The following is a 288358-nucleotide window of genomic DNA, read 5'->3' as shown; positions in this document are numbered from 1 at the left end:
ATTACATGCTGGGTCGTTTCTGCATCTTTCCTTTCCATGCAGACTGTGTGTGTCTAGGCAGAGCCCTCCCCCTTTTATATTCAGCACAGGGAGAGAGGCAGAGCTCAGCAAAAAGTGTGGGAAACAGGTTAACTGTTTCCCTCCCGGCTGGGGCAGCATAAAATTCTATCTGCCTACAAGCATATGACATTAAATAAGAACAGGACATAAATGTGGTAGCACCCAGTAGGCACCTGGCTACAGATGCATGTAAAATTATTCATGAACCAGAACACTTAAGTTCCTGATCGGTACTGGTGTCAAATTCACACTCTATCACATCTAACATTATGCTGAATATACTGACTGGCTTAAAAAAAAAAAAAAGGTAAAATATATTGCAGTTTACCAAATCTTAAAATGTGGTGGCTGCATTCGTTTTCTTTTTTAGGCTTTTTTTTTTTACCTGGTGATACAGCTAGTAACACACCTTCCTTCTTAGGGTGTCTCTAATCTAGGTGGAGGAACAACAAAAAAAACCTATAGACAGCAGCATTATCAATCTGGAGAAAGGGTAGTGTTAGATGGAATAGCCGATTTAGATAAACCTAACAAATTAAAGCATAAAGTAGAACTATAGGCAAAAGTTTTTTTTTTTTTCATTTTGGATAGAGTACAGGAGGATTTATAACCCTTATCATGTTTTTTGTCATCTGTGTCCCATTGTAGAGATTTCCCTTAACTTCCTGTCCCATAGCCAAACAAGAAGTGAGAGGATATCCCTTGTAACATAAGGGAAATACTTGGGGACCCCCAGGTCAACAGAACTTATATCCCCATTGGAAGATTTCCCCTCTATTTCTTTTCTGGGGACAACCCAAAATTTGGGATTTTCTTTTACTTTCAATGATAATGGTAAAAAGGACAAATAGAGAGAATGAATCTCCCTAATAGGGGCACAGACAGGAATAAAAACTGACAGGTATTCTAATCCATCTCCACTCTATCCAAAACTGAAAAAAAAAGTTTTGCCTTTAGTTATACTTTAAGTGTAGCCTAAACAGAAAACAGAAAAACCAGTGCAAGGAACATAGTAGTCAGTAGGTGGTGCCTCTTCTTTCGGTTGAAATCCTCCTCTGTCCATGCCCCAACAATGGAGCAGAGTCTGGTCATGTGACCTGTCAAAAAGGTACATTACCAGCTCTCCTCCAATCACATAACTCTCTTTGCTGCAATAAACACAGTGAAATCTATGTGGCTCTGCTGTCCATACACCACAGCCCACCACAGATCTTTTGAATTGGTCAAAAATGTAGGCTGTGATGTGTGAAGTTCAGTATAACACAAAGGAGATAGGAGTATAAAACACAAAGAAGATAGCAGTATCTGCTGTCTGTTATGGTGCTTGTTTAAAAAAATCTGTTGACCATAGCGACTATCATTATTGCTTCCTTTTCTGAAGTGCAAGTGGGAGAAGAAAGCACAAAAGTTTGTCGCCAAGGTAGATTGTTCTGATTTACCTTTGCTCTAGGTTTCAACTAATAAAGATTATGGATCTGTTTCACGACAGCCAATAAAACCAACATATGACGCCCATGGACTGTGGCAGGTTTTGTCCTTTGATTTTAACACTAACCAGATATACCATACAATCCTTCCTTAATATAACATAATTATACTAACTACTGTTTTCTCACTTTGTAGAGTATACAGTAGTAGAATTTCATTTGATATTTTTCATTGTAAGAATGTTTAATTAATGTTAATGTTTATTCCTTTGTCTAATCATTAGTGGGGACAGGTAGACATTTAATTTATTTAATTACTGTGTTTTTATTATTCATATAATTTTTTATTATTTTTTTTATATTTACTATGTTTTTGCTGTTTTTTATTAATTTCCTATGCTTTTCTATTGTTAATATTTAATAAGTTTTTTTTACAGTTTTTATCTATTTGCTACATTTTTATTTTTGTACTATTTTAATTTTTTTTTTTAATTTCCTATGATTTTTTATGTTTTTTTTTTCTCAGTACATTTTCCCTACAAAGACACTTTTTATCTGTGGGCAGCTACTCTTATTCACTTCAGTACATTTGTGGACAGAGCCATTGTTGTCACCCAGGGCTGCTCTCCAGATTTTCACTACAAACACCGCCTCCACTCCACATCTCCATTACATGATGGCGTGGGGACATTATTTGTAGTTCAAAGAAAGCAGCTGGGTAAATAGATAAGACCATTTGATATATCCATTTAGTTAACAGAAAGTTACAAGAACACCTGAATTCTGCCAAAATAAACAATTATTTTTGTGTACGTGCAGAAAATATTCTTAGCTTGAAAAAAAAAAAAAGAAGAAAACTAATGCAGCTACCAGACCCCTAACTGGTGAACTGCAATATTATGGAAAATTGTTATCAGATACTGTACTTATCTGAATTTTCCTTTGATGGCCTATACTCATGTCAGCACATAACGGATTACCTCCTCCTCTGGAACCCACAGAACCCCCTCTTCCTAGCTCAATAAAAGACAGCTCTTCCTCAACTGAAGTGTTTGATAACCTAGCCTGCAACAGGCCACTAGGGAGGGAGTCCTGTGCTGACGTGAGGATAGGCCAGGAAAAGAAAATTACAGTAAGTATATGATAACAATTTTGGGTATTCCTGGTCCACATCACATCAGCACACAACAGGATATAACTAGCTGAATAAATGGGAGGGAGGGAACACATGAAAAGAGACACTGATAATCAAAGAAAAGCTGCTGAAGACAAAAAGACTTATTGTCTCTTGTCCCAAACTTTCCAGAACTTGCTGACTGCACGTCTAGTTTGTAAAGTCGAATGAAGGTTGCACAATAACTTCAGCTAGCCGTCTTCCATATATCTTCCACTGAAATCCTGGCATAACTGCCACAATGGCTCCTACCCCTCTGGTCAAATGAGCCGTTTCAGACCAGAAAGGACAACTTCCTACATGCCAATCGAATCACCCTGGTAATACAAAGGAAAATGGCTCTTGAAGACCTGATGGCAAAATAAAAAAATTGTTCACTTTCCTCATTTCTTTTGACCTTTGCAAGTACACTGTTAACAACTTTACCATTTGTAAGGAACTGAAGTCTTCCTGCTGTGTATACAGTGACTCTTGTGCGCAAACTCGGAGTAACTGCCTCCCAGTCTTTTTGGATATGGATCCCACTTTAAAGCTGAGATTTGGGGATGGATGTAGCATCACAATTTCTGGTAAAAAGACACAAAATGGGTCTTTGCAGGAAATTGCTGCAATCTCCAACACCCTTCTGTCTGAAGTAATTGCTAACAGAACAACTTGCTTTACTTTGAAGAACCTCAATGGAAATGAAACTATTGGAGCAAAGTGTGCCTGCACCAGTGCTTTTAGAACCAAGCCTAAGTCCCACTAAGGGACCAAGGATTTCCTTGGGGGTCAAATATATATTGCTGCCTGCATAAGAGAGAAATCTGTACTTTAATGGAGTTGTATGCCATACCAACCTCTAGTGCTGATTTTAAAAAAAAGTCCGGAATATTGGCTAGAACTGGGGAAACGAGAGAAATCTTTTACTGAGCAAACAAAATAAACTTCCTTCATATCCTCTTGTATGTAAAGTTCATCAATGGTCTTGTGGCCTTCACCTTCAACTACCTCGGATTGGGAATCCCTGTACCTCTAGTCTGGCCGATTCAAGAAACAGGCTACTAAAAGTAGTCTCACTGGATTGGTGTGCTGCCACTGACCTTGGCATGAAAGATCTTGATTGACTGGAAAAAGAGTTGGTTTGGTGCTAATGCCATCTGGAGGAGCAGTGAAAACCAAGGCCGCATAGACAGGTAGAAAGAACCCATATGGCTTTCAATATGTTCTGTCCAAATTTTCAGAAGCACCTTCATAAATCAAGGACACTGGAGGAAGACAAAGACTAATGGAAAATCCCATGAAACTGTAAACTCATCTTCTGTCACTGAGTCTTTGTATTTGTTCCCTGTTACAAATATTGGAAGCTAATCGTTCAGTGGGGACTCCATGAGAACTACTGCAGAATGCTCCATAGAGCCAATATTGGTTCGAGGTACTCATTGTTGTAAAATAATCTGCCTAACTGATCCATTAACTGATTCTACTATCCCAGCGATTAGACTGCCGTTAACTGCCTGTAAGCTGCTCTCCGCACAGTGAAAATTTTGTGTTGCGAGATGTAACAGGAAAATACTTATGGTGCCCCCTTGGCAATGTAAGCTACTACTGTCTTGTTGTCAATCAACTGTAATCAGCCCCCCCCCGGAAAAGATCCTGAAAGGCTTGCAATGCTAGAAAAGCTGCCTTTAATTTCTTGACAATTGGAGTGTCTGCATTCCACTGGGCTCCAACGGCCTTGCACCTGTCTTCTCAGACTGGAGAGAGACTGGCATCCGACGTCAGAATTATCCTAACTCCAGGGCTAAGAGGCACACCCTGAAAGAGGAACACTGGAGATGTCCAAAATTTCAGTTCTTGCTGAATTTGGGCAGACATTAAGACCTTCTGATCCATAGACAGCCCATCCCATTGACTGAGGAAGGAAAACTGATACACCCTCATGTGCCACCTGGCCCAAGGCACTACTGAAATGGCTGCTGTGAAGATCCGAATGAGGACAATGCAATCCCTTGCTGACATAAATGCTGTCTGCATGACTCTTCATACAAAAATTTTCATTTTGTATACTACTTCAAGATCCTTCATCGACTGAGAAAGGGTAACTGCCTTCCTTTTTTTCACTATCTGACTGAACTTGGAAAAGACTTCTAGCACAGCTTCACCAGCTCACAGCTTAAACATGCAACAATCAAAATGTCAAAGTAGAGATAGAGCCTTATCCCCATAAGACAAATTACCGCCACCACTGCCAACATCATTTCCGAAAAGATTCTTGGTGCTGTGCCAATTATAAAAATGGCAGACACCTGAACCAGAAGTGACATCCAGCGATTGCAAATCTCAGGTTTCTCTGGTGCTGGGCACTGATCGGTACATGGAAGTATGCATCAGCCAGGCCAACTGACACTAACTGGTCTTTCCACTGAACTATTGCTATGGCTGTCTGCAAAGACTCCATCTTGAACCTCTTAGTGTGTATGTGCCTTCAAACCCTGACAGGCTGGAAAGCTCCTGATGCCTTGGGTACTAGAAAAAAATGGGAAGAAAACCCCCAGATTCTGTTATTTCAAGGCACTATGGCCTTGTTACAGCATAATTCTTATATGTATTCTTGAAAATATGGATTTTTCCTACAGGTTACCTGTAAAATCCATTTCTTGGAGTACATCACGGGACACAGAGCAGCCATATTCATTACTATATGGGTTATACGCCATCTATAGGTGAAAGGACACTGGCAACCAATCAGACAGGAAGTCCCCTCATATAACCCCTCCCATACAGGAAGTACCTCAGTTTTGTAGCAAGCAATAAACATCCCAGACAAGAGGGGAGGGACCTCTGTGTCCATGATGTACTCCAAGAAATGGATTTTACAGGTAAGCTGTAGGAAAGATCCATATTTCTTTATTGTACATCATGGGACACAGATCAGCCATATTCATTACTATATGGGACGTCCCAAAGCAATGCACTTGAGGGGAGGGGGGACACCATAAAATACTGCCATCAGACCACAAAAGATCTACATAGATGCCTGCAGAACACTGCAGTCAAATGCCGACTATTGGATCCTAACATCCACTTGAGAGAATCTAGTGAACGTATACACTGACGAGCTTGATGGCGAACTTCCCAAGAGGCACTTTTGGTAGAGTGTGCCTTTACCGGAAAAGGTGGAACCTTCCCTTTTAAACCATACACCTGTATAATAACCTGGTGAATCTATTGAGAAATAGTAGATTTAGATGCTGCCTGCCTTTTCCTGGGCCCTTCTGGCAGCATGAACAAAAGGTCGGTTTTACGAATCTGAGCTGACCTTTTCAAATAAATCATAAATGCACGTACTACATCAAGAGAATGTAATAACTTTTCCTCTGCTGTTTGAGGATTTGGAAAGTAGGAAGGCAGTATAATGTCCTGATTTAAATGAAAAGCGGACACCACCTTGGGCAAAAAACCTGGGTGTGGACGTAGAATCACCCTATCTTGATGCAATATCAAGAATGGCTCTTTGTAAGAAAGAGCTGCTAATTCTGAAACTCTTCTGACTGAAGATACTGCAACCAAAAAAGACCAATTTTCTGGTCAACAGAACAAGAGGGATATGTCACATGGGCATAAAAAACTCAAAAACTGTCAGCACCAAATTTAGATCCGAAGGACACAATGTGACTTCACTGATGGAAGCATACGTAGCACCCCTTGAACAAAGGTTTGGACTAAGGAATGCGAAGCAATCGGTCCCTGGAAAAAAACATAAGGCTGAAATTTGAGCCTTAATAGCCCCTGCCAGCTAACAACACACACCTCACCAAAGAGAAGCAGTTGCAGCCATCACATTAGTGGTGAGTTAATTAAATGTTTGACCAAATATAACAGGATAATTTTTAAGTTGATCATTTTGTACGGCCCCCAAATAATTTTATAAATATACAAATGGCCCTTGGCAGAAAAAAGGTTCCCCACCCCTGCTTTAGATGGATCAGATCGCTTCCGGGTTTACAGACGGCTCCGGTTGCAGGCTCTTGCAGGTTCCGCTCTTAAATTAAAAGACATTTCTGAATGCTTAAGACATTGCTTAAGACATTGAAAGACACTGTTGCTGGATGACAGGCGAAACCTGCCACAGTATAAATTCTTTGTAAGTCTGAGGGCCAGTTCACTACAATTTCTGCGTTCCGGATGGGTTTCTGCATGTGTGTTTTTGATGCTTTTTGTATGTGTTCTGCCATGAGCTACATGCATTCCAAACAGGAAAAAATGCAACATGTTCTACTTTTATATACTGCACTGATGGGAACTAGGCCATTGGAATCCATGGTAAACACCGTCAATGCATTTTTATGCAAAAGATAATTGCACTGGACTGCATCTGGTGTGAATCAGCCCTAAGTCCACTTTTGGATTCCATAGGATCCCTAAAGGTAACTGAGTTATTGAAAGGCAAAGACACTTGATGCGTCAGATGATGAAGGGCCACATCCACCCCTGGAATTGGATAGCATAAACATGCATCAGCCACCTTCATCGAATAAAGAGAAACTGTACTGAAAATTGTCCTTCCTATTAAGTCCCCTCCCACTCTTCATCAATGAGCTCTTTACTCTCTGTCATCATTGGAAAAGAAGGCCCTTCTTTCTTCACATTTGGAAATATTTGTGTGCTTTTTGCGGTGGTTGGGACTCTTGCCCCCGGTACCAAAAAGGCAAATGGGATAGAAATCAAAAGCATGCGCACCCAACCTTTCTTCATCCGCCTCGACTCTTATGATCCTTTTTTGTCTTGCCTGTGGCATGGATATTCACTACATACTTTCCGCTATAGCCTCCTAAATATATGCTTGGAAATTTGCACATCCACTTCCCTATTCATTGTCACTTGAGACAATCTTTGTAAATAAATTTCCCCACCACTGCAGACTGCATGCGGGCCGAACAAGCACTCTGAGCTGGGGGAGGCATTTCCGATCATGCTAATATAAAAACATGTGAGCCATTGCCACATGAGCTACTTGGGGAGCATAAAACCACATTGTGCAGGAATCTGAGGAATGCAAATTGTCCTGGTCCGAAGATGACCAATGGCGGGTCTTGTGTTTTCCAGAGTGTTTGGCAGGACTGCAGAGAGAGAGAGAGAGAGAGAGATAAGTCAGTTTTTATGCCAGCTTCTAAGACTGTTTACGCCATTGCTTGGCGACTGGCAGTCACTATCCCAAGTTACACCATCTCCCTTTCCCCTTTGACATCATCCACAACTGCTCTCAGTCTGAAAATAAAGCCAGGAGAGCAGTGTGGCTCGCTGTCTATACAAGACAGGAAAAACCCCATGGGAGAGGCAAATGGTGACATTGCAGAGCTTACGAACACTGCTCCTTTACATTACACATGTCCATATGGACATGATAGCATCTTGCAGTTGCTGCAGATTTGTCGGCTGCACATCCATTATGCCATTCGCCCGTTGCACCACATCCCAATGGTGCCCTATTAGATTAGGATCTGGTGACTATGGAGGCCATTGGAGTACAGTGAACGCATTGTCAAGTTCAAGAAACCAGTTTGAGATGATTTGAGCTTTGTGACATGGTGCATTATTCTGCTGGAAGTAGTCATCAGAAGATGGGTACACTGTAATCATAAAGGGATGGACATGGTCAGCAACAATACTCAGGTAGGCCGTGGCATTTAAACAATGCTCAGTTAGTACTAAGGGGCCCAAAGTGTGCCAAGAAAATATCCCCCACACCATTACACCACCAGCCTGATCCGTTGATACAAGGCAGGACGGATCCATGCTTTCATGTTGTTTACGCCAAATTCAGACCCTACCATCTGAATCTTACAGCTGAAATTGAGACTCATCAGACCAGCAAACGTTTTTCCAATCTCCTATTGTCCAATCTTGGTGAGCCTTTGTAGCCTCAGTTTCCTGTTCTTAGCTGACAGGTGTGGTCTTCTGCTGCTGTAGCCCATCTGCTTCAGGGTTCAATGTGTTGTGCGTTCAGAGATGGTATTCTGCATACCTTGGTTGTAACGAGTGGTTATTTGAGTTACTGTTGCCTTTCTATCATCTCAAACCAGTCTGTCTATTCTTTTCTGACATCAACAAGACATTTTAATCCACACAACTGCCGCTCACTGGATATTTTCTATTTTTCGGACTATTCTCTGTAAACCATAGAGATGGTTGTTTGTGAAAATCCCAGTACTGTAGATCAGTAGTTTTGGAACACCAGACCAGACCAGCCCATCTGGCACCAACAATCATGCCACATTCAAGGTCACTTAAAGTGGAACTCTACTCAAAAGGATAATTTCCGCTTTAAGGACTTGTTCCCCGCTCCTCTTAAACAATTGGCACGTTTGAGGAGCGGGGGGCAGGAGAGTGGGTCCCTAATTTTGACATGTACCCGCTTTCCACTTCTGTTCCAAGAGCCGCGGCGCTCGGCTATGGAAATTCTCCTTCCTCCCTCCCCCCTGCAGTCTTGTGGGACACTGACAGGTCCCAGAAGACTGCATCCACCACAGGCACCCGGCTGTGAACCAAGCTGTCACAGCCAGATGCCCATAGTGAAGATGCCAGCGCCGGGGGGGGACCAAAGACAGCGGGTGAGACCGCCTGGGGTGAGCTCACCACTGGATCGTGGGACAGGTGAGTAGCTGTTTTTTAAAAGTCAGCAGCTACAGTTTTTGCAGCTGTTGGCTTTTATTGAAACAGCTGGGGGTTGATACCCGGAAGCCAACAGGTTGAAGATGTCAGCGGATGGTGGAGAGCTCTGAGGATCACATTGCTGGAGAACAGGTGAAATTAGTTCAGTTTTAGGTAAGCAAGAGAGTAAAGCCTCGTACACACGCAACGATCATCGGCCGATCGATCATCCGACTTTTGTCCAAGTTGTTTTTTGTTGGTTGGAATGTGCCTAGACTGCACACTAATTTTCTCGGCCAACAAAATTCTACTTCAGAAGTGATGTCATGTGTTGGTTTGTTTTCTTTGTGTTCTTTCTTCACTGAGCATGCCCAGACTTGCTCATCAGATTTTTCCCTGTCGAAATCTGTACTGACTGCACGAAAATCGGCCGTTGTGTTGACGGCCAACAAAAATTTTATAGCCTGCACACCAGATTTTTTTTTTCGGCCGAAAAGTTGGAGTTGGTTGTCAGAAGCATCATACTAACAAGCCGAAAATCGGCAGATCGGACGTTGGCCGAAAATTCCCTGCCAATTTTCGACGCGTGTGTACGGGGCTTAAGGCCCCTTTCACACAGGGAGTCCATTTGGATCCTCTTGTCAGTTTTTTGGGCGAATCTGAACGGACGCCCCATGCATCTCTATGGGGTATCGGATGTAAGCGGAGACATGTCCGCTGACATCCGATCCGTCAAAACCGGACGGATGGAAACCTTATTTTCCATTCTTCTGGCAGATCGGATGAGAATGGACAGACAGTCCGTTCCCTTCCGATTTCCCCCATAGAGATGCATGTGGACCTGACAGCTGTGTCTCCGCACACAGCTCGGAGACACAGCTGTCATCCGCCTGCTCAGCGGGGGATGGGCCGATCAATCCCCCCGCTGAGAAAAACCGAGTCTGCCTGATGGACTCTGTGTGTGAAAGGGGCCTTAAGTGGTTCTAAAGGTAAAAATGTAGCCACTTACTGTGCCTCAGCTCTGCACAGAAACCAATCAGCTTCCAGGTTTATAAGATGATTGGCTACCATGCACACCTGCACCAGATTTTGCACTCTTGTTTTAGTAAATCAACCCCAGTGCGTAGCGTGGTGTACGCGTGCAGCTCATCACAGTGTCTTCCTGTGAACAATTGTTTTCTAGGTGCTGATCTGTGCAGAGCAAGCCGATGGTAAGTCCTAAACAACAAGTTTCTCCATTGTGGGGTTGATTAATTAAAACTGGAGAGTGCAAAATCTGGTGCAGCTCTGCATAGAAGACAAGAAGCGTCCAGGTTTTGTTGTCAAAGCATTATTGAACAAGCTGAAGTTAGAAGCTGATTGGCTACCATGCACACATCTGCACCAGGTTTAGAGTGCTCCAGTTTTAGTAAATCTCCCCCTATGTCTGGGAAATTGTGGTTTGTTATCCTGAAAGACAATATTGTGCTTGTTGAGAATCCTTAGAAATAAACCTTTGCAGCCATGTTAGAGGACCCAGGCTCACACACACGCCATGTCTGCCACAGATAAGCGCTAACAAGCATGAAAGGACGACCAGTGGTTGAGTGTAGCTCACCGCCTGGGTGCTATGAACAGGCTGCACTCAAGGAGGTCCTTTAGCCAGACCACTAGGAACCACTTTGCATGTCTCCGCCCACTATTCTGAGAAGAGGAATAACCCCCTCCTTGTTTTCGGTTCTGAAAGAAGTGACGCTATATGAATGTTTCACATGACTCCGCTGCGCTCTAGACAAGCAGCCGCGCACGCTCAGTGCGCCCGTCCTGCGTCATTCTCTATTATCCTCCCCTCCCTTCAGCTCCTCTCTCCCGCCGTCCACGCCTAGATCGCGGCGCTCACTTTGCGCTTGCGCGGCCAGCAGACCCCCGCCCTCTCTCTCCACTCCTCCCCCTGCAGCCGGCCGGTCGTTCGTTCCCTCCTCCCCTACAGCGGTTGATATGACGTCACCGCGCTGCTGATCTCCGTTTCGTTGACAGCGCGGCGGCGGCTGCCCACAGTGCCCGGCGGAAGGGATAGGCAGGAGAGGAGGGTGGCGCGGAAAACGGTCTGGCTTCTCCGCGGTGACACGGCCCGTGACAATAAAAGGAATCAACCCGTGAGGAGGCTTCCTGCCGCCCTTCGTGCCCAGCCCTTCAGCTCGTTTTTTTTTTACAGACTTGTTTATCTCCGTGGTGGTTTGTTCTAGTCGTGTGTCGGGAGCCTCTCTCCCCCCGCCTTCCATCAGCCGGCACACACCGCCCTTCCAAAGACCTTCCTGAGGAGGAGCGGCCATTACCAGTCACCGCGCTGTGTGTCCCGGATGAATCCTCCGGTAAGTGGCGGCCTGTTGCTCTAATCTGCTGCGTGGTGACCGTGAAGGACGGAGCGGCGGGCCGGGGCCTGGTCCTGACGATGTGGCTGCTGCCGCCGCCTCCTCCTCCTCCCTCCCTTCATCTTCTTCTCTGCCTCTCAAAATGGCGGCCAGCCGTTACTGCTTCCACACCAGAGGGGGGTTGCTGGGAAGGAGGCTCGGGGGGGCCCCCGCTGGATGCTGGGCGAGGCCATGATTCCATCAGCGTCAGGCGAGGGCCCCACATCTGCAGTGTGTGTGCTGCATCATCCGGGCCAGCTGCTGAAGACCTGTCATCAGACACATCACCCTCTATGGGACTGCAAAGCATACCTCTCTCCTGCTTCCCTTCACACCCACATCATCCTACATGGGCCCCATTAGTGACATCTCATTTTAAGTCCCAGCGATGTGATCAGGTGATGTCAGGGCTACACACCCCAATCTGGTGTCTGCCAAATAGTGCCCAGCATCAGAGGATCCACACCTACACAGGTCTACCCATCAACCCCCATCTAGTGTCTGGCATCAGAGGAGCTAAACCTACCTAGGGACCCCCCCACACACACACACAACTGACAGGTCTACCCATCAAACCCCATCTAGTGTCTGCCAAATAGTGCCCAGCATCAGAGGATCTAAACCTACCTAGGGATCCTCCCACACAACTGACAGGTCTACCCATCAACCCCCATCTAGTGTCTGCCAAATAGTGCCCTGCATCAGAGGATCCACACCTACACAGGTCTACCCATCAACCCCCATCTAGTGTCTGCCAAATAGTGCCCAGCATCAGAGGATCCACGTCTACCCATCAACCCCATCTAGTGTCTGCCAAATAGTGCCCAGCATCAGAGGATCTACACACATAGCCAGGTCTACCCATCAACCCCCATCTAGTGTCTGCCAAATAGTGCCCAGCATCAGAGGATCCACACCTACCCAGGTCTACCCATCAACCCCCATCTAGTGTCTGCCAAATAGTGCCCAGCATCAGAGGATCTACACACATAGCCAGGTCTACCCATCAACCCCCATCTAGTGTCTGCCAAATAGTGCCCAGCATCAGAGGATCCACACCTACCCAGGTCTACCCATCAACCCCCATCTAGTGTCTGCCAAATAGTGCCCAGCATCAGAGGATCTACACACATAGCCAGGTCTACCCATCAACCCCCATCTAGTGTCTGCCAAATAGTGCCCAGCATCAGAGGATCTACACACATAGCCAGGTCTACCCATCAACCCCCATCTAGTGTCTGCCAAATAGTGCCCAGCATCAGAGGATCCACACCTACCCAGGTCTACCCATCAACCCCCATCTAGTGTCTGCCAAATAGTGCCCAGCATCAGAGGATCCACACCTACCCAGGTCTACCCATCAATCCCCATCTAGTGTCTGGCATCAGAGGAGCTAAACCTACCTAGGGACCCCCCCCCCCACACAACTGACAGGTCTACCCATCAACCCCCCATCTGGTGTCTGACAAATAGTGCCCAGCATCAGAGGATCTACACATATAGCCAGGTCTACCCATCAACCCCATCTAGTGTCTGCCAAAAAGTGCCTGACAGATAATCAAAACCTGCCTAGGGATACCCCCACACAACTGACAGGTCTACCCATCAACCCCATCTGTTGTCTGCTAAATAGTTCCTGGCATCAGAGGTTCTACACCTGCCCAGGGATCCCTCCCACAAACCTGACAGGTTTACCTATCAACACCCATCTGGGGTCTGTCAAATAGTGTCCAGCATCAGAGGATATACACATACCCAGGTCTACTTATTGATAACCCCCATCTGGTATCTGTCAAATAGTGCTCAGCATCGGAGGATTTACACATTCCCAGGTCCTACCCATCAACCCCCATCTGGTGTCTGCCAAATAGTTCCTGGCATCAGAGGTTCTACACCTGCCCTGGGATCCCTCCCACACACCTGACAGGTCTGCCCTTCAACCCCCATCTGGGGTCTGTCAAATAGTGCCCAGCATCAGAGGATATACACATACCCAGGTCTACCAATCAACCCCCATCGGTGTCTGCCAAATAGTGCCCGGGACTCAGAGGATCTAAAACTACCCAGGGATCCCACCCACACACCTGACAGGTCTACCCATCAACCCCCAGCTGGTGTCTGCCAAAAAGAGCTTGGCATCGGCGGGTCTACCTATACACAATTGTGACTGCAGAGACGATGAAGCTGGTAAGGTGAACTTGCCAGGTTATGATTGCAATGGACCTTGTTCCACCAATCTTTGTTAGATTACCCTACAGTAGGCCTGCAATGGCAGCTCTGCATCCAGCCCAATGACATTGTCGATACTCCATGCCCGGTACTCGGTTCCTTGACAGCTGGATGAAGATGGGTTTCCTGTAGCAGCTTTTACATGCTGAGGAACCTGTGAGATCATTTTCAGGTCTTGGGGAACACTTGTAAAAAAAAAAAAAAAAAAAAATTATGGGGGGGTGTGTGTCATTAGAAAAGATGCTTCATATTATAATGGCTGGTAGAAACATGTCTCCCTTACAGTGGTGGGTCGGTATTGAGGCTGCCCACCTTAGGATCACCATATACATTGCAATCTGACTATACAATCTTTGTACAAATTACTTTAGCGCTACCAAAATTATCCAGTTAATTTTCTACCCAATCAGGCAGGTCCTTTCACTACATACTTGTTGGTAGGGCTAAAGACGTTTCTACAGTCAGATTGTAATATGTCTGGTGAGCTTTGCTCTGGGGGGGCTGGCATTGGGAAGACTGTCCCACCTACAGTGGGGATTAGTGTGCCACCCCTACAGACATATGTAAAGATCTCCAATGTCATGGAGCTGCCTCTGCCAAGTGGTGTTGGTCCTGGAACCATGCAGGAACCAAAAGATAAAAAAATCAATGAGCCAAAGCTCAAGGTACCTCGCAACCTCTGGAGGAGGCCTATGTTTCCACCGAACCCTGTTTGAGAATGGTTGCCTTACAGGGAAACCTGACCATAAGATCTCATGGACAAGATTACGATTTTTGCTGTGCGATAACATCTGACTTTTTTATGCCTGCTTGTTGTTGGGTTATGGCCTGTTGTTCCCCCTGTATAATCTACACTAGGACCCAAGCTATTAAAGGGCTCTCTCAGACTTCCCTCAGCCATATATCTTGAAGGAAACTTGCTTGTCTGTGGCTTTAGGTGGTTGAATTTTGAGCTATTTATGGAGAATTTGCTGTAATGTTTCATGTTATGGTACTCTGGATGAGGGGATATATTTGCTTCAAGTAACAATGTTTTTCTCTTTTCTACTCTACTTATTGTCTGGTATGCAGTAATAAAAGTGTACACCTGAAATGTGTTTTTAAGTATCTATTTTCATGTAAAGCTGATTCAGTATCCACTTGTTTTAGATTAGCCATTCTCCTCCAGGGTTTCTCCTGAGGTTGCTAGGGGTCCCTTGAGCTGTGGCAGATTGACCTTCCATCTGATATATCCAAGGCCAGCACCACTTGGCAGAACCAACTACATGACCCAATTATCTTTATCTGCCTGTTAATTTGGTATTCTCATAACCACTGTAAGGGGCATTCTTCTACTGAACACTAATGTGAGGAGCTTTTCCCCATTGATCCTCGACATATTGGTTTAAGTACTTGTTCCCAGAGACTTGAGAATTATATTAGGGGTTCCTTTGTGGTAAAAAGTTTGTCAAAGGCTGGATGAGTTTTTTTTTTTTTTTTTTTTTTTTTTTAATTTTTTCAGCTAAAATATATATATTTTTTTTTTTTTTTTAAGTTGGATTAGATAATTCTGACAGAGGAAGACTTGGAATGTAGATGCCTACATACCAATGTATTCTCCTTTAGTCCTTGTGTTTTGTTGGCCAGTACATTAATTTTTTTTTAATGCATGTTTTGAGAGAACTATGGCTATTCTGAACACTTGATGGTAGCAGGATCATTTGCAGTAATGCACACTGTTGCTTGTGTTGAAGATGGGATTGTGGTAGGCGGGGAGTGGGAGATGGCTGAATCACTCTAGGTGTGTGTGTGTTGTGCACACCCTTGTTTTATGTATTGCTTATATCACCTCTTTGTGAAGATGATGCTGTGATACTATCCTCCTGGAATATAGCACAAGGATGGATCTTTACTCAAATATTTCAAGATCAATGACTGCAGAGGAAACGTTTGCTTTTAGCTTGTTTTCTTCAAGCTCAAATACTAAATGCAGCTAATATGAATGAAATCTAGTATGATTTTTCTTGCTGGTCAAGGTAGAGAATAAAAAAGATAGTGTTTGTGTGGACCTTGTTTGTGGGATCACATGGATGGATGCTGCGCACTGACAGTGGAGACTGGGTGGAGTAAGGAAAGCTTTGCAATGGCTGTTATTATGACTCCTAGAATCTTTTCATAGCACCTCTGGAAAGCTGCATCAGTGTATATCGCATTTCTAATACTATTTGCTTATTTCTGTATTGGAAGGATTTAAACCGTAGACTCGTATTTTTATAAATGGATATGCAAATAACTGCAACATGAAAAATGACTAGTCATGGTTTGGGGTTGTTTAGCTAGCTGCAGTCCTAAAGGCACTTGTTGAGGGATTTGTCATTTTTTTGCATCACATTGTCCTGTGCTTACTATGAGAAATTATGAATGCTTAATTTTTTTTGGGTTTGATAACTTTTCTTTGTTGCAGCAACGTCTGCTGTGTGCTCAAACAGAATTAATGAAATGGGCTGTTTTGTGTTAGATTGGTGTACTTAGGGTGAACTTTGCCTTTAGTTCTAGTGCACTGTGTTGGTGTATGATGTTCACATCCTCTTCCTGGGTGTCCCATGGACTTTAGAGCAATGCTTTGGTACAGTGTGACATTCTCTTTGTGAGGTGCCTGTACAAAGGTGTTTTTCTGCTGAGCTTTTTTCTTCTTTGTGTCTCTGTATCTGTGTTCCTATGATAATTTCTCATTTTATATTTTAAATGGGTAAATATTTTATCAACACGTGTTCATTGAAAATGTGGCAGTTTTCTTCTGAAGGTCGGGTTTGTTGCAGAATTTTATTTTAAATTTAAAAAGCATTTGTTTTTTGTTTAAACATATAATTCGCTTTGTGCTATAATTATCTATGAAAAGTCACCTGTCTGGTCCACTGGTTTTCTGTTTATAAATCCTCACTCTTTGTCTCATTGCATGCCACTCCTACAATGCAGTGCTTGCTTAATGCTTTGAAAGTTCTCTATTGCATCATTCTGTAGCTTTGTTTTAAACCTGACCACATTTTTATTTTATTTATTTTAATCATCCTTTCTTAGTGTGTATCCATATTCCAAATTTACTGCTAAATGAAACATGTTCTGATGCCATTATGTTTTTGAGACACAAAGGAAGTTTGACACCTGCTCATCGCGTGTGTTCTTTTTTTTTTTTTTTCCCTGTGATGTTATGCATCAGTTTGGCTTTGTTTAGCTGCTCCTGTGCGAAGCATGTGAGCTTCCCAGTCAAATCTCCTCTGTATATATAAATAAGGTTTACATCTTTTATGTTTTTTTTTTTTTTTTTCTTTAGCATTCTATTGATAAATACTGAATACCTTTTTACTTATATGTTATTTCCTAAAGCATATGCTAAAAACTTGGTATTCCTTCCTTTATATGCTGCATATACAAGATTATCCTTTCTACTGTTTACCATGTGGGTAGCTGGAGGAAACCAAAATGTTTGAAGAAAGTAACATTACGTACCTTTTTAGTGCCCTAATACCTAATGACTTCTGTTTTTATATGGAAAAAAACAGGGTCTTGTTCAGCTAGGCAGTTGGAGCAGTGCTAAAACACCAATCAGAAATGATAATCAAATGTACCTGACAAGTCTACCATAAACCGAAATTTTGTTAGAATGGGTTACTTGTTTTCACACTGCCTCTTTTTAAATAAAATTGTTTTAGAAAACCATGTCTATGGACTGATAGTTATATAGATGCATTTAAGTTATTGCGCACTTTCTAAGCTTATGACTTATGGTTTGCTGCATTATATTGCTCGTGGCTTTATTTTTACTTTATAGTTCCATTAGTCACAATGTATATCTAGCCCATGTTAAATTCTCAACATATGTGAATTTTTTCTGCATTTAGGGTCTTGATGAACTAGTTGTGAAATGTAATTCTGCAGAGGTTTGCTTGGTAACTCTCCCAAGGTCCAGAAACTGTAATCCTGTTAAAGCAGCAGCCTCCTGCTTTCTCTGCTTTACTTCCCTAAACTTCCTGTTGAGTTCACACACATGTTGTCGTTACGAGTCAACAGATCCTCCTCCTGAGGACTGTGCATGCCATAAATACTAGTGCTAGCCTAGCACACTTCCTGGCTGCCAGTAATTTCCAAATTATGGATTTGTTTTAAATCTCAGATTGCCTGTGCTTGTCAGGGCAGGCAGCATGCTCATGCCATCATATGTAGGCCTTTTCCTTGAGTGCGCATGACAGGGTGGCTTTAAAGGCCACTGGGAAGCAGGGCCAGTAATTGGGGGGGATTGTGGAAACTATAGGAAAAGCAATCATTAAAACATGAAGGAGCTGCACACAATGTAAGGCCCCATTCACAGTATGACACAAGGCTTCGTATATATATATATATATATATAATGTGTGCATTTTTTTTTGTGTGTAATCATGCTACGCACATGGGCCAGTCTATTTATTTAAACGCTATAAACTTTTCCAGCTTCATGTGGTTTTCACCATGTTTTCAAAAGAAAATGTGCGTCTTCTGCATTTGGGGTGCATATTTTGTAAAAGTCTCCTAAAATCACGCAATTTTGCAAGTGCTCGTGAAATGCTATAGTGTGAACGCAGCCGAAGCCATAAGGTCAGCTACTAAAATAGTTTACCAATATTTAACATTCCGTATCTCTAAGTAAAGCTGTTAAAATGCTAAACAGTTGTGTAGTATTTCAGTTTTAGGCATTCATTTCAGATTGGGTACTCAGCAGTTGTTAACCCTGTAATGTTGTCTAGATGAGGCGAGCTCTGGAAATATTGATCCTTATGGTTTATGAACTTCAGGCACCATTAAGTGTGCATGTTTCCATCAAAGGAACTTATTATATAGCATCTTTACTATATAATTACGCCTGGTTATTGGTAGTGAATCTAAAACTGTGTACTTCCAGAGGGGAGGGCTACTTACCATGAAGGGCATGGCAGTGTGCGCAACTCCGCCCTCTTAACTGACACTTCCTTTGTTGTCCCTATGGAAAGCACACTTGCTTACAGCATGTTTGACATATTTCTATTGAATACAGTTCTCACATCAGATTGCACAATCTTCAGGAGCTTAGTATGGTTCAACTTTTTACAGCATTCCCAGTGAGTTGAACAAAGATGTTTTCAGAAAACTTTTACTGTTGTCACTGGAAACTAAGCTGTGTCGACTGTACTTTTCAGTACAATGTAGCAGGAAGTTTTTTTTTTTTTTTTAAATTTATAATAACTTGCAGTATGAAATTTCTGTAACTGGCCCTTAAAGTGTGCACAGGGGGATTTTGCAAAAGGATGGGTAGCCAGATTTCTCTATCCACACTTATTCATGATATAGGATATCCTAAATCTTAAAGGACAATGTTACACCCATTCTTAGGATGTAACCTGTTACAAATAGACCAACCCCCCCCCCCCCCCCCCCACTGCTGTGACAACTAGCGGGGTGGTTGTCCCTCCCGCTAGCTGTAACTTAAAACAAAAAAAAGAAAAATTTACAGCGTTTGGCTCCACCCCTGTCAGGCAGCGTCACTGATTGAAAGGGCTGTGTGCATTAAAAAAATAAAAGATCTGGCAGCCTTTGCGGCGGTTAGCTTGTAGTTTTCAATGATTCTCGTGGTAGTTCATTCATGCTTCCTGTCAGATTGTATCTGCTTACCCGTACAGAAAAGCGGATACGCTGGCAGAAGGGCAGTAGACCTGTATGGCACCAGCGATCTGCTGAACGCTGGTACAATGCTTTTACAGGCATTATATAAAAAAAAAAAAAAAAAAAATATATATATATATTGCATTTTTTTTCTTTACCTGCAAGAAATTTGCATTCGTTCTTCCCCCCCCCCCCCCCCCGAAAAGTGAACTTATTCTTTAGCTCTTGTTCACATTGGAGGCAAGTTTGAAATTGTGTGAGTTTAGCTGGACTCGCACAATTTCAAACGCGCATTTCATTGCGAGTTCGGGAGCAATTTGAAAGCCATCTGTGCGGGTTCGTGCACAGAGGTCTATTGAAATCGCCCCCCCCCCAAGTCACCGAAAGTAGTGCAGGAACTATTTTTGGAAACTGGTGCAGTGCCGCAAAGTCGAAAGAAAGGGGCTGGCAGTGACTTTTTTTTTTTTTTACAGTTTACACTACCACTGATAGCGGGGGGGGGGGGGGGGTTTAGCTAACTCACAGAAGCTGACAGGGGGAGAGGAGAGCTTCAGATGGAGGCATGTAAACTGATCACCGTAATTAGGGCTCAGCAGCCAATACTAGGGATGAACTGAAATTTCAGCCACCGAAATTTTCGGCCGAAAATGGGCCTATCCCATTTCGGCTGAAAATAGGTTAAAAATGCCGAAATGAATGGCCGCCGTGAGGAAGGAGGGCGCAGCGCAGGTTTGAAAAGTCCCACCTCTGGTCTGCCGCCCGCCTCTCAATGATGTCCCCACTACTACGATGTGTATGAATGAACTGACACACCAGGCGGGAGGGCGGGCGAGTGGCCGCTAATAGCTGTAACTATGTGAGCACTTTACTTCCCTGCCATGCGGGTATCTCCTCTGACAGGGAAGTGAAACGCTCACATAGTTATAGCTATTAGCGGCCACTCGCCCGCCCTCCCGCCCAGTGTGTTAGTTCATTCATGCACAGATTGTAGTAGTAGTGACATCACAGGGAGGCGGGCATCCGGCCAGAGGTGTGTCTTTTGAATGAAGGAAACCGGAGGAGCTGAGTGACAGTAAGGAAATTGCATCCTTGGGATGGGGAGGGACGCTGAGGCAGGGGGGGGGGGGGTTGGGTGTACTGCCGAGGGGGATGCTGAGGCAGTGGGGGGGGGAAAGCTGATGCAAGCTTACCAATGGTATTAGTATTTTGCAGCATGAGGGGGTTAATGTATTGCCACTGCTGGTCACTGATGCATTAGTGACCGACCAGTGGCAGTTAATTAACCCCTTTGTGCTTCATTAGTGCAACCAGTGTTAATTAACACTGATACTGGTTGCACTAATGCTGCACAAAGGGGTTAATTAACTGCCACTGGTCGGTCACTAATGCATCAGTGACCAGCAGTGGCAATACATTAACCCCCTCATGCTGCATAATACAAATACCATTGGTAATTAAATTTACCACTTGCCAACCCGTCACAGTACATATACTGTGACAGGGTGGCAGCGACAGGTGTACGTTGCTGCCTGTTTTTGGTGTATACCCCTCTTCTATTTTAAAATTATTTGGGGAAAAAGTCATTTTCGGCCAAGGGCATCCTGCATTTTCGGTTTCGGCCCAGAATTTTCATTTCGGTGCATCCCTAAATAATACCCTGGGCGGGATCTGGGATGCGTGACGTCAGTGTTAAGGAAGCAGCGGCCATTTTTTGGGTTTGAAACTGATCCACAGCACGGATACAGATGAGCATTTTTTCCTTTTTATATCTTTGTGTTTTTGGGTTATATTTATTAATAAATTATTGGATACGAATCACTACACTATGAGTATCTTTCTTACTTTTGGGGGTGATTTATTGATTTTCTCACCCTGAGTATCTGGCTGTTTGTAATTTCACTGGGTATCTGGCTATCGGGATATACTACCCTACCCTGTGAGTACCAAGTGGGAAGGAGGAGACCTGGCTAAACCTTGGGGGATTCTATGAGAGCTTTTTATATATCAGCTGGACGGTAAGCGGCAGTGTGATTGGGGACACTCTTTTGGTGGTGGTGGCACTCCATAGGACCAATTATGGACCTTTATTTGAATGGACTAATTTCTGACTGGTATCTCTCTATTTTTTGTGATAGCGCTGCATTTCCTTTTAATAATATACCCTGGTCAGCAGCACAGAGGGAGACACAGGAACTGGCAGGACCAGCTGAGGTTTTTTACAGTTTACAGAAGGGCAGATTAGACAGCAAAAGCAAAGTGCTGTTGAATCTGCCTTAAGGGAACAGGATCCATTTTTTTGGGGGTATTACAACCACTTTAATTATTGGATATGATGAACACAGTATAAGGTTCAATTCCCCCCCCCCCCCCCCATAGAATAGATGATCATTAAGATTTTCAATATGTAAACAAATCTGTGGTGCCCCCCCCCCCCCCATTTTGGTTTTTCACTTGGTGATCTGGCCAGTAACACCCTTTCTTAGGGCTTGTTCACATGTGTGTCAATACTCTGTGTTTATGCAGAATTTATTAAAGGAGAAGTCCAACCAAAACCTAACGAACACTAAACCAGCTCTGTGCCACATTCTAACCCTATAAAGTAAAAATCACTGTACTTCACTATTCTGCAGCTGATCCAGTCCCACGCTGAGCTGTCAGCGGCGGCTTCAGCATGGAGGCGGGTGTGGGAGAGGCACTCGACAATGGAAGCCCCATGGTAAGTCTATGGTTGACGTCACTTACCATTCATTTCACAGCCGTTGTTGGTCCTCTCCTGCACACAGCTTCTGTCGCTGGAGACTGGACTGGATCGGGTGCAGAAAAGGTAATTACGTACAGCGATTTTTGCTTTACAGGGTTAGATTAGGTTTAGAATGTGGCACAGAGCAGGTTTAGCATTAGGTTTAGGGATGCACCGAAATGAAAATTTTGGGCCGAAACCGAAACCGAAAATGCAGGATGCCCTTGGCCGAAAACCGAAACCGAAAATGACTTTTTCCCCCAAAAAAATTTGAAATGGATAGAACAGGGACATAAACCAAAAACAGGCAGCGACGTACACCTAAACCTGTCGCTGCCACCCTGTCACAGTATATGTACTGTGATGGGTTGGCAAGAGGTTAATTTAATTACCAATGGTATTTGTATTATGAGGCATGAGGGGTTAATGTATTGTCACTGCTGGTCACTCATCTATTAGTGACTGACCAGTGGCAGGTAATTAACCCCTTTGTGCTGCATTAGTGCAACCAGTGTTAATTAACACTGACACTGGTTGCACTAATGCAGCACAAAAGGGGTTAATTAACTGCCACTGGTCAGTCACTAATAGATGAGTGACCAGCAGTGACAATACATTAACCCCTCATGTCTCATAATACTAATAGCATTGGTAAGCTGCCTCAGCTCCCCTCCCCCCTCCCCCACTGCCTCAGCGTCCTCCTCCTCGGGTGTCCTCTCCTGCATTCAAAAGTCCCGCCTCTGGCCGGCGGCACCGCCTCTCAATGATGTCCCTACTACTCTGTGCATTATGAATGGACATACTAGGCGGGGGGCGGGGCGAGCGGCCGCTATAGAGAGAACTATTGTGATCCTTCACTGTCAGCTCCTCACGTCTATGTATGAATGAGAACTGAACTGAGCTGACACCGGGCGGGGGGGCGGGCGGAGCGGCCGCTATTAGCTGTGACTATGTGAGAGCTTCTCTTCCTTGTCAGCGGAGATACGTGCCTGTCAGGGAAGTGAAGCTCTCACATAGTCACAGCTAATAGCGGCCGCTCCGCCCGCCCCCCCGCCCGGTGTCAGCTCAGTTCAGTTCAGTTCTCATTCATACATAGACGTGAGGAGCTGACAGTGAAGGATCACAAAAGTTCTCTCTATAGCGGCCGCTCGCCCCGCCCCCCGCCTAGTATGTCCATTCATAATGCACAGAGTAGTAGGGACATTATTAAGAGGCGGACGGCCGGCCAGAGGCGGGACTTTTGAAACCTGCCCTGCGCTGCGCTGCGCCCTCCTCCTTCCCCACGGCGGCCATTTTTATTTTCGGCACTGTTAACCCATTATCGGCCGAAATGAGAGAGGCTCATTTTCGGCCGATAATTTCGGTGGCCGAAATTTCGGTGCATCCCTAATTAGGTTATGCCTGGACTTGTCTTTTAGGCATTTTAAAAGCCTCATAACTGCCCTTCAATGCGTGCCATGAATATTACAATTGCACCACATAATACTGTTCACACAGGAGCGGCAGCATGCAACTTTTATGAGGCATTCACTTTTCTCAGCTGATTCATTGATTTAAATGGTAATGCTCTCGAACAGCTCCGTACAGCACCTAGAACATTTATGGTGGGTTAGGGACACATTTATAAAAAGTTACTGGACATTGGGGGGGAGACAGTGGAGGCTCTTGTATTCCCAGAATGCACTGCGAATCAATAGAGAACTAGGACAGAGCAGCTTCAGCCACTTCCTGTTTGACAGAGCAGCTATGTAGTAACAGTTTGCTTCTGTGTACAGGCAAAAGCATCAACCAGCCAGTAATACTGACAAAGCCAGGCAGGAGCAAAGGAAACTGAGCATTGTGGATGGCAAGGCTTTTTGTGTCAGCGAAGTTGATCTGGACCAAGTTGCAGCATTTAATAAATTGCATTCAGAGAGCACTATGGTATGGAGTATCGTGTTTGTTTGTTTTTTTATTTATTTTTTTCTCTATGGCATTGATATACAGTACAGACCAAAAGTTTGGACACCTTCTCATTCAAAGAGTTTTCTTTATTTTCATGACTACGAAAATTGTAGTCACACTTCAAGAGGTAGTCACCTGAAATGGTCTTCCAACAGTCTTGAAGGAGTTCCCAGAGATGCTTAGCACTTGTTGGCCCTTTTGCCTTCACTCTGCGGTCCAGCTCACCCCAAACCATCTTGATTGGGTTCAGGTCCGGTGACTGTGGAGTAGAGCTGCACGATTAATCGTATGAAAATCGCGATCTCGATTCACCCCTCCTGACGATCTAACCCTGAAATATGCTCGATTCTTTGCATAGCAGAGAGAACAGCTGTGGAAAAAAAAAAAAGCCTCCACAAATGGCTATCAGCAAAGTCTCCCAGTAACTATAAACAAAAATTATTACATTGTATCTTTTCCTTCCCTCTGCCAGGGAGAAAGGAAGTTTAACCTCTTAAAGACTGGATCTTTTTCTGACATGTGTTGCTTGCAAGTTAAAATCAGTTTTTTTTGCTAGAAAAGTACTTGGAACCCCCAAACATCTTATATATTTTTTTTAGCAGAGACCCTACAGAATAAAATGGTGATTGTTGTAATATTTTATGTCACACTGTATTTGCGCAGCAGTCTTTCAAATGCAATTAATAGACTTTAATGAATAAAAAAAAAAACGTAACAGTAAAGTTATCCCAATTTTTTTTGTTACACAGAGAATCGTGATCTTTATTCCAAGCTAAAAAAATCGTGATTCTCATTTTGGCCAGAATCGTGCAGCTCTACTGTGGAGGCCAGGTCATCTGGCGCAGCACCCCATCACTCTCCTTGGTCAAATAGCCCTTACACAGCCTGGAGGTGTGTTTGGGGGTCATTGTCCTGTTGAAAAATAAATTATGGTCCAAATAAACGCAAACCAACCAGCATGCCTTCAATTTTGAATGAATCCCCAACAGTGTCACCAGAAAAGCACCATCACACCTCCATGCTTTACGGTGAGAACCAGGCATGTAGAGTCCATCCGTTCACCTTTTCTGCGTCGCACAAAGACACGGTGGTTGGAACCAAAGATCTCAAATTTGGACTCCTCAGACCAAAGCACAGATTTCCACTGGTCTAATATCCATTCCTTGTGTTCTTTAGCCCAAACAAATCTCTTCTGCTTGTTGCCTTTCTTTAGCAGTGGTTTCCTAGCAGATATTCTACCATGAAGGCCTGATTCACACCGTCTCCTCTTTAACAGTTGTTCTAGAGATGTCTGCTGCTAGAACTCCGTGTGCCATTGACCTGGTCTCTAATCGGAGCTGCTGTTAACCTGCGATTTCTGAGGCTGGTGACTCGGATGAACTTATCCTCCGCAGCAGAGGTGACTCTTGGTCTTCCTTTCCTGGGGCGGTCCGCATGTGAGCCAGTTTCTTTGTAGCGCTTGATGGTTTTTATGACTGCACTTGGGGACACTTTCAAAGTTTTCCCAATTTTTCGGACTGACTAACCTTCATTTCTTAAAGTAAGGACCCCCTGACGTCAGCCTATGACGAAATGCGTCGGGAGGGGCCTACGGCGACGCTAGCCCACATGAGACACAGTGGCCGTTTTGTTGGCTGGACACGGACCGCGATGCAAGGGGAATTTCCACTCTGCTCCAGTAAATCCACTATCCTGTAAGCTGCTTTTTATTCATTTGCGTGGTATTAAAACTATTTGTACATATTGCGCTATGGGCATATTCTTGTCTTGTTTTACTGGGGCACATTAGGAGACAATTGTTCCTGACATCCTGGAGAAGTGCTGATTGTATTCATATGTGGATGCTGAACATGGCCTTTTGTAATGAGGGTCAATGTTATCTGGTAAGAGGTAGTGTGTCTTTCAACTTGGTGGTGGTCTTGGAGTTTGGACTTTTCAACCTGTATACACATCTTTGTGGAGTTGATGTTAACACCTTGTGGACTTTCCTTGTATATGGACTTGCATATTTCAGATTAGCGCTATACCCTTGATATATACATTAAAGTAATGATGGCCACTCGTTTTCCTGTACTTAGCTGCTTTTTTCTTGCCATAATACAAATTCTAACAGTCTATTCAATAGGACTATCAGCTGTGTATCCACCTGACTTCTGCACAACACAACTGATGGTCCCAACTCCATTTATAAGGCAAGAAATCTCTTATTAAACCTGACAGGGCACACCTGTGAAGTGAAAACCATTTCAGGTGACTACCTCTTGAAGTGTGACTCTACAATTTTCATAGTCATGAAAATAAAGAAAACTCTTTGAATGAGAAGGTGTCCAAACTTTTGGTCTGTACTGTACGTCAAATGTATAATGCCAAAATATTGGAATCCTAAATACCTTGTCCATTGAAAGGCAGCTGCAAAAGATGTGTGTGTGTGTGTGTGTGTATGTAAATATGTATATATATATATATAATATTATAATATATTTATGTGTATATGCGTATTAAAGGGGAAATGCGCTTTCAACCTCATTTTCTTGTCCGAATCCCAACCATGACACTACCTGCCTGGAGTTTGCATGTTCTCCCTGTGCCTGCGTGGGTTTCCTCCCACACTCCAAAGGCATGCTGGTGGGTTAATTGGATCCTGTATAAAATTGGCCTTACTATTAGGGATGCACCGAAATTTCGGCCACCGAAATTATCGGCCGAAAATGAGCCTCTCTCATTTCGGCCGATAATGGGTTAACGGTGCCGAAATTAATATGGCCGCCGTGAGGAAGGAGGAGGGCGCAGGGCAGGTTTTAATAGTCCCGCCTCTGGCCGGCCGTCCGCCTCTCAATGACGTCCCTGCTACTATGATCTCTGCATTAATGAATGGACATACCAGGCGGGAGGGCGGGGCGAGCGGCCGCTAATACATAGTACTATGTGATCCTTCCTGTCAGCTCAGCGGGACTGTGACTGTGTGAGAATGAGATCTGATCTGACCTGACACCGGGCGGGGGGGGCGGCCGCTATTAGCTGTAACTATGTGAGCCTTTCACTTCCTTGTCAGCGGAGATACATGCCTGACAAGGAAGTGAAGGGCTCACATAGTTACAGCTAATAGCGGCCGCTCCCCCCGCCCCCGCCCGGTGTCAGGTCAGATCAGATCTCATTCACACACAGTCACAGTCCCGCTGAGCTGACAGGAAGTATCACATAGTACTATGTATTAGCGGCCGCTCGCCCCGCCCTCCCGCCCGGACTGTCAGGGAATTGAAGAGCTCATAGTGACAGCTATTAGAGGCCGCTCGCCCGCCCGGTGTGTCAGTTCATTCATGGACAGATCGTAGTAGTAGTGACATCACCGGGAGGCGGGCAGCCGGCCAGAGGCAGGACTTTTGAATAATGGACACCGTGACCGGAGGAGCTGAGTGAGTAGGAGAGGGACGCTGAGAGAGGAGGGGGGGGGGGGTGATAGCTGAGGCAGCTTACCATTGGTATTTGTATTAATTATGCAGCATGAGGGGGTTAATGTATTGTCACTGCAGCATTAGCGACCGACCAGTTAACCCTTTTGTGCTGCATTAGAGCAACCAGTATCAGTGCAACCAGTGTTAATTAACTGCCACTGGTCGGTCGCTAATGCAGCAGTGACCAGCAGTGACCATACATTTACCCCCTCATGCTGCATAATACAAATACCATTGGTAATTAAATTAACCTATTGCCAACCCATCACAGTACATATACTGTGACAGTGTGGCAGCGACAGGTGTACGTTGCCTGTTTTTTTGGTGTATGCCCCTGTTCCATCTATTTTAATTTTTTTTTGGGGAAAAAGTCCTTTTCGGTTTCGGTTTTCAGCCAATGGCATCCTGCATTTTCGGTTTCGGCCCAAAATTTTCATTTCGGTGCATCCCTACTTACTATGTGTATGTATGAATGGGAGTTAGGAACCTTAGATTGTACGCTCCTTGAGGGCAGGGACTGATGGGAAAGTGCAATGTATATGTAAAAGCGCTGCGTAAATTGACAGCGCTATATAAGTACCTGAAATAATAATAATAATATGGAACTTGTCATGCAGCTGAAGAGTGAGAGCAGATGTTCTCTTTTAAGGGGACTTTCACTATTTTATTAACTTTTTTTTTTTTTTTTTTTTTTTTTCTTTCTCATGGATTTATTCAAATTTTGTTTATTATGCACTTTATGGGATGTATGCACTAAAAGATACATTTGAGGCCCTTTTTTATGATTTTTTTTTTTTTTTATCAATGTGTTTATAATGTATTAACCATTTGCCGACCGCAATCCATAGGTTTACATTGCGGTTTGCAAGTGGTTTACTGAGTTTATAGCTGAAGATATCAGCCATAACCCCTGTATCGTTTTTGCAGCCTTGGCGTTGTCATGAAACTGTTGTAAATGGCTTATGAGCTGCTGGAACCGTTTCCAAAGCGGCAGGAGGTGTTTCTCGGGCTTAGTTTTTTTTTCGTCCGCTCGAGAAACAATCAGGCGGTGCGGCCTGCTGCTTCCATAGGTGACAAGTAGATACTTTGATCATCTCTATGGCCTTGGGAGGACCGGCGTGACGTCATGACATTTCTTCTGGTCCAGGCTGGAAGTACTTTTTTTTTGCCTTTTGAAGGTAAAGGAGAGTTGGGATCTATATGACCCCAGATCTCTACATAAGAGGACCTGTCATCCCTATTTCTATTACACGGGATGTTTAACCACTTAAGCCCCAGCCCTATTTCGGACACTTTTTGTTCACGCGTTAAAACCAGTATTTTTTCCTAGAAAACTACTTAGAACCCCCAAACATTATATATATTTTTTTAGCAAAGACTCTGGAGAATAAAATGTCGGTCATTGTAATATTTTTTATCACGCGGTATTTGCGCAGCGGTCTTTAAAGCGCCATTTTTTTGGAAAATTTTTGAAAAATCACATTTCACTAATTTTAAAAAATAGTAACAGTAAAGTTAGCCCATTTTTTTTGTATATTGTGAAAGAACATGTCACGCCAAGTAAATAGATACCCAACATGTTATGGTTTAAAATTGCGCCCCCCCGTGGGATCGCGACAAACTACGGTCAATAGAGATCTCAATCTGCGACGCTTTAAATTTAACGGTTACCAGTTTTGAGTTAGAGTGTAGCTCTTTTTTTTTAAATTATTGCTCACGCTCTGGCGATCGCGGCGATACCTCACATGTGTGGTTTGAACAGCGATTTTCATTTGCGGCTCGACTTCCGTATACGTTTTTTTTTGTGCGCGAGCTAACGGTGACGGGGGCGGCTAAATTTTTTTATTTTTTTTTTTCCCATTTATTTTATTTATTTTTTTAACTTTATTAAAGTTTAAAAAAAAAAATAAATCTGGTCACTTTTATTGCTGTCACAAGCAATGTAAACATCCCTTGTGACACCAATACGTAGTGACAGGTACACTTTATGGAGGGATCGAGGGTCTAAAAGACCCTAGACCCCTCCACTACACTTCCCTGTATGCAAAACGCCGAAAACGGCATTTTTGCATACAGCCGTTTTTCAAATTTGCCTCCTTTTGCAGCACAGTAACCCGAAAGTGACGTCATGGACGCCGCCTCCGGGTTACGTCATCGGAGACCCGATCGATGCCGTTTCCGGCATTCATCGGGACTCCATCCAGCCGGCGGACGTGCCGGCTGGGTGCTCGGGGCTCCCGGTGGGACGGGAGCCCCGGGCAAAGCCACGGAAGGCGGCGGGAGGGGGGGGGGTCCCCTCCCGCCCCCCCGGGTACCGATCGAGCGGCTCCCGAGCCGCATCGGTCGGTACCGACGGAAAGCCAACCGTCGGCTCTAAACCACGGTACTGGGATGGTGCCTCTAGCTAGAGGCATCATCCCGGTACACTACCGCAAAGTTTACCGACGTAGACCTACGTTAGTATGCGGTAAGTGGTTAAATAAAAGTGATAAAGATTTTTTTTTTTTTTTAAAGGAACAGTGTAAAAATAAAGTAAAATAAGAAACATTTAAAGATCCCCTATCCCTCCATGCTTACATACAGAAGTGAACAGATACGTAAGTTGCTCATGCACATGTAAACGGTATTCGCACCATGTGTGAGGTATTGCTGCGAACGTTCGAGTGGGAGCAATAATTGTAGCACTAGACCCACTTGGTAACTCGAAACAGGTGACCTGTAAAGGCGTTAGAAGTGTTGCCTATGGAGATTTTGACGTACCATAGTATGTCACCATTTCACGAGCGTGCGCAATTTTAAAGTGTGGCATGTTGGGTGTCTATTTACTCTGCATAACATATTTCACATTACACACAGAATTTGGGGTAAATAAAAAAAAAAACACCACAATAAAGTGTATTTTTGCAAAGCTGCTGTGCAAATACCGTGTGACAAAAAAAAAAAAATGCAATGATCTCCCTTATGATCCCTAGGGTCTCTACTAAAAAAAAAAAATATATATAAAATGTTTGGGGGTTAAAAGTAATTTTCTTGAAAAAAAAATATTGATTTAAACTTGTAAACACAAAGGGCCAGAAAAAGGCTGGTCTTAGAGTCCATTCACACTGCCGCGAGTTTTGTGCCCTCAAGGCGCCCCAAGTCGCTTGACATAACAAAAGCAATGTTAATCAATGAGTGCCGTCTTAATTGGCACTACTGAAGTCGCTCCGACTTCAGAAAAGGGTCCTGTACTACTTTGAGGCGACTTCTATCCGACTTGTCCCATAGACTTCAATGGGAGTCGCCTCCATCTTATTTGAAGCGACTTGTGATCCAACTTTCCATTAAAATGGTCCAGAACCAGAAAAAAAGATAATTTTTCTTAGAATTTTTAGTAGCACAGGGATGGGGCTCCGCTCCACCTGGGTGTTTTTGTTGCAGGCGTTTATCGGGCAGACACTAAATCCAAAAAAAGCCATAAAGCCATGCCTGCCTCCAAAGACGCCCAAAAAATGCCTGATAAATGCCTGCAACAAAAAACGCCTAGGTGGAGCGGAGCCCCATCCCTGTGCTACTAAAAATTTTAGACTCCCAGACACTAAATCCAAAGAAATCCTTCTTTTTTTTTTTTTTTATAATTTTTTCAATAATTGGCTCTCTATGAAAAATGACAATTTTAAGAACTTTTTTGGTGTGATTGAGCATGACCCAGAACCATCATATTCTGATTGGCCAAATACAAAGTCGTCTATCGTACAATTCGCGCGAAGTCGCGCTAACAAGTCGCCCCTTATGAGGCGACTTTCTGGTCGCGGCAGTGTGAATGGGGTCTTAAAGTGGTAATTGAGATTTAAGCAATTTGTTTTTGTGTGGGATAAATTATCCCTATTTAGGAGTTTTTATAATATGAATTCACTATAGCAAGATTTATTTATTTGTTGGTATAATTGTGCATTCTAGTGGGGGACTAGATAGTGTTGCATTTTCTTTTTTGTTATTCTTTGGAAAGAAATATAAGGACTGTCATTGCTGACCTCATATGGAAATTGCTAGCTTATTGGCTGTTACCCTATATGACTGGCTTGAGTACCTTGTGTCACTGATCTAGAATAAGTAGATTAGGAAAGAGAGCTGTCAGAAGTGCTTGTCCAAATAAGCAAGGATTTCAGCATGATGTCTAGACACCTGGCATTTTCTGGAATAGTGGTCTGTAATGGCAGTTTTTTTAGCGCCCTTTCATCCCATAGCACAATGCATGCCTATTTGTTGAGCAGTTCATCCAGAACGCAAAAGGTTTTTGAGAACATGGAAATATAATGCATGGAGTATATGCATCTGTTTCTTGCGGTGTTTAATAATGGCGGTGTGGGGAATTGGAAAACAGATTCACAATATGAATAAAGAGATAGAAAGCCCTTAAAGCGGAGTTCCAGCCATTTCACTCACCTGTCCAACGGTCCAGCGATGCGGCCGCCTGAAGCCTCGATCCTCTCCCTCGGCGCCGGCATCACTGCTGTGGGTACCCTGCTGTGACAGTTTGCGGCTTCACAGCCGGGTACCCACTGCGCATGCGTGAGTCGCGCTGCGCGCCGTGATTGGCCGGTGTATGAAAAGATAAATCACGGAGCCGAGAGCCGCTTTTATATTTACTAGCCAAGATCAGGGTAGTGACCGGGACAGGAGTGGAGATGACTCATATTGTAGCACAGCTGTTTAAATGTAACCGCCGCGTGGGTAGGTTTTTTTTCACGGACACCGTGATCATTTCATACTAGTGCGCCTGCGCACTAGACAGCTCCTCAACTCTTCCATTGCGTATCCGGGGCTGTGAGCATGCGCACTGCTGCGCTGCTCAGCTGTTCTTGGCCGGAAGTGACGAGGGTAGGTTTTTCTCACGGGGTAGGTAATACTGGCGTTAACACCGGCAATCTTCTGGGACCTCTGACATGTCCCAGAAGATTGGAGGGAGGGAGGGGGAGAGGAGAACTTCCGCTCAGGGCGCCGCGGCGCTCCGAGCGGAAGTGGGAGCGGGTACCTGTCAAAACTAGGTACCCGCTCCCTCCCCCAAAAAAATGACATTCCAAATGTGGCATGTCAGGGGGTTAGGACCACCTAAAGCGGAAGTTCCACTTTTGGGTGGAACTCCGCTTTAAGGTCTAACTCACACCAGAAACTTTGGGGATATGCTGGCAGTTTCCAACGCAGTCCCAAGGCATAGTGAAAATAACTTATTTACTAGGGTGGCCGTACACACCGCAGCGTTGTCGTGGTGTGCAAAAACCATACGATCATATTTCTATGCCACTGTGTTGAATTGTATTGAAATGTCACTTGTGAAGTTGTGTGTGGGGAAAAAAGGAACACTGATGCATTGACACACCAGTGGTTGTGCGAAAAATGTCTTGTTAATATGCCCTTTAAGTGGGCGTTGTTTCCCTTTTCACTAAAAATCACAGCAGCATACAACTGCATGCTGATAATAAAACCATATTACATTCATTAACCACTTTACCACTGGAGGATTTTGCTGTCTTACGTCCAGGCCACTTTTTGCGATTCGGCGCTGTGCGAATTTAACTGACAATTGCGCGGTCGTAGGACGCCGTACCCAAACAAATTACATACTTTTTTTCCCCTGCAAACAGAGCTTTCTTTTGGTGGTATTTGATCACCTGTGCGATTTTTACTTTTTGTGCTATACAAAAAAAGAGCGTTTTATTTTGAAAAAATAACTATTTTTAACATTTTTTTTTTTTTCATATGAAATTCCCCCCCAAAAAAATGTAAAAATCAATTTTTTTTTAATTTTTGGCCAATTTGTTTTCTGCTACCTAAAAAAAAAAATCACAATAAGCGTATTTTGATTGGTTTGCGCAAAAGTTATTGCGTTTACTAACTAAGGGAAAGATTTCTGTCATTTTTGGTGTTTTTTTTTTTTAACGAGTAATGGCGGCGATCTGCGGTTTTTTTTTTTTTTTTGCGGGACTGCGACTTTGCGGCGGACAGATCGGACCCTTGACTGACATTTTTGACACTTTTGGGGCTACCAGTGACATTACTGCAGTGATCAGTGCTATATATATATATATATATATATATATATATATATATATATATATATATATATATATATATATATATATATATATATAATATGCACTGTTACTGTAAAAATGACACTGGCAGGGAAGGGGTTAATTTTATTGGAGAGGGAGGGGTTAATGTATGCCTGGTGCTTACTAACGTGTGTGGGGGGAGGTGACTGAGTGAGTCAGGGACAGATCGCATGTTCAGCTATGCTGAACCATGCTATCTGTCCCTGCCTGTCACTTAGGAGATCCGCCCGCTCTGTTTACACAAGCGGGCGGATCTCCACACTCTATTCCCCCGACGATCGGGGAAGAGCATCGGTGATCGCCACCACTCCTCCCCTTGTCCGACTCCCACTGTGACTGAAAACAGCGGGAGCGTCCCCTCCCCCCCTCCCATTATTATTCTCCACTGTTATCATATCCCACATTTGTTTCTTTTGATATGGTATTCCATCATTAAGGATGCTCATAATTAACACCCTATAGGACTCGGAGGAGGGAGTCATACATGGGTGGTGGCGACACCTATGTTAGGAGGTTTTTGTCAGATGGGGGCGGCACCATCACAGTTTGTGCCCAATCGGGGTGAGGGTCCGTCTTCCATATAATGTATTCCTATCCCTTCTATGTCCCAAATCTTAGAAGAATTCACTTTATATGTTTCCAGTTTATATGTTTTTATAATGGTTTGTGCATGTCTATACTATTGAGTCATCTATATGATCCTTTTCTCTTTTGACTTGTACTATGTTGGACATACATGTGCACAGTTTAATATCCTCTGCATTTTGTTATTGTTCATGTATACTATTTCCTCAATAAAAATTTATTTAAAAAAAAAAAAAGAAAACAGCGGGAGCGCGCCTCCGGCGGCGCGCGAGCGCCGCCTACAGGGGGAGGAGTCCAGCGACGTAGGTCTACGTCGCTGGACGATAACGAGCCACATTGCTGCAGTAGCAGCAATGTGAGCAGACGTCAAGTGGTTAAACAAACCTCTTTTATTTACGTTTAGTGCTGGTTCACAGTATAGCACTGCTCTACAAATCACATGCGATGTCTGTGCGATGCGAGTTCAGCCATACAGATTGTATGGCTGAATTTGCATCGCATTCGGACCAAAGTCGTGCAGGACCCTTTTTTTTTTTTTTTTTTTTTGGTGGACACCAGAATCTGATCGCATTGGGTGTTCACAATGCTGTCCATATTGACAGTTCGCACTGTGATATGTGAACTAATCTGGGGGGGGGTCGTTAACTTTGTATTGACACTCCCAGCAGTTCGCAAATGGCAGTGTGAACTGCCTGCTAGTCAGGTGCATCCGCAGTGGATTCGCAGGGTTCCCGTATCACACCAATGTGAACCGGCATTTGCTGTGTTCCACTTCCTGGTTTTGGTAGGACACTGGTGATGTTACCCTGGTCTTACAGATGTATCCTGAGCATGTTTCAGTAGGCGGAATTCTATAAAGTAAAGGGAGATGATTTTGTCTGCTCTAGGAAAAAGTAAAAATGGCCACTGAAAATATATAGAAGGAAAATAAAAGTAAAATGTGCAAAGAATAAAAAGCCTACAAGTATCTATAGGTATCGGTTTGTAGATCGCCATTACTGGTAAAGGTGCTTTTGTTGTAGTTTTTATAAGGGGATGTTCCTTTTAAAGAAAACAAATGCAGATGCCATATCGAAGGACTGCAGGGGTGTGGACTTTTTTTTTTTTTTTTTTTTTTTTAAAACCTCTTATCCAAGGGAATTAATTGGGGTCCACATTTTCGTGTCCCTCATGACAATCTACTTGTTATGATTTAAAAAAAAAATTTTTTTTTTACAAAACTGTTTTTAGTGAGGTTATAACTAGTGATGCACTGAAATTTCGGCCGAAAATGGGCTTATTCCATTTCGGCTGAAAATGGGTTAAATATGCCGATACTAAAGATGGCCGCCGCGGGCGCAGCACAGGTTTAAAAAAACCCGCCTCTGGCCGGCGGCCTGCCTCCCGGGGATGTCACTACTACTGCGATCTGTGCATGAATGAACTAACACAACGGGCGGGCTAGCGGCCGCTAATAGCTGTAACTATGTGAGCACTTCACTTCCCTGTCAGGCATGTATCTCCTCTGACAGGGAAGTGAAGCGCTCACATACTTACAGCAATTAGCGGCCGCTCGCCCGCCCGGTGTGTTAGTTCATTCATGCACAGTTCGTAGTAGTAGTTACATCACCGGGAGGCGGGCCTTTTGAAAGGAAGGACACGGGAGGACTGGAGCTGAGAGTAAGGAGATTGCTTTGGGATTGTGAGGGACGCTGAGGCGGGGGGGTGGGGACGCTGAGGCGAGCTTACCAATGGTATCTAGTATTATGCAGCATGAGGGGGTTAATGTATTGCCACTGCTGGTCACTGATGAATTAGTGACTGACCAGTGGCAATTAATTAACCCCATTGTGCTGCATTAGTGCAACCAGTAGCAGTGCAACCAGTGTTAATTAACACTGATACTGGTTGCACTAATGCAGCACAAAGGGGTTAATTAACTGCCACTGGTCAGTCACTAATTCATCAGTGACCAGCAGTGGCAATACATTAACCCCCTCATGCTGCATAATACTAATACCATTGGTAATTAAATTAACCACTATACTGCGACAGGGTGGCAGCTACAAGTGTATGCCTGCCTGTTTTTGGTGTATGCCCCTGTTCTATATATTTTAAAATTATTTGGGGGGAAAAAAGTCATTTCCGGTTTCGGTTTTCGGCCAAGGGCATCCCGCATTATTTCCCCCATGCCAAAAATAAATATTGGACATGGCCATCAATAAAAAGAGGAGAAATTCAGTTTGGAACTGTTTGAGATCCCCATTTTCCTCCAGAGCCCATGTAACTGCTGACATGGCATCCCCCTGTCTAAAGTTGGTATAAAGAGTTTCCACGTCCACTGTCATTATTGTGGAATAATTTGCTTCAACCTCTTGTAATGACAAGATCGTGTCCCTACTATCTTTCAAAAAGGATCTGCCTCCTGCTGCCAAAGTTTGAAAAAAATACTTCCAGATATTCCCCATTCCTAGCATAAAGGGAATTCCACTAATGATTGGCTGTCCAGGAGGTCTATTTTTGTGAATCTTAGGTATTTGTTGTATAACAGGGATCCGGGGTGCTTTTTATTTTCAGGTACCTACTTTTTCTTTTTTATCCAATATGCCATTTGCAACTCCCTTTTTTTTTTTTTCCATTTGTTTAGTTTAACTTTTAATTTGTTGGTGGGGTCTCCTAATAATGGTTTATAGGTTTCTCTGTCACTAGTGATCCTATTTAGCTCTACCTCATAATCCTCTTTTCTTAACCTCCCACCCGGCCAATTCACATATATAGCCGGGTGGGAGCTTCCTCCTGAGTGAACGTTGGGGAACGTCCTTCAGAAGGAGGCTGCGCAATCTGTGTGCCTGTGTCCCCTGGACACAGTGCAACATCATTTGACAGGGGGGGGCCCTGTGATTGGCCTTCCTGATCACTTGATGGCTGTGTCCGATCACAGCCATCATGAGATGTCAATACAGCCATTGTCACAGCGTTCGGCTTCTCGCATAGTAAGGAGAACGGATCGGTGCTGGCAGGCAGTGATCAGTGAGTATAGAGCTGTTTTACTACTCTTTACTCACTGATCACCCTGCTAGTGTCCCCAGCACACTAATCTGTTACATTGAACATCTGTCCATGATCATTTGCTGCACATCTGCCACATCTGTCCGTGGATCTGCCACATGCCAGTGTTCCACATCTGTCACAGGGCCTTCAAAAATGTGATGGGTACTCAGGAAATGTGTAATTTAATGCTCCTAAAACGCCTCTAGGTGCTAATTGGATGTTTGGCCTCTGTATGTGGCTAGGCTGTAGAAAAGTCTCACACATGGGGTATCGCCACTCTCAGGTGTAGCATATTGTAATTTGGGGGGTAATTTCTGCTATGTATATGCTGTGTGTTAGAAATATCTTATTGACATTTTTAAAAAAAATAAAAATTTTATTTTCTTTCCACATTTTCCAAAAACTTGTTAAAAAGACTCATTATGCCATGTAGAATATACACTGGGAAGTTTGCTTTCCAAAATGGGGTAATTTTGTGGGTAATACTATTGTCCTGGTGCTCCTGGGCCTTCAAAATGTGATAGGTACTCAGGAAATGAAATGTGTAATTTTTATGCCTTTTAATGCCTGATGGTGCTACTTGGATGTTGGGCCTCTGGATGTGGACAAGCTGTGGAAAAGTCTCACATGTATCGCCATACTCGGGAGGGGTAGCAGAATATATTTTGGGGTGTACTTGCAAGTTTATCTATACCATGTGTAAGAAATAACTTGTTAATATGACAATTTTTTGAGGGGAGAGAATATTAAATACCCAAGGTTCAAAACACCTACTATGCTTCTTACTAAATACCTTGGACTGTCCTCTTAACAAAAAGGGATCATGTCCTGAAATTTTAGGGCCTCAAGAAATGAGACCGGTAGTCGGTACATTAGGATTGATCAATTTTCAATGCTAGCCTAGCTTGTAGACTCTATAATTTTCACACAAACCAATTCTCATACTTATCGGGATTTTTTTTTTTTTTTTTTTTTACCAAAGACATGTAGCAGAATACATTCTGGCCTAAATTTGTGATGAAATTTTATTTTATTTGATTTCTTTTAAAACAAAGTGGAAAATATTGTTTTTTTCCGCTTGTATTGCAAAAAATAAAAACCCAGTGGTGAATAAATACCACCAAAAGAAAGCTCAATTTGTGTGAACAAAATGATAAAAATTTCATTTGGGTACAGTGTAGCATGACTGAGTACTTCAAATTCATCCATTTAGCATATGATATTTATATACATACAAACTTTTGATCTTTAGTCCCGGTTCACACTAGGGCGACCTGTGAGGCGACCTGGTCGCCTCACAGGTCGCCGCAGGTCGCCTCCCATAGGGAAGCTGCGGACCCGTTCTGATAGGAGCGACACAAGTCGCTCCGACCTAGAAAAAGGGTCCGAAGCTTCTTTGGGGCGACCAGGAGGCGACCGCCATAGACTTCAATGTTATGAAGTCCGTGGCGGCCGCTCCGAGGTCGCGGCGCTCTGCTCGCACCGCGACCTCGGAGGTCGCCACCCAAGGTAGGAGTCGTTCACAACTCGGATGTTCGTAAGTCGGGGACTGCCTGTAATGTAAAACTTATAAAAACTCACCATGCCTCTTACTAAATACCTTGGACTGTTTACATTCCAAAAAGGGGTAATTTGGGGGGTATTTGTACTGTCCTTACATTTCAGGGCCTCAAAAAATTAGATGGGCCATCAGTACATCAGGTGTGATACATTTTTAATGATTGGCGCCATAGCTTGTAGACTCTTAACCACTTAAGCCCCAGCCCTATTTCGGACACTTTTTGTTTACAAGTTTAAATCAGTATTTTTTCCTAGAAAACTACTTAGAACCCCCAAACATTATATATATTTTTTAGCAAAGACTCTGGAGAATAAAATGTCGGTCATTGTAATATTTTTTATCACGCGGTATTTGCGCAGCGGTCTTTAAAGCGCCATTTTTTTGGAAATTTTTTGAAAAATCACATTTCACTAATTTTTAAAAAATACTAAACAGTAAAGTTAGCCCATTTTTTTTTTTTGTATATTGTGAAAGAACATGTCACGCCGAGTAAATAGATACCCAACATGTTACGGTTTAAAATTGCGCCCCCCCGTGGGATCGTGACAAACTACGGTCAATAGAGATCTCAATCTGCGACGCTTTAAATTTATTTAACGGTTACCAGTTTTGAGTTAGAGTGTAGCTCTTTTTTTTAAATTATTGCTTACGCTCTGGCGATCGCGGCGATACCTCACATGTGTGGTTTGAACAGCGATTTCATTTGCGGCTCGACTTCCGTATACGTTTTTTTTTGTGCGCGAGCTAACGGTGACGGGGCGGCTAAATTTTTTTTTTTTTTTCCCATTTATTTTATTTATTTTTTTAACTTTATTAAAGTTTAAAAAAAAAAATAAAAAATCTGATCACTTTTATTGCTGTCACAAGCAATGTAAACATCCCTTGTGACACCAATATGTAGTGACAGGTACACTTTATGGAGGGATCGAGGGTCTAAAAGACCCTAGACCCCTCCACTACACTTCCCTGTATGCAAAACGCCGAAAATGGCATTTTTGCATACAGCCGTTTTTCAAATTTGCCGCCTTTTGCAGCACAGTAACCCGGAAGTGACGTCATGGACGCCGCCTCCGGGTTACGTCATTGGAGACCCGATCGATGCCGTTTCCAGCATTCATCGGGACTCCATCCAGCCGGCGGACTTGCCGGCTGGGTGCTCGGGGCTCCCGGTGGAATGGGAGCCCCGGGCAAAGCCACGGGAGGGGGGGGGACGTCCCCTCCCGCCCCCCCCCCGGGTACCGATCGAGCGGCTCCCGAGCCGCATCGGTCGGTACCGACGGAAAGCCAACCGTCGGCTCTAAACCACGCCTCTAGCTAGAGGCATCATCCCGATACACTACCGCAAAGTTTACCGACGTAGACCTACGTTAGTATGCGGTAAGTGGTTAAATTTCACGCAGACTAAATAATATGCACTAATTGGGGTTATTTTTACCAAGGCTATGTAGCAATATAAATTTTGGTGCAAATTTATGAACAAAAATTACTTATTTGCTAAATGATTTATTAGAAACTAAAGTGTTCTTTTTCTTCAAAGTTTCGCTCCTTCTTTTTTTTTTTTTTTTTTTTACCAGTGGTGATTAAATACCACCAAAAGAAAACTTTGTGTGAAAACAATTATAAATTTGTTTGGGTACAGTGTTGCATGACTGAGAAATTGTCATTCAAGGTGTGAGAGCACTAAAAGCTGAAAATTGGTCTGGGCAGTTAGGGGGTGAAAGTGTCCTGAATTGAAGTGACATGTTGGATATCTATTAACTCGGCATAACCTCTTTCATATTTTACAAATGATTTGGGTTACGGTATATATTTTCATTAAAGTCTATTTTTTCCCCCAAAACATTACGTTTGAAAAACCGCTGCGCAAATACTGTGTGACAAAAAATTACGACGACTGGCATCTCTAGGACCCCTGCCCAAAAAAGAAAATTGCTTCATACATATATATATATATATATATATATATATATATATATATATATATATATATATATATATATATATATATATATATATATATATATATATATATATATATATATTTTGACACAGGCAAAATATTCTTTTGGCTCTGTATGCCACCATAATGAAATTAAAATGAAACAATCCAAAGGAATTTGAAGTGCAGACTTTCAGCTTTAATTCAAGGGGCAAGAGGTTGAACATAAATATCAAGTACAAATTTCAAGAACTGCAACCATTTATATACACAACCCCCCCATTTTCAGGGGCTCAAAATGTATTTGGACAAATTAACTAGGGATGCACCGAAAAGAAATTCTTGGCCGAAGCCGAATAATAATGAAATGCTTGGCCGAAGGCCGAATACCGAACGCGGTGTTTCGCATTTTTTTTCATTTATTTTGATAATTTTTAGGGGGCACGCTGATGGGCACATTTTATGTTAGGGGGCACTCTGATGGGCAAAACAAAACATTTAAATCAGCGTTGCTCTTAACATAAAATATGCTCATTAGCGTGCCCCTTAAAATAAAATATGCCCATCAGAGTGCCCCTTAACATAAAATATGCTCATCAGAGTGCCCCTTAACATAAAATATGCTCATCATCATGTCCCTTAGCATAAAATAAGGGGCACGCTGATGGCCACATTTTATGTCAAGGGAGCACTCTGTTGGGCACATTTTTTTTCTTTTTTTTTTTTTTTTTAAGGGGCACTTTATAGGGCACTCTAATGTAATGAGCATGGCAAGTGGCAACAACATATGGCAGTCTGCACACTAATGCTTGTGCAGCTTCCAGCTACCGTATTCTCCCCCAAATGTGCTCAGCTCCACATCACATACCTGAACTGCAGCCAGAGCCAAAAGCCGCGAACAGGGGGGCGGGGCGTGGACCTAGTGTGAAGGAGCCGCAGTCAGGAGCAGGGGGCGGGACGCGCGCGTGACGTCACACCCCCTACTCGCGGCTGGACAGGACACCGGCTGCATGTGAGAAGGGAGCCGCGAGCCGCAATGAGGAAAGTGAGCGGTCAGGGCGGAAGCTGACATTGTTCGGCTCAAAATTATTCGGCCTTTTGACTTATTCGGCCGAACGCCGAAAGTGCTATTTTCTCTATTTTCGGCCGAATAATGTTCGGCCGCCGAATATTCGGTGCATCCCTAAAATTAACCACTTCCCGCCCGCCCTATAGGCGATTGACGTCGGGAAAGGGGTTGCATTATCCTGACCGGACGTCATATGACGGCGACAGGATATGACGGCGACAGGTGATGCGGCGTGTCACACTGACACACCGCATCTTCGATCCCGGAAAAGAGCCTACTGAAGTAGGCTCTTTACCATGTGACCAGACGTGTCCAATCACAGCTGGTCACATAGTACACAGGAAGAGCCGTTGATCGGCTTTCCTCAGTACGTGCCTGACAGGCACGAGTAAAGGAGAGCCGATCGGAGGCTCTCCTGACGGGGGGGGCGGGGTCTGCACTGGTAATCAGTAGGGATGCACCGAAATGAAAATTTTGGGCCGAAAATGCAGGATGCCATTGGCCGAAAACCGAAAATGACTTTTTCCCCAAAAAAAATTTAAAATAGATGGAACAGGGGCATACACCAAAAAAACAGGCAGCAACGTACACCTGTCGCTGCCACACTGTCACAGTATATGTACTGTGATGGGTTGGCAATAGGTTAATTTAATTACCAATGGTATTTGTATTGTGCAGCATGAGGGGGTTAATGTATGGTCACTGCTGCATTAGTGACCGACCAGTGGCAGTTAATAAACCCCTTTGTGCTGCATTAGTGCAACCAGTATCAGTGTTAATTAACACTGGTTGCACTGATACTGGTTGCTCTAATGCAGCACAAAGGGGTTAATTAACTGCCACTGGTCGGTCACTAATGCAGCAGTGACCAGCAGTGACAATACATTAACCCCCTCATGCTGCATAATTAATACAAATACCAATGGTAAGCTGCCTCAGCTATCACCCCCCCCCCCCTTCCCTCCTCTCTCAGCCTCAGCGTCCCTCTCCTACTCACTCAGCTCCTCCGGTCACTGTGTCCATTATTCAAAAGTCCTGCCTCTGGCCGGCTGCCCGCCTCCCGGTGATGTCACTACTACTACGATCTGTCCATGAATGAACTGACACACCGGGCGGGCGAGCGGCCTCTAATAGCTGTCACTATGAGCCCTTCACTTCTCTTCAATTCCCTGACAGTCCGGGTGGGAGGGCGGGGCGAGCGGCCGCTAATACATAGTACTATGTGATCCTTCCTGTCAGCTCAGCGGGACTGTGACTGTGTGTGAATGAGATCTGATCTGACCTGACACCGGGCGGGGGAGCTGCCGCTATTAGCTGTAACTATGTGAGCCCTTCACTTCCTTGTCAGGCATGTATCTCCGCTGACAAGGAAGTGAAAGGTTTACATAGTTACAGCTAATAGCGGCCGCCCCCCCGCCCGGTGTCAGGTCAGATCAGATCTCATTCACACACAGTCACAGTCCCGCTGAGCTGACAGGAAGGATCACATAGTACTATGTATTAGCGGCCGCTCGCCCCGCCCTCCCGCCTGGTATGTCCATTCATTAATGCAGAGATCATAGTAGCAGGGACGTCATTGAGAGGCGGGCGGCCGGCCAGAGGCGGGACTTTTAAAACCTGCCCTGCGCCCTCCTCCTTCCTCACGGCGGCCATATTAATTTCGGCACCGTTAACCCATTATCGGCCGAAATGAGAGGCTCATTTTCGGCCGATAATTTCGGTGGCCGAAATTTCGGTACATCCCTAGTAATCAGATCATTGATTACCAGTGCAGACCCTTGGGGGGGGGGGGGGGTGTGCCACTAGAACCACCAGGGATGCCCACCAATGACCCCAGGGATGCCCGCTATGGCCAACAGGGATAGCAATCAGGGCTCAGGGAGCCCCCCAGTGCCCTCCCCATCAGTGCTGCCCATCAGTGCCCATTATTGCCCACCAGTGCCGCCTATCAGTGCTGCCTATCAGTGCTACCCCATCAGTGCCTCCTCATCGGTAAGATATAAAAGTGGCGCAAAGGGAGGCGATAAGAACCTAACAGATTCCACAATAGGGACCTAAATGGCAAGAAATAAATATAGGACACAAAATTATAGGACATAAAATTACAGTCCATAAACAGTGGTCCATAAACTGGTAGTCCATATAATCAGGTCCATACATGATCCATATGGAAAATCCAAAATGCACTCTGTAGGCTGCACTGATGACAAGTAGAAGCAACTTGAGAGCAAACTGTAGGGAAAAACGCAGGCGCCACTCTAAGTGCAGTATGAGGATTTATTCATATAAAAACCATGGATAAAGGTACTCCCAAAGGAAAATACGAATAGGCATGGGAATATCCATAAGGGTGTAGAGGGCTCATCATTCCGGTGAAATGTTCAGGATGGCTCGAGTGGTCACAATCCTCAGGACGTTACTCGATGGTGAACGGCACTTCCTGGTTGTTTGGAACGCACTCAGAGCTCTCCCGCCGTCACTTTCGGGTATGATGTAATAGCGCAGGCGCTGAGTGCGTTCCAAACAACCAGGAAGGGCCGTTCACCATCGAATAACGTCCTGAGGATTGTGACCACTCGAGCCATCCTGAACATTTCACCGGAATGATCGGCCCTCTACACCCTTACGGATATTCCCATGCCTATTTGGATTTTCCTTTGTGAGTACCTTTTTTATACATGGTTTTTATATGAATAAATCCTCATACTGCACTTAGAGTGGTGCCTGTGTTTTCCCTACAGCCTCGTCCTCAGTGCCTGTCAGTGCAGCCTCATCAGTGCAGGAAAAAACGTATTTATTTACAAAATTGTATAGCCTAAACAAAACTTTTTTTTTTTTTTTTTTTTTATTTGTTTAGCAAAAAAAAAAAAAACCTTGCGGTGATCAAATACCACCAAAACAAAGCTCTATTGGTGGGGGGAAAATTACATAAATTTGATTTGGGTACAGTGTTGCATAACCGCGCAATTGTCATTCAAAATGCAACAGCGCTAAAAGCTGAAAATTGGCTTGGGCAGGAAGGGGGTGAAAGTGCCCTGTATTGAAGTGGTTAATAGAATCACAAAATGTTCATTTTTAATATTTTGTAGAGAATCCTTTACTGGCAGTGACTGTCTGAAGTCTGGAACCCATTGATATTACCAAAGACTGTTTCCTCCTTTCTGATGCTTTGCCATGCTCTAACTGCAGCGGCCTTCAGTTGTTCTTTGTGGGTCTTTTTGCCTTTAGTTTTGCCTTCAGCAAGTGAAATGCATGTTAGATTGGGTTGAGATCAGGTGATTGACTTGGTCATTGCAGAATATTCCACTTTTCTTTCAAAAGCTCCTGGGTTGCTTTTGCAGTGTGTTTTTGGATCATCGTCCATCTGTACTGTGAAGCGCCCTCCAATCAACTTTGCTGCATTTGACTGAATCTCGGCTGACTGTATATTTCTAAACACTGCAGAATTCATCCGGCTGCTTCTGTTTTCTATCAAATAATCTGCACCAATGACCCAGTGCCACTGGAAGCCATGCATGCCCGTGCCATCGCACTGCCTCCACCATGTCTTACAGATGACCTTATATGCTTTGGATCATGAGCTGTTCCAAGCCTTCTCCACACTTTTTTTTTTTTTTTTTTCTTCCTGTCATTCTGGTACAGATTAGTCTTAGTTTCATGCATCCAAACAATGCGTTTCCGGAACTGGTCTGGCTTTTTTTAGATGTTTTTCGGAAAAGTGTAATCTGGCTTTTCTATTCTAAAGGCTTACGAATGGTTTGCATCTTGTGGTGATCCCTCTGTATTTGATCTCCTTAAGTCTTTTCCTGATTGTAGACCTTGTCAATGATACGCCCACCTCCTGGAGAGTGTGCTTCACTTGCAATGGATGTTGTGAATGTTTTTCTCTACCATAGAGAGGATCCTGTGATCATCCACTACTGTTGTCTTCAGTGGATGTTCAGGCCTTTTTATGTTGCTGAGCTCACCAGTGCGTTCTTTCCTCAGAATGTACAAAACTTAATTTGGCCACTCCTAATGTTGCTGCTGTCTCTCTGATGGATTTGTTTTTATAGCCTTACAATGGCCTGTTTCACTTGCATGGACAGCTCCTTTGAACGCATGATGAAGGTTCACCACAATAGATTCCAAATGCAAATTCCACACTTAGGCCTCATGCACAATGGACATTTTTACAGCTGCTGCTTTTGGCATCAGACGCTTTTTTTCTGCAGTTAGTAAACTCCCCAGCACGTTATCCTATGTGTCCATGCAGTTTTTGGCAGGGGCGTTTTCTGGCTGCATAAAAAACCCCAGAACTGGTGGGTTTTGAATAGTTTTTCAGCTGTAAAAACACTTTGACCACTTTAGTACCATAGGATTTTCCTGCTTTACGTCCAGGCCACTTTTTGCAACTTGCCACTGTGCGACTTTAACTGACAATTGTGCAGTCATGCAACGCTGTACCCAAACAAAATTTACGTCCTTTTTTCCCACAAAAGGAGCTTCTTTTGGTGGTATTTGATCACCTCTGCGCTTTCCATTTTTTGCGATAGTAATAAAAAAATAAGCGACAATTTTGAAAAAATAACAATATTTTTCTACTTTGACAGGTAAAAATATCCAATATATTACATTTTTGACATGTAATATATAGGCCAAACTGTATTTAGCTACATCTCTTTGACAAAAAAATTCTCAATGAGCGTATTTTAAACCGCTTTAAGACCAGAAGATTTTACCCCGATCCTGACCAGGCCATATTTCGCGATTCGGCACTGCGTTACTTTAATGGACAATTGCGCAGTCGTGCGACACTGACCCCAAATTTATGTCCTTTTTTTCCCCCACAAATAACTTTCTTTTGGTGGTATTTGATCACATGTTTTTATATGGAATTCCTCCCCAAAAAAAAAATGTTAAAATCAAATTTTTTAACATTTTAGGCCAATTTGTTTTTTTGTTTTCTGCTACATATGTTTGGTAAAAAAAAAATCGCAATAAGTGTATTTTGATTGGTTTGCGCAAAAGTTATCTCATTTTTATTTTTTTTAACTAGTAATGGCGACGATCTGCGTGTTGTTTTTTTTTTTTTGCGGGACTGCGACATTGCGGCGGACAGATCGGACCCCTAACTGACATTTTTGACACTTTTGGGGGTACCAGTGACATTACTACAGTAATCAGTGCCCCGCTTACCGCAGATACCGGCAGCGGAGAAAAGGACTTGATCTGATGTACAGATTGGCAGGAAGTCGAGTGAGGGCAAGATGGCTCTCCCGCTTCGGTGGTGAGGAGTTTTAAGTATAGTCACTCCCCTCTCCCATTTGTTCGGTTTTGGGGTGGACGCATGTACCCTCCTGGGATGGTCGCGCCTGCCTGCAGGTTCCCTCCTCCCATCCTGAAATCCCTCATTGAGCTGGGCTTCCCCCACTCTACCCCTGTCTCCACCTGGAGTCTGGTGGGGGTCCCAGGGCAGAGGATGCAGTGGAGACCCCTGGGCTCTCCCACACCACCCCCCCCCCTCTGTAAGGGTCCTGGGAATAGTGTCCTGCCCTGGTAGTTCAGAGGGGTCCCAGTGTAGGAGACCCCTAGGTGTAGGGCTGCAACTAACTATTGTTGTAATCGATTAGTTGGCTGATTTGTTTTAATTAATCAAATAAAAAAACAAAAAAAAGGATGGTGTATAATTTAGTTAATAAGCTTGAATATCTATCTACAGTGGTAATTATAAATATCCAGCTATATAGTTGGACATTTATTATAATCTGAGACCGATAAATATATATTAGAGGAGTAAATGTGGTAAAGACTCGGAGATCAAAAATTTAGATTTGGAAAGACCTAAAACTATTTTGCAAATTTTCAGACCGGGTTGTTCTATAATATTCATGACAGACTCCCTTGTAATAGGCAGGTAGTTTTTTTTTTTTTTTTTTTTTTTTTTTTACATCTTCCCTGCACCTGCTGTCACTTATGCTGGTCATACACAAACTAACTTTTCTTTAGAACATTTTTTAAGAACATTCATTAGATTTTCTAACCATTAGTGGGGTCCATTCAGTATTCATTGTCAACCCAGAGAGACAGGAAAATTGGAAGGAGCAGAATAGAAACTTCTTCTCGATCAAACAAATCTTCAAATAGTGTATGTGGTGTTTTTTTTTCTCTGAAGTTAGTCATTTTAAAATTGAATGCTAAAAGCAAGTGGAATTTTCAAACAACACTTGTCAATTCAACAAATATGCTAACAATTTTTGTGCAAATATTCTTGCCCAAAAATCAGTACATGTATGGGCAGCATAAGACATTTAGTAGCAGCAGCATGCTTTTTTTTTTTTTTTATTCCTGTCATGATGGGGTTAAAATAAAATGTCCCTTTTTTTATAGTACGAAAACAGCAGATAATCACTATTCTAATATAATTATAATTTCTACTGTGAAACAGTAAAAGTATAGTATTTATATCTTAATATTATAATATATCTTGTATCATGTGTATGTATATAATATGCCCAGAAGTTGGATATGCAGGATATTTTAACTGCTGGTAGACACACTTATCTCACTGCAGTGCGTGAGACTTTAACCACTTCAATACCGGGCACTTTTCGCCTTCCGTCCAGGCCAGTTTATAGCTTTTAGCGCTGTTGCATTTTGAATGACAATTGCACAATCATGCAACACTGTACCTAAACCAAATTTTGTCATTTTTTCCCACAAATAGAGCTTTCTTTTGGTAGTATTTGATCACCGCAAGGTTTTTTCTTTTTTCCTTAACAAATAAAAAGACAGAAAAGTTTGAAAAAAAAAAAAAAGTTATAAACTTTTTTGTAAATTATGATGCAATAGTTCCTGCACTGTTTGACATGTGTGTACCTCTGCATAAAACCTGTTTTCATATTTGTACTGTACTCCATGTTTTCAATAAACTTGATTGTTAAAAAAAAAAACCTTTTGTAAATAAGTTTTTTTTTTTTTTTTCCTGCACTGATGAGGCCAAACTGACAGGCACTGATGGGCAATAATGGGCACTGGTGGGCGGCACTGAAAGATGGCAATGATGGGCACTGGCGGGCAGCACTGGTGGATGGCAATTATGGGCACTGGCGGGCAGCACTGGTGGATGGCAATGATGGTGAGTGCGCTGGCGGGCTCCCTGAGCCCTGATTGCGATCGCTGGTGGCCATGGGTGGGCATCTCTGGGGTCATGGGTGGGCATCTCTGGTGGTTCTAGTGGCACCCCCCCCCCCCAAGGGTCTACACTGGTAATCAATACTTTGATTACCAGTGCAGACCCCCCCCCCCCCCCTGACAGGAGAGCCGCAGATCGGCTCTCCTCTCCTCTACTCGTGCCTATCAGGCACGAACTGAGGAAATCCAATCAACAGCACTTCCTATTTACTATGTGACCAGTCAGTAGGCTCTTTACCGAGATCGGAGATGCGGTGTGTCAGAGTGACACGCCGCATCACCGATCGGCAGAGCGCATTATCCTGCCGCTGTCATATGACGTCCGGTCAAGATAATGTAACCACCTTCCTGCAGTCATTTGCCTATAGGGCGGGCGGGAAGTGGTTAAAAATGGAAGACGCAGCTGATGTAGCCACGGACGTGGCTGTGTCATTGTATACACAGAAGTTATCTCGCACACCAAATTTCTTTCCTTACCTGCCTTACATTGGCAGGTTTTCCTGTAAAGAATGGGAACAACCAAAGTTACCCTTTGTGGTCCCCAAACATTTTTCTGTACCTTAACCTTTTGAGAGAAGTCCCTTTTTAAAGAAGTGGCCTAAGTCCACCAGTGGTAGACCCTCCTATTTCCAGGTTGAATAAAGCAACCATGTTCCCTGTAGAGGAGTCCCCAACATTTTAAAGACGTGGCTGACAGGAAAGTGGAGGCTGTGGCACACAGCAGGTTTACTATGGCTGGTTCAGCATTGCGGTCAGTCTTTGCCTCAGCCCTGGTGTCTCAGACCCTAACTGAATGGGCCAAGCTTTTTCGCCAGGGATCTGGGGAATGAGCAGGTTCCCACCGCTTATGTTGATTTAGCGGGCCAGATGGTCCATGGGCTGCAGTTTATTTGTGATGCAGCTTTGGATACAGCTCCTGTACTGTCCAAACTTTTTGTTTTAGCGGTGGTGATTAGGCACGTGCTGTGGCTTAGAAATTAGTCCGCAGGCCAAGCCTCTAAGAGCTCTCATTGATCTGCCCTTTCAAGGAGATCCCCTGTTTGGGGGTACCCTGGATGACATCATTAGGCGTATCATGGGGGGAAAGAGTACCTTCATACCACATTTAAGGAAAGGGAAGGAGCCTCATTGCAGACTTTGCCCTTCTTCTCAGCCCCATGAAAATAATTTTGTGCTTCTGGAACTGAGAATAGGGGAAATGGATCTTTCAAATCTTCCCCGGGAGGTTCCAAGCAACCTTGGTGTGGTAAGCCTAGAACTAACTTTTCTGTACCTGCAAACGACCCCTTAAGCGTGAAGGTCTGCCCTCACCCATTATTGAAGTGGGGGGACATCTTCGCTGGTTTCCGGCCCTGTGGACTTCTTTTTTAAGCATCTTGGCGGCATGCAAAATGTTCCTTTTTGGGGGGCCCAGAAAGGGGCAAAGTTTGTCCATTTTGGGTTTTAGGCCCGGAGTCCACTTGTGCGTATATAAATCCTGCAATGGTTCAGGTGTCGTCCGAACAACCTGATGTCCCCCTAATCCCTGTTCAGGAAATGGAATTGCCTAGGTCTGATTTAATTCTGACCAGGGTGGTCCTTCCTCTGAACAAACTTCAGAAACCACAGGCCGTGATTCACCAGCTGCTGTCACACAGACAGTTCTCTTTCCCAACCTGCATGCGGGTTCTGAGTCTGGTGGTATCCACCTTCGAGACAGTTCTGTTTGCACAGTCCTACCTGCAGCCCCTTTTAGCTGGTTTGGCTCTACAAGAGGATACTGAAGTTCGTGGCGAGGGCAAGGGTTCCTCTGGCAGGCATCCAAGGGCCATGATAATGCCAGTATCTTCCTCGGCTTCTTCTGTGGTTCCTGCGAGGAATCAAGCACAAGGATTTTCCAATCATTCTGGTCGCTGTAAACGTCCCTTGTGGGCTACTAAACAGAGAAGACCAGTTGTCCCCAGGGCTAATCTACCATCTTGCTTTACAGTCGCTGGGTTTAATGGCTTAGCTGTTGAAAGCCAGGTACTAAGGGATAGAGGTCTGTCTGGATCCCTACTATGGTGACGGCTAGGAAGTCGACTTCCAGCAAGATATACTACCGTACGTGTAAAGCTTTCGCTTCTTGGTGTCGGTCGATTGCCGCTCATCCGTGATTGGTTTTGGTGGCTCGGATCTTATCCTTTCTTTACTTTTTTATTTTTTCAATACAGCACGTACAAAAATTCATAATTCCAGATACTTCAAATTTCACTGTACATATAATCCCCTCCCATACCCCATTACCTTTAACCCATCCTCTGCCCATCATTCAGACCCTTATTTCTCCCAAAGTATGGCTCCTCTTATCTCACTCTTTTACTCAGACTACTCAGTCTAAATCTATCCATGTTTCTATATAATTGTCTTTTTAAAATCCACCTTTATTTGCGATCTCTCAACCTGGCCCTCCTCTCTGCTACCTAGGTATTCCATACTATATATGTGTTCAATTCTATTAACCCAACCTCTCTAGGTGGGACTTTCCACCTCTAGCCAATTCCTCGGAATTGCTCCCTTTTGAAGTGTTTATCAGGTTTGGAGCGATTTTTTTTTTTTTTTTTTTTTAATACTGCTTGTATGAATTATCTGTTCTGTGAAACAGAGATGTCCATGGGTCGTTCATTATATATGCTCAGGTTATTACCTTGATATACTGTTGTACTTTTTGCCAGTAGTCTCGAATCTTTGGATAGTCCCACCAGATATGGTACATTGTGCCTCTCATATTACAGCCCCTGCAGCACAATTTCAAACTTTCTCAACTGATTTTATGTGCTTTTACCGGTGTTGATTTACCATCTCGATGTACTTTTATAGTTAATTTCAATGGTGTTTCCATCCTTCGCAAAACAGTATACGGCTCATAGTACAGCACTCACTTCATGCTCCCCTAAACGTGATCCAATCTCTTCTTCCCAAGTTTCAACAAATGGAGGTCTCCCCAGTTCCGCTGTCTGACATCCTGTATATCTGAGATATACCATGTTTTTATTTTTGTCAGTGGAATACAAAGATTTTCCACTATTTTCAAGTCATTCTCATTTCTGATTGGTTGTGGCAGAGATCTCACAAAGTGTTAACTGCTGATATCTCCATTCGTTTAACAAAAATTTCCCACCCCTTGTATTGAGTTCATTATATGGTCCTATCCTTTCCTTCTTGTGTTATGTCTTTTAACCACCTCTGGACCAGAAGGATTTGCCCCCTTAATCACTGGGCCATTTTTTGCAATTTGACACTGCGTGACTTTAACTGACAATTGCGCGGTAATGCAATGCTGTACCCAAATGGAATTTACATCCTTTTTCCCCCACAAATAAAGCTTTCTTTTGGTGGTATTTGATCACCTCTGCGGTTTTTATTTTTTGCGATTTATAAACAAAAAATTTTCAGGAAAAATTAAATTTCCTACTTTTTCTTATAAAAAAAAATATCCAATAAACTAAATTTTTGTCATAAATTTTAGGCCAAAATTTATTTAGCTACATGTCTTTTGACAAAAAAAATTTGAAGCGTATTTTTATTGGTTTGCGCAAAAGTTATAGCATCTACAAACTATGGTGTGTATATACTGGAATTTATGCAGCTTTTAGTTTGACTGGCTATCTAATTTCTTGAAGTGCTAAAATGGCAGGGCAGTACAAAAGGAATTTTTCTGAGGCATGTTGAGCCCATTGAATATTTAATTATTTTGTCACAGGTGTTCGAAAAATGACAAAAAAAAATACCAAAGTTGCCATTGAAATGATATATTGCTCACGCATGCCATGGGTATATGTGGAATTACACCCCAAAATAGATTCTGCGTCTTCTCCGAAGTATGGGGATACCCCACGTGAGTCTTTTTTTCAGCCTAGCCGTGTAGATACCCCACGTGTGAGACTTTGTCAGTCTAGCCATGTACAGGACCCCGAAAACCAATCACTGCCTTCAGGTTTTCTATGGGCGTAAATTGTGATTTCACTCCTCACTACCTATCACAGTTTCGAAGGCCATGAAATGGCAAGATAGCACAACCCCCCCCCCCCCCCCCCAAATGACCCCTTTTTTCAGAAAGTAGACACCCTAAGCTTTTTGCTGAGGGGCATGTTGAGTCCATGGAATATTTTATATTTTGACACAAGTGTTGGAATTTTTTTTTTTTTTATTTAAAATTTGTCACCTAAATTATATATTGCTCACACATGTCATGGCTATATGCAAAATGACACCTCAAAATACATTCTTCTGCTTCTCCTGTCAGCAAATAGCTTGCAGTGTCTTTCTAAAAAGGGGTCATTTGGGGGGTGTTTGAACTGTTCTGGCATTTTATGCTCAATCTTGGCTAATGCCACACATCACCGACTCTTCTAACCACTGAAGGACCAAGCCTTTTCTGATTTTTTTTTTTTTTTTTTAACATGAAAAAATAAAAAATATATATAATTAGGGCTGCGACTAACCTTTTTTCTGTTGACTACTCTAACGATTATTTTTATTTTTTGCTTAATCTGGTGTTCTTTTTTTTTTGATTAGCTAATTAATCCTTTGAATAACTTTACAAAAAATAAGTACAACTTCTAATAAAATATTTCAACTTTTATTAAATGTTTTCCAAAAAATAGCATCAGGCACGAATAATGCCATTAATTCAGAACCAGGAGCATTCAAAATGCCATATAAATTCAAAAAAGCACATGAAAGACATATACATAGTGACAAAACAATAAACACTTTTGGGCATCAGGCATGAAAATGCTATATAATTTCTGCCTAAGGGCTCTTTCACACGGACGTTCCGTATATCACCCCATCCGTTTGCGGATGATATACGGACATAATGCTTGTCAATGGGATTGCAGATGTCAGCGGATGACCATCCGCTGACATCCGATTTGTGTCCTTTCAGTTCTGTTCCGTTTTTTTGGAACAGAACAGAACCCTATTTTTCCTCCGTTTAAAAAAACAGAACTGATGCAAAATCTGATGTCAGCGGTGTCATCCGCTGACATCCGCAATCCCCATAGACTAACATTATGTCCGTATTTTATCTGCAAATTGATGGGATGATATGCGGACATACGGAGCGGATGAAAAAAAAGTGCCGCAGCGCAGATAAAAAACTGAGCGACCGTGTGAAAGAGCCCTAACACTTTTACTTCTTTAAACCTACAAGTCAGCTCTCTGCCTTCAGGTAATTGTTTCCTGTATTGGCATTATTTTTGCAAAGTGTTGAGCAGCAGTTCTTGCTTTTGTTGGACCGTTCACATGTAGGCATTGGCGTTTTTCAGGCGTTTGTTTATCGTTTTTCAGGCGTTTTACAGGCGTTTTTATAGGCGTTTTTGCAAGCGTTTGCAAGCGTTTTACAGGCGTTTTTTTGGGCGTTTTTAACAGGTGTTTTTGGTGACCAATGGAAAAGCAGAGTGTTTTTTTTACATTTGCAAAGGAACCTCCCAGGGACCTCCTCCTCTGCATTGGACCTCCCAGGGACCTCCTCTTCTGCATGATCTTTTTTTTTTTTTTTTTTTTTTATGGTTCTGGACATGCTACAGAGCTGAAACTTCACAGGTACACTTTTTAGACCCCACAGACACTAAACTAACTAAATCCAAAGAAATCTTTTTTTTTTTTATTTTTTTCAATAATTGTCTCTCTATCAAAAACGACAATTTTTAAGAACTTTTTTTGCCTGATTCATAGTCCCTGGGGCATGATCCAGAACCCTAGGCACTTTTTAGGGGTATTTATTGGGTTTTAGGGCTTCAAAATGGTGTTTTTTTTATTCCATATATATATCTACATTACGGTCACCTTGGCATAGCAGAGTCAATTCACCTAAACTTCGTTACGGTCACCTTGGCATGGAAGAGTTTGGTCAGCCTGGCATAGCAGAGTCAGTTCACCTAAACTTTGTTACGGTCACCTTGGCATGGAAGAGTTTGGTCAACCTGGCATAGCAGAGTCAGTTCACCTAAACTTCGTTACGGTCACCTTGGCATGAAAGAGTTTGTTCAGCCTGGCATAGCAGAGTCAGTTCACCTAAACTACATTACGGTCACCCTGGTATAGCAGCAGGCTACGGTCACCTTGGTATGGCAGGGTGATAAAAAAAAAAGGAATTGGCAGCACTCCAGGTTGAGTCAAAATCCAGATTTATTGACTGGACATCCAAATATGACAATCGTGACAAGGTAGACGCGTTTCACACACTGACTGTGTGCTTAATCATTACAAAGAAAAATGGATATAACCTCTCAATATATACACACACAAAAATCCAATCATCAATTAAAAAACAGGTGATACAAATAAGGGGTAAACCATTTTCCTAATTACCGAGGATAGACCCATAAAACTACCATAAAATTACCATTGTTTAATAATATGTGTCAATTGTACACCTATTATTAAACAATGGTAATTTTATCCATATCTTTAATCACAATACATTTAATTTTCACATATAGTTTATACATATTTAGATTTTATCAGATTTTTTGCACTTATATATTTTTTCATACACAATTGTGTCACAGCATTCACATTTTGATTTTTCACTGGTTTCACATAGATGTTTTATGGGTCTATCAGTGTCCTCGGTAATTAGGAAAATGGTTTACCCCTTATTTGTATCACCTGTTTTTTAATTGATTGGATTTTTGTGTGTGTATATATTGAGATGTTGTATCCATTTTTCTTTGTAATGATTAAGCACACATTCAGTGTGTGAAACGCATCTACCTTGTCACGATTGTCATATTTGGATGTCCAGTCAATAAATCTGGATTTTGACTCAACCTGGAGTTGTGCCAATTCCTTTTTTTTTTATCAAGTTTTCACGGAGGCGAGCCGGGGCATGCACCTGTGTGAGTCATCAGCAATTACACCACCTTGAGCAGTGACTCCTTGTCTGTTCAATTGGTATGGCAGGGTCTGGTCACCTAAACTGCCTAACTGCTGTTCTCCATGTTTCAGGAAAATGTGCTCACAGCAGAGGCATGCCAAGGGGATGGAGAGCTGGGTGGAGAGCTGGGTGGAGAGCTGTGCTGTTTGAGCTGATCAGGAGCAACTAAACGCTTGTAAAACGCCTGTGAAACGCCAAATATAACTTTACATTGAGGTCTATGGGACAAAACGCCTGTGATCTGCCCAAAAAGAAGCTCAAGTACTTTTTTGAGTGTTGGGCGTTTTCCTTAGGGCGTCAAAACGCTCAGATGTGAACAGGGGTCATTGCAATGAATGGGATTTGTCTTGTTGGGCGTTTTGAGAGCTGATTAGTGAGCAGAAAAACGCTCCAAAAACGCCCACATGTGAACGGAGCCTAAGACACAGTGTTGTTGTTGACCAGTATTTGTGGTGTGTTACTTGTAAACAACACTTTAGGGCATCAGGCATGAATAATTATGCCATATAAATTCTGCCTAACACTTTGCAAAAGATGCATTCTGAAGGCATTATGTGGTTAAAGTAATAACCTTACTACTTTAAACCACATCATGCCTTCAGAATGCATCTTTTGCAAAGTGTTAGGCAGAATTTATATGGCATTAATCATGCCTGATGCCCTAAAGTTTTGTTTACAAGTAACACACCACAAAAATACTGGTCAACAACACTGATGTAAATGTAAAACATAGTTTTAAAGGAGCCAAGTCCAACAAAAACACTGCTCAACACAGCAAAACAATGGCCAATACAGCAAAGATTACCTGAAGGCAGCCATCTTGTAGTTTAAAAAAGTCCTACATTAATACAGCCCAACATAAACAGTGCAACAGGTTGGACGCCTGTGTTACTAATGTATAGCATTGCAATGGAGGAAGGTTAGCATATCGACATGCTCTGAAGTTAGGCTTGCTCTTTTTTTAGTCACAATGTTGCCAGCAGAAAAGCCTTTCAGATGGGGTTGATGTTGCAGGCACAGACAAGTAACTCTTTGCCAGCATGGCCAAGATGGGAAACCCCACTTCATTTTCCTTCCACCATTTCAGTGGATTTTGTTCCCTTGGAATAGCCTGCTCACTAAAGTACATGTGTATCTCATTCCTCACTTCACTGTGAATGTCTTGATCTTGGATGTGACCAGTGTCATCTTCACCATTACTGATGTGGTCATCTGAATCTGAACCGAGCAAAGTGTCCAACAGAGACACTACTTGCCTCTTCTCTGAAAATGTCATGTCTGCACTGAACCTGTTCCTCACATTGATGTTGTGTTTGCTCCTCCTCATATCTTCTTTTCTCTTCAAGAGCAAGAGCTTGGACCTTGAGGTGAACTTTTAAACTGTCCTCTGCTGCCAGGAATTTTAGTTTGCGGAATCTGGGGTCCAGGGCTGCTGCAATGGGACATATATTTTCTCCACCATCATCTCTGAATTTAGTTTCCCACTCCCATCTTGAGGTCATCTCCTGTGCAGCCACACTTTGGAAAGCCTTGACTGCTGCTGTCTTGAAAATTGTGCTCTGTATGGATTTCTGGAGGCCTTTTAGCAGAGGAGGTAGAGCGGAACCAGTCACATAGGACTCTCCACTCAAGAAAACAGTAGCACACTCGAAAGGCCTCAGGACTTGTTCCATTCCTCAAGTAAGCTCCACTGATTAGGTTTTAAATCCAGGAAGCGCTTCCCTCATGGTGTGACATCAGGATCGGAAAGCGTTGCAGTCACAGGCCACCTCCTGTTCAAGCAGGCGGCTGATCATGTGTAAAGTACTGTTCCATCTTACGGGTACATTTTTTTTTTTTTTTTAATCAAGAAAGAAGTTTATGAGAAAACACACACAAAAAAGCATACTTCTTGTACACAGTCAACAATTTGTAGAAAGCAGTACAAAACAAAGCAGGTGACAGCCTGAGATCAGAGAATCAACTATAGGCCAAAGCCAAAAGCAACATGTCAAACCATGAGTAGTAACAATAATCAGGTCAACAGCTATAGACCCCCCCCCCCCCCCCCCCAGCATTAGAACTGGTACTAGACCAGCAAGCGATCCAGTATCAAGTCTATTGGAGCCGTGCCCGGGGAGTTTAACCACACCCCCCCCCCAGACTTTAGAAAATTTGGCAGGGGAACCTCTATGCTGACACATTTTTCCATACGCAGGGTGTCACTCAATTGTTCTAACCACATTCTACTAGTGGGGGGAACCCGTGCTATACAGTGTCCAAGAATGAGAAGGCGGGCCTGAAACAAGGCACTTGCCGCAGCCTCTCGCAAATAATTATCCTGAACCATGTGGTCAAGGATTCCCAGTAGACATTGCCTGGGATCCTGTGGGATCTCCAGTTCTAAGACCCGATTGATCGCGGAGATCACTGCTGTCCAATACCTGTGTAACTTTGGGCATCTCCATAGTGCATCAAATCCCACACATGTCTCACATCTACTACACATGTTATCAGGTCGCAGCCCCATGGCGTGGAGCCACAGCAGAGTGTGGTGAACCCTGAGTAGAAAGTAAAGTTGTGAAATCTGCTGTGACACATTAAGTGAACACAACCTAACTGGCTCCAAGGCATCCTCCCACTGCTCCTCCGTAACCTCCCCAACATCCGCACTCCATTGTTCACAGGCCGTACCGGGGTTCCTCTCCAAATACGCTCCCAACAGAGAGGCATAACAACTGGAAATAAACCCTTTGGTGTAGGTGAATTGTTGCATTAGAGAAAACACAGAGGCAGCTGGTGTAGGGAAGCTTGGGCCGCCACTGCATGCTTCAGTTGCATATAATATTACATCATAGTCCCAGGGAGAATTTAAGGCACATTTGTTCAAAGGACAGCAGTGTCCCATTCACCAAAATGTGTTTAAGGTGAGTCACCCCAAAGGAACGCCACCTACCAGCCTGATCTAGCTTGAAAAGTTCAGGGTATGTACGGCTGCTCCATATGGGACCGTATACAGTGTAGCCTGTGACCCTTTGTAGCTGTTTGGATTTGTCCCACACCTTCTGAAGCAGTCTATAGGTAGGATATTGCTTGTTGGATTTTGAGAAGAGTTGTGCCTCAAGACCCTCCGGCACGCCACAGGCACCTGTAAAGTGCCTCATGATTGCCAGCGCAGAACCACCCTGTGTACCTGACATGGCCCCCACCATATGCTGCAGCTGAGAAGCCAAGTAGTATATACACGGGTTAGGGAGAGACAGTCCTCCCGCATCCCGTGGTTCGGGTACATAATTTATTAGTGCATGATCAGGGGTACCCATTTGTTGTTTGTAGCTGCCAGCTCACTTTTTTTTTTTTTTTTTTTAATGTTCCACAAGGCACTTTGCAGTCCTCAGTATCTTGCTGATCTGGGGATCCCCTCAGAGCATGGTTGACAACTAACTGCAATGTATGACCAACACAACTGAGAGAAGAGATGCCATGCTTTTCTTCCAAAATACGCAGAGCAGCGACATTTGCAGCATTATCATGGACAACTACAATTACATTGGCCATGGATATCTCTTCTCAGCTGCTTTTTTCACCCAGTTAGCAATGTTTTCAGCTGTGTGCCGATCTTCAAGTGGCATAACGGTCCGATTGTACGATGTAAGCTTCCAGTCTTCATTAATGAAGTGGCATGTGACACCCAAGTATGCCTCTGTGGCAATACTGGTCCATGCCTCTGTGGTGAGAGCTATTTTGGATTTCACATCTTTGAGTGACGCTTTCAATCTTTCAAAATTCTCCTCATATTTCTTCTCCATCAGCTTAGTGAAATGGGACCTGGAGGGAAGTGTGTATCCTGGGTAAAACGTGTTGATCATCTCACGAAATCCTTGACCGTCTACAATAGAAAGAGGTCTCGTATCTTTTACAATTATGTTGAGTATGCTATTGGTAAGTGTAATGGCCATTTGGGGTGTGCAAACAGTGACATCCTTTTTATGAAAGAAGAAATCTTGTACACAGCTTTGCCTCTTCCTGAGAAAAAACACACAATAATAATAAATAATGACATTAGGAACCAATTTAAACATAAAATCTATAAATGCTCAATGCTAACCATAATGTACTGTATTTCAAAGAGGGTAGTAAATCTGCATATTTTTAAATGAACTGAATGTGATTTAATTTGTTTAATATGATTACTTTGATTACAATATTAATTGTATTTCTTCTAGTAGAAAAAGCAGCTGAGAAGTTTGAGATATCCATGGCCAATGTTGTAGTAGTTGCATAATGCTGCAGTGCAAATGTCGCTGCTCTGCATATTTTGGAAGAAAAGCATGGCATCTCTTCTCTGTTGTGCTGGTCAGATTGCAGTTGTCAACCATGCCCTGAGGGATCCCCAGATCAGCAAGACACTGAGGGCTGCAAAATGCCTTGTGGAACATTTAAAAAAAAAACGTGAGCTGGCCACTACAAAGCTTAAAGCAAAGCAGCAACAAATGGGTGCCCTGAGCATACACCAATAAACGATATATCCGTAATTATTACCTAGCTAGCATATATTGTATGTAATAATAATAGTACTACTTACAAAGATGTTTCGTCCTTTTGAGGTTGGAGAGCGCCAGGATGTTTTCTTCTGAGGTGCTCGTGCATTGTAGTTGTGCTGCCGTGGTACGCCATTTCGGTTTTTCAAAGGGAACAAAGGACCATTTTATCTGGCCTCTGTTTAAAGAATTCCCATACCCTAGATGATCGTGGTCTAGCTTTTTGTGGTAGACTGGAACTTTCTCCCGCAGGAGCAGAAGCCGCCATTACTGACGCGTCGACTACTTTACGTTGATGCATTGTTGCAGTACTAATATACAGGTCCTTCTCAAAAAATTAGCATATTTCATCCGACCAATAAAAGAAGTGTTTTTAATACAAAAAAAGTCAACCTTCAAAAAATTGTTCAGTTATGCACTCAATACTTGGTTGGGAATCCTTTTGCAGAAATGACTGCTTCAATGCGGCGTGGCATGGAGGCAATCAGCCTTTGGCACTGCTGAGGTGTTATGGAGGCCCAGGATGCTTCGATAGCGGCCTTGAGCTCATCCAGAGTGTTGGGTCTTGCGTCTCTCAACTTTCTCTTCACAACATCCCACAGATTCTCTATGGGGTTCAGGTCAGGAGAGTTGACTAACTCTAAACACCTGCAAAAGATTCCTGAGGCTTTTAAAAACTCCCAGCCTGGTTCATTACTCAAAACCGCAATCATGGGTAAGACTGCCGACCTGACTGCTGTCCAGAAGGCCATCATTGACACCCTCAAGCAAGAGGGTAAGACACAGAAATAAATTTCTGAACGAATAGGCTGTTCCCAGAGTGCTGTATCAAGGCACCTCAGTGGGATGTCTGGGAAGGAAAAAGTGTGGCAGAAAACGCTGCAAAACGAGAAGAGGTGACCGGACCCTGAGGAAGACTGGGGGAGAGGGAAATGCCAAAATGCCTGAAGTCCAGTGTCAAGTACCCACAGTCAGTGATGGTCTGGGGTGCCATGTCAGCTGCTGGTGTTGGTCCACTGTGTTTTATCAAGGGCAGGGTCAATTCAGCTAGCTATCAGGAGATTTTGGAGCACTTCATGCTTCCATCTGCTGAAAAGCTTTATGGAGATGAAGATTTCATTTTTCAGCACGACCTTGCACCTACTCACAGTGCCAAAACCACTGGTAAATGGCTTACTAGCCATGGTATTACTGTGCTCAATTGGCCTGCCAACTCTCCTGACCTGAACCCCATAGAGAATCTGTGGGATGTTGTGAAGAGAAAGTTGAGAGACGCAAGACCCAACACTCTGGATGAGCTCAAGGCTGCTATCGAAGCATCCTGGGCCTCCATAACACCTCAGCAGTGCCACAGGCTGATTGCCTCCATGCCACGCCGCATTGAAGCAGTCCTTTCTGCAAAAGGATTCCCGACCAAGTATTGAGTGCATAACTGAACATAATTTTTTGAAGGTTGACTTTTTTTGTATTAAAAACGCTTTTCTTTTATTGGTCGGATGAAATATGCTAATTTTTTGAGATAGGAATTTTGGGTTTTCATGAGCTGTATGCCAAAATCATCAATATTAAAACCAATAAAAGGCTTGCACTACTTCAGTTGTGTGTAATGAATCTAAAATATATGAAAGTCTAATGTTTATCAGTACATTACAGAAAATAATGAACTTTATCACAATATGCTAATTTTTTGAGAAGGACCTGTATATAGTTATATATATATATATATATTAGTGTATGTATGTGTGTATATGTATGTACAGTGGGTACGCAAAGTATTCAGACCCCCTTAAATTTTTCACTCTTTGTTATATTGCAGCCATTTGCTAAAATCATTTTAAGTTCATTCTTCTTCCTCATGAATGTACACACATCCCCCCATATTGATGGAAAAACACAGAATTGTTGACATTGTTGCAGATTTATTAAAAAAGAAAAACTGAAATATCACATGGTCCTAAATATTCAGACTCTTTGCTGTGACACTCATATATTTAACTCAGGTGATTTCCAATTCTTCTGATCATCCTTGAGATGGTTCTACACCTTCATTTGAGTCCAGCTGTGTTTGATTATACTCATTGGACTTGATTAGGAAAGCCACACACCTGTCTATATAAGACCTTCCAGATCACAATGCATGTCAGAGCAAATGAGAATCATGAGGTCAAAGGAACTGCCTGAAGAGCTCAGAGACAGAATTGTGGCAAGGCACAGATCTGGCCAAGGTTACAAAAAGATTTCTGCTGCACTTAAGGTTCCTAAGAGCACAGTGGCCTCCATAATCCTCAAATGGAAGACGTTTGGGACGACCAGAACCCTTCCTAGAGCTGGCCGTCCGGCCAAACTGAGCTATCGGGGGAGAAGAGCCTTGGTGAGAGAGGTAAAGAAGAACCCAAAGATCACTGTTGCTGAGCTCCAGATATGCAGTCAGGAGATGGGAGAAAGTTGTAGAAAGTCAACCATCACTGCAGCCCTCCACCAGTCGGGGCTTTATGGCAGAGTGGCCCGACGGAAGCCTCTCCTCAGTGTAAGACACATGAAAGCCCGCATGGAGTTTGCTAAAAAACACCTGAAGGACTCCAAGATGGTGAGAAATAAGATTCTCTGGTCTGATGAGCCCAAAATAGAACTTTTTGGCCTTAATTCTAAGCGGTATGTGTGGAGAAAACCAGGCACTGCTCATCACCTGTCCAATACAGTCCCAACAGTGAAGCATGGTGGTGGCAGCATCATGCTGTGGGGGTGTTTTTCAGCTGCAGGGACAGGACGACTGGTTGCAATCGAGGAAAGATGAATGCGGCCAAGTACAGGGATATCCTGGACAAAAACCTTCTCCAGGCTGCTCTGGACCTCAGACTGGGCCGAAGGTTTACCTTCCAACAAGACAATGACTCTAAGCACACAGCTAAAATAACGAAGAAGTGGCTTCACAACAACTCCGTGACTGTTCTTGAATGGCCCAGCCAGAGCCCTGACTTAAACCCAATTGAGCATCTCTGGAGAGACCTAAAAATGGCTGTCCACCAACGTTTACCATCCAACCTGACAGAACTGGAGAGGATCTGCAAGGAGGAATGGCAGAGGATCCCCAAATCCAGGTGTGAAAGACTTGTATCTTTCCCAAAAAGACTCCTGGCTGTATTAGATCAAAAGGGGGCTTCTACTAAATACTGAGCAAAGGGTCTGAATACTTAGGACCATGTGATATTTCAGTTTTTCTTTTTTAATAAATCTGCAACAATGTCAACAATTCTGTGTTTTTCTGTCAGTATGGGGTGCTATGTGTACATTCATGAGAAAGAAGAATGAACTTAAATGATTTTAGCAAATGGCTGCAATATAACAAAGAGTGAAAAATTTTAAGGGGGTCTGAATACTTTCCGTACCCACTGTATATATATGTGTGTGTGTGTGTGTGTGTGTGTGTGTATATATATATATATATATATATATATATATATATATATATATATATATATATATATATATATATATATATATATATATATATATATATATATATATATATATATGTATATATATATATATATATATATATGTATATATATATATGTATGTATGTATGTATGTATGTATGTATATATATATATATATATATATATATATATATATATATATATATATATATATATATATATATATATATATATATTTTTTTTTTTACACACTGCATTGCGAAAGTATTAGGCCCCTTTGAACTTTTCAACCTTTTGCCACATTTCAGGCTTCAAACATGGATATAAAACTAATTTTATGTGAAGAATCAACAAGTGGGACACAATCATGAAGTGGAACGAAATTTATTGGATATTTCAAACTTTGTTAACAAATAAAAAACTGAAAAATTGGGCGTGCAAAATTATTCAACCCCTTTACTTTCAGTGCAGCAAACTCTCTCCAGAAGTTCAATGAGGATCTCTGAATGATCCAATGTTGACCTAAATGACTAATGATGATAAATAGAATCCACCTGTGTGTAATCAAGTCTCCGTATAAATGCACCTGCACTATGATATTCTCAGAGGTCCGTTTTAAAGCGCAGAGAGCATCATGAAGAACAAGGAACACACCAGGCAGGTCCGAGATACTGTTGTAGAAAAGTTTAAAGCCGGATTTGGATACAAAAAGGTTTCCCAAGCTTTAAACATCCCAAGGAGCACTGTGCAAGCGAAAATATTGAAATGGAAGGAGTATCGGACCACTGCAAATCTACAAAGACCTGGCCGTCCCTCTAAACTTTCAGCTCATACAAGGAGAAGACTGATCAGAGATGCAGCCAAGAGGCCCATGATCACTCTGGATGAACTGCAGAGATCTACAGCTGAGGTGGGAGACTCTGTCCATAGGACAACAATCAGTCGTATACTGCACAAATCTGGCCTTTATGGAAGAGTGGCAAGAAGAAAGCCATTTCTTAAAGATATCCATAAAAATTGTCGTTTAAAGTTTGCCACAAGCCACCTTGGAGACAAACCAAACATGTGAAAGAAGGTGCTCTGGTCAGATGAAACCAAAATCAAACTTTGGCAACAATGCAAAACGTTATGTTTGGTGTAAAAAGCAACACAGCTCATTACATAGTTACATAGTTAGTGAGGTTGAAAAAAGACATAAGTCCATCCAGTTCAACCTATGATGTGTGTGTGTGTGTTTGCTTTTAACCATACATTGTATACCCCTGTATGTTGTGGTCTTTAAGGTGTCCATCCAATAGTTTGAAACTATCAATGCTCCCCGCTGATACGACTGCTTGTGGAAGAGAATTCCACATCCTTACTGCTCTTACAGTGAAGAACCCCTTACGCACTTTAAGGTTAAACCGCCTTTCCTCAAGTTTTAGTGAGTGGCCACGTGTCTTATTGTATCTCCTTTCTCTGAATAGTTTGTTCCTTATGCTAGGGTCGCCAGTACAGTATTTGTACATTGATATCATATCCCCCCTCAATCGTCTCTTCTTCAGAGAGAATAGGTTCAGTGCTTGTAGTCTTTCCTCATAGCTGATGTCCTCCATTCCCCTAATTATTTTTGTTGCCCTTCTCTGGACCTTCTCCAGTTCCAGCACATCCTTCCTGAGGACCGGTGCCCAGAACTGGACAGCATACTCCAGATGTGGCCGGACCAGAGTCTTGTAGAGTGGAAGAATAATCTCTTTATTTCTGGAGTGAATCCCCTTTTCTATACAACCCAGTATTCTGTTGGCTTTGCTTGCGGCGGCTTGGCATTGCATGCCACTGCCAAGCCTGTTGTCTACCAGTACCCCCAGGTCCCTTTCCATCCTAGACTCACCCACAGGTTCCCCCCCCTAGTGAGTAGCTTGCTTTCTGGTTTCTGGCCCCCAAGTGCATTACTTTACATTTTTCTACATTAAATCTCATCTGCCATGTAGTTGCCCACCCCGTTATTTTGTTCAGGTCTGCTTGCAAGATTTCCACATCCTGCATAGAAGATATTGGCATGCCTAGTTTAGTATCATCTGCAAATACTGAGATTGTACTAGATATCCCCTCCTCTAGATCATTTATGAATAAATTAAACAGGATTGGTCCCAGGACAGAACCCTGGGGGACCCCACTTTCCACACCCACCCAATCAGAGTACTCCCCACCCTCTGTACTCTCCCCTGGAGCCAGTTCTCTATCCAGGTACTCACCTTATGGTCCATACCTACCTTCCTTAGTTTGTACAGTAAGCGTTTGTGGGGAACGGTGTCAAAGGCCTTTGCAAAGTCCAGATACACCACATCCACAGGCTTACCTTTATCTAGGTGGCAGCTCACTTCATCGTAGAAGGTTAATAGATTGGTTTGGCAAGAACGATTTTTCATGAATCCATGCTGATTGCTACTAATACCGTTTTCATTACTAAAGTCTTGTATGTGGTCCCTTATCATCCCCTCCAAAATTTTGCAGACTACTGATGTTAGGCTGACCGGCCTATAGTTACCCGGGATATATTACCCTGAACACACCATCCCCACTGTCAAACATGGTGGTGGCAGCATCATGGTTTGGGCCTGCTTTTCTTCAGCAGGCACAGGGAAGATGGTTAAAATTGATGGGAAGATGGATGGAGCCAAATACAGGACCATTCAGGAAGAAAACCTGATGGATACTGCAAAAGACCTGAGACTGGGACGGAGATTTGTCTTCCAACAAGATAATGATCCAAAACATAAAGCAAAATCTACAATGGAATGGTTCACAAATAAACAAACATATCCAGGTGTTAGAATGGCCAAGTCAAAGTCCAGACCTGAATCCAATCGAAAATCTGTGGAAAGAACTGAAACCTGCTGTTCACAAACGCTCTCAATCCAACCTCACTGAGCTCGAGCTGTTTTGCAAGGAGGAATGGGCAAAAATTTCAGTCTCTCGATGTGCAAAACTGATAGACATACCCCAAGCCACTTACAGCTGTAATCGCAGCAAAAAGTGGCGATACAAAGTATTAACTTAAGTGGGCTGAATAATTTTGCACGCCCAATTTTTCAGTTTTTTATTTGTTTGAAATATCCAATAAATTTAGTTTTACTTCATGATTGTGTCCCACTTGTTGATCCTTCACAAAAAATGTTTTATATTATTATTATTATTATTATACAGGATTTATATAGCACCAACTGTTTGTGCAGTGCTTTACAATGTGAAGTAAGACAATACAGTTACAATACAGTTCAAAACAGGAGGAACTAGAGGGCCCTGCTCGTTAGAGCTTACAATGTAGCTCTTTATATCTTTGTTTGAAGCCTGCAATGTGGCAAAAGGTCAAAGTTCAAGGGGGCCGAATACTTTCGCAATGCACTGTGTGTGTGTGTGTGTGTGTGTGTGTGTATATGTATATGTATATGTATATATATATATATATATATATATATATATATATATATATATATATATATATATATATATATATATATATAAATATTTTTAAAGCAGAGGCCCTACACAACAAAATGGTGGGTGTTGCAATTTTTTTGTCGCACGGTATTTGCGCAGAGATTTTCCCAAACCCAATTTTTTGCGGGGGAAAAAAATAAACTGCAGCGGTCACAAACTATGTACATATTTAAAAGTCTTTACAGGTTACCACTTTAGACTTACAAAGGGAGGTCCCCTGCAAGATTTACTGCCGTCGACCTGACGTTAGCGGCGATACCTCACATTCATGCTGCAATTGCTCTTTACATATGACACTAGACCAACGCTTGTGTGTACCTTTGCGTGCAATCACGGGGGCACAGGTGCTTGAATTTTTTTTTCATTTTTATTATCGGAGGGAATTTAAATATCCCCTATGATAGCAATCTGTAGTGACAGGTACTTTTTTTTTTAATTGTCGTCCATTAGACACTAAACCTTTCCTCTGCCCTTAAAGCATATGACCACACCAAGATTGGTGTGATCAGATGCTTTCCCATTTTCCCAATAGTGCTGTTTATATCTGGCAATACCAAAGTCATGAAATGCTAGTAGCTTTCCGGTATCTTGGGCCATAGAGATGATTGGGGCCATTCTCCAATCGGCTCTATGGTCAGCTGACGGAACCACCGGCTGCAGTCTCAGGTTACCCGGTGGAACAGGCGAGCCCAAGAAAGCCGTAGAAGGCAACGGGAGAAGGGAAGTCCCCTCCCACTGCTTGTGAAAGCAGTCTAGGGAAGTCCCCTCCCACTGCTTGTGAAAGCAGTCTAGGGAAGTCCCCTCCCACTGCTTGTGAAAGCAGTCTAGGGGCTGAAGGAAAAAAAAAAAACAAAGCAGATGCCTCCATTCGCATTGATCAACGTGGATGAAGAAATCTCTGCCAAGAAAAGTGTTAAAAAATATGGCCATATCGCCACATATGCTCTTTAACTGCAGTGGTGAAATCCCCCTCCTACCTTGCTACAATCATTGATTACGTATATGGTGAGAGCAAACGCTGTTGCTGTCAGAATCAACAAATCTGTGCTGAAGCTGATGGGCGTACCTGCAAAGCAAACAATAACAGTAACAATAACACATTACACTATAACAGTATATTATAAAGTACAGTAAAAGTGAGAGTAGTAGAGTAAGAACAGAAAATTAACTCCATAAGTTGACAAAAGGCATCTGAAAGCTAGCTTGTCTTCTATAGGAGCTAACGTGGTCATGTATGATCTCGTTCCGTTCAGTATGACATTTCTCATCCAAATATCTACTTATTGTTAAGGAGTCATGTTCCTGTCTGCATTTATGAATTGTGTATGTATTACATTTTCTAATGAACATCTTGGCTGCGTGGTATTTGACACAACTCTGGTCAGCCTTAATGGATTTGCTCAGTTTTTTACTACCGGCCTGTTCTGGAAGAACAACATCTGGCCAGGTTTCCTGTCTGTGCTGAGATAGTGGTTCCTTTTGAAGGGCCCAGCCACCTGCATTCTTGGAGTTAATTGAGGAAGGGAGGGAGAAAAATATCACTGAGTACACATTTTGCCTGCTAGATTGTGTTACTGAACAAAATGGTTGCCCGTGACAAAATGGTTCCTTGCAACAGCTTCTAGTATATCCAGTGCAGGATATCATTACACCCATGATCACAGTTCGAGAACCACAATGACTGTAGCACAGAGAATACAACTAACATTTTTGAAGGTTACAACAATTACCCTCATTAAAGCTTTAGAAAGTTAGGCAGTTCTATAACAAGGACATGTCACACAGAGAGACATTAGGGTAGATGTAAGAGGCAGACTTAAAGTTGTAAAGTCAGGAAGGTTTGTTATCCTAATGCATCAAGATTAAAAAGCCTTCTGTGTGTAGCAGTACCCCTAATACTTACCTGTACCCCCTCTGTCCAGCGATGTCCACAGGTCCCTCGGCTGTCCTGGGACTCTCCCTCCTGATTGGCTAAGATACACCCGCGGCGCCGTTGGCTCCCGTGGCTGTGAAAGTCAGTAAGCCAATCGGGAGAGAGGTGGCAGGCCAAATGGCCGCTCCATGGCAGCAGGTCCATGAATGGACACACAGAGCTGCAGCTTGGCTCGGGTGCCCCCATAGCAAGCTGCTTGCTGTGGGGGCACTTGATGGGAGGGAGGGGCCAGTACCAGGAACGAGGGACCCGAGAAGATGATCCGGGCTGCTCTGTGCAAAACCAGCTGCACAGAAGAGGTAAGTATAACATGTTTGTGGGTTTTTTTTTTCCCCCATATAGACACCTTGCAACTTGAATTGTGTAAAAGTGGATATTTCTGCGCTAATATAATTATAAAAAATTAGTATTGTAGGGTGAGCTGCTGCACAAAGGAATCACAGAAAAAACCCATAGTGAATATTAAACGAAAATCTGCTGCGCTAGAAAATAGTGAATAATGAAATCACCAAAAAAATACAAAAAATATATAATACAGAAAATATATATATCACTCTGTATGTGTGTCAGGATAAGGTAACCAGAAATTAATCAGTATTCCTTAAAAATGTGAATTTCACCAATGTATATCAATAATCACATAAATCATAAATCATCCAGTGTAAAATATAATAAAGTGAAAAATTAGGATAATAATTAAATTAAATCCCAATAAAGTCCATGCAAAAATTAGGAGAAAATCCAAGAATGTGTGCCACAAGATACCAAAGAGTGCATCCACGCAATTCCTTGTAAAAATATAATAGACACCAACGTGTAAATCACCCAGGGAAAATCAGATGGCTGCTTACCAGAACGGGTAGGTCTCTCAAGCTAATGAGTAGACCACAGAAAGCTTAAGTGTAATGCCAAGGATGGCCACAGGATGTCTCCTTTAAAGAGGAAGTAAACCCTCCTCAGGAAGTTGTACCTATAGGTAAGCCTATATTAAGGCTTACCTATAGGTACTGTAAATATCTCCTAAACATGCACCGTTTAGGAGATATTTACCTTTAATGCAGCCAGTGACGTCACTGGCGCATGCGCTCTGAAGGAACGGCAGATCGTGCCGTTCCTTCAGAGCCCCGTGCCGTGACCGTCGGCTCCCGCGCGCGTGCGCGGGACTGACGTCACCGCGGCTCCGGCCAATCAGATGGCCGGATGCCGCGATCCCGGAAGACGGGCGACTATACATGTCGCCCGTCATACAGGTAAGCGGACGGCACGGCGGGGGCTCGTTCTAAGGTAAGTATTTCATAATGAGCTACTATGCGATGCATACTAGCTCATTATGTGTTTCTCTTTCAGGATGTAAAGAAGAGAAAATTTTTTTTTCTCGGTTTACAACCTCTTTAAACTCTCAATGGCGATGTCCACATAGTGGGAAACAAATTACGACAGGGACATAGTGTAACTCCGTATACAAGGCATTTATTTAAAAGTAAAAAGCAGATAAAACCACTCACATTTGCGATGTGAATTCAAGGCATCTAAAGGTTACAGGTACGCTGGAAACGAACGAACATCTCCCTCGCTGTTAGTATCTAGGTAGCCGGCTTGTTGGGGGCGTGGTCTCGTCACGTCGAGACCACGCCCCCAACAAGCCGGCTACCTAGATACTAACAGCGAGGGAGATGTTCGTTCGTTTCCAGCGTACCTGTAACCTTTAGATGCCTTGAATTCACATCGCAAATGTGAGTGGTTTTATCTGCTTTTTACTTTTAAATAAATGCCTTGTATACGGAGTTACACTATGTCCCTGTCGTAATTTGTTTCCCACTATGTGGACATCGCCATTGAGAGTTTAAAGGAGACATCCTGTGGCCATCCTTGGCATTACACTTAAGCTTTCTGTGGTCTACTCATTAGCTTGAGAGACCTACCCGTTCTGGTAAGCAGCCATCTGATTTTCCCTGGGTGATTTACACGTTGGTGTCTATTATATTTTTACAAGGAATTGCGTGGATGCACTCTTTGGGATCTTGTGGCACACCTTCTTGGATTTTCTCCTAATTTTTGCATGGACTTTATTGGGATTTAATTTAATTATTATCCTAATTTTTCACTTTATTATATTTTACACTGGATGATTTATGATTTATGTGATTATTGATATACATTGGTGAAATTCACATTTTTAAGGAATACTGATTAATTTCTGGTTACCTTATCCTGACACACATACAGAGTGATATATATATTTTCTGTATTATATATTTTTTGTATTTTTTTGGTGATTTCATTATTCACTATTTTCTAGCGCAGCACAACTTGAATTGTGTGCCTCTCCACACTTTGGGACCTTGATTTCAAAATGAAATGCAAACTTTACTTTCATTCGAAAAAAGGACTTTGGACCACTGAGCAGCAGTCCAGTCCTTTTTCTCCTTAGCGCAGGTTATACTCTTCTGATGTCTGTTTCAGGAGTGGCTTGACACAAGAAACGTAACAGTTGTAGCCTACGTCCTGAATATGTCTGTCTGTGGTGGCTCTTGAAGCACTGGCACTAGCCGTAGTCCACTTGTGAATCGCGCCCTAAATTCCTGAATGGCCTTGGCTTCACAATCCTCTCAAGGCTGCCGTTATCACTGTTGCTTGTGCACCTTTTTCTACCACACTTTTTCCTTCCACTCAACTTTCAATTATTATACTTGAAATACAGCAATCTGTGAACAACCAGCTTCTTTAGCAATGACCTTTTGTGACTTACCGTCCTTGTGTAGGGTGTCAATGACTCTTCGGGCCACTGTTAAGTCAGCAGTCCTCCCCATGATTGTATAATCTATTGGACCAGACTGAGAAGCCATTCAGTCTCGATCCACACTAGCGCGACTTGTCAGCCTGACAAGTCGCGCTCCCTCGCGGTCCATTGACTGCTACAGGACCCGTTCTAATAGGAGCGACACAAGTCGCTCCGACTTAGAAAAAGGGTCCTGTACTACTTAGGGGCGACCTCGGATCGACTTGCATAGACTTCCATTATGTGAAGTCTATGCAAGTCGCTCCTAAGTCATGGCGCATGGGAATGTACAAGTCGCCCCGAAGTAGTAAGGAGTCGTGCCGCCCCAGTGTGAACCGAGCCTTAAAGGCTCAGAATGTTTTTACAGGTGTTTTGAGGCAATTGGCTGATTAGAGAGTGACACCATGAGTCTACAATATTGAACTTTTTCACAATATTCTAATTTTCTGAGATACTGAATTTTGGGTTTTCGCTAGCTGTAATTCAAATATCAAAATTAAAAAGAAGTTCTTGAAATATCACTCTGTGTAATCTATATGTTTCACTTTTTTGAATTGAGCACACCTTTCCTCCAATCAAATCTCAGTGTATAAGCGATGCAATTGCAGCTCTCTGCCCCTTCCTTTCTGCTCCTCATAGATTGGAATGTTATCACAAATGTGCTCATTTGCAGGGTTGTAGACAAGAGAATACTGCAGATAAACAAGTAAAACTTATGTAGGAGGATTTGTTTTTATCTCTGTGTATCATCTGAGGCTGTTTCACTTCACTTGGTATATGTGAGGGTTTGCAAACACTTTAAAGGGGTAGTGCAGCCAAAGCTTGTTTGGCTGTACTTCTGTGTATCACAGAAGTGCAGTTCATTCTGCACTCCAGTGACCTTTTGTTCAGCAGACAGCGGGCTTAAGTGCTGGTTCACATTGGTGTGATGCTGGAACCCTGTGAATCCACTCCGGGTTCCCGCATCCCACCCGGCTCGCAGACAGTTCACACTGTCATATGCGAACTGCTGGGAGTGTCAATACAAAGTTAATGGCACCCCCAGATTAGTTATCATATCGCAGTGTGAACTGTCAATTCTGACAGGAGTCAGATCGCATAGGTGTGAACACGCGTGTGATCCGATTCTGGTGCAGACCAAAAAAGGTCCTGCACCACTTTGGTCCTAATGGGATGCGAATTCAGCCATGCAACTAAAGGCTGAATTCGCATCGCACAGACATCGCATGTGATTTGCATAGCAGTGCGGTGCGAATCACATGCGATGCCTGACATTGGTATAGTGTGAACCAGGGCATAGTCTGAGCTGGTCCAGGCTTGGGAAGGATCACAACCATATGCCTGGACCGGTACCCAGCTCAGCCTCTTAGCAAGCCGTTGAGAGCTTGAGCTGGCCTATCCCACCCCCTCCACAGCCCTGTACTTCACTGAGGGCGGAGCGTAGGCAGAGCACAGAGCTGGTTACTGACAGTCACCAGCTCTCTGCTCAGGGAGCTCTCCGAACCGAGTGATCGGGGTTTGATTGCTCGGTTGTCAGCCTTATAGCTGGCAGGGGACGGATGCAGCATCGGGACCGTCACTGCATCCATCTAAGGAAGTGTGATTGTAAAATCAAAATCCTGTACTTCTCTTTTAAGGTTTCCTAGTTTCCAGGTGGGGCTTTTTCTTTGCATTTTTTACATTTTTCTATCTTGGATACATTTTATTGCCTCCTTTCAAGATATTAGTGAACAGCTTTTGTATGAAAGCTTTGCCAGCGTGATGTGTTTTGCTGGTACCACCTCTAAGAAGGAAGTTTCTAACGCAGGGCTTGACAATTCCTGTGCGCCAGGTTGCATTGGCGACTAGACTAGAAACTGAGTCCGGGCGCCTAGGATTTCTGCTGTCAGGCATCGGGACGCCGATTCGCTGATGCAGAGATTTGATATCCCTGCGGCTCCTATCCATAATTCTCTTTGTACCGACAAGAGGCATTTTAATTGGTCAGCACTGTCACATGGACGGCGCTGACCAATCAGGCACAGTTTTTACCTTTTTAACCGCTTGCCAACTGCTCACAGTATATTTACTGCGGCAGTCAGCCCCAGCCAGGCAGAGTGACGTAGGTCTACGTCTCTCGCCTGTCACTCCTTCTAGAGCCAATAGCGGGCGTGCGCCCGCCTCGGCTCGTTCACGGAGGAGTGCGGGAGTGTGACTGGCGGACCCGATGTCCGCCGGTCACACTACGATCGCCGGTACAGCGGTAGAAAGACAGCGGCTTATGTAAACAAGCCGCCTGTCAGTTCTCCCTGTGTAAAAATGAAGATCAGACGGTTTTACTATGTAGAACCGTTTGATCTTTGTTTTTACACCAATAGCCATGTCCCACTACAGTTAGAAGCACGCCCCCAGGACACACTTAACCCCTCCCTGGCCAATACTGTTAACCCCTTCCCTGCCAGTGTCATTTTTGCAGTAACAGTGCATATATATATAGCACTGATTACTGCAGTAATGTCACTGGTACCCCCAAAAGTGTCAAATGTCAGTCAAGGGTCCGATCTGTCCGCCGCAATGTCGCAGTACCGCAAAAAAATCGCAGATCGCCGCCATTACTCGTTAAAAAAAAACCACCAAAAATGACAAAAATCGTTCCCTTTGTTAGTAAACGCGATAACTTTTGCGCAAACCAATCAAAATACGCTTTTTGCGTTTTTTTTTTTTTTTTTTTTACCAAACATAGGTAGCGTAAAACAAATTGGCCGAAAATGTTAAAAAAATTTTGATTTTTACATTTTTTGGGGGGGGGGGGGGGGGAGGATTTCATATAAAAAAAAAAAAAAAAGTGAAAAATATTTTTGCAAAAATGACGCTATTTTTTTTTTATAGCGCGTGATCAAAAAATCGCACAGGTGATCAAATACCACCAAAAGAAAGCTCTGTTTGTAGGAAAAAAAGGACGTGAAATTCGTTTAGGTACAGCATCGGACGACCGCGCAATTGTCAAAGTCACGCAGTAAAAAATCGCAAAAAACCCCCTGGTCAGGAAGGGGGTAAAATCTTCCGGGGCTTAAGTGGTTAATTGGCCAGGTGTGGGAGCCCCCCCCACAGACACGTGTGTGGGGGGGGGGAGCAGAGCAGGCCATTTTCTAGGTGTATGTGAGGAAGGTGGAGGACCTCACTGTACATATACACATTTGCCTGAGACTTTCACTCTATCTCCCTCCCCCCTCCCCTCTTTCCTTCTCTCTCAACCCCCTCTCCCCTACCCCCCCCCCTCCCCCAATATCCCCTTCTCTACCTCCCCCTCCTCTTTTTCCTCCTTTTTTTTTTCCTCCTCTTTCCATTTCTTTCCCTTTTTTATTTCTTTCTTGCTTCCTTTTTTTTTCTGGGCGCTGGTCAGCTGATTTGAAAAACAGGCTCCTTGATTCAAAGAAAATTTGTCAACCCCTGTTCTAACGCATAACTACTGCAACACACCTAAATGTCAGTGTTTATAGGCTGGGCCCATTCACATTTGTCAATTGTATGGCATTTTGATCCAAGAGGGGAATGGCTTGGCCAGAGTTCAAGGTTTTGTTTGTTTATATTCTGGGCCAGGGTCCAAGGGGTTCCACAAGGACATAGATCTGAAGATGATCTGCAAATGATAGAAAATACTTGCAAGCACATTCGTAAGGCATGTATTCCAAAAATATTTAGTGATGAAGATGTAATCTAAGTTAGTCCCTTGTTTTGTAGTTAATAATTAAAAGGTTTTTTTTTTTTTTTTTTATACAGTTGGATGAGACATGTAGCATACGATTTGCTGTATCAGAATTCTGGTCTGAAACATGTGGTTTCTCTTGTCTGTGTGTTGTCAAGGTGCAGTGATATGACGCATATTTTTTTTTTTGTCCACTCCATTTGTTTTGGTTTCATGGATTGTTGTCATACAAGTCTTGAAATGTGTGTTTTGGGATTGGTAATTTCCATGAAGAAATTAATCTGGTTCTTTGAGGATGAAAAGGAGAGAACTTCCATTAAGGGATAGCGGATGATTAGGTCTAGCGATTCTGGGAGGATGAGGGCTTTTGACCTCACCCTGGTGTCCATGGAACTACTCATTAAAGTGTTACTAAACCTACAACAGTAAAATCAGTCTGTATATGCAGTAAAGCATGCTTATTATACTCACTGTGCAACCTAAGGGGTTAATCCTCTGCATTGTGTAAAAAGGCTGTTTGATCCTGAATGCACAGATCCCCCCCCTCCACTGTCTCCAGAACATGCCTGGATAAGACCACCTTTGGCGTCGGGCTGCACATGCTCAGTTTGGTGTGTATTGCTAGAGTTTTTTTAATTTTTTTCTTGAGTGTATGTGATCAGCACAGGACCAATCAACACTGTCTGGACAGAGGGTATGGCAACTCCTCCTACAAGCTTAATCAGAAACTGATAGAAGTCACAAGACTGCTATATACTGCTAATGAGAAAAGGTATTTAGCAGTTTATATTTACTAAAATTATTGTATTTCCATGTTCTATGTACTCTGGGAGACTAGATATAATGCAGGGTCCTGGGTATAGTAACCCTTTAACCACTTATGGACTGCCCACCGTATATTTACGGCGGTACTTTGACGTTAAATACCGGGGTTAGGGCAGCCCCAGTATGTTTTTAAACAGGTGGTCCACTTTAACATAAGGGTGGTCCCTCCGGCGGATTTGCCATGGCATCACCCTTATGGGTGGCGGGAGAGTTGCCCCCCCCCCCCCGCCGCTTTCCGGACGTTTTCCTCACTTACCGAACCCGTCAGTAGCGGGAAAACGATACAGTCCGCTGTCCCCTCAGGCAGGAAGTTGCGTGAGGGCAAGATTGACCCTCACTCGACTCTGTGTCCTTGGAGGACTGGAGCGATTGTCATACGTCGCTTCCTAGCAACGGATTTAAAGAGCCCATTTTTTTTTTTTTTTCTTCAATCATGAAAAAATTACTTTTTTTTTTTCTTGTTGTAGATGTGAGATCTGAGGTCTTTTTGACCCCAGATCTGACCTGAAAGAGGTCCTGTCATGCTTTTTTCTATTACAAGAGATATTTACATTCCTTGTAATAAAAGTCATCAACAGATTATTTTTTTTTTTTTTTTAGTGTAAAAATAAAGATAAAATAGTAAAAAAAAATTAAAGCACTCTGTTAGGCGAACGCATACGCAAGTCGGCCCACACATGTAAACGGTGTTCAAACCACATGTGAGGTATCGCTGCGATCGTTAGAGCGAGAACAATAATTTGAGTCCTAGACCTCCCCTCTAACTCTAAACTGGTAACCTGTAGAAATGTTTAAGTTGTCGCCTATGGTAATTTTTATTTTTTCCTGTGGGATCCAGGGTCCTGTGCAACGCTGCATGGTGCTGCCATTTTTCCGTGGTCTCTGATTCCCGGTTCGGTGGCCATGTTTCTGTAGTTCAGCGGCCATGTTTTTGGTTTCCCTCTAGATTTGCATTGGCGGCCATTTTCCTGTAGTCTTAGATGGTGCTGAGGCTGGGGGCCTTTAGTGTCAGGTCAGTGTTTCGTCTTTCCAGCAGTGTGGCAGATCGTTTTGGCGCTTTCAGCTCGGGTGGTGAGTCTCTGGGGGTACACTATCCTTCCTTTGCTGTAAACAGCGCCGGAGGTGCGCTGCTTCTTGAGTGCCACAGCAGTGCACAGGGTGGAGGGGACCCCCTGTTTTTTTTTTAAATACATTTTGTTTTTTTTTCCTTTGCTGAGCAGCGCAGTCCTGCGTAACCCTTTTATGGTCATGGAGCCTGGGGAGCACGTTTCACCACCCAATCCACTCCTGGAAGATGCGGGATCCTCTGGGTCTGTCTGCCCTGGCAGCCATGAAGGCAGCCCTGCAGTCACTAGTAGACAAAGTAGATATTGCCCTGCAAAGGTTTTTCCCTTTCCTGCCTATTTTGACAAGATTGTGGACAAAAGCTGAGGCTCTGGTTCGGTACCTTTTTCACTGTGGCTGTTTCAATTTTAAGACTGGTGTTTTGTATCCCCTTGGTATCCCAAACCTTAACGGAATGGGCTAAGGTTTTGCGCCAGGATCTGGAGGGAAGTCAGTTTCATTCTGAGATAGTGGACCTGGCAGGTCAGTAGATCCAAGGGTTACAGTATATTTGTGATGTGGCCCCCCTGGCCAGCAGGGTTTCTGTGACGGCAGTGATCCTTCAACGCATGATCTGGTTGAAGTACTGGTCAGCTGACCAGGCTTCTAAAAAGATACTGACTATTCGGTGCCTCTATGATCATTAGGAGCTTACGGGAGGCAAGAATACTTTGCTTCCACAAGCTGCTAAAGGCAAGGAACCTCACCGTAAGCGTGGTCCCTTCTTTTCCACTCGCAAGCGGCCCTTTCATACATCTGGATCACAGGAAAAGGGCTCGAGATCCACCCATAACTTTGCGGGAGGCTCCAAGAGACCTTGGAATGGTAAATCCAAAGCGGGTGCTTCTGGTTCTGCAGACAAGCCTTCCACAGCCTGAAGGGGCACCCTCACCTGCGTCTGGGGTGGGGGGGGACGTCTCCGCTTCCTTCCGGATCCGGGGACCTCCCTCATTTAGGACAAATGGGTCCGCAAACTGGTTCGGTTACAAGATTGATTTTTGGACCATGCCTCTGGCAAGGTTCTTTCCTTCCAACTTACGCCTGTCTCCAGAGCAGCTACAGGGCCTTTATGGAGCAGTGCAGGACCTGTTGGCACAAGGTTTTTTGTACAGTCTCCGGAGTGGGAACGTTTCCAGGGTTTTTTAATCAAATCTGTTCAGTTCCCAGGAAAGAAGCAGGGTTCATCCGATCTTGGATCTTAAGGCTCTAAACCACTTTGTGCGGGTTCAGAAATTCTGATAGAATCCATCCGCACAGTAGTTTTCCTTCATCAAGGAGATCCTGCTGGCGTCTATCGATCTTAAGGAGGCTTTTACCCTCATATTCCAATACATGGCTCGACAAACCCCGGGCGCCAGGTCGCATTTGCGACTAGAATTAGCGACCTGGCGCCTGGGGTGCCCTGCAGGAGGTGTCCTGTCCCTTTTGAGCCCCCCACTTCCTCCCCGAGTGCACGGACTTCCACGCCGTCTGAAAATTGAGGCTCCGACTTTTCGGCCTTCTTCTGTGAGATGAGAGAGGCTGGGGAACTGGCGCCCTCTTGTGGTGGCCGGGAGTAATGACTGTTTCTACTGCCTGTTAATGCATTCCCATCTCCTTCCTAAGAGGAGATGAGAGGGAAGTTTTTGCAGGCTTCATCTCCCTGTCAAGTTACCTTTGCTTAAAGGTAAGTGGATAGGGAGTGTGGTTATTTATTTATGTTTTTTAAATTTAAAAAAAAAAAAATAAATAATAATTTTTTTTCTTTTTTTTAATTAAAAAAAAAATAAAGTATTTTTTTTTCAATTCTTATTAAAAAAAAAAAAAAAAAAAAAATATATATATATATATATATATATATATATATATATATATATATATATATATATATATATATATATATATATATATAATAATTATTTTTTTTTTTTCCTCATCGCCATGCCACAACCGAAGGCCCCTTTCACACGGGCCGTCTGATCAGGTCCGCCTGTCAGTTTTCCAGGCAGACCTGATCGGACCCTTCATTCTCCTCTATGGAGCGGTAATCTGCCGCCATGTGATCCTGTCCGCCAAAAACAGATGGATGGTGGTTCTATTTTCTATCCACCCCGTGGATCGGATGGAAAGAGACAGACAGTCTGTTTCCATCCAATTGCGCTATAGAGGAGAGTGGGGTTCTAGTCGTATTCATGTGTAAATTTAGTATACGTATTATTAAATAAAGATTGGTTGTTTAAAAAAAAAAAAAAACTGGCTCCTAACTTTTTTAGCTGGCTCCTAGATTTCAGGCAAATTTGTCAAGCCCTGTTCCAATATATGTCAGGCATCATTGTTTTCTTCGTTTGCCGTGGGCGAGGAGCATTTTCGATTCGTGGCGTTACCCTTAGATCTCGCCTAGGCTCCTCCAGTGTTCACAAAGGTTTTGGCCCCAGTTCTGACCTTGTTATGGCAGAAGGGGATCGCAGTACTGGCTTACCTGGAAGATCTGCTTCTGCGGTTAGTCTTCCTCCGCTCTAGAAGCAGACTTGGAGGTTACGGTGCAAATTCTGCAGAAGTTTGGGTTGACACTGAATTTTTAGAAACCGGTACTGGCTCGGTCCACAAAGCTGGACTACTTGGGTCTGATGCTGGACTCAGCGTCAGCCCAGTTTCTTCCTCAAACAAAACTGCTGAAGCTGCAGGAGGCTGTTTGGCTCCTGTTGTCTGACCATCAATCATCACTCAGGGCTTGCATGCAAGTGCTGGGTCTGATGGTCCACACCTTCGAGGCAGGTCCGTTTTGCGCAGTTCCCCACCAGATCTTTGCGCAAAGAGATTCTGATCATTGTCAATGGATAGTCTGATTCGGTTGAGCCAAGGTTCAAGGGAGTTTCTCCTATGGTGGCTTCGCTTCTCGTCTTTGTCTGGGAAAAATCCTTTTCTTCCCCAGTATTGAATTGTAATCACCACGGAAGCCAGTCTTTCCAGGTGGGGAGATGTGCTGGGAGTGTGTTCGGCCCAAGATGTCTGGACTTGGGAGTCGTCCAGGTTGCCTATCAACATCTTGGAAGTTCGGGTGATCAGACTGTCTCAGTGGACGTATCGTCTGCAGGGGCGTCCTGTGCGGATACAATCGGACAATGCTACAGTTATAGCATATGTCAATCTTCAAGGGGGCACAGAGTGCCCTGGCAGCCTGGGAAGTGGCTGGCATCTTAGGGTGGGCAGAATATGTTCTGGCCCTCTCTGCTATGCACATTCCGGGGGTGGAGAATTGGCAAGCAGACTATCTCAGTTGGCAGACGTTGGATCTGGTAGAATGGTCTCTTCTGGAGGTTTTTCTATTAAATGTGTCGGGTGGAACCTCGATGTGGACCTGCTGACTTCCTGTCTCAAAAGGAAGGTGCAGAGGTTCGTGTCACGGTTTCGGGATCCTCTGGGCAATGCCGCAGACGCTCTGGAGGACACTTGGGGTCAGTATCATCTGATTTACGCTTTTCCTCCAATACAACTTCTGTCCCGAATGCTACGCAGAATCGAAGTAGGTTATTCTAGTTATTCTTGTGGCACCAGACTGGCCTCGCAGGCCTGGTAGGGCTGGTAGCAGATGTCCCTTGGAAACTTCCTCACAGGGAAGATCTTCTGTCTGAGGGACCAATCTTCCATCCTGCTTTACGGTCGCTGGCTTTAACAGTGTGGCTATTGAAAGCCAGCTGCTGGAAGACAGAGGGCTGTCGGAGTCTGTGATTCTTACGTTGTTGAAGGCTAGGAAATCTACTTCCATAAAGGTTTATCATTGAGTTTGGAAGGCTTATATTACATGGTGTGAATTTCGGGGGTGGTTTCTCCCCGCTCCTTTTTCTGTCACTCTTGTTGGAATTTCTACAATTGGGTGTAGATCAACGTTTTGGCTCTGGGCGCCATCAAGGGCCCGATTTCTGCTTTTTTCCCCCAAAGGCTGCTGGTGGCGAAGTCTTTGGTTCACACTTATGTGCAGGGAGCCATCTGGCTCCTCCAGTGCGATCCGTGGGATCTGTTTGGTTCTGTCAGTGCTGCAAGGCCTCCCTTTGAAAATATTCGGGAAATTCCTCTGCTCCCTCTGTCGCAGAAGGGGGCTTTCTTAGTGGCTGTTGCTTGCGCATGTCGGAGTTAGCTGCGTTGTCCTGTCGGTCACCTTACTTGGTGGTTCATAGGAACAAAGTGGTGTTATGACCCTGTCAGGCGTTCCTTCCTAAGGTTGTCTCGGGGTTTCATTTAAATGAGGACATTGTGCTACCGTCCCTATGTCCTAAGCCTAAACATCCTAAGGAAATTGCATTACATTCCTTAGATGTGGTTTGAGCGATCCTGGTTTACCTGGCAGTGACTAAACAGATGTGGAAATCTGATTTTGTTCTTACGGATGGACTTTGTAAGGCCAGGCCGCATCTGCTGCGACCATTTTTTAAATGGATCAGGCACACGGTGGTGCAGGCCTACTCTTTTTAAGGGTCGGGTTCCTCCTTTCCTTGGTAAAGCATATTCTATCAGGGCGCTTAGTGCCTCCTGAGTCTTCTGTCATCTGGTGTCATTGGTTCAGGTGTACAAGGCAGTTACTTGGTTGTCTTTACACACATTCACAATTTTGTAAGGTGGATGTACTTGCACCTTCGGATGCGGCGTTTGGCCGCAAAGTTTTGCAGGCTGCGGTTGTGGAGGCTTCCGCTTCTTGAGGGTAAAATATTTTTCTGGTGGTGAGCTCCAGTTGTTCCTAGTTTAGCTCCTGTTACCAGGTTGGCTGTGTTTAGCCTTGTTGCGAATTCTGCGTTTGCTGTGTTTTTTCCACCCATCATGTTGCACTGCTTTGGGACATCCCAATGGTCTGAAGGCATGAAGCGTTGTCTGTCAGTGAACGAAAGAGAACTGGATTTTTGTCTTGCCCTAAAACCCTTCTTTCTTTTTTGGCTAGATAATTACTAGGAAAAATAGTGTGTGTGTGTGTGTGTGTGTGTGTGTGTGTGTGTGTGTGTATATATATATATATATATATAAAATTAGCAAAGACTCTGGAGTATAGAATGGCGGTTGTTGCAATATTTTTTGTCACGCTGTATTTGCGCAGCGGTCTTATGAAAGCAATTTTTTTTTTTTTTTTTTAAATCAATTTCACTTCATTTAAAAAAAATAAACAGTAAACTTAGCCCAATTGTGTTTAATTTTGTGAAAGATAATGTTACGCTGAATAAAAAGATATGCAACATGTCGTGCTTCAAAATTGCACAAGCTCGTGGAATGGCGACAAACATTGGTACTTAATAATCTCCGTAGGCGACAATTTAAAAATGTTTACAGGTTACTAGTTTAGAGTTGGAGGTCTAGGGCTAGAATTATTGGTCTCGCTCGAATGATCGTGGCGATAACCCGCATGTGTGATTTGAACATGACTTGCATATACGCTTGCTCCTGCGCGCGTGCTCAGGGACGGTGCGCTTGAAATATTTTTTTCTCTCTTTTTTTTTTTTTTTTTTTTACACTGTCTTAGGCAGTCTCCTCCCCCCCCCCCCCCCCTTACTAGCAGGTTCCTACCTCTGGGGGATGGATGGATTGCGGGGGGGAGGGTGCGGGTTTTGCCCTGGCGGGGTCTCCTGTGGACCCCCTGATGCCACTGTCTGATGACCCCTCTGGGGGGTCCTGGAGACCACATGTGTCGTGGGGGGGCTGCCATCGTGCTGTTTTTCTGCTCTGCATCAATGTAAAAGTTTCTCATTGGAATGCATGGGCGGCCATGTTTTGGTGGTTCCCCATAGGAATGCATGGGGTGGCCATTTTCTTGAAGTCCACGATCGCTGGACAGCAAAGGAAAAGCAATGGGCTCTAGGCATGTCCCAGGTGTTTGTTTCTCTGTCAGATCATTTCTCATCTCTGCACAAAATGTTTTTGTAGCCTCCAGACCATTTTAGTGGTATGTTCCTGGGGTCTCTGTAGGTATTCCTCACTCGCCCTTCTGCAGACTGTTAGGGCGTGGACTTGTGGTACCGCTGGTGCCGCGGTGCGAATCCCCTTTTTTTTTTTTCCAACTTAAAGGGACACTGCTCCAGAACTGGAGCTCACCACCAGAAAAATATTTTACCCTCAAGAACTCGGTGATTATGGAGTCCCGGCACCAAATCTCGTCTACAGACCCCCTCAGTGCAGTTGCGGGACCCTCCAGGTCGCAGCCTCTGCTTTTACAGCAGTTTTGAAAAACCTGGTATCAAAAGTGGATTTCGTTTAAAAAAAAAAAAAAAAAAACTACCTGAAAGCGCCCTATGCCTTCACCTGCCTCTATAGTATCCTCAGATTCTGAGGTAGATGTGGCTGCTGCGGACACATACCACCTTTGTGGCTCTGCCTCTTCGCATTCTGACGGCGAGGAGGTTATATCCTAGTCAGCTGCCGTGCAGGAAAGCGCGCTGGTGGAGGCCCCCTTTTGTCAGTGCGGGAAACCTTTATAAATGGCGGATCAGTCTACAGTTGTCTTGGCACCAGCAAATCTTAGAAGTCGGGCAAGGTTTTTCCCTGTCCGAAACTTTTTGACATTGTCAATGAACAGTGGGGGCATATCAAACAAATGTTAGTGGTGCCGAAGCGCTTTAAAAGGTGCTACCCCTTCATGGATGCATTTTCCATTAGGTGGACCATGCCACCAAAAGTGGATCATCCAGTTTCCGGACTAAGCAAGTCTACTGTGGTCCCACTGAAAGTGTCCCTGGTATTTACAGACCCTGTAGATAGAATTGAGTCTGTCTCGTCATTTGCATGTGTTAGCGGGCTCAATACTAAAACCGGTCTTTGTGATCACTCTGGTGTCCAGACAATCACAGAATGGGCGAAGTTGCTAAAAGGTGACTTGGAAATGGAGCAGCTCTCACTGGGTCTGATAGAGCTAACAGACCAAATGGTCCAAGCCCTTCTGTATATATGTGATGCATCGCTAGATGCGGCTCCACTGGTAGCCAGAGTGTCTGCAGTGGGGATTGCTCTTAGAGGCATGGTAGGTAAGGCTAAAAAGCTGGTCTGCGGACCAGGCTTCCAGGAAGGCTCTTTCTGACCTTTTTTATGGGGGACAGGTTGTTTGGATTCTCCCAGGATGAGTGGATCAAAGGCCTTACAGGTGGGAAGAGTACTCGTCTTCCCCCAATCCACCAATGCCAAGGCACCACGTAATGGACTGCTCATATTTAGACTGCTAATAATTACTGCTCATAGGTGGCCCTTTCGTACTTCCGGGTCGCAGGAGAAAGGAGCTTAGCCATTCATGTCTTCTGGGGGTTCCAAGAAGACTAGGTCAGAAAAGCAGAGAACAGGCCAATCTGGATCTGCGGACAAATCATCGTCTGCATAAAGAGACGCCCCTACTAATTTCTAGGGTGGGGGGACGTCTTTGCTTCTTTCCGGAACCATGGACTTCCTTGATTCAGGACAAATGGGTCCACTAACTGATCCGATCAGGTTACAAGATCGAATTACCATCTCGATTGTCAGACAGGTTCTTCCCATCCAATCTACACCTACCTCCATACTGGTTAAGGGATCTACGAGAGGCGGTACAAGATCTGCTGTTGCAAGGGGTGATTGTGCCGGTTCCTTCTCGGAAATGCTTTCAGGGTTCTATTCAAACCTGTTTACTGTGCACAGAGAAAAAGGCAAAGTACGTTCAATCCTGGACCTCAAGGCTCTGAACCCCACTCTGTGCGTGTACAGATGTTTAGAATGGAGTCCATTCGCACGAAAGTGGCGTCTCTACACCATGGAGACTTTGGCCTTCCTGGATATCAAGGACGCATACCTACACATCCCGATTTACGCTGGACATCAGCGATTTCTTCGCTTCACTATAGGAGAAGAGCATCATCAATTTGTGGCGTTACCCTTTGGTCTCGCCTCTGCCCCTAGGGTCTTCACTAAAGTGTTGGCTCCAATATTAGCTCTACTTCGACAACGGGGAATTATGGTACTGGGTTACCTGGACAATCTCCGATTTTAAAGCAGACCCACATTCAGCCCTGTTGACAATTGCTGTACAGACTCTGCAGGAGGTCAGTTGAAACCATCCTTAAGACTGGATTATCTGGGCCTGACTCTGGACTTAGCTTTCAGCAAGGGTCTTTCCAACCCCGGACTAGCTGCAAAAGTTGCAGGGGGCAGTTAGTTTGCTGTTAGCCAGCAATCTGTCCTCTCTGCAGACTTTCATGCGGGCCTTGATGGTGTCAACCTTTTTGAGGCGGTTAGTTTGCTCAGTTCCACACGAGACCCTTACAAAGGGAGATTTTTGTCAAATGGAACAAAGATCCAAAGTCCTTGAACACTGATTCGGTTGAGTCACAACACAAGGACTTCCCTATTGTGGTGGCTTGGCTTCACTCGTTAGCAGGGCAAGTCCTTCCTTCCACTGTATTGGACTGTGATAAACAGACGCCATCTGCTGGCTAGAGAGGAATGCTGGGGCAGCTCTGTGTCCAGAGGTCCTGGACCGTAGAAGAGTCCAGACTTACGATCAATATTCTGGAACTCAGAGCAATAAAGCTTTGCCTCAGTCACTGGATAAATCGTTTAGAGGTTGTCAAATCTGGATTCATTCAGACAATGCCACGGCCGTGGCTTCCATCAATCATCAAGGGGGCACCAAGAGTATCTTGGCGGCCTGGGAGGTGGCCGAGATCATGGAGAGGGCAGAAAAGTTTGTTCCAGCCCTTTCTGCAGTGCATATCCCAGGTGTGGAAAACTGGCAGGCGGATTAAGGGGAGTGGTCCCTGCACCCAGAGGTATTTCCCCTCTTGTGTCCGATGGGGGACACCCGATGTCAACCTTTTTGCTTCTCAACTCCAAGAAGTTTCAGAGGTTTGTAGCCAGGTTGAGGGATCCTGTGGCCGATGGGACAGATGCACTGGTGGCTCTTTGAGGTAAGTATTGGCTGATCTTTTCGTTCCCTCCGCTGAAACGCCTACCGAGGCTATTACGCAGAATAGAGGTGGAAGGGAATTCTGGTCATTCTGGTGGCCCCAGATTGGCCTCGCCGGTCTTGGTACGCAGATCTAGTTGGTCGCCGATGTTCATTGGAGACTTTTTCTCAGGGAAAATCTGTTGTCTCAAGGGCCAATCTTACATCCTGCTTTAACGGCGTGGCTGTTGAAAGCCAGGTATTGAAGGATAGAGGCCTTTCTGATAATGTGATTCCTACACTGTTGAAGGCCATAAAATCTACCTCCAGGAAGATCTATCATCGTATGTGGAAATCGTACATCTCATGGTGTGAATCTCTGAAGGTGCATCCGCGCCTTTTTTGGTGGCTAGGATTGACATTTCTTCAAAAAGGGGTTGAGCAGCGGTTGGCTTTGAGCACTATCAAAGGCAAAGTGTCGATATCGGCTGTATTTTTCCAATGCCCTTTAGCTACGCATGCCTTTTTTTTTTTTTTTTTTTTTTTTTATCAAATTCTTTATTGAAATATGCAAAATTAACAAAACCAAGTGTCTCATATACGGTAACATTAGGAAGTGCAGTATAATAGTAATATAACGGACTGTGAGTCAGTGAGAAAAGCAGTATCGAACAAAGGACGTAGACAATCAGCATTTCAAAAGGAGAAATAGTAAAAGGAAGACTCATGTAATCATTTAAACGTGTAAACCTGCATCGTGCAGTGACAATGCACATCATCACATAAACAGAGTTGTGGGTCAGAATATCCACATAAAAATGAGCATCTAGGTAAGTATGTCTCAGTATTCAGTGCGTGTAATAAATACACAGAGAGATCCTTCCTCACCGGGAAAACGAAAAGATGAGTAAAAGTGACAGGAGTAGAATGAAGTTATATAGTGCTTATGAAAGGGAGAGAAGGGGAACACCGGTGGGGGGGGGGGGGGGAGGAAGGAGGGGTGGGGATAGGGGGAACAAAGGTGACGGGAGATAAGATAGTGCCAAGCGGGTAAAGGGAACAGATAAAGGAGGGGACACGGGGGGGGGGGGGGTGAACGACGACTCTGGATGGATCCTGTGTGGTCTTCTGAGTTCGCAGTGCGCAAGGCTCAGGTGGCAGCCTGTAGGGCCCTGCCCTCATCTGAAAGGATAAAACTATTCCAACATCCCCAAGTCGCCGTGTATTGTTCCCTCCTGCCCTGCGAGGTCATCACCAGGTCCTCAGTCATTTATTTGTTTAACTCTGGACAGCCAAAGCGGTACTGAAGGAGGGGTCATAGATTTCCAGCACAGTCCAATGCACCCCTTAGCTGCGTTGAGGAGGTGGCGCAGGACCGATTTTCTTATAGCGCTGCGGGGGGATAGTCGTACAATGCAGCAAAAAGAAAGCAGGATCGTCCTGTAGGACAACATCAGTCACATTTTGGGATATTTTTTGTACGTCAGACCAGAAATTCTGCAGCCGGGGACAGCTCCAAAACATATGGAGCATGGTACCCCGGTCGCCCAGGCAGCGCCAGCATCTGTCCGATGCCTCGGGAAAGAAGATGCCGGCTATCCGAGCCAGAGTGTAATACCAGTGCGTCATCAATTTGTAGTTGGTCTCCTGGAGACGCGTGCAGATCGAGGAGCGCAAAGAGAATAGAATAATAATTTTGCGCTGGGTCGCCGTGAAGGTCCTCTGTAGTTCCCCCTCCCACTTCAAGAGTCCCGGGAGGACAAAGTCCCTCGGGGGCTCCTTGATTCGCACTTTTATACAAGGGGTTCACCATATGGTTCCTCCGTGGGATCCTAATTTGGTATTGTCTGGTCTTCAAAACCACCTTTTTGGGAGAGTCCTCTGCTTACACGGGAACATTAGGGAGAGTCCTCTGCTTACACGGTCTCAGAAGGTTGCCCTTTTTGGTGGCTATTATTTCTGCCCGCAGAGTATCCCTGAATTGGCGGCGCTGTCCTGCCGTTCACCTTATCTGGTGGTCCACAGAGGTAGTGGTACTTCGACCTAAACGGTCGTTTCTTCCTAAGGTGGTTTCTGATTTTCATCTGAATGAAGACATTTATGCTGCTTAAGCATCTTAAAGCGGAGTTCCACCCGAAATTTATACTTACCTCCATCTTCTCGCTCCCGGTCACCTGAAAGACAAATGGATAATCGCAATTTTTTTTTTTTTTTTTCACTTACCTTTTAGAGAAAATATACTCACCTTACTTCCTTCTTCCTCCCCTCGGCGGCCACGGCGATTCGTCACTTCCTGGCTTTTGCAATGATTCCTGGGAGCTGAACGTCATAGCTCCCAGGAATCATTGCGCCTGCACCGGCCCCGACGTCAGTTCCGGGGCGCGCGCGTCATCCCCTTCTAAACAGCTTCTGGGCATGCCCAGAAGCTGTGGAGGGATGACGCGCGCGACCCGGAAGTGACGTCGGGGCCGGTGCAGTGCATCGTGGGACCGAAGAAGGAGGAAGAGGACCGAAGAGGACGCGGAAGAGGATCGTGCTGGCTTCAAGCTGCCCACACCTGAGATGGCAGCGCTGGAGAAGACAATTTCAAGGTAAGTATATCTCCTGAAAGGTAAGTGCAACCCGGGACAGATCAGAGGCTAGCCATTGTGGAATGTGCTAGCCCTGACTGTCCTGGGGGTATTTTTGTAAAAAAATGTATAACCAGGGTGGAACTCCGCTTTAAGGAAATTGCTTTGCATTCTTTGGCTGTGGTTTGGGCAATTGGAGTTTACCTGGCGGTTACTGAATCTTTCTCTATTTGTCTAGAAGAAATGGCAAAAAAATGTTTGGGTACAGTGTTGTAGGACGAATTGTCAAAATATCAGCTAAGAAAAATGTCCTAGTTAGAGGTTAAGACCCAGTTCACACTACTCCGACTTGGGACGTGACTTGTGCGACCTCAAGTCGCCCCAAGTCACTTGTCATTACAAATTCAATGTAAATGAATGAGAGCCATCTTAACCACTTAAGCCCCGAAGGATTTGGCTGCTAAAAGACCAGGGGGTATTTTGCAATTCGGCACTGCGTGACTTTAACGGACAATTGCGTGGTCGTGCGACGCTGTACCTAAACGAATTTGACATCCTTTTTTTCCCCACAAACAGAGCTTTCTTTTGGTGGTATTTGATCACCTGTGCGTTTTTTTTTTTTTTTTTTTGATCATGCGCTATAAACAAAAAAAGAGCGTCAATTTTGCAAAAATAACAATATTTCTCTGTCGCTCATTGACAGACGTAGTCCTCCTTGATTAATATCAACTCGGGTTATACTGCCCTCTACAGGAGTAGGACTAGACAGGAAAGAAAACGTTCTGGCCACACCCTAGGGGCAGTCCCAGAGGGTATATCCTCTCACTTCCTGCTACAGCAAATCAGTTTTTTTCTGTCTAGTTAGGAGTAAGGACCTAGATTCCTTGCTAGGATCTTCGGTCCTGGCAGGATTTTTTTAGAAACACTTTTTTTAGACAGCTTTTTTTTCTCCAGTGTTCCTGTGAGATCTTCAAGCAAGTACGCTGAAACTGGGCGACGGGCTGGATGTTGAGATCCAGTGGTCACCCCAGTTCAGCCTACGAGCGCGTGCAGGCCATAGCTCCGCGCTGGGTCGGCCGCGACATAGTCCCACTGGACGGGGACTGACCCTGCGAGTTAAACGTCTCGCCTGGACGCCAATGACCAACAGAGTCACGGCGTCCGTATTGGTCGCCAGCCCCCCACCCCGGTGGAGAGGGGTTCTGTCAGGAGTTGGCGCCCGCCTGGTTCCGGTATGGTGAGTAGAATGTTCCCCCTCTCCCCCTGTCGGGTTTGTTGGTGGACGCGGGCCCCTCTCTGGGATGGTCGGACACTCAGTTTCTGGGTCTCCCCTCAATCCTATAACAGGTCACAGATCCCCCAATTTGAGTGTGATTTTTGTGAATAGAAACCAGGAGGCTTGGTTTGGGAGCTGACTATCTAAAGTCACTATATGACTGTAAGGGTGACTGAAGTCAGTGGCAGACTACTAAAAGACATTACTATTGAGGTATAGAGGTATCCTACCTGTCTAGTGTGTACACAGGCGGATGCCTATGCCTGAGTTACTGCAGCCACAGATCGCCATCCCTCCAGAAAGCCGGTCACTTCCACAGGCCGAGGACACCTCCCGCAGGCCGAGGCACTTCCGCAGGCCGCACAGGCCGAATGCACACATCCCGCAGGCTGCTGCTAACTTGCAAGCCGCCGCTATCCTACACAGGCCGCCACCATTTTCCTGCAGATCGCACGAGGCCGCCATATTGGCGTAGCCTCGTGTCTCCAGCATGGGGGCGGCCATGTTTGAGGTGACCAAACACCTCGTGGCGTAATTGGGAGGCGCCGGAAGGCGTGTAAAGGGGCGGAGCCGCCTCCTTGGCCCAGGTAAAGCAAGCCAAAGACTTCCTGTCTAACAGACAGTGCTGGAAGCAGGTTGATAAGAAACTTCTGTGCATCAGGTGAGCCTTGGGGTCTCTCTCTTTCTGAGGGGTCCAAACAGGTAGACTGAGGGGCGCTACTGCGCTGGGGGACTAAGTTTAAAAAAAAAAAAAAAAAAAAATGTTTTTCTTGCAATTAATTTTTTTGTTTGCTGGCAAGTGTCTTGTTACATGAACCCTGCCACACATGTATCCCCACCTGATCCCCTCAGGGTGGCCGCAGGACCCTCCAGTACCCCACTTGTGATGATGCATTATCAGCAGTTTTGGAGTCTTTGGTATCCCGGGTGGAGGTAGCCTGTCAGGGACGGGGGTCAAGAAGAGCTACCCCCGCCTACCCCTATGTCATCTGATAACTCAAATATGGATTCTGAGCTGGTCATTGCAGTCCCTTTTCTGGGGTTGTTGTCTCGGGTACGGTCGTCTCAGACAGTAAGGAGGACGCTTCTGCCTCCGCCATAGCACAAGAAGCGTTGGTGGAAGCACTAGTTGTGTCTGTCCGGGAAACCTTAAATCTTGAGGTTACACCGGCAGAGGTAGCTGAGACTCGTATTCCTTTTTTGGTACTAGCAAGCCTACCAAAATGAAGGGTTTCCCTTGCCCAAATATGGTCGTCCGTAAATGAGCCCTGCTATTTCCAAACGCATGGCTAGGCGCTATCATTTTGAGGAATCCCTCATTACAAAGATGGACGGTACCACCAATAGTGGACTCACCGATTTCCAGACTAAATAAAGCCACTATCCCGTTGGATTGACAGAATGGGCCCCACCCATCTCTAGGGTTGGGGGACGTCTTCACCGGTTTCCGGATCCAGGGCTTTCCAGAATCCCGAATAAAGGGGTTCGCAAGGTCATATGGTCGGGATACAAGATCGGGTTTCGATCACTTCCACCGGTGCGATTCTTCCCTTCCAATAGTCGACATCCCCGGGTCGCTTAAAAGCTTTGCGGGGGACAGCTTGATACAACAAGCAGTGGTAGTTCCCATTCCTTGGAGGAGTTCTAGTCGAACTTGCCCAGGAAAAAGGGCTAGGTGCGTCCAATTCTGGTCTTGGAAGAGATGGAGTCCAACCATACAGTGGTGGCCTCCCTGCATCAGGGGGATTTCCTGGCGTCCATAGACATTTAGGATGCCTATCCTATCCTTATAGCCCCATCTTCGCAGGACATCAGCGTTTTCGTTGCTTTTCCCAAAGATCATCCCTGGTTCCCACCAGGAGACTGAACTATCTGGATACATCCTTGGCAAGAGTGTTTCTCCATGCGGAGATGTTGCTGTCCGTCAACTGGCTGGGATTGATGGTCGCCTCCTTAGAGGCAGTACCGTTTGCCCAGTCTCATACCCGAATTCTCCAAAGAGGAGATTCTTCTCATATGGAATCGGAATCCCGATTCCCTGGACAATCGGATCCGATTGAGTGAACGGACCAGGGAGGCTCTGGTCTGGTGGCTTCGGTCTCCGATGCTCAGCCAGGGGAAGTCATTTCTTCTGATAAATTCCAGGTTACCGATAAATGTGTTGGAACTGAGAGCGATCAGACTTTGTCTGATTTACTGGACCGAGCAGCTCCAGGGCAGCCCGGTTCGGATCCAATCGGACTATGCCACGGTCATGACTTAGGTCGATCACCAAGGGGCACCAAGAGTGCCCTGGCGGCCATAGAAGTGGCCAACGTTCTTATTGGGGGAACAGTTGTTCCAGTTCTCTCCGATATTTATCACGGGGGTGGACAGGCAGATTATTTCAGCCGTCAGATTCTGGATCAAGAGGAATAGTTTCTTCACCCAGAGGTATTTCACCAGCTGTCCCTTCATCCACCCCGGATATGGATCTGTTGGTAGGTTGGCTCAACAGGGCTCGCACCCGCAATCCTCTAGCGGACGCAGCAGACGCGCTGAATGGCCTGTAAAGGCAGTATCAGCTACTATATGTCTTCCCCCCCCCTCTCAAATTGCTGCTGAGATTTCTCCGCAGGATAGAGGTGGAGGGAACTCCAGTTATCCTGGAAATTCCGTGCTGGCCTCGTCAAGCCGGGTACGCCGACTTGGACAGGCTAGTTGCGGACGCTCCTTGGAGACTTCCTCTCAGGGAGGATCTGCGGTCTCAAGGACCGATCTTCCATCGTGCTTTACAGTCGCTGGTTTTAATGGCCTGGCTATTGAGACCCAGGTACTGAAGGACAGAGGGTTGTCAGCTTCAGTTATTCCTACTCTAATTAAAGCAAGGAAAGCGACTTCCAGCAAAGTCTATTATCGCACATGGAAGACTTATATCGCGTGGTGTGAATCTTTGGAATTTCCCCCACGTACCTATTCGGTGGGGGGGGGGTTGAGCAGAAACTATCCTTGAGCACTATCAAGGGTCAGGTTTCAGCATTAGCAATCTTCTTTCAGAAGCCTTGGGCTACTCATTCCTTGGTGTCCAGGGGGGTGCGGCACTTGGCTCCGCCAGTGCGCGCGCCCTTACCGCCCTGGGATCTTTATTTCGTGTTTGTCGGTTCTTCAGAAACCTCCCTTTGAAAATATCAGGGAGATTCCCTTGCTTACATTATCCCAGAAGGTGGCCTTCTTGGTGGCTATCACTTCTGCACGCAGGGTGTCGGAACTGGCTGCATTATCATGCCATTCCCCATATCTAGTGGCTCATAGGGATAAGGTAGTTCTTCATCCGAAGCCATCCTTTCTTTCTAAGGTGGTTTCAGATTTTCATCTGAATGAAGATATTTTGCTACCTTCCTTGTGTCCTAAGCCCAATCATCCTCAGGAATATGCGTTGCATTCCTTGGATGTGGTTCGGGCAATCAGGGTATACCTGAAGACTACGGAATCGTTCCGTAAGACGGATTCACTTTTTGTAAACACGGATGGCCCCAGAAAGGGGTTGCTTGCATCTGCCGCGACTATCTCCAAATGGATTAGACAGACGGTGGTACAGGCTTATTCTATTAAGGGTCGGAATCCTCCGTTCCCTGTTAAGGCACACTCCACTCGAGCGCTCAGTACTTCCTGGGCCTACCGCCATCAGGCGTCAGTGGTCCAGGTGTGCAAGGCGGCTACCTGGTCGTCGGTTCATACCTTTACAAAATTTTATAAAGTTGATGTGATGGCATCGGCGGATGCCTCATTTGGCCGCAAGGTTTTGCAGGCCGCAATTTGAGGAGACCGGTGGTCTACCTCGAGGGTTTTTTTCCATTGGAATTTCAGTTGAGTCTCATCGTGTGAATGATGAGCCTTTAAAACTTCTAGTTGGCACCAGTTAGGCCTTCTAGATTGGATTTTGATTTCCATTTTCCCACCCCTCATTTGTGGCACTGCTTTGGGACGTCCCGAGTTGATATTAATCAAGGAGGACTACGTCTGTCAATGAGCGACAGAGAAAAATGGATTTTTGTAAAATCTTACCGTAAAATCCTTTTCTCTTAAGCTCATTGACAGACGTAGTACCCGCCCCTCTGTTTTTGAGTTGGGTTGGGTTAAATTCTCTAAACACTGCTTTGTGACATAACTGATTTGCTGTAGCAGGAAGTGAGAGGATATACCCCCGGGACTGCCCCTAGGGTGTGGCCAGAACGTTTTCTTTCCTGTCTAGTCCTACTCCTGTAGAGGGCAGTATAACCCGAGTTGATATTAATCAAGGAGGACTACGTCTGTCAATGAGCTTAAGAGAAAAGGATTTTACGGTAAGATTTTACAAAAATCCATTTTTTCACATTTTTTTTATATGAAATTCCCCAAAAAAATGTAAAAATCAAATTTTTTTTAACATTTTCGGACAATTTGTTTTATGCTACATATGTTTGGTAAAAAAAATCGCAAAAAGCGTATTTTGATTGGTTTGCGCAAAAGTTATCGCGTTTACTAACAAAGGGAAAGATTTTTGTCATTTTTATTGTTTTTTTTTTTTATAAGGTGTAATGGCGGCGATCAGCGATTTTTTTTTTTTTTTTTTTTTTTTTTTTTTGCGGTACTGCGACATTGGGGTGGACAGATCGGACCCTTTTGGGGTTACCAGTGACATTTCTACAGTAATCAGTGCTATATATATGCACTGTTACTGTAAAATTACACTGGCAGTGAAGGGGTTAACTTTATTTGAGAGAGAGAGGTGCTGTGTGTCCCTAGGGGCGTGATTTTAACTGTGATTGGCTGTGGCTTGAGCTGTAGGAACAATGATCAACGGTCCTACATAGTAGAACCGTATGATCAGTGTTTCTACATAGGGGAGAATGACAGGCGGCTTGTTTACACTAGCCGCCTGCCTTTCTCCCCAGACGATCGCAGAGTGACCGGCGGACATCGAGTCCGCCGGTCGCGCGCGGGGGGGTCCGTGACCGCACGGGAGCGCGCCAGAGCCTCACAGGCTAGTGACGTACCGATACGTCACTCTGCTTGTGAGGGGCTGATCGCCGCAGTATATGTACTTGCGGCGGTTGGCAAGCGGTTAATATGCACTACTGAAGTCGCTCCGACTTCAGAAAAGGTTCCTGTACTACTTGAAGGCGACCTCTATCTGACTTGTCCACATAGACTTCAATGGGAGTCGCCTCTAAGTCGGATACTTATCTATTTTCAAGCGACTGTGATCAAACTTTCCAGGAAGAAAAAAAAATTACCCAGGCATTCCTCACAGACAAAGTCGCCTATCATTTAAGTCTCTTCAAAGTCACGCTAAAAAGTCGCTCCTTCATGGGGCAACTTTCTGGTCACGGTAGTGTGAACCGGTTCCTAGTGATTAAAGAGGTCAGCCTTGGAATGTAACTTTTAAGACAAGTCAGCAATGGTAACTCCATGTTTAAGATCCTGACAGGAATGCATTCTAAGGAAACTACTGTGAGGAATATAGTCCACCACAGCTGTCGTCGTCCTAAGATTGCTGGTAGCCTTGCTGCTAGATTTCAATATGTTCGTAGTGCTATTTTTTATTTTAGTTTTAGGACAAGTGCAAATTCATAATCAAAACATGGTTACACTATGCTGCATTTTGCAGCTTATTTATATCCCTCAACATTCAAAAATGCCCTTTGGTAGACTTGCAGTGGGGACATTAATGGCACCCCAGTGAATCTTGCCATTGTGCGTGCGCCAAAAATGTGGGTGGGGCTGGAGAAACAGCAGTACCATGTAGTTGACAACCCAAGCTGTTCAGTTAGTTCAGCTTTCAGTTTGATAATGTAAACAGCCCCATCTTATGTTAGGCCGAGCACCTATGCTTTTGTAAATGATGGCTTCTAGAATTGTGCTTTTTGATTAGTTTGAGAGTTTCAGAGATTTGCTTTATAATCTTGTGTAATTGCCTGGAATCCTTTCAATTCCATAGGAATCCATAGTGATTAAATTAGTAGCTGATTTGCAGGCATCATTCAGATATTTTTTTTTAGCAGCTGTTCAGCGGGTTGATTGTTCTTTTAGGAGGCGGAAGGGGAAGTCCCCCCACTGCCCTCTGGTGCTTCTACTTGCTCTCCCATGCTATTGGCAAGCCAGAGAAGTAATCCGGCGGCGGAAGATCACCATAGAGAATACCAAGGACGAGATGATCTCCGGCTGTCTGACTCTTGGAGGCCCGAAAACAAACAACGTTATGACGTCGCATCTGGCCTTTTTTATTTCAGGCTTTCCAGCCTGGAGGAGAAATCTGAGGTCCTATTGACCCCAGATCCTCTCCATAAAGAGGACCTGTAATGCATTATTCCTAATACAAGGGATGTTTACATTCCTTGTAAGAGGAATAAAAGTGATAGAAAAAAAATAAATAAAGGGAAAGTGTAAAAAAAATAAATAAAAATAAACTTTTTTTTTAAATTGTCCTCGTTCCTGCATGCAGGACACATATATGTCGCGTTCAATCCACACATGTGAAGTATCGCCACAATGGCTAGAGCGAGAGCAACAATTCTAGCCCAAGACCACCTGTCACTCTAAATGGGCATATTATGTAATCTTATGGCCTTATACTATATAGCATATTATGTAATTTTATGGCCCTATGCACACTGCTGCTTCTGGACTGATGTTTTTGGGGTTTTCTTCCTCAGCCCCTAAATGCACCTGTGGGGGAGATTTACTAAACCACTAACTTTTTTTCGTATTTAAAATTTTTATTTTATTTGCATATAAAATTTACATGTTTCTCACATATGGTTCTATAAGGGATTTGCATAAACATATAGGTTTATAAAGAAATTGATAATATTCAAACCACCATAAACTTATAATACTTTTCTCCCTTTGCTACCCTTCCCCCCCCCTCCCCCTTATTCTCTCCCCTTCTCTACCCATATAGCCTTCCTCTTAAGCATTACTTTCAGTATACTTAATTGATTTTTTAAAATCTATCCATTTTCCCCATTTTTTCTTTCATATTTGAGGTCTCCTCTTGGGAGTTACAAATATATTCCATATGAAAGGTATGGTTTATATTATTACACCATTCCTTTAATTTTGGACTGTCCACCTCTCTTCACTTTTTTGGTATTATTCCCTTTGCTGCGTTTAATAAGGTTGGGACCAGTGGTGTTTTGTATTTTTTTTAGTGGTATTGTTTTATGAAATAGGCATACCCATGGGTCGTTTGGGATCGTTATTCCTGTAATTTCGCCAGTAAGTTGTCGGACCTTTGTCCAAAATTCTCTAATCTTTGGGCGATCCCAGAACATGTGAAACATTGTTCCGGTATTGCCACATTCCCGCCAACATTTATCTGTTTTATCTGGTTGGAATTTATTTATTAATTCTGGTGTGATATACCATCTTAGGAGACATTTGTAATTTAATTCTGTTGTACTTACATCTATGGCTACGGATCCAACCGCTTTCAGTACTACATCCGATTCCTGTTTTAACAATTGTGCCCCTCTTTCTTTCTCCCATTTTACCATGAACGGTGGTTTCTCCAGACTGTGCCACTCTGTCAGCATTTTATATATTTGTGATACTCCATGTTTTTGGGTGGATGTATAACTTAATTTCTCGATTGACATTTAATTTTTTTCCGATCTAATCGGTTGTGGTAATGACTTTACAAAATGGCTCAGCTGGAGATATCTCCATTCATCTAGTTTCATATTTTTATTTATTTTGTTTTAAGTGTTTTGATGTGACCTTTGTGAAGTACAGTAAAACCTTGGTTTGAGAGTAACTTGGTTTAAGAGCGCTTTGCAAGACAAGCAAAATTTTCAAATAAATTTTGACTTGATATACAAGCGATGTCTTGATATACAAGTAGCCTCAAGTCACAGCTGAGTATAAAAGAGAAGAGAGGTGCCTCTAAGTGTAGCAATATGGTTAAATTTAATGAAGGTACAACATTTAGCAACTCGCATGGTTGATGATTGGAACAGGCACATCTAAGGATGCAGGCATCAGGGGTAAAGCTGTCCACATAGGACCAACCTCCGCACCGCCATCTACGTCATCCTTTCCATGCTGCCCCTTGCTTTCAGATCGCTTTACAGCATGGTGGTCTTCCCGGTCAGGATTACAGACTAGCAGCAGGTGGTGCAGAAGATGGTCTATGTGGACAGCTTTACCCCGGAATGCCTGCATACTTAGATGTGCCTGTTTTATTCATCAACCATGTGAGTTGCTAAATGTTGTACCTTCATTAAATGGAACCATATTGCTACACTTAGAGGCGCCTGTCTTCTCTTTTATACTCAGTAGCTCCTGCTGGATTTTGCTTCCAATCCCCTTGTGGAAGCGGCTATTTGTGGATGGACATTTTATGGTTATATAACCTATCACAATGCTATAATCTTTTTATATGGACTATAAATTGAAGGATTTATGAATAAATGGTTGTGGAACGAATCATCTGAGTTTCCATTATTTCTTATGGGGAAATTCGCTTTGGTATGAGTGCTTTGGATTACAAGCATGCTTCGGGAACGAATTATGCTCGCAATCCAAGGTTTTACTGTATATCCTTTGAGTGTTTCCAATCCATTTTCCAAATTTTTCCTCGTTCCCTGGTGGAAAATATTTTGTGCCATTTAGTGATATCATTAGTGAGTTGTATTCCCATTTAAATTGTTTATTGATCTTATCCCATGTTTTATAAACGACCTTTGTTAATTCGTGTACTCCTTGTGATTCCCTATATTTTGGTGGTATCCATATTGTTTTGTGTAAGTGTGTATTGTTTTGTGCGCATTCTATCTCCACCCATCTTTTCCCCATTTCTACTTTTGTCCAATCAATCATCCGCGTGATCATTACCGCCTTTTAGTACCTTTCTATATCTGGGGTTGCTAATTCACCTTGTGTTTTACCTCTTGTGAGAATCTTATGTTACACTTTGGGTTTTTTCCGCTGCCATTTATATTTTGTTAAAGTTTTTATTACCCTAAAAAAAGTTGAGGGAATATTTATTGGTATTAAAGAAAATTTATACAGAATTTTTGGTAACATAAACATCTTAACCACGTTTATTCTTCCGACCCATGAGATTTGGTTGTTTGATCTCCTTCTTCTTGTATCTATTTTTATTTCGTTTAATAAAGGTATAAAATTAGCTTGGTATAGTTTTTCCTATTTGTGGTGTTATATATATATATATATATATATATATATATATATATATATATATATATATATATATATATATATATATATATCTATCCCTAGGTATTTTAATTTAGCTTTTGCCCAGGTATATGAAAAGTGTGTTTTTAATATTTGTTGTTCTTGCGTATTTAAATTGATGTTAAGAATTTCTGATTTTATTGGGTTTATTTTAAAATTTGATAGCTTTCCATACTCTCAATTAGGGCTGGGCGATAATGCGATATCGATATATATCGCGATAGTACCGTTTTCGATAGCAATAACGATAACCGGCTCGATATTAGCATATTAGAAATTGAAAGCCCTGGGGGTCCAGCCAGTTCGTAGGCCGCCGCACAGTAACCACCTAACTCCCCACTCAGTAACGGAACACCGCCTCGCGCTGCGCCTGGATGTGACGTCAGCTGCGGGCGCGCTGTGATGATCGGTACAGAGAACTCCCCCGGCCTGGATGTGACGTCAGTCAGCTGCCGGGAGAGGAAGCGGGCGGTGCGTCTGTACAGGCCAGGGGCTGTGATAGGATAGTACCTGTCCTATCACAGCCCCTGGCCTGTACAGACGCACCGCCCGCTTCCTCTCCCGGCAGCTGACTGACGTCACATCCAGGCCGGGGGAGTTCTCTGTACCGATCATCACAGCGCGCCCGCAGCTGACGTCACATCCAGGCGCAGCGCGAGGCGGTGTTCCGTTACTGAGTGGGGAGTTAGGTGGTTACTGTGCGGCGGCCTACGAACTGGCTGGACCCCCAGGGCATAAACTGGCTAGACCCCCAGGGCATAAATAAACTGGCTGGACCCCCAGGGCATAAATAAACTGGCTGGACCCCCAGGGCATAAATAAACTGGCTGGAGTGGACCCCCAGGGCATAAACTGGCTAGACCCCCAGGGCATAAACTGGCTGGACCCCCAGGGCATAAATAAACTGGCTGGACCCCCAGGGCATAAAAAGTACTTTCAAGTTGTAATATGCTAATATCAGGGTGTGGGGGCTGGCTGCATTAGCATAAAACATTTAAAGAACTGTTCTAATAAGAACTGGCTGGACCCCCAGGGTGTGGGGGCTGGCTGCACAAGCATAAAAAGTACTTTTTCAAGAACTGTTCTAATAAGAATAGCAGGAGAAAAAAAAATTGTACATGTACAACAAAAAGTAAAACTGAAAAAAATAGTACTTGTCTTTCATTCAAGTTTCTTTCAACTAAAAAAGGTGGCCGGTTATTACTGGGGAGTTCTTCTTCTCTCTCTGTACCTATCACAGCGCAGCCCCTGGGGGTGGTCCGTCAGGTCAGAGTCAGTGTCAGAGTCACTGTCAGACACACATATACAGCAGCGTTTCTCCGGACTCCTCCTCAGTCCTCCCTCCACACAGTGAGCTCTCCTCCCTCCCCACCCAGCCCTAGTTGCTAGGTTACCAAAAGTGTGAGAGTGCCTTTGTTAATGCAACCAATGCAAAAAATGAGTGCCGCAGCGAGTGAGGAAATTGTAAATAAAAGAGGAAAAGTCAGCTCGCCAGTATGGCAGTTTTTTGGATATTATAAGTCTGACCGTACTCAGACCAATGTCGTCTGCAGGTTATGCAAGACCGTCGTACCTACCAAGACTGGTAATACCACAAACTTGTTTTACCACCTTAGCCGCGCTCATCCTTTGGAGCACAGCCGTATTATCCGTATTCAACCAACAACATCTGCAACACCGCACAAGCAGCAGACCACCATGGAGAGGTACTCTGCATCAGTGCCTTATGACAAAGAATCTAAACGGTACAAAGATATAACGGAGGCAGTGGCGTATCATATAGCCAAAGACATGCTTCCGCTTAGCACTGTCGAGAAGCCAGGTTATAAAAAGCTCATACACGTGCTTGACCCACGCTATGTTATTCCTGGCCGAAAGTACTTTTCTAAGACTGCCATTCCTAAGCTGTATGTAATGTGCAAAGAATCTGTGCAGCAAGAAATATTGTCAGCCAAGTACTTTGCAACAACCTCTGACCTGTGGTCAAGCCGTACCTCTGAGCCATACATTAGCTTGACCATTCACTTCATCGACAATGAATGGGGTTTGAAAACCAGATGTCTTGAGACTGCATATTTCCCCGAAGATCACACAGGAGAAGTGATAGCAGAAGGCTTGAAGGAGGCACTGTTGTCCTGGAGTCTGAATGAAGACAAAATGGTGTGCATCACCACAGACAGCGGGGCAAATGTAGTGAAGGCGACTTCACTGAACAACTGGACACGGCTGCAGTGTTTTGGCCATCGTTTGCACTCTGCTATTGGTGAGTAGCTTTGTCATTTTAATGCTCGTCATCAATGTTGTACACGATCTATTCTATTATCAGTTATTTACACTGGCATTGTTTTTCTGCAGGTGCTGCAGGAAAAGATAAAAGAGTGGAGAGGGCTGTAGGTGTGTGCAAGAAAGTGGTATCTGCCTTTTCTTACTCGTGGAAGAAAAAGAGTGCGCTCTCTAAAGCACAGGAACGTCTCCATCTTCCCACACACCAGCTGGTCACAGAGTCACTAACCAGGTGGGGCTCAAGACAAAAGATGGTGGCAAGGGTCCTAGAGCAACAAAAGGCCATCATTGAAGTTCTGTCTTCTGACAAAAACAACAGGCACCTGATCCCAACGTGGCAGGATATTGATGTCCTTGAGTCAATGCATGCGGCCTTAACTCCTCTCCTGGAGTTCACAGACTCCCTTTCTGGGGAGTCATATGTGACGGTCTCGTACGTGAAGCCTGTGCTCCACCTTTTCCGCTCCAGTTTTCTGAAAGTTAATGAGGGGGACACTGAGCTCACAAAAGAGCTGAAGACAAAGATAATGACTTATCTCGACGAGAAATATGCTGACCCTGACACAGATGATCTTCTTGACATGGCTACCTTCGTCGACCCTAGATTTAAAGGCCAATACATCAGACCAGAGAAGGTAGGGGCCATTCACATGAGAGCTGTGTCTGAGATCATGGATGAAGACCAGGGCCAACAATCACAGGCAGGGCCTTCTGAAGGAGCAGCAGACCAAGGTGCAGAAGGAGGAGCTGCAAGTGGACCACCTCTGCCACTGGGCGTGAAGAAGCAACGCAAGTCATTGGGGAGCTTTTTCAAAAAACAGTGCCAAGATGATGATGCTTTGCCTCTCACTGAAAAACAAAAAGTGGAGAGCGAGCTGGAAAGTTACCTGAGGTGCCCTGATGCAGACAGTGAGTCTAACCCTCTGGACTGGTGGAGGCTACATGAACACAACTTCCCCAGATTGTCTCAGCTGGCGAAAAAGTACTTGTGCATTCCAGCCACCAGCACCCCCTCAGAAAGAATTTTTAGTACTGGGGGTAATATTGTTACATGCACCAGGGCAGCTTTAGACCCAGAGAAGGTCAACCAGCTGGTGTTCCTAGCACAAAACCTGGACTAAAATATACTTGATTCTTGAATAGTTCAACTAAGTATGATGATTAGAGTAAGAATAGCTTGAAGACTGAGTTACTTTTTCATATTTCTGCAGGTTTTATATTTCAAGCAATGTTACTACTGTAGGTTTGTTTTTTATGTTACACAGATGTACTGTACTGTACCTCTACCTCAGTTTTATTTGTTTACAAAAAACACTGCACATACAGTACATAGCAGCTGCTACTACTACAGTGCATTACAGCATACCCAGCAGCAGCCACATTCACACTGGCAATCTGAATCCTGACACAGCTGTGAGCGGCTAGATGTGACTGCCGCCCCTGTTAACTGGAATGATAGGTCGCAGCTATTCGCGGCTAGCTAGCCTTAAAGTGGTTTGTTAGGGCCAGCTTGGCCCAAATTACAGGCCAAGTTCACCTTATGGAACATGTTAGTTTCAACTTACAGCCTATGCAGGTTGCAGTTGGTTGGTGCGTTTTTTTTTGTTTTTACACATATTTGATGCAATGTGTGTTTTTGGGATGGGTCTGTTCTGTCATGCGGTAGAAACTAAACACTTTATTCACCAGAAGGTGAACAGCTAGTGAACCAGGCTCCTAGCACTAAACTTGCACTAAATTCTCAGGTTTCTCTGTAACAGTTTGCACTATTTTATTACACTTTATTAAGCATTTCTTACATTTTCTTTCATTTTGCACCTAAATGTAAGATAATTGTTAAGTGTTCATTGTGACTTATGTTTACATTTTAATTATTTGAGTTTTACATGGTTGTGTTGACATTTTATTGTCTTAAGAACTGAGGGGATTATTATGATCAGACTCAGAGGAAGGTTAAGTTTAAAATAAAAATGTTTAAATGTAACATTTTTCTCCTGGTCCTTATTTTAAATGGGTAATAAAAAAATATCAATAATTATCGATATCGACCGATATGAAACACTGATATCGTGATATAGTTTTCAGCCATATCGCCCAGCCCTACTCTCAATTCTTTTTGGATGTTGGGAGTATGATCCTGGGATTGGTAATAAAAAATAATAAATCATCTGCATATGCTGCAGTTTTATGTTCGTCCTGATTTACCTTCACTCCTTTTATATCTTTATTTTGTCTGATTTTTGCTAGTAAAGGTTCTAAGGTTAATATGAACAATAGTAGAGACAGGGGACACCGCTGTCTCGTCCCATTGCCCATCTCGAAACCTTCTGACAGGCCTCCATTTTATTTTAATTTTTGCTGTCCGCTTTTTATATAGTGCCTCTATCCATTGTCTCATTTTTTGTCCGATCCCTAGATTTTTTTATTGTCTCCTTCATGAAGTCCCAGTCCACCCTATCGAAGGCCTTCTGGGCATCGATCGACAATAGGAGGGAGGGGACTTCATGATTTTTAGTTTTTTGTAGGAGTAGCAAGGTTCGAATTACATTATCTTTCCCTTCTCTGCCTGGCACAGATCCGGATGGATCCATAGTTCCAGTAGGCTTTTTAGTCTTGTTGCTAAGATTTTTGCAAATATCTTTGTATCTGCATTTAATAAAGCAATTGGCCTGTAACTGGAACACAGGGTTTGATCCTTCCCTTCTTTCGATATTACTGTGATGTGGGCCATGAGAGATTCTTCCCTTAGATCTTCCTTCCCAACTCTATTCATGTATATTATTAGCATTTTTGGTATGAATATTTCTTTGAATCTTTTTAATACTTTATTGTGTATCCATCTGGTCCTGGACTTTTTCCATTTCGAATAGTTTTCAACACATCTCTTATCTCATTTTCGGCAATAGGGGCTTCTAGAAGTTCTAATTTGTCTTCTGATATTTTGGGTAAATTTGCTTCTTTTATATATTTTTGAATGTTTATTATTCTTTCCTGTCTTGTTTGTTGGGTTTCTCCCTTTGGAACGTTGTATAAAGCACTGTAAAAAGCATTGAAAGCTTTAGGCTCCTTTCACACGGCCGCTCCGTGTGTCCGCAAATCATCCCATCCGTTTGCGGATGATTTGCGGACATAATGTAAGTGAATGGCACTGCGGGTGTCAGCGGAATACCATCCGCTGACACCCGATTTTCCTCCTGTCAGTTCTGTTCCGTTTTTACGAATGGAACAGAACCCCATTTTTCCTTCTGTGTAAAAAACAGAAAGGAAGGAAAATCGGATGTCAGCGGTGTCATCCGCTGACATCCGCAGTGCCATATACTTACATTATGTCCGCATATCATCCGCAAACGGATGGGATGATATGCGGACACACGGAGCGGATGACACAAATGTCATCCGCTCCGTGGAAAAAAAAAAAGTCCCGCAGCGGACCTTTCACACGGAGCGGCCGTGTGAAAGGAGCCTTAGCCATTTCTGGTGTTGAATTAGTTATTTCGTTTCTGCAGTTTTTGACTTTTTTCTATATAATTTTTTGCTTTTTTTTCTTCATTAGGAATCATAGGCATAGGATCGACTGAGACTTTTCTAGAAGCATTCTCCTGGGGTTGGGAAACCAGGCTTCCTTTAGAGCCGGTTCACACTTCTGCGTGTGCCGGGTTCGCATGTCATGTCGGAGCGCACTGCTCCGACATGACATGCGATCAGCTGTGCGGTGCGAGTTTAGCCATACAGTTTGTATGGCTAAATTCGCACCGCACCCGCAGCAAAGACGCACAGGAGGCATTTTTGCTGCCGCATCAGGATCGGATCGCACAGCGGTTCACACTTGTGCGATCCGATCCTGTGCGAACTGCACGATCGCACTGCGATATGCGATCAAACTGGGGGTGTCGTTAAGATTACATTGACACCCCCAGCGGATCGCATATGGCAGTGTGAACTGCCGGGGGTGCGTGTGCGATGCGGGAACAGGCTGCGAATTCGCAGCCTTCCCGCATCGCAATAGTGTGAACCGAGCCTTAAAATTCCTTTTCTTTTTTGGCAATGGGGAGATTCTCTATCCCTATCCCTCCCCCACCTCCCCCCCCCCTCACCCTTCCTCCCTTTCCCTCCGTCTCATGATGTTATTCTTTTGATCCATTATTGATCTTAGGGTATCTAGTTGTCTCCTTGGGTCGTTAGCCCTGGTACCCATTTCTTTTGGCGTGATGCTCTGTTGAACTAACACGTTCTGTCCCCTTCCTAATTGGGAAGGTCTTTCGGGTCATTAAATTCCTTACATTGCTTACTCTCCTTCCCTCCCACCCCCTTGCCCCCCCCCCCCCCCGCCATCACCTCCGCAGCTCCCGTCCCCCCCTCTCCTCCACAAAGGTGAGGTAGAGAGAAGACCACTAACTTAAGCTTGTTCAAATAAGCTTTAAAAAAACAACTTGGAAGGAGATTTGTTCCTAGATTTTGCACTTTCCAGTTTTAGTAAATCTCTCCCTATTTGTCCATGCTCACAAAGGCTTTTAGAGGAATTAAGGAGCAGCAGAGTTTAAACTCGGTCAAAGGTCCTTCTCCTGAACGCAGAAGAATCGCTTTCAGGAGTGGAGCTTTTGGGCATAAAAACCCCAAACCCAGCTAAACAAGTGCTAGGTGTATTTAGCACTTGAGCGTTTGTTCATTTCTATGGCCAGAATAAATTAGAATTCTGCCCATTAAACACCCAAACGCTGCTGTTCTCGCCTCACTTTTTTTTTTTTTTTTTTTTAAATGCCGATTTTCTTCTGATAGAAGAAAGAGCGTTTACAACAAACCAGTGTGCTTGAGGCGTAAGACATCTAGGGCCTCATTCACACTGGCGTATTGTAAGTGATTAAGTCTCGGTTTGACATTTAACATGTTATACTTCCCTGCTCTGTGCAGTGCTTTTGCACAGTACAGCCCATATTGCCCCTTTTCTAGGATCGCCTTCATGTTTAGTGCTCAACAGCAAGCATCTTGCTATGGGGGCACCTGAGCAGAGTCACTGCTGTGTCCATTCAGACAAGTGAGAAGTGGCCTGGCCCCGCCCTCTTTTTCTCCTCATTGGCTGACACTTTGATAGCAGCGAGAGCCAATAGTGCCAGCAGCCGAGACACTCCTGCAACATCCCTGGATTTAGATGGACCTCGGAACTGAGGGGGGCTGCTGCACACAGAAGGCTTTTTATCTTAGTGCGTACAAATCATTGAGATAAACCTTCTGCTTTTACAATTTAAGCGTACAGCCCTGCAAGGGCCATAAGTTGTGTGTGTGCTTTTCCCCAAATGCAGACACTGTTTGCAGGAATGCCTGCACAGGGATGCACACGACACCTGTGCATCCCTGTGCGGGCAAACGCAGCCCTCGCGTGGGCATATACTTAATTAAACTGTGCAGACTGCCACTGTTAGCTGCCTTTAAAGGCAACAGGTGTGTTGGAAACACAAAATGGCACGTTTGGAATAAGTTGCTTCCCACCCTAATAGACTATACCACCTTGATTTTAACTAACTCCTAATAAACTTGTAACACTTCAACTAGCTTATGACAATTATGTAACTCAAGTACAGCAGCGTCCCTAAGTTTTGCTTTGTACGCTGGAAAATGTCACACAAACGGTTGATCCTTTTATATTCCTTTCACCCCCTAAAGCTTAATTTTAGGTATGATCCTTGCCCCACCTCCACCTCATTCAGTCAGAGAATGCTTTCCATTCATTGACCAATTAGAAGGTGCAAATAGAAGGTGCTCTCTAAGACCACGTTTCCACTATTGCGACCCCAAAGTTGTGAATTTAGAGTGCGACCGGGTGCAGCATTGATCCAACTTTACACTCTCTGGATCATTCACATCAAGTGTCGCATTAAAGTAGTGCAGGCACCTTTTCAAAGTCGCTGATTTTCAAAGTTGCATGGATTGGAACAGGTGCAATTAAAATCAATGGACTGTGACTTGTCATGCAACTTTGTCCTAAGTCACACTAGTGGAAACGTAGCCTAAATGGCGCCCATGGCTAGTGATCCCCTGTGTTCCACTATGTAGCCAGGCAGCTATTCGGCTTGGGACTTTGCAGCTAGCAGTGATCACTGTGGCAGCAGTTTTTTTTATACAGGGTTTTCTAGTTTCTATATGGATTGGCAAGATATGGCACATGCATACTTCCATTGATCCACGCTAAACAAATGTATCCATGCAAAAAAAAGTCTAAACGAATTGAAAGCCTAGTCGGAAAACGAATATAACCTAATTAATAAAAAAAAAAATATATTATTTTCAATAGATCTGTACAATACATGCACATTTTCCCATGTTATCTCTTTAACCACTTGACGACTGCTCACTGTGCCTCTACTGCGGCACAGTGGCTCGTTATCGTCCAGCAACGTAGTAATACGTCGCTGGACTCCTCCCCTTGTGGGCGGCTCTCGCGCGCCGCCGGAGGCTCGCTCCCGTTGTATTCATTCACAGCAAGAGTCGGGCCAGGGGAGGAGCAGCGGCCATCCCCTATCATCGGGGAATCGAGTTTGGAGATCTCCTAAGTGACAGGCAGTGACAGATTGCAGGGTTCAGCATAGCTTAACATGCGATCTGTCCTTGTGTCACTCAGTCACCTCCCCACACACACTTTAGTAAGCACCAGACATACATTAACCCCTCCCTCTCCAATAAAATTAACCCCTTCCCTGCCGGTGTAATTTTTACAGTAACAGTGCATATTTATAGCACTGATTACTTTAGAAATGTCACTGGTACCCCCAAAAGTGTCAAAAATGTCAGTCAAGGGTCCGATCTGTCCGCCGCAATGTTGCAGTCCCGCAAAAAAAAAAAAAATCGCAGATCGCCGCCATTACGCGTTAAAAAAAAAAAAAACACCAAAAATGACAGAAATCTTTCCCTTAGTTAGTAAACGCAATAACTTTTGCGCAAACCAATCAAAATACGCTTATTGTGATTTTTGTTTACCATACATAGGTAGCAGAAAACAAATTGGCCAAAAATTTTGATTTTTACATTTTGGGGTGGGGGGGGGGGGTATTTTCATATAAAAAAAAATGTGAAAAATGTTGTTTTTTCAAAATTTACGCTCTTTTTTTGTTTATAGCGCAAAAAGTAAAAATCGCACAGGTGATCAAATACCACCAAAAGAAAGCTTTATTTGTGGGGTAAAAAGGACGTAAAATTGTTTGGGTACGGCGTCGCACGACCGTGCAATTGTCAGTTAAAGTCGCACAGCGCCGAATCGCAAAAATGGCCTGGACGTAAGACCGCAAAATCCTCCGGTGGTAAAGTGGTTAACCACTTAGGACCGTCTCATGTACATTTACTGCGGCAGGGCAGCCCTTAAGCGTGAAATCGCATGCCTGTACGTGATCTTGTAAAAGGGCTATAGGGGCGCGTGCTGCCAGAGCTGCGCTCCCGCTGTGATTGGACACAGCGGGAGCGCTGGTCTTGATGGCCACCCGCTATTGTTCAGGAGAATGACTGACTGACAGAACGGCGGTCTGGCTGTTTAAACAAGTCAGACCACCGTTCTGTCAGACAGCAAGAGCGAGATTTTGTGTTCCTACCAACAAGGAATACAGATCTCTCTTCCTACAGTCAGTCCATTTCCCTTACAGTTAAAAAAACACTCCCTAGGACAGGCGTCTTCAAACTATGGCCCTCCAGTTGTTCAAGAACTACAATTCCCATCATGCCTAGTCATGTCTGTGAATTTTAGAGTTTTACAATGCCTCATGGGATGTGTAGTTCCGCAACAGCTGGAGGGCCGTAGTTTGAGGATCCCTGCTCTAGGAGCACACTTAACCCCTTGATCGCCCCTGATGTTAATCCCTTCCCTGCCAGTGTCATTTATACAGTAACCGTGCATATTTTTAGCACTGATCACTGTATTGGTGCCACTGGTCCCTAAAAAGTGTCACTTAGTGTCAGTTTTCTCCGGCGCAATGTCGCAGTCCCGCTAAAAAATACTGATCGCCTCAATTACTAATAAAAATAAAAAAATTAAGTCCATAAATCTATCCCAAAGTTTTGTAAACGCTATAACTTTTGCGCAAACCAATCAATATACACTTTTTTTGGTTTTTTTTTTTTTTTATTTTACCAAAAATATGTAGCAGAATACAAATTAGCCTAAACTGATAAAAAAAAATTTGATTTTTTTACATGTTTTTTTATTGGATGTGTGTTTTTATAGGAGAAAGTAAAATGTTTTTTTTTTTTTTTTTTTGTTTGTTTGTAGTGCAAAAAATTAAAACCGCAGAGGTGATCAAATACCACTAAAAGAAAGCTCTATTTGTGTGAAAAAAAGGACATTTTTTTTTTTTTGGGGTACGTCGCACGACCACACAGTTGTCAGTTAAAGAAACGCAGTGCCGTATCACAAAAATGGCCTGGTCATTAAGGGGGGTGAAACCTTTCCGGAGCTGAAGTGGTTACAAATGCTGCTAGTACACATTTAGGGCCAAAACAACGAATCAATTATGAAAATAGTTGGTCAACCGATTAGCTTGAATACAGAATGCCTCATTTGTTTACATATCAGGAAATAAAGTGCAGCACACATACAGCTCAGTACACCATGCATACATGTCACTAAGTGCTTGAGAACATGTGAATGTGTGAGGAGCAATGCCTCATGAGATGTGTAGTCCTGGACAGGAAGTGAGTGGTTCTATGAATGCAGAAGTTTTTTATTTTTACCTTTCTATAAGGGCACTCCTATACTATATTTTGCAGCTTGCCATCGGGGCACTCTGAAGGCCCCAATAGCAAGCTGTAAAGTGTAAAATAGAAGCATCGGTGGGGAACCCAAGAAGCGAATCGGGCTGCTCTGTGCAAAACCATTGCACAGAGCAGGTAAGTATACCATGTATGTTGTTTTTATTTTTTTTTTTTTAATGGCTTTACAGACAGGGAAAATCAGCATCTGAACCCAAAGAAGGTGGAGGCTGATAGACTGGAGGTAATAGAAGACATTCCAATTACATTTTAAAGTAAACTTTTTCAGTATTGTGCATTATATTAAAAAAAAGTCTCAGCTTTTAGTACTACTTTAATATAAAATATTTTTATCTTCCTTCCACCCTTCATATAGTGTCATGTCTGACTCCTAGTTAAAATGCCCATATATCCTACTTTCTGGTGTATTTTTTTTTTTTATATGTGTGTTAGATATAGTGTCTGTAAAATATATATTACGTTCACGGTTTCACAGCAAAAATGAACCCCTTATAGTAGCATTTATTTGCTCTTTTTGTACTATAAAGACCAAATTTTTATTTTATTATCCCCATTATGATAGGTGATACAAAAAATGCATGCTGATTTTGTACAAATGCACTACAGTTCATTAACCACTTCCCGCCCGCCCTATTACAAAATGACGGCGGGAATGTGGTTGTGTTATCCTGACTGGACGTCATATGACGTCGGCAGGATAACACCGCTCTGGGCGCCCCCCGGGGGCGATCGGTGATGCGAGGTGTCAGTCTGACACCCTGCACCTCCGATCTCGGTAAAGAGACTACTGACGTAGCTCTTTACCATGTGATCAGCTGTGTCCAATCACGGCTGGTCACATCGTAAACAGGAACAGCCGTTGATCGGCTTTCCTTAGTTTGTGCCTGACAGGCATGAGTAAAGGAGCGCCGATCGGCAGCTCCCCTGACGGGGGGGGGGGGGTCGGCACTGGTAATCAGATCATTGATTACCAGTGCAGACCCTCGGGGGGGGGGGGGGGATGCCACTATGACCCCAGGGATGCCCACTATGACCCCAGGGATGCCCACTATGGCCACCAGGGATGGCAATCGGGGCTCAGGGAGCCCCCCATTGCCCTCCCTATCAGTGCTGCCCACAAGTGCCCATCATTGCCATCCTTTAGTGTCGCCTATCAGTGCCCATCAGTGTCGCCTATCAGTGCCCATCAGTGCCGCCTATCAGTGCCCATTAGTGCCCATCAGTGCCGCCCGTCAGTGCAGATCAGTGCTGCCTATCAGTGCCCGTCAGTGCCGCCTATCAGTGCCCATCAATGGCGCCCAGCAGTGCCGCCTATCAGTGCCCACCAATGCTGCATATCAGTGCCGCCTATCAGTGCCACCCCATCATTGCCTCCTCATCAGTGCCTGTCAGTGCAGTCTCATCAGTGCAGGAAAAAACGTATTTATTTACAAAATTGTATAACCTAAACAAAAAAAACTTTTTTTTTTTTTTTTTTCAAACTTTTCGGTCTTTTTTTATTTGTTTAGCAAAAAGTAAAAATCGCACAGGTGATCAAATACCACCAAAAGAAAGCTATATTTGTGGGGGGAAAATGACATAAATTTGGTGTAAGTACAGTGTTGCATGACCGCGCAATTGTCATTCAAAATGCAACAGCGCTAAAAGGGGAAAATTGGCCTGGGCAGGAAGGGAGGGAAGTGCCCTGTATTAAAGTGGTTAAACATGGTTTCTGATGGGGCACGCTCACATCTATGCCATTTTCAGCCCCTGCGTATTTTTGGAAAGGGTCAAGGACAAAACGGTACTTTTTTTGGTTCAATAGACTTCAACGGAGAAGCTGCGAAAAAGCATGTAGTGCTAATCTGGATAACAAATTGGCCAAAAAAAGCCTAAAATGCTCATCGCAGCAAATTTGTGTGTGCAAAAACGCACAGCAAAAAGCACTGCAGAAACTAATCAAAAGCAAACTACATAGGTGTGAACCAAGCCTTAAGCTGGCCATACATGTATTGATTTTCGGATGAGAATATTCATACATTCGCTGAATAAAAGAATGTCGTTTTGAAAATTTCACTTGCTTTAACATTCAGTTTTAAAATGAATGTAATTTCTGAACGAAAATCATGTACACGGTCTGAAAGTTTCTTTGACCAAGAAGTTTTCTATTCTGCTACTACTTATTTTTCCGTCACTGTGGTCGAAAAGGAACATTGATTTGACCACACTCATGATTAGAAGACCGAATTAACATTCTTCAAATTAAATTTGTTTTGAAGCCAAACATATTTTTTTTTTTTTTTTTTTTTTTAATGGCCAACTTAAGCGACAAAAGGCGCAGGTAGCTTTTATCAAGCCACCTGCCTTAGACAAGGGAGTCTATCCTACATAATATATTACAGTTCTGTCTTTTAATTTTTTTTTTTTTTTTTATTTCCTTTAAATAAATTTGATCTGAGTCTGATATTTACCAGATTCAACCGCTAATATATTCTGTATATCTCTTCTGTCTGTTCTGAGTGGTTTAGAGATTTTGCTCCCAAACCATATAGTTGGTTATTTATATTTACCACTGCATATAAATATTTAAGAATAAATTGCCTCTTTTTTTTTTTTTTAACTTTACATAATTAAATTATACACCACACTTTTTTTTTTTTTTTTTTTTTAAGGGGGCTATTCACACATACGGACGGTCCGTTTGTTAGTTTTTTTTTTTTTATCCATCTGTTGACAGGTGAAAAACGGGACAACAATGCATTCCTATGGAAAAAAAGATGACAACGGATGATCGTCCATTTACATCCGTTTTCATCCGCTTCCGTCAATATCCGTTTTTTTTTTTTTTTTTTTTTTTTAAAGAATGGATGAAAGCCCTATTTTTCTTCCGTTAAAAAAAAAAAAAAAAGGATCGAATGAAAAACGGATGTAAACTGACAAGCGTAGTGGATGTAAAATAAACAGACGAATACTTAATCCATTTTGACGTGACTTAACTGATGAAATGAACGGTCCATATGTGTGAAAGGGGCCTAAGGTTATTAGATCAATCGAAACAATCAGCCAACTAATCGATTATTAAAATAATGGTTAGTTGCAGCCCTAATTTAAAGCATTTCCTTCTTTTAACCACTTGCCGACTGCCTAACGCCGATCTACGTCGGCAGTCAGCCCCTCACAGGCAAAGTGACGTAGGGCTACGTCACTAGCTTGTGAGGGTCTAGGGAGCGAGCGCGCGCCCCCGCGTGTGACCAGCGGACCCGATGTCCGCCGGTCACTCGGCGATCGGCGGGGGAGAGGGAGAATGTCAGGCAGCTTGTGTAAACAAGCCACCTGTCATTCTCCTCACTGTAAAGACACTGATCAAACGGATCTAGTATGTAGATCCGTTGATCAGTGTCCTTACAGCTCAAGCCACAGCCAATCACAGTAGAAAGCACGCCCCTAGGGATACACACAGCCCCTCCCTCCCAAATAAAGTTAACCCCTTCACAACCAGTGTATTTTTACAGTAACAGTGCATATGTATAGCACTGATTACTGTAGAAATGTCACTGGTAACCCCAAAAGTGTCACAAATGTCAGTCAAGGGTCCGATCTGTCCGCCCCAATGTCGCAGTACCGCAAAAAAAATCGCAGATCGCCGCCATTACGCGTTAAAAAAAAAAACAACAAAAATGACAAAAATCTTTCCCTTTGTTAGTAAACGCGATAACTTTTGCGCAAACCAATCAAAATACGCTTTTTGCGATTAAATTTTGATTTTTACTTTTTTTTTGGGGGGAATTTCATATAAAAAAATGTGAAAAATATTGTTTTTTTTTGCAAAATTGACGCTCTTTTTTTGTTTATAGCGCGTGATCAAAAAATCGCACAGGTTGCCAAATACCACCAAAAGAATGCTCTGTTTGTGGGAAAAAAAGGACGTCAAATTCGTTTAGGTACAGTGTCGCACGACCGCGCAATTGTCCGTTAAAGTCACGCAGTGCGGAATCGCAAAATACCCCCTGGTCAGGAAGGGGGTAAAATCTTCCGGGGCTTAAGTGGTTAACTTTGAATATGGCTTACAGCTAGTGAAAACCCAAAATTCAGTATCTCAGGAAATTAGAATATTGTAAAAAAGTTCAATAATGTAAACTCATGGTGTCACTCTAATAATCTAGTTAACTTAAAACACCTGTAAAGGTTTCCTAAGCCTTTAAATAGTCACTCAGTCTCTGGTTCAGTAGGTTACACAATCGTGGGGAAGACTGCTGATTTGACAGTTTTGACAGATTTGTCCAGTTATTGACACCCTCCACAAAAAGCTCATTGCTAAAGTACCAATACCTGGTACTTTCATGATCATGATATCCCTGTGCTTAATTGGCCTCTGTTCAGAGTTCTGTATGCAAGCATATTAATGGAAAGTTGAGTAGAAGGAAAAAGTGTGGTAGAAAAAGGTGCCCAAAGAACAGGGATAGCCACAGCCTTGAGAGAATTGTGAAACAAAGCCCCTTTGAAATTTGGGGGAGATTCACAAGGAGTGGACTACAGATGGTGTCCGTGTTTCAAGAGCCACCACGCAAAGTGGTATCTAGGACATGGGCTAAAACTGTCACATTCCTTATGTCAAGCCAGTCAGAGACAATATTGGAAGCGTCTACCTGGGCTAAGGAGAAAATGGACTGGACTCCATTGCTCAGTGGTCCCAAGTCCTCTTTTGGGCTGAAAGTAAATTTTGCATGCTTCATGTCATGCTTCAACATTGCACACCCTCGTAGAATGCCGACAAACTTTGGTACCTAAAAATCCCCATAGGCGACACTTTAAACATTTCTAGAAGTTACCAGTTTTAGAGTTGGAGGAAGTTCTAGGGCTCCGCACCCCACCACACCACACCTCTCTCGCTGCCCATAAGGGTTATCCTATGCCAAATCCGCCACTGGGACCACCCTTATGTTAAAGTGTTATGTTAAAAAATACCAGCAGGGTTATGGCAGCTAACGTCAAAGTACCGACGTAAAACTGCAGTGGGCGGTCCGTAACTGATGAAGGCAAAAGTATTTAACTTTAATCATGCAATAATGTCTAGTATGTGTGTGTGTGTATATATAAGTACTTTTTTCATTTTGACATGCACTATCCTCTGTTATTGTGAAACTGTACTCTGATTATTTTCAGGAGTCTCATGTTGACAGGCATTTTCATATACCATAAACCTTTCATTTTACCTCTTGAATTAGGACATTCACAATTCTTTCTATTTTCCAGGTGGAATGACCCATCCTTGAATGACTCCAGTTTTCTTTGGAACCCTGCCTGTGGTGAAGAGGTTTCCTACAACTGAAGCCACTCTGTGGCTGTATGCTTTACAGATTCGGGGTTCCATAGGATTTGTGAACTCCTGAAGCTCTCCTATATCAAGTCTATAGAGACTTGGCAATCATGGTCCTGTCACAGAGACAACGAGATGAGCTGTGAGTGGTTTTAAGTTTTTTTGGCAATTGCATGTAATTTGCATATTCTTTACTCTGATACGTGGTAGTGATGGTTTTAATAGTCAAGTTGTTCGGACACTGCGGTCGGCGCTTCAGGGCTTCGTTCTAAGGTAAGTATATCATAATGAACTAGTATGTAATGCATACTAGCTCATTATGTGTTTGTCTTTCAGGTGTACTTTTAAAAAAAAAAAAATTCTGTGGTTTACAACCTCTTTAACAGCTAAGCCCCCAGAATGTATGTAGGATTGTTCCAGGGTGTGTTGTCCTGCCAGAATAGGATGACAGTTTGTCAGCCAAAGTCCCAGTATGTACTTAAATCGGAGTTCCAGCCTAACCGCACACTCACCTGTCCCACGGTCCAGCGATGCGCCGTCTTCTCCCTCTCTGCTCCGCGGCGCCGGCATCACTGATGTGGGCACCCCGGCTGTGACAGTTTGCGGCTTCACAGCCGGGTATGCACTGCGCATGCGCGAGTTGCGCTACGTGTCGTGATTGGCCGGCAATCTTCTGGGACCTCTGACATGTCCCAGAAGATTGCAGGGAGGAAGGGAGAGAGGAGAACTTCCGTTCAGGGCGCCACGGCGCTCCGAGCGGAAGTGGGAGCGGGTACCTGTCAAAACTAGGTACCCGCTCCCCCCCCCAAAAAATGACATGCAAAATGTGGCATGTCAGGGGGTTAGGACTATTTAAAGCGGAAGTTCCACTTTTGGGTGGAACTCCGCTTTAAACTGCTTCCTGTGGCTCCTGGTTCTCTGGTCGCTGCAAAAGTGATCATTCTTTATTGCAGTTGTTCACTTGTTTTTCCACTGTTTTAGTGGACAGAATTAAATATAAATGCTACTTTAGCTGTAGTAAAACTCTGTTGGACACAAAAGTACCTATTACTTGTAATGTTTTGGTAATGCAAACGTACATTTTGGTTGTGTATTTTAAAGTGGTTGTAAACTCGCATAGCTGAATTGTTCGATAAGTAGGCCTATAATAAGGCTTACCTAATAGGTACTGTAAATATCTCCTAAACATGCACAGTTTTGGAGATATTTATTGTATATGGAGCCGATGACGTTATTGGTGCATGCACTCTGAAGGGAAGGCCATCCGTGCCGTTCCTTCAGAGCCCTGTGCCATGACCAGTAGCTCCCACACGCCACACACACAGTCGGAGTCCGCGGACCCAGAAGTAAGACGGGTGAAGATGGATGCAGCCTGTGGATGCAGCCTGCAGCAGTGACAATGCATCCCCGGAGGGCTTCGTTTGCAGCTCGGTTTCACATAATGTGCTAGTATGGGATGCATACTAGCACAATATGCCTTTACTATGCAGGTCAGGAAAAAAATTTAAATATAATAGCCCTGTGGTTTACTTCTGATTTAATAAAGATGGGTCAATTTTTTTTTTTTTTTTTTTTATGTAGGTTTGGCACTTGTGTATTGTTTAAGAGCCCTGTTCAAGTTGATCACGCAAGTTAACACTGATTTAGCACTGAATTACTCTAGTAGAAAATGGTTGTATGATGCATGCTTTAGTGTGAAAACTAAAAGTCAGTCTTTGTGTTAGTAAAGGAAACCTTATGCCTTTAAGTATTTGTGCAAGGTTTCACGCCATGAACTTTAGGACTCAATCCAGCTACTTAGTCTTTCAGTAAAAGAAAATGGGTGTTCCACTCTATTAGGGATTATACCATTTTCATGTCAGACTGGCCCTGCCCATGGCCTTCAGGAGAGTCTGGGTGTAGTAGACTTTGTATGGTCTGTGAACAGGTTGAACAGGTTTATATTTCTGAAATGGTAACAAGTGCCGTTACTTTAAATCGCTCCAAAAATCCAGTGTGTTTAACTGGTTTAAAGAATTCGCTGACGCTCGAAGGTAATGACTTTTTAATTCGATGTTTGACTCAGTTTTTTTGACTAATGAATGCTGGATAATAACTTCACTTGAATCTGTTCTCCTTGTGTGGCGTTTTTTTGTTTTTTGTTTTAAAGTTCTGTTTTTAAGGATTTATTATCTAAAATGTTTACAACTTTAAACCTAACTCCAGATTTGCTTATACTTAGTTTGGACAAATCTAACCTAAAAAATTCCCTTCACTAAATGATACGGCTGTTGTCGGCACTGTTTAAACTCTGTGTAGCTTCAGATGCATACACTATACAGCTCTGTGTGATGGCAGCGGTACAGAGACTTTCCATCTCGTTACACCTCTGCCAATCAGAGGAAGCCTTGCATTCATTGATAAAACTACAAGGCTTCCTGTGAATGGCTGTGAAGTACTCAGTCTGACTTTATTTTATTCCAGCAGCAGGCAGAATGTCTTGTACCGCTTCCAGAACACAGTGCTTTATACTGTATGTGACTGATGCTACATACAGTTTATACAGCACGGACTACAGCCACATCATTTAAAGAAGTAGTTTGGGCCACGTTGACCCAAACAAAATTTTAAGCAAAAGTAAACCTTGAGTTAGGTTTTAGTTATTCACTTTTACACTTCCCTACTACACTTAAGGGACATACACTGCTGTGAGCATTGAAATTACGTTACTAAAACTAAGTTGTGGCTCTAGTGCAGTTTTTCACAGCGTGGGTCCCCTGCGGCCCACAGACTACAAGACATTTTGTGATTGGATGAAGTGGAGATAATCTGCCCCTCCTCTTCCCTTGTCCATTTACAGAACACCATTTATTCTGTGAAAAAAATACAAACAAGTGTCTCCCTGTACTAGAACTGTAACTGATGGCTTATAGTGGTGTATGAGAGTAATGATTGTAGGAGTTATACAGAAACAGCCAATTATGGGACAACAATCAAAGGTACAGGCGGTCCCAAACTTACAAACAACGGAAGTGAGAAGAAATTTACCCCCAGGAAGGGAAATTCAGTTCTGTTAGGGTTTTATTGGGAAAAAGGTGTCTCCACTGAAGCTTTATCACCAGTCCTCGTTTCCACAACAACCCAAACTTTCTAATTCCAGTTGTCATAGGGACCACGTGAGGTGACCTCTTCTGAACAGGGGCAAAGACAGCAAAACAAATGTTACAGGGGTGTTGACCCTTCCCTATGCTATCCAATTAACGTAAAAATTATATTTTTAGTTACACTTAACTGTACCTCTTCTGACTTGCATACAAATTCGACTTAAAGTGATTGTAAAGTCTTCTTCTTCGTGTTATACTTGCCACCTCTGTGCAGTTGGTTTTGCACAGGGGAGCCTGGATCCTCCTCTTCTCGAGTCCTAGCTGGAGCTCCTAGCCCCTCCCTCCTGTCGAGAGTCCCCCCCCCCCCCCCTTCCCCAGCAAGCAGCTTGTTATGGGGGCACCCAAGCCGAGCTGCAGCTCCGTGTGTCCATTCCCGACCTGAAGCTGCCATTCTGCCCTGCCCCCTCTCCTGATTAGCTAACTGACTTTATTTGACAGCCGCCGGAGCCAATTGTGCCAAGGCTGCGTCTCAGCCAATCGGGAGTAAGAGTCCTGAAGGGCCGAGGGACTCATGGACTTTGCTGGACAGAGAGGGACCTCTGGTAAGTATTAGGGGGTTCTGCGGAGGCTGCTTCACACAGAAGGCTTTTTATCTTGATGCATAGAAGGCATTAGGATAAAAAACCTTCTGACTTTACAACTCGGAACAAACCTACAGACCCTATCTTGTTTGTAATAGGGATTGACTGCTTTTGTTTGTTCAGGGCCAATACTGATTTCTCTATCGCTCATTGACAGACGTAGTCTTCTTGATTCTCAAGAGCTGGGTTATGTTGTCTCTGCAGGAGTAGGACTAGGCAGAATGACAAAACGTTCTGGCTCCACCCTAGGGGGCAGTCCCTGAGGGTATATCCTCCCTCTCTCTGCTACAGGGAATCAGTTTTTTTCTGTCTAGTCAGGAGTAAGGACCTAAGTTCCTTGCTGGGATCTTTTGGTCCTGGCAAGACTTTTTTTCTTTAAGAAAGACATGTTTTAGGTAGTTTTCTCCAGTGTTTTTTTCCTGTGAGATCTTCAAGCAAAAATGCCGGACTGGGCGACACTTGTGGTCACCCCAGCCGGCCTACGAGCGCGTGCAGACCATGGCATTGCGCTTGGTCGGCCGCGACATATTCAAGTAAGTATGCGGGGCCGGGCGACGGGCTGGATGTTGAAATCCAGTGATCACCCCGGTTTCTGCCTAAAAGCGCGTGCAGACCAGTGCGCTGAGTCGGCCGCGACGGAGTCCCAGTAAAGGGACTGACTTTGCGAGTTAAAAGCTCGCTTGGACGCCAGGACCAGAGAGTCGAGGCGTCCACAAACCCCCACCCCGGTGGAGAGGGTATTGTGAAGAGAGGGTGCCTGTCGGTTCGGTATGGTGAGTAAACGTTCCCTTTTTTCCTCATTATGAGGCAGTATATATTATGGGCCCCTCCATATATGGTCAGTATATATCTGATACTTACAAGTCCCCCTTGTAATACAGCATGTGTTTGTGGGAAGTGGACTTGGTTCAAGAGCTAACACTCTACCCAGCAGACTGTAACATTACAGCAGACATAGGAGGTATAATCCTACCTTATGCGCAGTGTATCTCTGTAGATCCATATGTCACCTCTTAGCAGAGTGCAGGTGGATGTGCTGGGAAGACGATATCGGCGGTCCGCCGCCATTTTGCCGTAGACCGAATGCCTGTATGTCCTCAGGTCACGCCGGCCGCCATGTTTTTGGAGTCTTATGTCTCTTCTATGGGGGCGGCCATGTTTTGTGAGCCCAGCTACCTCGTGGAGGGCTGGGAACGTCGGAAGGCGTACACAGGGGGCGGAGCCACGCCTTCTGCCCGGGAAAAAGCAAACAGCTCCTTCCAGTCTGTGTAAGACAGACGCTGACTGCAGTTTGTTGGAAACTGCACTGCATCGGTTGGTGAGCCTTGGGGGTCCCTCTCTCTCTCTCTCTCTGGGATCGAGAAGCAGGTACTCTGAGGGGCGCTATTGCGCTAGGGGGAGACACACAAAAAAAAAAAAAAAGAGAAAAGTTTTTTTTGTTTTTGCTGGCAAAGGTGTCCTGTATTAACATGGACCCTGCCACTCATGTATCTCCTCCGGATCCCCTCGAGGGGTCTGCGGGATCCTCCAGCACCCCATTGACAATTGAATCTTTGTCAGCTATTATGGAAACTTTTGTGTCCCGGGTGGAAGTGGCTTGTCAGGGACAGGGCGCAAGAAAGCGACCCCCGCCTAACCCCTTATTATCTGAAACTTCGGATTCAGACTCTGAGCCTATTTCTGCAGTTGCAGGTACTTCATCTGGTATTGGTGTCTCGGGTCCTGTCTCTTCAGACAGTGAGGAGGATGTTTCGGCATCCGCCATAGCCCGAGAGGAAGCGTTGGTAAACGCACTCATTGTATCTGTTCAAGAGACCTTAAGGTTACAGGGTATTCCATCAAATAGCTGAAACTGAGATCCCTTTTGGGACTAAAAAACGCATCAAAGTGGCGAAGGTTTTTCCATTGCCCAAATGTTTTGGCAATCCAATCGAAGAAGAATGGCGTCTGCCAAAACGCACCTTTAATATTTCTAAACGCATTGATAGGCGTTATCCGTTTGAGGAAACCCTGATTAAGAAATGGACAGAACCACCTGTGGTGGATTCACCTATTGCTAGATTGAATAAAGCCATGGTTATTCCTTTAGAAGACGCTCCGTCTTTTAAAGATCCAGTGGATCGCAAGATAGAAGCTATGTCTCGCACCATGTTTTCCTTGATTGGATCAGCTTTCAGACCAATAATTGCTATTGGTCTGGTTTCGCAGGCTGTAACTGAATGGACCAAGTGGTTACGCCGGGACTTAGAAGAAGTCCCTCAGGCGGTATCAGATTTGTTGGAACAAATGATACAGGGGTTACAGTTTGTATGTGATGCGGCGTTAGACGCCACTCCATTAATGGCGCGAGCATCAGTCTCAGCAGTGGTTCTCAGGCGTACACTGTGGCTAAAAGGTTGGTTAGCCGACCAAGGTTCCAAAAAAGCATTGGCTAATATCCCCTTTTCAGGAGAGCGTCTATTTGGAGCCAACTTAGATGAGATCATTAAGGATCTCACCGGTGGAAAAAGCACCTTTTTTACCGCAAAATTTTAAAGGTAGAGGAACTCGTCAAAGACGAGGGCCTTCTTTTTCTGCTCACAAGAGGTTTTTTCGTCCAGCGGGTGAAAAAACTAAGTCCTCCAAAGCTCCTGCAGGAGGCGTCAGGGGTCGTTGGTCGGGCAAGCAAAAGCCCGCCCCCTCCAGACCTGAAGATAAACCATCCAAAGCCTGAAGGTGCGCCCCCACCCATAACTGGGGTGGGGGGACGTCTTCGCCGGTTCCCGGATCCATGGCTTTCCAGAATCCCGGACAAATGGGTTTGCGAAGTCATAAGGTCAGGGTACAAGATCGAGTTTCGATCTCTCCCACCGGCGTGATTCTTCCCTTCCAATATCCGTCTATCCGCAGATCGTTTAGAAGATCTGCGGAGAGCAGTCACAGATTTACTACAACAAGGAGTGGTAGTCCACGTTCCTTGGACAGAACGGTTTCAAGGGTTTTATTCAAACCTGTTTACAATACCCAGGAAAGAGGGCAAAGTGCGTCCAATTCTGGACTTAAGAGCACTCAATTCTTTCGTCAACATAAGAAGATTCAGAATGGAGTCCATTCGCACGGTAGCAGCCTTCCTGCATCCAGGGGATGTCCTAGCGTCCATAGACATCAAGGACGCCTATCTTCACATTCCCATTTTCGCAGGACATCAGCGTTTTCTACGCTTTTCCGTAGAGGAGAACCACTATCAGTTTGTGGCGTTACCTTTCGGTCTCGCCACGGCTCCGCGGGTCTTCACAAAGGTGTTGGCCCCAATGTTGGCACTTCTGCGCCAAAGAGGTATATCGATTCTAGGTTACCTAGACGATCTTCTGCTTCATGCAGAGTCTCCTCAGACCTTGCTACAAAACATAGAAATTACTATGATTTCTTTACAGGAATTCGGGTGGCTGGTGAACCAGCAAAAGTCATTTCTGGTTCCCACCCAGAGGCTCGAATATCTGGGTCTAATTCTAGACACAGTCAGGACGAGAGTTTTCCTTCCGGTAGGGAAACTCCGAAAGATTCAATCAGCAGTCCAGTTGTTACTGTCCAACAGCTGGTCTTCCCTTCGGACGTGCATGAGGGTTCTGGGGTTGATGGTGGCTTCATTCGAAGCAGTCCCATTTGCCCAGTCCCATACCCGAATTCTTCAGCAAGAGATTCTTCTCAGATGGAATCGGAATCCGGAATCCCTGGACAATCAGATACGATTGAGCAAACAGACCAGAGAGTCTCTGGTTTGGTGGCTTCGGTCTCCAATGCTCAGCCAGGGAAAGTCATTTCTGCCAATATATTGGACGATAGTGACCACGGATGCCAGTCTATCCGGATGGGGAGGAATTCTTGGTCAGTTATCTGTCCAGGGACTTTGGTCCCCGGAAGAATCCAGGTTACCGATAAATGTATTGGAACTGAGAGCGATCAGACTTTGTCTGATTCACTGGACCGAGCAGCTCCAGGGCAGCCCGGTTCGGATCCAGTTGGACAATGCCACGGCCGTGGCTTATGTCAATCATCAGGGGGGCACCAAGAGTGCCCGAGCGGCCAAAGAAGTGGCTTGCATTCTTCGCTGGGCGGAACGTTTTGTTCCAGCAATCTCTGCGGTGTTCATTCCGGGGGTGGAGAATTGGCAGGCAGATTATCTCAGCCGTCAGACCCTGGATCAGGGGGAATGGTCCCTCCATCCAGACGTTTTCCACCAGTTGTGCCTACGGTGGGGCACCCCGGATGTGGATCTGTTGGCATCACGATTCAACAGGAAAGTTCAGAGATTCGTGGCTCGCTCCCGCGATCCTCTAGCAGAAACCGCAGACGCACTGATCGCCCCGTGGGGGCAATACCAGCTAATATATGCCTTCCCTCCTCTCGCGTTACTGCCAAGACTTCTTCACAGGGTAGAGGAGGAAGGAATCCCAGTAATCCTGGTAGCTCCGGACTGGCCTCGTCGAGCTTGGTACGCCGACATGGTCAGACTGGTGGCGGACGTCCCATGGAGACTTCCTCTCAGGGAGGATCTACTGTCTCAGGGACCGATCTTCCATCCTGCTTTACGATCGCTGGCTTTAACGGCCTGGCTATTGAGACCCAGGTGCTAAAGGACAAAGGTTTGTCAGCTTCAGTTATTCCTACTCTAGTTGAAGCAAGGAAAGTGACTTCCAGAAAGATTTATCATCGCACATGGAAGTCCTACATTGCATGGTGTGAACCTTTGGGGTTCCGTCCTCGGTCTTATTCGATTAGTCGAATATTGGCTTTTCTGCAACAAGGGGTTGAGCAGAAACTGGCCTTGAGTACTATCAAGGGTCAGGTCTCAGCATTAGCCATCTTCTTTCAGAAGCCTTTGGCTACTCATTCCTTGGTGCAGAATTTCATCCAGGGGGTGCGACATCTGGCTCCGCCAGTGCACGCGCCGTTACCCCCCTGGGATCTTAATTTAGTGTTGTCGGTTCTTCAGAAACCTCCCTTCGAGGATATTAGGGAGATTCCTCTACCCACGTTGTCCCAGAAGGTGGCCTTCTTGGTAGCTATTACTTCTGCACGCAGGGTGTCAGAACTGGCCGCATTATCTTGTCGTTCACCATATCTGGTGGTTCATAGAGATAAGGTGGTTCTTCGTCCGAATCCATCCTTCCTACCAAAAGTGGTTTCAGAATTTCATCTGAATGAAGAAATTGTATTACCTTCCCTGTGTCCTAAGCCCAGTCATCCTCGGGAATTTGCTTTGCACTCCTTGGATGTGGTCCGGGCGATCAGGGTATACTTGAAAACGACAGACTCGTTTCGCAAGACGGATTCACTTTTTGTGATCCCAGATGGACCCAAAAAGGGGTTGCCTGCATCTGCCGCGACCATTTCCAGATGGATCAGACAGACGGTAGTGCAGGCTTATTCTATTAAGGGTCGGGAGCCCCCGTTCCCGGTTAAGGCGCACTCCACTCGGGCACTTAGTGCGTCATGGGCCTTTCGCCATCAGGCGTCAGTGGTCCAGGTGTGCAAGGCGGCTACCTGGTCGTCGGTGCATACCTTCTCTAAACATTATAAAGTTGATGTAATGGCATCGTCTGATGCCTCATTTGGCCGCAAGGTTTTGCAGGCCGCAATTTGAGGAGACCAGTGGTCTACCTCAAGGGTTTTTTTCCGTTGGAAAATTTTTTCTTTAGCCTCATTCTTTGTTTATAATGAGCCTTTAAAACTTCTAGTTTGGCACCGGTTGGGCCTTCTAGATTGGATTTGATTTTGTCAATCCCACCCCTCATTTGTGGCACTGCTTCTGGATGTCCCAGCTCTTGAGAATCAAGAAGACTACGTCTGTCAATGAGCGATAGAGAAAAATGGATTTTTGTAAGAACTTACCGTAAAATCCTTTTCTCTTAAGCTCATTGACAGACGTAGTACCCGCCCCTCTATCATTGAGTTGGGTTGGGTTAAATTCTCTGTACTGCTTTAAACAGAACTGATTCCCTGTAGCAGAGAGAGGGAGGATATACCCTCAGGGACTGCCCCCTAGGGTGGAGCCAGAACGTTTTGTCATTCTGCCTAGTCCTACTCCTGCGGAGACAACATAACCCAGCTCTTGAGAATCAAGAAGACTACGTCTGTCAATGAGCTTAAGAGAAAAGGATTTTACGGTAAGTTCTTACAAAAATCCATTTTTTCCGGTCACCCTTCAGACCAATAGCCAATATTCTGTGTGTTTAAAGTTTTGAAAAATCAACACAATTTTCGACACAAATCTGGTACTGAACATGTTAATGTTTATAAAAATTAACATTAAGGACTCGTTCTTCACACCATGCATGCATGAAAACTGATAGGAAAACCGCACAAATTTCACTTGCAGAGACATCAGTTTCACATCTGTTTCCATGCGTGAGCCAGTCAGTTTTCATGCACGTTGACATGACGCATCAGTTTTCCAATGCGAGCAAGTTATGTGCTCTATATTCACACTGATGCCATTTATTTTTTTTCCCCTGTGCAGAAAACTGCATACATGACAGTGACAGGTTGCACGTTCCTGCGCAGAAAAAAAAAAATCTGCACGTTGTGGTGTGAACAGCGCACATGGGGAAGAGTAGAGAGAAGAACCATTGTTTTTTGGGCACTTGCAGAACGTATGCAGATCAATTGACGTCTGTCTACACTATGGTGTGAACGAATGAGGCCTGGAAGTAGACATCTGTGAGAAAAATAAAGTGCTTGAAAAATAACTTATTAAAGGCCTCCCAAAACCTAGAAAAATGGCATAAACTGCTGCAGTGCACTTCAATGAATACATTTAAATCGCTAATGCAGTGCAAAAGCTAGACAGTGGACACTACACTTCAATACTCCTAGTTAAGTAGAACAATATAGTGCAGAAAGCATAAAATTTTAGCATGTTCACCTGTTAAACGGCTTTTTTTTTTTCACATATTGCTGCCACTTTACTAAAAACATGCTCACTTGGTACAGAGGAGGGAGGAGCAGAGAGGTATCTTCTAGCAGGGGGCAAGTCTTTTGTAGCGTACCTCATTTTCTTTCCACCACTGAAGAGGATCACCTCTTCTGTCAATTACTGGTTCCTTCAAATGGAGATGAAGTTCATCATCCAGGCTGATTATTGCAGATTCAGAAGAATCCTCTGTATGAGGCCCCAAACCCTGAACATGGCATCAATTCGAGCACAATGACAATTCTCTGCTGTCCATTGTCTTTTTGGAGGTTTGGTTTTACACCATCCTGCCCTTCCAGATTAGAAACATGCTCTTCCTGACTTGACATTTAGTCAGGAACCTCAGCCATTGTTGTTGCCTTGGCCAATAAATCATCAAAAGAAAAAGCAGGATTCTTGCATCAAGGATCCATATGACATACCAGCACAACATCTTTATTCTATTCATGCTTCTTAAAATGTTTGAGGCTGTCCCACATGACCGGCCTGCAAGTTTTAGTGCCACATGTGTTGGGTCCTTCATTCTCTTGAAAAAGCATCTTCAGCACTCTCACACATGGGATGACAGATGACACAGATGAGTTGTGATGACTCCACTCTAGTGTCACTTCCTCTATGGGGGGGGGGGGGGGGGTCTCAATGACATTGGCTCCATGTTGCCCTGAATAGGTGCCAAGAGCTCACTTCTGTTACAACACGATGGAACATGCTGCAAAGATTGCTGGAACAGCCTGAATCGAGTTGTTTTTGGGTAGGCCAAGGTCTTCCTGAATGCACCTCAGTTGCTACTTGGCAAGGATTGAATGGTGGAAATTGCCTGCGCACCTCTTCAGCATGCCAATTAAATGATTAAAGCTCTCTGGTTTGACAGGCCATTTACCACAAGGGTAAGGGTGTGTGTCATGCAACTGAGGTCTGACACTTCAGCAAGCCTCCTTTTTTCACCATGTTTGCTCCACTGTCTTGAAGCACAAGCATCACTCTTATTTTCCAGTCTTCAAGCATGCCTAGAAACATTTCTGATGTATTCCCCAGTGTGGGATCCTTGCATCACTTTTGTTTTCAACACCTATTGCCTTTTTGTCCGTCCGCAGTTAATGAAGTAGCATGTAAGACTCATTAGTGACTGGTTTGTCCTGACCAGCAGTCAGTCGTGAATGAGTGAGTTGCCAGAATTCTCTGGTTGCAGCATAGTGTTTATTTATCAACTACCCTTTGGTTAATCTGTCCTAGCATTTCGGTTTGGTAATACTTTTCACTCTTCAGTGTGTACCTTTGCTCAGCTATGGACATCAACTGCTTAAATCCAGAGTCAGACACCATTGTAAGTGGCTAGTTATCAGTGACCATCCGCAAGTGGATACTGCGGCGGTCAGCCCCTCACAGGCAAAGTGACGTATCGGTACGTCACTAGCCTGTGAGGCTCTGGGGAGCGAGACCATCCCCCGCCCCCCGATGTCCGCCGGCACTCACGATCGTCCGGCGGACCGATGTCCGCCGGGCACTCACGATCGTCCGTGACAGCGGGAGAAAGGCAGGCGGCTGATGTAAACAAGCCGCCTGTCATTCTCCTCTGTGTAGGAATAGTGATCATACGGTTCTACTATGTAGGACCGTTGATCACTGTTCCTACAGCTCAAGCCACAGCCAATCACAGTTAGAATCACGCCCCTAGGGACACACACCACCCCTCCCTCTCAAAGTTAACCCCTTCACTACCAGTGTCATTTTACAGTAACAGTGCATATGTATAGCACTGATTACTGTAGTAATGTCACTGGTAACCCCAAAAGTGTCAAAAATGTCAGTCAAGGGTCCGTTCTGTCTGCCCCAATGTCAGTCCCGCAAAAAAAATTGCAGATCGCCGCCGTTGCGCGTTAAAAAAAAAAAAACAACAAATATGACAAATCTTTCCCTTTGTTAGTAAACGTGATAACTTTTGCGCAAACCAATCAAAATACGCTTACATATGTAGCCTAAAACAAATTGGCCGAAAATGTTAAAAAATTTTGATTTTTACATTTTTTTGGGTGGAATTTCATATGAAAAATATTGTTATTTTTGCAAAATTGACGCTCTTTTTTTGTTTATAGCGCATGATCAAAAAATCGCACAGGTGATCAAATACCACCAAAAGAAAGCTCTGTTTGTGGGAAAAAAAGGACGTCAAATTTGTTTAGGTACAGCGTTGCACGACCGCGCAATTGTCCGTTAGTCACGCAGTGCCGAATCGCAAAATACCCCCTGGTCAGGAAGGGGGTAAAATCTTCCGGGGCTTAAGTGGTTAACTTTGTGATTCAGTTTGTTTTTTCTGTGCTGCAGTATATTATTCAACATGATGAACTTGGATGGACCCAAAGATTTGACGTATTTTTGGTTTTTGTAGTTGCACACTGCTGCTTTTCCTGGGGATGATTGAGATGAGAAATCCCAGACCACACTTTTATTTTTTTGTTCTGCAACCATCTCCACTGAAATTTGAAAGAGTTTATAGAATAAAGATAAGGTTAAAACTTGCTGGCACCCTGCTGCGGGGGGCTGGCTGGCACAGAGGCTGTGGGTGGCTTCTGGCTGGCATGTCCTCTCTGGTCCAGCCGTTCTGTGGTGTGCACTATTTGAGGCAAGGGAGGCTTTGCCCTATCTGGTTAGAAGTCAAGACTCAGTCAGAATGTGCAGGCCCAGTGTGCAGAGGTACGTGGCGCAGCATATGTAATGACGCTGTGTGCTCTGGGCCTGCAGAACCTTCTCTGAGTCCTAACTGCTTCTCCCTGGGCTAATGACATAGTGGGCCCCAAAAGGATGGCCGCCACAACAGGAGGAGATCAGTCATAATGACAAGTTTGTGTTCAATATTCATTTTTTTGAAAATTAGGTATTGGCCCCACCGATAATCAGTCAATCCCTAGTTTGTAACCCTGGGACTGCCGGTGTTTTTTTATTTTTTTATTTCTCCTCCCCCCCAGAGGTGTGTATATGTATTGTGTGTGTATATGTATGTGTGTGTGTATATGTATGTGTGTGTGTATATGTATGTGTGTGTATATGTATGTATGTGTGTGTGTGTGTATATATGTGTATATATATATATATATGTGTGTGTGTGTGTATGTATGTGTATGTATGTATGTATGTATGTGTGTGTGTATATATATATATATATATATATATATATATATATATGTGTGTATATATATATATATATATATGTGTGTATATATATATATATATATATATGTGTGTATATATATATATATATATATATGTGTGTATATATATATATATATATATATATGTGTGTATATATATATATATATATATATATGTGTGTATATATATATATATATATATGTGTGTATATATATATATATATATATATATATGTGTGTATATATATATATATATATGTGTATATTTTATTTTTCTCCTAATGTCCCCTACAGCAGTCTTTTCCAAACCTTTCAAGAAACTCTTTTTCGCAATTACTTTGAGGAACCCCATATGTAAAAAGAAAAACCTACTAGTTTTACATAATGCGAATGCATCAACACACATAAGACTTCCAACATTGGAGGTATTTATTCTTGCAAAGCAAAAACACCTTTTCACTCTGACATCCATCAGTTGTTAGAATACCAGCATCTGGCCCGCATGGTGCTCAAGGTTGTGATGCTGCACAAATAAAAATGAGTCTCCTAGATGGATACAGCATGGGTCCCCCCACTGCTTCGAAGATAGAACTGAGCAATTAAGAACCACTGATCACTAGTATGCTTGTTTCCTAGTAACAGTGTCCATGCTTAGTTGTAGCTGAGGCGTTATCCAAAGGCTTAAATATTTTTTTTTTCTCTTTAGTTCATTGACGGACACAGCTTCATATCATCTTTGACAGATGGGTTATGCTGCTCTTCCTAGGAGTATCACACCAGGCGGAAATGGATTAACAAAGCTTAATTACGTCTATAGGGCAGTCCCAGATGGTATCCTGGGATTTATGGTCCTTGCATTTTTTTTCCTTGGAACTTTCACCCCCCCCCCTTTTTTTTTTCCTTCTATCAAGCCTGTTCCTGTGAGAACTACAATCAACTGCCAAACTGGATATCCTAGATCCTTGCGGTCGGCCCTGTCTAGCCAGCGAGCACGTGCAGACATTGGCTCCGTGCTAGGTCAACCATGACATAGCTCCTCTGGATGGGGGCTGGCTTGCGAGTGGAACACCTCGCGAGTACGCACACAACCTGGTCGCAGCCTGAGTCGGAGCTTACCTCTGGCCTGCAGCACCCTCGTTCCAAGATGGAGAGGTAACTTGTCTGGAGTGGTGCCTGCCCAGTTCCAAAGGTGTGGTGAGTAGTACCCCCCTCTTCCTCGGGAAATTTGGGGTGGATGCGGGGCCCTCCCAGGGTCGGTAAGAGCCCATTCAGACTAGCGCGACTTGTCAGGCAACTTGTCAGCCTGACAAGTCGCGCTCGGTCGGGGTCCATTGAGTAGTACAGGACACGTTCTAATAGGAGCGACACAAGTCGCTCCGACTTGGAAAAAGGGTCCTGTACTACTTTGGGGCGACCTCGGAGCGACTTGCATAGACTTCCATTATGTGAAGTCCCTGCAAGTCGCTCCGAAGTCGTGGTGCACGGGAATGACAAGTCACCTCTCCAAGTCGTGCAGAGTCGTGTCGCCCCAGTGTGAACCGACTCAGTCTCACAGATGCCCTTCCTACCCATGTGCACCCCCCGAGCAAAGTTCTAACTGTATTAGCTCCCCCACCCCTATTCCCGTGGGATGCTTGTGCTTTTAATTTAAACCCTTTTACATGGGGTTAAAAAAACTGTCATTCTTCAGTGTGGTGAGCTGTGACTGGAGGGGAGTGGGAGGGAGCACGCTGAGCGGCCCTGGATGCCAGCTTGGTGTGCGTTTTTAGGTCTGCGGTGGGTCCCTACAAGGCTTCCCTAGCTGAACACAGTACCTCACGGAGTCCCTGGAATTGCGCACCGGACACGCGGAGCCACCATTTTCTTGTAGCCACATGTGCTGCAGCTCGGCGGCCATTTTCCTGGAGATTGGCAGCCATGTTTTTGGTGTCCCATAGGTAATGCGGTGGCCATTTTCTTTAAGCCGCATGAAGTGGTGCTCGGCTGGCCTCTAGTGACAGCATGACAGTTTCCTCTTCCTTTTCGGATTGGCTTGCTGCAGGCTGTTGACGCTCTTTCCCTTCTCTCCCTTCTCCCTGCTGAGATACGTTTGGCGAGTCCTTGGGCAGTATCTCCCTGCCTCCAATGATTTTGCAGTGTTGCTTGGACCTGTGGTACCACGGGAGACAGCGGGTGGGGGGGGGGGGTCTTCAAAGCTTGTCTGATTTTACACTGGCTCTTACTGCCGGCCCCAGGGTGCCATGGAGTCTCTAGAACACGTGTTGCCAACCGACCCCTCTTGGAGGGGGGTCCCGCTCTGCAATGGTGGCCATGACAGCGGCCCTGCAGTCTCTGGTGTCTAAAGCAGACATGGTCTTACAAAAATTTCCTCTGCCGCCTCAGATTCTGAGACTTATTTTGTCCGCCACAGACACAAGTCACGACCCAAGGTCAGTGTCCATGCACTTCGAGTGCTTTCGTAGTGAGGATGATTCCTCTTCCACTACCTCTGCGCAGTAAAAGGCGTTTGTGGAGGCACTGATTGTATCAGTGTGAGAAACTTGAAAAATGGAGAGCTCAGCGGATGCTGCTTTGGTGCAATTGGGCACCAGCAGACCATCCAGGGTGACTAAGGTGTTCCCCTTTCCTACCTATTTCGACGAGATTGTTGCTAGTCAGTGAGGGTCCCCTAAATGCATGGTCCGGATACCTAAGGGTTTCGCTAGGAGGTATCCATTTGAGGAGTCTTAAAGAAACTATTCATGTTACTACCAGTGGAGGACGCTCCGTCCTTTAAAGTCCTTTCAGATAGGAAAGCTGAATCTTTGGTACGCCATCTCTTTACCGTAGCAGGTTCAATCATGAGGCCAGTGTTGCCATAACCTTGGTCTCCCTGACCTTGACCGAGTGGGGGAAGCTTTTACGCCAGGATTTGAAAGAGGGTCAGTACCCTCATGAACTGGCAAAGCTGGCAGACCAGTTGATAACAGTGGCTACAGTAGATTTGTGATGCCTCCCTGGATGCAGCCCCTTTAGCCTGCAGGACGTCGGTGACCATGGTGACCTTGCGCCGCATGATCTTGTTGAAATGTTGGTCTGCGGACCAGGCCTCCAAAAAGTTGCTCACGGATCTCCCCTTTGTGGGAGATCGCTTGTTCATAGCCTCCATGGAAGAGATCTTAAAGGGTCTCACGGGGGGCAAGGGCACCCTCCTTCGGCAGGTTACAAAAATCAGTCTCGCCGCATACGCGGCTCTGTCTTTTCGGCTCACAAACTACCCTTTCATCCCGCAGGGTCACAGAACAAGGGCTCAAAATTCTCCCGCTCCTTCGCGGAGGGTTCCAAGAGACCCTGGGGGAGGTAGGTCTAAGACGGGCTCCTCTAGTCTCGTGGATAAGCCCTCCTCTGCCTGAATGGACGCCCTCACTTGTATTAAGGGTGGGGGGACGTCTTTGTTTCTTTCCTGACCCATGATCTCGTTCAACAAGACAAATGAGTGCTAAAGTTGATTCGGTCCAATTAGACGATCGAGTTTTTGATCCTTGCCCCCGGCAAGGTTCTTCCTTCCAATCTGCGCCTGTCCTCAGATTGGCTTCAAGGCCTTCTGGGAGCGGTGCAGGATTTACTGTCACAAGGTGTCATAGTACCAGTTAGTCGGAACGTTTTTCAGGGGTTTTATTTAAACCTCTTTACGGTCCTTAGGAAGGAGATGAAGGTTCGCCCAATCCTTGTTCTCAAGGCCCTGAACCGCTTTGTGCGGATTCAGAAATTCAGAATGGAGTCCATTCGCACAGTTGTGACTTCTCTTCATCGATATCAAGGACATTTTCCTTCATATTCCAATTTCTATCGGGCAGCCTTTTCTTCGTTTTGCTATGGGCGAGTAGCATTATCCATTCGTGGCGTTACCCTTTGGTCTCGCCTCAGTTCCTCGGGTGTTCACAAAGTGTTGGCCCCGGTCTTAGCCTTACTCAGACAGCGGGGGGTTTTGGTACTGGGGTACCTGGATGATCTTCTGAGGGAAGAGTCATCGTATGTCCCGAAGGAAGACCTGGACATCACAGTGCAAACTCTGCAGGAGTTCGGCTGGACTCTGAATTTTCAAAAGCCAGCCTTGAACCCCGTGCAGCAAGTTGGACTTCCTGGGGCTGACTCTGGATTCAGCCTCAGCCCGGGTGTTTCTCCCAGAAACAAAACTCAAGAAATTGCAGCCTGTTTCTTTTTCGATATCACGTCTGCTGGAGTTTCTACAAAGAGGTGTAGATCAGCGTTTGGCCCTGGGGACCATTAAGGGTCAGATTTCATCCTTTGCAATTTTCTTCCAAAGGCTGTTGGCGACAAATTTCCTTGGATCACACCTTCGTACAGGGAGTTCACCACCTGGCTCCTCCGGTACAGTCCCTGGTGCCGCCGTGGGATCTTAATTTGGTGCCGTCGGTTCTTCAAAAAACGCCCTTTGAGGGTATCTGTGAAATTCCTCTACTTTGTCACAGAAAGTGGCTTTCTTGGTAGCTTTTAGTTCTGCTAGGGTCTCGGAGTTGGCTGCGTTGTCCTGTCGGACAACCTACCTGGTGGATCACAGGGACAAAGTGGTGTTTCTTCCTAAGGTCGTTTTGGGATTCCACTTAATGAGGCCATTGTGTTGCCTTGGATGTGTCCTAAGCCAAAACATTTAAGAGAAGTTGCCTTGCATTCTTTGGATGTGGTCCGGGCCATCAGGGTGTACTGACGGCGACTGAGTCGATTTGCAAATCTGATTCCTTGTTTGTTCTTATGGATGGTCCTCCTAAGGGGCTGGCTGCGTCTGCTGCGACCATTTCCAGATAGTTCAGGCAGACGGTGGTGCAGGCCTATATGATTAAGGGTCAGGTTCCTCCTTTTCCTGTTAGGGCGCATTCTACCTTCCGGCATCAGTGGTCTGTTTGCAAAGCGGCCACCTGGTCGTCTGTACACACTTGCAAAAATATCCACTTTGTAGAACTTGGTGAATCTGCAGATGCTGCGTTTTGGCTGCAAAGGTTTTTGCAGGCAGCTGTGGCAAAGACTTCTGCCTCCTGAGGGTTTTATTGCTGTTTTTTCCTACCTTTTCATACTGATACTGCTTTGGGACGTCCCATCTGTCGAAGATATGAAGCTGTCTGTCAATGAACGAAAGAGAGAACTGGTTTTTTGTCTTACTGTAAGATTCTTTTCTCTGACGTTTGACGGACACTGCACCCAGCCCTCTGTGGAGTTGGGTTATGTTTTTTCTTCTGCTTGCTACAAAACTGAGATCCTGGATCAGAGAAAAGGATTTTATGGGAAGACCAAAATCCAATTTTCTTTTTATATAAGAAAAAATATATACTTTTTTTTTAAGTGCATTACATTGCTGCTAAGAAATTCAATATATGGGTAATGCAGGAAAGTTTTTTTGTCTGTTGCACGCCACATTATGAAGAGAAACTCAGAACTGTCAGCTGTAATACTTGATATTGGAATTGATTTTTTTTTATTTTGGATAGTGGTTTAGGAGTTGAACCCGTCTTTTTTTTTTTTTTTTTTTTATTGCGGCCTGCTCTTTGTTCTGGTGACCGTTTTTCTCTAGGGATGAAATTGAGTGAAAATCCAAAATGTTTGGTCATCACTACAATCGGAATAAAGATGAAAAATCTTCCAGTGGGAATGATCTAGTGACGGGGTGACAGCAGCCGAAGAGTAGACTTTGATAGGATTTTAGAAGAAAAAAAAAGTCTGTATTTATGTATGTATGTATGTGTATATATATTTCCAGGAAAAACTGAATTTAATTTCAGTGCAACCAAACACCATATAAAAGCAAATTTCTGTTGTTCGTTGACGGACACGGGTCCTGATTTTCCTGACCATTGGGTTATACTGACTCCTACAGAAGTAGGACACTAGGCAGAAAGAATCTGGCTACGACTGTGGGCAGTCCCAGGGGGTGGTATAATCCCTCTCTGCTATAGGTTTTTTTTTTTTTTTTCTGCCTAGCCAGGAGTAAGGACCTAGTTCCTTCCTGGGATCTCTGGTCCTGGAAATTTTTTCTTTTTAGATAGAATTTTTTTCCCTGTGAGATCTGCAATCAACTGCCAGTCTGGGCGACGGGCTGGATAATCTAGATCCAGTGGTCACCCCAGTCTGGCCAGCGAGTACGCGCAGACCTCGGCTCTGCGCTAGGCCGGCCGCGCTATAGCACACCGGACAGGCGATTGCCTGCGAGTTAAACGCCTTGCCAGAGGAGGTTCTGTCTGGAGCGGTCTGCTTGGTTCCTGGTGTGGCAAGTAGCTGTCCCCCCCCTCTCCCTGGAGGGTTTTGTGGTTGACGTGGGCCCCTCCTTGGGATGATCGAATCCCTGGGTTCCCCTCCTTCCAGTCAGGCGCCCCCCTTCATCTTGCACCTCATCCAACCCCCCCCCCGATCCACTTATGCTGGGGCAGAGTGGGTGGTCTGGTCTACCTCTTAAGGTGGGGGCAGGGCGCTATGCTGGCGATGGGGGCCTGTGGGGTGCGCTGCCATTGACCGGATCATTGGTGCTGTGGGAGGGTTGTACCTGGTGGTGCCTTCCCCCTGTTCTGCCTGGGCATGTCCTTGAGGCCTAGAGATCCTCCTGGGAGCCTCATGGTGCTGCCATTTTGCTGTAGCCTGTTTTCTCTGTCGCTCATTGACAGACGTAGTCCTCTTTGATTCACATCAATTGGGTTATGTTGTCTCCGCAGGAGTAGGACTAGGCAGAAAGAAAAAACGTTCTGGTTCCACCCTAGGGGCAGTCCCAGAGGGTATATCCTCCCTCTCTCTGCTACAGGAAATCAGTTTTTTTCTGTCTAGTCAGGAGTAAGGACCTAAGTTCCTTGCTGGGATCTCTGGTCCTGGCAAGATTTTTTTTTTAGAAAAAATATTTTTTTAGGTAGTTTCTCCAGTGTTTTTTTTCCTGTGAGATCTTCAAGCAAATTACGCCGGATCTGGGCGACACTTGTGGTCACCCCAGCCGGCCTACGAGCGTGCGCAGACCATTGCATCACGCTTGGTCGGCCGCGACACATTCAAGTAAGTATGCGGGGCCGGGCGACGGGCTGGATGTTGAGATCCAGTGGTCACCCCGGTTCTGCTTACGAGCGCGTGCAGACCAGAGCTCCGCGCTGGGTCGGCCGCGACAGAGTCCCATTGGAGGGACTGACCTTGCGAGTTAAGTCTCGCTTGGACGCCAGGAACCAGAGAGTCGAGGCGTCCGGAGTGGTCAACAACCCCCCACCCCGGTGGAGAGGGTATTGTGAAGAGAGGGTGCCTGTCGGTTCGGTATGGTGAGTAAATGTTTCCTTTTCCTCGTTATGAGGCATTTTGGAATATGGGCCCCTCCATACATGGTCAGTATCTTTCTGACACTAAAAGTCCCCCTTGTAAATACAGCATGTGTTTGGTGGGCTAGCGGACTTGGTTTGGGAGCTAACACTCTACCCAGCAGACTGCAGTATTACAGCAGACATAGGAGGTATAATCCTACCTTGACTGTAGTGGACCTCCTGCAGAGCGATAAACCGCCATTAGCGTGGTATGCAGGTGGATGTGCTGGGAAGACGATACTTCGGCAATCCGCCGCCATTTTGCTGTAGACCAGGTACACGAATGTCCGCAGGTCACGCCGGCCGCCATTTTTTTGGAGTCTATTGTCTCCCGTATGGGGGCGGCCATGTTTGAAGAGCCCAGCTAACCTCGAGGAGAGCTGGGAACGCCGGAAGGCGTACACAGGGGGCGGAGCCACTTCCTTCTACCCGGGAAAACGAACACAGTTCTTCCAAGTCTGTAAGAGACAAACGCTGACTGCAGTTGTTAGGAAACTTCTCTGCATCGGGTGGTGAGCCTTGAGGGTCCCTCTCTCTCTCTCTCTCTCTCTCTCTCTCTGTGGGGGTCAAGAAGCAGGTACACTGAGGGGCGCTATTGCGCTAGGGGGATACATATAAAAAAAAAAAAAAAAAAGTTTTTTTCTGGCAAAGTGTCCTGGGTTAACATGGACCCTGCCACTCATGTATCTCCACCGGATCCCCCCGAGGTGTCTGCAGGATCCTCCAGCACCCCGCTTACGATTGAATCATTGTCAGCTATTTTGGAGACCTTTGTGTCCCGGGTGGAAGTGGCTTGTCGGGGACAGGGCGCAAGGCAGCGACCCCCGCCTAACCCCATGTTATCTGAAACTTCGGATTCAGAATCTGAGCCTATTTCTGCAGTTGCAGGTACCTCATCTGGGATTGGTGTCTTGGGTACTGTCTCTTCAGACAGTGAGGAGGATGTTTCGGCATCAGCCATAGCCCGAGAGGAAGCGTTGGTAAACGCGTTAATTGTATCTGTTCAAGAAACCTTAAGATTACAGGGTTTTCCGTCGGAAGTAGCTGAGACTGAGATCCCCTTTGGGACTAAAAAACGCATCAAAGTGGCGAAGGTTTTTCCATTGCCCAAATGTTTTGGCAATACGATCAAAGAAGAATGGAATCTGCCAAAACGCACTTCTGCTATTTCTAAACTCATTAACAGGCGTTATCCGTTTGAGGAAACCCTCATTAAGAAATGGGCAGAACCACCTGTGGTGGATTCACCAATTGCTAGATTGAATAAAGCCACGGTTATTCCATTAGAAGACGCTCCGTCTTTTAAGGATCCGGTGGATCGCAAGATAGAAGCTATGTCTCGCACCATGTTTTCCTTGATTGGATCAGCTTTCAGACCAATAATTGCTATTGGGCTGGTTTCACAGACTGTAACTGAATGGACCAAATGGTTACGCCGGGACTTAGAAGAGGTCCCTCAGGCGGTATCAGATTTGTTGTAACAGATGATACAGGGGTTACAGTTTGTGTGTGATGCGGCGTTAGACGCCACTCCATTATTGGCGCGAGCATCAGTTTCAGCAGTGGTTCTCAGACGTACACTGTGGCTAAAAGGTTGGTTAGCCGACCAAGGTTCCAAAAAAGCATTGGCTAATATCCCCTTTTCAGGAGAGCGTTTATTTGGAGCCAACTTAGATGAGATCATTAAGGATCTCACGGGAGGAAAGAGCACCTTTTTACCGCAAAATGCTAAGGGACCTCGTCAAAGACGAGGGCCTTCTTTTTCTGCTCACAAAAATTTTTTTCGTCCCGCGGGTGAAAAAATTAAGTCCTCCAAAGCTCCTTCAGGAGGCTTCAGGGGACGTTGGTCGGGCAAGCAAAAGCCCGCCCCCTCCAGACCTGAAGATAAGTCTACTAAACCCTGAAGGTGCGCCCCCACCCATAACTGGGGTGGGGGGACGTCTTCGCCGGTTCCCGGATCCATGGCTCTCCAGAATCCCGGACAAGTGGGTTTGCGAAGAAGGAGTGGTAGTCCACGTTCCTTGGACAGAACGTTTTCAAGGGTTTTATTCAAACCTATTTACAATACCCAGGAAAGAGGGCAAAGTGCGTCCAATTCTGGACTTAAGGGCACTCAATTTCTTTGTCAACATAAGAAAATTCAAAATGGAATCCATTCGCACAGTAGCAGCCTTCCTGCATTCAGGGGATGTCCTAGCGTCCATAGACATCAAGGACGCCTATCTTCACATTCCCATTTACGCAGGACATCAGCGGTTTCTACGTTTTTCCGTAGAAGAGAACCACTATCAGTTTGTGGCGTTACCTTTCGGTCTTGCCACGGCTCCTCGGGTCTGCCACGAAGGTGTTGGCCCCAATGTTGGCACTACTGCCCCAAAGAGGCATATCGATTCTAGGTTACCTAGACGATCTCCTGCTTCATGCAGAGTCTCCACAGACCCTGCTACAAAACATAGAAATTACTATAATTTCTTTACAGGAATTCGGGTGGCTGGTGAACCAGCAGAAGTCTTTTCTGGTTCCCACCCAGAGGCTCGAATATCTGGGTCTAATTCTAGACACATTCAGGACAAGAGTTTTCCTTCCGGTAGGGAAACTCCGGAAGATTCAATCAGCAGTCCAGTTGTTACTATCCCAACAGCTGGTCTTCCCTTCGGACTTGCATGAGGGTTCTGGGGTTGATGGTGGCTTCCTTCGAAGCAGTCCCATTTGCCCAGTCCCATACCCGAATTCTTCAGCAAGAGATTCTTCTCAGATGGAATCGGAATCCGGAATCCTTGGACTATCGGATCCGATTGAGCAAACAGACCAGAGAGTCTCTGGTCTGGTGGCTTCGGTTTCCGATGCTCAGCCAGGGAAAGTCATTTCTGCCAATATATTGGACGATAGTGACCACGGATGCCAGCCTATCCGGATGGGGAGGAATTCTTGGTCAGTTATCCGTTCAGGGACTTTGGTCCCCGGAAGAATCCAGGTTACCGATGTATTGGAACTGAGAGCGATCAGACTTTGTCTGATTCACTGGACCGAGCAGCTCCAGGGCAGCCCGGTTCGGATTCAGTCGGACAACGCCACGGCTGTGGCTTATGTCAATCACCAGGGGGGCACCAAGAGTGTCCGGGCGGCCAAGGAAGTGGCTTGCATTCTTCGCTGGGCGGAACGGTTTGTTCCAGCTATCTCTGCGGTGTTTATTCCGGGGGTGGAGAATTGGCAGGCAGATTTTCTCAGCCGTCAGACTCTGGATCAGGGGGAATGGTCCCTCCATCCAGAAGTTTTCCACCAGTTGTGCCTACGTTGGGGCACCCCGGATGTGGATCTGTTGGCATCACGATTCAACAGAAAAGTACAGAGATTTGTGGCTCGCTCCCGCGATCCTCTAGCAGAGACCGCAGACGCGCTGGTCGCCCCGTGGGGGCAATACCAGCTAATGTATGCCTTCCCTCCTCTCGGGTTACTGCCAAGACTTCTTCGCAGGATAGAGGAGGAAGGAATTCCAGTAATCCTGGTAGCTCCGGACTGGCCTCGCCGAGCTTGGTACGCCGACTTGGTCAGACTGGTGGCGGACGTCCCGTGGAGACTTCCTCTCAGGGAGGACCTACTGTCTCAGGGACTGATCTTCCATCCTGCTTTACGATCGCTGGCTTTAACGGCCTGGCTATTGAGACCCAGGTGCTGAAGGACAAGGGTTTGTCAGCTTCAGTTATTCCTACTCTAGTTAAAGCAAGGAAAGCGACTTCCAGAAAGATTTATCATCGCACATGGAAGTCCTACATTGCATGGTGTGAACCCCCTGGAGTTCCACCCACGATCTTATTCGGTTAGTCGAATATTAGCTTTTCTGCAACAAGGGGTTGAGCAGAAACTGGCCTTGAGTACTATCAAGGGTCAGGTCTCAGCATTAGCCATCTTCTTTCAGAAGCCTTTGGCTACTCATTCCTTGGTGCGGAATTTCATCCAGGGGGTGCGACATCTGGCTCCGCCAGTGCGCGCGCCGTTACCACCCTGGGATCTTAATTTAGTATTGTCGGTTCTTCAGAAACCTCCCTTTGAAGATATTAGGGAGATTCCTCTACCTACGTTGTCCCAGAAGGTGGCCTTCTTGGTGGCTATCACTTCTGCACGCAGGGTGTCAGAACTGGCTGCATTATCTTGTCGTTCCCCATATCTGGTGGTTCATAGAGATAAGGTGGTTCTTCGTCCGAATCCATCCTTCCTACCAAAAGTGGTTTCAGAATTTCATCTGAATGAAGAAATTGTATTACCTTCCCTGTGTCCTAAGCCCAGTCATCCTCGGGAGTTTGCTTTACACTCCTTGGATGTGGTCCGGGCGATCAGGGTATACTTTAAAACAACAGACTCGTTTCGCAAGAAGGATTCACTTTTTGTGGTCCCGGATGGACCCAAAAAGGGGTTGCCTGCATCTGCCGCGACTATTTCCAAATGGATCAGACAGACGGTGGTACAGGCTTATTCTATTAAGGGTCGGGAGCCCCCGTTCCCTGTTAAGGCGCACTCCACTCGGGCACTTAGTGCGTCATGGGCCTTTCGCCATCAGGCGTCAGTGGTCCAGGTGTGCAAGGCGGCTACCTGGTCGTCGGTGCATACCTTTACAAAACATTATAAAGTTGATGTAATGGCATCGTCGGATGCCTCGTTTGGCCGCAAGGTTTTGCAGGCCGCAATTTGAGGAGACCAGTAGTCTACCTCGAGGGTTTTTTTCCGTTGGAAATTTTTATTTGAGTCTCATTCTTTGTTTATGAGCCTTTAAAACTTCTAGTTGGCACCGGTTGGGCCTTCTAGATTGGATTTTGATTTCTGTCAATCCCACCCCTCATTTGTGGCACTGCTTCTGGATGTCGCAATTGATGTGAATCAAAGAGGACTACGTCTGTCAATGAGCGACAGAGAAAATCGGATTTTTGTACGATCTTACCATAAAATCCTTTTCTCTTAGCTCATTGACAGACGTAGTACCCGCCCCTCTATCATTGAGTTGGGTTGGGTTAAATTCTCTGTTACTGCTTTACAACAGAACTGATTTCCTGTAGCAGAGAGAGGGAGGATATACCCTCTGGGACTGCCCCTAGGGTGGAGCCAGAACGTTTTTTCTTTCTGCCTAGTCCTACTCCTGCGGAGACAACATAACCCAATTGATGTGAATCAAAGAGGACTACGTCTGTCAATGAGCTAAGAGAAAAGGATTTTACGGTAAGATCTTACAAAAATCCGATTTTTCTATGCATGGTGGCCATGTTTGTGTAATCCGGCCATTTTGCGATGGTTTGCTAATGAAAATAGCGACTGCCATGACGGAGCTCTGGGAGTACTGATTTTTGACGGTGGGAGCCCCTCCTCATCCCCTGGTGCTGACTCCTGGATCTTTTCACTTCCTGAGGGGTTTGAATGGCTATTAAAGGTAACCTTTCTCACCTTCAATCTGTTTGCTTGTAATTAGTGTGTGTAAAAAAGGTCAGAGTTTCTGGACTCCTGACAGACCCTTGCGTTTTCAATCCAGTGCTGCACTGACGTTTCTGGATTCTGAGGTAAAGCAAACAAAATTGTTAAAAGATCTGCGGAAAAAGGTATAAAACAGGAAAGGGATATAAAAATATATCCAAGGAATTGAGAATGCCAATCAGCAGTGTTCAAACGCTAATCAAGAACTGGAAAATGAGGGGTTCTGTAAAAACCAAACCACGTCAGGTAAACCAACTAAAATTTCAGCCACAACTGCTAGGAAAATTGTTCGGGATGCAAAGAAAAACCCACAAATGACTTCAGGTGAAATGCTGGACTCTCTGAAAACATGTGGTGTGGCTCTTTCAAGATGCACAATAAGGAGGCACTTAATGAAAGATGGGCTGCATGGTCGAGTTGCCAAAATATAGCCATTACTACGCAAATGCCACAAAGTATCCCACTTAGTGCGCTAAACAGCACAGACAAGCCTAAAACCTTCTGGCACAAAGTAATTTTGAAGTGATGAGACCAAAATTAAGCTTTTTGGCCACAACCGTAAACGCTACATTTGGAGAGGAGTCAACAAGACCTATGATGAAAAGTACACCATTCCTACTGTGAAACATGGAAGTGGATCGCTGATGTTTTGGAGATGTGTGAGCTACAAAGGCACAGGAAATTTGATAACATAATGCATTCATCTTGCCATCAATTCTGACCAAATACTGGAGGAAAATTTGCGTTCATCAGCCCGGAAGCTGCGCATGGTGGGACAAACTTGGACATTCCAACATGACATTGTTCCTAAACACAAGGCCAAGTCGACCGTTAATTGGCTACAGCAGAATAAAGTGAGGGTTCTGGAGTGGCTATCTCAGTCTCCTGACCTCAATATTATTGAGCCACTCTGGGGAGATCTCAAACGTGCAGTTCATGCAGGACAGCCCAAGAATTTACAGGAACTGGAGGCTTTTTGCCAGAAAGAATGGGCAGCTTTACCATCTGAGAAAAAGCGCCTCATCCACAAATACCACAAAATACTTAAAGCTGTCATTGATGTGAAGGGGGGCAATACACAGTATTAAAGCGGAGTTCCACCCATTTTTAATAGGTTGGAATACATAGCTGTATGTAATCCCCTTTAAAACGGCTTTTACCAATGGAAACTTTTTTTTTTTTGCTAGTAAATACCTTAATTTCTGCTTTATTCCTCCTCTCCTCACTTCCGGGTCCGATCGGCGATGACGTCATTCGGCGATTCGCAGTGTCTGCTGGGATGTATTCTATTCCAGAAATCTCGCAGTAGCTGAGCTGTAGTGAGCCGTGCCTGCCCCGCCTCCGCCCCGCCTCCTCTCATTGGTTGTATTGTATGAATGTATTAAGGCCGTTCTCTGCCCCGCCTCCTCTGCCCGCCTCCTCTCATTGAGTTGTATTCATACAATACAACTCAAAGAGAGGAGGCGGGGCAGAGAATGGCCTTAATACATTCATACAATACAACCAATGAGAGGAGGCGGGGCGGAGGCGGGGCAGAGAACAGCCTTAATACATTCATACAATACAACCAATGAGAGGAGGCGGGGCAGGCACGGCTCACTACAGCTCAGCTACTGCGAGATTTCTGTAATAGAATACATCCCAGCAGACACTGCGAATCGCCGAATGACGTCATCGCCGATCGGACCCGGAAGTGAGGTGAGGAGGAATAAAGCAGAAATTAAGGTATTTACTAGCAAAAAAAAAAAAAAAAAGTTTCCATTGGTAAAAGCCGTTTTAAAGGGGATTACATAGATCTAAAGTTCCAAAAATGGGTGGAACTCCACTTTAAGAACTGGGGTATGTAAACTTTTGATCAGGGTCATTTCGGTAGTTTCTGTTTGTCATTTTGATTTAAAAAGAGTAAACACAGTTGAATGATAATGAATGGCTTCAGCCAAACACTAGCCATGAGTGAAAAAAGATTTTGTGTTATCATTCATATTCTTGGAAAAATGGCCAAGAAATCATAAATTCTGCCAGGGTATGTAAACTTATGAGCACAACTGTGTGTATGTGTGTGTGTATATATATATATATATATATATATATATATATATATATATATATATATATATATATATATATATATATATATATATATATATATATATATATATATATATATATATATAATATTATGTGTGTGTTTTATTCTATATCTTCTCCACACGTTCTTAGGAAAACTTTCAGTCTTTTTTTTTCCTGGATGCTTGCTTTTGTTTTGCTTAAAATTCAAAAGTCATGTTTTTTAGTTAAAAAAATCAAGTGTGTTACAGTTACCTGCCCTGTGCAGTGGATTTGCACAGAGCAGCCCCGATCCACCTCTTCTCGGGTCCCTCTTCGGTTCTTCTGGCCCCTCCCTCCCATTAAGTGCCCCTATAGCATGGGGTCACCCGATTCGAGCTACAGCTCCCTGGCTCCATGCAGAGGCATGGCCCGCCCCCACCCCATTTCTCTTCTCATTGTCTGACTTTGACAGCAGTAGGAGCCAATGGTGCCGTGCTGCTGTCACAGCCAATGAGGGAAGACCCAGGCAGCCGAGACACTCCTGCAACATTGCTGGGTCTAGATGGACCTCCAGTAAGTATTAGTGGAGCTGCTGCACACAGGTTTTATATCCTAAAGAATAAGTCCACCCTAAAACTAAAATCCCTGCATCTATAGATCTCCACAATCTAACACTATCCTATCTAGCCCTGTAAAAGAGAAACCCGTATAAATCCCTTTTTTGAAGCCGATCCAACCCGGTTTCCTACGGCGGAAGCTCTGCAGAGGACACAGGCGACAAGAGTTGGGAAATTACTGGGAAGTGAGGTTACCCATAGACTCACTATGGGGCTTCTGTCCTCTGCACCCGCTTTCACAGTGAAGTCACGGCTGACAGCACAGCATGGGATCCGGTCAGATCGGCTTCGAAAAAGGTATGTATACTGACTTCTCTACAGGGCTAGATAGGTTAGTGTTAGGTTATGGCGATTTATAGATGCAGGGATTTTAGTGTTAGGGTGGACTTTGCATTAAGATAAAAAAAACGTCTGACTTTACGACCACTGTAATGATGAGCCAGCACTATGGATGTCCCTGTGCTCACTTTTTCATCTGCCATTGATCTAAACAAAGATGTGGATTTTCTCGGTGTGCATGTTTATGGAAACATTTTTGGGGAAAAATATGACCAGACATTGGGAATATTACAGGGTAGCTTTATTGTACCTGCTTTTCTACAGCCTAACCTTACAACGATCATATATGGTGATACTTAATTGGTGTAGGTAGTAACTGCATAAGACCACCTTCCTGGAAGTACTCTGGAACTTTCATAATTTTATAACAGCCTTTGTCTTCCTTGTGCAGCATATTGTTCCATTCCTCAATTCAATATTCTTGAATTGTAATTGTACTGTTTGCCCTAACGTTGTAAAGCACTGTGCAAACTGTTGGCGCTATATAAATCCTGTATAATAATAATTCTGTAAAGGAGCCATACACTTTGTATGTTCCTTTGTATATATTCTCATATAGAAGGCAATGTCTTTAATCATGAAACAGCTGTGTCATGCTGCACATTTATGTGAACAGAGTTGAGTCCCATTATTATTCATCTTCCACAACCATATTTAACCACTTGCCTACCGGGCACTTTCACCCCCTTCCTGCCCATGCCAATTTTTAGCTTTCAGCGCTCTCACGCTTTGAATGACAATTGCGCGGTCATGCTACACTGTACCCATATGAAATTTTTATCATTTTTTTTCACACAAATAGAGCTTTCTTTTGGTGGTATTAATCATCTCTGGGTTTTTTTCTTACAAAAAAAAGAAAAGCCAGAAAATTTTGAAAAAAAAAAAAGTTTATTTTCTGCGAGTAAATTTTTTCAAAACAAATACATTTTTCTCCTTCACTGATGTGCGCTGATGAGGCGGCACTGATGGGCACTGATAGGCTGCACTGATGAGGTGGCACTTATGGGCACTGATGAGGTACTAATATGCCGCACTGATAGGCGGAACTGCTGGGCACTGACGGGTGGCACTGCTGGGCACTGACGGGTGGCACTGCTGGGCACTGACGGGTGGCACTGCTGGGCACTGACGGGTGGCACTGCTGGGCAGCACCATCAGTGCCCACACTCAGTGCCCATAGTGCTGCCAGTCAGTGCTCATCAGTGTCTAGATGAGCAGGCACTGATTGTGGGCACTGATTGTGGGCACTGATTGTGGGCACTGATTGTGGGCACATTGTATTTTATTTACCTCTGTTGTAATCAGGGCACTGGTGATCAGTGCCCTGATTACATTCTTCTGTGTCCCCGGCGGCTGATCGGCTCTCCTCCTTCCTCACACTGCAGTCTGTGTGTGAGGAAGGAGAGCTGGCAATGAGAGATGATCTCATATGTTTACATGTGAGATCATCTCTCAATGCATGGGGCGATCACGTGGTAAATGACCGCTGTGATTGGCCATTTACCACGATCTGTGATTGGCTGTGTCCAAGGGACACGGCCTACTCAGATTTTCCCCGATACACGCTCAAGGGAGCGCGCGGGGAGCCTGTTACTGGGAGGCCGCTTAAAGACGGCCTCCCGGAAATTCGAGTCCGCGCTGTAGCCGTCTTTCTGCTGCTTTGTCTGTTAAAAATCAGCTAAAAAATAACAATGGCCAGATCACAAGGTGAAAATAAAAGAAAAAGCCTTTAAAAATGGAGTACAGTCACCAAATCTACTGGTGTGCTGCAGCTTAATACATTTGTGCTTTGAGGTTAGTTACTGCCTTAATTTCCAGGAGAGTCTAAATGGTTGTCTAAGCTGTTACGTGTGCGTATGAAAAGCTTGGTATCTTGCCTGTGATTTTGAAGAGGTGATAGTGATTTGAAATATTCAAGCCAAGTATGGTGCTTCATTAAGATTCTCGAAGCCTCTTGGTACAAAAATCTCTAAATGGCTGGGTTATCTACACGATAAAAAAGCAGTATTGATCTGGTCTAGCATTGAACTTTGTAAGCTGCTTTTCCATTTAAGCAGTAGAGAAAAGATAAATGTGTATTGTGTGAATGTCAGCTTTTCTCCTTGTACTACAATTCCAGCAGTTCTGCAAGTCGCATGACTACATGCACAGCTGTCAGAGTAGAGACAACCTCTAACCGACCTTTCCCTGGCTTGCTTCAGCTATTATGTCTAGATTTGAACCTGTGCTGGGCAAATTACGGCATTCAAATTCACCGGGCATGTTTATTTTATGTAATCCTGTCACAAGCCAAAGCATTTCTGACTAAGCATATCAGAAAAATGCGTAATTGTTGCCTTTTGTAAAAACTGCCTGTCAAAATGTTTAGAGGATCCACACAGTCAGCTAAAAATAAATGCAGTTTTGGGTTTTATTTCGTCTTTCTGTCAAGCTTATTGCCTGCATTGCGACCCTCCCATTGCTTTAGTGCGTACAGAAAGGACAGGTGCATCGTTCAGCCCTGCAGCAGCCACACTGGGGGGTACTAGCGTCTAAGGCCCTGTGCATTCACGGAGGAGGTACCGGAGCCTGACATTAACTGACAGGCTGCACACTAAAGCTCTGGGAGGGAATCGGTGCAACTAGATGTCCCCATGTGCAGGGGGCCTAGTAGTTTAGGCTGTCCTTGCCTCCTCTCTAACAATAATAGAATTGAAAAAAAAAAAAAAAAAGTTGTAAAAAAATAAAACTTTATAGGCTTTTACTGGCATGTTTATTTGTGAGTTCAGAGTGTTAAAAGATCCTGGTTAGGAGAGATATTGGCTAACTGCCATTAGGTTGATTTTGGCCATGGAAGCTCCAGAGCCATCATCCACATGTTCCTGATGTCTATAATCTGGAATAAACAAATATCAGGTGGTGGTCACTTGAGAAGTACCTGATCAAATACCACCAAAAGAAAGCTCTGTTTGTGGGAAAAAAAGGACGTCAATTTCATTTGGGTACAGCGTCGCACGACCGCGCAATTGTCCGTTAAAGTCACGCAGTGCCGAATCGCTAAATAGGCCCTGGTCAGGAAGGGGGTAAAATCTTCTGGGGCTTAAGTGGTTAAGAAGGGGACTGTGCCACCGGTGGTGGACCCTCTTGTTTCCAAATTAAACTAGGCAACTATGATTCTGGTTGAAAAGTCCCCGGCCTTTAAGGACCCGGCTGACTGGAAGGTGGAAGCTGTGTCCCGCACTTTGTATGGCTAGCTGGTCCGGCAATGAGGCCGGTATTTACCATTGCCCTGGTGTTGCAAACGGAGTTGGCTAAGCCCAAGAAGGGCTCAGGCGGTACCCGGCATTTGTAAGGTGGGCAGAATGAGGGAGAGGGCTGGAGCGAACCAAATAAATTCCCAGGGTAGACATTTGTCAGGTGGATCACCTCAGTCGGCAGGGGTTGGATCAAGGGGAGTGGTTCCTTCATCTGGAGGTGTTTAATCAGCTGTTTTCTGGTGGTGCATCTCCAAGCTGTATCTGTTGGCATCTCGGCTAAACAGAAAGGTGCAGAGGTTTGTGGCTTGGTTAAAAGATCCACTGGTGGATGCCACTGACGCGCTGGTGGCCCTGTGGGGGTCAGTATCGACTGATCTTCACCTTCTCTCCTATCCAGCTTCTGGCCAGACTCCTACGCAAGAACGAGGCAGAAGGGATTCTGGTCATCTTAGTGGCTCCGGACTGGCCTCGCTGGGCTTGGTACGCCGATCTAGTGCGGCTGGTAGCCAACTTTCCTTGGAAGCTTCCTCTCAGGGTGGATCTGCTGTTCCGAGGACCGATCTTCCATCCTGCTTTACAGTCACTGGTTTGACTGCTTGGCTTTCGAACGCCAGGTGCTATAGCATAGAGGTTTGTCTGAGTCAGTGATTTCTGTGTTAAAAGCTAGCAAATCTACCATTGTACCTGGAAGACGTACATTGCGTGGTATGAGTCTCTTGGGGTTCATCCTCGCTTCTCAGTGGCTCTGATCTTCATCTTCCTTCAACGGGGGGTTAAACAGAAATTGGCTTTAAGTACCAGGTATCGCCCTTGGTGGCCTTTCCAACGACCTTTGGCCACACACTCCCTGCTGCGTACTTTTCTTCAGGGTGTCCGACATTTGCTTCCTCCAGTGCATGCTCTGTTGCCGCCTTGGGATCTTAATTTGTTGCTTTCAGCTCTACAGAAGCCTCCCTTTGAAAATATTTGTGATATTCCCCAGCTTACGCTGTCCAAGAAGGTGGACTTTTTGGTGGCTATCACCTCTGGGCGCAGGGTGTCTGAACTGGCGGCGTTATTCTGTCCACCCTATCTGGTGATTCACAAGGACAAGGTGGTCTCTGACTTTAATTTAAATGAAGACCTTGTGTTGCCTTCCCTGTGTCTAAGGCCTAAACATCCGAAGGAAATTGCCTTGCATGGCTTTGATGTGGTCCAGGCTATTAGGGTGTACCTGGCAGCTATGGAGTCTTTCAGGAAGTCTCTCTATTTGTGCTCACGGATGGACCTCGCAAAGGGCTGTTCACTTCCTCTTCGACCATTTCCAGATGGTTCAGGCCTATTCCATCAGGGGTCAGGTTCCTCCTTTCCCTGCCAGTGCACACTCTTCTTGGGCGCTTAGTGCCTCCTGGGCTTTCCGTCATCAGGCATCAGTGACGCAGGTTTGCAAGGCGTCCACCTGGTCATCGATGCCCACTTTTACACAGTTTACAAAGTGGATTTGTTTGCATCTGCGGATGCTTCCTTTGGCTGCAAGGTTTTGCAGGCTGCTGTTTGGGGGACCTGATCCTCTTTGAGGGTGCATTGTTTTTTTCAGGTGGGCTCCAGTTGTTTTGGTTGAGCCCCTGTTGTCTGGTTGGCTACTATCTAGCCTTGGGAATATTTTGCTGTTTCCCACCCCTCATGTTTAACACTGCTTTGGGACGTCCCAATGGTCAAGAATGACAGTAGCTCTGTCCGTCAATGAACGTAAGAAAAATCCATATGCTGTTCAACTCTGAAGTCTAACTTGGCACTGCCACCTGCATATGCAGCTAATTCATGAAATGCAGGCCATGGTATAAAGCCTGTGGTACCCTGTTGAGTTCTCTCTTCCTAACCACTTCTCATTAAGTGGATGTCCTATGATGTCCTGGAGCTTAAATGGTTAAATCTGAATGATACCTTCAGCTGTGGGCCTCCATCAGATATTTTTTATTTTTTTTTCCAGCTGGCAATTCCGTGTTATGTGAAAACAATCATAGTGGCTGTTGTGCTTTTACCGTTATGAGGTCAAGTCCGGCCCCTACCAGTTGTAAACACTCGTGTATTCGTTTGAAGAGCCTAAGATTTGTCTTGTGTCCCCCACCCCCCCACCCCCCTCCTCCTCAGGCCTTTTAGCCTAGAGGAGAGATGTGAGGTCTATAAGACAGAGGACCTGTCGTGCCAAATTCCTATTACAAGGATGTTTACATTCCTTGTAATAGTAGTAAAAGATTTAAAAAAAAAATAAAGAATTTAAAGGGAAAGTGTCAAAATAAATTATAGTAATATTAAAAAAAATTTAAAGCGCCCCTGTCTCTGTGTAAACTATGTAAACTGCGTTCAAACCACACGTGAGGTATCCCCGCAAACATTAGAGCGAGAGCAATAACTCAAAACAGGTAAGCTGTAAACATTTTTAAAGCATCGCCTATGGAGATATTTTAAGTACCGAAGTTTGGCGCTATTCCACGTGAGTGCCCAATTTTAGAGCGTGACATGGTGGGTATTTACTCAGTGTAACATCCACTTTCACATTATGCAAAAAAAAAAAAATTGGGTTAACTTTAGTGTTTTATATTTATTCATGAAATTATAGTCCCCCCCCCCCCCAAAAGCGTTTGAAAATTGCGCAAATACCATGTGACATTAAAAGTTTCAACGACCACCATTTTATTCACTAGGGTCTCTGCTAAAAAGAAAAAAAAACAATGTTTGGGGGTTCTGAGTAATTTTATAGCAAAAGATGATTTTTATATGTAGTAGCGAAGTGCCAGAACAGGCCTGGTATGGATGTGGTTAAATAAGTTCACCTTTTGACAAAAAATGAACATTTTTCTTGCTGGTAAAAAAATGTGTATAATATATTGGGAGCCTGGAAAGCATTGCACCGGAGCGATCAGTAGATTGCTGATGCCATGCAGGTCTCCTGCAGATCTCAGTGTATCGGCTTGCCTGTACCTCGTAGAAGGAAGCCGATACATCCTAACAAGAAGACTTGGTGAACTACCACGGAGTTCATTGAAAACTCTAAGCAGGCAGCCGCAAAGGCTGCTGGACCTTAGTTTTCCATTGGCTGACGACTGTGAGTGAGTGACGTGGGCAAAGCATCGCACTGCCTCTTCTTTTTTTTGAATTGTGGCAGCAGACACGGGGAGAAGATCCCTGGTCTGCGGACACAGCGAGTATCGGGGGTGGGCACGACATGTTATGAAAAGTGAACTTATCCTTTTAACACAGCAATGAAATTCCACATGTTCAGAAGGAACTGGCCAGATTTAGAGCAGTGTGTGGCCACACCTGCTTGAAGTTGATTGATTGCTGTCTGCCAAAGGACATGCTGGAAAACTTGTGTCAATCAGCAGCTGCTGATCAGTGTATTCTGACAGCAGAGTCCTACTTTCAAAATACAATGTACTGGGGGGTAAATTGTGGAACGAACAAAAACCTCTAGTCGATGGCCAGATTTAGATTTGTATTGCACCCTACCAGACTTCTGAAGCCAGCAGAGTGAAAAAACACATTTATTTAGCACTTTGCTGTGCTTTGCTTTGTAAGTATGTGGTAGATTTTATTTTATTTTTATTTTTTTCTGATTTTGAAAACCCTGACGTTTCTGTGGTTATTCCATATTGCTGCTTTAAACACAAATGGCAACCCCCCAAATTTATAACTAGCATTTAACTATTTAAGGTGCACTTGGAAGGAACGAAAATCCAAGATTTTCCCTGCATGCTTCCAATCTAGCCTGCAAAAAACAATGTGTTGGGGCCTCATTGACCTAATAGTTTTTCATTCTAAGAAATGTATTTAGAAATGATTGGATATACCGTATTTAGTATGTTTCACAGCTCATAAAAAATCCTGCTTCTGGTAGGACTGGAGCCATGATTCTGCCCTTTTTTCAAGTCTCGTATCTTTCTGTTTGTTCAATACTATGTTTGGCTTTTCTTTTCCCCCAGAAAATCCCAACCCTACCACCTTCTTTTTTTTTTTTTCTTTTCTTTTTTTTTCCAATATGGGCTTAACATTTTATTAACTTGCACCTTGGCATCTAGTGTTTTGAATAATCCATGCATTATATCTATATTCTTTAATGTACTAAGGGCTGGGTCTTTCTAGAGAATTGTTCATATCCAACTGCAGTGACCATGCTTTATATTATGAAGGTAATTATTGATTGGACATTTTCCATCTACTGTAAACTTTGATCTCTTACAGCTCTGTAGCTGCTCCTAAGGTATCAGGCTGGCTTATCTTGCTCTAGGCTGAAATTTTTCAGTTAACACTTGTCATGTTTCTCTTGTGTCTTCTGGATTTCAATGAATGGCTACTCTGATTATATATTCTTTGTGCATATTAGAGGTGCACGATTCTGGATAAAATGAGAATCGCAATTCTTTTTTTTTGCTTTAGTATAAAGATCAAGAGTCTCGGCGTAACATCATCTTTTACATTATACAAACAAATTGGGCTAACTTTGTACTGTTTAGCCTTTTATTTTTTTTAATAAATTAAAGTGTATCTCTTTCATTTATGGATTGGCAAAGCACTCCATAAATCATAACTAGTGGGTTATGTTGCCTCCTCCAGGAGTAGGACTAGCAGAACAAAAAACACCTGGCTACGCCCATGGGCTGTCCTCAGCTGGTATAGAACCCCCCTCTCTGCTCTAGGTAATCAGTTTTAATCTGTCTAGTCAGGAGTAAGGACCTAGGCTCCCGGCTGGGATCTCTGGTCCTAGCAGTTTTCTCCTTCATTACACCTTTTTTGTTCTCTCGGGAGATCTACAATCAACTGCCTGGCTGAGCAACGGGCTGGATAATATAGATCCAGTGGTCCCCCCCCAGCCAGCGAGCATGTGCATACCACAGCTATGTGCTAGGTCAGCCGCGTCATAGCCTTGCAGAGGCTGGACAGCGCGTTAATTATCTCGCAGGGTTCTATATGACTGGACTTGGGTCTGAGTCGCAGCGGTCCCTTGGCCGACAGCTCCCCTTCCTTTGTGGCAAGGAGTTCTGTCTGGAGTGTTACCTGCACTATGAAAGGGTAAGTACAGTCCCCCCTCTCCCCTTTTGGTGGTTTTCTTAGGGTTGGACGCAGGTAACCTCCAGGGACGGTCGGACCTGCTTGCAGATTCCATCCTCCCATCCCTAAATCCCTCACTTAGCTGGGCTTCCCCCACTCCCATTCCCCCGCCTGGACCTAGAATCTGCTGAGTGTTCCTGGGCAGAGAAAGCAGCAGAGACCCCCTGAGGTCTATCCCGCTATCCCCACTCTGTAAGGGTCCTGGGATAGTGTGTCCTGCCCTGGTAGTCTGGAGGGGTCCCAGTGTAGGAGACCCCCTAGGTGCATGCCCTGCTGTTTGCAGTGTGGGTATAGTGCAGGGGGGTCCCAGTGCAGAGTGCATAGCAGATTATCCCCTAAACGCGTGTCCTACCTTCAGGGGCGGTCCCCATGCAGAGGGTGCATCATTGCAGAGGGTGCGGGAAAGATCCTGGCAACGGGCTTCAGTGTTTATAGCTGATGGTGGCCATTTTCCCTTAGTCTGACAACTGAAGCCTCGTGGGGATGCTGAAGCTCCTCCTCTGTCTCCTTGGTTTCCTCTTCCTGTGCCCGGGACATATGAACATAATGATACTGGGTTTGAATTCTCGGCGCTCCTTTGGTCGGTAGAGTGAGCCTTTGGGGGTCCCTGTTAGATCTCTCTGCTGATAGGCACCCTGAGCCTTGAGGGACCCTTTAGTGGTGCCAAAAGATTGTTTTTGTACTGCAAGATCTTCCTTTCTTTATGGAGCCTCTGGGTCACATCTCCCCCACTGACCCCCTCATGGAGGTGGCAGGTCCCTCGGAACCCCTGCTTTCCATGGTTGCACTGAAAGTCCTTAGTGTCTCGGGTAGAAGCGGAGTGTGGGCAAAGGCCCAGAAGGAAGCGTCCCCCGCCTTCCCCTGCTCAGTCTGTCGCGGCCCATCCAGGGGGACTTAATATCACACCCCTTGATCCATCTGATAGGGGGGATAATTCCTCCATGGTCACAGCAATGGATGAAATGCCTCTGGTAGACACACTTATTACTGCAGTGCGTGAGAATTTTTAAAGATGGAGGATGCGGCTGATGTAGCCAAGGATGAGGCTGTGTCGTTTGGTACGCATAAATCACATCATACTCCAAAGGTGTTACCTTATGTGCCTTATTTTGACAGGTTTTCCTGTAAAGAATGGGATTAACCAAAATGACCCTTTGTGGTCCCCAAACAATTTGCTGTACGTTACCCCTTTTGAGGAGTGCCTAAAAAAAAAAAAAAAAAGTGGACCCTCCTGTTTCCAGGTTGAATAAAACAACCATGATCCCAGTAGAGAAATCCCCATCCTTTAAGGAGGCTGCGGCACGCAGCATGTTTACCATGGCTGGTTCGGCATTGCGGCCAGTGTTTTCCTCAGCCCTGGACTCAGACACTAACTGAATGGGCCAAGCTTTTGCACCAGGGCCTGGGGGGTGAGCAGGTCCCCGCTGCTTATGTTGATTTAGCGGGCCAGTTGACCCATGGCCTGCAGTTTATTTGTGATGCAGCTTTGGATACAGCTCCTGTGCTGTCCAAACTTTGTTTTAGCGGCAGTGATTAGGCGTATGCTGTGGCTCAAGAATTGGTCCACAGACCAAGCCTCTAAGAAAGCTCTCAATGATCTGCCCTTTCAAGGCGATCACCTGTTTGGGGCTACCCTGGATGACGACATTAAGGGTATTCCCGGGGTGGGAAAGAGTACCTTCCTGCCACAGTCAAGGGAAAGGAAGGAGCCTTGCCGCAGACGGGAGCCCTCCTTCCCAGCCCATAGAAAATTATTTTGTGCTTCTGGGATGGAGAATAAGGGAAATAGATATTTTAAATCTTCCCAGGGAGGTTCCAAGCAACCTTGGTCTGGTAAGCCAAGATCTAGCTTCCCTGGACGAGCAGACGAGACTCCTTCAGCGTGAAGGTGTGTCCTCACCCATTATTGGAGTGGGAGGACATCTTTGCTGGTTTCTGGCCCCATGGATGACTGAGTGTCAAGGAGATTGTGAAATGTTTATTTTGGGGGTACCCAGAATTGGGGACAAAAGCTTGTCCTTTTCAGGTTTTGTAGGTCCCGAGTCTCCTTGTGCAGATTTCATTCCTGCAAAGGTTCAGGTGATGTCTGAACTACCTAAGCCCCCCCCCCCCATCCCTGTCCAGGGAATTGATTTACTCTGATTCTATTTCTGACCAGGGTGGTCCTTCCTTTGCACAAACTTCAGGGACCACAGGCCGTGAATCACCGGCTGCTGTTACAGATAGTTCACTCTCCCATTTTGCAGACTACATGAAGAAAAAAAAAAAGGTATAAATAAAACATTTTCTATCAGGCTGTTCTACGGGTGGGCATTGTGTTTAAAGGAATTTGAATAAATGGGTGGAACTCCGCTTTAAATTCCGAAGGAGAGGCGACACCTACAAAGTTTGCAATGGAGAGGTGGGTTGGGGGGGGGGGATTAAGGGGAATACAATGCATTTATTCTGCCAGTGGTTTAAGTAGTCTCCTTCTTAGTGTGGCCTGTGATAGACCTGTAAAGATCTGAATATTGACACTTTCAAAATTTATGGGTGGCTTTCTTTTCAGATTCTCCCACATCTGGGCCTTTTCTGCATAGCTCTGGAATCTTATAACCTCTCTGGGGGTGTCTGCTGGTATACCTTTTTGGTTTCCTAATCCAATGAACTCTCTTGACCTTCATCTGTTCAGTTTCCCCTCTACCTAACAATGGGTTAAAGATTTTTCTCATCTTATCTGTTAAGTCCTATGTGCGTTGGTTCTGGTAGGCCCCTTGTTAAATTCTTCCTCCTGCTCCTGTTTTCTTGGTCTTCCATTTTATAGGCTAGGCTTCGGTACTCCTTTTTTTATTTTTTTTTTATTTTTTTTAAATCTTTAATTTCTCTTAGAAAAAAAGGCAAGACCGTTATATACAAATAAAAGATCTAAGTCTTCCACTTGCTGATGACCCAAATCGTTGTGAATTATCAGCTGTTTTTAAAAAATTTTCTAGTGCTGCGAGCATAGCCACCATTTCACCCTCACTGGGGAATTGATCATTCGCTATCTGCTCTGTATTGTGATCCAGCCCAGCCTCTAGTTCTTGTTCTGGTCTTGATTGCATTGTGATGTCCAGGCCTGATGATGGCCTCTTTTGCCCACTTTTTTCTCTTGCTTCCGTTTGTTTTGTGGGAGTTGCTTGCTGATTTCTCTAGGGCTTGTTTATCCAGGGTGTCCTCTTGTAACATCATTTTTTAATTGTTCCATGGCTTGAGCTCACTTTAGGCGACTTTGCAGTCGCACCGCCTCTTGCTGATTCACCTCATGTTCTAGCGTTTAACTCTCCAGTTCCCCAAGGAGTCACAGCCCCCCCCCCTCCCCACTTCCTCCTTTTCCCAACAAGTTATACAGTCAATGCCGGGGTCACAGTCAGTCAGTCAACACAAATAGCAAATTCAGCAGCTTAATATCCAGAGGGCAACTAGAGACAGAAGCAGGAGGTAAGAAGAAAATGGGTTGATCCCATGGCTGTGATGCCCAATGTGTCCAATATGGAGCTGTTGGCTTCCTGGTATCTTTCCTGGTACTTCCTGCCTGATCTTGTATATACCCGGGGCTTCAGCAAAGCGCGCTCCTCCATCCTCTCTCCCTCCCAGCTCCACTGTGCACTCCTGCTGGGCGGGATGGTCAGGGAGCAAGGGAGGGATGGGCATGGTCAAGGCACGGAGATTCGCTGTAGCATGGCAAGATGGTTTCTGCTGCTGCCGCCCAGCGAGCTCTACATGTGCACCATGTAGGCTCCTTCCCCCAATTGCCTCGACTTTCCTATTCCCCCCTCTATGGAGTTTTGATACTTCTAATACTGCTTGCTACTAAACTGATTACCTAGAGCAAAGGGGGGTTATATACCGGCTGAGGACGACGACCCATGATTGTGTTTTTTGTTTTGTTGTTGTGCAGCTTAAGGCTCCATTCACACTGATCCGACTTGTCAGCCTGACAAGTCGCGGTCCTCGGGCTCCCACTGTGTAGTACAGGAGCCGTTCTAATAGCAGCGACACAAGAAAAAAGGGTCCTGTACTTCTTCACCCCTGAAGTCGTGCACAGGTCGTGCTGCTTCAGTGTGAATGGAATCTTAGTTTATATAACATGCATGCCTGTTGTGTGTGTTAATTATTCCTATCAAAACTACCTTGCTGTCCACCATCTCCAGAAATGACATATCAGAAGTCAGGCTCTGAGCTGATATAATTGCTTGACCCTGGATGACATTGCACAAAAAAAAAAAAATTTGAGTAATCACTTGTTACCATAACCAAGCAACCCCATTACCATGGAGAGAGTCCTAGTTGTTTGTTAATTTTTTTATTCTACATAGGGAATTGGGGAGGTGTAATACTGTTGGCTGACTTTTATTGCCAGCTATGTTACAATGGGGCAGTGGTGCTCCATCAGTCGGGGGGGGGGGGGGGGCAGCAGAAGGACCCACCCAGTCACTCCAGCCCGCACAACCATATCTCTCCCCCCCCCCCCCCTGCCAGTTTACTTGCTTTGTGGGACTCTTGGCGACCGTCTCCTCCCTCCTTCTTGGCCAATAGAATGCCTTCTCCTTTGGCCAATTGGGAAACAGGTCCCAGGACCCGCTTCCTGATTGGCCAGGAGGAGAGTCAGTGAGGCAATAGCGAGTATTCATTTGCTATTGTCACACAACTGGTTGGGCTTAGGGCGCAGAGCTGTGCGCCCTGAGCCCTCCCTTTTTTTTGAAGCCGATTAGAGCCTCTGGCTCTAATCACGTGCTTAAAAAAAAAAAAAAAATCCCTCATTGGAATCCATGTATCTGGCGCCCTGCATGTAGATTAGGAGGCTGGATGCATGGCTATGGGGGGCAGCGCCCCTGCACCCCTAATGGACAGGCTGCCACTGCATTGGGGAGATTTCCCTTTTTAATTCCTATCCTGTAGAATAAACGGGAAGTGAGAAGATATATATTTCCAATGTGAGGAGTAAACCCTCTTGTCTCAAGAATGGGTGTTTCCATTGGAAGATTGTCTCTCTAATCCTGTTCTGTTGGCAGCTCATATATTTTGAATTTACCATCATTTTTATTTTGTGGATACATTTTAGTGTATACTTTTCACAGACCTTGGGGATCAGGACAATAAGGATGAATCTCCCTAATTGGGCCATTTTTGCCTTTAACAATTTCTCAGGAACTATAGATGCTATTGCATGTTACAGACCGTGATGTTTTGACCAGATGTTAGCTGAAAACAACTTTGCTGTGTTTGAGTGTGATGTGGTTTGAGTCCACTTAAGCATTTTAATGGAAGCATGGAGTTTGCTATTTCTGTTCTGTTAATCTGTGTATGCACATGTGCCTGGCTGTCATGCTGGCCATCTGAGTCACTAATGGCGCTTTTCCACTGCATGGAACCGTAACGGTTCGGCACGCTTTTGTGCTTTTCCCCTGCTGGTACCGCATGGTATAGGGTCGGAACGGTTCGTTACTGTACGGTATAGGTTTGCTTTTCCACTGCATGGAACCGAACGGTACGGTACGGCTCTGAAAAAACAGTACCTACTCGATTGTGGTTCCAACAGGTACCAAACTGGTACCATATCCCACAATTCTTTGCATGCAGTCACTACTAGCCACTGATTGGTCAGAGAATCCCACCCACCCCGTTATCCCACCCACTTAACTTTAGTACTACTTTAGTGGAAAAGCAAACCTATACCGTACCGAACCGTTCCAACACTATACCATGCGGTACCAGCAGTGGAAAAGCAAACCGGGCCAAGCAGAGCCGAGTAGAGCCAAGCCGGTACTTGCAGTGGAAAAGTGCCATTAGTACATGTATGCCAGGGCCAGACAAATCCTAAGAGCCAGGCAGCTGATGCTCATTGAAAACCGCAGCTGGTGCGTTTACTTCTGACACTGGTCACTGGTTTGTCACTGGTTCCCAAAAGAAGAAAATCCTACTTGATCCTTGATTGGACAGACTTTCCAAAATTCCATATTAATTTGTCCAGCCCTGATGTATGCAGAGGAGTACTGCGGACTTTCCCAATATGCATTACTTGTTTGAATCAGTGATTCAAAATTACAAAAGCCGGGGATTTGTCATAGCCAGGCAATGAGCAGCTTCAAGAGGTTGACGATGACAGCTCCATATTTCTTTTAATACGATATCAGGCCAAAACTAAAATTTTATATATGGCAGCTCATTAGACATGGTGGCTTCATTGGTTGTCTTGTGTGTTTTTGTTTTTTTTTTGCCAGTAATACACCCTCCTGCAATAGGGTCTTTACCCTGGATTAAGGAGCAAAGACACCTTTGGACAGCAGCATTGTTAATCTGTGTGTGTGTGTATGGGGGGGGGGGGGGTAGTGTATTTATTTAAATCTGCTAGTACATCTAACAAAAACATACCAAAGCTAATACTTTACTAGCAGTTAATGCAAACAGTTTTCACCTTTTTGAGATAAGTTTTACATAAATAAAGATGACCATTGTAAGCACTCTGGTTAGTGTTAAATGCTTTCTCAACCTGTTTACTGCTACATCTGCAAGGACAGCTTATTCCAGGGCTTGACAAACCCCGGGCGCCAGGTCGCATTGGCGACTAGAATTAGCAACCTGGCGCCTGGGGTGCCCTGCAAGAGGTGTCCTGTCCCTTTTGCGCCCCCCTCCCCCCCCCAAAACCACTCACCGAGTGCACGGACTACCGTACGTCTGAAAATTGAGGCTTGGCTTTTCGGCCTTCTTCAGTGAGAGAACGGGGAACTGGCGCCCTCTTGTGGTGGCCAGGAGTTTGACAAGCAGTAACTAATGGCTGTTTCCCCTGCCTGTCCATCTCCTTCCCAAGAGGAGATGAGATGGAAGTTTTTGCAGGCTTCATCTCCCTGTCCACACACATTTGCTTAAAAGGTAAGTGGACAGGGAGTGTGGTTATTATTATTATCATTATTATTAATTTATTTTTTTAACTTATTAAAAAATAATTATTAAAAAATGTATTTTTCTTTTTTTAATTATATATATATATATATATATATATATATATATATATCTATTAGGGATGCACCGAAATTAAATTCTTGGCCGAAGCCGAATAATAATAAAATGTTTCACATTTTTTCCATTTATTTTGCCAATTTTTTGTCCTCTCTCTTGTCCTCTCGTGTCTCTCTCTCTCTCTCTCTCTCTCTTGTCCTCTCTCTCTCTCTCTTGTCCTCTCATGTCTCTCTCTCTCTCTCTCTCTCTTGTCCTCTCTCTCTCTCTCTCTTGTCCTCTCTCTCTCTCTCTCTTGTCCTCTCTCTCTCTCTCTTGTCCTCTCTCTCTCTCTCTTGTCCTCTCTCTCTCTCTCTCTTGTCCTCTCTCTCTCTCTCTCTTGTCCTCTCTCTCTCTCTCTCTTGTCCTCTCTCTCTCTCTCTCTCTTGTCCTCTCTCTCTCTCTCTTGTCCTCTCTCTCTCTTGTCCTCTCTCTCTCTCTCTCTTGTCCTCTCTCTCTCTCTCTTGTCCTCTCGTGTCTCTCTCTCTTGTCCTCTCGTGTCTCTCTCTCTCTTGTCCTCTCGTGTCTCTCTCTCTCTCCCTAAATGTTACTGTAGGGAATGGGATTCAGTGCACACTGCAGCATTGTACCATAGGGTTAATGTTAGTGACACTGTAGGGATTGGGAAGGATGCTGGGAATGGAAATCAGGAAGCATGCAGGCAGCCTTGTAAATTTTAATTGCAGATACAGGGTACTGGGCAGGTCAGGGTTAATGTGGTAACATCAATTACTCAGTGACAGTCAGTGTCAGTGTCGACTCGATCAGATTATACAGTCTCTCATAGTGGTGGTAGTAGGAGGCTGGAGGTGGACCAGTAGCCTGGAAAGGAGCACAGCCGCATACATACATTACTCACTCGTGCACTGCAGCCCGCCCCACACATTCAGTGAGTCTTACTCTCCTCCCTAGTTTTTTCAATGGCACATTCAGGAAGCCAATCACGCCGTGAGTAGCGGCACAGCGGAACCAATCAGGTGTGCAGGCACGCGTGATTGGTTAGCTGTGCAGCTAATCACGGCGTGATTGGCTTCCTGAATGTGCCATTGAAAAAACTAGGGAGGAGAGTAAGACTCACTGAATGTGTGGGGCGGGCTGCAGTGCACGAGTGAGTAATGTAATGTATGCTCACCGCTGAAGTGTCCCGGCTTCACGGAAGTCTGTGAGTCCTCCTGTCCTCCTCCGAGTCCCTTCCCCCTGTAAATATCGTGACCTCGGCGATATGAATATCGCCTACGGCCACAGAACGATAGTCGATATCATATCGACTATCGTTCAGCCCTATTATTCGGCACAAAATTATTCGGCCTTTTGACTTATTCGGCCGAACACTGAAAGTGCTATTTTTTCTATTTTCGGCCGAATAATGTTCGGCCGCATCCCTAAAATATATATATATATATATATATATATATATATATATATATATATATATATATATATATATATATATATATATATATATGTATGTGTATATATATATATGTATGTGTATATATATATATGTATGTGTATATATATATATATGTATGTATGTATATATATGTATGTATGTATATGTATATATATATATATATATATATATTATATATATATATATATATATATATATATATATATATATATATATATATATATATATATATATATAATATATTTTTTTTTTTTTTTTTTTGTCCTCATCGCCATGCCACACCCGAAGGCCCCTTTCACACGGGGCTGTCTGATCAGGTCCCCCTGTCAGTTTTTCAGGCAGACCTGATTGGACCCTTCAGTCTCCTCTATGGAGATCCTGTCTGCCAAAAACAGACGGATGGTGGTTCTATTTTCTATCCATCCAATGGATCGGATCAGATGGAAACAGACAGTCTATAGAGGAGAGTGGGGTTCTAGTCGTCTTTATGTGTAAATTTAGTATGTTATTTTTTTGGAAATGCTTGGTTGTTTGTTTAAAAAAAAAAACAAAAAAAAACTGGCTCCTAATTTTTTTAGCTGGCTCCTAGATTTCAGGAAAATTTGTCAAGCCCTGGCTTATTCTGTTGGAAAAACAGATTTACTGGCAGGATCACCAGATGAGAGGAAAGAAAGCCTAAAAGGAAAACTGATGCAGCCATCATATCAAAAAATTGATAAGCTGCAATATAATAAACTATTGCTTTTGGGTGTAATACGCCTTTAGGGCTGGTTCACACCAGAAAGTGGTGTGTGGTGCTAGTTTCCTACATCATACTCAAAACGCACTCCATTTGCGATCTGCGGGTGTCAATGTAATGTTAACACCACCCCAAATGCAGAGCTATTGCTTGGTACCACTTTGATTTGGTGCAGCATGTGTTTGAAAAGTAGTGTATGCACTACTTTTTTTTTTTTTTTTGCATTCTGGTGTGATTTGCAACCCATTCAAATGAAGTGGCTACAGAATTTCACCACACTGGAAAACACGATTCACACAGGATTGTGAACCATGTTCAATGCGATTCAGGTGTGAATTGGCCCCTTAGATTTACTTGAAAGTAAGTCATTAGGTTTTGTTAAGTTTTTGTCTGTATTATTGGGCTTACGCAGTGAATTTAAGGCAAATTTGTGTGTAGCCTGTAAATTTTATGTAATTTCCAGTATAGTTGTGGCAGGCATTTGATGAAAGTCATTCTCTGGGACAGGTCTATGCAGGAGAATAGATAGATATAAGATTATTAGCTGTCTGTGGCAGAGGACCCCTGTAATGAAAAATACAGTATTTCTCGATTGTTCATTGACGGACACAGTCTCTGAACCACATCAGTAAGGTTATGCTGCCCACTACAGGAGTAGGACACTAGGCTGAAAAAAGTTCTGGCTACACCTATGGGCAGTCTCAGGGGTATACCCTCTCTCTTCCTGCTATAGGATGTCCAGTTTAATCTGCCTAGTTCATTGCTGGATCTCTGGTCCTGGCAAAGTTTTTTTTTCTAGATATTCACAGGGATAAAGTGGTACTTCGTCCGAATCCGTCCTTACTTCCGAAGGTGGTTTCCAGTATTCACTTGAATGAGGACATCGTGTTACCCTCTTTGTGTCCTAAGCCAAAACATCCTAAGGAATTTGCGCTGCATACTCTGGATGTGGTTCAGGCAATCAGGGTGTACTTGGAGACTGAGTCTTTTCGGAGGTCTGATTTGCTCTTTGTACTCACGGATGGTCCAAAAAAAGTGCTGCCTGCGTCTGCTGCGATTATTTCCAGAAGGATCAGACAGCCAGTTGTGCAGGCTTTTTCTATTAAGCGTCAGGTTCCTCCTTTCCCTGTTAAGGCACATTCTACTTGGGCGCTTAGTGCTTCCTGGGCTTTTGCCATCAGGCATCTATGCTTCAGGTTTGCAAGGCGGTTACCTAGTCGTCTGTTCACACCTTCACAAAATGTTATAAGTGCAGATGTGCTGGCATCTGCAGATGCCTCTTTTGGCTGCAATGTTTTGCAGGCTGCTGTTTAAGGAGGCTTCCTAGCCTTCCTTGAGGGTGTTTAATGTTTTTTTCAGGTGGGCCTCATCTGGTTGGTCTGATGAGTCCTGTATCACCTATTTGGCTATGTTTGGCCTTGGAGACTTATTTTTCTGCTGTTCCCACCCCTCATTTTATGGTACTGCTTTTGGATGTCCCTACTGATATGGATCAGAGACTGCGTCCGTCAATGAGCGATAGAGAAAATTGGATTTTTGTCTTGCCGTAAAAAAATCTTTTTCTCCGAAGTTCATTGACTGACGCAGTACCCACCCCTCTATTTTTGAGTTGGGTTGGTATTATTTTTCTCTGACACTGCTTTGATACAAAACTGACATCCTATAGCAGGAAGAGGGGGTATACCCCCAGGGACTGCCCATAGGCGTAGCCAGAACTTTTTTCTGCCTAGTGTCCTACTCCTGTAGGGGGCCACATAACCTACTGGTATGCATCAGAGACTGCGTCCGTCAATGAACTTCAGAGAAAAGGGTTTTATGGTAAGACAAAAATACAATTATGCTGCCAGTGCTGAACCGAGAAAAGAATTTTAGGGCAAGTTCTTTAAAAATTCTATTTTATGGCTGTTAATGGCTTTAATCACTCTTGAGTCACTCCTGGTCCTGGCAGGCTTTAGCAATGTCCTCTTTTCCCTGATGCTTGGGGCTGTGGGCAGTCCATCCATATCATTACATACAATGCAGGACTATTAACCCTACATTGTACGAGGATGTGTCACACATGCAACTTAAAGAGGAGGCTTTGCAGAAGCAGTTGTACAAGAGGGAGCCTACAGGAGCAACAACCTTGTCTTTGTACTCTTGGCCCTCATGCACACAGGGCGTTTGAAAAAAAAAATGAGCTGCCAAGCCAGTTCTGACGCCAGGAAAAAGCAGCTTTAAAAATGTGCTTTTAGAAGCGTTTTGTTTTGGCTTTAATGCATGTTTTAGCCATGTTTAGCAGCGTTAGCATTTGGCAGCCTTTCTTTGCCCTCTTCTATTTTCCAACTTCAAATCCCACAACTACAGTTTAAAAGTGTCTGACGTGGCCTTTAGCAGCGTCAGGAGTTTTACAGCTTAACGCTGCTGCTCCAGAACGCACTAGCCCTGTTTTTTTTTTTTTTTTTTACAGCTTAAAAGCGCCTATGCCACTTACAGCTCCTAAAAGCCTGTGTGTGCATGAGGTCATCGAATAACATGGAGGGGCGTTTTTAAGCTGCGAAAAAAAAAAAAAAAAAAAGTCTGCTCCTAAAAGCAGCCGTGAAAACGTCCTGTGTGCATTAAGCCTTAGACTTAAAGTGGAGTTCCACCCATTTTAATAAATTGGATTACATAGATGTATGTAATGCCCTTTAAAACGACTTTTACCAATGGAAAGTTTTTTTTTTTTTTTTTGCTAGTAAATACCTGATTTTCTGCTTTATTTATCCTCTTCTCACTTCCGGGTCTGGTCGGTGATTACGTCATTTTAGTCGTTTTAAAGGGGATCACATACATCTAAAGTGACTAAAATGGTTAAAACTCCACTTTAAAGAGCAGTTAACCCAAGAGGGGGCCCCAACTGAATGGATTTTTTTTTTGTCTGGTTGGGGATTTAACCTTATTTCCTTGTAACCAAGCATAATAGGTGTGCTAACTCATGTACAGGTTAATTCAGAGATGGCAATTTCCTTTTAAGCTGAACAATTGAGCTATTCTGTATAACTTTGAAATTACTTGTGAAAGTGTTAATTTTAATTGATATTCATTTTTTTCCTCCAGAAATCGAGCAATAGCAGATTATCTTCGTTCCAATGGCTACGAAGAAGCTTACTCTGTTTTTAAAAAGGAAGCAGAGTTAGATATGGTAAGTCCTAGGTTTGCTGATTCATGCCTGCAGTCTTTTGTGTTAAAATATTTTATTTAGTTTTAAGAACATATAACAGATACAATAAGGATATGAAAGCCTTTTTTTTTTCACACATACATGAAAGTTAGTTTGCTTTCCAAATGTTTGGGTCTGCAGTCTTTTTTACAGTTTCAAAACAAATGGATCTGTATACCTCCCTCCTAAGGGCACATTTACACTAGTGAATTGGGCTGAACACACAAAGGTGTATGTTTTAATAAATGGTGTTAATTCTTGCATTATCACCATTCTCGTAACACCGGCACTTTTTACTCCTGCATCGAGGCTGTTTAATAAACAGTGTAGTGTTAACTCCAGGTCTGTGATAAGCGGTGTTAGCACTGTGTTGAAGTGGAAGGTTTAACTAGCTGCACAACAGCCATCCTGTGTGGGGAAAAACCTATAATCCACAGTAAAAGGATCATTATTATTTCTCAGAAATGTTTAAGAATTAAAAATAAACACATGCAAAAGCACATACACACCCTAACTAATATTAAGTATAAATTTACATATATCATTTTTTTTTAAAACAACTATTCCCCTACCATCCTCCTCCCTAAAGGATCATAGGTTAATCCTCAGAACCGAATTTTGGGGTTAAAATATAACAAAAAAAAACAAACATATTTAAAAACCTATACACACCTTTATGAAAATAAAGATATATATATATTTTTTTATTACCACGCCATCCCTCCCACCTTAGCTAACTTCATTACTTTACAGGCACATTTATTTTTCTCTTTTAGAGCCGGTTCACATGATGCCCACACATGAATCGCACAGAAATGTACTGTGCATTCCTGGTCGATTCAGACTGCATGCAAATTGCACTCCATTTGCGATTTGCAGCAGGTGTCAATAGAAAGTTAATGACAACCCAAATGCACTGCATTTTCCCACACCTGCCCGCACTGGACCGCATGGTACAAAATATCAGTTTACAGTGCAATTTTAAAAGTAGTGTATGCGCTACTTTCAGTGCAGCGTGGTGTGATTTTTAGCCCATTCAAAATGAGTGAGCTGAAATCGCACTGCACAGAACATGTAAATCGCGCAGGAATGCACAGCTCGTTCCTGTGCATTTCATGTGTAGGCATCGTATGAACCCGGCCCTGAATGGGCTAATAATCACACCACTGGTGTGTAAAAACTGCCTGGTGCTATAAAGTATCTTAGTGTCAAACAAATATTCGATATGATCGAAATATTTATTTATTTGTTTGACACTAAGACACTTTATAGCACCAGGCAGTTTTTACACACCAGTAGTTTTAATACATACATTGAAGCTACACGAAGACACTTTAGAGCACGTATGCACCTTTAAAGCGCGGTACTCCTCCCCCTTAAACTTGTTTATATTGTGTGGTTATCAATAATAGTACCTGCAGCATTGAAGGTTTATAACGTTTATACACCTACTGGACAGAGCGAGAATTACACACCCATTTATCTAAAAATCAAAAAATCGCACTACGCTGCACCAAAAGTAGTGCATGCACCACTTTTTAAACCGCGCTGTAACTAGATACCATGCGAACTGGTGCAGGCATACGCACAGCATTTAGGGGTGTCTTTACCTTTCTATTGACATCCACTGCAGATCGCAAATGGAGTGCATTTTGCATGTGTTCTGATCACACAGAAACTCAGTGCATTTGTGTGTGATTCATGTGCTGGAATGGTGTGAACCGGCCCTTACATATCAATCCTACCTGTCAGCTGACAAACATCAGACATGCTAAGGCATACGTTTATCTTTTTTATTTTCTTTTTTTTTTTTCAACCAGAGAGTTAAACAAAAACATGACTTCATTCACACTCGATTTATGTGGATGGGGGAATTGTTTCCACTGAGCTATTGTGTTCTGATGGCAGATATACTTCCCCTTCGTCAGAATACTGATCTGTACTGCAGGCTATAGCTGGCAGCACTAGATGATTGGGGAAAAACCCGACAGGCTGGTTGTACAGAAGTCGATCTACTACTCGACTTCTGTACAATCAGCATGCCCATACATTGATCAAAGTTTAATCGGTCCCTGCTGAACCAGCCAAATTTGGATCCATGTATGACTGGCTGAAGATTGTAGTCTCATGCAGTAGGAAATATGCACCTCTCTGTCATTGAGGTCTGTTGTTTTCCATTCTCAGCATAGATGTTCACTCTGCTTTTCCATTTTATATATGTATGTGCTGCAGACACAGGGTTCTAGATGCACACACCCTGCAGTCTCTAATAGTGTTGCCCTGAAGCACTTATTGACCACAACGAGCAGTGACATTCCTCTTCTACACTGAAAAAAGGCTTTAATGCCTGGTCTGACTTGGTGGTAAAGCCAGGGGCTTTACCACCAAGTTTACACTTGTTTTAAGACTCTCCTGAGCTAACACAGGTTATTAAACGGGTACATTCCTAACTAACACTTTAGTTATCACAGAAATAACGTAAGGTGAAGAGAGGAGATATTTGGTTCCTACCTTAGGGCCTTTCAGACGGAGCGGACCGCATTGCGAACCGCTCCGGCACTTTTTTTTTTTTTCACGGAGCGGATGACACTTGTGTCATCCGCTCCGTATGTCAGCATATCATCCCATCTATTTGCGGATGATGTATGTATGTCTATGGGCATTGCGGATGACACCGCTGACAACCGATTTTGCATCTGTTCCGTTTTTTAAACGGAACGAAAATAGGGTTCTGTTCCGTTCCAAAAAAACGGAACAGAACTGAAAGGAAGAAAATCTGATGTCAGCGGATTGTCGTCCGCTGACATCCGCAATGCCATTGACATGCATTATGTCCGTATTTCATCCGCAAAAAAATAGGATGATTTACGGACATGCGGAACACCCGTGTGAAAGGGCCCTTAGTTAAGTTTATTAAACATCTCTTAGGAAATTACCACCCTGATTCTCTGTGATAAGGCTTACCACAACTTAACACCGTTTATTAAACGTACACCAGTATGTGCTGAGACACAGCGCACATGGCACGGTTTGTGTTCTTTCCTCAGAACTATATTAAAGCGGCACTAATAATAATTCAATAAATTTCTTTTCAATGCAGCAGTGTTGAAATGTAGTAGTACGCGGCTCAACCTAGTGTCTCAACCTGCTGGACAAAAAAGTACTCTCCATTTTTTTGTGTGTGGGGGAGAATCTGCCCGCATTGTCTAAGTGCAAAATTTTAACTGTGTGTTCAAGAACCGCAAATGCGTGGCTAAAAGTTTGTCATAGACAGGAACATAAATCTGGCCATGTTCACACTGGACACTCCTCCCACAGTGCTCAACACAATGACAGACGCATGAGTAAGGTGTTAAGTACTGGGTTGAGCAGACCCTCTTGGGGAGCTGAGACCAGTCCCTATCTGGTCTGATTTACTTTTGAATGACAGCACATCGCAGTGGGTGGATCCATAGTTCAATAGCAGCCCAGTAATTTCCCGAAATATGGGCATTGTCCAAATTTGGATATTGACATTGCCTGTATCTCTGTTTTTTACATTTTGGCTTTCATCTGGGGAATCTCCCAACCAACAGCTGAATGGGGCCAGGAATACAGTAATGTGTGCTATTCTTTACCAGCACAGGAGAGACCTGATCAGAGTATTGGTGTACCTCTGTATGGCAGCTTGGAATTTGTCTTCATTACTGTCAGTTTTCTAATCTAAGAACTGTCAGTAATTCTTTAGGAACTTGCCGCTGCCATTGCGACATAATCTTAATGTGGCAGTAGTAAAAACTACCTGTAAAGTTGCTAACACTGGTGCGAATGCTTGCCTGAAATAGGCGTAGGTGGTTCTTGAGCAAACTACCACCTGTAAAGTGCCATAAGGCCATTTGAATGCGCTTGATAGTGTGTTAAACAGTTTGCTCTGTGTTAAACATTTTTTGCTCTACTAGGAAATCAGGGAGCTGTTCAGCTTTATTCTACTTTATGAGTAAATCTTCCTATATCTAAAATCTATTTCAAAGTAAGCTACATCGTCAATTCAAATTATCAAAATTTATGTAGATAATGTTTAATTCTGGAATCTCAAATATACTGAATATTGAAAAGCCTAAGGGCTCTTTCACACGGCCGCTCCATATGTCCGCAAATCATCCTATTTTTTTGCGGACATAATGTAAGTCAATGGCATTGCGGATGTCAGCGGAATACCATCCGCTGACATCCGATTTTTCTTCCTTTCAGTTCTGTTCCGTTTTTTGGAACGGAACAGAACCCTATTTTTTCATCCGTTCAAAAAACGGAAAGGAAGGAAAATCTGATGTCAGCGGTGTCATCCGCTGACATCCGCAATGCCATAGACTTACATTATGTCCGCATATCATCCGCAAACGGATGGGATGATATGCGGACATACGGAGCGGATGACACAAATGTCATCCGCTCCATGAAAAAAAAAAATTCCCGCAGCGGAGCTTTCACACGGAGCGGCCGTGTGAAAGAGCCCTTAAATTGTATTGTAAAAATCGAAGACTATTGCACAAGTGAAACATTTGCAAAGATTTGCCTAAGCACCACATTGTGGTAAGGCTAAAGTGGCTTCGTCCATAGCAATGGAGCTGCATAGATCTGTTAGAACTCCAGAGAAAATGCATGCACAGATGGAGTGCGAGGAGGTGATTGTAGTGCATATGGTACATTCTCTTGTGACCCCATTAACTCTGTGCTTCGTAAAAGTGCTACTGCCAGCATTACATATCTCTGGGTGTTGGAAATGTACTCAAAAACTTGAACCTCTGTTAATGGGCTTCTTTTTGTGTCAGACGGGTTCTATAATCATGCACAAGTCTACGGACATGCAAAATCCGGTTGAAACTGGTAAAATTGACCAGTCAATTAATTCTGATGTCAAACGAAAGCCGTCCAAACAATCCCAAAGCTTGTCGATACAGATCCATTTGGAGGTTTTAAACCTGGTTTAGAAAGATTAAATGGTCACAGGTCTAAAACTGGTACAGATTGAGTATTTAGAATAGGGAATAGCTGAAACAAGAGTATGGAGATTCATGTAATGTACATCCTTTACCTACCCCTCTAGTTCTGCCCAATTTAAAGTGGAGTTGTCCTTTAAGCCCTATTACATTAGTCTTTAAAAAATGGTTGTGCTGAAAGACAATAGTGGTACTGTTGGGCACAGAGATTTCATTAGACATGCGTTCTGTAAGAATTATGAAAACTCTATCTTGGTCGTATATTTTGGCACCTATTTGTAGAAAAGTACTGTAGATTGTTTTTTTCTATAGTTGAATTCTATTTTTCTTTTGTTGATGCCTTTCACAAAGATAATTCTTCCTATTTAACATGTATTCTGCATTTCAGAATGAAGAGTTAGATAAAAAGTATGCTGGCCTACTGGAAAAGAAATGGACATCAGTTATCAGATTACAAAAGAAGGTAATTGCATTAGTTTTTCCTGAATAAATGTTTGTTTTTATCTTGAATGTGTAGATCAGTATTATATAGGGTTGGATTTTTTACAGGTATTCTATCTAAGTGATTCCCTCTGTTTTTCTGATTTAAGCTACATAAGAGCTTGGGGAGGGGACGCAATAACACACTGAATTTGCCAGTAAAAGACTGCACGGGGATGGGATTGGTGTCAGGACAAGTCTGATCATTGGAGGAGAACAGGGTGAGTCCCCAGCACAGCTAGAGAACTGACCATGGGGTGTTCTCCTGCTTATTGTGGTCAGTTTTTTTTAAAAATAGAACAGGGACTGACGAACACCAGGGATTTCACACACAGGAGCAGCACAAGGAGAACAGGAAACTTTCTCTTACGTCCTCCGACAGTCGCCGCCTCCTCTAAGTCATCACTATTGGGTATTGTCCCCCTATCCGTAGGAATAGCTAGGCATATAGACTTTGTCAAAAGACAAAAGGCATTAACATATACACACCCACGGGGGCTGTCCCATCTGGTCAATACCCCCCCCTGCATCACCACTCCCAACTCAGTTTTAGTTTGCCTAGCTTAGGAATAGTCAGGCTACCTTGTGCTGGGGCTTCAGTCTCAGCCTTCCCAAATCTTTCATTTGATTTTTCTTTTAAATGTCAGTTTTTTTCTCTCACTTTACTAGCTGTTTATTTTACCAGCTCTAGTGTTTTCGAAGTTATTCTTCGGATGAAGATGGATCATGCGGTGCTGGGATTCGGACTGGCCGCCCTGGTTCTCCAGGGCACAGAGGGCCAGATGGACCCCCAGCCCGCCATCGAGCGTTCAGCTATGGTTCGTCCTGGCATTAAGAACGACCCATCCCTGTTCGCTGCAGGGATGCAGCCGTGAGGTGGCTACCTCACAGGACTTGTCTGCAATACTGCAGCGTCATGTCCCTGGCTCACGGCACTCCCTGTCGGATGAGGACAGAGGTTTATCCATGCATAGAGGCTCCCCCACGCCATCGGGTACAGGTAAGTACTTTGTGTGGGGCCTCTGTCTGGGGTGGCAGTCTGTGTTGCTGTGTGTCCCCATGTCTGTGCCTGTGTGACTCCCTGTGCGATCCCTGCGGGGTTCGCTGTGTGCACTGTATGTTTTGCCGGGGGTCCCTGTCCCAGTGTCCCCTTAGGTGCATGTTTGGGGGTACAGACTTGTGTGTTGTGCGGCGACCGCTTCGGGGGAAAAATCGCACGGTCTGCCATGTTTTTTGATATGCACACGTGTATAGCCCCTCTGGGGCGAGTTTACAGCTCATTTTGGCGCCAACCGCCGCCATTTTGTGGGCGGTGGAACGATCGGTTCGGCCGCATGTCAGCGGCCATCTTGATGTAGCCTCCTATGCATCCCTAGGGGGCAGCCATTTTCCCTGGGGTCTGGCTTTTAGCCAGCCCCCTCCAGCAGCATTTCCTCTTCCTCTCAGACGGCACAGGTAGCAACGATCTGCGGGCTCTGCAGTGTATCTCTGTCTTCTTCTGCATACTGCTTCTGGCTCAGTTTTCTTCTCCTTTTGGGGGTCTTCATAGCTGTGACAGTAGCGGTGGGCTGCGCACTCCGCAGCGCTATTTAAGGGGACAGTACATTATTTTTTTGCACTGTAGTTTTTTATTATCTTGAGCCATGGATTCTCAGGAAAGCAAGTTTCCTCCAGCTTTGGTGGGGGGCCCCAGTTATCCTGTGGCCCTGCTGCGACCTGATCTGGCTGCTGTGGTTGCGACTTTAGTGGCAAATATGGAAATGCTGATGTCTGAACGTGCTGCGAGAAAACGGCCAAGGCTGTCTCTCTCTTCTGATTCAGATGGGGATATGGCTGCTGCTGCAAGCGTACCCTTTTCAGGTTCCCGCTCATCCTTGGACCCCCCGGGGTCTGAGGGGGAGGCTGAGGTGGAGGGTGTTGATACATCCTCCCCAGGGTCACCCGAAGAACGGGCGACCATGGATGAGTTGATTGTTTCTGTTAAGGAAACCTTACATTTAGAGGATGAGCCCTGTCCTCCGGGCGTTGTGTCCTCATTTGGGACGCACAGGACCCGCAAGTCCGCTCAGGTTTTTCCCTGCCCAGCGGAATTCCATTACACTGTTAATGAAATGTGGCGCACGTTGAAACGTCCATTCCTGGTACCTAGTCGGTTCAAATTGCTTTATCCTTTTGCGCCGGCTACGGAATCACGATGGTGTGTGCCTCCACAGGTAGATCACACTGTGGCCGTGCTGAACAAGGCTACCTTGGTTCCTACTGAGGATACCCCGGTTTTTCGGGATCCTACGGACCGGCGTTTGGAGTCTCTAGCCCGCCATTCCTATACGGAGGCGAGTTCGTTGCTCAAACCGGTTTTTCGCGTCCGTTATGGTGGCTCAGGCGGTGGCTGATTGGATTAAGGTGCTTAGAAGCAACCTAGTGTCCGATGACGTGCCGCCTGCACGACTAGAAATGGTGGACCAGATCCATCAAGGAGTCATGTATCTGTGTGATGCAGCCCTTAATGAGGCCCACTTGGTGGCTCGCCTCTCGAGTGTCGCGGTACTTAACCGGCGACTGATATGGCTGAAGAGCTGGTCGGTCGACCAGTCCTCGCCGGAAACTGTGGCTGATTTTCCCTATGCTGGCTCTCGCCTTTTTGGCGAGGCGTTGGATACCCTGGTGAAGGGCGTAACGGGGGGTAAGAGCACTATGCTACCCCAGAACCCGAAGAGCAAGTCCTTCCGTGGCAAGCGGCGTTCTGCGCCTAGATCTACTCAGGGGTCCTTTCGTGCCTTTCGGAACCAATCCAAGGGCAAGCCTTTAAGGCCCAGGGCAACCAGAAGAAACCCAGGGCGAGTAAGCAGAAGACCGGCAATGCCGGTTCGGCGGGACAATCCGCCTCTGCCTGAAGGGGCACCCTCACCCATTTCTGGGGTGGGGGGACGTTTGCGCGGTTTCCTCCAACCTTGGCTGCTCCGGATTTCGGACAGGTGGGTCCAGGAAATCGTTCGATCAGGTTACAAGATCGAATTCCTTTCCAGGCCGACAGATTCTTTCCCTCCAATCTCCAGCTGCTTCCGGGGCAACTGCAGGACTTGCATCAAGCGGTGCAGGACATGCTTGCTCAGGGGGTGATTGTCCCGGTGCCTCATCGGGACAGGTTTCGGGGGTTTTATTCGAATCTGTTCACTGTGCCCAGGAAGGAGGGCAAAGTGCGTCCTATTCTGGACCTAAAAGCGATGAACCGCTTCGTGCGTGTTCGGAAGTTTCGAATGGAGTCTCTCCGTTCGTTTGTGGCCTCCTTGAGTCCAGGAGAATTCCTGGCTTCGATCTGAAGGATGCGTACCTGCACATCCCCATTTTCGAGGGTCATCAGCGATACCTTCGGTTCGCTATCGCGGAGGACCACTACCAGTTTGTGGCGTTACCGTTCGGTCTCGCTTCGGCACCCAGGGTATTTACCAAGGTGTTGGCACCGGTTCTGGGCCTGCTGCGGGCCCAGGGCATTGCGGTCCTGGGGTACCTGGACGATCTGCTTCTGAGATTGCGTGTCAGCCAGGACCTTGTGCGCGATCTGTCCATCACAGTACAGACGCTCCAGGAGTTCGGGTGCGCCCCCACCCGGCTTGAGGGTGGGGGGACGTTTTCACCGGTATTCAGGGCATTAGATCGAGCATCGACCACTGCTACCGGTGCGATTCTTCCCTTCCAACATTTAAGTACTACAGGGAGCGGTAGTTACCGTTCCCTGAACAGATCTTTTTCTTTACCTTTTCCAAAGATTAGTCTCAGTTCCCCACAAGAATCGGATCCGGTTGAACAGACAGACCAAGAAGCCTCTAGCCGGGTGACTTCGGTCCCTGAGATTCAACCAGGAGAGATCACCGTTCCTGATAGGAATCAGGTGTCTGATAAATGTGTGGGAACAGAGAACGATCAGACTTTGTCGGATGGTCGGGGCCAGATAGCTCTAGGGCCGCCTGGTTCAGATCCAGTCAGCGCCAGTGGTCCTAGAAATTCTAGGCTGGCCTCGTCAAGCCGATCTACCCGACTTGGACATGCGAGTCGCGGACGTTCCTTGGGAACTTCGTCTCGGGGAGTGTCTGCGGTCTCAAGGACCAATCTTCCATCGTGCTTTACAGTCGCTGGTTTTAATGGCCTGGCCATTGAGACCCAGGTACTGAAGGACAGAGGGTTGTCAGCTTCAATTATTCCTACCCTTATTAAAGCAAGGAAAGCGACTTTCAACAAGGTCTATTATCGCACATGGAAGACATATCGCGTGGTGCGAATCTTTAGGGATTCCTCCACGTACCTATTCGGTGACCCGAATATTGGCCTTTCTGCAAAAAGGGGTTGAGCAGAAACTAGCCTTGAGCACCATCAAGGGTCAAGTTTCAGCATTAGCAATCTTCTTTCAGAAGCCTTTAGCTACTAAGTCCTTGGTGCGGAATTTCATCCAGGGGGTGCGGCACCTGGCTCCACCAGTCCGCACGCCCTTACCGCCCTGGGATCTTAATTTGGTTTTGTCGGTTCTACAGAAACCTCCCTTTGAAAACATCAGGGAGATTCCCTTGCTTACTTTATCCCAGAAGGTAGCCTTCTTGGTGGCTATCACGTCTGCACGCAGGGTGTCAGAACTGGCTGCATTATCATGCCAGTCCCCATACTTAGTGATTCATAGGGATAAGGTAGTGCTTCATCCTAAGCCATCCTTTCTTCCAAAGGTGGTTTCAGATTTTCATCTGAATGAAGATATTATACTACCTTCCTTGTGTCCTCAGCCCAATCATCATCGGGAACATGCGTTGCATTCCTTGGATGTGGTTCGGGCAATCAGGGTATACCTGAAGGCGACGGAATCGTTCCGTAAGACGGATTCACTTTTTGTGATCCCGGATGGCCCCAGAAAGGGGTTGCCTGCATCTGCCGCGACTATCTCCAAATGGATCAGACAGACGGTGGTACAGGCTTATTCTATTAAGGGTCGGAATCCTCCGTTCCCTGTTAGGGCTCACTCCACTCGAGCGCTCAGTACTTCCTGGGCCTTCCGCCATCAGGCGTCAGTAGTCCAGGTATGTAAGGCGGCCACTTGGTCGTCGGTACATACCTTTACAAAATTTTACAAGATTGATGTGATGGCATCAGCGGATGCCTCATTTGGCCGCAAGTTTTTGCAGGCTGCAATTTGAGGAGACCGGTGGTCTACCTCGAGGGTTTTTTTCTGTTGAAAAATTTCTGTTGAGTCTCATCACTGAGGATGAGCATTGTAAACTTCTAGTTGGCACCGGTTGGGCCTTCTAGATTGGATTTGATTTCCATTTTCCCACCCCTCATTTGTGGTACTGCTTTGGGACGTCCCGAGGGTGTTGAATCACCGAGGACTACGTCTGTCAATGAGCGACAGAGAAAATGGATTTTTGTAAAATCTTACCGTAAAATCCTTTTCTCTAGCGCTCATTGACAGACGTAGTCCTCGGTGATACAGCACCTTCGGGTTATGTTGCCTCCACAGGAGCAGGACTAGACAGGAAATTAAAAAGCTCTGGCCACACCCTAGGGGCAGTCCCAGAGGGTATATCCTCTCTCTCTCTGCCTCAGCAAATCAGTTATTTTCGGTCTAGTTAGGAGTAAGGACCTAGATACCTTGCTGGGATCTTCGGTCCTGGCAAGATTTTTTTCTTAAAAGATTTTTTAGACCGCTTTTTTTCTCCAGTGTTCCTGTGAGATCTTCAAGCAAGAAAGCTGAACTGGGCGACGGGCTGGATGTTGAGATCCGGTGGTCACCCCAGTTCAGCCTACGAGCGCGTGCAGGCCATAGCTCCGCACTGGGTCGGCCGCGACAAAGTCCCATTAAGGGACTGACCCCGCGAGTTAAACGTCTCGCTGAAACGCCAAAGACCATGAGTCACGGCGTCCATATCGGTCGACAGCCCTCCCGCCCCGGTGGAGAGGGGTACTGTCAGGAGTTGGTGCCCGCCTGGTTCCGGTATGGTGAGTAGTATGTTCCCCCTTTTCCCCTGACGGGTCTTGTGGTGAACGCGGGCCCCTCTCTGTATGGTAAGATAGAGTCCCTCTCTATCCTATAACATGACACAGATCCTCCTACTTTGAGTGTGATTTTATGTGCAAAAAGCCAGGAGGCTTGGTTTGGGAGCTAACAATCTAATTGTATACATGTTTAAAAGATTGTAATCAGTGGCATTCTGGGAATCTTACTGTGATAAGAATAAGCTACCTACCAGTCAGAAGCCACGGACATGTAGACTGCCTTCCTAAATCAGATCTCCAGCTATAAGCAGGCCTCCCGAACGGCCATGCGGTCCGCCAGGGCCGGTACCGCCAACCACGCCAAATCCCCATGCAGAGAGAGTGTTGTGTGCCCTGCAGCACACCGCTATTCAGTACAGGCCGCCGCCATTTTTTTTGCTGGATCGCACGAGCCGCCATTTTGGCATAGCCTCGTGTCTCCAGCATGGGGGCGGCCATGTTTGAGGTGATCCAAACACCTCGTGGAGCTAGGGGAGGCGCCGGAAGGCGTGCAGAGGGGCGGAGCCGCCTCCTTTCTTCCTGGGCAGCCAGCCAAAAGACTTCCTGTTTGTCAAGACAGCGCTGTAACCTGTTGCAGTTAAACTCTGAGCATCAAGTGGTGAGCCTGGGGGTCTATCTCTCTCTCTCTCTCTCGATCGATAGGGATCCCTAGCAGGTAACACTAAGGGGCTTTTTGTGGCGCTGGGGGTCTGGAAAAAAAAAAAAAGTTTTTTATTTTTGAATTATATCATCCAGAAAGTGACTGGAATTATCATGGACCCTGCCACACATATTCCCCCACCTGTTTCCCTCGAGGGGGCCACGGTACTCGCCGCTGCACAGAGTGTAGAGTCATTTACAGCAATTTTGGAGTCTATGGTGGCTCGGGTGGAGGCGGCCTGTCAGGGACGGGGGTCAAGGAAGCGACCCCCGCCTACCCCTATACTATCTGACACCTCTGACTCAGATTCAGAGATGGTCACTGCAGTTGCAGGTCCCTCTGCAAGGGCTGTTATCTCAGGTAAAGCTCCCTCAGACAGTGAGGAGGACGTTTCTTCTCCCGCTATAATTCAGGAAGAAGCATTGGTGGACGCACTAGTTGTGGCAGTGCAGGAAACCTTAAAACTTGAGGTTTTACCGGCAGAGGCTACTGAAGCAGAGATTCCTTTTGGTACTAATAAGCCCATCAAAACGGTGAAGGTTTTTCCTGTACCCAAGTGTTTCGGTAATAAGATTAAAGGAGAATGGGAGCATTCTAAACGTACCTTTACTATTTCCAAGCGTATTGCTAGACGCTATCCGTTTGAGGAATCCATCATTAAGAAATGGACGGTACCACCAGTGGTGGATCCACCTATTTCCAGGCTGAATAAAGCCATGGTCATCCCAGTGGAGGACACTTCGTCCTTTAAGGATCCGGTGGATCGAAAGATGGAAGCAGAGTCCCGCACCATCTTCTCTCTGATAGGGTCAGCATTTAGACCAGTAATTGTTATTGGTCTAGTTTCCCAGACACTTACGGAATGGGCGAGAATGGTACGCCAAGACCTTAGGGGAAAAGATATTCCCCAGGAGACATCTGATTTGATGGAACAGATTATACAAGGGCTACAGTTTATCTGTGACGCAGCCTTGGACACTACTCCCCTATTAGGGCATGCATCTATGTCAGCGGTCATCCTCAGACGTGTGCTGTGGTTAAAATGCTGGTCAGCTGACCTAGGTTCCAAAAAGACCTTGACAAATCTCCCCTTTCAGGGGAATCGTCTATTTGGGGCCAACCTAGATGAAATCATTAAGGATGCCACTGGGGGCAAGAGCACTTTTTTGCCACAGGCTGCTAAAGCTAAGGGACCTCGCAACAAGCGAGGACCTTTCTTTACCGCCCATAAAGGGCGCCCGGTTGGAACTAGCGGGAAAGGCAAGACTCCTCCAGGAGGGTTCAAGAAGGGCTGGTCGGACAAACAGAGGACCAACCCAGCCAAACCCGAAGCAAAGGAGTACACAGCCTGAAGGTGCGCCCCCACCCGGTTTCAGGGTGGGGGGACGTTTTCACCGGTATTCAGGACATTAGATCGAGCATCAACCACTACTACCGGTGCGATTCTTCCCTTCCAACATTTAAGTACTACAGGAAGCGGTAGTTACCGTTCCCTGAATAGATCTTTTCCTTTGCCTTTTCCTAAGATTAGTCCCTATACCTCACAGGAATCGGATCTGGTTGACCAGATAGGCCAAGAAGCCTCTAGTCGGGTGACTTCGGTCCCTGAGGTTCAACCAGAAAAGATCACCCTTCCTGATAACAATCAGGTATCTGATAAATGTGTGGGAACAGAAAACGACCAGACTTTCTCGGATGGTCGGGGCCAGATACCTTTAGGGACGCCTGGTTCAGATCCAATCAGCGCCAGTTGTCCTAGAAATTCTAGGCTGGCCTCGTCAAGCCGGCCTGGCCGACTTGGACATGCTAGTCGCAGACGTTCCGTGGGAACTTCGTCTCAGGGAGTGTCTGTGGTCTCAAGGACCAATTTACCATCGTGCTTTACAGTCGCTGGTTTTAATGGCCTGGCCATTGAGACCCAAGTACTGAAGGACAGAGGTTTGTCTACTTCAGTCATTCCTACCCTTATTAAAGCAAGGAAAGCGACTTCCAGCAAGGTCTATTATCACACATGGAAGACTTATATTGCATGGTGCGAATCTTTAGGATTTCCTCCACGTACCCATTCGGTGACTCGAATATTGGCCTTTTTGCAACAAGGGGTTGAGCAGAAGCTAGCCTTGAGCACCATCAAGGGTCAAGTTTCAGCATTAGCAATCTTCTTTCAGAAGCCTTTAGCTACCAAGTCCTTGGTGCGGAATTTCATCCAGGGGGTGCGGCACCTGGCTCCACCAGTCCGCACGCCCTTACCGCCCTGGGATCTTAATTTGGTTTTGTCGGTTCTACAGAAACCTCCCTTTGAAAACATCAGGGAGATTCCCTTGCTTACTTTATCCCAGAAGGTGGCCTTCTTGGTGGCTATCACTTCTGCTCGCAGGGTGTCAGAACTGGCTGCATTATCATGCCAGTCCCCATACCTAGTGATTCATAGGGATAAGGTAGTACTTCATACTAAACCATCTTTTCTTCCTAAGGTGGTTTCAGATTTTCATCTGAATGAAGATATTGTACTACCTTCCTTGTGTCCTCAGCCCAAGCATCATCGGGAACATGCGTTGCATTCCTTAGATGTGGTTCGGGCAATCAGGATATACCTGAAAGCTACGGAATCATTCCGTAAGACGGATTCACTTTTTGTGATCACGGATGGCCCCAGAAAGGGTTTGCCTGCATCTGCCGCGACCATTGCCAAATGGATTAGACAAACGGTGGTACAGGCTTATTCTATTAAGGGTCAGAGTCCTCCGTTCCCTGTTAGGGCGCACTCCACTCGAGCGCTCAGTACTTCCTGGGCCTTTCGCCATCAGGCGTCAGTGGTCCAGGTATGTAAGGCGGCCACCTGGTCGTCGGTACATACCTTTACAAAATTCTATAAAATTGATGTGACGGCATCGGCGGATGCCTCATTTGGCCGCAAGGTTTTGCAGGCCGCAATTTGAGGAGACCGGTGGTCTACCTCGAGGGTTTTTTTCTGTTTGGAAAAAAAAAAAAAAAAAAAAATTTTCTCTTTTTTGTTGAGTCTCATCATTTAAGGATGTGCATTGTAAACTTCTAGTTGGCACCGGTTGGGCCTTCTAGATTGGGATTTGATTTTCATTTTCCCACCCCTCATTTGTGATACTGCTCTGGGACGTCCGGAAGGTGCTGTATCACCGAGGACTACGTCTGTCAATGAGCGCTAGAGAAAAATGGATTTTTGTAAAATCTTACCGTAAAATCCTTTTCTCTTAGCTCATTGACAGACGTAGTCCCCGCCCCTCTGTTTTTTTGAGTTGGGTTGGGTTAAAATCTCTAAAGACTGCTTTTTCACATAACTGATTTGCTGAGGCAGAGAGAGAGAGGATATACCCTCTGGGACTGCCCCTAGGGTGTGGCCAGAACTTTTTAATTTCCTGTCTAGTCCTGCTCCTGTGGAGGCAACATAACCCGAAGGTGCTGTATCACCGAGGACTACGTCTGTCAATGAGCTAAGAGAAAAGGATTTTACGGTAAGATTTTACAAAAATCCATTTTTCTCTTAGCTCATTGACAGGCGTAGTACCCAACCCTCTGTTTTTGAGTTGGGTTGGGTTAAATTCTCTAAACACTGCTTTGTGACATAACTGATTTGCTGTAGCAGAGAGAGAGAGAGGATATACCCTCGGGGACTGCCCCTAGGGTGTGGCCAGAGTATTTTCTTTCCTGTCTAGTCCTCCTCCTGTGGAGGGCAGCATAACCCGAGGGTGTTGAATCACCGAGGACTACGTCTGTCAATGAGCTAAGAGAAAAGGATTTTACGGTAAGATTTTACAAAAATCCGTTTTTCTCTGAGTCCTCCGACATTCGCCGCCCCCGCCCCTCTTTTGGGGTTCTTATTACCTACTGCTATGCTACCAAACTGAGTTGGGAGTGGTGATGCAGGGGGGGTATTGACCAGATGGGACAGCCCCCGTGGGTGTGTATATGCTAATGCCTTTTGTCTTTTGACTAAGTCTATATGCCTAGCTATTCCTACGGATAGGTGGACAATACCCAATAGTGATGACTTAGAGGAGGCGGCGACTGTCGGAGGACTCAGAGAAAGGAATTTTGCAGGTAAGATTTTACAAAATTCCGTTTTTTCTCACAAGTACATGATACAGCAGGCACATATCAGGAATATAAAATGTTCGGATCAGAAATATCAACAACTGCCCTAACATTTGATTTCCTCTTTCTAATTGCAGGTTATGGAATTAGAATCAAAACTGAATGAAGCAAAAGAAGAGTTTACTTCTGGGGGACCTATAGGACAAAAGAGAGACCCCAAAGAATGGATACCACGTCCTCCTGAAAAATATGCACTTAGTGGTCACAGAAGTCCGGTTACCCGTGTCATTTTCCATCCAGTGTTTAGTGTTATGGTCACTGCTTCGGAGGATGCAACTATAAAGGTATTTCTAGTCACTTTTTTGACAGTAAAGTTGTTTAACAGTTGAAACCTTTTTTTTTTACACACATTCTTAGAACTGAAGGCACATTTTACCATAGTTTAGAGCCATTGCACACCAGAATGTGGTGCAAGAAACCTGCATTCCGTGCGTGTTTCCGCCACAATGTTCAAAACGCACTGCACTTCCGATCTGCAGTTGGTGTCAGTGTTAGATGAATCACACCACAAATGTATGGCACCAGGGATTTAGAGATTTGTCTCTAGTTAGATGACTAGGTGTTGTATCACACCATAGGTTGCACACTTTACTGCCTTTCCACCTAGAGCTCTTTATAGGGAATTTGGATGCTTACTCTCTTCCTTTTGCTGCGAGGACTTGGCTACAGGACAGTCTACACCCGGGTGCCTGCATTCTTCTTTTGGACATGCTTAACCTCAATTCTGCACTATACTTCCTGAGTATTAAACAGGGGATCACCCTTACCAATAGTTATGGTGGAAACTAAGCCAAAGGAAGCCACGGTAAAAATTTAGGCAAACTTTTGTTCTGCTGAGGGGCGTTCAACACTCAACCACACAGTGACAATGCTTCCCTCGGACCGAAGCCGCTTTAAAATTTGTCTCTGCGTCAGATTCTTGCTAAGCCTATGGCACTCGGCATAAGGATTATCAAAGGCTGAATTTTAAGAGATATTTTTTTCTGCAGCTTTGTCACAATTAGACAGCAAATGGTTTAAATACAGCCAGTACTGTCCTCAGTTCAAACGGGCTCCTTCAAACCTGCCACTTCTACTTTAGTCAGATGGCGTTATGCCCACACTAAAAGGAGAAACAAAGGAACTGGTAGCGGAAGATCATTTTTTTCTAGAACCCTATGCAACCTACATAAATTTTGATAATTTGAATTGACTTCACACCAGACGCTTGCTGATGATTGGCTCACGTTTTCGGTGCGCGAAAACTTTGGCATTGTCACACTTGATCCTCTTCCCCTTTGCTCTGGCCCTTAAAGAGAAAAGGCTATTTCCCTTTCAAGAGCAAATAAAAGGGACAATTTATAATTTGGTTAATCCAGGAAGGATTTTTGCTCCAAAATTCATTATTGAACAACTCCAATCTAATAAAAAAAAAAATTTACTAAGAACTGGACTGTTCTGGTAGGGAATCTATTTCCGGTACAAATATCTCTCTATTTTAAATAAAGATGATTCTAGTGTCAAAGATTCTGCACATATGACGTTTTGAGACTTAACCACTTGCCGACCAGTCACGTTGACTGTACTGCGGCTGTATTCAGTTACAGCGGGAGTCGGGCCAGGGGGGGAGCGGCGGTGATCACCGCTGCTCTTCCCCGATCGTCTGGGATCTAGTGTGGAAATCCGCTCGCTTGTGTAAACAAAGCTGGCGGATCTCCTAAGTGACAGGCAGGGTCAGATTGCGGGGTTCAGCATAGCTGAACCTGCGATCTGTCCCTGTGTCACTCAGTCACCCCCCCCCCCCCCCCCCACATACGTTAGTAAGCACCAGGCATACATTAACCCCTTGATCACCAATAAAAATTAACCCCGTCCCTGCCAGTGTCATTTTTACAGTAACAGCGCATATGTATAGCACTGATTACTGTAGTAATGTCACTGGTACCCCCAAAAGTGTCAAAAATGTCAGTCAAGGGTCCGTTCTGTCCGCCGCAATGTCGCAGTCCGCAAAAAAAATCGCAGATCTCCACCATTACTCGTTAAAAAAAACACCAAAAATTGCAGAAATCTTTCCCTTAGTTAGTAAACGCAATAACTTTTGCGCAAACCAATCAAAATACGCTTATTGCGAATTTTTTTTTTTTTTTTTTTTTACCAAAAATATGTAGCAGAAAACAAATTGGCCTAAAATGCCAAAATTTGATTTTTACGTTTTTTTTGGGGGGGATTTCAAATAAAAAAATGTGAAAATTTTAATTTGGGCACAGCGTTGCATGACCGCGCAATTGTCCGTTAAAGTAACACCGTGCCGAATCGCAAAATATGGCCTGGTCAGGAATGGGGTAAAACCTTCCGGTCATAAAGCAGTTAAAAATACGCTCATTGAGAATTTTTTTGTCAAAGACATGTAGCTAAATACATTTTGGCCTAAATTTATGACAAAAATTGAATATAGCCGATATTTTTTAACTGTCAAAGTAGAAAAATATTGTTGTTTTTTCAAAATTGTCGCTTTTTTTAATATCGCAAAAAATGAAAATTGCACAGGTGATCAAATACCACCAAAAGAAAGCTCTGTTTGTGGGAAAAAAGGGCGTAAACTTTGTTTGGGTACGGCGTTGCATGACCGTGCAATTGTCAGTTAAAGTCGCACAGTGCCGAATCGCAAAAAGTGGCCTGGACGTAAGACAACAAAATCCTCCGGTGGTAAAGTGGTTAAAATCTAGAGAGTTCTCATTTCACTTGCAGGACCAGCTCAGCAATGAGCCATCACTGATTTTGTTTTCAGGACCCTATCTTAACAGAGCAACTGCAGCAGTTATCCTGTGCCCTGCTCGTTGCGCTGATGCCTTAGATTTTGTCATAACCTTAACTTCTAGAGTGGCTTTGATTTCCATTCATGTGCAGAAACTTAATCATGCCTACCTCCAGTGGCGGCCGGTCCATAGGGGGCGCCAGGGCGCCGCCCACCCTAAAAAAAGAAAAAAATTACAAAAGAAGCAATAAAGTTTTCAAAAAAAATAAAAAATTGCGTTCGCCGCCGCCGGCCTATGTGGAAGCTGGGGGTGGGGTTACGACCCAGAAGATGCGCCGATTGGCTGCCTTCTGGGGGCGTAACCTGGGCGCAAGGCACAGCGCATGGACACCCCCACTTCGTGGATTCCTGGCTGTGATTGGTCCAGACTCCAGCCTGGACCAATCACAGGAGGACATCCCGGGACGGTCCTTTGGTCACGTGACGCGTGGGGGGCAGTGCACCGCCCCGGCGTCACGTCCTTCCCGCCCGCCGTCGCAGAGAGAGGGGACCCGCACGGACTCCTCTGGATCCAGCCGGAAGCCGCCCAAAGCAGTCTCGCACCGGCCGCCGGAAGAAGCTGACCGTCTGACGCGAGGTGACGGAGGACCGCAACGTTAGTCTCTGGCCACAAAGGTAAGTTAAAGCACCAGGATCGGCTGCACTAGCGCTGGCAAGTGGCAATGGATGGAGCCATGGAGGATGGTGCTGGATGGTAGAGTGCTGCGGGAGGTGCATGCATGGCTACACTGTGCACAGTGCAGCCATGCATGCACCTCCCGCAGCAATCTACCATCCAGCAACATCCTCCATCCATTGCCACTTGCCAGCCCACTACTGTCTGCTTTGAAGGGGGCACGCACGCTGGTCTCTGCATTGAAAGGGGGCATTATACTGGTCACTACATTGAGGGGTATGTATACTGGTCTCTGCATTGAAAGGGGGCATTATACTGGTCACTACATTGAGGGGCATGTACGCTGGTCACTACATTTAAAGGGGGCATGTATGCTGGTCACTACATTTAAAGGGGGCATGTACGCTGGTCACTACATTGAGGGGCATGTACGCTGGTCACTACATTGAGGGGCATGTACGCTGGTCACTACATTGAAAGGGGCATGTACGCTGGTCACTACATTGAAAGGGGCATGTACGCTGGTCACTACATTGAAAGGGGCATGTACGCTGGTCACTACATTGAAAGGGGCATGTACGCTGGTCACTACATTGAAAGGGGCATGTATGCTGGTCACTACATTGAAAGGGGGCCTGTATGCTTGTCACTACATTGAAAAAGGGCATGTACGCTTGTCACTACATTGAAAAAGGGCATGTACGCTGGTCACTACATTGAAAGGGGCATGTACGCTGGTCACTACATTGAAAGGGGCATGTACGCTGGTCACTGCATTGAAAGGGGGCATGTACGCTGGTCACTACATTGAGGGGCATGTACGCTGGTCACTGCATTGAAAGGGGGCATGTACGCTTTTCACTACATTGAGGGGCATGTACGCTTGTCACTGCATTGAAAGGGGGCCTGTACGCTGGTCACTACATTGAAAGGGTACATGTATACTGGTCACTACATTGAAAGGGTACATGTATACTGGTCACTACATTGAAAGGGGGCCTGTACGCTTGTCACTACATTGAAAGGGGGTCTGTACTGTGGGGTTTGTGCTAGGGGGTCTGTACTGTGGGGTTTGTGCCACTCTGTCAGTGTATCCCATAATAGGGTGTCTCTCACAGTATATCCCATAATAGGGCCCCTGCTCCCTATTATAGGATATACTAATACTGATGGACCCCTTAATATGTGATATATTGGGAGAATTTGTTCACGCAAGCAAAATACAGGGGACAAAATGGGTGGAGTCTATAAGGGGTGTGGCTTCTGAGAAATGGGAGGGGTCAAAATAAAAGGGCGGGGTCTTGCGCCCCCCCATCTTAAAACTTCACCAGCCACCACTGCCTACCTCCCCATGTATAGGGAACAATCCTAGTCTTTGACTAGGGAGCAGTGTTTCACTACTACCCAGTTAAGGGAACATGGTTACCATAGGTAGCACAGCTCCTTATCAACATCCTGGAGCTCAGAACGAGTATTGTCGAGAGCCCCCACCTGTGAGGTCACCCGATTGACATGCTGTCAGGCAGTTGCTATGGCCTACATCAATCTCCTAGGAGTACCAGGAGTCCGACAACCTGACCAAAACCAAGTCTGATAATCTCTTGGATGCATAAACCCTGCCAGTGATCTTGCTGTCCACTTCTCAGTAGTGGACATTTGAAAGACTGATTACCTCAGCTGTTCAGGGATTAAGGCCCCTTAAACCTGACGTCTTCAAATTGCTGTGTCCTTGAATGTGATTTACCCCAGACGTGCATGTACTGTGCCCTAGGTTTGACCATTTTACCTTATGGTTACCTGAACAGAGGATCCCACATGACTGGCATCAGAGGCCTTGACTGCTTCTTGGTAACAACCCAGGCTAAACCTTGCTGATCTGAAACAGTTTTTTGTGGGAATGTGCCATTCAAGTGTCAGACATCGGTTTATAGTAGTGTTTAAAGTCCCAGTAACATTTGTGTTTATATTGCAGAATGTTTTTGTTCAACAGCTTGCAGAAAGTCAATGAGTTATGGTCATAATTTGCATTAGAAATGGCTAAAAAACAGCCAGTTTGGGATCGCACAAGAGAGAATTCTTCTAGGTGCAATCCATAATTTAAAAAGATACACACTTGGTTACTTGTTTTTCTCTCGAATGTTTGCATTCAAATGTTGAATTTCCAACAAGGAATGTCTTTTAAAGGTGGTTTGTCTCGTTTTAATGTCAGTAAGCAGGAGAATCTTAAAGCAATCATTTTTCAAGCATTTATCATTCCTCTGTCACCTTAATGGGAAATGAAGGAATGCATCCATTCAGAAGTATTTAGACTCAATTATTGTTATATTGATGTAGACTTTAAAAGTTTGTGACCTGCAATCTTCTGTTTGTTCTGAACTGTGGCAAATGACAGCTTGATGTAAGTGACAGCAGGCCACCTATGAACTGTTCAAAATGTTTTCTCTCACAGGACATCACAGCCACCTAGTGGTGAATCCATTACTTTCAGTATTCTGTTTAGATACTGCATGTTACAGTACCAATCCATAGAAATGGATAGATGTTTTTGTTCAAATACACCACATACGAATCTTAGGTGTGCAGTGACCACACGTTAACACTAAAAATTATATTGCATAGTGCAGATCAGTGACCAGACTTAAGTCTGTAGCTCTCCCCCAACTGTATCTGTGTAGCCATGTTGGCTTTGTATGTCATTTAAAGCAGTGTTTCTCAACTCCGGTCCTCAGGGCACACTAACAGGCCAGGTTTGCAAGAAAACTGAAATACATCACAGGTGATATCATTTGCTGTTCAGTGATTGCAGTATTCTAGTCTGAATCTCCCCAAGGTAATACTTAAAATCTGGCCTGTTAGTGTGCCCTGAGGACCGGAGTTGAGAAACACTGATTTAAAGTATGCTAGAAGTTGTTGGCCTGCCTAAACGTTGCAATATATGTAAACCAACATATTTAATTTTTGTGTGCAAAAGTTTATTGAAACCTGTAGGTGTGCAAAGAGTTCATTTAGAATTGACAGTAGCTCTCAATTCACAGTTCTGTAGGTTTGGTCCCAATAGTTAAGGTTTTGTGGTTGTGAATCACATATAAGGAGTTTACTTGAGGGAGTTAGTTTTGAAGCAAAGTTTGTTGAGAGTGGGGTAGAAGTCCTTGGCCATTTTGGGTGATTTAATTTGCCCCATTTTAAAAGAAAAACACTTGATGTTTTGCTCTGGAGCCAGAAAGGAAAATCGTATAGATTTGTCATGTCTGCTTGTATGCACATATTTGCAATAGTGTTACAAAAATGTACTTATGTCTCTGACGCGTTAATGTTGTTTTATGGCTATTGAATAAATATTCTTTTTGCTATAGCTAACCTAGTTGAAATGCTCTATTTCCCTTGAAAATATTACTGGCTTGTGCACATTGTCACGTGAATTGGGGAAATTTGTACTTTGTTTATTAAAGAAACCGACTGCAGTGATTGAGTGTCAGTTATTCATCAGCTGTCAGTAATAGTGATTAAACGCAAACCATGACCCTTTGTTTAATGGAGGCCAGTGTGTGTTTCTCGTATCATAAACCTTTACACTTTTTGACAACTTTAGGCACACATTGCAAGTACTGGATTAGACTCCCTTTTTGCCTTCAGAACAGCCTTAATTCTTCGTGGCATAGATTAATGTTGCAAACATTCCTCAGATTTTAGTCCATATTGACATGATAGCATAATGCAAATCTCCTGCTGACTCTACCATCTAAAATTGAGACTAGTTAGAACGGGTAGCGTTTTTCGAATCTTCTGTTGTCCAACTTTGGTGAACCTGTGCAACTTGTAGACTCCAGTTTCCAGTTCTTAGCTGTCAGGAGTGGCATACAGTGTGGTCTTTTGCTGCTGTAGCCCATCTGCTTCAAGGTACAATGTGGTTGTCTTAGAGTGGTATTCTGCATACCTTGGTTGAACGAGTGTGTATTTGCGTTACTGTTGCATTTCTGTCATATCGAACCAATCTGCCCATTAGAGCTGCACGAATAATCGTTAAAAAATGGCCATCTCTATTCACTCCCACACAATCTTAAAACAGCATTTCCTTGATTCATACAGTGCAGAGCTGTTCTCTGCTCACTCACAGCTGTCAAAAACAGTCTCCGGCAAATGTTTAGCAATGTTAAGGCTGCGAGAGAACTATTAATACAATGGATCATTTCGTTCTTTTAGATCAAAGGAATAAACTTCCGTCTGTGAGTCCCAGGTCACACAAATACGAGGCAGGAACCCTGCAAATCCACTGCGGGTTCCCCCATGGCACTCAACTTGCAGGCAGTTCACACTGTTATATGCAAATCGCTAGGGGTATCAATACAAAGTTGCCGACACCTCCAGATCAGTTTGCATATCGCAGTGCAAACTGTCAGATCAGACATTAACACCCATTCGATCCGATTCTGGTGCAGTCCCAAAAAAGGGTCCTGTGCGAGTTTGGTCCGAATGTGATGCAAATTCAGCCATACAATCTGTATGGCTGAATTCGCAACGCACAGACATCGTACATTATTTGCAGAGAAGTACGCAGCAGTAAATCTGCTGTAAAGGAGGGCAGTTTAACCTCTTAAAGACTAAGCCTTTTTCTGACACTTGTTGCTTTAAAGTTATCAGTATTTCTCTTTCATTCTTTGACGTACACAACTCCTGATCATCTTGACCATTGGTTTATACTGCCCCCTACAGGAGCAGGACAATAGGCAGAAAGAGACGGATTACGCCTAAGGGCTGTCCCAGGAGGTATACTCCCCCTCTCTGCTAAGGTAGCTCAATTTTTTTTTTTTTATGTGCCTAGTCAGGAGTAAGGACCTAGTTCCTTGCTGGGATCTCTGGTTCTGGCAATTTTTCTATTTTAAATTTTTTTTTTTTTTCCTCCTGTTTTTTTTTTTTCCTGTCAGATCTACATTCAACTGCCAGACTGGGTGACAGGCTGGATAATCTAGATCCAGTGGTCACCCGTCTGGCCAGCGAGCACGTGCAGACCACCTCTCCGGGCTAGATTGGCCGCGACAAAGCCTCACTGGACGGGGCTGGCCTGCGAGTTAAAACTTTTCGCGAGGTCACATACGACCGGGCTTTGGCCCACTTTGCAGCGTCCTTTCTGGCCGAAAGCCCCCCTCATTTAGATGGCGAGGGGTTCTGTCTGGAGCAGTGTTTGCCTGGTTCCTGGTATGGTGAGTAATTGTCCCCCCCCCCCCTTCACTCCCCCTGAGGGTTTTATTGGGTGAACGCAGGCCACTCCCTTGGACGGTCAGCCCCCTGGGTACCCCTGCTTCCTGTTAGGCAACCCCCCTTGTGTCCGGTGGTCATGTGGGTCATCTACCCTACTTCCACCTCCCTCCACCTATACTTGGGGTTGTATGGTGGTCTTGCCTACCTCCGATGGCTGGGAAAGGGTGCTGTACTGGCTGCTTGGGGGCTTTACCTGGGGGGGGGGCCCTGCCACGACCCCCCCTTCATGGTCTTTGCCTGGGCCGCTAGTGTCCCGGGAGGGGGTGGCTTTTGGGTGGTAAAAAGTGCCCCCCACCTTCCCCTGCCTCATCTCAGATCCTGAATCTGATTTGCCTGCCACGGACTGGGGCCCGCCCTGAGGGGTCTGCTGCCACACATCCTGATTTCTCAGATAGAATGATTCCTCCACTCCTGTAGCCATGCACAAAAAGGCTCTGGTGGACGCACTGACTGTGTCTGTTGCGTGAGACTTTGAAAATGGAGGACGCAGCTGTAACTGCAGCGGAGGCACCCGGTTCCCTTTTGACACCCGCAAGCCGTCTAGAGCTGGGAAAGGGTTTCCATTTTCTTCCTATTGTAATAGATTTGTCACAAAAGAGTGGGAACGTCCAAAATTTCCCTTTGTGGTCCCTAAGCGATTCGCAATGAGCTACCTCATTGAAGAGTCTCCCCTTAAAAGTGGACTGTTCCACCGGTGGTGGATCCCCCGGTTCCAGGTTGAATAAGGCAGCCATGATTCCGGCTGACAGGAAAGCGGAGGCTGTGGCCCACAATATGTTCACTGTGGCTGGCTCAGCACTCAGGCCAGTCTTCACCATTGCTCTGGTGTCACAAACTCTGACCGAGTGGGTTAAACTTTTATGCCCTGACCTTAAAGGGAGCAGCTCCCCCCTGCCTTTTCTGAGCTAGCGGACCAGTTGGTCCAGGGGCTGCAATTTATCTGTGATGCCTCTTTGGATGTGGTTACCCTGATTTCTAGATGGTCTGTTTTGGCACTGGTCCTTAAGCGTGTTTTGTGGCTCAAATGTTGGTCTGCAGACCAGACCTCTAAAAAAGCCTTAACTGCTCCCTTTTCAGGGAGATCACTTGTTTGGAGCTACCCTGGCTGAGGACAATTAGAGTCTCATGGGGGAGAGCACTTTTATTTTGCAGGCTAGTAAGGGTAAGGAACGTCGTTGCAGACGTAGCCCATCCTTGGCTCACAAGAAGTTTTTTCCTCCCTCGGGGTCGGCTGATGAGGGTTCAAGGCCTCTTCGGGGGGATCCAATCAAACTTGATCTGGCAAGCCCAGAGCAGGATTCTCCAGACCCTCAGACCAGGCTAATTCTGCATGAAAGTGCGCCCTCACCTGTACCTGGGGTGGGGGGGAAGGTCTTCACTGGTTTGTGTCCGTGGAACTCCTTAGTGTAAAACTAGTGGGTCCACAAAGTGATACAGTTCGGCTATAAGATCAAGTTTCAATCTTGCCCTCGGAAAGGTTCTTTCTTTCCAACGTGCGTCTGTCCCTGGACCGATTGCAAGCTCTCTTTGGGGCTGTGCAAGACCCGTTGCTTCAAGGGGTGATTGTCCCGGTTCCAACCTGAAGAAAGAAGGCAAGGTGCATCCAATTCTGGATCTCAAGGTCCTGAACTACTTTGTGTGGACACAGAAGTTCAGAATTAAGTCAATTCACACAGTGGTGGCATCCCTGCGTCAAGGGGTTTTACTTGACTCTATCGACGCAGAACGCTTACTTACACATTCCAATATATGTCGGTCACCAACGCTTCCTCCGCTTTGCCGTGGGAGAGGAGCATTATTAGTTTGTGGCGTTACCCTTAGGTCTCGCCTCTGCTCCTCGGGTCTTCACAAAGGTGTTGGCCCCGATGCGTTATTACGTTAGCGAGGGATCACAGTGCTGGGTTACCTGGACGACCTTCTCTTGCAAGCAGAGTTCCCTTACTGCTCTGATGGACAACGGGGAAATCACTATACGGACTCTAAGGAAGTTTGACTGGCTTCTGAATTTATGAGAAGTCTGCTCTTAGTCCAGCTTCGTGGAAGGAACATCTGGGTCTGACTCTGGACTCAGCTCTAGCCGTGGTGTTCCTTACTCTGTACAAACTCCAGAAATTGCATGCTGCGATTCATCTGCTGTCCAGCAGGTGGTCGGCCCTCCAGACTTTCATGTGGGTGCTGGGCCTGATGGTTTCTACCTTCGAGGCAGTCTCGTTTGCACAGTTCCATATGAGGTCCCGGCTAAGGGAGCTCTTGGGCAAATGGGACAAGTGTCCAAAGTCTCGGCTAAGGGAGCTCTTGGGCAAATGGGACAAGTGTCCAAAGTCTCTGGGCAATCCAATCCGGCTGAGCCAGAAAAAGTGTTTGGCTTCACTCTCCAGCTCTTCGTCTTGGCAAATCCTTTCTCCCCCTGTATTGGACAGTGGTTACCACAGATGCCAGTGTGTTCGGGTGGGAAAGTGTCCTGGGTCTGAATTCCACTCAGGGAGTTTGGACTCTGAAAGAGTCCAGACTCCCGATCAATGTCCTGTAACTCCGAGCTATCAGACTATGCCTGAATCCCTGAACGGATTGCCTTCAGGGATGTCCAGTGTGGATCCAATCGGACAACGCCGCGGCCGTGGCTTATGTCAACCACCAGGGTGGAACAAGAAGTTTGTTGGCAGCTCTGGAGGTAGCCGGCATTCTCCAGTGGGCAGAGGTTTCCTTCCGGCACTCTCTGCCGTACATATTTCAGGGGTGGAAAATTGGCAGGCAGATTATCTTAGTCAGCAGGCATTGGACCAAGGGGAGTGGTCCCTTCATCCGGAGGTGTTTCATCAGCTGTGTCTCCAGTGGGGCACTCCCGAGGTAGATCTGTTGGCATCTCGGCTCAACAGGAAGGTACACAGGTTTGTGGCACGGTCACGGGATCCGCTAGCGGATGCCACAGACACGCTGGTGGCCCCTGGGGCCAGTATTGTCTGATTTACGCCTTCCCTTTCAAGCTTCTGCCGAGACTCTTGTGCAGGATCGAGGCAGAAAGAATTCCAGTCATTCTAGTGGCTCCAGATTGCCTCGCCGGTCTTGGTACGCCGACCTAATGCAGCTGGTCACCGACACACTTTGGAGACTACCTCTCAGAGAGGATCTGCTGTCCCAAGGGGCATTCTTCCATCCTGCTTTACAGTCGCTGGCTTTGACGGCTGAAAGCCATTTGCTGAAGGATAGAGATTTGTCTGGGGCGGTGATTCCTACACTATTAAACGCTAGAAACTCTACCTCTAGGAAGATCTACCATTGTTCGCAGAAAGCATGCATTTCGTGGTGTGAGTCACTTGGTGTTCTCCCTCGCTTTTTCTCGGTGGCTCAGGTCTTGACCTTCCTTCAACGGGGAGTTGAACCTTTGAGTACCATTATGGGCCAGGTGTCAGCTTTTGTGGACTTTTTGCAACAACCCTTGGCCACGCACTCCTCCTGGTGCTTAACATTCGTTATTCAGTGGGTTTGACATTTGACTCCCCACTACTGCCTTGGGATCTCAATTTGTAACTTTAAGCTCTCCAGAAGCCTCCCTTTGAAAATATTCTGAACGCGCAAGGTGTCGGAATTGGCAGCATTAACCTCTCGCACCTCTTACTTGGAGCTCCACAATGATAAGGTGGTTCTTTGCCCATCTGTCGTTCCTTCCAAAAGTTGTCTCTGCTTTTCATCTGAATGAGAACATCGTGTTGCCTTCCCTGTGTCCCAGGTCAAAACACCCTAAGGAAATAGCGTTTCATTTCCTGGATGTGGTTTGAGCTTTATGGGTGTACCTGGCAGCTACGTAGTGTTTTAGGAAGTCAAACTCACGATTTGTGCTCCCAGATGGGCCTCAAAAAGGACTGTCCGCTTTCGTCTGCGACCATTTCCAGATGGCTCAGAAAGACGGGAACTCAGGACTATTCCATTAAGGGTCAGGTTCCTCCTTTCCCTGTGAAGGTGCACTCTACGCAGGCATACAGTACTTCTTGGGCCTTCTTGCATCAGGCGTCAGTGAGGCGCAGGTGTGCAAGGCGGCTACTTGGTCGTCGCTGCACACTTTCAGAAAGTTTTATAAAGTGGATGTGTTTTCATCTGTGGATGCCTCTTTTGGCCGCAAGGTTTTGCAGGCTGCTTTTTAGAGGGCCTGTTCCCTCTTTAGGGGTGTAATGTTTTCAGGTGGGCTCCAGTTGTTTTTGGATGAGCTCCTGTTACCTGGTGGGCTACGGTTTAGCCTTTGGAATTTTTTTCTTGCTTTTCCCACCCCTCATGTTTGACACTGCTTTGGGACGTCCCAATGGCCAAGAAGATCAGGAGCTGTGTCTGTCAATAAACAAAAGAGAGAATTAGATTTTTGACTTGCTGTAAAATCAATTTCTATGATGTTCATTGACTGACCCACCCCTCTATGGAGTTGTAATACTTCTGACAATGCTTGTAACAAAACTGCGTACCTATAGCAGAGTGGGGGAGTATACCTCTTGGGGCTGCCCTTAGGCGTAATCAGTTTTTTCTGCCTAGGGGGCAGTATAACCCAATGGTCAAGAAGATCAGAAGCTGTGCCCGTCAATGAACATCAGAAGTCAAAAATCATTTTTTCTCTATCGCTCATTGACAGACGTAGTCCTCGGTGATACAGCACCTTCGGGTTATGTTGCCTCCACAGGAGCAGGACTAGACAGGAAATTAAAATGCTCTGGCCACACCCTAGGGGCAGTCCCAGAGGGTATATCCTCTCTCTCTCTGCCTCAGCAAATCAGTTATTTTCTGTCTAGTTAGGAGTAAGGACCTAGATACCTTGCTGGGATCTTCGGTCCTGGCAAGATTTTTTTTTCTTAAAAAGATTTTTTAGACAGCTTTTTTCTCCAGTGTTCCTGTGAGATCTTCAAGCAAGAAAGCTGAACTGGGCGACGGGCTGGATGTTGAGATCCGGTGGTCACCCCAGTTCAGCCTACGAGCGCTTGCAGGCCATAGCTCCGCGCTGGGTCGGCCGCGACAAAGTCCCATTAAGGGACTGACCCCGCGAGTTAAACGTCTCGCTGAAGCGCCAAAGACCATGAGTCACGGCGTCCGTATTGGTCGACAGCCCTCCCGCCCCGGTGGAGAGGGGTACTGTCAGGAGTTGGTGCCCGTCTGGTTCCGGTATGGTGAGTAGTATGTTCCCCCTTTTCCCCCTGACGGGTCTTGTGGTGAACGCGGGCCCCTCTCTGTATGGTAAGATAGAGTCCCCCTCTATCCTATAACATGGCACAGATCCCCCTACTTTGAGTGTGATTTTATGTGCAAAAAGCCAGGAGGCTTGGTTTGGGAGCTAACAATCTAATTGTATACATGTTTAAAAGATTGTAATCAGTGGCAGTCTGGGAATCTTACTGTGATAAGAATAAGGTACCTACCAGTCAGAAGCCACGGACATGTAGACTGCCTTCCTAGTCAAATCTCCAGCTATAGCAGGCCTTCCGAACGGCCATGAGGTCCGCCAGGGCTGGTACCGCCAACCACGCCAAAAATCCCCATGCAGAGATAGTGTTGTGTGCCCTGCAGCACACAGCTATTCGGTACAGGCCGCCGCCATTTTTATTGCTGGATTGCACGAGCCGCCATTTTGGCGTAGCCTCGTGTCTCCAGCATGGGGGCGGCCATGTTTGAGGTGATCCAAACACCTCGTGGAGCTAGGGGAGGCGCCGGAAGGCGTGCAGAGGGGCGGAGCCGCCTCCTTTCTTCCTGGGCAGCCAGCCAAAAGACTTCCTGTTCGTCAAGACAGCGCTGTAACCTGTTGCAGTTAAACTCTGAGCATCAAGTGGTGAGCCTGGGGGTCTATCTCTCTCTCTCTCTCTCTCTCTCTCTCTCTCTCTCTCTCTCTCTCTCTCTCTCTCTCTCTCTCTCTCTCTCTCTCTCGATCGATAGGGATCCCTAGCAGGTAACACTAAGGGGCTTTTGTGGCGCTGGGGGTCTGTGAAAAAAAAAAAAAAAGGGTTTTTTATTTTTTTTTTTGAATTATATTATCCGGGAAGTTACTGGAATAATCATGGACCCTGCCACACAAATTCCCCCACCTGTTTCCCTCGAGGGGGCCACGGGACCCGCCGGTGCACAGAGTGTAGAGGCATTTACAGCAATTTTGGAGTCTATGGTGGCTCGGGTGGAGGCGGCCTGTCAGGGACGAGGGTCAAGGAAGCGACCCCCGCCTACCCCTATATTATCTGACACCTCTGACTCAGATTCAGAGATGGTCACTGCAGTTGCAGGTCCCTCTGCAAGGGCTGTTACCTCAGGTAAAGCTCCCTCAGACAGTGAGGAGGACGTTTCTTCTCCCGCTATAATTCAGGAAGAAGCATTGGTGGACGCACTAGTTGTGGCAGTGCAGGAAACCTTAAAACTTGAGGTTTTACCGGCAGAAGCAACTGATACAGAGATTCCTTTTGGTACTAACAAGCCCATCAAAACGGTGAAGGTTTTTCCTGTACCCAAGTGTTTTGGTAATAAGATTAAAGGAGAATGGGAGCATTCTAAACGTACCTTTACTATTTCCAAGCGTATTGCTAGACGCTATCCGTTTGAGGAATCCATCATTAAGAAATGGACGGTACCACCAGTGGTGGATCCACCTATTTCCAGGCTGAATAAAGCCACGGTTATCCCAGTGGAGGACACTTCGTCCTTTAAGGATCCGGTGGATCGAAAGATGGAAGCAGAGTCCCGCACCATCTTCTCTCTGATAGGGTCAGCATTTAGACCAGTAATTGTTATTGGTCTAGTTTCCCAGACACTTACGGAATGGGCGAGATTGGTACGCCAAGACCTTAGGGGAAAAGATATTCCCCAGGAAACATCTGATTTGATGGAACAGATTATACAAGGGCTACAGTTTATCTGTGACGCAGCCTTGGACACTACTCCCCTATTAGGGCATGCATCTATGTCAGCGGTAATCCTCAGACGTGTGCTGTGGTTAAAATGCTGGTCAGCTGACCTAGGTTCCAAAAAGACCTTGACGAATCTCCCCTTTCAGGGGAATCGTCTATTCGGGGCCACCCTAGATGAAATCATTAAGGATGCCACTGGGGGCAAGAGCACTTTTTTGCCACAGGCTGCTAAAGCTAAGGGACCTCGCAACAAGCGAGGACCTTTCTTTACCGCCCATAAAGGGTTCGCACGCCCGGCTGGAACAAGCGGGAAAGGCAAGACTCCTCCAGGAGGGTTCAAGAAAGGCTGGTCGGACAAACAGAGGACCAACTCAGCCAAACCCGAAGCAAAGGAGTACACAGCCTGAAGGTGCGCCCCCACCCGGTTTGAGGGTGGGGGGACGTTTTCACCGGTATTCAGGACATTAGATCGAGCATCAACTACTACTACCGGTGCGATTCTTCCCTTCCAACATTTAAGTACTACAGGGAGCGGTAGTCACCGTTCCCTGAATAGATCTTTTCCTTTACCTTTTCCTAAGATTAGTCTCAATTCCCCACAGGAATCGGATCTGGTTGACCAGACAGTCCAAGAAGCCTCTAGCCGGGTGACTTCGGTCCCTGAGGTTCAACCAGAAAAGATCACCCTTCCTGATAGCAATCAGGTATCTGATAAATGTGTGGGAACAGAAAACGACCAGACTTTCTCGGATGGTCGGGGCCAGATAGCTCTAGGGACGCCTGGTTCAGATCCAGTCAGCACCAGTGGTCCTAGAAATTCTAGGCTGGCCTCGTCAAGCCGGCCTGGCCGACTTGGACAGGCTAGTCGCAGACGTTCCGTGGGAACTTCGTCTCAGGGAGTGTCTGTGGTCTCAAGGACCAATTTACCATCATGCTTTACAGTCGCTGGGTTTAATGGCCTGGCCATTGAGACCCAAGTACTGAAGGACAGAGGTTTGTCAGCTTCAGTCATTCCTACCCTTATTAAAGCAAGGAAAGCGACTTCCAGCAAGGTCTATTATCACACATGGAAGACTTGTATTGCGTGGTGCGAATCTTTAGGATTTCCTCCACGTACCTATTCGGTGACTCGAATATTGGCTTTTTTGCAACAAGGGGTTGAGCAGAAGCTAGCCTTGAGCACCATCAAGGGTCAAGTTTCAGCATTAGCAATCTTCTTTCAGAAACCTTTAGCTACCAAGTCCTTGGTGCGGAATTTCATCCAGGGGGTGCGGCACCTGGCTCCACCAGTCCGCGCGCCCTTACCGCCCTGGGATCTTAATTTAGTTTTGTCGGTTCTACAGAAACCTCCCTTTGAAAACATCAGGGAGATTCCCTTGTTTACTTTATCCCAGAAGGTGGCCTTCTTGGTGGCTATCACTTCTGCTTGCAGGGTGTCAGAACTGGCTGCATTATGATGCCAGTCCCCATACCTAGTGATTCATAGGGATAAGGTAGTACTTCATCCTAAGCCATCCTTTCTTCCTAAGGTGGTTTCAGATTTTCATCTGAATGAAGATATTGTACTACCTTCCTTGTGTCCTCAGCCCAAGCATCATCGGGAACATGCGTTGCATTCCTTGGATGTGGTTCGGGCAATCAGAGTATACCTAAAAGCTACGGAATCATTCCGTAAGACGGATTCACTTTTTGTGATCACGGATGGCCCCAGAAAGGGTTTGCCTGCATCTGCCGCGACCATTGCCAAATGGATTAGACAGACGGTGGTACAGGCTTATTCTATTAAGGGTCAGAGTCCTCCGTTCCCTGTTAGGGCGCACTCCACTCGAGCGCTCAGTACTTCCTGGGCCTTTCGCCATCAGGCGTCAGTGGTCCAGGTATGTAAGGCGGCCACCTGGTCGTCGGTACATACCTTTACAAAATTCTATAAAATTGATGTGACGGCATCGGCGGATGCCTCATTTGGCCGCAAGGTTTTGCAGGCCGCAATTTGAGGAGACCGGTGGTCTACCTCGAGAGTTTTTTTCTGTTTGAAAAATTTCTTTTTTGTTGAGTCTCATCATTAAGGATGAGCATTGTAAACTTCTAGTTGGCACCGGTTGGGCCTTCTAGATTGGGATTTGATTTCCATTTTCCCACCCCTCATTTGTGATACTGCTCTGGGACGTCCCGAAGGTGCTGTATCACCGAGGACTACGTCTGTCAATGAGCGATAGAGAAAAATGGATTTTTGTAAAATCTTACCGTAAAATCCTTTTCTCTTAGCTCATTGACAGACGTAGTCCCCGCCCCTCTGTTTTGGAGTTGGGTTGGGTTAAAATCTCTAAAGACTGCTTTTTGACATAACTGATTTGCTGAGGCAGAGAGAGAGAGGATATACCCTCTGGGACTGCCCCTAGGGTGTGGCCAGAGCATTTTAATTTCCTGTCTAGTCCTGCTCCTGTGGAGGCAACATAACCCGAAGGTGCTGTATCACCGAGGACTACGTCTGTCAATGAGCTAAGAGAAAAGGATTTTACGGTAAGATTTTACAAAAATCCATTTTTTTGCTAGAAAATTACTTGGAACCCCAATATATATATGAATTGCCCATTCTCCTCGGACATCAACAAGGCATTTTTGTCCACACAACTGCTGCTCACTGGATATTTTTTCTTTTTCGGACCATTCTCTGTAAACCCTGGAGATTGTTGTGAAAATCTCAGTAGATGAGCAGTTTTTGAAATACTCAGACCAGCCCGTCTGACTCCAAAAACCATGCCATGTTCAAAGTCACTTACATCCCCTCCTTCCCCATTCTGATGCTCGGTTTGAACTTCAGTCCTCTTCCCCACGTCTAGATGCATAAATGCATTGAGTTCCTGTAATGTAATTGGCTGATAAGCAATTTGTTACCAGTCAATTGAACAGGTATGCATAATAAAGTGGCCAATGAGTGTATGTTCCAGGTTGAGTAGATCAGCCCAAATTGGCCAATGTACAGTTGGGTGTGCATTCCTTTCCTTTACTATTTGGTGGGAATTATGACCATGGCAAATCATCTGGCAGTCAATGATCAACAGCAAAGACAAGGAGCTTCTGTCAGTTAAAAGCATTGCATATTAACCCCTTAATTACAGAAGTTTAAACGCATTTGAACTTCACCCCTGAAACCATTTTTTGGAGTAAGTAAAACTACATGTCTTTTAAGCAGATCTCAATCTACTGTATCTCACAAAAGTTAGTACACCCCTCACATTTTTGTAAATATTTTATTATATCTTTTCATGTGTCAACACTGAAGAAATTACACTTTGCTGCAGTGTAAAGTAGTGGGAGTTTGCAGCTTGTATAAGAGTGTAAATTTGCTGTCCCCTCACAATATCAACACACAGCCAAAAAGTGAGTACACCCCTAAGTGAAAAGTCCAAATTGGGCCCAAAATGTCGATATTTTGTCTGGCCACCATTATTTTCCAGCAGTGCCTTAATCCTCTTGGGCATGAAGTTTACCAGAGCTTCACAGCTTGCCACTGGAGTCCTTTTCCACTCCTCCATGATGACATCTTGGAGCTGGTGGATGTTGGAGACCTTGTGCTCCTCCACCTTTGGTTTGAGGATGCCCCACAGATGCTTCATACGGTTGAGGTCTGGAGACATACTTGTCCAGTCCATCACCTTTATCCTCCACTTCTTTATCAAGGCAGTGGTAGTCTTGAACGTGTGATTGGGGTCGTTATCAAGTTGGAATACTGCCCTGCGTCCCAGTCTCCGAAGGGAGGGGGATCATGTTCTGCTTCAGTATATCGCAGGACATGTTAGCATTTATTATTCCATCAATGAACTGTAGCTCCCCAGTGCTGGCAGAACTCCTGCAGCCCCACACTCCCACCACCACCATGCTTGACTGTATGCAGGACACTTTGTCTTTGTACTCACCTGGTTGTCGCCACACACGCTTGACACCATCTGAACTAAATAAGTTTATCTTGGTCTCATCAGACCACAGGGCATGGTTCCAGTAAATCATGTCCTTAGCCTGCTTGTCTTCAGCAAACTGTTTGCAGGCTTTCTTGTGCACCATCTTTAGAAGAGGCTTCCTTCTATGACTACAGCCATGTAGACCAATTTGATGCAGTGTATGCTCTGAGCACAGACAGGCTGACCCACCCCCTCAACCTCTGCAGCAATGCTGGCAGCACTCATAACGTCTTTCCCAAAGTCCACCTCTGAAAAGGACGCTGAGCATATGCACTCAACTTCTTTGGTTGACCATGGCGAGGCCTGTTCTGAGTGGAACCTGTCCTGTTAAACCACTGCATGACTTTGGCCACCATGCTGCAGCTCAGTTTCAGGGTTTTGGCAATCATCTTATAGCATAGGCCATCTTTATGTAGAGCAACAATTCTTTTTCAAATCCTCCGTTTTGCCATGAGGTGCCATGTTGAACTTCCAGTGACCAGTATGAGAGAGCAATAAAACAAATTTAACACGTGCTCCCCATTCACACCTGAGACCTTGTAACACTGCGTCATATGACACCCGGGAGAGAAAATTGCGAACTGTGCCCAATTTGGACATTTTCCCTTAGGGCTGTACTCCCTTTTGTTGCCACTGGTTTAGACATTAATGGCTGTGTGTGAAGTTATTTTGAGGGGACAGCAAATGTACCCTTTTATACAAGCTGTGCACTCACTACTTTACATTGTAGCAAAGTGCAATTTCTTCAGTGTTGCCACATGAAAAGAAATAAAATATTTACAAAAATGTGAGGGGTGTACTTTTGTGAGATACTGTATCTCACCCTAAAAATAATAATAAAAAAAAAAAAACTGAATGTACGCCCCCCCCCCCCCCCCCCTCCAATCTTTGTGTTTGTTTTGGGTTTTTTTTTTTTATTCTTATTTTGATACCTCACCTACAATATTCTACCGTGTGTGTTTTTTGGTATGAAAACTACAACCTCCACGTTGTTGCCTTTATCAATCAATTTTGTTGTTTATTATGCTAGTCTGCCCATGTGTGTGTTTTGGATCATGCTTAGTATTATTTTCTTGGCAGAGGTAAAAGCCCAAGACCTGAATGGAGAATGTTAGGCAAGCTTTCTTTGTCTGTGCCTGGCTAATTATTCAGAGATATGCCAGACTGCCCTGCAGAGTGCAAATGGAAGCCTCCACACCTTGTCAAGCCACAGGCTGGCGTTAACAGATTTCTCTCTCATTGTTAGGTGTGGGACTATGAGACGGGAGATTTTGAGCGAACACTCAAGGGACACACAGACTCTGTGCAGGATATCTCATTCGATCACTCTGGCAAAATGCTGGCCTCCTGCTCAGCTGACATGACCATAAAGCTATGGGATTTTCAAGGATTTGAATGCATTAGGACCATGCATGGTAAGTGCTGAACTACATTTAAACATTAACAGATATAAGTTTGTTGTGTTGAAAGACCAGTAATCCTTCTGAAATGTCTCATCAGTGAGTGCCATTGATAAATGTACGTACGATAACCTAAAATGCAGTTGTCTTTAGGGGACTTCATTCGTTTTACTGCTTGATTTAAAAGTGTATGTAAAGTGCAATGCAAGGCATGAAGTTTAAAATTTTGTAGACTAGCTTTTTTTTTTTTTAGAGTTGAAACAACTAATCAACAACTAATCGATCAACAACTAATCGATTTATGAAAATGTCAACTATTTTCATAATCGATTAGTTGGTCTGCATACAGAATGCATTATTTGTTTACATATCAGGAAATACAGTGCAGCACACATACAGCTCAGTACACCTTCCATGTCAGGAATTGCCTAAGAACTTGTTAATGTGTGAGGAACAATGCCTCATGGAACATGTAATGTAGTCCTGGGCTGGAAGTGATTTGGTTCTAAAGGCAAAAGGTTTTTCTCTTTCGTTCACTGACAGATACAGCTTCAATTCTTCAGACCATTGGGTATTATACTGTCTTCAGGATAAGGACTAGGCTGAAACCTTTTTGCTTATGCCCCTGGGGTAGTCCCAGAGGGTATACCATTTCTTCCTGCTGTAGGACTTCCCTGCCTAGTCAGGAGTAAGGACCTGGTTCTCTGCTGGGATCTGCGGTCCTGGCATTTTTCCTAATTTATTGGAATTTTTTACTTTTTTTCTTTATTTTTGTTCCTGTGTGAACTAAATCAACAGCCGGACTGGGCGACGCACTGGATATTCTAGATCCTTAGTCTTCCCAGTCTGGCCTACAAGCGCGACCCAACTACTAGCTCCGCGCTAAGTTGGCCGTGGCATAGCCCCACTGGACGAGGGCTGACTGGCGAGTGAAACACCTTGCAAGGTCGCATAGCCCTGGTCACGACAGCAGTCATGACCAGGTTCGCAGCGTACCTCGGGCAGCAGCACCCCCATTCCAAGATGGTGCGGTGAACTGCTGGGAGTGGTGCCCACCTGGTCACCGTGGTATGGTGAGTAGTGTTCCCCCCCTCCTTTCCTGCAGAATTGTTGGGGTGTTTGTGGGCCCACCCTGGGGATGGTAGGCCCCCTGTGTCCTTCCTCCTCCTTGTTGGTTTCCCCCTTAAATTTGGATGCCCTCATCTGTTCCCCTAATACTCCTCTTTCCAGCAGTGTGGCAGATCAATTTGGGGCTTTCCAGCTCAGGTGGTGAGTTTCTGGGGGTACACTATCCTTCCTTCGCTGTATACAGTGCCATGGGTGTGCTGCTTCTTTTAGTGCCACAGCTGTGCATCATGTGGTTTTTTTTTTTTTTTTTTAAGTTTTTTTATTTATTTTTATTTTTTTTGCTGAGCAGCGCGGTTCCGCTTAACCCTCTATAGTCATGGAGCCTGGGGAGTGCATTTCACCACCCGATCTGCTCCTGGAAGCTGTGGGACCCTCTCTCTGCCCTGGCAGCCATAATGGCAGCCCTGTAGTCACTAGTAGCCAAAGTATTTATGGCCCTGCGAAGGAGAACTGGCAAGAAGCGCTCCCCGCCTTCACCTGTATCCTCTGCTTTCTCAGATTCTGAGGTGGATTTGGCCGCCGTGGACAAGAGTCAGCCCACTGGGTCTGCGTCCACACACGCTGAGTGCTCTAATAGTGTGGATGAGTCGTCGTCTGCAGCCACCCATGAAAAAGCGCTGGTGGAGGCCCAGATTGTATCAGTGCGTTTAAAGTTGGAGGACTCAGCTGCTGCTGAGTTGGCGACGCCGGTTCAATTTGGCACCCACAAATTTTCCAAGGTAAATAAGATTTTTCCTTTTCCTGCCTATTTTGACGAGATTGACACTAGTCAGTGGGTTTCCTCGAAACGCATGGCTGGAATACCTAAGCGTTTTGATAGGAGTAATCTCTTTGAGGCGTCTCTTCTGAAGAAACTGACAGTTCCACTGTTGGTGGACTCAGGTTTCCAGGCTGAATAAGGCCACACTTTTTGCTGATGGAAGATTTCCTGTCCTTTTTAAGGACCCCTGTGGACAAAAGAGCTGAGGCTCTGGTCTGGTACCTCTTCACTAGGGATGAACGAACTTTTCAAAAGTTCGGTTCGGCCAGAACATCCAAACTTCCCGAAAGTTCGGCCCGGATTTCAGAACCCCATTGAAAGCAATAGGACCCGAACTTCGGTAATCAGAAAACACCATTTTGAAGCCCTAAAACCCAATAAATGCCCCTAAAAAGTGCTTAGGGTTCTGGGTCATGCCCCAGGGACTATTAATCACACACAAAAAGGTTCTTAAAAATTGTCATTTTTGATGGAGAGCCAATTATTGCAAAAATTAAAAAAAAAAAAAAAAAAAGTCTTTTGATTTAGTGTCTGGGGGTCTAAAAAGTGTACCTGTGAAGTTTCAGCTCTGTAGCATGTCCAGAACCAGAAAAAAAAAAGATTGTTTGTATTAGGTCACTTATAGAACAGGGATATGGCTCCGCTATTTTTACACCTTGCCGGTTTTGTAGCAAGCGTTTTTTTGGGCATTTTTTGGGGGACTTTGGAGGCAGGCAAAACATCTGAACTTCTGTGTAGGGTAGGGGTATATATACATACACCCATGTCTGTATATATACACATATATAGGTGTGAAAATAGCAGAACACTATGCTTGCGCTAATGAAATAATGAACACCAATATGTCTCCGCTCCTATCACACCTATATATGTGTGTGTAAAAATACATTTAAGTGTGTGTGTATATATAACCCTATACAGAAGTTCAGATGTTTTGCCTGCCTCCAAAGACCCCAAAAAAATGCCCAAAAAAACGCCAGCTACAAAAACGCCCAGGTGTGTTTTTTGCAGCTGGCGTTTTTTTTTGGGCATTTTTTGGGGGTCTTTGGAGGCAGGCAAAACATCTGAACTTCTGTATAGGGTTATATATATATATATATATATATATATATATATATATATATATATATATATACACACACACACACACACACACACACACACACACACACACACACACACACACACACACACTTGTATGTATTTATACCAGTGTTAATTTCGTCGACTAAAACCGACTAAAACTTTTTCGTCGACTAAATTAACACAATTTTAGTCGACTAAAATGCGACTAAAACGAAAACAATTCAGATGACTAAAATACGACTAAAACTAAAATGGCATTTTAGTCATAAGACTAGAACTAAAACAAAATAAAATTTTGATGTCAAATTTAACACTCCTCTGCTGGCCATTTCTATATCAGCAACACAATTCCATCCAAAGCATGTAATAATATCACATTAAAGTTTAAAGATGTATTGCACCACCGCATACGCATAAGTAAGGAGCATCTACTAAGCTGCTGAAAACTAAACCATTAAGAAAAAGGCTTTTCTTATATTTTTTCCTAATATTTAATGTTGGTAATATATTCAGGTATTATGTGCAATGACATTACAGCCAATGGAGTTTACAGCAGTGGTAATTTCGTCAACGAAAACGTTTTCGTCACTGCTTTCGTCACTGCTTTAGTCACCGGCATTTTTCAACTGACGAAAACGAGACGCAAAGTATAGCACATTTTCGTCAAATGACGACAACTATGATGAAAATCAAATCCGTTTTTGTTAACAAACGAAATGAGAATGTGAGGCAGGGACGTTTACCCAACTTCCGGTTTTCACGGAGCTCCGCCTGTGTGGCGTCTGGCGTGGCGTGCCCCGTGACGTCCGACTTGAGGAGTGAACTACTACAAGAGAGTCGACTCGAGACCAGTCACCTGACCTCACCAGAGCACTGCAGCTGCAGCACTACAGCCAGACGCGCCAGGCCCGACTCATCACACGGCACTGGCACCCGGCCACCACCACATCCAGAGCAGAGAACCCACTGTTAGTTAACAGCCAGGCCAGCTATTACTGCCTCCCTGAGTCCCCTCAGACCACTCACCAGTCACCACTGGCATCCGATTCCGCCATCCATCCAGGACTGTGTGCGTCCATATAGGCTGCTGAGGCCCGCCCGGCCCATCCTGTTCAACAACTTCAGTTCAGAGTCAGACCAGAGACCACCCTTAAACCTGAGACCCCCATCCAGCACTCTGAGCAGCACCGTGTGCACTCACTGCACTGACTGCAGGCCATCCTCTCTGACCTGACCATGACCATTTAGATGACTAAAATGCGTTTTAGTCGACTAAAATGTAGGGCGTTTTAGTCGACTAAAATGTAGGGCGTTTTAGTCGACTAAAATGTAGGGCGTTTTAGTCGACTAAAATGTAGGGCGTTTTAGTCGACTAAAATGTAGGGCGTTTTAGTCGACTAAAATGTAGGGCGTTTTAGTCGACTAAAATGTAGGGCGTTTTAGTCGACTAAAATGTAGGGCGTTTTAGTCGACTAAAATGTAGGGCGTTTTAGTCGACTAAAATGTAGGGCGTTTTAGTCGACTAAAATGTAGGGCGTTTTAGTCGACTAAAATGTAGGGCGTTTTAGTCGACTAAAATGTAGGGCGTTTTAGTCGACTAAAATGTAGGGCGTTTTAGTCGACTAAAATGTAGGGCGTTTTAGTCGACTAAAATGTAAGATGTTTTAGTCGACTAAAATGCACTGAAGTTTTAGTCGACTAAATACGACTAAAACTAAAACACTTGCAGAAGACTAAAATGGGACTAAAACTAAAATGCCATTTTAGTCCTAAGACTAAGACTAAAACTAAATTGAAATTTGCTGCCAAAATGAACACTGATTTATACACATACACACATATAGGTGTGATAGAAGCGGAGACATATTGGTGTTCATTATTTCATTAGCGCAAGCATAGTGTTCTGCTACTTTCACACCTATATATGTGTATATATACAGACATGGGTGTATGTATATATACCCCTACACAGGAGTTCAGATGTTTTGCCTGCCTCCAAAGACCCACAAAAAATGCCCAAAAAAATGCCTGTGCCACAAAAAAATGCCCAGGTGTGTTGTTGCAGGCGTTTTTTTTTTTGGGCATTTTTTGGGGGTCTTTGGAGGCAGGCAAAACATCTGAACTTCTCTATAGGGGTATATATATACACACACACTTATATGTATATATACACATATATAGGTGTGAAAGTAGCAGAACACTATACTTGCACTAATGAAATAATTAACACCAATAGGTCTCCGCTCCTATCACACCTATATATGTGTAAAATACATAGAAGTGTGTGTGTGTATATACCCCTATACAGAAGTTCAGATGTTTTGCCTGCCTCCAAAGACCCCAAAAAAAAACCTGCAATAACACACCTGGGCGGTTTTTTTTTTTGGCGCAGGCGTTTTTTTTGGGCATTTTTTATGGGGTCTTTGGAGGCAGGCAAAACATCTGAACTTCTCTATAGGGGTATATATACACACACACTTATATGTATATATACACATATATAGGTGTGATAGGAGCGGAGACGTATGCCTGTTAATTATTTTATTAGCGCAAGCATAGTGTTCTGCTACTTTCACACCTATGTATGTGTAGGTGTATATATACATAAATGTGTGTGTATAGATACCCCTATACAGAATTTCAGATGTTTTGCCTGCCTCCAAAGACCCAAAAAAATGCCTGCGCCAAAAAAAAAATGCCCAGGTGTGTTGTTGCAGGCGTTTTTTTTTGGGCATTTTTTGTGGGTCTTTGGAGGCATGCAAAACATCTGAACTTCTGTATAGGGGTATATGTATATATATATATATATATATATATATATATATATATACACACACACACACTTATATGTATTTTACACATATATAGGTGTGATAGGAGCGGAGACATATTGGTGTTATTTCATTAGCGCAAGTATAGTGTTCTGCTCCTTTCACACCTATATATGTGTGTATATATACAGACATGGGTGTTTGTATATATACCCCTACACAGAAGTTCAGATGTCTTGCCTGACTCCAAACATCACCTCAAAAAAGCCCTATAAACGCCTGCAGCAGAAAGCAGGCTGACCGGCGAGAAGCCATATCCCTGTTCTGAAAGTGACCTAAGAGAAACAATCTTTTCTCTATAGCGGTCACCCTGCCATAGCAGTCAGTCAGTTAACCCTACACTACACTACGGTCCCCTTACACTTAAAACTTTCCCTGCAGAAACTAGATTATTAAAACTAACTATAGTGGAAAATAGCACCCTAACTACACTAGATATCCCTTTCCTCACAATAAAAATTGCTAAATGACACTTTGTAGCAGAAGTCACAGAACTGCTTCCACTCTCTTCCATGTCCCTGTATTACAATGCTAGGAATTTGGTGGGGGCTATCTTATATACTGGGGGGCGTATTCACTGATTGGCCTATGGACCCCCTAGTCACTCCAATCACATTCCTAGCATTCTCCTGCCCCCTCAATTGGCTTTTACTGATGGTTCTGGTCTAATCACAGGCTTTTAAAGCCCATTTCCTGTACCATTGCATTTTGGTCGGTTCTGGTTGCTGAATTCCGAACTTTTTCAGCAAAAAGTTCAGAATTCGGCCAAACTTCGAACAGCCAATGTTCGGGTTGAACCGATGGTCGACCCGAACCGTTAGATCATCCCTATTCTTCACTGTGGCTGGTGCAATTTTAAGACCGGTGTTTGCGATCACCCTGTTATCCCAGACCTTAACGGAATGGACTAAGGTTTTGCACCAGGATCTGGACAGGAGTCAACATCCTTCTGAGCTAGCAGATTAGTTGATCCAAGGGTTATAGTATATTTGTGATCATCCCTGGATGCGGCCCCTCTGGTCGGCAGGGTTTTTGTGACTGCGGTGATCCTTCACCGCATGATCTGGTTGAAGTACTGGTCAGCTGACCAGGTTTCTAAAAAAGGTACTGACTGATCTTCCCTTTGTAGGTGACTGTTCGGTGCCTCTATGGAAGAGATAATTAGGACCTTAAATGTGGCAAGAATACTTTGCTTCCACAAGCTGCTAAGGGCAGGGAACCTCATCGTAAATGGGGTTTTTTCTCTTACGTCCTCCGACAGTCGCCGCCTCTTCATATTCGTCACAATGGGGTATTAGACTTTGCTCCGAAGGAGTAGCTAGGCAACAGAATATGTTAACATTAAAGCTTTTAACATATCCCACCCACAGGGGGTGGTCCCCTCAGTCAATACCCTCCTACTTCCTGCAACCATATCTCAGTTTCAATGTCTAGCTTGTCAGGAGTAGCTGGATCTCTCTATGCTGGGGCTTTTTGCCTCAGCCTTTCTCTTCTTTTTTGATTTTTTGTTTGAGTTTTTTCTCTCTCTTTACTTAGCTGGTCTTTTTGTCAGCGTTAGTTAGTTCCTCTGATGAAGAGGATTCGTGCGGGCTGGGTCTCGGGCTGATCCCCCTGGTCGCAGGTCGTGGGTCAGTGGCTTCCCAGCCTGCCTTCGAGCGTTCAGCCAGGTAACGCTCCTGGCGCAGTGAACGACCCATCGCTGTTCGATGCAGGGATGATTGGTGAGGTGGCTACCTCACTGGACGCTGTGCGGTTTCTTAACCCCGATTTTGTGCGTCCTGGATGCGACTCTCCCTGCCTCATGTGCAGCGGCTTGTTCGCCTGTGCGGGTTCCCCACGCCATTATGAGGTAAGTGTGTCTATGTGGGGACCTGTCTGTCGGGGGGGGGGGGGGGGTGTCAGTCTGGGACTGTGTAACCTGCCTCTGTTCACACTGTTTGTCTCCCTATCGCTCTGGCTGCATGCTGTGGGCTGCAGGGGGGGGGGGGGGCTGTGTGGCACTGTCTGTGTCAGCCTGTGTACAGTGTGAAGGGCTGTGTGCTGTGGGGCATGTTTTTTGTCATGTTTGGGGCACGATACAGCGATTGACATGTTTTTTACATGGGTGGTGTTATATGCATCACAGTAGTGGGGGAGCGGCGGTTTCGGCGCCAAACGGCGCCATTTTGCCTGCGCTCGCTCCAGCCGCATGTTTTCACTGCGGGCGGCCATTTTCTTGTAGCCTTCCATAGGCTTTAATAGAGCGCCCTGATTGCATCACTTCCTCTTTCCTGGGTGCACCGATCGAGGCAGCAGCAGCAGGGGTCTCCTCAGGTTTTATCCTTCTGTTCCTTCCTATATCCATTGCCTGTGTTCAGTTTTATCCCTGTGGGGGTCTCATTGTGCTTGTGTGTGTGTGCGGTGGGCTGCGCTCGCTGCACTTGTTAAAGGGGCAGTTAACCCTTTATTCTCCGGCATATTTTTTTGGGGCAAATGGATTCTCAGGAGGGCAAATTTCCTGCCACCTTGGTGGGAAGCCAGGGGACTGCTGTTTCCCCCCCCAGGGGGGGATTTAGCCGAAGTGGTGGCTAACCTTGCTGCTCAGGTGCAGCTGCTGGTGGCTGCTCAATCCACTAAAAGACCCAGAGTTTCTATTTCCTCTGATTCTGAGGGTGAAGGTGATGGGGCTGCTATGGCTGGGGTCTCCTTATCAGGGTCCCGTTCCTCCCTGGATCTCGTGGGGTCCGAGGAGGAGGCTGAGGTTGAAGGGGTTGATGTTTCTCCCCCTGGCTCGCCTGAAGCGCTTGCAATCATGGATGAATTGGTTGCTTCTATAAAACAAACGCTGCGTTTGCAGGATGAACTGTGTCCTCCCGCTGCCTTGGCGGCTTATGGGACGCAGAAAAGACGCAAGACATCGCAGGTCTTTCCCTGCACTGATGATTTTCTGCGCGCTGTTAAGGAACAATGGCGCAATTTACGCAAACCTTTTGCTGTGCCAAGTAGGTTCAGGCTGCGTTATCCTTTCACGCCTGCCACTGATGAACGGTGGTGTGTGCCACCCCCGGTGGATCACGCCATTGCGGTTTTGAACAAATCCACTGCGATTCCTGCAGAGGATACCCCGGTGTTCCGAGATGCCACGGATAGGAGGATGGAGTCCCTTGCCCGTCATACTTATTCTGTTACGGGTTCGATGCTTAAAGCTCTGTTTGCCTCTCTTATGGCAGCCCAGGCTGTCGCAAGTTGGACGCAGGTGCTTAGGCGCGTCCTAGTGGCTGATTCGGCCTCGCCGGCGACATTGGATATGGTGGATCAAATCCATTAGGGTGTCATGTACCTGTGTGATGCGGACTTGGACTTAGTGCCGTTGGCTGCACGTGTAAAAAGCGTGGCGGTGTTGTCTCGCCGCCTGGTTTGGTTGAAGTGTTGGTCGGTGGACCAATCTTCGCGCAAGACCTTAGCCAATCTGCCTTATGATGGATCTCGCCTTTTTGGGGAGTCCTTGGATACGTTGATTAAGGGGATCACAGGCGGTAAGAGCACGCTCTTGCCCCACTTCCCCAAGGCTAAGGGGGCTCCTGGTAAGAAGCATACTAATTTTCTCCTCCTCAGGGGTCCTTTCGTGCCTTTCGGTCGCACTACAAGGGCAAACCGTTCAAGGGTCAAGGCTCCCAAAAGAAGCCGTGGTCTGGTAAACAGAAGTCCGGTCAGTCCGGACCCTCTACCCATAACAGTGCGACCTGAAGGGGCGCCCTCACCCAGTTCTGGGGTGGGGGGACGCTTGCTCTTTTTTCTTCAACCCTGGCTGGCCCGCGTGCGGGACCGGTGGGTTCAGGAAATCGTTCGATCTGGCTACAAGATCGAGTTTCTCTCTCGGCCGGAGAGCAGATTCTTTCCCTCAAATCTTCAGCTGTCTCCGGAGCGTTTGCGGGACCTGCACCTAGCGGTGCGGGACCTGAGGGCTCAGGGAGTGGTGGTTCCGGTGCCTCATCGGGACAGATTTCGGGGGTTTTATTCAAATCTGTTCACCGTGCCCAGGAAGGAGGGCAAGGTTCGTCCAATTCTGGACTTAAAGGCTTTGAACCGCTTTGTGCGGGTTCGCAAGTTCCGCATGGAATCCCTGCGGTCGGTGTTGGCTGCCCTGGTTCCGGGGGAATTCATGGCCTCCATCGATCTGAAGGATGCGTACCTTCACATCCCGATTTTCGAGGGTCACCAGAGGTTCCTTCGATTTGCCATTGTGGAGGATCATTACCAATTCGTGGCGTTGCCTTTTGGTCTCGCCTCGGCTCCTCGGGTTTTCACCAAGGTGCTTGCTCCCGTTCTGGCTTTGTTGAGAGCTCAGGGGATATCGGTCCTGGGGTATCTGGACGACATTCTGGTTCGGTCTGCGTCCAGCCAGGGTCTGGAAAAGGACCTGTCTGTCACGATGCAAACTCTACAGGAGTTTGGTTGGACGATAAATTTTCCAAAGTCGACGCTGAGTCCGTCGGTTCGTCTTTCCTACCTGGGAATGATCCTGGACTCGATCCAGGCGAAGGTCTTCCTGCCGGAAGACAAGCTCAGGACTCTTCAGGAGGAAGTCAGGTCCCTCAGGGACAGTCCGTGCTTGTCCCTCCGTACGTGCATGAGATTTCTGGGATTGATGGTCTCGGCTTTCGAGGCGATTCCCTTCGCCCAGTTTCACACGCGGGGTCTCCAGGCGGAGATCCTGTCCAAGTGGGACGGGCGACCGCAATCTCTGGATCTTCTAATTTCGTTGAGCTTTCGCACCAGAAGGGATCTTCTGTGGTGGCTCCAGTCCCCGATGATATCGGGGGCAAGTCCTTTCGTCCTATCTCATGGACAGTGATCACCACGGATGCCAGCCTGTCGGGCTGGGGTGGTGTTTTGGGCGTTCTGTCCTCCCAGGGAACTTGGTCGGAGGGGGAGTCCTCCCTTCCGATCAACATTCTGGAATTGCGTGCGATAAATCTCTTCCTTCGTCGCTGGACGGACCGACTGCAGGGCTGTCCGGTTCGGGTGCAAGACGGACAATGCCACGGCGGTGGCCTACATCAACCACCAAGGGGGCACCAGGAGTGCCCGAGCGGCTCGGGAAGTGGCCGACATTCTGTCTTGGGCCGAGACTCATGTCCCGGCGATAACGGCAGTTCACATTCCGGGGGTGGAGAACTGGCAGGCGGACTATCTGAGTTGCCAGACCCTGGATCAGGGGGAATGGTCTCTCCACCCGGCTGTCTTCCAGATGTTGTGCGCGAAGTCGGGTCTTCCAGATGTGGACCTGTTCGCGTCTCGTCTGAACAACAAGGTGAGAAGGTTCGTGGCAAGGACGCGCGACCCTCGGGCAGACGCATCAGACGCGTTGGTAGCCCCGTGGCATCAGTACAGACTGATGTATGCGTTTCCACCGATTCAATTGCTGTCCAGGTTCCTCCGCAGGTTACACTCGGAACGCAGCACGGTGATTCTTGTGGCACCGGACTGGCCTCGCCGGTCCTGGTACGCAGACCTCGTGAATCTGGCGGTCGACGCCCCATGGCGTCTACCTCTTCGAGACGATCTCCTGTCTCAGGGCCCGATATTCCATCCTGCTTTACAGTCGCTGGCTTTGACGGCCTGGCTGTTGAGACCGAGGTCCTGAAGGATAGGGGTCTCTCCCCTGAGGTCATTCACACTTTGATCAACGCGAGGAAACCTTCCTCAGGGAAGGTCTATTACCGTACTTGGAAGGCCTATTTTGCCTGGTGTGAGTCCAGGGGGTTTTCACCTCGCACGTACTCGGTTTCTCGAGTGTTGTCCTTCCTTCAAACGGGTGTCGACCAGCGTTTGGCGCTGGCTACGGTCAATGGTCAGGTGTCTGCACTGGCCATTCTTTTTCAACATCCTGTGGCTTCTAACTCCTTGGTTGCCACTTTTGTTCAAGGAGTGCGGCATCTGGTCCCTCCTAGGAGGGAACCTCTGCCTCCTTGGGACTTGAATCTCGTTCTATCTGTGTTACAACGTGCTCCCTTTGAACAGATCAGGGAGATCTCGTTGTCCATGTTGTCCAAGAAGGTCGCCTTTTTGGTGGCGATCACTTCGGCTCGCAGAGTGTCGGAGCTGGCGGCTTTGTCCTGCAAGTCTCCGTATCTGGTCATTCACTTGGATAAGGTGGTCTTGCGACCTAATCCTTCTTTTCTTCCGAAGCGAGTTTCGGCATTCCATCTCAATGAGGATATTGTCTTGCCTTCGCTGTGCGCGAAGCCTAAACATCCGAAGGAGGTGAGGTTGCACTCTTTGGATGATGTTCGGGCGATAAGGGTTTACCTTAAATCGACTGAGTCTCTTCGCAAGATGGATTCTTTGTTTGTCCTTCCGGAGGGTCCTCGGAAGGGTATGGCGGCGTCGGCTTCTACCATCGCCAAATGGATCAGACAGACCATTGAACAGGCATATGCTTTGCAGGGGAAAGTTCCTCCTGTGCCTGTGAAGGCGCACTCTACTAGATGTCTGAGTACGTCTTGGGCCTGTCGTCATGGGGCTTCTGTGGCCCAGGCGTGTAAGGCGGCGACCTGGTCGACCGTACACACTTTCACAAAATTAGAGTAGATGTTCAGGCATCGGCAGATGCTTCCTTTGGCCGCAAGGTTCTTAGTGCGGCAGTTCCTTAGGGTCCTTTTGTTTTGGACCCCTGGCTGTTGGGATACGTTTTTATCCCTGGGTTATTTGTTTTTTCCTGGGTTGTTGCTCCTGTTGAGCAAGTTTTTTCCTGTTGCCCAGCTGGTGTCCTTCCTTTGGTAAGGTTCCTTTCTTTGATGTGGAGACTGCGTTGCCTTACGGCGCGGCTGCGTTTCCCACCCCTCATGTTTGCACTGCTTTGGGACGTCCCCATTGTGACGAATATGAAGAGGCGGCGACTGTCGGAGGACGTAAGAGAAAACGGAATTTTTGTAAAATCTTACCTGTAAAATTCCTTTCTCTGAGTCCTCCGACAGTCGCCGCCCCCGCCCCTCTTTTGGGGTTTGGTTGTATACTCTACTGCTATTCCACTGAAACTGAGATATGGTTGCAGGAAGTAGGAGGGTATTGACTGAGGGGACCACCCCCTGTGGGTGGGATATGTTAAAAGCTTTAATGTTAACATATTCTGTTGCCTAGCTACTCCTTCGGAGCAAAGTCTAATACCCCATTGTGACGAATATGAAGAGGCGGCGACTATCGGAGGACTCACTGAAAGGAATTTTACAGGTAAGATTTTACAAAAATTCCGTTTTTTTTCGACTCAGAAGGGGCCCTTTTGTCCATCTGAATCGCAGGAAAAGGGCTCAAGATCCACCGTAACTTTGCGGGAGGCTCCAAGAGACCCTGGAATGGTAAGTCCAAAGCGGGTGCTTCTGGTTCGGCAGACAAGCCTTCCCCAGCCTGAAGGGGCGCCCTCACCCGCGTCTGGGCTAGGGGGACGTCTTCGCTTCCTTCCGGTTCTGTGGACCTCTCTCATTTAGGAAAAATGGGTTCACAAACTGGTTAAGTTACAAGATTGAGTTTCAGGCCTTGCCTCTGGCAAGGTTCTTTCCTGCCTGTCTCCAGAGTGGCTACAGGGCCTTTATCGAGCAGCGCAGGACCTGTTAGCACAGTGGTTCTTAACCTTGTTGGAGGTACTGAACCCCACCAGTTTCATATGCGCATTCACCGAACCCTTCTTAATTGGAAAAATAAAATATGATTTTTTCAAATTCAAAACATAGGTATATATTTAGGACGGTATATATTAATACATAGGTGCACAAAATGAACAAAACCATTAAAGAACAAAACCATTGCATTAATACTGACCGCTGACCATTTGCATTAACGCTGACCGCTGACCATTTGCATTAACATTGACCATTTGCATTAACGCTGACCGCTGACCATTTGCATTAACGCTGACCGCTGACCATTTGCATTAACGCTGACCGCTGACCATTTGCATTAACGCTGACCGCTGACCATTTGCATTAACGCTGACCGCTGACCATTTGCATTAACGCTGACCGCTGACCATTTGCATTAACGCTGACCGCTGACCATTTGCATTAACGCTGACCGCTGACCATTTGCATTAACGCTGACCGCTGACCATTTGCATTAACGCTGACCGCTGACCATTTGCATTAACGCTGACCGCTGACCATTTGCATTAACGCTGACCGCTGACCATTTGCATTAACGCTGACCGCTGACCATTTGCATTAACGCTGACCGCTGACCATTTGCATTAACGCTGACCGCTGACCATTTGCATTAACGCTGACCGCTGACCATTTGCATTAACGCTGACCGCTGACCATTTGCATTAACGCTGACCGCTGACCATTTGCATTAACGCTGAGCGCTGACCATTTGCATTAACACTGAGCGCTGACCATTTGCATTAACACTGAGCACTGACCATTTGCATTAATACTGAGCACTGACCATTTGCATTTCCAACCAACTAACCAAAAAAAAAATAAAAAAAAGGCTCTCCTAACTTAAAAAAAAAAAAAAAAGGCCATACCAATACTGCACACTCACTGTGTATAACTGTTATACACAGTGTGTGGGCCCCTTTTTAGTAAAACACTTCTCTGCAGAAAACACCACACCACCACATCTACCTACCTTAGTCCTCCTGATTCTGGGCTGGCTGCTGCACTGGTTGGCCTAGTAGTGCGTGGCCTGCTCTGGCCTGGGTCTGGTGCCAGACTGGTGTCAGACTCACTCAGTGAGTCACTTGAGTGAGCCACCACTCACTAAGCCTCCTCCTAGGCCTAGGAGTTGGACCTCTCTCCCCTCTAGCCTCCGAGTCCCCACTCTCACTCCGCTCAGTGTGTCCTTGTCCTCGCCATCAGTGCACTGACACACAGTGTGTCAGTGTCACATGACATGTGAATCACTCCGCCAGGTCCGGGCTCTGTACTGTGGGGATGTTGTGTGTTTCCATGATGACGGCGTGGAGTGGGAGCCGAATGACACGCCCAAAATTGGAGAAATAGTCCCTGACAGCGAAGTGGTACTAGAGGAGGGTGTGTGTGTCATCACGAATCATGAGTCCTCCGCCGAACCCCTGAGACTGACTCACCGAACCCCTGGGGTTCGATCTAACCCAGGTTAAGAAACACTGTGTTGAAAAAGAAACCCCCTTAGGTTTGTGGGACTTTAAGGGTAACAGTAAAGGCTCTCATAAGAGAAGTTTTAACGTGTAATAATTATAAAATTTTATTTAGTAAAGTTGTGGTTGTAACAGACAATCATCATAAACTGTACATGTTTAAGTCATAGACTCGAAAAAAAGCATGAATGATACAATACAGTTGTAGGTACATAGCAGAGTCCAACGCGTTTCAAACTGTTTGTTTTAGTACATAAATCTTCCTCAGGGAGTCTGCATATGTTCCTGAAATACATAGTTAAATATAAATTCCAAGAAACAGAATATATATAAGCATTTTACAATGAAAAGTTTTTTATACATGAAAAAAGTATTATTTGCATCTGCGACCACCAATATCTATATTGTATATAGAGACTGCTAGTGGACACTTGTTTTGAAAAGGGGAAATCTGTAAAAGATAACGCCCCAGGCACGGGTAATGCGTATATCCCCTGGAAAAGATTGACCAGGGGTTTCAGGATGAAACATATGGAGCATTGCAACCAACTGTTAACATCCCGGAAACGCTCGTTTCTCCAGATGTTTGAGGGGCCTATTGGTGGTCCCCATAGGAGATGTCTCACCCGTGCCGGGCTCTCATTTGCAGGGGAGCCCCCCGAGGGGAAAGAGAAAAAGGGTGATATAAAAGCCATGTTGGTGTCAATTACATGGACAGGGATACAAGTTGGCTGGTAGGCCTACACAATGGGAAGAAAAAGAGATAGCAGAATCTAGAAGGGGGGGGTTTTCAAAAGGAGGGAAAGGGAAAACCCCTGGTGCACAGGAGAAGAGGGGCAGGAGGGGCAAAAATTCCCCGATGAGGGGATCTTTGCACAGAAAAGACCCAGAACGGGTCTGTAGTTGTAAATCCACCCACCCACGGTTAACCTGTGACAGAAGGGAAAAATGTTAATCGCAGAATGCATCACATGTTTAATTTGGACAATTTAAATGTATATCCTATTTAGGATATATTAGTATATTATAATGTTAATGATTTTGTGACCCACTCAGAGATATGATATCTCATAAAGTTTGGTATCTTAATACTATCACATAATCACGATGGGGGGAGGGGGGAAGAGGGGGAGGGTTTACAATGTAGTGATGGTCCTAGTTTGAATAAGGAGAAGGTATTTGAGATATAAGTGAGAAATTTACCCAGATTTCTATGAAGTGTGGAGTATACTTCCCAAGAGAAGGGGGACATAGAGAATGGGGACCCTCAGTCTGTTTTCCCCGAGGAAAATCCCTCTAGAAAAGGCCTATAACTTTCCGCCTCATTTAGGCCAGGGGGGGTGGTTGCCGCAAGCTTAGCAATCCAGCGCATTTCCCGCTGGAGTAGCTGCTTGTTCCAATCACCCCCCCTGGCCGGTATATGTACCCTTTCAAGGGCATAAAAGGTTCTTTTGGGCTCTACTGTTTTGCAGGTATGTCTTTTTAACACAAGGGGTCTCTTCATCCTCCCCCCTTTCTTTTTTTCCCCCCCCCCCTTCCTTCCCTTTTCTTCCTTTTCCCTTCCCCTTTCCTCTTCTCCCCTTTCCCCCTTTTTCCTTTTTCCCTTTCAATCTTTGGGAGTAGGTTTCCTCTCTAGGAGTATCCTGGATCAGCAAGAGGCTTTCCAGGACTTCTTTAGGGCAACATGTGGTCGCAGATGCAAATAATACTTTTTTCATGTATAAAAAACTTTTCATTGTAAAATGCTTATATATATTCTGTTTCTTGGAATTTATATTTAACTATGTATTTCAGGAACATATGCAGACTCCCTGAGGAAGATTTATGTACTAAAACAAACAGTTTGAAACGCGTTGGACTCTGCTATGTACCTACAACTGTATTGTATCATTCATGCTTTTTTTCGAGTCTATGACTTAAACATGTACAGTTTATGATGATTGTCTGTTACAACCACAACTTTACTAAATAAAATTTTATAATTATTACACGTTAAAACTTCTCTTATGAGAGCCTTTACTGTTACCCTTAAAGTCCCACAAACCTAAGGGGGTTTCTTTTTCAATTTATGACGGGATTATGGTAACCAATTACCTGGTAGCTATCTATATTATTCTACAAGAAACACTGTGTTAGCACAAGGTTGTTTATTTTTGTGCTGGTTCCGGAGTGGGAACGTTTCCAGGGTTTTTATTCAAATCTGTTCACAGTTCCCAGGAAAGAAGCACGGTTCGTCGGATCTTGGAGATCCTAAGGCTCTAAACCACTTTGTGTGGGCTCAGAAATTTTGGATAGAATCCATCCGCACAGTAGTAGCTTTCCTTCATCAAGGAGATCTGCTGGCATCTATGATGTGTTGGGAGTGTTCGGCCCAAGGTGTCTGGACTCACGAGTCGTCCAGGTTGCCGATCAACATCCTGGAAATTCAGGCGATCAGACTGTCTGGCTGTGGACAGATTGTCTGCAGGGGCACCCTGTGAGTATACAATCAGACAATGCTTTGGCTGTGGCATATGTCAATCATCAAGGGGGCATAAAGAGTGTCCTGGCGGCCCGGGAAGTGGGCAGAACAGTATGTTCCGCCCTCTCTGCTATGCACATTCCAGGGTTGGAGAATTGGCAAGCAGACTATCTCAGTCGGCAGATGTTGGATCCGGGAGAATGGTCTTTTCACCCGGAGGTATTTCATCAACTGTCTTCGGTGGGGGACCCCCAATGTGGACCTGTAGGTTTCCCATCTCAACAGGAAGGTACAGAGGTTCGTGTCAAGGTCTAGGGATCCTCTGGCCGATGTCGCAGAAGCTCTGGTGGGCCCCTTGGGGTCAGTATCGTCTGATTTATGCCTTTCCTCCAATACAACTTATGTCGTGACTGCTACGCAGAATTGAGGTAGAAGTTATTCCAGTCATTCTGGTGGCACCAGACTGGCCTTGCTGGTCTTGGTACGCAGGCCTGGTAAGGCTGGTAGCAGACATCCCTTGGAAACTTCCTTTCAGGGAAGATCTTCTGTCTCAGGGAAGGTTTATCATCGAGTTTGGAAGGTGTACATTACTTGGTGTGAGTCGCTGGGGGTTTCTTCCCGCTCCTTTTCGGTGTCTCACCTGTTGGAGTTTCCACAATTGGGTGTAGATCAACGTTTGGCTCTTGGGCACCATCAAAGTCCAGATTTCCGCCTTGGCTATTTTTTTTTCCAAAGGCCGTTGGCAATGTGCTTGGTTCATAATTTTGTGCAGGGAGTTCGCCATCTGGCTCCTCCGGTGCAATCCCTGGTACCTCCGTGGGTTCACAGTTTGGTTCTGTCGGTGCTTCAAAGGCCTCCCTTTGAAAGTATTCGAGAAATTCCTCTGCTCATTCTGTCGCAGAAGGTGGTTTTCTTAGTAGCTATTACTTCCGCACGTCGCGTGTCGGAGTTGGCTGCGTTGTCCTGTCGGGCAATTTACTTGGTGATTCATAGGGACAAAGTGGTATTACGACCCTGTCAGGCGTTCCTTCCTAAGGTTGTCTCTGGGTTTCATTTGAATGAGGACATTATGCCCTAAGCCTAAACATCCTAAGGAAATTGCCTTACGTTCCTTAGATGTGGTAAGAACGATTTCCAGTTTATCTGGCGGTGACTGAACTGATTAGGAAATCCGATTTTTTTTTTTTTTTTTTTTTTTTTTTTTTTTTTTTTACAGATGGACCTCGTAAGGGGCAGGTTGCATTTGCTACAACCATTTACAAGTGGATTAGGCAGACTGTGGTGCAGGCCTTCTCCATTAAGGGTCAGGTTCCTTCTTTCCCTGTTAAAGCGCATTCTACGAGGGCGCTTGGTGCCTCCTGGGTCTTCCGTCATCAGGCGTCAGTGATGCAGGTATGCAAGGTGTTTTTTTTTGTCTGTAGACACATTCACAAAATTTTATAAGGTGGATGTACTTGCATCTTCGGATGTGGCGTTTGGTCGCAAAGTTTTGCAAGCTGCGGTTGCGGAGGCTTCCGCTTCTTCGGGGCGAAGATTTTTTCTGGTGGTGAGCTCCAGTTGTTCCTAGTTGAGCTCCTGTTTTCCTGGTGGTGAGCTCCTGTAGTTACCTGGTTGGCTATTTTTAGCCTTGTTGGGAATTCTGCATTTACTGTGTTTTTCCCAATCCTCATGTTGCACTTCTTTGGGACGTCCCAATGGTCTGAAGACTTGAAGCTGTTTCTGTCAGTTAACGAAAGAACTGGATTTTTGTCTTACTATAAAATCCTTTTCTCTGTGGTTCACTGACAGACACAGCACCCTCCCCTCTTTTGGGGGAGTTATTTGTTCTTCTGACTGCTTGTTATAAACTGGAAGTCCTACAGCAGGAAGTGATGGTATACTCTCTGGGCTGCCCCAGGGGTGTAACCAAAAGTTTCCGCCTAGTCCTGCTCCTGAAGAGTGACAGTATAATACCCAATGGTCTGAAGAATTGAAGCTCTGTTTGTCAGTGAACCTTTACGGTAAGACGAAAATCCAGTTTTTTTTACCTTGCTATAGGGGCACTCTGAAGGCAGGAGGTGCCAGAAGTGTCAGTGGGGGACCCCAGAAGAGGAGAATCAGGGCTGCTCTGTGCAAAACCATTACACAGAGCAGGTAAATAGAACAGGTTTGTTTAAAAAAAAAAAAATAATAACTTTAAAGACTCTGTGCAGGGAAGATCATCATCTGCACCCAGAGAAGGTGGAGGCTGATATATACTGGAGGTAATATAAAGCATTACAATTACATTTCAGTTAAACTTTTACCAGTATTGTTCATATATTTAAAATGATCATACTCATGAAAAAAGTTTCAGCTTTTTTAGTACTACTTTAATATAAAAGATTTTTATCTCCCTTCCATCCTTCATATAGCTTCATGTCTGTCTCCTAGTTAAAATTCTCATATATCCTACTTGTGGGTGTATTTATTATTATATATAAGTAATATATATTATTACTTTCACTGTTTCACAGTATAAATGAACCCCTTATAGTAGTGATTATCTGCTCTTTTTGTCCTAGAAAGGGATAATATTCATTATTTAACCCCATTATGACAACTGAAGCAAAAAAAAGTGTGCTGCTGCTTCTAGACATCTTAGGCCTAGTTCACACCTATGCATTTTTTTGTTGTTTTTTGTAGAAACACACTACAGTTCATTTAACATGGTTTCCTATGGGACACGTTCACATCTATGCTTTTTTCGGCTGCTGCGTATTTGGAAAGGGTCAATGAATTTTCTCAATACAAAACTGTGCTTTTTTTGGTTCAATAGACTTCAATGGAGAAGCTGCAGAAAAGCATGTTGTGCGTCATTGCCATGATTTGGCCAGCAACAAATTGGGCAAAAAAATGCAAAACCCAAATCGCTGCAAAATGTGTGCAAAAATGCACAGCAAAAAGCACTGCAGGAAGGGATCAACAGCAAACTGCATGTGTGAACTCTGAGCCTTATGCTGACCATACACGTATCGATTTTCAGACGAGGATATTCCTACGCAAAATCTTTGTACAGTCGCTAAAAGAATGTCGTTTGAAAATGTCACTTGCTTTTGCCATTTAGTTTTGAAATGAATGTAATTTGTGAACGAAAACCACACACACTGTCTGAAAATTCCTTTTACCAAGAGGTTTTCTATTCTGCTCCTTCAAATTTTCCCGTAACTGTGGTAGAAAACCAAGGTCGATTTGACCCCACTAACCATTAGAAAATGTTCCTAAAATGAAAAGTTTTTGGAAGGAAGACATTGTTTTTGTATGGCCGGCATAAGCCACAGCAGGCGCAGGTAGCTTTTATCAAGCCACCTACCTATCACAAGGGAATCTGTCATGCATAATATATTACAGTTCTGTCTGAAAATCGGCAAAACAGTTTTTGTTTTTTTTTCTTTAAATAAAAAATTTGTTCTGAGTCTGATATTTACCAGCTTCAACCCCTAGAAGTATATATAGTGGATTAGAGATTTTGCTCCCTAACCATATAGTTGGTTATTTTTATATACCACTATATATATATATATATATATATATATATATATATATATATATATATATATATATATATATATATATATTAGTTTTTTTTTTAACTTTACATATTAACTAAATTATACAGCACAATTTTTTAAGGTTATTATCCGATTAATCAAAACAATTGGCCAACTAATCGATAATGAAAATAATCATTAGTTGCAAACCTTAGCTGGCACATAAAGAAAATTCCCAGCTGCTATAAAATTACAATTTTTTTTTTTTCCTTGCATTTTTTTCTAGTAAAAACTTCTTCTACATGCACATAAACTTGCTATCTAAGCTACAGCAGACTTTAGTGGTCTAATATACCCTCAAATGTGCCCTTATAGAGAACCTTGCACTATGTTACCAGCCCCCATATTAAGCCAATAAAGTAAAAAGAAAAGTTGTTGTTTGGCCCTGTCATGGGTAACAACATACAGTTGGTAGAGCATTTATTCTACAAGACAAGAATTATTAGAAAAATATAACTACTAGACTACTAAAACAAAACTACACACAAAAAAAAAACCTAATTTATACTTAGCAGCTGGACACTTGCACTATATTGTCAAAAGTATTGGGATGCCTGCATTTGCACGCACATGAGCTTTAATGGCATCCCAGTCTTAGTCTGTAGGGTTCGATATTGAGTTGGCCCACCCTTTGCAGCTATGACAGCTGCAGCTATAACAGCTTCAACTCTACTGGGAAGGCTATCCACAAGGTTTAGGAGTGTGCCTATGGGAATGTTTGACCATTCTTCCAGAAGCGCATTTGTGAGGTCAGGCTTTTATGGTGCACAACACAAAGTCCATAAAGACATGAATTAGTTTGGGGTGGAGGAACTAGCCTGCACATAGTCCTGACCTCAACTCGATAGAACACCTTTGCGATGAATTAGAGCACAGACTGTGAGCCAGGCCATCTCGCCAAACATCATTGCCTGACCTCACAAATGCTCTTCTGGAAGAATGGTCGAATGTTCACACGGACAACACTCCTAAACCTTGTGGACAGCCTTCCCAGAAGAGTTGAAGCTGTTATAGCTGTAAAGGGTAGGCCAATTCAGTATTAAACCCTACGGACTAAGACTGGGATGCCAATAAAGTTCATGTGCATGTAAAGGCAAGCATCCCAATACTTTTGACAATATAGTGTATTCATTCATCCATTCACATGTCTGGTTGGGAAAAAAAAGAAAAGGGGGGCAGCAATTGGCCTTCCCAAAACACCAGACAAACAAAAATATCACCCAAAAGGTGTTAAAAACAGTCCAAAAACTGATAAATTAACAATATGAAGTCTAATAACTCTTCAGTCTTCTGTAGAGAGGAACAAAAACACTTGTGAATCCCAACACTCTTCAGTTGATTACACCACATGCCCGAACATAAACAAGTAAATACACTCAGCCCTCCATAAATCTCCACACTATAAAAGGTCTAAAACCGCCAGATGTATGCCTCGTTCTTGAGCTCTTTCTGGGACCCCCCCACCAGGTCCACCAGATCTCTTGGCTTTGAGAGCCACTTTCTTCCTCAGCAGAGGCAAACTCTTCCAATGTTCTCAGTTTTAAAATGTCATTGAATACATAACAATAATATACTGACATAAAACGATGACTTAAAGCTCTAAAAAGCATCACGGCATGGCCAAAAAATGTTATCCGTATAATCCTCCCCACTAGCTCTCATACAGGCAGCGGCTTTCGGGTGATGTGATGACGTCATGCTCTCCACTCCACCTTATATTTTTACACCCGCAAGTCGGGGCTTCATCAGAAGTGCTCACCTGACACAATCACACTTCATTTATCTGCTTTCTAAGCCACCAAGCAGCAATACTCCCAAGCTCTGGGTGATATCCCCTTGCAAGGTGCAACTTCCCTTGCAAAGTCAACAGTCTAGTTTACCTTGCCTTCTATCAGAAATATATTTTGCTGAAAGGCATGTTTGTGAAAGTAAACATCCATACTGCTGTTCAGTGTGTTTTGCAGTTATCTGAATGTTTGTATACCATCTAATGGCAGGGGAGCAATGTGTCATGTTATAACATGTTGTTTTTTCTTTGTTTTTTTTTTTTTGTCTTTAGGTCACGATCACAATGTTTCTTCAGTAGCTATAATGCCTAATGGAGATCATATAGTGTCAGCCTCAAGAGATAAAACCATTAAGATGTGGGAGGTTCATACTGGGTAGGTGTTAAGCTTTATTTCCAGCATTTGGTGTCATTTCAACCCTACTGATCTTTTTTCCCAGCTAATCTGGACCTATGCTATATATATATATATATATATATATATATATATATATATATATATATATATATATATATATATATATTAGTATGTAATATAATTTATTTTTTTAAATACTTTTAGGTATTGTGTGAAGACGTTCACAGGACACAGAGAATGGGTGCGAATGGTGAGGCCAAATCAAGATGGTACCCTAATCGCAAGTTGTTCTAATGATCAGACAGTCCGTGTTTGGGTGGTAGCGACAAAAGAATGCAAAGCAGAGCTTAGAGAACACGAGCACGTTGTAGAGTGTATTTCCTGGGCACCTGAAAGCTCTTATACTACTATACTGGATGCAACAGGATCAGAGGTACTGTGTTTTTATCCTTCCTGCTAGACACTTTTCTTTTCTTTTTTTTTCCATCTTGATTGCAGAGTGTTCTCTGGATTTTAACTTTTTTTTTATAAAACTGTATATATTTCTCTATCGCTCATTGACAGACGTAGTCTTCTTGATTCTCAAGAGCTGGGTTATGTTGTCTCCGCAGGAGTAGGACTAGGCAGAATGACAAAACGTTCTGGCTCCACCCTAGGGGCAGTCCCTGAGGGTATATCCTCCCTCTCTCTGCTACAGGGAATCAGTTTTTTTCTGTCTAGTCAGGAGTAAGGACCTAAGTTCCTTGCTGGGATCTTTTGGTCCTGGCAAGACTTTTTTTCTTTAAGAAAAAGACATTTTTTAGGTAGTTTTCTCCAGTGTTTTTTTCCTGTGAGATCTTCAAGCAAAAATGCCGGACTGGGCGACACTTGTGGTCACCCCAGCCGGCCTACGAGCGTGCGCAGACCATGGCATTGCGCTTGGTCGGCCGCGACATATTCAAGTAAGTATGCGGGGCCGGGCGACGGGCTGGATGTTGAGATCCAGTGGTCACCCCGGGTTCTGCCTAAGAGCGCGTGCAGACCAGTGCGCTGAGTCGGCCGCGACGGAGTCCCAGTAAAGGGACTGACTTTGCGAGTTAAAAGCTCGCTTGGACGCCAGGTACCAGAGAGTCGAGGCGTCCACAAACCCCCACCCCGGTGGAGAGGGTATTGTGAAGAGAGGGTGCCTGTCGGTTCGGTATGGTGAGTAAACGTTCCCTTTTTTCCTCATTATGAGGCAGTATATATTATGGGCCCCTCCATATATGGTCAGTATATATCTGATACTTACAAGTCCCCCTTGTAATACAGCATGTGTTTGTGGGAAGTGGACTTGGTTCAAGAGCTAACACTCTACCCAGCAGACTGTAACATTACAGCAGACATAAGAGGTATAATCCTACCTTATGTACAGTGTATCTCTGTAGATCCATATGTCACCTCTTAGCAGAGTGCAGGTGGATGTGCTGGGAAGACGATATCGGCGGTCCGCCGCCATTTTGCCGTAGACCGAATGCATGTATGTCCTCAGGTCACGCCGGCCGCCATGTTTTTGGAGTCTTATGTCTCTTCTATGGGGGCGGCCATGTTTTGTGAGCCCAGCTACCTCGTGGAGGGCTGGGAACGCCGGAAGGCGTACACAGGGGGCGGAGCCACGCCTTCTGCCCGGGAAAAAGCAAACCGCTCCTTCCAGTCTGTGTAAGACAGACGCTGACTGCAGTTTGTTGGAAACTGCACTGCATCGGTTGGTGAGCCTTGGGGGTCTCTCTCTCTCTCTCTGGGATCGAGAAGCAGGTACTCTGAGGGGCGCTATTGCGCTAGGGGGAGACACACAAAAAAAAAGAAAAAGTTTTTTTGGTTTTGCTGGCAAAGGTGTCCTGTATTAACATGGACCCTGCCACTCATGTATCTCCTCTGGATCCCCTCGAGGGGTCTGCGGGATCCTCCAGCACCCCATTGACAATTGAATCTTTGTCAGCTATTATGGAAACTTTTGTGTCCCGGGTGGAAGTGGCTTGTCAGGGACAGGGCGCAAGAAAGCGACCCCCGCCTAACCCCTTATTATCTGAAACTTCGGATTCAGACTCTGAGCCTATTTCTGCAGTTGCAGGTACTTCATCTGGTATTGGTGTCTCGGGTCCTGTCTCTTCAGACAGTGAGGAGGATGTTTCGGCATCCGCCATAGCCCGAGAGGAAGCGTTGGTAAACGCACTCATTGTATCTGTTCAAGAGACTTTAAGGTTACAGGGTATTCCATCAGAAATAGCTGAAACTGAGATCCCTTTTGGGACTAAAAAGCGCATTAAAGTGGCGAAGGTTTTTCCATTGCCCAAATGTTTTGGCAATCCAATCGAAGAAGAATGGCGTCTGCCAAAATGCACTTTTAATATTTCTAAACGCATTGACAGGCGTTATCCGTTTGAGGAAACCCTTATTAAGAAATGGACAGAACCACCTGTGGTGGATTCACCTATTGCTAGATTGAATAAAGCCACGGTTATTCCTTTAGAAGACGCTCCGTCTTTTAAAGATCCAGTGGATCGCAAGATAGAAGCTATGTCTCGCACCATGTTTTCCTTGATTGGATCAGCTTTCAGACCAATAATTGCTATTGGTCTGGTTTCGCAGGCTGTAACTGAATGGACCAAGTGGTTACGCCGGGACTTAGAAGAAGTCCCTCAGGCGGTATCAGATTTGTTGGAACAAATGATACAGGGGTTACAGTTTGTATGTGATGCGGCGTTAGACGCCACTCCATTAATGGCGCGAGCATCAGTCTCAGCAGTGGTTCTCAGGCGTACACTGTGGCTAAAAGGTTGGTTAGCCGACCAAGGTTCCAAAAAAGCATTGGCTAATATCCCCTTTTCAGGAGAGCGTCTATTTGGAGCCAACTTAGATGAGATCATTAAGGATCTCACCGGTGGAAAAAGCACCTTTTTTACCGCAAAATTTTAAAGGTAGAGGAACTCGTCAAAGACGAGGGCCTTCTTTTTCTGCTCACAAGAGGTTTTTTCGTCCAGCGGGTGAAAAAACTAAGTCCTCCAAAGCTCCTGCAGGAGGCGTCAGGGGTCGTTGGTCGGGCAAGCAAAAGCCCGCCCCCTCCAGACCTGAAGATAAACCATCCAAAGCCTGAAGGTGTGCCCCCACCCATAACTGGGGTGGGGGGACGTCTTCGCCGGTTCCCGGATCCATGGCTTTCCAGAATCCCGGACAAATGGGTTTGCGAAGTCATAAGGTCAGGGTACAAGATCGAGTTTCGATCTCTCCCACCGGCGCGATTCTTCCCTTCCAATATCCGTCTATCCGCAGATCGTTTAGAAGATCTGCGGAGAGCAGTCACAGATTTACTACAACAAGGAGTGGTAGTCCACGTTCCTTGGACAGAACGGTTTCAAGGGTTTTATTCAAACCTGTTTACAATACCCAGGAAAGAGGGCAAAGTGCGTCCAATTCTGGACTTAAGAGCACTCAATTCTTTCGTCAACATAAGAAGATTCAGAATGGAGTCCATTCGCACGGTAGCAGCCTTCCTGCATCCAGGGGATGTCCTAGCGTCCATAGACATCAAGGACGCCTATCTTCACATTCCCATTTTCGCAGGACATCAGCGTTTTCTACGCTTTTCCGTAGAGGAGAACCACTATCAGTTTGTGGCGTTACCTTTCGGTCTCGCCACGGCTCCGCGGGTCTTCACAAAGGTGTTGGCCCCAATGTTGGCACTTCTGCGCCAAAGAGGTATATCGATTCTAGGTTACCTAGACGATCTTCTGCTTCATGCAGAGTCTCCTCAGACCTTGCTACAAAACATAGAAATGACTATGATTTCTTTACAGGAATTCGGGTGGCTGGTGAACCAGCAAAAGTCATTTCTGGTTCCCACCCAGAGGCTCGAATATCTGGGTCTAATTCTAGACACAGTCAGGACGAGAGTTTTCCTTCCGGTAGGGAAACTTCGAAAGATTCAATCAGCAGTCCAGTTGTTACTGTCCAACAGCTGGTCTTCCCTTCGGACGTGCATGAGGGTTCTGGGGTTGATGGTGGCTTCATTCGAAGCAGTCCCATTTGCCCAGTCCCATACCCGAATTCTTCAGCAAGAGATTCTTCTCAGATGGAATCGGAATCCGGAATCCCTGGACAATCAGATACGATTGAGCAAACAGACCAGAGAGTCTCTGGTTTGGTGGCTTCGGTCTCCAATGCTCAGCCAGGGAAAGTCATTTCTGCCAATATATTGGACGATAGTGACCACGGATGCCAGTCTATCCGGATGGGGAGGAATTCTTGGTCAGTTATCTGTCCAGGGACTTTGGTCCCCGGAAGAATCCAGGTTACCGATAAATGTATTGGAACTGAGAGCGATCAGACTTTGTCTGATTCACTGGACCGAGCAGCTCCAGGGCAGCCCGGTTCGGATCCAGTCGGACAATGCCACGGCCGTGGCTTATGTCAATCATCAGGGGGGCACCAAGAGTGTCCGAGCGGCCAAAGAAGTGGCTTGCATTCTTCGCTGGGCGGAACGATTTGTTCCAGCAATCTCTGCGGTGTTCATTCCGGGGGTGGAGAATTGGCAGGCAGATTATCTCAGCCGTCAGACCCTGGATCAGGGGGAATGGTCCCTCCATCCAGACGTTTTCCACCAGTTGTGCCTACGGTGGGGCACCCCGGATGTGGATCTGTTGGCATCACGATTCAACAGGAAAGTTCAGAGATTCGTGGCTCGCTCCCGCGATCCTCTAGCAGAAACCGCAGACGCACTGATCGCCCCGTGGGGGCAATACCAGCTAATATATGCCTTCCCTCCTCTCGCGTTACTGCCAAGACTTCTTCGCAGGGTAGAGGAGGAAGGAATCCCAGTAATCCTGGTAGCTCCGGACTGGCCTCGTCGAGCTTGGTACGCCGACATGGTCAGACTGGTGGCGGACGTCCCGTGGAGACTTCCTCTCAGGGAGGATCTACTGTCTCAGGGACCGATCTTCCATCCTGCTTTACGATCGCTGGCTTTAACGGCCTGGCTATTGAGACCCAGGTGCTGAAGGACAAAGGTTTGTCAGCTTCAGTTATTCCTACTCTAGTTGAAGCAAGGAAAGCGACTTCCAGAAAGATTTATCATCGCACATGGAAGTCCTACATTGCATGGTGTGAACCTTTGGGGTTCCGTCCTCGGTCTTATTCGATTAGTCGAATATTGGCCTTTCTGCAACAAGGGGTTGAGCAGAAACTGGCCTTGAGTACTATCAAGGGTCAGGTCTCAGCATTAGCCATCTTCTTTCAGAAGCCTTTGGCTACTCATTCCTTGGTGCGGAATTTCATCCAGGGGGTGCGACATCTGGCTCCGCCAGTGCACGCGCCGTTACCCCCCTGGGATCTTAATTTAGTGTTGTCGGTTCTTCAGAAACCTCCCTTTGAAGATATTAGGGAGATTCCTCTACCCACGTTGTCCCAGAAGGTGGCCTTCTTGGTGGCTATTACCTCTGCACGCAGGGTGTCAGAACTGGCCGCATTATCTTGTCGTTCACCATATCTGGTGGTTCATAGAGATAAGGTGGTTCTTCGTCCGAATCCATCCTTCCTACCAAAAGTGGTTTCAGAATTTCATCTGAATGAAGAAATTGTATTACCTTCCCTGTGTCCTAAGCCCAGTCATCCTCGGGAGTTTGCTTTACACTCCTTGGATGTGGTCCGGGCGATCAGGGTATACTTGAAAACGACAGACTCGTTTCGCAAGACGGATTCACTTTTTGTGATCCCAGATGGACCCAAAAAGGGGTTGCCTGCATCTGCCGCGACCATTTCCAGATGGATCAGACAGACGGTAGTGCAGGCTTATTCCATTAAGGGTCGGGAGCCCCCGTTCCCTGTTAAGGCGCACTCCACTCGGGCACTTAGTGCGTCATGGGCCTTTCGCCATCAGGCGTCAGTGGTCCAGGTGTGCAAGGCGGCTACCTGGTCGTCGGTGCATACCTTCTCTAAACATTATAAAGTTGATGTAATGGCATCGTCTGATGCCTCATTTGGCCGCAAGGTTTTGCAGGCCGCAATTTGAGGAGACCAGTGGTCTACCTCGAGGGTTTTTTTCCGTTGGAAAATTTTTTCTTTAGCCTCATTCTTTGTTTATAATGAGCCTTTAAAACTTCTAGTTTGGCACCGGTTGGGCCTTCTAGATTGGATTTGATTTTGTCAATCCCACCCCTCATTTGTGGCACTGCTTCTGGATGTCCCAGCTCTTGAGAATCAAGAAGACTACGTCTGTCAATGAGCGATAGAGAAAAATGGATTTTTGTAAGAACTTACCGTAAAATCCTTTTCTCTTAAGCTCATTGACAGACGTAGTACCCGCCCCTCTATCATTGAGTTGGGTTGGGTTAAATTCTCTGTACTGCTTTAAACAGAACTGATTCCCTGTAGCAGAGAGAGGGAGGATATACCCTCAGGGACTGCCCCTAGGGTGGAGCCAGAATGTTTTGTCATTCTGCCTAGTCCTACTCCTGCGGAGACAACATAACCCAGCTCTTGAGAATCAAGAAGACTACGTCTGTCAATGAGCTTAAGAGAAAAGGATTTTACGGTAAGTTCTTACAAAAATCCATTTTTTACTGTGTGGAATACCAACTTTTATAAGATTTGTCAGTTTCTACCTTATAATGGCACATTTCCTGGTTAGTGTCTCCTCCTTTTTTTTTTTTTTTTCCCCTAATTGTTGATAGTGGAAGTCCACTTCTTACATTGTACCTACAGGTAAGCCTATAAGTAGGCTTAACCTGTAGGTACAGTGAATATATCCTAAACGTGCACAGTTTAGGAGATCTGCATACAGTCAGTGATGTCACCATCGCATGCGCTCTGAAGAAACGGCATACCCATGCCGTACTTTCAGAGCCCTGTGCTGGGGCAGGAGGGAGGTCATCACGTCCCCGGGCATTTATACAGCCCGAGTACGCGAACCCGCAAGGAAGACCGGGTGAAGATGGAAGTGCTGGGCAGCCTTTACAGCATTGCTTGTATGCGGTGCATATTAATACATTATGACTTAAACCTGCAGGGGGCCAAGTTTTTGTTTTTTCTCCCCCAGGCGGTTTACTACCACTTTAAGCATTGCGCCAGTATAAAGGTTATTCCAGAGCAGTAGTACAGGTTACTGAAAGGTGTTGTCAATATTCGTGACATAACCTTATAGGCTTACACCTATGCTTTTCTCCATACAGTTTAGCGAGATAAGAATTTTCGATTTAAGGGCTCGTTCATACATTTACGAAGAATAAAGCAATGCTGATTAACACTCCTATAGCATTTATGACGTGTTTGTGTTTTCTTCGTGTTTTTATGAAACCTTGAAAACACTTCAAGAATACATGATAAATGCCCAAAATTATTTTTTTTTTCTAGTACTCTAGTGGGAAGTTCTTAAAGGGGAGATTTTGTGGAGAAAATTATCTACTTTGGGACGTGGTTAGGTTGTGGTGTGATAGCAGACATATTTTTTTTTTTTTTTTTCTGCAAAGTAGTTTTTTTTTTTTATATATCTCTTTGACACTTGGCTTGGTCCAGCACAAAACTCTTTGCCACTGACAATAATGCTTATTGCCTCTTCTTCTACCTGGCACTGTCAGTATTTCTGGCTGGCTTAATGCTTTTTCCCTGCATACAGAAGTATAATGAAAAATTGTATCAAATACTTACCATAATTTTCCTTTACTGTCACCGATTCATGGCTGCATACTTGTTGTAGTATGCTGTCATGTTGGCACCAGGAAAATGGAAAATTGTATACAATACCATAATTTTTCTTTCCTGGAACTAATCCATGGCAGCATACTACCACATGTATGCCGCCAATTTGGTGCCAGGAAATGGTGTTCCCATACAGCTGCTCTGTGCAAACAGGAAGTCGCTAGAGCTGCTCTGTTCTAGTTTTTTCCCCCAGTGCATTCTGGGTTACAGGAGCCTCCACTGCCTCTCCCCTATTGCCCAGCCATAACACTTTATAAATGCTTGACTAACCTGCCATAAATGCTCTAAGTGTGTTTAAGGTGCGATTATACAGCATTACTATTTTAATCAATAGAGGCGACTGATTAAGCGTCAATGCCTCATGAAAGTGACAGAACTGCTTAATTTTAAAACTAGAAAACACTACTGCTCCTGTGTGAAACGGCACTGTGGTGCCATTTTTATATTCATGGCAGGCAATTAGGATGGTTATCAGCCTTTAAAAATGCTGCATAAACACACAGGGTATCGACAGCTGTGTGGACGAGCCTTAACATTTTGATAGAAAACACTAATTTAAGGTGTCTCCCAAGATTCAGATATGACAGACCGCTCATGAAAATAATTATTGGGACTCTGTACTTTCAGTGTGGAGACTGAAGCTGGAAATGGAATTGAGGTAAATAATGTATAGGTTTTGGCATTTTAAATATCCTCATTCCCTAAATGGATGGAAACCAGGAGGAATACAAGAACACGGCATAGGAATTCAAGATTCTCAAGCTAAATGGGAACCCTGACACTATGTTTTTCAAAACAAGACAAGGGTAGAAAAAAAAAAAAAATATTTCTCTAGCGCTCATTGACAGACGTAGTCCTCGGTGATACACCACCTTCGGGTTATGTTGCCTCCACAGGAGCAGGACTAGACAGGAAATTAAAAAGCTCTGGCCACACCCCAGGGGCAGTCCCAGAGGGTATATCCTCTCTCTCTCTGCCTCAGCAAATCAGTTATTTTCTGTCTAGTTAGGAGTAAGGACCTAGACACCTTGCTGGGATCTTAGGTCCTGGCAAGAATTTTTTCTTAAAGGATTTTTTTAGACTTTTTTCTCCAGTGTTCCTGTGAGATCTTCAAGCAAGAAAGCTGAACTGGGCGACGGGCTGGATGTTGAGATCCGGTGGTCACCCCAGTTCAGCCTACGAGCGCGTGCAGGCCATAGCTCCGCGCTGGGTCGGCCGCGACAAAGTCCCATTAAAGGACTGTCCGCGCGAGTTAAACGTCTCGCTGAAACGCCAAAGACCATGAGTCACGGCGTCCGTATCGGTCGACAGCCCTCCCGCCCCGGTGGAGAGGGGTACTGTCAGGAGTTGGTGCCCGCCTGGTTCCGGTATGGTGAGTAGTATGTTCCCCCTTTCCCCCTGACGGGTTTTGTGGTGAACGCGGGCCCCTCTCTGTATGGTAAGATAGAGTCCCTTTCTATCCTACAACATGACACAGATCCTCCTACTTTGAGTGTGATTTTATGTGTGCAAAAAGCCAGGAGGCTTGGTTTGGGAGCTGACAATCTAATTGTATACATGTTTTAAAGATGTAATCTGTGGCATTCTGGGAATCTTATGGGTTAAGAATAAGCTACCTACCAGTCAGAAGCCACGGACATGTAGACTGCCTTCCTAATCAGATCTCCAGCTATTAGCAGGCCTCCCGAACGGCCATGCGGTCCGCCAGGGCCGGTACCGCCAACCACGCCATATCCCCATGCAGTGAGAGTGTTGTGTGCCCTGCAGCACACCGCTATTCAGTACGGGCCGCCATTTTTTTTTGCTGGATTGCACGAGCCGCCATTTTGGCGTAGCCTCGTGTCTCCAGCATGGGGGCGGCCATGTTTGAGGTGATCCAAACACCTCGTGGAGCTTGGGGGAGGCGCCGGAAGGCGTACAGAGGGGCGGAGCCGCCTCCTTTCTTCCTGGGCAGCCAGCCAAAAGACTTCCTGTTTGTTAAGACAGCGCTGTAACCTGTTGCAGTTAAACTCTGAGCATCAAGTGGTGAGCCTGGGGGTCTATCTCTCTCTCTCTCGATCGATAGGGATCCCTAGCAGGTAACACTAAGGGGCTTTTGTGGCGCTGGGGGTCGAAAAAAAAAAAAATAAAAGAAAAGTTTTATTTTTGAATTATATTATCCAGGAAGTAACTGGAGTTATCATGGACCCTGCCACACATATTCCCCCACCTGTTTCCCTCGAGGGGGCCACGGGACCCGCCGGTGCACAGAGTATAGAGTCATTTACAGCAATTTTGGAGTCTATGGTGGCTCGGGTGGAGGCGGCCTGTCAGGGACGGGGGTCAAGGAAGCGACCCCCCGCCTACCCCTATACCATCTGACACCTCTGACTCAGATTCAGAGGTGGTCACGGCAGTTGCAGGTTCCTCTGCAAGGGCTGTTATCCCAGGTAAAGCCCCCTCAGACAGTGAGGAGGACGCTTCTTCTCCTGCTATTATTCAGGAAGAAGCATTGGTGGACGCACTAGTTGTGGCAGTGCAGGAAACCTTAAAACTTGAGGCTTTACCGGCAGAGGCAACTGAAACAGAGATTCCTTTTGGTACTAATAAGCCCATCAAGACGATGAAGGCTTTTCCTGTACCTAAATGTTTCGGTAATCAGATTAAAGGAGAATGGGAGCATTCTAAACGTACCTTTACTATTTCCAAGCGTATTGCTAGACGCTATCCGTTTGAGGAATCCATCATTAAGAAATGGACGGTACCACCAGTCGTGGATCCGCCTATTTCCAGGCTGAATAAAGCCACGGTTATTCCAGTGGAGGACACTTCGTCCTTTAAGGATCCGGTGGATCGAAAGATGGAAGCAGAGTCCCGCACCATCTTCTCTCTGATAGGGTCAGCTTTTAGACCAGTAATTGTTATTGGTCTAGTTTCCCAGACACTTACGGAATGGGCGAAAATGGTACGCCAAGATCTTAGGGGAAAAGATATTCCCCAGGAGACATCTGATTTGATGGAACAGATTATACAAGGGCTACAGTTTATCTGTGACGCAGCCTTGGACACTACTCCCTTATTAGGGCATGCATCTAAGACAGCGGTGATCCTCAGACGTGTGCTATGGTTAAAATGCTGGTCAGCTGACCTAGGTTCCAAGAAGACCTTGACAAATCTCCCCTTTCAGGGGAATCGTCTATTTGGGGCCAACCTAGATGAAATCATTAAGGATGCCACTGGGGGCAAGAGCACTTTTTTGCCACAGGCTGCTAAAGCTAAGGGACCTCGCAACAAGCGAGGACCTTTCTTTACCGCCCATAAAGGGCGGCCCGGCTGGTACTAGCGGGAAAGGCAAGACTCCTCCAGGAGGGTTCAAGAAGGGCTGGTCGGACAAGCAAAGGACCAACCCAGCCAAACCCGAAGCAAAGGAGTACACAGCCTGAAGGTGCGCCCCCACCCGGTTTCAGGGTGGGGGGACGTTTTCACCGGTATTCAGGACATTAGATCGAGCATCAACCACTACTACCGGTGCGATTCTTCCCTTCCAACATTTAAGTACTACAGGAAGCGGTAATTACCGTTCCCTGAATAGATCTTTTCCTTTACCTTTTCCTAAGATTAGTCCCGATACCTCACAGGAATCGGATCTGGTTGACCAGATAGGCCAAGTAGCCTCTAGTCGGGTGACTTCGGTCCCTGAGGTTCAACCAGAAAAGATCACCTTTCCTGATAACTATCAGGTATCTGATAAATGTGTGGGAACAGAAAACGACCAGACTTTCTCGGATGGTCGGGGCCAGATACCTCTAGGGACGCCTGGTTCAGATCCAATCAGCGCCAGTGGTCCTAGAAATTCTAGGCTGGCCTCCTCAAGCCGGCCTGGCCGACTTGGACATGTTAGTCGTAGACGTTCCGTGGGAACTTCGTCTCAGGGAGTGTCTGTGGTCTCAAGGACCAATTTACCATCATGCTTTACAGTCGCTGGGTTTAATGGCCTGGCCATTGAGACCCAAGTACTGAAGGACAGAGGTTTGTCAGCTTCAGTCATTCCTACCCTTATTAAAGCAAGGAAAGCGACTTCCAGCAAAGTCTATTATCACACATGGAAAACTTATATTGCGTGGTGCGAATCTTTAGGATTTCCTCCACGTACCTATTCGGTGTGTCGAATATTGGCCTTTTTGCAACAGGGGGTTGAGCAGAAGCTAGCCTTGAGCACCATCAAGGGTCAAGTTTCAGCATTAGCAATCTTCTTTCAGAAGCCTTTAGCTACCAAATCCTTGGTGCGGAATTTCATCCAGGGGGTGCGGCACCTGGCTCCTCCAGTCCGCGCGCCCTTACCGCCTTGGGATCTTAATTTGGTTTTGTCGGTTCTACAGAAACCTCCCTTTGAAAACATCAGGGAGATTCCCTTGCTTACTTTATCCCAGAAGGTGGCCTTCTTGGTGGCTATTACTTCTGCTCGCAGGGTGTCAGAACTGGCTGCATTATCATACCAGTCCCCATACCTAGTGATTCATAGGGATAAGGTAGTACTTCATCCTAAGCCATCTTTTCTTCCCAAGGTGGTTTCAGATTTTCATCTGAATGAAGATATTGTACTACCTTCCTTGTGTCCTCAGCCCAAGCATCATCGGGAACATGCGTTGCATTCCTTAGATGTGGTTCGGGCAATCAGGGTATACCTGAAAGCTACGGAATCATTCCGTAAGACGGATTCACTTTTTGTGATCACGGATGGCCCCAGAAAGGGTTTGCCTGCATCTGCCGCGACCATTGCCAAATGGATTAGACAAACGGTGGTACAGGCTTATTCTATTAAGGGTCAGAGTCCTCCGTTCCCTGTTAGGGCGCACTCCACTCGAGCGCTCAGTACTTCCTGGGCCTTTCGCCATCAGGCGTCAGTGGTCCAGGTATGTAAGGCGGCCACCTGGTCGTCAGTACATACCTTTACAAAATTCTATAAAATTGATGTGACGGCATCGGCGGATGCCTCATTTGGCCGCAAGGTTTTGCAGGCCGCAATTTGAGGAGACCGGTGGTCTACCTCGAGGGTTTTTTTCTGTTTGAAAAAAAAAAAAAAAAAATTGTTTTCTCTTTTTTTGTTGAGTCTCATCATTAAGGATGAGCATTGTAAACTTCTAGTTGGCACCGGTTGGGCCTTCTAGATTGGGATTTGATTTCCATTTTCCCACCCCTCAGTTGTGATACTGCTCTGGGACGTCCCGAAGGTGGTGTATCACCGAGGACTACGTCTGTCAATGAGCGCTAGAGAAAAATGGATTTTTGTAAAATCTTACCGTAAAATCCTTTTCTCTTAGCTCATTGACAGACGTAGTCCCTGCCCCTCTGTTTTTTTGAGTTGGGTTAAAATCTCTAAAGACTGCTTTTTCACATAACTGATTTGCTGAGGCAGAGAGAGAGAGGATATACCCTCTGGGACTGCCCCTGGGGTGTGGCCAGAGCTTTTTAATTTCCTGTCTAGTCCTGCTCCTGTGGAGGCAACATAACCCGAAGGTGGTGTATCACCGAGGACTACGTCTGTCAATGAGCTAAGAGAAAAGGATTTTACGGTAAGATTTTACAAAAATCCATTTATATATATATATATATATATAACAGTGCTTAGCATAAATGAGTACACCCCATTTGAAAAGTAAGATTTTATTATCTCAATGAACACTGGAACAATTTCCAACATTTTGACAAATGGGAGGTCCCAGGTAAAACAAAATCTTCAGTTTCTACTAAAATTAATGCAAAAATGAACACACCCCACAACAAAAACTACTACATCTAGTATTTTTTGTATGACCTCCATGATTTGGGAGGACAGCACCAAGTCTTCGGCGCATGGAATGAACAAGTTGGCAACCTATTACAACTTCTATATTTTTCCATCCGTTAATAATGACCTCTTTTAGAGCGTGGATGCTGGTTGGAGAGTAAAGGCCCGTACACACGTGTCGAAAATTGGCAGGGAATTTTCGGCCAACGTCCGATCTGCCGATTTTCGGCTTGTTAGTATGATGCTTCCGACAACCGACTCCAGATTTTTTTCGGCCGAAAAGTCGTTGTGCAGACTATAAAGTTTTTGTTGGCTGTCAAAACACGGCCGATTTTCGTGCAGTCAGTACTGATTTCGACAGGGAAAAATCTTATGAGCAAGACTGGGCATGCTCCGATAAGAAAGAACACAAAGAAAGCAAACCAACACATGACATCACTTCAGAAGCAGATTTTTGTTGGGCGAGAAAATGTGTGCAGTCTAGGCACATTCCAACCAACAAAACACAACTCTGGACAAAAGACGGACGATCGGTCGGCCGATAATCGTTGCGTGTGTACGAGGCTTAATGCTCAACTTTTTTCTCAGAATTCCCCATAGGTGTTGGCTTGGGTTCAGATCAGGAGACCAACTTGGCCATTGAGTCACTTTCACCCTGTTCTTCTTTAGAAATGCAACAGTGACCTTGGATGTGCGTTTTGGATCATTGTCATGTTGAAAAAGTGCACGATGACCAAGGGCACTGAGTGATGGTAACATCTTCTCTTTCAGTATAGAGCAGTACATCTGTAAATTCATTATACCATCAATGAAATGCAGCTGCCCGACACCAGCAGCACTCATGCAGCCCCACAGAAGGACACTGCCACCACCATGTTTCATTGTAGGCACAATGCATTTTTCTTTGTACTCCGACACCATACCATTTTGAAGCCATCATTTCCAAGAAAATTTATCTTGGTCTCCTCACTTCAGAGTACAGAATCCCAGTAGGCTATAAGCATCCAGTTTTTTTTTTTTTTCTCTCTGCCTAGTCAGGAGTAAGGACCTAGCTCCCTGCTGAGATCTTTGGTTCTAGCAAATTTTTCTTTCCACACTTCTGTTTTCCTTTCCTTGCAGGATCTTCAATCAACTGCTGGGCTGGATATTTAGATCCAGTGGTTCCCCCCCAGTCCGTCCATCGAGCGTGCGCAGACCACAGCTACGCGTTAGCCACACCGGCCACACTGACCAGCAACTTAAACGCCCCGCAGGTTCGCATATGACCAGGCTCTGGGTCAGTCGCAGCTTTCCCATAGCCGTCAGCACCCCTCCCCCCACTTCAGTGGTGAGGGGTCTGTCTGGAGTGACACCAGCATTCCATGGATTAAGTACGCTCCCCTTAGCCCGGCCAGCGAGCGTGTGCAGACCATAGCTCCCCGCTCGGTCGGCCACGACATAGCTCCACTGGACAGGGGATTGGGGGGACTGGCCCATGAGTTATGTCTTGCATGGTCGTCACAGCATTCCTTCTGGCTGACAGCTCCCCCACTTCAGTGGGTGAGGAGGTGTATGTCTTGGGAGTGTTACCTGCACTCTTTTCTGAATTGGTAAGTAAGGGCCCCCCTCCTCACGCAGCTGGGCGGCAGAAAATTTAGGCCGTGACTTTGTGGCCTACCAGGCCGCGTGGCCAAAAATATAGGCTGCAGCTTTGCGACCTGCTAGGCTGCCCCCCTTTTTTGCAGCCAACAAGAGAACCCCGCTGTGGGGGGCTTGAGTCACTGACCCCCTGTGCGGTTGGCTTACCGATTGCGCCCCTCTCCTGTCTCATCAGATCCTGCATCTTGTTTGCTGTGGATGGGACCACCCTGGCGGGGTCTGAGTCAACGTTTCTCTGAACCATCAGATGATTCTGCCATGGCTGCTGCGCCACACAGAGGCACTGGTAGATACATTGATTGCATCAGTGCAAGAGTCATTTATGTTGGAGGATGCAGCCAAGGCTGCTGCGGCCATATCTGTTCCATTTGTCACCCATAAACATCCCATGCAGTTATAGTTTTCTCTTATCCAGCTTATTTTGACAGTTGTATCTAGAAGTGCTGGGTATATCTAATACGACCGTTGATGGTCCCAAGACTCATTACTGTCTCCTTTTCTAGTCGGAGTCTATTCTGCAGCAGTGGACGCTCCCGCCAGCGGTGGGTGCCCCATTTTCCAGGTTGACTAAAGCAACCATGTGTCTGGTGGTAGAATCCCCAGCTTTTAGGACTCATGCTGACAGGCGGGCAGACTCTCTAAGGCCCATTACATGTTCACTGTGGCTGATGCCTTATTGGGGCATGCTTTGGCCTCCATTCGGGTGTCTCCGATACTGACAAGGTGGGCGGTGCTTTTGTCTATGGGGGCGACCGGTTACCCCCCCCCCCCCCCCCCCGCCTATGGCGAACTGGCAGACCGGTTGGTCTAGAGTGTGAAGTTCATCTGTGATGCATCTTTGGGTCACGGTTCCTGTGAGTCTCTAAGCTATTCGGCTCGCCAGTGGTGCTTAGGCGTATTTTGTGTCTAAAGTGTTGGTCTACGGATCACGCCTCCAAGAAGGATCTGTCTGAATTGCCTTTTCAGGGCAAGCGCCTGTTCAGGGCTACCCTGGATAATTTTAGCCCACGAGAAGCTTTTTTGTCTCAGGGACTTTAGAAAAAGATTCCAAGCCCTTCAAGGCCTCTTCGAGAGGTTTCTAGCTGCTTTGGTCTGGCAATCAGAGAGCAAGCTTCTCCAGACCTGCTGACAAGACCCGTTTGGCATGATGGTTTGCCCCATCAATGTCTGGGGTAGTGGGATGTCTTTACTGGTTCCGGGGCTGTGGACCTCCCTGGGTCAGTGACCAATGGGTCCATGAGGTGATTGCATCCGGTTCCATGATGGAATTCCGTTTTATTGTCCTCGGAAAGGTTCTTTCTTTCTTTCCATTGTGCACCTGCCCCCCGCTCTGCTGTAAGCTCCATTGTCGGCAGGGCAGGATTTGTTGTCCCATGGCGTAATTCTCCTGGTTCCAGTGTTGGAACATTTTTAGGTGTTTGCAATAATTCATGACGTCCTTTAGGACAGTGGTGGTGTCCCTGCATCAAGGGGGTTCCCTCCCCTGGCTTCTTTAGACGTCAAGGATGCCTACCTGCACGTTCCTATTTTCATCCAGCTTCAGTGTATCATCTGCTTCGCTCTGAGAAGGAGCACGATCAGCCTGTGGCATTACCCTTTGGTCTAGCCTCCGCTCCTCAGTTCCTCATGAAAGTGTTGGCCCCGGTCCTCGCGTTGCGGTGTCAACGGGGGGCGGAGGGGGGGGGGTTGCTGTGCTAGGATACCTGGACGACCTCCTCTTGCGAGCAGAATCTCCGTCGGCTCTGATGGCCGATGTGGAAATTACATTCCAGACTTTGTGGGAGATGGGGTGGCTTCTGTATTTCAGAAGTCTGCCCTGGTTCCGACCGGGAGATTGGAATTATTTCGAGCTGACTCTGGATTCAGCTCTAGCCAGAGTGTTCCTTCCTCTGGGAAAGTTGCATTCTGCAATTCAACTGTTAGCCCACAAGTGGCGTCCCTACAGGCGTGTTTGCGAGTGTTTGGGCCTGATGGTGTACACCTTCAAGGTTGTTCTGTCTGCACAGTTTTACACAAGACTCCTTCAAAAGGAGATTCTGGTCAAATGGGACAAGCGTCCCAAGTCGCTGGACAATGTGATATGTACGAGTCGGACGACAGAGTTCTCTGGTCTGGTGGCTGTGCTCCCCAACCTTGCTACAGGTCAGGTCCCTTCTCCCCTTGTACTGAACAGTGGTCACCGCAGATGCCAGCCTGTCTGGGTGGGGAGGGGGTCTGGGGCTGAACTTGACCTAGGGCTGTTGGACATTGGAAGAGTCTAGATTGCCTGTTAGTCGTAAAACTTTGAGCGATCAGGCTTTGCCTGGATCGTTGGGCGGAGCGACTGGGGGGGGCTCCCAGTGCGCATTCAGTCAGACAATGCCATGGCCGTGGCTTTGTGAATCACCAGGGTAGCACAAAGAATGTTTTAGCAGCCCTGGAGGTGTTCAACATTCTCCGGTGGGCAGATTGCTATTGCCCTCTCCTTCGTGCACTTTTCCGGCGTGGGAAATTTGCAGGCGGATTACCTCAAGCGTTGGACCATAGGGAATGTTCCCTTCATCCAGACGTGTTTCATCAGATATGTCTGCGGTGTGGCACCCCCGCGGTTGCTCTGTAGGTGTCCCGGCTCCACTGAAAGGTGCCGTGGTTCGTAGCAGACACCACAGATGCTCTGGTGGCTCCTTGCTTCGCTCCAGCTTCTTCCGCGACTTCTACGCAGGATCGAGGACCAAGGGATTTCTGTAATACTGGTGGCTCTGGACTGGTCTTGCCGGTGTTGGTACGCTGACCTGGTGCAATTGGTTGCAAATGTCCCCTGGAGGCTTCCTCTCAGGGACGATCTGTGGTCTCAAGGGTTGATTTTCCATCCTGTTTTACAGCCACTAGCTTTGACGGCCTGGTTGGTGAGAGCCAAGTTTTAAAGAAAAGGGGCTTGTCTAGCTCGGTGACTCCAACCATGTTTAAGGCAAGGAAATCTACATCTCCAAAGCTTTATCATCGGATGTGAAATGCGGCGTACATTTCCTAGTGTGTGTTTCGCTGAGTCCATCCTCGTTCCTTTTTGGTGGCTCATTCTGGCCTTTCAACAGGGTTGAATCTGAAAGTGGCCTTGAGCACAGTGAAAAGGAAATTGCCTCAGCAGTCTTTTTTTTTTTTAATTTGGCTTCCCATTCATGGGGGCGTACATACCTTCAGGGGTTTCATCATTTTACTCCACCTGTAAGTTCTCCTCTGTGCAATTTGCAATGCAAATGTAAGTTCTCCTCTATGCAATTTGAACCCGGTTCTGTCGGTTCTTCAAAATCTCCCTTTGAAAACATATGGGAGATCCCTTTTCTTCACGCTATCACAAAAGGTGGCTGATTCGGTGGCTATCATCTCTGCTCGCAGGGTGTCGGAGTTGTCTGCTTTTTCTTGGTGGGTTTTTCTTTTTCTCTGTATTGTGGTTCACTGGGATAAGGTGGTCCTGTGACCACAGCCTTCGTTCCTTCCAAGGGTTGTCTGATTTCCATTTGAATGAGGACATTGTGCTGCCGTCCTTGTGTCCCAGGCCGGCTCATCCCAGAGTATTTGCCTTTTTTATACTTTGGATGATGATCATGAGGAGCTATTTGGCAGCTACCGAGTCCCTTCGGGGGTCAGACTTTGTGATTACGGATGGGCCGCGGAAGGGGATTTAGCCTTCCTCTGCTGCCTTTTCCAGATGGATCAGACAGAAGGTGAGCCAGGCTTATTCGCTTACGGGCCGTGTTCTCCCCCTTTCTCTTTAATGACACATTCTACTCGGCACTTAGTGCTTCTTGGGCCTTCTGTCATCAGGCGTCAGTGAAGCAGGTGTGCATGGTGGCTACTTGATCGTTGGTTCGTACTTTTTCGACGTTTTTTAACATGGATGTTTTGGCATCTGCGGTTGCTTCCTTTTGACCACAAATGGCGCTTTTCCACTGCAATCTCAGTTTTTTCTGCCTATTCAGGAGTAAGGACCCAGCTCCTTGCTGGGATCTTTGGTCCTAGCATTTTTTCCTTTTTTAAAACATACTTTTTTCCTTTTTGTTTTTTCTTTCTACAATCAAGTCTGTTCCAGTGAGAATTACAATCAACTGCCAGACTGGGTGACGCACTGGATACCCTAGGTCCTTACAGTCTTCCCAGTCTGGCCAGCAAGCGTGTGCAGACCACAGCTCCATGCTAGGTTGGCCGCTACATAGCCCCAGAGGAGGGGGACTGACCGGCGAGTGAAACGCCTCACGAGGACGCACATGACCGGGTCGCGGCCTAAGTCGCAGTGTACCTCTGGCCCACAGCACCCCCCATTCCAAGATGGGGCGGTGATCTGCCTGGAGTGGTGTCTGTCTGGTTCCAAAGTTGTGGGGAGTAGTGTCGTCCCCCCCCCCCCCCCCTGGAAAATTTCACTGGTTGATCGATCCTTCCTGTGCCCTTCCTACCCTAATAGCACACCCCTCCTCATTAGTGGGTTCACCTGTGCTAGATACCCCCCCCAGCAGCCCCCTGGCTGAGGTGGCTGTACTGATGGGTGTGTGGTAGCGATGGCTCCATTTGCTGTTACTATGTGCTATATTGCCCTGGAATGGATCCCTAGCTAGGCCCCCCTTGCTGGATGAGGTACCCGATGGGTTCCTAGAGTCCAGTGAGCCGCATTGCACTGCCATTTTCCTATGGCTGACTGCATGGGAGCTTTGGTGGCCATGTTTGCGTAGCCTGGTGGGCATGTTTTTGTAGTTTCCCACTGAAGTCTATGGGCGGCCATTTTCTTGTAGCCTGTAGGCCTCTAGTGGCAGTACAGCCATTTCCTATTCCTCTCTGATCGGCGGGGAGTAAGCAGTTTGGTGCTTTCTCTCTCCCTACTAAAGTGGTGGTGAGTCCCTGGGGCTGTATATACTTTCTCCTCCCATCGGTACAGTGGTGTTTTTTTTTTTTTACAGCGTTTTCCCAATTGTTTTGTGCAAACACTACTGGTGGTCCCCAGGTTACCATGGAGCCCCCAGAGCAAGTGTCACCACCTGACCCATCTCTCAAAGGCTGCAGGACCCTCTGAGTCTGTCAGCCCTGGCAGCCATGACGGCAGTCCTGCAGTCACCTGGTGTCAAGTGGATAGTGACATGGTAAAAAGCACCCTCCCCCTGCTTCCTCTGTGTCCTCAGATTCTGCAGATTTGGCCACCGTGGACGCGAGTCACCCCACGGGGTCTGCGTCCACGCACTTCGAGTGCGCCGACAGTGAGAATGAGTCCTCTTCCACTACATCTGCGCAAGAAAAAGCGCTTGTGAAGGCACTGATTGTATCAGTGCAGCCAACTTTAAAAATGGAGGACACCGCTAATGCTGCGTTGGCTGCGCCAATGCAATTTGGTACCCGCAGACCTTTCAAGGCGACTAAGGTGTTCCCCTTTCCCGCCTATTTCGACAAAATTGTCACTAGTCAGTGTGGTTCCCCGAAATGCATGGTTGGGATACCTAAGCTTTTCGCTAGGAGGTATCCCTTTGAGGAGTGCCTCTTAAAGAAATGGACAGTCCCACCGGTAATTGTACAAGTTCCGGAGTCTGAACGTTTTCAGGGGTTTTACTCAAACCTCTTTACTGTTCCCAGGAAGGAGGGCAAGGTCCGTCCAATCTTGGATCTCAAGACCCTGAACCGCTTTGTGTGGGTTCAGAAATTCATAATGGAATCCATTCGCACCGTTAAGCTTCCCTTCATCAATGGGATTTTCTAGCCTCTATTTATATCAAGGACTCTTACCTTCATATCCCAATCTATGTCGGGCATCAGCGTTTTCTTCGCTTCACCGTGGGCGAGGAGCACTTTCAATTTGTGGCGTTACCCTTTGGTCTCACTTCAGTTCCTCTGGTGTTCACAAAAGTGTTGGTCCCGGTGCTTGCCTTGCTCAGAGGGGGATTGGGGTACCTGGACCATCTCCTTCTGTGAGCAGAGTCTCGATCTGTCCTACATGACGATTTGGACATCACTGTGCGAACTTTACAAGAGTTCGGCGGGATACTGAATTTTCAGAAATCTGCTCTGACTCAATCTAACAGATTGGATTACTGGGTCTGACTTTGGATTCAGCCTCGGCTCGGGTGTTTTTCAGAGGCGAAACTGCAAAAATTGCAGCATGCGATTCGGCTTCTGTTGAGCAACTGCTTGCCATCTCTCAGGACTTGCATGCAAGTGCTGGGTTTGATGGTCTCCACCTTCGAGGCGGTTTAGTTTGCTCAGGTTCACATCAGACCTCTGCAAAGGGAGATTCTGGCCAAATGGGACAAGAATCCTTGGTCCCTGGACAATCTGATCCAGTTGAACCAGAGTATGAGGAGTGCCTTGCTGTGGTGGCTCCGCTGACCTAGGCCGCAGACGTTCTGGTGGCCCCTTGGCCAGTATCCTCTACATATACCTTTCTTCTGTTACAGCTTCTGCCAAGACTTCTGTGCAGAATCGAAGCAGAAGGGATTCCAGAATGGCCTAGAGGGTCTTGGTATGCAGGCCTCGTATGACTGGTAGCCGATGCTCCTTGGCGGCTCCCTCTCGGAAAAAATCTTTTGTCTAAAGGACCGATCTTCCATCCTGCTTTACAGTTGCTGGCTTTACCGGCCTGGCTATTGAAAGCCAGGTACTGAAGGATAGAGGATTGTCAGATTTGGTGGTTCCTACTCTGTTAAAAACTAGAAAATCTATTTCTCGGAAGATTTATCATAGTTTGGAAGGTGTTCATTACTTGCTGTTAGTCTTGGAGGGTTTTCCCCCAGTTCCTTTTCAGTATTGCGTCTGCTGGAGTTTCTACAAAGTGGTGTAGATCAGCATTTGGCCCTTGGCACCATCAAGGGCCAGATTTCATTGTTGGCGATTTTTTTTTTTTTTTCCAAAGCCCGTTAGCCACAAATTCCTTGGTGCACACCTTCATGCAGGGGATTCGCCATTTGGCTCCTCCGGTAAGGTCCCCGGATCTGGTGCTTTCGGTCCGTCAAAAATCGCCATTTGAAAATATTTGTGGGATTCCTCTACTGACTCGATCACAGAAGGTGGCCTTCTTGGTGGCTAATACTTCTGCACACAGGGTTTCAGAACTGGCTGCATTATCCTGTCGGTCACCTTACCTGGTGGTTCACAGGGACAAAGTGGTTCTCCGTCCCTGTCAGTTGTTCAAGGTCGTTTTGGGTTTCCACTTGAATGAGCACATTGTGTTGCCTTTGCTGTGTCCTAAGCCAAAACATCCAAAAGAGATTGCCTTACATTTCCTGAGTCGATTCGCAAATCTGATTCCTTATTTGTCCTTATGGATGGTTCTTTGGTTCTCCTAAGGGGCAGGCTGCATCTGCTGTGACCATTTCCAGATGGATCAGGCAAACGGTGGTGCAGGCCTATTCTATTAAGGGTCAGGTTTATCCTTTCCCTGTTAAGGCGCATTATACGAGCGGGCTTAGTACCTCCTGGACCTTCCCTCATCAGGCGTCAGTGGTCCAGGTTTGCAAGGCAGCCACCTGGTCGTCTGTGCACACATTTGCAAAGTTTTACAAGGTGCATGTCCTGGAATCTGCGAATGCTGCATTTGGCTGCCAAGTTTTTCAGGCCACTGTTGCAGAGGCTGCGGCCTCTTGAGGGTGTGCTTTTTTCCTGGTTCCTGGTAGGTGAGCTTCAGTTGTTCCTGTTTGGACTCTTTGATTACCTGGTTGGCTATGTTTAGCCCTTTTTGGGAATTCTGTCTGTTTTTTTTCTTTTTTTTTTTTTTTTGCGGTTTCCCACCCCTCATGATGACACTGCTTTGGGATGTTCCAACAGTCAATGAAGATATGAGGCTGTGTCCGTCGAAAGAAAGAACTGTATTTATTTTTGTCTTGCCGTAAAATAATTTTCTCTGATCATTTACGGTCACAGCACCCACCCCTCTGTGGAGTTGGGTTATGTATTCTTCGAAAAAGGCTTGTTACTAAACTGAGATCCTATAGCAGGAAGTGGGAGTATACCCACTGGGACTACCCCAGGGGACGTATTCAAGCTTTTTTTAATGCTTATCCGCCTAGTCTCCTACTCCTAAGAAAAGCAGCATACCCCAACGGTCAATGAAGATACGAAGCTGTGTCCGACAATGAACATCAGAGAAAAGGATTTTACGGTAAGACATAAAATTCCGTTTTTTTTTTTTTTTTTCCCCCTCTTTTCGTTTGGCAAAAAATAAACCCAGTGGTGAATAAATGTCACCAAAGTAATGCTCTATTTGTGTGAAAAAAGTTCATACGAGTACAGTGTTGCATGATCGCGCAATTGTCATTCATAGTGCAACCACGCTGAAAGCTGAAAATTGGCCTGGGCATGAAGAGGGTAAAAGTGCCCTGTAGGCAATTGGTTAATGGGTGGTTTGCTTCTGTTGGTGACAGTGATGCTTAAGTGTCTAGATTTCAGGTTTTTTTACTTGAAACATTGTCTTTTACCTACTGGTATGTAGTCTTTTTTTTTTTTCTCTTTTCTGATGTTTATGATCTCATACCTAACCTTTGTTTCCTCACAGACTAAGAAGAGTGGTAAGCCTGGGCCTTTTTTGCTGTCCGGTTCCAGAGATAAGACCATTAAGATGTGGGATATCAGTACTGGCATGTGCCTAATGACACTTGTAAGTCTAACAAACCTTTTTGTAATATTTTATGATTTGTTTTATAGCAAGTGTAAGTGAGCCGTTCAGTTCCGATCTTTTGAAATATTTGTTTTAGATTTTTGTGTCCACATCAAGTTCGTCATGATTGTTTTGCTCACTAGATACCTATTTAGTGCTGATTCACACCGGGATCGCACAGGAACACATGGGTTGAACCTGCACATTAATGTGCGATTCCCACTCTTTGTGGCTGTAGAATGCACCAGACCATGCAAAAAGTAGTACTTGCAATACTATAAGGTTTGGTGCAGTATTTTATTTTTTATATTATTGTAGTACGTTGCAATTTGATGCCCATAAATGCAGTTCATTTGAGATTTGTTTGTGGGGGTGTTAACAATATATTGGCACCCACATTCAGACCGCAAGGGCAGTGTGATCATCTGTAGTGTGAAAAAATGTGCGTGAAATGCACTTTCCTGCACTCTGGTCTGGTTTAAACAAACCCTCGTTTTATAGGTTTGTGTGTTTTTATGTTTTTATTAAATATCATTTAGTTTTCATTTTTTTTAGTGCAAAAAGAGGCACAGGGTTGACATAAAGGCCAGGTGCAATAGTGTTAATATAGACTCCGAGGAATAAAGCTAGAAAAGGACATTTGGTCCAAATTGACCCATAATAGAGGATCTTCCTCTAGCCTGTTAGGATCCAGTTAACATCAAGAATAATTATAGACAAACTGAACACAGTGAATATTGCTAGGGGTTATAGCCGCTGGCAATAATAATTGCATGAAGAATCTGACATGCTGGTTGTACCCAAGTTGGTCAATCAGCCTGCCCATACATGTTTCAAATATATGCTGTTCCCTGTTAAACCAGCCACAATTCGAACAGTCTATGGCTGGGTTTAGCCTATCTGATCCAACAGAAAAGCTAAACCATATCGTGTGCTCATAGATTCTAATTGATTTTAGAAAGCCAGCAATTCCATATCATGTCAGTTTTAGATAGGCAGGCTTGACTTAATAAGGTGGCCTTCTTAAATGGTTGTGCTGATTTAACCAAAGTGGGTGCTATCAACTTCATCCAGTGCAATGTAATTGCTTTGCTGGCAAAGAACAAGAGATTACCAAGAGAGTCCTAGGAGATGTTGTGGCGCCTACCCCTTTCACCAGTCCTAATGGGCAGTATTCAGATAGCCAAAGAAACTTCAGTTATAAATTGGCTTAACCCCTCTCCCGAAAAACTGTGGTTGTAGTCCTCAGGTGATTGAGTGCAGTGCAAACATTCAGATGAGTGATGGATCTACTTTTGCAAGTCAGGTGAAGTGAATTCTGATAAGATGATCTCTGGCAGAAACCAAGTAGATCCCACAATGTCAAAAATGATAGAAATTGGGCAGAGTGCAAGTTTTTTTCAGGCCTTCAAATGTTGTAAACCTACTACCCTGCAAAATCCATCCGACCCCTCACAACCCCCTCCCCCTCAGGGGGGTGGACATATGGACTGCCTGGCGCCCCCCTTGAACCGGGGGGCATTGTTGTGTGGGGTTACTCTTCCTACGCGTCTGCGTCACGGCAGGCCCCCTCTTCCCCTTTATAGGGGGCTATGTCCTTTATGGTGGGCGACCTTTAGGTCTAATGGGTTTTTTTTGTGTAACTTTAGCCGGCGTCTCCTTGTGGGACTGTGGTCGGCGACCTTCCTTGCTTATGTTCTCAGGGTGAGCTTGGCATATAGCGACTCTGCTGGGTCTGCACCACTCACTTCGGGTGCTCTGCGGTGAGGATGTCTCCTTTTTTTTTTTTAAACTGCACATGCAAGGGCGCTGGTGGATGCACTGATTTGTATGGTGCAGAAAATTTTAACATGGGGGGGCGCTGGTCCCCTCTGGGCCTACAGATCCCCTAAAAGTGGCAAAGATACTCCCTTTTCCCGCCTACTGTGACAAAATTGTCGCAAGTCATTGGAGTAGTTCTAAACGCAATAATGGTAACCATGCATTGTGTGGCTAAAAAGCTGGTCTGTGGACCAGGCTTCTAAAAAGGCTCCATCAGATCTCCCCTTTACGGGGGACCGCCTATTTGGATCTTTTTTGGATGAACTGATCAAAGGACTCACAGGTGGGAAGAGTACTCTTCTTCCTCTATCCGCTAAGGGCAAGTCACCGCGTCATAGACGGGCCCTTGTTTTTTTAGCACACAGGCGGCCCCTTGGTGCCTTCGGTACGCAGGAGAAAGGACCTAAGCCATTTAGGTAATCTGGGGGTTCCAAGAAGTTTTAGTCGGGTAAGCCGAGAATAGGCCCCTCCAGATCTGCAGAAAAATCTCCGTCTGCATGAAGGGACGGCCTCATCCGTATGTGGGGGGGGGGGGGGGGAACGTCTTTGTTTTCTGTCTGGAACCAGGGACCTTCTTGATCCAGGAAAAATGGGCCCATGTGCTGCTCCGATCGGGTTACAAGTTCGAATTCAGGTCCTGACCGTCAGACAGATTCGAATAGCACTTGGAAAGTGAGGTGTCTGGGGAACCTGGACTCTGAAAGAGTCCAGACTTCCGATCAATATTCTGGATAAAGCTTTGCTTGAGTCACTAGACAAATCGTCTGCAGGGTTGTCCAGTTTGGATTCAATCTGACAATGCAACGGCCGTGGTTTAAGTCAATCATCAAGGGGGCACCAAGAGTGTCCTGGAGGCCCGGGAGGTGGCCAAGATCTTAATATGGGCAGAAAATTTTGTTCCAGCCCTCGCCGCCGTGCATGTATTGGAGTGGCGAACTGGCAGGCGGATTACTTGAGTCATTTCACCTGTTGTGTGTCTGGTGGGGGACACCCGATGTAGACCTGTTTCTCGGCTCAACTAGAAGGTACAGAGGTTTGTAGCCAGGTCTCGGGATCCTCTGGCCGACGCCACAGACCCCCACTGGTGGCTCCTTGGGGTCCGTATCGGCTGATCTATGCATTTCCTCCGCTGAACTTCTGCGTTGAATAGAGGTGGAAGGGATTCTGGTCCTTCTGGTGGCCCCAGACTGGCCTCGCCGGTCTTGGTATGCAGATCTGATAAGGTTGGTCGCCGATGCTCCTTGGAGACTTCCTCTCAGGAAAGATCTGTTGTCTCAAGGGCCGATCGTCCATCCTACTTTAGTCGCTGGCTTTAACGGCGTGGCTGTTGAAAGCCAGGTATTGAAGGATAGGGGTCTTTCTGTAGTGATTCCTACACTGTTGAAGGCTAGAAAATCTACCTCCAGGAAGATTTATCATCATACATGGAAATCGTACATTGCATGGTGTGAATCGATTAAGGTGCATCCACGCTCCTTTTTAGTGGCTAGGACAGGGTTCGACAATCCCTGGGCGCCAGGTCGCATTTGCGACTAGAATTAGCGACCTGGCGCCTGGGGTGCACTGCAGGAGATGTCCTGTCGCTCTGCGCTCGAACTACCGCATCATCCGAAAATTGAGGCCCTGGCTTTTGGGCCTTCTTCACTGAGATGCTGCCAATGGGGAAAGGGCGGCCTCTTGTGTTGGCCGGGAGTATTACAACAAGCAGTAACTAGCAATGCAAGGAATTTCCACTGCTTGTTTTCAATGCCCGCCCTTCTTAACAAGAGGTGGAGAGACGGAAGTTTTTGCAGTCTTCATCTGGCGCCCTTTGCTTAAAGGTAAGTGTGCAGGGAGTGTGGGTATTATTTGATTTTATTTTTAAATCCCATTTTACACCGCTCTCTCCTGGAAGTTCAAGTATAATGTGTTCTACATATTTATGCACTTCTGCAAAAGAGTGTTAGGGCTCTTTCACACGAGCGTTCCGATCAGATCCGCCTGTCTATTTTTTAGGCGGATCTGATCGGATGCCCCATTCAGCCCTATGGAGCAGCGGATGTCAGCGGTGACATGTCCGCTGACACTCACTGCCATCCGCATCTGATCCTGTCCATGAAATCCGGACGGATGGAAACCCTATTTTCCATCCGTCCTGGGGATCGGATCGGATGGGATCAGATGAGAGCGGACAGGCGGTCCGCTCTCATCCGATTCCCCATAGAGAGCAGCGGGGCTCTGACGCCTCCCTCTCCGCACTGTGTGCGGAGAAGGAGCTATCCGCCGGCTCAGCGGGGATCGGTGGATCGATCCCCGCTGAGCAGAGCACGGTCCGCAACGGAATGCGGACCGTGTGAAAGGAGCCTTACTTTAAAAATTGAATTTTGTAATCTCCTTGCAATGTGTTGCTTTTGTTTTGCATTAAAATCCCTTATTCACAATAAATCTTTTATGGAAAAAAAATATATATATTATTTTTCATAATCGCCCTGCCCTGCCATGCCACACAGCCGATGGCCCCTTTCACACTGGCTTTCTGATCAGGTCCGCCTGTCAGTTTTTCAGGCGGACCTGATCGGACCCTTCAGTCTCTATGGAGTGGCAAGCCGCCGCCATCCGATCCTGTCCACCAAAAACAGACGGATGGTGGTTCTATTTACCATCCGTCCAGTAAATCGGATTGGATGGAAACAGACGGTCCGTTTCCATCTGATTGCCCCATAGAGGAGAATGGGCTGTGTCTGCAGAGCGGACAGGACCTGTCATCCGCCTGCTCAGTGGGGATCAGCAGAGAGATCCCCACTGAGCATGCGGATTCTGCTTAGCGTAGGCGCCCGTGTGAAAGGGGCCTAACGTGGCATATGTTATTCTTGGTCACTGGATCTCCTATCGCCCCAACCTTGCTGCACTGTTTAAATTTAAGATTGGTTATTTTCGTCATTGAAAATAAAGCTTTGTTGTTAAAAAAAAAAAAACTGGCTCCTAACTTTTTTAGCTGGCTCCTAGATTCCAAACAAATTTGTCAAGCCCTGGGCTAGGATATTGGCTTTTCTCCAAAGAGGCCTTGGGTACTATTAAAGGCCAGGTGTCGGCTTTGGCGGTGCTTTTTTAACGCCTTTTAGCTACGCGTTCTTTGATTCGCACTTTTATCCAGGGAGCTTGTCATGTGGCTCCTCCGATACGGTCCCCGTTACCTCCGTGGGATCTTTACTTGGTACTGTCTGTTCTTCAAAAACCTCCCTTTGAAAACTTAGGGTGACTCCCCTGCTTACACTGTCACAGAAGGTAGCCTTTTTGGTGGCTATTACCTCTTCCCTCATAGTGGCTGAATTGGTGGCACTGTCCTGCTGTTCTCCTTCTCTGTTGGTCCACAGAGATAAAGTGGAACTTCGACCTAATCAGTAGTTTCTTCCTAAGGTGGTTTCTGATTTCCATTGAATGAAGACATTGTGCTGCCTTCACTCTGTCCTAAGCCCAAGCATCCAAAGGAAATTGCCTTGCATTCTTTGGCTGTGGTTTGGGCAATTAGGGTTTGCCTGACAGTTACTGAGTCTTTCAGAAAATCACTCTCCTTTTGTCCTCACGGAAGGACCTCGGAAGGGATTGGCTGCATCTGCTGTGACCATATCCAGACGGATCAGGTAGACGGTGGTACAGATGTATTTACTTAAGGGTCAGGTTCCACGTTTCCCTGTGAAGATGCATTCTGTTAGGGCACGGAGTGCCTCTTGGGCCTTTCCCCATCAAGCGTCAGTAATACAAGTTTGCAAGGCAGCCACTAATTTATATAAAGTAGATGTGTTGGCATCCTCGGATGCTTATTTTGGCCGCAAGGTTTTGCAGGCTGCTGTTTTAAAAGAGCAATTTTTTTTCTCTGAGGGTTTGTTTCTGGGTGAGCTCTAGTTGTTCCTGATTGAGCTCCATGTTACCTGGTTGGCTAAGTTTAGCCTTTGGGGAATTACGTTCTTTTTCTGCGTTTGTTTTCCTACCCCTCATGCAAATACTGCTTTGGGACGTCCCAATGGTTAAGAAGAATATGGAACTGCGTTTGTCAATGAATGATAGGGAATAGTGGGTGTATGCCTTCAGGGACTGCCCCATAGGCGTGGTAAAGTTTTTTTTTTTTTTTTTTTTTTTTTTTTTTTTTCCCCCTGCCTAGTGTCCTACTCCTGTAGATGCAGCATAACCCAATGTTTAAGAATATGGAGCTGCATCTGTCACTGAACTTCAGAGAAAAGGATTTTACGATAAGTCAAAAATATATATTTTTCAGTAAAAAACGCATTTAAAGTTAGCTTTAGGGACACAAAAACGACCTAATTGTTTGGTAGAATTTTAAAAACCGAGGTTGCACTGACTAAAGGCCTTATAGGACCCCAGGACTTTCACTTTTAATACAGTGGTACAGTGCTTCTCCGTCATCCCAGAGCAATCCTCTAGGTGCAGATACGATCTGAACAGCTCAATATTAAAGGTCATTGAGTGCCAAGCTACCTTGCCACCAAGGTTCTGAAGTGTTCCAATTCCCCCAGCACCCACACAGGGACATATCTCAAAAAATATAGAAACCCTGGTAACCTTTTTTCATTTTCAGGAAATTCATTTTGGCAATCAAGATTAATGGTAGGTGTTTACAGACTACTATATAACGTTTAGGGGTGGTAATCAATGTTGTGAATTATTGGGAATGCGATCTGGCACATTAGCTGAAATCTTTAAACCCAGATATTGTATCTGCAGGACCCAATGAAGAGGGAGATTAAGATCATATACCTCACGTGCCCAATCTAAAGGGAGGATATTCACTTTAGTCCAGTACACCTTTAAAGTTTAAGTTCATCTTTTTGGGGGAACAAACTACGGTAAATGCACATTTTTGCAGGAAAAAAAGGGGGCTTTTATCTTTTCCCTAAGGAGCCTTGAAAGCATTGCAGTCGTGATCAATGGATCAGGGGTGCAATGCCAGATTCCTCCAGATAAGCTCTGGAGCTTTCACCTTCATATGGGCTGATTGTTTTTACAAGCTGCAAGGTTTGTGAATGAACTATGAGGCCAGTCATCGGCAACCCCGCAGCCCATTCAGGACTACAAGCCATCAGCTGCAATGGCTGACGGTAGTTTTAGTTCTTGCATTCACAGGAAACTTTAAATTGATTCTGTCACAGGGAGGGGCTGGGGGGGGGGGGCTGCAGCTGCTGCTGGAACGTGTTACATGTTCCACCCTATATGCAGGTGAAAGGTGTAACATGTTCCAAAAGGTGAACTTATCCCTTAAAGTGTTGCTAAACCCACAACCGTAAATCAGTCTGTATATGCAGTAAAGCATGCTGGTTATACTCACTGTGAAACCTAAGGGGTTAATCCTGTGCATTGTGTAAAAAGGCTGTTTGATCCTGTTATCCTCTGATCCTACCCTTCCACTGTCCCCAATCCATCTCCTGATTGAACAGACCCTTTGGCGTCACTCTGCATATGCTCAGTTTGGTGTGTATTGCTTGAGTTTTTTTTTTTTTCTTGGGAGGGTGCATGCGATCAGCACAGGGCCAATCAGCACTGTCTAGACCGAGGGCCAGGGGTCCTGCAGCTTCATAGGACAATCCATGGAGAATGAAAACTCCTCCTACAAACTTTAACCAGACATTAATAGAAGTCACAAGACTGCTATATACTACTGATGAAAAAAGGTATTTATTATTCATTGACGGATGCAGTCCTCTGATGCATATCAGTAGGATAATACTGCCCCCTACAGGAGTAGGACACTAGGCAGAAAGAATTTCTGGCTACGCCTATGGGCTGTCCCTGGGAGTATACCCTCTCTCTTCCTACATAAGATGTCAATTTTAATCTGCCTAGTCAGGAGTAAGGACCTAGTTCCTTGCTGGGATCTTTGGTCCTGGCATAGAAGTAATTTTTTTATGTAGATTTTTTTTTTTTTTTTTTTTTAGCTAGTCCTGGAGGGAAAAAAAAGTCGTTTTTCCTGTGAGATCTTCTAGCAGTTATGCCAGGCTGGGCGACAGTGGACCCCCATATCCAGCGGTCACCCCAGTCTGACCAGCAAGCGCGTGCAGGTCTTAGCTCTGCACTGAGTTGGCCGCAACATAGTCCCTACTCTGGTGGCATTGGGTCCTGTCGTGAGAGGGCGCCCGCCTGTGTTCCCGGTATGGTGAGTTAACGTCCCCCCCCCTCCCTGGCAGATTTTGGTGTGGACACGTGCCCTCTCTCTGGGATGGTTGGACCCTCACGCTCCAAGGTTCCCTCTGTCCTGTTGTGAACGCCCCACTACGTGAGGGACTGTTCGGGCCTGGTGTGCAGGCCGCATGGGGGGCTTGGGGGGGGGGTGCGGCGCTCGGTCAATGGGGGTCCTTAATCGGCCCCCCAGGGCTGGATGGTGTAGTATGGGGGGGTCCTGTTGCCGCGTGGGGCCGCCATTTTGTCGTAGCCTTGTCTGCATTTGTGGCAGCGGCCATCTTGGGGGGTTTTGTCCATTTTGCGGTGTATTTTTTTTTTTTTGCTGGGAAGGCCTGTGGGTGTGCCTGGAGGCATTTTTTTGGGGGGGAGGAGCCCCTCTCTTCAGCCCAGGAAGCTTCTGGCTCAGGTTTCCTGTCATGAGTCACCGCTGACATGTGCAGACCTTCTGGAAGTTTGCGGCATTCCAAGGACAGTGAGTGTTGCTGGGGGCTTATTCTCTCTCTCTCTGCGGGGGGTCCGTAGTGTGGGCCTGACCTCCGGGGGGGCGCTGTGGGGACGTTCCCTTTTCATACACTAAAAAAAAAAATTCTGTCATTTTTCTTAGTTTGCTGGCGGGTCCTATTAGTGCAACATGGACCCCTCAGACCATGTGTCCCCACCTCCTCCCATTACGGAGGCTGCAGGGCCCTCCGGTTCGCAACTGCCCACTAATGCAATTCAGCGGTCCTGGAAGCTTTTGTGTCCTGGGTGGAGTTGGCCTTTAGAGGGCGGGGTGCGCAGAAACGACCCCCCTCCAACCCCTGCCGCCTCTGATGTCTCGGACTCTGAGTCTGACCCAGCCACCGCAGATGCGGGTACCCCGGCCAGGTCAGGTACCCCGCGCCTCCTCTGATAGTGAGGATGAGCTTTCTGCCTCTTCTGCTGCGCAGGATAAGGCGCGGGTGGTCACACTGGTTGTTTCGGTGTGCGAAACCCTAAAATTGGAGGATGCGGCTGTCGTCGCTCCTGGGGCGCAGGTTGCCTTCGGCACCCATAAGCCTCCGAGGGTGGAAAAGTCTTTTCCCTTCCCCACTTATTTTGCTGGCCTGCTCGTCAAAGAATGGGAACGGCGCACACGTTCTCCCGGGGTGTCTAGGCGGTTTACCAGGCGCTTCCCTTTTGAGGAGTCTCTGGTGAAGAACTGGTCGGTGCCACCTAAGGTGAATCCCCCCCCCCGGTCTCCAGACTTAACAAGGCTAACGTGATTCCAGTGGAAGATTCCCCATCCTTTAAGGACCCATAGGATAGGAAGGCGGAGGCTGTGGCCTGCAACATGTACGCTATGGCGATGACTGAGCTACTGCCTGCCTTTGCTACGGCCCTTGTCACCCAAACGGTGACTGAATGGGCGAAGCTGCTACGCCATGACGTGGAGGGCCAGCCTGTCCCTCCTGAATTTGGGGAACTGTTGGACCAGATGTTAAAGGCGCTGCTGTATGCCTGCGATGCTGCACTCAACATTGCTTCCTTTTTGGGTCGTCTGTCGTTTTCGGCAGTGGTCATGAGGCGTTTGCTCTGGCTGAAGTGTTGGCCTGCGGATCAGGCTTCTAAGAAGGCCTTGATGGAAGTCCCCTTTCAGGGGGACCGTCTGTTTGGGGCTACCCTGGACGACATTATTAAAGGTGTTACAGGGGGTAAGAGTACCTTTCTCCCGCAGGCTCCCAGGGCGTAGGGACTCTCGCTGTGGGGGGGGGGTCTGTCCTTTTCGGCTCACAGAAAGTATTCTCCCCCCTCAGGGGCAGCTGATAAGGCTAAGCCCTTCAAGGCTTCCTCGGGTACTTCCAAGCGTCCTTGGTCTGGGAAACAGAAGGTGAGCCCTCGCGTATGACTGGGCTGGGGGGGCGCCTTTGCCGGTTCTTGACCGTGTGGCAGGCGGATTACCTCAGCCGCCAGGCCTTGGATGCAAGGGAGTGGTTCCTGCATCCGGAGAAGTTCCACCAGTTGTGCCTTCACTGGGGCACTCCAGTGAAGGCACAATCAACAGGAAGGTACAGAGGTTTGTGGCCACCTGGGGCCCTCTGGCAGGCGCGCTGGTGGCCCCCTGGGGCCAGTACCGGCTGATGTATGCCTTTCCTCCTCTCAATTTGCTGCCAAGACTTCTTCGCAGGATAGAGGTGGAAGGGATTCTGGTCATTCGTGTGGCTCCGGACTGGCCTCATCGCGCTTGGTACGCCGACCTGGTCAGGCTTGTTGCAGATGCCCCGTGGAGACTTCCTCTCAGGGAGGATCTGCTCTCTCAGGGGCCAATCTTCCATCCTTTAGTCGCTGGCTTTGAGGGCCTGGCTGTTGAAAGGCAGGTGCTGAAGGACAGGGGTTTATCTGCTTCAGTGATACCGACTCTGCTAAAAGCGAGGAAGGTGACTTCCAGGAAGATTTATCATCGTACGTGGGAGTCGTACATTGCGTGGTGTGAGTCCCTTGGGACCCACCCTCTGTCGTATTCGGTGGCTCGGATGTTGGCTTTCCTTCAACGTGGAGTTGAACAAAAGTTGGCCTTGAGTACTATCAAGGGTCAGGTCTCGGCCTTGGCTATTTTCTTCCAGAGGCCATTGGCCGCCCTTTCCCTGGTGCGTAGTTTCATCCAGGGGGTGCGACATTTGGTACCTCCGGTGCGACCTCCGCTACCGTCATGGGATCTTAATTTGGGGCTCTCTGTTCTCCAGAGGCCTCCCTTTGAGAATATTCTGGAGGTCCCCCTGCTTACCTGGTCTCAGAAGGTGGCCCTCTTGGTGGCTATCACTTCTGCGTGCAGGGTGTCAGAACTGGCGGCGCTGTCCTGACGTTCTCCCTATCTGGTGGTTCACAAGGACAAGGTGGTACTTCGACTGGATCCGTCTTTTCATGCCGAAGTTGGTTTCCAGTTTTCACCTGAATGAGGACATCGTGTTACCTTCCTTGTGCTCTAAGCCTAAACATCCTAAGGAGTTTGCTTTCATACCCTGGATGATGATCGGGCGATCAGGGCGTATTTGGCGTCTACAGAGTCTTTTCGCCAGTCTGACTCGTTCTTTGTGCTCACGGATGGCCCGAAGAAAGGGCTGCCTGCGTCTGCTGTGACTATTTTCAGATGGATCAGACACAGTGGTGCAGGCTTATTCCATTAAGGGTCAGCTTCCACCTTTCCCTGTCAAGGCGCACTCTACTCGGGCGCTTAGTGCTTCCTGGGCCTTTCGCCATCAGGCGTCTGTGCTTCAGGTGTGCAAGGTGGCAACTTTGTCGCCTGTTCACACCTTTACCAAATTTTATATGGTGGATGTGATGGCATCTGCGGATGCCTTCTTTGGCCACAAGGTTTAGGGGGCCCTTTGACCTTCCTTGAGGTGGTTGTTCTGTTTATTTTCAGGTGGACCATCTGGGTCCTGTGTTGCCTGGTTGGCCATGTTGGCCTTGGGGACTGTTTTTTCTTTGTTCTGCTGTTCCCACCCCTCATTTTGGTAGTGCTTTGGGGCGGCCCTACTGATATGCTTTAGAGGACTGTATCTGTCAATGAACGACAGAGAACTGGATATTTGACTTAACCGTAAAATCCTTTTTTTCTAGGTTCATTGATGGCCGCAGTACCCACCCCTCTAATTTTTTGAGTGGGTTGGTGTGCTTTTCTCTGACACTGCTTTGATACAAAACTGACATCCTATGCTGAGAGAGAGGGTATACCCCCAGGGACTACCCATAGGCGTAGCCAGAAATTCTTTCTGCCTAGTGTCCTACTCCTGTAGGGGGCGGTATTACCCTACCGATATTCATCAGAGGACTGCGTCCGTCAATGAACCTAAGAGAAAAGGATTTTACGGTAAGTCAAAAATCCACTTTTAGCAGTTAAAATAATTGCATTACCATGTTTTATGTACTGGGGGGGGACCAGATATAGTGAATGCAGGGTCCTGGGTTTAGTAACACTTTAAGCTTGAATATGTGGTACATTTGGAGGACTGCCTGTGGAGAAGGATCTGGGCCCTTTAAAAAATGGATTGAACCCAGTTTGATCCATATTTACTAAGGAGGATAGCCTAATGGCTAATATATTGGTCAAAATCCTAAAGTGATTGTAAAGTCTTTTTTTAGGGGGGGGGGGGGAAACATGTTATACTTGTTCTGTGCAGTTGGTTTTGCACAGAGTGGCCCGAATTCTCCTCTTCTCAAGTCCCTCTTCTGTGCTCCTGGCCCCTCACTCCTGTTGCGTGCAAGCAGTCTTCTGTGGGGGCACCCGAGCCGAGTCACAGCTCTGTTTCAATTCAGAGACGGAGCCGTGACCCCGCCCCCTCTTTTCTGATTGGCTGACTCACTTTGACAGCAACGGGAGCCAATCGCGTGTCACTGTCTTAGCCAATCAGGAGGAGTTCTGGGCAGCTGAGACACTCCTACAACATCGCTGAATAAAGATAGGCTCAGGCAAGTATGAGGGGGGCTGCTGCACACGCAAGGTTTTTTTTTTTTTTATCTTTTTGCATAGAATGCGTTCAGATAAAAAAAAAAATACTTTCTGCCTTTACAACTCCTTTAGGATCCCTTTTTTACCCACTTGCCAACACTTCACGTACCTGGTACGTCATTTGACTTCAAGTGGTTGTATAGGGGTGATGCCTGCAATGGTTGGTTCTTTTGTAATCGCAGCTGGAAAGGCGAACTAGCCACTCAGTTACTATTACAAGCAGGCAGACAGGACGATCTCCGCTTTGGTAACCTGGAAGCGATGACATGACATCACTTCCGGTTTACAGACATTTTAATGGCGCCATTTTTTGAAAATCTAAAGTATTCAAAAATGCAGATTTGGAGTTTTGCTTTCAAGTGCAAAGGAGGGATTTGAGGTCTTATTGACCCCAGATCCTTCCATAAAAAGTACCTGTTATGTACTTATTGATGTCACAAGCATGTTTACTATCGAACAAATAACCGTGGAGGTTGGCCCATGCCCCAGAATATGTGCAAAACCAAAATACAGAGAAAGTAGGGTTTTTTAGGCCAATTGGGAGAAGGAAGACCAGGATACAAACACTTAAAAATAAATCAGTTTATTGGTAAGTATACAAGAATTTTGTGTATAGATGAGGGATACAAGGAAAGAAAAAATCCATCTTATATTCACCAATATATTAAAAACAACAGCACAGAAATATATCACTAATGAGGGAACAATACATACTTCAAGCTGATGTTGACGCAAGAAGTCTTTGATGATATTCGGTTTGAAGGTCCCAATGAGCCAACGCGTTTGTTTACTATCCTTGTGACAGCAATAAGTGATTTAAAAAAACAAATCATTTAAAAAAAAAAATGTTTAAAGTGCCTCCATGTTAGCATGCAAAGGCAAACATGTCTGTCAGAACTTTGGAATATAGACTAATTCTAGCACTAGACCTCCTCTGTACATCTAAAGTGGTAACCTGTAAAGGCTTTTAAAGTGTCACCTATGGATAGTAACATTTACATTGTTTGTCGCTGTTGTGAAAGCATGCACAATTTTAAAGCGCAACATGTTTGGTATCTATTTACTGGGCATGACATCTTTATATTTTACAAAAAAGTTGGGTTGTGTAATTTTTTTTTCTTTTTTTGTAATAAAATTCAAAGTAGATTTCTCTTTCGTTCATTGACAGACACGGCTTCATATCTTCATTTGACAGATGGGTTATGCTCCTCTTCCTAGGAGTAGGACACTAGGCGAAAAAGGGTTAAAGCTTAGCTACTCCTATAGGGCAGTCCCAGGTGGCATACTCCCACTTCCTGCTCTAGGATCTTAATTTTTTATGCGGCCATGTTTTTGGTGGTTCTTCTATCGTAGAGCAGCAGCCGTTTTCTTGTAGCCGGGTTGAGCGGCCTCTGACAGCACGGCTGTTTCCTCTTCCTTCGGATCGGCGAGCTGCAAGCTGTTGGCGTTCATTCCCCTTCTCTCCCTGCTCTGCTGAGACACGTTAGTGGTGAGTCCTGGGCGGTATCTCCCTGCCTGTTCTCCTATTGCAGTGGTCCTGAGACTTGTAGTTTCATGGGTATCAGTGCTGCTGGGGTTGTTTTTCACAGCCTATATTGTCTACTTGTACTGTGATTCTTTCCTTTCACTGTTGCACCAGGGTATCATGAAGCCTGCAGAACATATCTCCCCACCGGACCCACTCTTGGGTAGGGGGGGGGGGTCCTAGGTGTCCCACTTTGTTATGGCGGCCATGACTGCAGTCCTGCAATCGTTAGTGTCTAAAGTGGAAATGGTCCTACAGAAAAGACCTGGCAAAAAGTGCCCTCCACTTTCGCTTGTTTCCTCTGCCTCCTGCGACTCTGAGGCTAATTTAGCCACCTTGGGCGCAAGCCACCTCATGGGTTCCGCATCCACGCACTTCCAGTGCTCTGATGATGAGGATGATTCCTCCTCCACCACCTCTGCGTAAGAAAAAGTGCTTGTAGAGGCACTGATTGTGTCAGTGCGAGAAACTTTAAAAATGGAGGACTCAGCAGGTGCTGCGTCGGCTGCTCCGGCGCAATTTGGCACCCGCAGGCCATCCAGAGTGACTAGTGTTTCCCTTCCCTGCCTATTTTGATGAGATTGTCAGTGGGGGTCCCTGAAACGCATGGCTGGGATACCGAAGCGTTACGCTAGGAGCTCTTCTTTTGAAGAAACTGACAGTGTCACCAGTGGTGGATTCTTGCATAGTTACATAGTTTGTGAGGTTGAAAAAATGCATCAGTCCATCCAGGCTTCCTTCAGAGAAGATCTTCTGTCTCAATGGCTGATCTTCCATCCTGCTTTACGGTTGCTGGCTTTAACGGCCTGGCTATTGAAAGCCAGGTACTGCAGGATAGAGGTTAGTCGGAATCAACTTCTCTGAAAATTTACCATCAAGTTTGGAAATCATATATTATTTGGTGTGAGTCTCCTTTTCAGTATCGTGTCTGCTGGTGTTTCTACAAAAAAGGTGTAGATCAGCGTTTGGCTTTGGTCACCATTAAGGGCTAGATTTCTGCTTTGGCAAAGACCATTGGCAACTAATTCTTTGGCTCACACCTTCATGCAGGGAGTTTGCCATTTGGCCCCTCCAGTACGCTTCCTAGTGCCTCCGTGGAATCTTAACCTGGTACTGTCAGTTCTCCAAAGACCGCCTTTTGAGCAGGCAAATAGTGGTGCTGGCCTATTTAATTAAGGGTCAGGTTCCTCCTTTCTCTGTTAAGGCGCATTCCACAAGGGCGCTTAGTGCCTCCTGGGCCTTCCATCATCAGGCATCAGTGGTCCAGGTTTGCAAAGCGACCACCTAGGCGTCTGCACACACATTCACCTAGTTCTACAAGGTGGATATTTTTGCATCTGCAGAGGCTGCCTTTGGCCGCAAAGTTTTGCAGGCTGCTGTGGCAGAGACTTCTGCCTCTTGAGGGTGTTTTTTCTGGTAAGGTGAGCTCCAGTTTGTTCCTGGCTGAGCTGTTCCTGGCTGAGCTCCTAGTTTACCTGGTTGGCTAAGTTTAGCCTATTTTTGTGAATTTTGTTTGCTGTGTGTTTTTCCCACCCCTCATGCTGATACTAATTTGGGACGTCCCATCTGTCAAATGAAGATATGAAGCTGTGTGTGTCAATGACCGAAAGGGAAAACTGGATTTTTGTCTTACCGTAAAATTATTTTCTCTGATGTTCATTGACGAACACAGCACCCTCCCCTCTGTGTAGGTGGGTTATGTATTCTTCTGACACTGCTTGTTATAAAACTGATTTATGTAGCCCTTTATGTACAGCTGTTGATCAGAAACATGCAGCCCCTATAAATGTCTTCAGTTCTATTTTGGAACTTTTTTTTTTGTTTTTTCTTTTTAGTTCCACAGTTCAGTGATTTGTTAAAAATTACTTTTTTTTTTTAATTTTCCTGGACTTTGGTTTTTTTAATCTTTTATAATATGCATTTGGATAATGCAACATAGTAAAATGTGAATACAATATATGCTGATAAGATGTATTATCCTGACCACCTGTTTGGTCTATTGTGTTAAAATATTTAAAATAACATGGATGCACATTGAGTCCTCACTGGCTCAGTCTGCACCTATTAGTTATTTGATGTGGTTAAGGCAAAGGGACAGGCCGGCCATCATGTGTCCCACCACTTCCTTCTCCCTAAGTCTCTGGGATAGATTATCAAAAGCCCAAGGCTTCAAGTCACCACACGCCCCTCTGGCTCCGCTAGCGAGCAACCCTGCTTTCACCCCTGGTCTCCAACCCCTTAATTTTGCATGATGGACTAATAAGGGACTTATTCGTTTTGCTGATTTGCTGGGACAATAGGGGTATTATTCCTAAAGCTTACCTGCAAGAAAAATATGGTCTCCCCAATTCCAAATTCTATAGTTATGTACAAATTGCCCACTTTCTACAGTCTCTACAGTCCCTTTCAGATCTTGCTACTTCTACCCCCATGAAATATTTATGTAGATCTTATGACAAGCACACGGGGCACATCTCTGAAATCTATTGCATCCTCACTTCCTCTCCTACCAAGTTGTTTTACATGCAGAAGTGGGAACAAGACCTCCAATCTGAACATGATCTTGAGGAATGGCTTCAAATGGCCCAGGGCGCTTCCAAATCATTTATAAATACTTCTCTGATTGAGGCCAACTACAAGGTATTGATGAGATGGTATATGGTACCGACAAGAGTGGCAGCTTACGTTCAGGGGGCCCTGGTCGCTTGCTTTTGGGGATGTGGCATGCAGGGTACAATGTTGCATACATGGTGGGCCTGCCCTAAGGTCAAGAGGTTCTGGATCCGGGTTTACAATTTTATTTATACATTAACACAAGTCAATCTACCCAAGTCCCCCGAACAGGGCTTACTTGGGCATTCTACCGTGAAGGTCCCACGCAGGGCCAGGAAACTTGTGGGGTGGGGTTTATCTTCACGGCTGCTAGATTGGCGGAGGCTCGATCATGGAGGTCTTTGACCATTCCGTTCGAGCTTGTAAAACACAAGCTCAATTGGATTATGGTTAACGAACGCCTGTCTGCTACTCTTTCTGACCGGCAGGCTCAATTTGACAACATTTGGGAACCCTGGATCCAGTATCGGTCTGCTTCATTGTAGCCCAGCTGGGCCTGAGCCCTCTGGGCGTGACTCTGCCTACATGGGGGGGCTTGCTCCTGGATTTCTCTTCTCTTTTCTTTCCCTTTCTTTTCTGTTCTGCTATGCTGTTCTCTGCTCCTTTACTTTTCTGACTTCTTTTTATCTGTCATGATTATTGTACCATAGCCATTTTGGGGCTGGCGGTCAGGGACCCTCAGGTGGTTTAAACTGTGGCACTCATCTCTCCACCCTACGGCCTTGTGGTGATTGAGGTCGGGGGGGGAGGGGCGACACGAGCCCACCGGGGTGTGGGAGTGGGGATCGCCATATTGGTGCCCAATGGCTCCCAGCCCTGGTCTGCTCCCCTAGAGGGGGTGGTTTATTGCTCACAGCTATGCTGTGGACTCGGCTGCCTGCTCCTCATGTACACTTCTTTCATATGTTCCATGTGTATGGAGTTCCCACTTATGGCTTAAGTCTTTCATCTGGTATTTGCCTTGTGTGATACTTTATCTTGTTCATGTTTGATTTGCAAAACCTTAATAAAAATCAATGAAACAGAAAATATTTAAAATATTTCTAAATAAAACTTGTGTTAAAAAAAATTACCATTGCTTCATAGGTTGGCCATGATAACTGGGTACGTGGCATCCTGTTTCACCCAGGTGGAAAATTTATACTGAGCTGTGCTGATGATAAAACCCTACGTATTTGGGACTATAAGAACAAGCGCTGCATGAAAACCTTGAATGCGCATGAACACTTTGTTACCTCTTTGGGTAAGTTTTTATGTTTTTATCATTTCAGGTGGCTTTGCCATTATTGCATCTTTTCCAGACTACTCAAATAAAGGTTGTTTCTCTTGATGCTCTGTTGAGGGAGACAGAAATGTTTGGAAATCTAAAGCAGTTGGGTTTTTTTCTGCTGCCTAACCGAGGTTTGGACACTGGCAAACAGAAGTTAAAAGCCAGCCCTTTTATCACCCTACCCTCATGCCTCTGTTTTTTTTTTTTTTACTAGCGTCTCAGAAAGTTGGATGCTTTTCCATTAGCTCAATTATCCTTTTTATTTTTTTCTTCCCATCTGTAACTTAAATCAAGACTTCAGTAACACTCCTTGAGCCAGCCTCTGCACAGCAGCTGTCTGAATCTGCAGTGAATGAGGTATTTTGACACCACTGGACTGGAAAATTGATGGGCTAACCTGTAATTTGTGCCCATCTATTAGATATTTTGGTCTATAGCAGGGGGTCTCCAAATTTTCTGAAGAAATGGCCATTTTACTGTCTTTCAGACTTTATGGGGGGCCCCACTGTGCCCAGTGGGAGTAAACAGTGCCCATTCTTTGGTATAAGAGGGAGAAGTAGTTTGTGCCAGTGGGTGGAATAGTGCCCCATCGTTGGTGTCGGTGGCGGGAATAGTGCCCACTGTTGGTGTCGGTGGCTGCAGTTTGAGGACCACTGGTCTATAGAGTTACTAAGCTGTGCAATTCAGGACAGTGTATATCTCACCCTTTTTAAGACTGTGAGCCAAACAGCCCCTATTGTAATTTCAGATTTTGATTCTGTGATCGGGAGAGGCTGTCGGGTCACTACAGTCTTTCAGTGAACTCTAATATACAAGGGGTGCTTTCAAGCCTTATCAATACCGTGCATATCGCTCTGCGTTTGGAGGATCAGCCTGCTTTTATAGACCTTTTGGATCTTTAAAGGCTCACCTACTGTTTTGAGTACTTTAATGCTCACTGAATGACGTTGGGCATGATACACTCTCCCACGCAGTTCTATTTAGAGGCTCAAGAGTTGCAAGTTGGATGACTTGAATTAAAATCTACTGGCTAGCATGGGCACTGCAGGAAATTTTCGCTATTAAACTGTGAAAATTTGGATATGCTTGTAGATACATCCACTCATCCTTTTTTTCTCTTTCGTTCATTGACGGACACAGCTCCTAATTCTTCATAACCATTGGGTTATACTGCCCCCTACAGGAGTAGGACCCTAGGCAGGAAAAAGCTTGACTACGCCTATGGGCAGTCCCTGGGGGAGGGGGGGGTGTATACACCCACTCTCAGCTCTATAGCCACTAGTCAGGACCTAGTTCCTTGCTGGGATCTGTGGTCCTGGCAATTTTTTTTTTTTTTAAATGGAATTTTTTTCTTATCTTTGTTATTTTGTTCCTGTGAGAATCTCCAATCAAATGCTCGACTGGGTGACGGACTTGGATAATCTAGATCCAGAGGGTGCCCCTAGTCTGGCCAGCGAGTGGTGCCCACCCTGTTCCTGGTATGGTAAGTAGCTGTCCCCCCTCTGCTCGCTAGGCCCCTACCGAGGAAGTCAACGGCTGATGTAACGGGTATAGGGGCAGAGCCTGCATGTTAACATCACATCGCGGACATTGCAATTGACACTTTTAATGCTCGAACAGCCCGCACTGTTTTTGTGCCTGACTTGTGAAATGTTTTATGTATTTTTTAATAAACATTCAGTGTAAACGGGAGCACTAGATGCTGCTTTTTTTTTTTTTTTTTATATCCCTTGATATATTGCTGATTGGGACAGAGTTTATAGAAGTTGACCAAAGGAAGCATAGCCTCAGCCATCACCAGAACATACTTGTCCCCAGAGGGGAACTGGTAATTCTGAGCCACTGGTGAAACGGGGGTCAGAATGTAAAGTGGGCGGCTCGATCACATAGGTGGAGGAGAAGCACTGAGCACTTTGATTGCTTTTTTGCATGGATGGTGGATTAATATTTAGATTCAGTTTATCGCAACAAGCTTATGATTTCTGGATGTTTTATCCTTGTGTCACTTTTATTCACTTTTGGATTTGTTTATCATTGTTCATGTAAAGCATTTCTGGCGCAGCACTGTTTTTTGGATTTGTGTGTATGTGTAGTGAAAACACTGTAGTAGTGACCTCAGCCAGTCCTTTAGAAATTTTTGCACAGCTTTTTATGTATTCTTTCACATATTGATTAGCACTGATTTTTGGGTATTTATTCCTTTAGAATTAACTGCGTTAAAGGTGGATGGTCCCACCTGTAGTGGACTCGTCGGTTTCCAGATTAAATAAAGCTACCTTCATTCTGGTTGAGGAGTCCCCGGCCTTTAAATATCCTGCTGATAGGAGAGTGGAGGCTCTGGTCTGCCCTATGTTTGCTGTGGCTGGTCGGCACTTAGGCCGGTATTTTCTATTGCCCTGGTGTAGCAAGGTCTGACTGAGTGGGCTAAACTTTTACGCCGGGACCTGAAGACTAAACCGATTCCCCCTGTGTTGCGCGAGCTGGCTGATCAGTTGGTTCAGGGACTACAGTGTCTGTGATGCCTCCTTAAAAGCAGCTCTTTTGATTTTTGGGCTATCTGTATTAGCAGTGGCCCACGACGTATTATCTGGCTGAAATACTGGTCTGTGGACCAGACTTCTAAGCCTTATCTGATCTCCCCTTGTAGGAGATTGCCTGTTTGGAGCTTCCTTGGATGACACTGTTAAGGGTCTCCCAGGGGAGGAAGAATACTCTTCTTCCGCAGGCTACAAAGGGCAAGTAGCCCTATCGTAGACGTGGGTCATTCTCCTCGGTTCATAAGAGTTTTTTTGTCCCTCAGGGTTTCAAGACCAGGGATCAAAAGTCAGAGCCTCTACCGGTGGTTCCAAGAGGACCTCGTCTGGCAAGCTACTAGTGGGCTCTTCCAGACCTGCGGACAAGGCTGCCTCTGCATGAAAGGGTGCCCTCACCCATATCTGGGTTGGGGGGACTTCTTTGCTGGTTTCCGGATCCATGCATCTCCCTGGCAGAGGACTAGTGGGTCCATGAAGTTATTCGGTCAGGCTACTAGATCGAGTTCATTCTTATCCTCCGACAAGGTTCTTCCCTTTCAACCTGCACTTGTTTCTAGATCACTTACTGGTCTCTTTGGGGTAGTGCAAGACTTGTTCCTTCAAGGGGTAATTGTTCCTGTTCCGATTTCGGAACATTTTCAGGGGTTTTTACTCCAACCTCTTTACAGTTTCCAGAAAGGAAGGCAAGGTACGTCCAATTTTGGACCTCAAGGCGCTAAACTGCTTGTGCGAGTGCAGAATTTCCATGTGGAGTCCATTCACATGGTACTGGCGTCCCTACGTCAGGGATTTCTTCTCACTTCTATCGACATCAAGGACGCCTACCTTCACATTCTAATATGTGCCGGTCACCAACGCTTCCTCCGTTTGGCCGTAGGCGAGGCGCATTATCGGTTTGTGGCGTGGACCTTTTGGTCTCTCTTCCGCTCCTCGGGTCTTCACAAAAGTGTTGGCCCCGGTGCTGGCATTGTTTGTCAGCTGGGGATCGCGGTACTGGGTTACCTGCATGATCTTTTGCAAGTCTAGTCTCCGACTGCTCCAATGGGCAATTGGAGATTGCTCTTCGAACTCTGAGGGAGTTTAGTTGGATTCTGAACCTTCAGGAGTCTGCTTTGGTTCTGTCCACCAAAACTGGACTATCTGGGTCTGACTCTGGATTCAACCAACGTGTTTCTTTCTATGGAAAAACTCCAGACATTGCAGGAGGCAATTTAGCTTCTGTTCAGCAGATGATCATCCCTCTGGGCTTGCATGCAGGTGCTGGGCCAGAGGAAGATCTCAGCTAAAGCGATTCTGGTGAAATGGGACAAGGATCCACAGTCTCTAGTGGTGGCTTCGTTCTCTGGCACTTCAACAGGGAAAATCATCTCTCCCCCTGTACTGGACAGTTGTCACCATGGATGCCAGCCTGTCCGGGTGGGAAGGCATCCTCAGCACATATGTGCTCTGGCAGAGTCCAGACTGCGGATTAATGTCCTGAAAATCTGAGCGATCAGCCTTTGTCTGGCTCATTGGACAATTCAGCTTCAGGGGTGTCCGGTACAAATTAATTTGGACAATGCCACAGCCGTGGTCTGTCAATCGCCATGGGGGCACAAGTAGTATACTGGTGGCTTGGTAAGTAGCTGGCATTCTAAGGTGGGCTTACCAATTTCGTTCCAGACCTCAAATTTCTACAACGACTCATGCGCCGTATCAAAGCAGAAAGGATTCCGTCTAGACTGACCTCGCCGGTCTTGGTATGCCGATTGGGTAAGACTAGTCGCCGATGCTCCTTAGGGACTTCCTCCCAGGGAGGATCTGCTGTCCCAAGGACCGGTCTTCCATACTGCTTTACAGTCGCTGACTTTGACGGCTTGGCTGTTGAACGCCATGTGCTGAAGAATGAAGTTTTGTCTGAGATGGTGATTCCTGCTCTGTTGAAAGCTAGGAAATCTACTTCTAGGAAGATCTACCAGCATACGTGGAAGACATACATTGCATGGTGAGTGTCTCTTGGGGTTCATCCTCACTCCTTCTCAATGGATCGGAGCTTAACCTTCCTTCAACGGGTGGTTGAACAGAAATTGGCCTTAAGTACCATCAAGGGCGAGGTATCAGCTTTGGTGTTCTTTTTCCAATGACCTTTGGCCTCACACTCCCTGGTGCGTACCTTTTTTGGTTCCTTCAGTGCTGGCTCCATTGCGTCCCTGGGATCTTAATGTGGTTCTTTCAGCTCTACAGAAGCCTCCCTTTGAAAAGATTAGTAAGGTTTCACTGCTTGTGCTCCCTCAGAAGGTGGCCTTTTTTGGTGGCTATCACCCCTGTGTGCAGGGGTGTCGAAACTGGCGGCGTTATCCTGTCCACCTGATTGGTGATTCACAAGAAAAAGGTGGTGCTTCGCCCCTGTCCATCATTCCTTCCTAAGTTGGTCTCTGACTGTCATTTGAAGACATTGTGTTGCCTTCCCTTTATCTCAGGCAAAACATCCAAAGGAAATTGCCTTGTATACCTTGGATGTGGTCCCGGGAAATTAGGGTGTATCTGGCAGCTACGGAGTCTTTTAGGAAGTCCGACACTCTATTTATGCTTACGGACGGACCTCACGAAGCGTTGCCCGCTTCTTCTGCGACCATTTCCAGACGGTGGTTCAGACCTCTTGCATCAGAGGTCAGGTTCCTCCTTTCCCTGTCAAGGAGCACTCTACTAGGGCGCTTAGTGTCTCCTGAGCTTCTGTCATAAAGCGTCAGTGATGCACATTTGCAAGGAAGCCACCTGGTCATTGGTGCACACTTTTACAAAATTTTTATAAAGTGGATATGTTGTCACTTGCGAATGCTTCTTTTGGCCACAAGGTTTTGCTGGCTGCTGCTTGAAGGACCTGGTCCTTTTTGAGGGTATTTTTTTTTTTCCCAAGGTGAGCTCCAGTTTATGGTTGAGCTCCATGTTACCTGGTTGGCTATGGTTAGCCTTGGGAATTTGTTTTCTGCTTTTTTTTTTTTTTTCCCCCACCCCTCATGTTTAATACTTCTTTGGGACTTCCCAATGGTTAAGAATCCAGGGCAGTGTCCATCAATGAATGAAAGAGAAAATGGGATCTTTCACCTACCGTAAAATCCATTTCTCTGATGTTCAGTGAGACACATCACCCACTCCTCTGTGGAGTTGGCTTTCTTCTGACACCGCTTGTAACAAAAAAAGTTCCTATAGCTGAGAGTGGGCGTATACCCCCTGGGACTGCCCATAGGCGTAGTCAAGCTTTTTCTCTTACGTCCTCCGACAGTCGCCGCCGCCTCCAAGTCATCACTGTTGGGTATTGACTTCCGCTCCGCGGGGTATTGACTTCCGCTCCGCAGGAGTAGCTAGTCATAAAGACTTAGTCAAAAGAACAAAGGCATTTGCATATACACACCCATGGGGGCTGTCCCATATGGTCAATACCCTCTGTAGTGACCACTCCCAACTCAGTTTCTTTCTGCCTAGCGTCAGGAGTAGTTAGGCTGAAGCTGTAGCCCCAGCACAGGGAATCATAACTAATCTTTTATTTGATTTTCTTTGAAAATGTCAGTTTTTTCTTACTTTACTAGCTGTTTATTTTGTCAGCTTTTAGTCGACTCTTCTGAAGAAGATGGATCATGCGGTGCTGGGATTCGGACTGACCGCCCTGGTTCTCCAGGGCAGAGGGTCAGATGGACCCCCAGCCCGCCATCGAACGTTCAGCCGTGGTTCGTCCTGGCACTATGAGCGACCCATCCCTGCTCGCAGCAGGGATGCAGCCGTGAGGTGGCTACCTCACTGGACACATCTGCGATGCTGCAGTGTCATGTCCCTGGCTAACGGCACTCCCTGTCAGATGAGGACAGCGGCTTTCTGTTCTGCAAGGCTCCCCACGCCATCTGGTACAGGTAAGTACTTCTGTGTGGGGCCTCTGTCTGGGGTGGCAGTCCTGTGTTGCTGTGTTCCCCATGTCTGTGCCTGTGTGACTCCCTGCTGCGGTCCCTGCGGGGATCGCTTGTGCATGCTCTGCGGTGCTATGTTTTTGGGGGTCCCCTTCCCTGTGTCACTTCGGTGCTTGTTGGGGGTGCAGACTGTGTGTGTGGCGGCCGCAGCGGGGTAAAACCGTGCGGTCCGCCATTTTAGGTATGGGCAGGCATGTTTGGCTTCACTATGGGCAATACTACATGCTGTTTTGGCGCCATCCGCCGCCATTTTGCGGTGGCATAACGATCGTTCCGACCGCATGTTCGGTGGCCATTTTGCCGGAGCCTTCCATTCAGTCCTATGGGGCAGCCATTTTCCCTGAGTCATGCAGCTTATAGTTCAGCCTACTCTGACAGCACTTCCTTTTCCTCTGAAGCAGGACATCGGTGGTAACACTCTGCGGGGCTCTGCAGCTTATCTCTCTCAATTACCTTCTGTATTGTCATTTCTGGCTCAGTTTTTTTCTTCTCCTGTTTGGGGGTCTTTGTCGCTGTAGCGGTGGGCTGCGCACTCCGCAGCGGTCTTAAAGGGGCAGTACCAAATTTATTGCACTGTTTTTATCATCTTTGGCAATGGATTCTCAGGACAGCAAATTCCCCCCAGCTCTGGTGGGGGACCCCAGTTCTCCTATGGCCCCTCTGAGACCTGATTTGGCCGCTGTAGTGGCGACCTTGGTGTCCAATATGGAAATGCTGATGGCTGAACATGCTGCTAAAAAGAGGCCCAGATTGTCTCTCTCTTCGGATTCAGATGGTGATATGGCTGCTGCAGCGAGCGTGCCCTTTTCAGGGTCTCGCTCATCCTTAGACCCGCTGGGGTCTGAGGGGGAGGTGGAGGGGGTTGATACCTCCTCCCCATGGTCGCCTGAAGAGCGAGCGACCATGGATGAATTGATAGTTTCTGTTAAGGAAACACTACATTTGGAGGATGAGCCCAGTTCTCCAGGCATTGTGTCCTCCTTTGGGACACACAGGATCCGCAAGTTGGCGCAGGTTTTTCCCTGCCCCACTGAGTTTCATTACACTGTTAATGAAATGTGGCGCACTTTAAAACGTCCATTCCTGGTACCTAGTCGGTTCAAGTTGCTTTATCCCTTTGCACCGGCTACGGAATCACGATGGTGTGTGCCTCCACAGGTGGATCAAGGCTACCTTGGTTCCTTCTGAGGATACCCCAGTTTTTCAGGATCCCACGGACCGGCGGTTGGAGTCTCTAGCCCGCCATTCCTATACGGTGGCGGGCTCGTTGCTCAGACCCATTTTCGCGTCCATTTTGGTGGCTCAGGCGGTGGTTGATCGGACTAAGGTGCTTAGGAGCAACCTCATGTCTGATGCTGTTCCGCCTGCCCGGCTGGATATGGTGGATCAAATCCACCAAGGAATCATGTATCTGTGTGATGCGGCCTTAAATGAGGCCCCTTTAGTAGCACGCCTCTCTAGTGTCTCGGTACTTAACCGGCGACTGATATGGCTGAAGAGCTGGTCGGCTGATCAGTCCTTGCGGAAAACAGTTGCTGATTTTCCCTATGCTGGTTCTCGCCTTTTTGGCGAGGCGTTGGATACCCTGGTGAAAGGCGTCACAGGGGACAAGAGCACTTTGCTGCCCCAGAACCCGAAGAACAAGTCCTGTCGTGGCAAGCAGGGTTCTGCAACTAGATCCACTCGGGGGTCCTTTCGTGCCTTTCGGAACCAATCCAAGGGCAAGCCCTTCAAGGCCCAGGGCAGCCAGAAGAAGCCCTGGGCGGGCAAGCAGAAGTCAGGCAATGCCGGCTCGGCGGGTCAGTCCGCCTCTGCATGAAGGGGCGCCCTCACCCGTTTCAGGGGTGGGGGGACGTTTGCACGGTTTCCTCCAACCTTGGCTCTGGATTTCGGACAGGTGGGTTCAGGAAATCATTTGATCGGGGTACAAGATCAAATTCCTTTCCCGGCCAGCAGACAGATTCTTTCCCTCAAATCTTCATTTGCCTCCTGGGCGTCTGCAGGACCTTCACCAAGCGGTGCAGGACCTTCTTGCTCAGGGGGTGATTGTCCCGGTGCCTCATCGGGACAGGTTTCAGGGATTTTATTACAATCTGTTCACTGTGCCCAGGAAGGAGGGCAAAGTACGTCCTATTCTGGACCTAAAAGCGCTGAACCGCTTTGTGCGCATTCGCAAGTTCCCTATGGAGTCTCTCCTCTCGGTGGTGGCCTCCCTGAGTCCAGGGGAATTCCTGGCCTCGATAGATCTAAAAGATGCGTACCTGCATGTCCCCATTTTCGAGGGTCATCAGCGGTACCTTCGGTTTGCTATCGCAGAGGACCACTATCAGTTTGGCGTTACCTTTCGGTCTCGCTTCAGCTCCAAGGGTCTTTACCAAAGTGCTGGCGCCGGTTAAGGGCATTGCGGTCTTGGGGTACCTGGACGATCTCCTTCTGAGATCGAGTGCGCGATCTGTCCACCACGGTGCAGACGCTACAGGAGTTCGGATGGACCATCAACGTTCAGAAATCGACATTGTCTCCATCGGTTCGTCTTCCCTATCTGGGAATGATTCTGGACTCTGCTCAGGCAAAGGTGTTCTTGCCGGAGGACAAGCTCCGGACCTTGCAGGACGAGATCAGGTCCCTCAGGGACAATCCGTCCTTGTCACTCAGGACCTGTATGCGGGGCCTGGGGTTGATGGTTTCAGCCTTCGAGGCGATACCCTTTGCTCAATTTCACACGCGGGCTCTCCAGGCGGAGATCCTGGCCAGGTGGGACAGACTGCCTCAGTCCCTGGATCTGGTTGTCTCATTGAGTCATCAGACCAGATTGGCTCTTCTGTGGTGGCTCCAGTCCCCGACTGTGTCGGAAGGCAAGTCCTTCCGTCCGTTGTTGTGGACGATGATTACCACGGATGCCAGCCTGTCGGGCTGGGGTGGAGTCCTGGGCAACCTGTCTGCCCAGGGCACTTGGTCGGAGGAGGAGTCCTCACTCCCGATAAATGTGCTGGAATTGCGAGCGATAAAACTGTCTCTTCCAGTGGTCGGACCGACTTCGGGGACGTCCTGTTCGGGTACAGACGGACAATGCTACCGCGGTGACTTACATCAACCACCAAGGGGGCACCAGGAGGGCCCGGGCGGCCCGGGAGTGACCGACATTCTGTCTTGGGCCGAGACTCATGTCCCGGCAATTTCAGCAGTTCACATTCCGGGTGTGTAGAACTGGCAGGCCGACTATCTGAGCTGCCAGACCCTGGACCAGGGGGAATGGTCCCTGCACCCGGAGGTCTTCCAAATGCTGTGTGCGAAGTGGGGATCCCCGGACATGGATCTGTTTGCATCTCGGTTAAACCAAAAGGTGGAAAGGTTCGTGGCAAGAACGCGCGATCCTCTGGCGGATGCGTTGGTGGCCCCTTGGCATCAGTATCGTCTGATATATGCCTTTCCTCCGATTCAGTTGCTATCCAGGTTCCTCCGCAGGTTAGCCTCGGATCTGCACCTGGTGATTCCGGTGGCGCCGGACTGGCCACACCGGTCCTGGTACGCCGACGTTGTTCACCTGGCAGTGGCGCCTCCGTGGCGGCTGCCAATGCGGAAAGATCTCCTGTCTCAGGGTCCGATCTTCCATCCTGCTTTATAGTCGCTGGCTTTAACGACCTGGCTGTTGAGATCCAGGTCCTGAGGGACAGGGGTCTCTCCCCTGAGGTCATCCCTACCCTTGTCAAGGCTAGGAAGACCTCCTCTGGTAAAATCGATTACCGTACCTGGAAGGCCTATTTCGCCTGGTGTGAGTCCAGGGGGTTCTCCCCTCGCTCGTACTCGGTGTCGAGAGTGTTGGCCTTCCTCCAGTCTGGGGTTGACCAGCGCCTGGCGCTGGCCACGATAAAAGGGCAGGTGTCCGCACTGGCTATTCTTTTCCAACGCCCTGTGGCGTCTCATTCCCTTGTTCGCACCTTCATTCAAGGTGTGCAACATTTGGCTCCCAGGAAGGAGCCCTTACCTCCATGGGACTTGAACTTGGTTCTGTCCGTGTTACAGCGTGCTCCCTTTGAAAATATACGGGAGATATCGTTACCTCTGCTGTCTAAGAAGGTTGCCTTTTTGGTGGCGATCACTTCGGCTCGCAGGGTATCGGAACTGGCGGCGTTGTCTTGCCATTCTCCGTACTTGGTGATTCACAGGGATAAGGTGGTTTTGCGTCCGCATCCCTCCTTCCTTCCTGAGGTGAGGACATTGAGTTCCACATTAATGAGGACATTGTCCTGCCTTCGCTTTGTACGAAGCCTAAGCATCCTAAGGAGGTTGCTCTGCATTCCTTGGATGTCAGGGCGATCAGGGTTTATCTGTAGTCTACAGAATCCTTTCGGAAGACGGATTCCCTCTTTGTCCTTCCTGAGGGACCTCGGAAGGGCATGGCTGCGTCTGCAGCGACTATTGCCAAATGGATCAGGCAGACCATTGAACAGGCTTATGCTTTGAAGGAACAGGTTCCACCCTTCCCTGTTAAGGCGCACTCTACCAGATCTGTGAGTGCGTCCTGGGCCTATTGGCATCGGGCCTCAGTGGCCCAGGTGTGCAAGGCTGGGACTTGGTCGTCAGTGCACACTTTTTCCAAATTCTACAAAGTAGATGGCGTCAGCTGATGCCTCCTTTGGCCGCAAGGTTCTCAGTGCGGCAGTGCCATGAAGGACCCTTGTTTTTTTATGGGTCCCTGGCTGTTGGTGGTTGCTTTCCTTGGCTGTTGCTCCTGTTGAGCAGTGTTTTCTGTTGCCTAGCAGGTTCTCTTACTGTGCATGTAAGGTTCCTTTCTCTGATGTGGGTACTGCGTTGCCTTTTCTACGGTTGCGTCTCCCACCCCTCATGTCTATACTGCTTTGGGACATCCCAACAGTGATGACTTAGAGGCGGTGGCGACTGTCGGAGGACGTAAGAGAAAACGGAATTTTTGTAAAATCTTACCGTAAAATTCCTTTCTCTGAGTCCTCCGACAGTCGCCGCCCCCACCCATCTTTTGGGTTTTTTTTCTTGTACACCTACTGCTATTCTACCAAACTGAGTTGGGAAGGATCACTGCAGGGGGGTATTGACCAGTGGGACAGCCCCCATGGGTGTGTCTATGCTAAATGCTTTGTTTTTTTGGCTAAGTCTTATGCCTAGCTACTCCTGTGGAGCGGAAGTCAATACCCAATAGTGATGACTTAGAGGTGGCGGCGACTGTCGGAGGACTCAGAGAGAGGAATTTTACGGTAAGATTTTACAAAAATTCAGTTTTTTCCAGCCCTGTCTGCATCCAAGGTGTGGAAAATTGGCAGGCAGACTTTCTCAGTTGTCAGCACCTGGACCCGGGGGATCTGGAGGTCTTTAAAGCCAGTTGGTGCAGGTGGGGCACATCTGATGTGGACCTCCTGGCATCCAGATTTTATAATAAGCTGTACAGTTTTGTCGATGGGTCCAGGAACCCTTGGGCTTTTACAGATGCTCTGATGCTGGGTCAGTTTAACCTGATGTACACCTTTTCTGCTCCTCCAAATTCTCCATTTACATCACAGGATAAAGATGACATTACATTGATCCTCACTGCACATAAATTGACCCAGAAGGACATGGTAGTCAAACGTATTCAAGCTCCTGGCCGATGCTCTGTGGACTCTTCCAGATCCCCTGTCCCAAGGCCTATTGTTTCATCCTGCTCCTCAGTAGCAGACTCCTAATGGCGTGGCTGTTAAAGCTATAGTTCTTAAGCACAGAAGTCTTGTGGATTCAGACATCACTGTTCTTTCAAAGTTTAGAAAGTTGTCTTGTTAAGTCTACCATTGAAGCTGAAAAGGGCTGCTTTGCTTAGTGTGAGTTGAGGGATTTTCATCCTAGAAAGTACTCGACGGGAAGTATTCTGTCCTTTGGTCTGAACTAGTAATCTCCTTTAAGTCCAATTAAGGCGCACATTCTCTGCCTTTAGCCATTTTGTTTTAGCCTCTCCTTCTCTAGTCAAGGTGTTCAGGCTGTACAAGGCACCATTTGAACCCAGCAGCGAAATTCCCGTCTTGTGAATTTCACCTTTGCGAGGAGACTGGGTTAGTGGACTTATTCTGTAAGGAGCCTTTTTTTTTTTAAAGACCAGAGGTGGTCTCTTCCTTCCACTTTAAACAGAAAATTATCCTCGTTTCCAAATGTCCTGCTACAAAACATCCTAAGGAAATTCTCTCCACTGTCTTGATGTAGTTTGGGCACCTTTTTTAGAGTTTTTCTGCTTCTTCAGGAAATCAGATTCCTTCTTTGTGCTTCCCGAAGGCTCCCATTCGGGTCTCCTTGCCTGTTGCTCCATTATTGCTAGGTGGATTATTGTTAAAGCTGAAGTTTAAATTATAAAAATAAAAACCTACAGCTTTAGTCATATCACTTACCTGTAATGAAGAATGTCCCACATTGTGCAGGCAGCTGGATCCTGGAGAAATCCTCACTGCAGGGATGCCTGTCCTCTTCAGGTCTCTGAACGTCTGGTGCTGCAGTGGTTGACCGCTTTGGATCTTCCTGCAGAACAGTAGTAAATTGTGCAATGGAGACATGACCCTCCTATCATTGATTACACTGCTTGTAACATGATCTGTGAATCATGCCTCGGATCAGACTCAACCCCCAAGCCCCCCAGCCTCAATTAAGTACTTGAAGTACAGTCCTTCAGTGAAACAACTTTACAATCCGTTTAAAGGAGAAGTATGGGATAGCACAAATAGCATTAACTATCCTCACCACAGAATAGCTTTTCTTTCTCTGTTGCTCCGTTTTTGCTGTATCCCCTTTCCAAGTCTGGTTAGGGCTGAGCAACGGTCCTCCTCAGGTTTGAAAGTTTTGAGTGGATGGTTACATCTGCAGTTATCTGCCCCCTCCTTCAGCTGTAACTGTGCTTTTCCCACAGCGCCACAAGCTGCATGCTCTCATGTGCCTCTCTGTGTCCATAACCTCACACAAGTTAACAAGAAACGGAGGCATACAAACCGTATGCTGAGCTGTGGGAATTACAACTCCAGGAGACTTTAGTGTACAAGAAAAGAGTTCGTAAAGCAGTAGTATCCCGCTTTTTGACACTTTAACTACAGGTAAGCCTATAATAAGGCTTACCTGTAGGTACAATTAATATCTCCTAAACCGGCACGGTTTAGGAGATATTTGCAGTGCATGCAGCCGCTCACGCGAGCGGTGCATGCGCTCTGAAGGTCCGGGGGGACCTTCAGTTTTCCTTGCCGGGAGCTTGCCAGAAAATCACTCCAGCGCATGCGCGGGAGTGACGTCATCGTAGCTCCAGCCAATCACAGCGCCGGAAGAGACGATGAGGGATCATGGCAGCGCCCGCAGCGGTGTCCGGGGGTCCGTTCTAAGGTAAGTAATACATAATGAGCTAGTATGCGAAGAGCTAAAGCACTGTTGTCTCAGAAGCGAGCAGACAGCCAGGTGCCTATGTCGGTCATGCAGAAGAGGAAGAAGGGGGTGGATCCAGACTTCATGGTCGGGGTGACATTGCATGACAGACCTTAGCCTCTCCAACAGTTATTTTATTTGATTTTACAAGAAAGAGTGTACATTTCTGAGTGCAGAGAATCGTTTTTCCAGAGTAGCAGCTCACCAGGATTCATATAATGCAACAAAAAATGTACCCCTGTACTTCTCTTTTAATGCCAATCTAGAATATTTGCTAGTTACATAATATCCATACAGCAGTAAACTTGTAAGCAATTTCAGATAATTTACTGTAAACCTTTTGTGTGAAGATTGAATTTGAATGTTGTATGCAGAGTGTAAGCTGATAAATTCTTTGGTGTCTCTTCTAGATTTCCACAAGACTGCACCTTACGTGGTCACTGGAAGCGTAGATCAAACAGTAAAAGTGTGGGAGTGCCGTTGATTTGAACTCACCTTGGTTCCCATTGCCTCTTCCCTCTCCTCTGGATGCACTCAGATACCATGGTTACCCATCTGTTAAATACCTATTGTCCTTTCATGTAAATTATTCTGGATGTAGATTGAGCTTATTAAATGTTACACAAAAAGTATTCATGCATGGTGAATCCAAATTGTATACTGTAAATTTACATACGTTGTCTAGAAGTACCATAGGTTTAAGAACATGGGCAGGCATTGGTCACATCAGACCTAACAGGCAAGAACTAGGTATTTCTGGGGTGTCCCGCAGAATCATGCCTGTCGCTGTTTGTCTTCGGTTGTGGTTTCCTGGATCAGTGGGCTCACTTCAGAAGCACATTTATGTGGGGCTTTTTGAAAAGTAATGTGGATCTACTACAATATTTTAGTGAGCTTAAAAATGAAAATATACACTTCGTGTTGGAGTGTCCACAGAGTCAGAGGTTTGTGTAGCAGTAGCACTTGTCTTTTATGTATGTAAACTTACTGCAAAATATGGCACTAAATACTTTGTTGCAGGTATTAAACTTCCCCCGCAGCATATGTGTGTCCCTTCTTGTGTTTTTTTTTTTTTTTATATAATTTATTTTTGTCCATACAAATCTGGATGTTTGCTTCGTGTCTAAGAATCGCCACTGCAGGGTACGTACAAGGCATTACATGCTTGATGGCCTTTAAGGAGGTGATTGTTGGATGGCAACCAAAGACTTTTCATCAGTGTAAAAGGAAAAAAGAAAATATGCAACAAACTTGTCAGTTTGTTTTGCTTCGAATTACGAAAACCTGCATGTTTAAAACCATGTGCTGTCTTTCCTCTTTTTTTTTTTTTATTTATTCTGTCAATCCACCATTTTGTGCCTCAGGATTAGCTGCCGTCATGCCTTCATCTAAAGCAAATAATTAAAGCTGCCCTATAAACATTTCTCAACTAGAATATTTTGACCTGCCCATATAGCCGTTACCAAACAGTGCTATAGTTGGAAAGCCACACACACAGGAATTTTTTATTACACCAGACACAGGTTTATATGGTTAGCTAATCTAGAACAAGGCAGCATATGAAAATCTTACTGGTTGCTTGCTATTTCTGCAGCAGCTGTCAGTGCTACTTAAGACACCAATTTGGGGAAGTATTAGCTTTATGCTTAATTGTAAATTGTAACTATACTAAGGATTATTTGGTAAGCTATTTTTAATGCATAAAGGTTGATGTTGACCTTGACCACTCCTTAAAGACCAGGTAACTACATCCTCATATAGGCTTCGCAAAGTACAATAAGTGTAGTGTTGAGTAACCTGTAGCAGCCTGTCAAATTTAATTTTTTACTAAGCTGACTAATTTGTTTAATTGCTATGGCACTCATGAAATCAATTTTTCTTAGGCACATTCTTGGGGGACGGAAGCGCTAACCCATCAATGGATTTGGTTAATCATCTGTTTCTGTTAGTAAAAACAGGCACATTTTGTGAAGTTGTAAAAATGCTTTGCACTAATCCTGAAACCAATCAAAGCCTCTGCTCAATGGAAATGTTGCAGATGTGGACCTTCTGCACATTAGTTCTCTATTTTTTTTTTTTTAGCCATCCTTTGTAACATTTGTTCCTTTCCAATGAGACAGCACCAGTGAACACATTACAAATAAGGTGGAGATGAATAGATAAAGCTGTTCCTTCCACCTGTCCATGCAACAGACTAAGCCTTCTGGCATCCTTTGGCTGTATGTTTTGTTACTGAAATTCCACTAAGCAGCTTGTACACAGACTTTAAACTGGTTACCTGAGAAGTCACAATATTTACATTGACCTTTTTTCTGGGGGGGGGGGGGTTGTGGGTCTGTCGGCACTCGAAGCTTGCACAAAGCCATGCAAATTTAAAAAATTGGGAAAGATTATACTGCAAAAAACCCAGCCAGGTAAATGTTCTTTCAAAACGTTTTGGCACAAATTGACATTAAAGTGTGACAGCCACTGATGACTGATTTTTTTTTTTTTTTCCCTTTTGCTTTTGACACTTGAGATTTGCTTGGATGAATCCTGACCCACACATTTAGGGCAGGGACTGTGTTGAAACTCTTAGATTTCCTGTTTTAATACCAGATCTAACCATTCCTTTTCAAAAAGCACCTTTGGAATCAAGCATATATAATTCTGATGCCTAAAATTTGTACTTGCAATAGTCACCATGTCAAATGTCGAAGCAGTTTGTGTAAAAAATAAAAAAATTAATTCCCTTTTGTGGAATAGTAAAAAAAAAAAAAAAAATCATTGTCATATTGACGTTTCCTTTTTTTTTTTTTTTTCCCTCCCACATAAAGTACCGTAAAAAAGCATAGGAGTAGTTCACAGAAGTGTTTCATTACTATGAGTGCCCACAAATTTGAATGTTTTCTTTGGTTAAGTCCAGTTCACTGTACAGGCTGCTATGTATCATCATCCGCCCCCCCCCCCGTTTCTCCCAAGTGTAAGTTGACTAACTATTACAACCAAAACTGCACAAAGGCTTTTAAGTTTAGTGTTTGGCCTGTTGTATCCAGCAAAGTAATGTTTGAAATAAAAAAATAAAAAAAGTCACACTACACGATTTTTGAATATAAAAGGCAATTTTATTTTGAAACATCAGTAACCATTTGCTCCCAAACGCAAAGAGCTCTTTCACATTTTATGGTTTGTCCAGCATGTTTTGTAGCTAAAATTCTACGTCTGCTCTTCCCACCTGATTTACAGAATTCAGACCCATGCCCTCTTAGAAAATGTATTTTGTATAACAAATGTTTATTTTTTTTCATTTTTGTTTTTCTTGTTTTCAAGTTTTGTCCTTTCCCAGATCGCTCTCATCTACCTTTTTTAGACATGTACTTGAAGGATCCCGTGGTCTAGATTCCATTAAATTGTCAGCGGTGTGCATACTATGTAATGGACTCCTTGGCTGATGTTCAGTGTACGGTCAGCTGTCATGTGAACTCTCAGTGATTGGGCAATTGTGAGTGTGCCTTATTGCCTCTTTACTTGTACATTGACACATTTTGTATAGTATGTTGAAGCATTATTGATCTGCTTTGTAGTGATGCTGTCTCTTCAGACATACTGCAGAGGCCTAGTCAAAGGCTTTAGCTCGCTGAAATGCCTTTTAGCAATTTAAAACCAAAAGGAAGTTCCATGTCATAGCTGTAGTCACTACATGCATTGTTGCTTTTTGGGGTCACTTAGAAGTCTTTGTTCTCTGCTCCCTGTGGTTAATTAAATATTTTGTCCTACAAACAGCAAATCATAACTGGAGAATGGAGACCAACCTCGGCAACAAAAGGCCTTCATTAGCCAAATAGCGCCGTGGGAAAGAATGGGTGTCAGAATAACAGGCATTATAACTCAAACTTGAAATTTAGCCCAGCATAGCTGGATAAAGCATTGACACCTTTTTATTAGTAAAAATTGCGTTTGCACTATACACTTCTGTGGAACAGAAAAGGACTCCACATACTTTGGAGCAGTGTATCACTTATCTTGCAGCAACGCTGAACTTGTGCTGTTGGTGCCTCTACAGTGACCACTTTGAAGATGCCCATGGCCGTGCAAGTCAGCAACAGGCAACATTCACAAAGTTTTGCCTCCTTGTTCGATGGACAGTTCTGTTGCCTATACTTCAGTTTAGCTTGAAAAGTGCAAATGTGTCGCTCTAACATAAATAACCAGAAATGTGGGGTGGTTAAGTGAAAAACTGTTGCTGTCTGTTTAGCATCTTGCACTTTAGAAGATTAAGCCGTCCTGCTTTTGTGTGGTGTGACCAATGACGTGCCCAGGCACTAATCAAACAGTAACTAGTTACTAGCAAATTGTCCAGGGCCGTGGAGCACTGTAGATTCAAAAACTGACTCTAGACCCACAAAGCCCATTCTATTATTGTCAGACCCTGCTTATCCCTGATTGCCTCTTCTCTGCTTTATGTGAAACCCTCTGGTGATTGAACTCTATCTTGCAATCTGCCAGTGCCCTCAATATGGGATGTTTAAACATGCCATTTTATTTTATTGTTCAGTGGTGACTTGATAATCCTGGTCATATGGAAAACAATGTATATATATATATATATATATATATATATATTTGTGTGTGTGTTAACAGGCACTTACAAGATCTGTCAAAATAGTAGCTCTAGTTAATAAATTAATACTTAAACAGATGTAAACTTGTGGTGAATGTAAATTCTGAGACATTTTTCCTCATTGAATCCAAGTTTTGGATTTACAAGTCACAACTGAAACTTCTTTAAACAACTCTTTTTAGCTGTTCCACACTATCATGTAAGTGGCTACTTTGTTCTCCAGGCTGACATTGTCACCCCGCCCCCCCCCCCCCCCCCCCTTTTCCCCACACACACTCATTCCTCACCTTTCTCGAAGAACCGTTTCTTCAGTCTAGTAGACCCTTGACACGGACATGACAGAAAGTGTCCATTTTCGTAAGAAAAACGGAAAGGTTTTATTTTGGAGGAATTTTTTTTTTCTTTTTAGACTGTAAGCGTGAACAGAGAAGAAAGTGACACAAAGGACGATTATAAAAATCAGTAAAGGAATGTATATAATACTGCTCTGTGTTTTACAGTAAGATTTGTTGCTCTCAGACTGTGTAAAACAAAATTTATTCGTTTTTCTGCATATTAAAGAAAATCTTATTGTACCAATTGGTAAACTATTAAATGCATATAAAACTAGATGTCTGTTTTTTTTTTCTCTGTATATACTAATTTTGAATTCTGGTAACTTTGGCCTACTGTAACAGACAGGTTATGGGGTTTCTGGGCTAGCTTGAAAGTAGCATAAGGTGTTCCTTCTACCTGTAAGAATTCTCAGGCCAAGCCCTATCTCTTTCTGGTTCCAGTAGATACTCCTGAGGGTAAATTGAGGTTTGTTAATTGCAACCAAGAATGAGCTTTTTTTTTTTTTTTTTTTTTTTACACATACGAAACAAAACCATTTAACTGTACCTGCATTTTTTTTTTTGTTTGGTAGCGTACTGTTTTGTATTAGATTTAGGCTAACTATTTTCGAGATTGTTATAGTTTTGTAGTTGACAGCCTCTTTCTATGCTAATAAAACAAACTTTTCTCTATTGTTCATTGACAGACGCAGCTCCGTATCTTCTTGACCTTTTGGGTTATGCTCCTCCCTTCAGGATTAGGACACTATGCAGGAAAAAGCTTTACTACGCCTATGGGGCTGTCCCTGCAGGCATAATCCAACACCCTCTGCTACAGCCCCCAGTTTGTTTCCACCTAGTTTAGGAGTAGGACCTACTTCCCTGCTGGGACTTCGGTCTTATCTATTTAATAGGGAAACTTTTATGTAATTTTTTATTGACTAGTTAGAGTTCCTGGAGAACTACAAGCAACAGCCGGCTGGGTTTAAGACTGGATAATCTAGATCCTTAAGGTCTCCCAGCCTGACCAGTGTGCATGAGCAGGTTATAGTCCAGCACTAGGCCTTGCCACACCAAAGCCCAGATGGAAGGTGGTGAGCCTGCGAGTGGACCGTCTCGATGGGATGCGATCGTCCGGAACACCCTGAGTCTGAGTACCCCCTGGCTGACAGCACCCCCATCCTGGGTGGGAGGTAGTCTGTCCGGAGTGGTGCTCACCTAATACAGTGGTATGGTGAGTAAAGCTGTCCCCCAAACTCTCTGGCGGTCTCAGGGGCGGACGTGGGCCCCCTCCCAGGAATAGTCGTACCCTTGGGCATCCCTCTGTTCCCCTGGCCTCTCTGATATACACCCTGTTCCAAATTATTATGCAAATTCTATTTTAGTTCACAAAGATTAAATATTTTGTTTTTCAGTTTAAC

General features: G+C 45.5%; 2 protein-coding genes across 2 annotated transcripts; both read left to right on the top strand.

The window, feature by feature from the left end:
* Positions 1-101182: 101182 nt before the first annotated feature.
* On the top strand, positions 101183-103149 carry LOC309547998 (E3 SUMO-protein ligase ZBED1-like; the record flags this gene model as incomplete). The annotated part of the gene is made up of 2 exons (XM_082247983.1): positions 101183-102008; positions 102101-103149. 2 exons carry the CDS (start codon positions 101183-101185, stop codon positions 103147-103149), a joined length of 1875 nt encoding a protein of 624 aa, XP_082104109.1.
* Positions 103150-116013: 12864 nt separating this feature from the next.
* PAFAH1B1 (platelet activating factor acetylhydrolase 1b regulatory subunit 1) lies at positions 116014-283109 on the top strand. The gene is made up of 10 exons (XM_082246511.1): positions 116014-116214; positions 166245-166329; positions 171712-171786; positions 182685-182891; positions 203342-203510; positions 226487-226589; positions 226776-227004; positions 250184-250285; positions 267970-268126; positions 282434-283109. The coding sequence occupies exons 1-10, from the start codon at positions 116183-116185 to the stop codon at positions 282505-282507; spliced, it is 1233 nt and encodes a 410-aa protein (XP_082102637.1). The 5' UTR covers positions 116014-116182; the 3' UTR covers positions 282508-283109.
* The last annotated feature ends 5249 nt before the right edge of the window (positions 283110-288358 follow it).

This window comes from Pelophylax lessonae (assembly GCF_965119305.1).
Source record: "Pelophylax lessonae genome assembly, chromosome: 2".
Lineage (NCBI taxonomy): Eukaryota > Metazoa > Chordata > Amphibia > Anura > Ranidae > Pelophylax > Pelophylax lessonae.
The sequence above is the reverse complement of the archived record's forward strand: the minus strand, read 5'-3'. Positions and strand labels throughout refer to the sequence as shown.

What these genes read in the sequence shown, in the direction of transcription:
- PAFAH1B1 (XM_082246511.1), top strand. Translation starts at nt 116,183, where the DNA reads ATGGTCCTGTCACAGAGACAACGAGATGAGCT. An exon ending in CAGAGACAACGAGATGAGCT is followed by an intron (nt 116,215 to 166,244) that starts GTGAGTGGTTTT and finishes TTTTTCCTCCAG; the next exon opens with AAATCGAGCAATAGCAGATT. An exon ending in AGGAAGCAGAGTTAGATATG is followed by an intron (nt 166,330 to 171,711) that starts GTAAGTCCTAGG and finishes TCTGCATTTCAG; the next exon opens with AATGAAGAGTTAGATAAAAA.